The sequence below is a fragment of the Ranitomeya imitator genome, chromosome 1 (assembly GCF_032444005.1).
Source record: "Ranitomeya imitator isolate aRanImi1 chromosome 1, aRanImi1.pri, whole genome shotgun sequence".
NCBI lineage: Eukaryota > Metazoa > Chordata > Amphibia > Anura > Dendrobatidae > Ranitomeya > Ranitomeya imitator.
The window spans coordinates 1,145,728,632-1,146,016,989 of NC_091282.1; the positions used below are offsets into that span (position 1 = coordinate 1,145,728,632).

The window sequence follows — 288,358 nt, forward strand, 5'->3', positions numbered from 1 at the left end:
CGGTATCCGTCTTTGCGCCTGTTCTGGGTAGTGATTAATGCTACCCGGTTCTCACAATGTCCTTTTTCTCTATCCCTCTTCTCCTCAGGCCGGTGATTTAGGCCTGGTAACAGTCACAGGGCTGTTAGAGATTCAACTGTATGACCTCTCACTATCAGCTCCTTGGCCCAACTGCCATTTCTTCTCTCAGACCAGAATGGATCAAGGGGAGTCTCTGGAGCTCCCCCTTCTGGCCGGAGGTGGTAGTGCAGTCTTGCTATTTTAGTATTTGTACTTACTGTCAGTAACTATTTTTGTGGCAAATACCCCTAGGGGTGCCACACTAGCGGTTATCTCATCGAGATCACCATAGTTCAGGGACCCAGCTGGGAATGCAGCCTCAGTGACCGGCGGGGACCTCGATAACGTCACCGCTAGTCACTGATACTGTGCTCACAGCAGCTTATTCCTCAGTGATTCTCAGCCTGGAAAGTTGAATCTTTCGACCGTCCAGGTTGAAAACTGTTTATCCCCAGGAATGGATTACGGTATGGGACAAAACAACAGGCAGGTAAGGGATATGGTTCTATTTTATTTTTGTTTTACTACAGGAGTGCATGGCTTTCAATTAAAGGACTTTATTCTCTATATTATTAAATATAGGAGGACCCTATGTCATTTTATTGAGGAGGGGTCCCCCCATTTATAGCGCCTTTCCATTCCTAAGCCATGGGCTTGATGTCACCAGACAATACAAAGCTGATATCAACCCCACAAATATGAACCCCACTTGCCAGGCAAAGGGCCAGAATTGGCACATCTAATAGATGGGCCTTTTCTGAGGCAGCTGCGGGCTGCTGTTTTTAGGCTGGGGAGACAATTTCCATGGCCCTTTACCAGCTGAGAATACCAGCCTCCATGTGTCAGCTTTAGCTTGGCTGCTTGTCAAAAATGAGGGGGAACCCACGCCGTTTTTTTAAACAGCATGGTGACCCCTGTAATATTGAGAAGCAGCCTTGCTAACACTGACTGCTGAGGGTTGCAGCCCGCAGCTGTCAGTTTTGCCTGGCTTGTTATCAGGGGAACCCACATCAATTTTTTTTAAATTATTTATTTATAGCACAATTAATGGGTGAATTGATGCCACTTTTCCGGTTGTCTACCCCTAATTTAAGCTGTTTTGGTAGCTTTTTGGCGCCCCTGAAGATGTTGTCTATAGGTTTGGTTGTGCTTCCCATTGAAGTCAATGAGGTTCGGATATGTAAATCGAACTGTTCAGTGAACATGTTCGGAATGGGACGTTTGCCAATCCGAACTGAACCTTGAAAGGTTCACTTATCTATAGTTAAGGTACCGTCACACTGAACGATGTCGCTAGCGATCCGTGACGTTGCAGCGTCCTGGATAGCGATATCGTTCAGTTTGAAAGGCAGCAGCGATCAGGATCCTGCTGTGACATCGTTGGTCGGAGCAGAAAGTTCAGAACTTTATTTCGTCGCTGGACTTCCCGCAGACATCGCTGAATCGGCGTGTGTGACGCCGATTCAGCGATGTCTTCACTGGTAACCAGGGTAAACGTAAAAACAAACAAACACTACATACTTACCTTCCACTGTCTGTCCTCCGGCGCTGTGCTTCTCTGCACTGTGAGCGCCGGCCAGCCGGAAAGCAGACGTCACCGCTGTGCTTTCCAGCTGGTGCTCACAGTCAGTGCAGAGAAGCACAGCGCCGGGGGACAGACACCGGAAGGTAAGTATGTAGTGTTTGTTTCTTTTTTACGTTTACGCTGGTAACCAGGGTAAACATCGGGTTACTAAGCGCGGCCCTGCGCTTAGTAACCCGATGTTTACCCTGGTTACCAGGGGACCGGCATCGTTGGTCGCTGGAGAGCTGTCTGTGTGACAGCTCTCCAGCGACCAAACAGCGACGCTGCAGCGATCGGGATCGTTGTCTGGATCGCTGCAGCGTCGCTAAATGTGACGGTACCTTTAGAAGCTAGAAAAAGACCATGCCACTTGACCTGTGATGCAACGTCCCAGACAATAGAGCACTCAGCAGTAGCTGGTGAATAGTTCTAAGCACCAGATACTATGATGATTAAAAGCAGCAATATGGAAGCCTTTTAGTTAATAAAGTTACATTGATACGAATACATATTTATCTCTCCAATATTTGGCCCTAGAAAGCAATTGCATAGCAATGGGTTGCCCAATATTTTGCACCCCCTAACCATTTAGCCACAAGAACATGTATTGCAGTTTAAGGTGAACCTGATTTTTCTTTTTTTCATCAGTGGTGTGCCGCTATCCTCTCAATTTTTCCTGACAGTTGATACATACTGCCTGATCCATGTGCAGCATGAATCCGTCCGTATTTGCCTAGCTTCAGCCACATACAGTTTCCTAATCTTTTGCATGTTTGCCTCACTTAAATGTTTCAGATCACCAAATAAATTTAACCCCTTTTTGACATATGACCTACTATCCCGTCGAGGTGGTATGGGCCCGTATGACCACCAACGGGATAGTACGTCATCACCAGGTACGGACGGGGGATGAAATTCAGCCCTGGCATTTGAAATCACACAGGCCCGTGGTGTCCCCGTCCCCAATAACCAGATGGGATATATTACTAATATTACCCTGGATGGAGGAAAGGAAGATTTACTACAAGACCAATATTTCTAATTATACCCACGGCATGCTGAGGTTAGTGATGGAGTGACCGGCTTTGTGCTCCGTCACAACTGTTAACAGTATAGGTGTCTTGAGAACATTGATTCTGTTAACAACGTAACACACAAGGCAGCCCACAACCAGACTGGCCCTTCTGGCATTTGCCAGAATTGCCAAATGGCCAGTCCGGCCCTGGTCATCACCGATCAGCTGCGCTCACGGGGGGAACGCGGCCGATCGGGGCCGGGTGTCAGCTGACATCCAGCACTATGTGCCAGGAGTGGTTACGGACCGTTCCTGGCACATTAACCCCTTGAACACTACAATCAATCATGATCGCAGCGTTCCGGCGGCATAGGGAAGCATCATGCAGGGAGGGGGCTTCCTGAGTGCTTCCCTGAGACCCTTGGAGCAACGCGATGTGATCGCGTTGCTCCGAGGGTCTCCTACCTCCTCCTCCCTGCAGGCCCGGGATCCAAAATGGCCACGGGGGCCCTCCGGGTCCTGCAGGGAGGTGGCTTGCAAGTGCTTGCTCAGAGCAGGCGTCGGCAAGCCTCCCTGCAGGGACTGTCAGATCGCTGATCTGACACAGTGCATTGCAAAGTGTCAGATTAGCGATCTGACACTATATAGTCATGACCCCCTGGGACAAAGTAAACAAGTAAAAAAATATATATTTACACGTTCAAAAAAAAAAAAACTAAATAAAAAAATATATATATTGTTCCAATAAATACATTTCTTTGTCTAAATAAAAAAAACAATAAACAATAAAAGTACACATATTTAGTATCGCCGCATCCTTAGCCACCCGACCTATAAAACTGTCCCACTAGTTATCCCCTTCAGTGAACACCGTAAAAAAAACGAGGCAAAAAAACAACACTTTATTATCATACCTCCGAACAAAATGTGGAATAACACGCGATCAAAAAGAAGGATATTAAAAAATGGTACCGCTGAAAACGTCTTCTTGTCCTGCAAAAAACGAGCCACGATACAGCGTCATCAGCGAAAAAATATAAAAGTTATAGTCCTCAGAATAAAGCGAAGCAAAAATAATTATTTTTTATATAAAATAATTTTTATCGTATAAAAGCGCCAAAACATAAAAAAATTATATAAATGAGGTATCGCTGTAATAGTACTGACCCGAAAAATAAAACTGCTTTATCAATTTTACCACACGTGAAATTCATGAATTGCTGGTTTTTGGTCATTCTGCCTCACAAAAATCGGAATAAAAAGCGATCAAAAAATGTCAAGTGCCCAAAAATGGTATCAATAAAAACGTCAACTCATCTCGCAAAAAACAAGACCTCACATGACTCTGTGGACCCAAATATGGAAAAATTATAGCTCTAAAAATGTGGAGACGCAAAAACAATTTTTTGCAATAAATAGCGTCTTTTAGTGTGTGACAGCTGCCAATCACAAAAATACGCTAAAACCCCCCACTACAAATAGTAAATCAAACCCCCTTCCTCACCCCCTTAGTTAGGGAAAAATAATAAAATAAAAAAAAAAAAATGTTTTTATTTCCATTTTCCCATTATGGTTAGGGTTGGGGCTAAAGTTAGGGTTAGGGCTAAAGTTAGGGATGGGGCTAAAGTTAGGGATGAGGCTAAAGTTAGGGATAGGGTTTGGATTACATATACGGTTGGGATTAGGGTTAGGGGTGTGGTTAGGGTTATGGTTAGGATTAGCGTTAAGGGTGTTGGAGTTAGGAATGTGGTTAGGGTTGGGATTAAGGGTTATGGGCATGTTCAGGTTAGGGGTGTGGCTAGGGTTATGGTTAGGGTTGGAATTAGGGTTAGGGGTGTGTTTGGATTAGGGTTTCAGTTAGAATTGGGGGGTTTCCACTGTTTAGGCACATGAGGGACTCTCCAAACGCAACATGGCGTCCGATCTCAATTCCCGCCAATTTTGCATTGAAAAGTCAACGGCGCTCCTTCTCTTCTGAGCTCTGCCATGTTTACCCCCACGTATGGGGTATCGGCGTACTCAGGACAAATTGTACAACAACTTTTGGGGTACAATTTCTCCTTTTACCCTTGTTAAAATAAAACAAATTGGATTAGAAGTTAATTTTTTGTGAAAAAAAGTTAAATGTTCATTTTTTTTAAACACTCCAAAAATTCCTGTGAAACACCTGAAGGGTTAATAAACTTCTTGAATGTGGTTTTGAGCACCTTGAGGGGTGCAGTTCTTAGAATGGTGTCACACTTGGGTATTTTCTATCATATAGACCCCTCAAAGTGACTTCAAATGTGATGTGGTCCCTAAAATAAAATGGTGTTGTAAAAATGAGAAATTGCTGGTCAACTTTTAACCCTTATAACTCCCTAACAAAAAAAATTGTTGGTTCCAAAATTGTGCTGATGTAAATTAGACATGTGGGAAATGTTACTTATTAAGTATTTTGTGTGATATTTCGCAATTTTCCAAATTTGAATTTTTATGCCCTTAAATCAGAGAGATATGTCACGAAAAATAGTTAATAAATAACATTTCCCACATGTCTACTTTACATCAGCACAATTTTGGAAACAACATTTTTTTTTGTTAGGGAGTTATAAGGGTTAAAAGTTGACCAGCAACTTCTCATTTTTACAACACCATTTTTTTTAGGGACCACATCACATTTGAAGTCATTTTGAGGGGTCTATATGATAGAAAATAATGAAGTGTGACACCATTCTAAAAACTACACCCCTCAAGGTTCTCAAAACCACATTCAAGAAGTTTATTAACCCTTTTTGTGCTTCACAGGAACTGAAACAATGTGGAAGGAAAAAATGAACATTTAACTTTTTTTTGCAAACATCTTAATTCAGAACCATTTTTTTTATTTTCACAAGTGTAAAAACAGAAATGTAACCATAAATTTTGTTGTGCAATTTCTCCTGAATACGCCAATACCCCATATGTGGGGGTAAACCACTGTTAGGGCGCACCGCAGAACTTAGAAGTGAAGGAGCGCCGTTTGACTTTTTCAATGCAGAATTGGCTGGAATTGAGATCCGACGCCATGTCACGTTTAGAGAGCCCCTGATGTACCTAAACAGTGGAAACTCCCCACAAGTGACACCATTTTGGAAACTAGACCCCTTAAGGAACTTATCTAGATGTGTGGTGAGCACTTTGAACCCCCAAGTGCTTCACAGAAGTTTATAACGTAGAGCCGTGAAAATAAAACCCTAATCCCAATACACCCCTAATCACAACCCTAACCTTAACCCTAATCCCAAACCTAACCCTAATCCCAAGCGTAACCCTAATGCCAACCCTAACCCTAATACCAACCCTAATCCAAACCCTAACCCTAATCCCTACTCTAACCCTAACTTTAGCCCCAACCCTAGCCCTAACTTTAGCCCCAACCCTAACCCTAGCCCTAAGGCTACTTTCACACTTGCGTCGTTTGGCATTCCGTCGCAATCCGTCGTTTTGGACAAGAAACGGATCCTGCAAATGTGCCCGCAGGATGCGTTTTTTGCCCATAGACTTGTATTGCCGACGGATCGTGACGGATGGCCACACGTCGCGTCCGTCGTGCACTGGATCAGTTGTGTTTTGGCGGAGCGTCGGCACAAAAAAACGTTCAATGAAACTTCACATCAGAGGACAGAGAATTACACTTTACTTTTTTTTTTTTTTTTTTGCGGTCGCCGGTAAACAGTTAATTACCGGCGATCGCAAAACAGGGGTCGGTAATACCGACCCCGATCATGCTCTTTGGGGTCTCGGCTACCCCCGGCAGCCGAGACCCCAAAGATTCTCCCGGTGCCGGCCGGCGGGCGCACTGCGTATGCGCCCGCCATTTTGAAGATGGCGGCGCCCACCGGGAGACACGAGGAGCATCGGGGGAGCTAGGTGAGTATTGGGGGGCCACCTGGGACCCCTTTTCTCTGTCCTCCGATGTGCGATCACATCGGAGGACAGAGAAATTAAAAAGAGATCGCTTTTTTTTTTTTGCGATCGCCGGTAAACGGTTAATTACCGGCGATCGCAAATGCGGGGTGGGTTAAAAACCCCCCGAATCATGTTCTCTGGGGTCTCGGCTACCCTCGGCAGCCGAGACCCCGGAGAAAATCGGCCTCTGGGGGGCGCTATTGACTTTTTGGACAGCGCCGTTAATTAACGGCGCTGTGGTTTAAGTACCCTTAGCGGCCGCCGTTAAAAGGCGTATCGGCGGTCGCTAAGGGGTTAAATATATTTCTGCTGCACTTCTTGGATCACAGTTAATTTTCTGTGCTCCTAGTATGTTTTAAGTTCACACTGCGCGTTTTTTTCTGCAGCAAGACCTGATGTCTTGGCAGGAAAGAAGTTGAGAAAAAAAATCAGGTTTTGCTTGGGTTTTCTTAGGTTTTTTGCTGTGTTTTTGGCATGCTAGATTTGTCTCTTGTGCATGTTGATAAAGTTTAGTGCAAAAAAAAGTTCTATTCTACAGAACCAGGTTTTGGCACTAAAAACAAAAGATTAGGGAGACAACCATGCGATGGTAGAGAAAAGCTGGCGCCCAGGAGTGAGCACACAATGTACAGTGAAGGAAATAATTATTTGATCCCTTGCTGATTTTGTAAGTTTGCCCACTGACAAAGACATGAACAGTGTGTAATTTTAATGGTAGGTTAATTTTAACATTGAGAGATAAAATATAAAAAATAAGATCCAGAAAATCACAGTGTATAAATTGGATAAATGTATTTGCATTTTGCAGTGAGAAATCAGTATTTGATCCCCTACCAACATTATGGGTATGTGCACACGTTACGGATTGGCCTGCGGAATTTTCCACACAGAATCTGCATCTCTTTACAGAAAACTCAGGCCTGAGTTTTACCTGCAGATTTACCGCGGTTTTTGTGCGGTTTTCAACAGCATTTTTATACCTGCGGATTCCTATTAGGGCAGTCCCCCACGTCCAGATAATTCCGGTACCGGAAAAAAATCGGTACCGGAATTATCCGTGTCCGTGTGCCCCTGCGTTTCTGTGGCACATCAGTGTGTGCCGCCCGTGTGCCCACTGTGTACCACACGCACCGTGCAGGAGACAGCGCTAAAGTTTAGCACTGTCCTCTGCATCGTGCTGAAGCCGCGATTCATATCTTCTGTGCAGCAGCGTTTGCTGTAGAGAAGATATGAATAATCCATTTTTTTGTGGTTTTTCGTGTATAAAATAAAGGTCCATGTCCCCACCCCCTGTGCGCCCCCCCGCTGTTCTGAAAATACTCACCCAACTCCCTCGTTGGCTGTTGCTGCTTCCTGTCCTGGCCGCACCTTCTACTGTATGCGGTCATGTGGGGCCGCTCATTTACAGTAATGAATATGCGGCTCCACCCCTATGGAGGTGGAGCCGCATATTCATGACTGTAATCGGCGGCCCCACGTGACCGCATACAGTAGAAGGTGCGGCCAGGACAGGAAGCAGCGACAGCCAACGAGGGAGCTGGGTGAGTATTTTCAGAACAGCGCACAGGGGGTGGGGACATGGATCTTTATTTCATACATGAAAAAACACAAAAAAAATGGATTATTCATATCTTCTTTACAGCAAACGCTGCTGCACAGAAGATATGAATCGCGGCTTCAGCACCATGTGGTGGGGACAGCGCTTACTGAAGCGCTGTCTCCTGCATGGCACACGGACAACGTCCGTGTGCGGTACGTGTTTTACACGGACCCATCGACTTTAATGGGTCCGTGTAATACGTGCGCTCCCACAAACACTGACATGTCTCCGTGTTTGGCACACGGAGACACGGTCCGCAAAAAAATCAATGACCTCTGCACAGATGCATTGATTTTAATGTGTCTATGTGTGTCAGTGGCTCCGGTACGTGAGGAAATTGTCACCTCACGTACCGGAGCCACTGACGTGTGAAACCGGCCTTATGGAGCAGGTGTAAAACGCTGCGGAATCCGCACAAAGAATTGACATGCTGCTGAATGTAACCCGCAGAGTTTCCGCACGGTATTTTCCGCAGCATGTGTACTGCGGATTTTGTTTTCCATACGTTTACATGGTACTGTACAATGCATGGAAAACTGCTGCAGATCCACAGCAAAATCCGCAACGTGTTGACATAGCCTGAGAAACACGTCACCACTTCTGTATTTCTCACCCTCCTGGTTTGGCTTAGATATGCTGATTTGAAATACTGACCAAACACTCAACGTGTGAGCGTGGCCTTAAACATACTGTAGACAAAACAAACATCCTCACTCCAAAAAACAGCTGAAAAAAGTGTGAAGAACACCACAAAACAAGCTGCAAAACAGGTGTTTTGAACGCAACATTTTTACTGCTAATAGAAAAGGTTTTGGCTACTGAAAACAAAAATGCTGCATGTGAACATAGACATAGCATTTCAGAGTAAGGCTATCTGTGGTGTTACATAGGACTGCAGGTGACATCTACAAAATTATCTGTACTCAGAGAGTTATCACTGCTACCTCTGGTGCTACATAGGACTGCAGGTGACATCTACTACAGTATCTGTTCTCAGAGAGTCAGCACTGTTTTATCTGAAGAGTTAAAAAAAAAATTAAGAGGGGGTTGGGGGCAACTCTTTGTCTTGGGCCCCCAAGCTTTTCTGATCCTAGCAACGCCCCTGCGTACAGCTAATAGTGGCAGACCCGTTGGCAGATATAAGGCCCCTAAACATGGGGGCCACAGTGCAATGTTATAATTTGGGGCCCCCACTTTACATTTTTGCCTAGGGCCCCACTTTGTCTAAAACCGGCCCTGGCTGTGGGCTTTATTTTCCTCTGTCATCGCACACACAGCTCAGTGCGTGAGATGGCAGGAGCTGCCAGGGAGAAGCTGCTGCTGCTGGGGAGCGAGGGTCCGGGGTAAGTATCTGCAGCGAGGTGATTGCAGCCTGTACTTAGTATTACAGAACAGGTTACAATCACTGCTCACTGCCGACCTGTTCAGAGCACAGCAGGGAGAGCGGCACACTGCTCTGCCCTGACCAGGATTCAGCACTTCCTGGGAGAGAAGGGAAGGTAAGTACATGTTGTTGTTGTTTTTTTGATTATGCACCTACCACTGCTAACTGCCCCTATATATACCACCTACCACTGCTACCTGCCTCTATATATACCACCTACCACTGCTACCTGCCTCTATATATACCACCTACCACTGCTACCTGCCTCTATATACCACCTACCACTGCTACCTGCCCCTATATATACCACCTACCACTGCTACCTGCCTCTATATACCACATACCACTGCTACCTGCCTCTATATATCACCTACCACTGCTAACTGCCCCTATATATACCACCTACCACTGCTACCTGCCTCTATATATACCACCTACCACTGCTACCTGCCTCTATATATACCACCTACCACTGCTACCTGCCTCTATATACCACCTACCACTGCTACCTGCCCCTATATATACCACCTACCACTGCTACCTGCCTCTATATACCACATACCACTGCTACCTGCCTCTATATATCACCTACCACTGCTACCTGCCCCTATATATACCACCGACCACTGCTACCTGCCCCTATATATACCACCTACCACTGCTACCTGCCTCTATATACCACCTACCACTGCTACCTGCCTCTATATACCACCTACCACTGCTACCTGCCCCTATATATACCACCTACCACTGCTACCTGCCTCTATATACCACCTACCACTGCTACCTGCCTCTATATATCACCTACCACTGCTACCTGCCCCTATATATACCACCTACCACTGCTACCTGCCTCTATATATACCACCTACCACTGCTACCTGCCTCTATATACCACCTACCACTGCTACCTGCCTCTATATACCACCTACCCCTGCTACCTGCCCCTATATACCACTGCTACCTGTCTCTATATGCCACCTACCACTGCTACCTGCCTCTATATGCCACCTACCACTGCTACCTGCCTCTATATGCCACCTACCACTGCTACCTGCCCCTATATACCACTGCTACCTGACTCTATATATACCACCTACCACTGCTACCTGCCTCTATATACCACTGCTACCTGACTATATATACCACCTACCACTGCTACCTGCCTCTATATACCACCTACCACTGCTACCTGCCTCTATATACCACCTACCACTGCTACCTGCCTCTATATACCACCTACCACTGCTACCTGCCCCTATATATACCACTGCTACCTGCCTCTATATACCACATACCACTGCTACCTGCCTCTATATATCACCTACCACTGCTACCTGCTCCTATATATACCACCTACCACTGCTACCTGCCCCTATATATACCACCTACCACTGCTACCTGCCTCTATATACCACATACCACTGCTACCTGCCCCTATATATACCACCTACCACTGCTACCTGCCCCTATATATACCACCTACCACTGCTACCTGCCCCTATATATACCACCTACCACTGCTACCTGCCTCTATATACCACCTACCCCTGCTACCTGCCCCTATATACCACTGCTACCTGTCTCTATATACCACCTACCACTGCTACGTGCCCCTATATATACCACCTACCACTGCTACCTGTCTCTATATGCCACCTACCACTGCTACCTGCCTCTATATGCCACCTACCACTGCTACCTGCCTCTCTATATACCACCTACCACTGCTACCTGCCCCTATATACCACTGCTACCTGACTCTATATATACCACCTACCACTGCTACCTGCCTCTATATACCACTGCTACCTGCCTCTATATATACCACCTACCACTGCTACCTGCCCCTATATACCACTGCTACTTGACTATATATACCACCTACCACTGCTACCTGCCTCTATATACCACTGCTACCTGCCTCTATATATACCACCTACCACTGCTACCTGCCCCTATATACCACTGCTACCTGACTATATATACCACCTACCACTGCTACCTGCCCCTATATATACCACCTACCACTGCTACCTGCCTCTATATACCACTGCTACCTGCCTCTATATATACCACCACCTGCCTCTATATATACCACCTACCACTGCTACCTGCCCCTATATACCACTGCTACCTGCCTCTATATATACCACCTACCACTGCTACCTGCCTCTATATACCACTGCTACCTGCCTCTATATATACCACCTACCACTGCTACCTGCCCCTATATATATACCACCGCTACCTGCCTCTATATATACCACCTACCACTGCTACCTGCCTCTATATACCCCCACTACCTGCCTCTATATATACCACCTACTACTGCTACCTGCCCCTATATACCACCCTACCTGTGTGATACTGACTGGTGAGTTGTTTATTTAATCCTGTCCTGGGTATCTAATCCTGTTCTGTGTAGCAGACAGTATCACACAAGATAGGATTAGATACACGGCTCAGCAGTCAGTATCACACAGGACAGGATTAGATACACAGCTCAGTAGTCAGTATCACACAGGACAGGAGTAGATACACAGGACAGGTTTAAATACACCAGAAAGTATTAGATACACAGCTCAGCAGTCAGTATCTAATTATCTCCTGTACACTCCTCTCTCCCCATGGGTCGCTCTCCTTACTATGCACTCCTCTCCCCCTGCTTGTCTTTCCCCATTGTGGTTTATTATTTTTGTTGCAGGAGATGAGGGAGTCGGGGATTATGGTTTAATTAAGATTAATAAAGGACTTTATTCTGGCTGTGTATTTACAATACAACTACAGGATTAGTAATGGATACGTGTCTTATAGACACCTCTCCATTAGTAAGCCGTGGGCTTGATGTTACCGGACAATATAAAGGTGACATCAACCCCACAAATATGAACCCCACTTGCTACCGCTGCAGAGCAAGTGGGAATTGCCAGGCAAAGCGCCAGAAAAGGCCAGAAAAGGCGCATCTAATAGGCGGCTGAGAGCTCATGTTTTTAGCCTGTGGGGGGACCATATCCATGGCCCCTTCCTAAACTATTAATGTCAGCCCGCAGCAGTCTGCATAGCATTTACTGGTTATTAATTATAGGGGACCCCACATCTTTTTTTTTGGGGGGAGGGGGGGGGGTCCCCCATTTCAATAGCCAGTAAAGGCTAAGTATACAGTTGTGTGAGCACACTCCCCCCATAGACCAGCACACTGCTCTCCTGAAATACTCTGTGCTGATGTCACCCTGCTCCCTCCACCATATATCTCCCAGAATCCTTGCTACCTGCCATCCTCTGTGACTGTTTACTTGTCAGTATAACTTTGCAGTCACTAAAAAAATGGCTGCTCAATGGATTCCTAAATCTCATCTGCTCTTATCCCTTAGCAAACACCCAGAAGGAGAGGAGACATCACACCCTTGTCAGCAGATTCCGCCCATAATTACTGCAGTGCAGTAAAGTGAGCTAGTTGTACACTAGATTTTTGTCCAATTTCAGTAGCTGCTCCCTCTAGTGTTTAAAAGTGGAAATGCCAAACCTTTTAAAATTATTTTTCATATTTTACTAAATTATAAACAAATTATATTTTTTAACAAAATGTAATTATTAATTCTTTACATTTTTTCATTTGCTGTAAAAAAAAATTTTTTGATGGCACCTTCCCTTTATGCATTTCAAACTGAACCTCTCATCCAGTCCCAGTCATGAGGGGCTTTCTTCTCATTTTCATTTGTCTTCAGACCCTTAATTTATTTCTCTATGGGACTGCTCTGCACTCATATTGTGCGTTTATGTATTTAGTATTGTGATCGTTACACATCAAATCTGTAGATGTTATTACAATTCAGACTTTTTTTAGGGGGGTAACTTTAAAATATAGTAAATAATGATAATGGTCCTGCCTAGTGAGAAGTTGATTTTACAGACTTATGCAGAAAGGCACAATGCCAGGCATTCAAGGGTTAATTCTTTGGAACACTGAGAGGGACTTTCTAGCCAATGAACAATCAGCAATAAACATCTGTGGTAACTACGGCAACTGTGCTGATGTCATAAACACATATATCTATGATACAGGAGAAGATTCCAGAACCACCAGTCATTCAGCCGTATGAGGAGCCGTACTTGATGTGTCTGGAGACCTGGAGCTTCATCACTCCACAATGGGAGGAAGGGGACACCGCCTAGCCAGCCCGATCAGCCATACCGCCTAGCCAGCCCGATCAGCCATACCGCCTAGCCAGCCCGATCAGCCATACCGCCTAGCCAGCCCGATCAGCCATACCGCCTAGCCAGCCTGATCAACCATACTGCCTAGCCAGCCAGATCAGCCATACCACCTAGCCAGCCCGATCAGCCATACCGCCTAGCCAGCCAGATCAGCCATACCGCCTAGCCAGCCAGATTAAACTAACCCTAGCGATCAATGGGGTGACAGATGTTGCAGCCAGATCTCCCTCACGTCCGGTACTCGCCGCCTTCACCTTTATGTGTACGGCCTGGAGAGGTCGCATTAGGCTTCTCTATACCAAATATGACACAATGTACAAATTCTGGTACAATTTGCTGTTATGTGTCGGTATTAATCTTCTAAGCCCAAGGGAAGGGCAGTCCTCCAGCCATCGTTCCCTAGAGGTTTCCACCATGGGGTTTTTCCTCTCCTGAGTGCTGAAGGATGATATTTCGTGAGTCGGAGGTTGTGCCATTTTCAGTGTCTCTTTCATAGTAATTGGCTGATTCTAAATTTGAGACACTGAAAAAAATAATAATAATAATTAGATTTGGAATTAAATTCGGTCAGTTTATCATCCAATAAAAGTGTTTTGTGTGTTTCTTTCACAATCTTGGGTTGGGGAGATTTTCTTGAGAATCAGGATCCAGCATCTATGATCAAGTCATGAAGCCAGAAATGGAGTCGGAGCAATTTTAACCCTGTGCTGGAAGACAGGACGGAGCAGAGATGACAATGTGCTACTGCACAATTAGCACAAGTTCACACTCTTCCTTGCATTCAGATAATGGGGAGACTCAGAGCCAGACAGGGACTAAAAAGCAGCCCTGGCACACACAATTCACTAGCCAACATACAATGTGTCCTCAACCCGAATAATAGAACACTGACAGGTCGTGCAGGATTTTGCTTTACTTGTTACAGCTCTTGCTTAAATATGTTGGATATCCACTTGTCCACTAGTCAGACAACCCCTTCTCAATCCGAATGTTTTCCCCTTTTAAATTAATAACATATTTACTCACCTCCGGTTTCGGTGCCGTTCCTGTGGTGTCGGCATCCCTGTAGCAAATCAGCACTGGCTTCACTCTACCCGCCTTCGGACATATCACATACATCTGGAGGAAGAGAGAGCAGCAGCACATCTACAGTTAGGTCCATATATATTTGGACAGAGATAACAATTTTCTAATTTTAGTTATAGACATTACCACAATGAATTTTAAACAAAACAATTCAGATGCAGTTGAAGTTCAGACTTTCTGCTTTCATTTGAGGGTATCCACATTAAAATTGGATGAAGGGTTTAGGCGTTTCAGCTCCTTAACATGTGCCCCCCTGTATGGACCTAACTGTATGTGTCACAGGCTGAGTACAGACAGTTATTCACTGACCGGCCGCAGGTGTCTTGTCCTGAACTTACAGCCTTATACTCACAAAATCCACGGCAAATCTGCACCTGCGGATTCTGCCAGGAGATGCGGATTTTGTGCAGAAAATTCTGCACATCATTCCGCATCGTGTACACATAGCCTAAAAGTGGACCAATTCATGAATATAAAACTACATACAGAGTACAGCTAGAATTCATTAGTGAGCCATCACTGCCACCTAGTGGTAGAATACTAATACTACATGTATCAACTTTTTAAAAAATTTATTATTATTATAATTTATTTATTTTTAGAGCACCATTGATTCCATGGTGCTGTACATGTGAAAATGAGCTACATACAGAATATAAATTACATGAAGAAACTAACAGTGACAGATGGGTACAGAGGAGAGAAGACCCTGCCTTCATGGGCTTATACAAAAACGAAAGTAGTAAAAAACAACACTCAAGGAAGTCCAAATTAATGAAAAAATACAAATATTTATTAATACAAAAGATTAGGGAGACAACCATGTGATGGTAGAGAAAAGCTGATGCCTAGGAGTGAGCACAGAATGTACAGTGAAGGAAATAATTATTTAGATTTACTGTTTAGAAAGGATCGTAAAAATCGGAGAGGAGGAGGGGTTTGTCTCTATGTAAAGTCTTGTCTAAAGTCCACTTTAAGGGAGGATATTAGCGAAGGGAATGAGGATGTCGAGTCCATATGGGTTGAAATTCATGGAGGGAAAAATGGTAACAAAATTCTCATTGGGGTCTGTTACAAACCCCCAAATATAACAGAAAGCATGGAAAGTCTACTTCTAAAGCAGATAGATGAAGCTGCAACCCATAATGAGGTCCTGGTTATGGGGGACTTTAACTACCCGGATATTAACTGGGAAACAGAAACCTGTGAAACCCATAAAGGCAACAGGTTTCTGCTAATAACCAAGAAAAATTATCTTTCACAATTGGTGCAGAATCCAACCAGAGGAGCAGCACTTTTAGACCTAATACTATCTAATAGACCTGACAGAATAACAAATCTGCAGGTGGTTAGGCATTTAGGAAATAGCGACCACAATATTGTACAGTTTCACCTGTCTTTCACTAGGGGGACTTGTCAGGGAGTCACAAAAACATTGAACTTTAGGAAGGCAAAGTTTGAACAGCTTAGAGGTGCCCTTAATCTGGTAGACTGGGACAATATCCTCAGAAATGAGAATACAGATAATAAATGGGAAATGTTTAAGAACATCCTAAATAGGCAGTGTAAGCGGTTTATACCTTGTGGGAATAAAAGGACTAGAAATAGGAAAAACCCAATGTGGCTAAACAAAGAAGTAAGACAGGCAATTAACAGTAAAAAGAAAGCATTTGCACTACTAAAGCAGGATGGCACCATTGAAGCTCTAAAAAACTATAGGGAGAAAAATACTTTATCTAAAAAACTAATTAAAGCTGCCAAAAAGGAAACAGAGAAGCACATTGCTAAGGAGAGTAAAACTAATCCCAAACTGTTCTTCAACTATATCAATAGTAAAAGAATAAAAACTGAAAATGTAGGCCCCTTAAAAAATAGTGAGGAAAGAATGGTTGTAGATGACGAGGAAAAAGCTAACATATTAAACACCTTCTTCTCCACGGTAGAAAATGAAATGCTAGGTGAAATCCCAAGAAACAATGAAAACCCTATATTAAGGGTCACCAATCTAACCCAAGAAGAGGTGCGAAACCGGCTAAATAAGATTAAAATAGATAAATCTCCGGGTCCGGATGGCATACACCCACGAGTACTAAGAGAACTAAGTAATGTAATAGATAAACCATTATTTCTTATTTTTAGTGACTCTATAGCGACAGGGTCTGTTCCGCAGGACTGGCGCATAGCAAATGTGGTGCCAATATTCAAAAAGGGCTCTAAAAGTGAACCTGGAAATTATAGGCCAGTAAGTCTAACCTCTATTGTTGGTAAAATATTTGAAGGGTTTCTGAGGGATGTTATTCTGGATTATCTCAATGAGAATAACTGTTTAACTCCATATCAGCATGGGTTTATGAGAAATTGCTCCTGTCAAACCAATCTAATCAGTTTTTATGAAGAGGTAAGCTATAGGCTGGACAACGGTGAGTCATTGGACGTGGTATATCTCGATTTTTCCAAAGCGTTTGATACCGTGCCGCACAAGAGGTTGGTACACAAAATGAGAATGCTTGGTCTGGGGGAAAATGTGTGTAAATGGGTTAGTAACTGGCTTAGTGATAGAAAGCAGAGGGTGGTTATAAATGGTATAGTCTCTAACTGGGTCGCTGTGACCAGTGGGGTACCGCAGGGGTCAGTATTGGGACCTGTTCTCTTCAACATATTCATTAATGATCTGGTAGAAGGTTTACACAGTAAAATATCGATATTTGCAGATGATACAAAACTATGTAAAGCAGTTAATACAAGAGAAGATAGTATTCTGCTACAGATGGATCTGGATAAGTTGGAAACTTGGGCTGAAAGGTGGCAGATGAGGTTTAACAATGATAAATGTAAGGTTATACACATGGGAAGAGGGAATCAATATCACCATTACACACTGAACGGGAAACCACTGGGTAAATCTGACAGGGAGAAGGACTTGGGGATCCTAGTTAATGATAAACTTACGTGGAGCAGCCAGTGCCAGGCAGCAGCTGCCAAGGCAAACAGGATCATGGGGTGCATTAAAAGAGGTCTGGATACACATGATGAGAGCATTATACTGCCTCTGTACAAATCCCTAGTTAGACCGCACATGGAGTACTGTGTCCAGTTTTGGGCACCGGTGCTCAGGAAGGATATAATGGAACTAGAGAGAGTACAAAGGAGGGCAACAAAATTAATAAAGGGGATGGGAGAACTACAATACCCAGATAGATTAGCGAAATTAGGATTATTTAGTCTAGAAAAAAGACGACTGAGGGGCGATCTAATAACCATGTATAAGTATATAAGGGGACAATACAAATATCTCGCTGAGGATCTGTTTATACCAAGGAAGGTGACGGGCACAAGGGGGCATTCTTTGCGTCTGGAGGAGAGAAGGTTTTTCCACCAACATAGAAGAGGATTCTTTACTGTTAGGGCAGTGAGAATCTGGAATTGCTTGCCTGAGGAGGTGGTGATGGCGAACTCAGTCGAGGGGTTCAAGAGAGGCCTGGATGTCTTCCTGGAGCAGAACAATATTGTATCATACAATTATTAGGTTCTGTAGAAGGACGTAGATCTGGGTATTTATTATGATGGAATATAGGCTGAACTGGATGGACAAAGGTCTTTTTTCGGCCTTACTAACTATGTTACTATGTATTTAATCCCTTGCTGATTTTTTAAGTTTGCCCACTGACAAAGACATGAGCAGTCTATAATTTTAATGGTAGGTTAATTTTAACATTGAGAGATAAAATATAAAAAATAAAATCCAGAAAATCAGTGTATAAATTGGATAAATGTATTTGCATTTTGCAGTGAGAAATAAGTATTTGATCCCCTACCAACAATTAAGGGTATGTGCACACGTTACGGATTGGCCTGTGGAATTTTCCGCACAGAATCTGCATCTCTTTACAGAAAACTCAGGCCAAAATGCTTGCAGATTTAATGCGGAATTGATGCGGATTTCTTGCGGATTGTCATGCGTTTTTTGATGTGCGGATTTTCCTTACACAATGGGGTCAGTGGGTGCAGAAACGCTGTGTTTCCGCACAAACAATTGACATGCTGTGGAAAAAAGACGCAGTGAATCCACGTGGATTTTTCCCAGTATGTGCACAGCAATTCTCAAATTCCCATTGACTATCATTGTTACTGTACTACACTGCAGATTTGATGCAATTCCGCACATCCAAAAACGCTGAGGAAACACATCAAAATCCGCAACGTGTGCACACAGTCTAAGGCCGGTTTCACATGTCCTGATATTTCCAGTACTGGAAAAACGGTACCGGAGATATTTGTGTCCCTGTGCTCACGAGGTACATCCGGACCACACGGACGGCCGCTGAGAAACAGCGCTACAGTAAGCGCTGTCCCCTGTGTGTGGTGCTGAAGCTGGCTGTCATCTTGATCGGGAGAAGGAATGAAAGAAAAACCCGATGTGGGGTCCCCCCTATATTTTATAACCAAACCAGCAAAACTCACAGGTGCGGGCTGCTATTCTCAGGCTGGTAAGGGACCATGGATATGGCGCCCCCAGCTGAAAAACAGCAGCCCGCAGCTGCCCAGAAAAGGCGCATATTAGATGCGCCAATTCTGGAGCTTTGCCCGGTTCTTCCTACTGCCATGTAGCATTGGCATGTGGGGTAATGAGGGGTTAATGTCACCTTCCTATTGTAAGATGACATTAAGCCGGCTTAGTAATGGAGAGGTGTCAATAAGGCACCTATCCGTTACTAATCCCACAGTTGTTAAAGGGCTAATAAAACACACATACAGTAAGGAAAAATAATTTTAATGAAATAAAACAATACACACATTTTGACTATTTTATTGTTACAGGTAATCCAAGAAAAGCCCTTGATCTCCTGGAAAAAGTCAAAATAAAAAACCAACAATATACCCATACCTGTCCGCCGTACAGTCAAGTCCCACGCAGTAATCCATATCTGGGGGCATTTATATTTTACAATCGGGAGCGCTGCTAATGCGACTGCTCCCGGCTGTAAACGACTGGGGAATTAATGAACTGCAGGGAGCAGAGCTTCAGTGACTAGCGGTGACGTCACCGAAGCTGCGCCCCCTGGCGGCATGAACTAAGATGAACTCTTCAGCCTGGGAAAATGCCTTGGCATTTGCCATAGAACACCAGGATTGGCAAATTTGCCACTGGCGCCCTGTGCTCTTCACAGATGAGAGCAGGACCACGCTGAGCACATGTGGCAGACGTGACAGAGTCTGGAGACGCCATGGAGAGTGATCTGCTGTCTGCAACATCCTTCAGCATGACCGGTTTGGCAGTGGGTCTGTAATGGTAGGGGGTGGCATTTCTTTAGAGGGCCGCACAGCCCTCCATGTGCTCACCAGACGTAGCCTGACTGCCATTAGGTACCGAGATGAGATCCTCAGGTTATGTGCATGGAGCGCCCCCAAGGGCTAGGGGAACTCGGTACCGGGTCATTCGGTTCTCAAAGGGGGGATGTCACGGTGGCTCACCCGGTCCGTGGCCCCAGGGAAGTCCGTGTAGAAATGGGGGGAAAGGTCTTTAAAGGGGAATGTTCGTGACGCCACCTGTGGTATTCGGTCAGGTTGACCGACGCTGCTGTAAGGGGTCCGCTGGGGTGATGTTATGGCAGCTAGATGGTATACCTTCCCACAGGTGAAGTGTATCCCCAGGGCTTCCCAGTGTGTAGATGGTGAATGGTGAGAGGCACAGTGAAGAACGAGGACACAAGGTTGCAGTCTCTTTACCTTTTTACTGAAGGCTTCAGCATCCACAGTCCAGAGCACCAGATCACAGGGTAGGCAGAGTCCGGCCGGATTGGAGGCAAATCCAGAGTCCCCTTATCCAGATGGAAATCAGTAGCCTTCCTCTATCACCTTGGTGTTGTAGTACCTTACGGCTAAGCTTCTCACAACTGTAGTAGATGTTCTAGATGTTGTCTCTCTCTGTCCCCCGGATGGATAGGATAAACCCATATGACTGATGGCCTGAGGCTTTTTACAGGGACTCTAGCATGCCCCAGCCCCCACAAGTTGCCACCGTGCCTCCTGGGTATAGGTCGAGCAGGTAACGTGGAATTAGCTGTCCTGCCGGTCTCTGGAGCAAGGCATAGAGTCTGTTGCTCCCTCGGTGTTCCGGCTACCGGATCCTGCGCCTCAGAAGGAGGCAGCCTTTGCAGGGCAGAACTCCTTCTGGTTTCCTCTCCTTTTGCTATGACTTAGATTCTCACCCTCTACAATACAATTCGCTGTTCATGTTTCTTAGGATGCTGCCGCATGTCGGGCAGGCGCAGCTCCGTGGCCTTCTGTGAAGGCCTCTGACAGGATCCCACCCCTGTCAGGGACCACCCTGTCGGCAACCTCTCGATGTTCCTCCTTCCTCTCTCTCTGCCTGACAGGTGCTGACTCAGTGAAGCTCAGCCAGCTTCTTACTAACTTCCTATCCAGACCACCAGTTTTACCTAATTGTGAAGAGTGCCCTAATAAATAGGAGCATAGCTCCCCCTGGTGGACTGGAGTGTGAAGTGTGTTGCATGGTTTGTGATACCTGGTAAAGAGATCTCCTTTATTGCCCTCAGACGTAACATCACTCCCCCCTGGAGGAGAATGAAATTACTGCAACGACCAGGACCCTGGGGCGCTGCATGCACACGTTGCGGATTTGCCTCTGGAAGTTTTTGTGCGGATTCTGCATCTCTTGGCAGAAAACGCAGGTGCGGATTTGATGCGTTTTTGTGCAGATTTGTTATGGATTTTATGCGTTTTTACCCCTGCGGATTTCTATAATGGAATGGGCACAAAAACGCTGCAGATCCGCACAAAAGAAGTGACATGCTCCTTCTTTTAATCCGCAGCTTTTCCGTGCGGAATTTTCTGCACCATTAGCACAGCATTTTTTTTTTCCATTGATTTACGTTGTACTGTAAATCACTTGCTGATCTGCGGCGTGTCTGCATGGAAAAAAACGCTGCGGATCCGCAGTAAATCCGCAACGTGTGCACATAGCCTCAGACCCCTTGTGAGACCATATGCTGGTGCGGTTGGCCCTGGGTTCCTAATGGAGGACAATGCCAGACCTCATGTGGCTGGAGTGTGTCAGTAGTTCCTGCAAGATGAAGGCATTGAAGCTATGGACTGTCCCGCCCATTCCCCAGACCTGAATCTGATTGATCACATCTGGGACATCATGTCTCGCACCATCCACCAATGTCACGTTGCACCACAGACTGTCCAGGAGTTGGTGGATGCTTTAGTCCAGGTCTGGGAGGAGATCCCTCAGGAGACCATCCGCCACCTCACCAGGAGCATGCCCAGGCCTTGTAGGGAGATCATACAGGCACGTGGAGGCCACACACACTACTGAGCATCATTTTCTTGTCTTGAGGCATTTCCACTGAAGTTGGATCAGCCAACTTGGATCGCTGGATCTCCTACAGTGTGTGACGCCGATTCAGCGATGTCTTCACTGGTAACCAGGGTAAACATCGGGTTACTAAGCGCAGGGCCGCGCTTAGTAACCCGATATTTACCCTGGTTACCAGTGTAAATGTAAAAAAAAACAAACACTACATACTTACTTTCCGGTGTCTGTCGCGCCCCCCGGCGTTCTGCTTCCCTGCACTGTCAGCACCGGCTGGCCGTAAAGCACAGCACAGCGGTGACGTCAGCGCTCTGCTTTACGGCTGGCGCTTACACAGTGCAGGGAAGCAGAATGCCGGGGGACGCGACAGACACCGGAATGTAAGTATGTAGTGTTTTGTTTGTTTTTTTTTTTACATTTACACTGGTAACCAGGGTAAACATTGGGTTACTAAGCGCTGCAGCGATCGGCATCGTTGTCTAGATCGCTGCAGCGTCGCTAAATGTGACGGTACCTTTATACAAAGCTCAGCATTCAACAAAAACTGGTAGATCCGCAGCAGATAAAACAGTTTTTAATCAAAACTGCCACAGCCATTAAAGTGATAAATCGCTGGAATCAGGGTCTCAGCCCCTACAGCATACTGTTCTTATATGTGGTAGCAAAGATTTGGTGACAAATTCCCTTTAATAGTTTTTCTGTATTACATATTCATGCAATGTGCTCTACTCGTTGTGTCGCTGCTATAGTCTACAGGTGGTTTTCTTGCATTTTTTTTTACAGGTCAATGATTACTGATCTTACAGTCTATCTAACATCCAGGCAAGTGATTCCCTGGCAGAAACATGGATTTCAGATCATGCCTGGGTGAGGGCACTTGTTTCTTGGTAATGGTGGGAGCTTGTAATTATGTCCCATTCCGCCAGTCTATTCCACAGCGCTGTACGTAGATTGGAATCACTCACATTAGTTGATACTTCTAATCTAGAAGCTGGCCCACTTACAATGGATATCTGCACTTGTGATTTATTTTTTTTTTTTTGCCATTTCCAAAAAGTCCATATGTTCTGCGCTCACCTGTAGCACACAGACCAAATACATGTTAAAGCCCATTATTCAATGTGGAGGCGCGGTGATGATAATTTCTCCAAGGTTCTCTATGACAACAAGGCCAGTGACCCCATACTGAGGCGCCATTACTGTATTTTACTTTTATCATTTTACACAATATATCAATGTATACTATAATACTGAAGACAGGGGCCGAATACTGCAGCGTCTAACGCAGAACAGCGGTGAAGCAGGGTGGCCAGCGCCCGGGTCAGGACAAGTATTGTGCTCTGCTGAACCATGGACCCTTCCATTAGCATTCCCTGAGGTCCTCCCACCAGTCCAGTATGGGACCCCCTATTCCCCAAGCAGATTTATTGTATTATAAGGCAATACCAATGTCATTATACTTTTTGCTTTCCATAAAATTAAAAAAAATTAAGTTATACATTTCCATTTTGTTTACTTTTTTTTTCCATTTTTTTGTGTGGTTTCTTTAATCTATTTTATTACCAATTACTAAAGCTATCCCTCACCTAGCTCTAACCCTAAATGTATCTGTAACCCTAACCTTAGCCCAAGCCTGCTTAGTCTCTTGATTGCTGCCAATGCAGAGAGCAGCAGCTGTGATGAGTTGGTCTGCGCTCTGCATAGGCAGTGGTGGCACTGACCGAGCTGACAGAGCAGCCGCATATTCATATAAGGAACTTAGCTCCTATTAACCCCCCCAAAAAACAACCTACTGGCACCGCCCCTTTATCGGCATGCCCAAGAGGCAAATCTAGCATGCCAATAACACAGCAAAAAATCCAAGAAAACTCAAGCAAAACCTGATTTTTTTTTTCAACTTCTTTCCTGCCAAGACATCAGGTCTTGCTGAAGAAAAAACGTGTAGTGTGAACTTACCCTAACACAGCATTGTGAGGCTAAGGCTCCAAAGATGGCTGGAGGTTTGCCTTCCAAAAAAACAACCAATTACAGGTGCTTCTCACAAAATTAGAATATCATCAAATAGTTAATTTATTTCAGTTCTTCACTAAAAAAAAGTGAAGCTCGTATATTATATAGAGTCATTACAGAGAGATCTATTTCACGTGTTTATTTCTGTTAATGTTGATGATTATGGCTTACAGCCAATGAAAACCCAAAAGTCATTATCTCAGTAAATTAGAATACTTTATAGCACCAGCTTGAAAAATTACTTTAAAATCCAAAATGTCCTACTCAAAAGTATGTTCAGTAAATGCACTGAATACTTGGTCGGGTCTCCTATTGCATCAATTACTGCATCAATATGGCATGGAGGCGATCAGCCTGTGGCACTGCTGACCCCCTGCCAAACACACACTGTGACAAGAAATGTTTTTTTTATTAAAAACATCATCCCGTTGTGGATATTCTGACCCAAAATGGCCCCTCTTTCCCACTAAATAATCTTCATCCTCCGCCCCCTTTTTCCACTCCACCATTGACCACCTTGTAAACCCTTAAGCATTTCAAACTGAATCTCTCATCCAGTCCCAGTCATGAGGGGCTTTCTTCTCATTTTCATTTGTCTCCAGACCCTTAATTTATTTCTCTATGGGACTGCTCTGCACTCATATTGTGCGTTTATGTATTTAGTATGGCTTAAGGGAATTATTATGATCGATACACATAAAATCTGCAGATGTGATTACAATTCATACTTTTTTGGGGGGGTAACTTTAAAATATAATAATGAAAAAATAATGATAATGGTCCTGCCTAGTGAGAAGTTTATTTTACAGACTTATGGAGAAAGGCACAGTGCCAGGCATTCAATGGTTAATTCTTTGGAACACTGAGTGGGACTTCTAGCCAATGAAACAACCAGGGTGGATAAAAATCTTGATTTTTTAAAAAAAATAAAAAAAATCAGATTTTTTTTATTTAAATCAGATTTTTTGATTTAAATAATTTGATTTAAATCAGATTTTTTAATCAAGTTGTACACAAGCAAAACTTTGTCTTTTTGCAAATCTAATTGTTTTACACAAATAAAAATATTAAAACAGTTGATTATGAAACCTAATAATTATTATTTGCACTATTAAACACTCAGAATTGAACTACAGAGAGTAAGTACTTTTTAACAATAGCCTATCTCTAACGTTTGAAGTAAGCAAACATCTTCAGTGAATACATCAGTCCTTTAAGCCTACTGTTTATTTAGGACTTTTAATAGGAAAACCAGTTGTCCTGCTTTAGCAGTTCCTAAGCGGTTTCGGACTGTTGTGTGCACAAAACCAAATGATGAAAACAATCTCTCTACTCCTGCGGATGAAGCCGATGCAGTCAGTAGCTGAGTAGCTAGATTTATTATCTTTGCTGGAAGAACAAGTGATTGCGACTTCCACCAGTCCAGTGGTTTTAGTTCATTAACGACGTTATCTGCAAACATGTATTTTTGAAATGGTGCAGATTCACACTTCAATTTCAGCACAGTTGCCACAATGTCATGGTTAGTATTGGCGAGCCACTCCATTGCAGAGTTGATTTCCGCCTCAGATAATTTTTTCCCTCTGTAGATGGGATGCAAGATATTGGCTAAATAGTGTTCTTCTTTTAATGCTTGGTCCTTGCGGTGCTGTATTGCAACCTTTACATTGTTTGAGAGGTTCAAGCGATCTAGAGAACCTTCTAAATCTTTCCAAACTTCTGTGGCATCAGCTATGGTTGCAGTATCTTTCTGCATTTTATCCAACGCAATCGATATTGGCTTTAACCTTTCCAAAAGGTCCTCGGCATTTCTCTTCACACCAAGATTTAATACTTTGCTTCGTATATTAGCATTAATTTTATCCCGATGTGTTTCGCAAATGGACAGTAATTTTGACCAGTTGTTAATAAACATTTCCAAGCAGTCAGCCAAGGTATTCCATCTAACATCTTGTGGTAGAACCAACTTCAGTCCTCCCATTTCCTTGTAGGTTGCATGTGCAAAATGATTATTGCGGAAATATTTAACAATTTCTACAACATGTTGCTTGACACCCGAAATATGCAGGTCTTTTGCCAAAAGATGCAACAAATGGGCAGAACAACCGTATGTAATGACATTTGTGTCATCCTCATGTGCCAGTTCCGCTCGCATTTTTGCCACATTGCTTGCGTTATCAGTAACTAAGCTCCTTACTTTACATCCAAACTGTTCTTGGCATTAGTGAATTGAGTTCTTAGCAATTTCAAGTAAATATTCAGCAGTATGTCAATTTCCAGATGTGTCGATTGTGTCTGTAAGGTAAGTTTCACCATCTTCTGTTGTGACACAAGTGCAAATTATGGGGTCGTTGTGGATGTTGCTCCAACCATCCAAGCTCATGTTAACAACCTTGTCTTTCAAATATTTTGTACAAGCCGCTCTTTCTATGTCGTATACAGCCTGAAGAGGTTTTCCTGAGATATCAAATCTACTTGGTGGTTTGTAGCCTGGTCTAATTCCTTCGATCATTTGTACAAACAATGGGTGCTCAACTAGTCGGAAAGAAGAATTGGTTGCAAATATGAATTTAGCAATTAATTCATTAAAATGTTCTTTCTGGCTCGTCGTAGTCTTTAAGATGAATTTTTCTACACTTTGCACGCAAAGTTTTTTTTTGGGCTGCTTTGTTGAAGTTGTACCCAGATATTGATTGTCACGTGCAGCACAAGCCATATTTGACCCTGAAAGCACAGAAATTAAAAATATAAATCGACTGCGTATTTGAAGAAATATAACGAAAATATTTTGAAACAAACTTTTTGAACAATGTAATGGTCCTCGTCCTATAAGGGCTGTCTCAAAAGTTATGCTACTCAAGTTTTCCGGTGAAGTTGCTGTAATACTGGTAACTAATATCAGAGCAACTGAAAAAAATTATGTCACAAAAGTTTTAAAAATGTTTTTTTTTTAAAATGGTCAATTTGGCAGACTTCAAAAGTGAATTGCAGCCTACAATAAAAAAAAATAAGCGTATACACACTTTATTTTTACTTAAAGGACATGTGCACCTTTATTTTTTAAGGTGCAGTGTGCACATGTCCTCCCCCCGCAGCTCTCTTACCTCCGATGTCAGCGCTGCGGGGATCCGTGGCTTCGTTCTGCCCGTCCGCGAGCGCGCCTCCATTCATTTCAATGGAGCGTGCGGCCCGCTGACGTCACGCCGCTGGATCACTGCGAGTAGGCCGCAACCGGAGGACGGGAGGCGGACGGTCAAAACGAAGCCACGGATCTCAGCGCTGCGGGGATCGGAGGTAAGAGCGCTGCTGGGGGGGAGGACATGTGCACCTTAAAAAAATAAAGGTGCACATGTCCTTTAGCGTTAATTTTCTGTGAAATATTGCCTTAACATAAATTTAAATTCTATACTCCAGAACTACTAGTGCTAGAAATTTCTCTTTTCATAGACTTTAACCATCCCAGTAAAATGTCTGTTAAAAAAATAGGTTGTAATTGCCAGACTTACTAGTACTAGGCTCCTGGTGCATAAGAAGCTGTGGGGGTTCATTGACATTAGTTGTATCACTATCAACATCTTCATTTCCTTTCTGGTTGCAGTTTTCATAATGTGATTTCAAACGGCAAACAAGTCCTTGGATATCCTTTTGACAGTATTTGCACTTTGCTCTTGCACCTTTCTTTCCAAGATCTGCTGCTGGCATCTCAACAAAATGAACCCAAATAGGGTCTCTCTTACGACCTGCCATGGCTCACACAGATCACTTATGAAGTTTGATTGTTACTACAGCCAAGTACTGCTGACTATCCAACAAGTTTGGGCATGTCAACTGAATGGAAAAAGAAACTAAACCAAAAGTGAAACCAAGCTAGAAGTGTGAAATTAAAGGGGCAGTATGAACAAAATGTGGAGGCTATTAATAGTTTATACAATTAAGACATGCTGCTTTTAAACACCTACCTATTGCCATATAGTAAAACAAAAAAGATTTTTACTTACTTTGGGGTCCCCCCCTCACCCTGGCGTTAGATCGTTGCCCCTAGTTTCGTCCATGTAACTATGGGCGCACATGCGCACTGCTCTCACTTCTCATTTTAATCGTGATTTATATTAAAAAAAACCTTTTGATTTAAATCAGTGATTTAAATCATGATTGAAATCATGATTTAAATCGATCCGATTTAAATAGAAAAAAATCTTTTGATTTAAATCGTGATTTAAATCATGATTTAAATCGGCGTGATTTAAATCAATCCACCCTGGAAACAACAGTAATAAACACCTGCGGTAACTACGGCAACTGTGCTGATGTCATAAACACATACATCTATGGTACAGGAGCCACCAGTCATTCAGCCGTATGAGGAGCCGTACTTGATGTGTCTGGAGACCTGGAGCTTCATCACTCCACAATGGGAGAAAGGGGACACCGCCTAGCCAGCCAGATCAGCCATACCGCCTAGCCAGCCCGATCAGCCATACCGCCTAGCCAGCCAGATCAGCCATACCGCCTAGCCAGCCAGATCAGCCATACCGCCTAGCCAGCCAGATCAGCCATACCGCCTAGCCAGCCAGATCAATGGGGTGACAGATGTTGCCGCCAGATCTCCCTCACGTCCGGTACTCGCCGCCTTCACCTTTATGTGTACGGCCTGGAGAGGTCGCATTAGGCTTCTCTATACCAAATATGACACAATGTACAAATTCTGGTACAATTTGCTGTTATGTGTCGGCATTAATCTTCTAAGCCCAAGGGAAGGGCAGTCCTCCAGCCATCGTTCCCTAGAGGTTTCCACCATGGGGTTTTTCCTCTCCTGAGTGCTGAAGGATGATTCTTCGTGAGTCGGAGGTTGTGCCATTTTCAGTGTCTCTTTCATAGTAATTGGCTGATTCTAAATTTGAGACACTGAAAGAAATAATAATAATTAGATTTGGAATAAAATTCGGTTAATTTATCATCCAATAAAAGTGTTTTGTGTGTTTCTTTCACAATCTTGGGTTGGGGAGATTTTCTTGGGAATCAGGATCCAGCATCTATGATCAAGCCATGAAGCCAGAAATGGAGTCGGAGCAATTTTAACCCTGTGCTGGAAGATAGGACGGAACAGAGATGACAACGTGTTACTGCACAATTAGCACAAGTTCACACTCTTCCTTGCATTCAGATAATGGGGAGACTCAGAGCCAGACAGGGACTAAAAAGCAGCTCTGGCACACACAATTCACCAGCCCACATACAATGTGTCCTCAACCCGAATAATAGAACACTGACAGGTCGTGCAGAATTTTGCTTTACTTGTTACACCCCTTGCTTACATATGTTGGATAACCACTTGTCCACTAGTCAGACAACCCCTTCTCAATCCGAATGTTTTCCCCTTTTAAATTAATAAAATATTTACTCGCCTCCGGTTCCGGCGCCGTTCCAGCGGTGTCGGCATCCCTGTAGCAAATCAGCGCTGGCTTCACTCTACCCTACTTCGGACATATCACATACATCTGGAGGAAGAGAGAGCAGCAGCACATCCATGTGTCACAGGCTGAGTACAGACAGTTATTCACTGACCGGCCGCAGGTGTCCTGTCCTGAACTTACAGCCTCATACTGTATATGCTTATGAGGTCGTTAATTTTGGGTCAAAATAACTGTGGCCACTTTGTGAATGACGGTCTGTACTCGGACTGTGACACACAGATGTGTGTATGCGGCTTTAATTGAATAAATTGTCTCTATTCTTCTATTAACAGTCTGGCGGTGTACCATTATCTCTCACAATATCAGACTGTAACAACACATCCCTGGGAGAAGGGGAATAGCGACGCCCAGTTGTCAGTTAGGTTTAGGCTACACTTTTTGTAGTGCTACATTCTGATTTTAACCATTGAGCGGCAGTTGAAATTTTACACTTTTAATGGGCAGATATGGAGTTAATCTGCAGGTTAATAGCAATCTAAATTTGTGCAGCCGACAGTCCGTCTACCAGGTGAAAATGAACTTTATTCCTCCTGGCGGCCTCCGGCTTTCAGTCATAGAGTTGCGGCTGCAGCAGCTTCAGTCATCGCTCAGTACATAGTGAGCTGCGGCTGTAACCGTGCTCTGGCACTGACAGATGGCTCTGTACTGATGCACTGCTGAGCCGGCTGTCCGTCAGTACCAAAGCATGGTTACAGCATCCGCTCACTATATACTGAGCAGTGACTGAAGCTGCTGCAGCCACATCTCTATGACTAAAAGCCGGAGGCCGCCAGGAAGAACAAAGTTTATTTCCTCCTGGTAGCCGGACTGTCAGCGTTGTGGCCGGGGAGCTGTAGAATACTATTGGGCCGGGGTACACATCCTGCCATCACAGCGCCACTGACATACCCCGCCCACAATCCTGCCCCTAAATGACGCTGACACCTGCGGTTTGGATATAAAAACCCACCTTTCTACCTAGTAACCATTACGCCCCTCTTTTGTGAAGAAGCTGAATAGAGAAATGGCGCTCGTCGGGCGCAGGTATTGATACAATCCTCTCTCAGCACTGCACAATATTTCAGCATCCAACCTCAGGTAAACAAACATTTCTTTGACCAGACTCCCTTTATTGTCCTAGTTTCTTAACCATTGTTTAGATTATTCCTTCCACCTTTTCTAGCATTTGCTTGCCCTCTAGTGGACTTTTTAGGAATAGCTGAAAGTGGAATTCCATTCACGTTACTATAGTTTTTCCTAATGTTAAGTATCGCGGACATATACAATTACTCACTATTCCATCCAGTGGGCTGCTACTGGTCAGACAATTATTTTTTCACTACATGTTGTTATGTGATTGCACTTTATGTTTAGACTTTCTCTGAAAAGGCTGCAGAATAGAGGATGTTAATATGACTTTGTAGTTTCAACAATGTCAAGCCCACCTAGCAGGAAAACATTGGTCTAAATGCAGATAAATTATATACTTTCCATCAGATTGTACCAATCCCTGATTTTTTTGGAGGTCCAGCTTTTCAACCTCTTTCCTGTCTTTTTAAACGATTTTAATATTTGTCTCAATAAAGAAATCTTTTATTTCACTTTCTAATCACTTCATACCTTTTCTTAGGTAGATAATGTAACATATTGATGATTGAAGTGCTTTTCCTGCCAAACATACACACATATATTAGGAGGATGCACCAGGGAGTGGAGGATTGGGTTAAACCAATGTAAGAAAGGGAATTATCACACACACAAAACCTAGCAACAGTCACTGATAAATCCACCAACAGCCTACTCCAATAATCAAAACAAAAAAGCAAAAGAAGTCCTCCAATATCAATAATTTTAAACATAGAAATTTTATTCAGATATAAGATTAAAAAAGAAAAAATTCAAAAAAAGGAGATGCTAGTACACCATACAAGTAATGGCAAAACAGCAAACCCTGGACATGAAGTATCGGTAAATAGAATTATGCCTAAACATACTAAAAATATCAAATCAAATCATACTTTGATTTGATATTTTTTCTGTACAAATGGCTACTTTACTGTTATGGTGTGCACATTGTCATTGGCTATTTAGCCTGCTATCACATTAACAATGTAATCTACTCCATTTTACTGTGCATTACCTTATATTTCTAAATACTGTATAGCTATACAAGCTATTTTTTGCACCATGCACTTTATATTTTGTATTTAGTTTTATTATTACCTTTATTTAGGTTGGCTGTGTAGTTGCTTCAGGATGTGGCATATCTTGTATATATAGATATATTAGATATATATATATATATATATATATATATATATATATATACAGTGGGGCAAAAAAGTATTTAGTCAGTCAGCAATAGTGCAAGTTCCACCACTTAAAAAGATGAGAGGCGTCTGTAATTTACATCATAGGTAGACCTCAACTATGGGAGACAAACTGAGAAAAAAAAATCCAGAAAATCACTGTCTGTTTTTTTAACATTTTATTTGCATATTATGGTGGAAAATAAGTATTTGGTCAGAAACAAAATTTCATCTCAATACTTTGTAATATATCCTTTGTTGGCAATGACAGAGGTCAAAAGTTTTCTGTAAGTCTTCACAAGGTTGCCACACACTGTTGTTGGTATGTTGGCCCATTCCACCATGCAGATCTCCTCTAGAGCAGTGATGTTTTTGGCTTTTCGCTTGGCAACACCGACTTTCAACTCCCTCCAAAGGTTTTCTATAGGGTTGAGATCTGGAGACTGGCTAGGCCACTCCAGGACCTTGAAATGCTTCTTACGAAGCCACTCCTTCGTTGCCATGGCTGTGTGCTTTGGATCATTGTCATGTTGAAAGACCCAGCCACGTTTCATCTTCAATGCCCTTGCTGATGGAAGGAGGTTTGCACTCAAAATCTCACGATACATGGCCCCATTCATTCTTTCATGTACCCGGATCAGTCGTCCTGGCCCCTTTGCAGAGAAACAGCCCCAAAGCATGATGTTTCCACCACCATGCTTTACAGTAGGTATGGTGTTTGATGGATGCAAATCAGTATTCTTTTTCCTCCAAACACGACAAGTTGTGTTTATACCAAACAGTTCCAGTTTGGTTTCATCAGACCATAGGACATTCTCCCAAAACTCCTCTGGATCATCCAAATGCTCTCTAGCAAACTTCAGACGGGCCCAGACATGTACTGGCTTAAGCAGTGGGACACGTCTGGCACTGCAGGATCTGAGTCCATGGTGGCGTAGTGTGTTACTTATGGTAGGCCTTGTTACATTGGTCCCAGCTCTCTGCAGTTCATTCACTAGGTCCCCCCGCGTGGTTCTGGGATTTTTGCTCACCGTTCTTGTGATCATTCTGACCCCACGGGGTGGGATTTTGCGTGGAGCCCCAGATCGAGGGAGATTATCAGTGGTCTTGTATGTCTTCCATTTTCTAATTATTGCTCCCACTGTTGATTTCTTCACTCCAAGCTGGTTGGCTATTGCAGATTCAGTCTTCCCAGCCTGGTGCAGGGCTACAATTTTGTTTCTGGTGTCCTTTGACAGCTCTTTGGTCTTCACCATAGTGGAGTTTGGAGTCAGACTGTTTGAGGGTGTGCACAGGTGTCTTTTTATACTGATAACAAGTTTAAACAGGTGCCATTACTACAGGTAATGAGTGGAGGAAAGAGGAGACTCTTAAAGAAGAAGTTACAGGTCTGTGAGAGCCAGAAATCTTGATTGTTTGTTTCTGACCAAATACTTATTTTCCACCATAATATGCAAATAAAATGATAAAAAAAACAGACAATGTGATTTTCTGGATTTTTTTTTCTCAGTATGTCTCCCATAGTTGAGGTCTACCTATGATGTAAATTACAGACGCCTCTCATCTTTTTAAGTGGTGGAACTTGCACTATTGCTGACTGACTAAATACTTTTTTGCCCCACTGTATATATATATATATACAAGATATATATATATATATATATATATATATATATATATATATATATATATATATATATATATATATATATAATATATACTTCCCTACGTTTAGGCATAATTCTATTTACTTCATGTCCAGTGTTTGTGTTTTGCCATTACTTGTATGGTGTACTAGCATCTCCAATTTTTGAAATGTTTTTTTTTTTTTTTTTTTTAAATCTTGTATCTGAATAAAATTTGATATTGGAGGACTTCTTTTGCTTTTTTGTTTTGCTGATTTATATGCGGTCCTCTGCATGTACTATGGGGCTACTCATTTTTTGTCTACTCTAATAAACACCAACAATTTTCAGCCATGCAGCATAAGCTAACACTGACAAAGAGTTCCAGCCAGGATCCAGACTATATAGGCGCTGGGAGTGGCTAACAGTGCACAGCTGAGAGCCTAAGGCCAGTCTCACATGTCCAGATAATTCCGGTACCGGAATTATCCGTGTACGTGTGTCCGTGAGGTCACGTAGGCCATCCGTGTGGCACACGTGCGGCAGCCGTGTGCCGACTGGGTATCACACGGAGCGTGCAGGAGACAGCGCTAGAGATAAGCGCTGTCCCCTGCATCTGGTGCTGAAGCCGCCATTCATATCTTCTCTCCAGCAGCGTTCGCTAGAGAGAAGATATGAACAAATCCTTTTTTTTTTCTCGTGTTTAAAATAAAGATCCCTGTCCCCACCCCCCTCCCACCCCCTGTGCGCCCGCCCGCTGTTGCTAAAATACTCACCCGGCTCCCTCGAAGCGTCCTCTCCGCGCTGCACCTTCTCCTGTATGAGCGGTCACGTGGTGCTGCCCATTACTCATGAATATGCGGCTCCACCCCTATGGGAGGTGGAGCCGCATATTCATGACTGTAATCGGCGGCACCACATGACCGCTCATACAGGAGAAGCTGGCGCTGAGAGGAAGCTGCGAGGGAGTCGGGTGAGTATTTTATTAACAGCGGGCGGGCGCACAGGGGGTGGGAGGGGGGTGGGGACAGGGATCTTTATTTTAAACACGAAAAAAAAAAAAAGAAAGATTTGTTCATATCTTCTCTCTAGCGAACGCTGCTGGAGAGAAGATATGAATGGCGGCTTCAGCACCTCACTGGGGGGACAGCACTTACTGTAGCGCTGTCTCCTGCACGGCACGCGGGACAGCACACGGACAGCGTCCGTGTGCGGTACGTGTTTTACACAGACCCATTGACTTTAATGGGTCCGTGTAATCCGTGCGCTCTCACGAACACTGACATGTCTCCGTGTTTTGCACACGGACACACGGTCCGTGAAAACACGCTGACATGTGCAGAGACACATTGATTTCAATGTGTCTACGTGAGCCAGTGTCTCCGGTACGTGAGGAAACTGTCACCTCACGTACCGGAGCCACTGACGTGTGAAACCGGCCTAAGGCTATGTGCACATGTTGCGGATTGGGGTGCAGAATTTTCTGCACAAAATCTGCATCTCCTGGCAGAAAACACAGGTGCGGATTTGACGCGTTTTTTTATGCGGATTTTGTGCGTTTTTGTTGCGCATTTCCTGCGTTTTTTACCACTGCGGATTTCTATAATGGAAGGGTGCAGAAACGCTGAAGATCCGCACAAAAGTGACATGCTACTTCTTTTGATCAGCAGCCTTTTTCATGCGGAATTTTCTGCACCATTAGCACAGCATTTTTTTTCCTATTGATTTACATTGTACTGTAAATCCGCACTAAATCCGCATCGTGTGCACATAGCCTTAATGCTCCAGGAGCTTCCAACTGAATAACTGTGACAGAAGGACAGACAGACGGAAGTGACCCTTAGACAATTATATAGTAGATATGAAACTGAAATAGCTGTTGCAAAAAAAACAATTTTTATAAAACATTAAGCTTAAGATTAATAGGGGTGCCCAAACTTTTTCATATAACTGTATATATAGTATAATGGTAGGAGCCTCACTCTGTCCAAAGCCTTTATAGACTGCGCAAGCCCGACGCACCTGCGCAGTCGGGACCCCACAGACAGACAGAGTGACGCAGCCAGGAACCCGCACAACAACTTCCTTACCCTCCCCCAATATACCGCCCATGGGGGCTCCGTGCTCCCCTGCATACCCCCAACATACTGGTCATGGGGGCTCTGCAGCTCAGGTCAGGGAAAATGTACATCACAGCGGAGCTCCAGGACCTTTGATGATGTCACCACCATGTGATGCGTGTGGGCGGAGTCAGCCCTCCGCTGTGCTGGTTTCAAGGGTGCTGTATCCAATATAGCAGCACTCAGGCAGGCACACTTAGTACAGCCGCGCTCAGTATAGCCGCACTCAGGCAGTACAGTCATGCTCAGTATAGCCGCATTCAGTATAGCCTCACTCGGTACAGCCGCAATCAGGCAGTACAGCCATGCTCAGTATAGCCGCACTCAGTATAGCTACACTCAGGCAGTACAGGCACGCTCAGTATAGCCGCACTCAGGCAGTACAGTCATGCTCAGTATAGCCGCAATCAGGCAGTACAGCCATGCTCAATATAGCCGCACTCAGTATAGCTACACTCAGGCAGTACAGGCACGCTCAGTACAGCCGCACTCAAGCAGTACAGCTGCACTCAGTACAGCCGCACTCGGGCAGTACCTCCACGCTCAGTTTACCTGCACTCAGAATAGCCGCACTCAGTATAGCCGCACTCAGGCAGTACAGCCGCGCTCAGGCAGTACAGCCGCCCTCAGTATAGCCGCACTCAGGCAGTACCTCCACGCTCAGTATACCTGCACTCAGAATAGCCGCACTCAGTATAGCCGCACTCAGGCAGTACAGGCACGCTCAGTACAGCCGCACTCAGTATAGCCACACTTAAGCAGTACAGGCACGCTCAGTATAGCTGCACTCAGGCAGTACAGCCATGCTCAGTATAACTGCACTCAGGCAGTACAGCCGCCCTCAGTATAGCCGCACTCAGGCAGAACAACTGCGCTCAGTATAGCTGCACTCAGGCAGTACAGCCGCACTCAGTATAGCTGCACTCAGGCAGTACAGGCACGCTCTCAGTATAGCCGCACTCAGGCAGTAGAGCCATGCTCAGTATAGCTGCACTCAGGCAGTACAGCCGCCCTCAGTATAGCCGCACTCAGGCAGTAGAGCCATGCTCAGTATAGCTGCACTCAGGCAGTACAGCCGCCCTCAGTATAGCCGCACTCAGGCAGTTCAGCCACGCTCAGTATAGCCGCACTCAGACAGTACAGCCACACTCAGTATAGTTGCACTCAGGCAGTACAGTGAGACCGCTAAGTCTTCTGGGTAATTTCGCAATGCATCGCCGGGAACGGAAGATGGCGGTCGGCGCGAGCGGATCATCGGACAACGGAGGGTGAGTATAGCATGTTTTTTGTTTTTTTATTATTTTAACATTAGATCTTTATACTATTGATGCTGCATAGGCACCATCAATAGTAAAAACTTGGTCACACAGGGTTAATAGCGGTGGTTACGGAGTGCGTTACCCACGGCATAACGCGGTCCGTTACCGCCGGCATTAACCCTGTGTGAGCGGTGACTGGAGGGGAGTATGCGGGCGCCGGGCACTGACTGCGGGGAGTAAGGAGCGGCCATTTTCTTCCGGACTGTGCCTGTCGCTGATTGGTCGCGGCAAAACAGCCACGACCAATCAGCGACTTGGACTTCCATGACAGACAAAGGCCGCGACCAATGAATATCCGTGACAGAAAGAAGGACAGATGGAAGTGACCCTTAGACAATTTTATAGTAGATTTGTTTTACGTTGCTTATATTGTATAATGCCATCATATTCCGCAGCACTTAACAGACATCATCATCACTGTCCTCATTGGTGCTCACATTCTACATTCCCCATCAGTATGTCTTTGGAGCGTGGAGGAAATCAGAGAACCTGGAGGAAACCCACACAAACACGGGGAGAACATACTACTTAGGCTACTTTCACACTAGCGTCGGATTCGGCCCATCGCATTGCGTCAGGCCGAGATTCCGACGCTAGCGTTTGATGCGCCGCACAACGGGTGCAGCGGATGCATTTATCGTTACATTTAACGTTTTTTGCTCCTGGCGGTCCGCCACAACACGGCACAACCGTCGCACGACGGTTGTGACGTGTGTCAATACATCGCAATGCATCGGTAATGTTACTCTATGGTGCAAAAACGCATCCTGCAAACAACTTTGCAGGATGCGTTTTTTCCCCTAAACGACGCATTGCGACGTATTCAAAAAACGCCAGTGTGAAAGTAGCCTTACAGATGTTGTCCTTGGTGGGATTTCAACCTGCTGCAAAGCAATAGTGCTAACCACTGAACCACCATGCTTTTACAATAGAGCTTACTTTTTCATAATTTGCTGTTTTTTATTGGTACAATTTGAGGTACATAAGTCTTTTTTGATGATTTTTATATGTCCATTTATTTTTTTCAGACATTAGACTGCTTATAAGTTTAGCAACCATCTTTCACATTCTCAAGGAATTTTCAGAAATTTAATGTTAACTTCGGATTCAATTCTTAAGTGCCTCTAACGGGCCTATTTATTGAAAAACAACTCACAACTTGCATCACTTAAAAAATGCGTACTTTAAAGTATTCAAATTCTAAATTTATCTAACCCAAAGTGGAGTGAAAAATGAAAAATTCAGTTTTTCCACTAATACGTAGTTTTAACCACATATCTTTCATCTCCAAAAGGAATTGTATTGTGGTACCGTGTTAGCCAGAAAAATCGATGTGAATATTTTTCTGCCCAATGATGACAGAAGTATTCTAGGAGTGATACCTTTATTGGCTAACCAGAAAATATTCTGCTTAGCCAATAACGGTATCACTCCTAGAATACTTCTGTCATCATTGGGCAGAAAAATATTCACATCTTCAAAAGGATTAACAGTAATAGAAGAATAAACTATCCACACATTTTTATGCAATCCTTCTGAGTATGGAAAAACCTTGGGCAAAGGTTATACATAACTGGGTGCATAGCATAGCATACATTTTGCTGGAATGGTTTGCTGTTAACATGTTGCATTTGGCCATATCTCAAATTGGCCAAACCTAGTGACAGGTTCCCTTTAAAGCATGCCATGTTATCGCTGCTCTGTGTACTCATTTGCCTCAATGACTAAGCTTTCGCAAATGTATTTTAATATGTAGAATTCCCAAATACATTTTTGAGAATAAAAGAATACAGTCTTTTTGTCAACGAAAAAATAAAAGCAAACAATGCAAATCCTTTGTACCTATGTCGCTTTGTCTATACTCGGCCAAGGAGCTCAAACATTTTTTGGGTTTTTTCGTCAGCTGTAGATAATTGAGCAGTGTAAATTCTAAGTATTTGATCTACACTTCCCTTTTAAACACATGTGACTTCGATGATGAAGAAGTATGATGAGAACAGAAAGCGAGTGCTGGAACTCACTGAGGAAATGACTAGTAACTACATGTGTGGGGGGATGGCAGCCTATGGTTTAGTTAGATCTGGCTTTGACACGTGTCTGCAATGACAGCGTCTCTGTTGTTTAAGCTCTTTATTGGAATAACAGTCGTACTTATTATCTGTATCCCAGAATGGTTCAAGACTAAGGAAGGTAAGTTGTGTCTGATTTTATACAAGAGCTAATGGCATTTAGTGTGACACTAAATATGGCATGGTAGTGAAGATATATAATCGGCAGAACGGGATCACTACAAGCCTACTACAAGCCTACTTTTCATTTATTTTCAGTTTCCTATTATATCAATTATAGGTGAATCTCATTAGATATAGAGACAATTTCCGAACAGTACAGAGAATACAATCGCTCATATGGGTCTTACTCTCTATGAAGCCATGTGACATAGGAAGTTTATCAGGCTATATTGTTTTTGGAATGTGGGAAGAAACTTTATTCTAGGGAAAAAAAAGACAAGCCTGGGATTGGAACTAGTAGAACTGTGGGAAAGAGGGTTAGCCTCAGTATGGTTGAAGAGTGAGTCCATCTGGACACAGCAAGATTCAGGTCAAGACTTCACAGTTGGCTACATGAGTGTGAGATCTGCTGTCTCCGTCCTATTAGAGGCATGTAGGGGGAGTAGAAGGATATAAAGTGCTGTCAGGTAAGAAAAGAATAAATGATACTGTAATTCACTGTTTATTAGGACGTTGCATGTCATGTGAGTCTGTCAAAAAAAAGTAAACCACTGTGCAAAAGTTTTAGGCAAGTGTAGAAAAAATGCTGCAAGGTAAGAATGCTTTCAAACATACAAGTGTTAATAGTTTATTTGATCAATTAACAAAAGTAAACTGAAAGAATAGCAGAGAAATCTAAATCGAATCAGTATTTGGTGTGACCACCTTTTCCCTTCAAAACAGCATCAATTCTTTTAGGTAAACTTTCACACATGTTTTGGAGGAACTCGGAAGGGACGGTTGTTTCAATCACCTTGGAGGACTAATCACAGATCGTCTGTGGATGTTGCTTATGCATATTCCTATGTCTCTTAATGTAATCCCAGTCAGATTTGATGATGTTGAGATCAGGGCTCTGTGGGGCCATATCATCACTTCCAGGACCACGACTCTTTCTTAAGCTGGAGAGATCTTACTGACATTGGCTGTACGTTTGGTGTCGTTAGCTGGCTGCAGAATTAATTTTGAGCTAATCAGATGCCTTGGGTGCTACGCTGTGAAAAATGTAATGAAAACAGGAATGCAATGATTTGGAAATCTCTTATACCCATATCATATTCACAACAGAACATAAAACACAGATCCAATTGATAATTATAAATGTTCCCATTTCAATAAAAAAAATAACTCATCTACAAAAAATGATGGCAACAGCACATCTGAAAATAGTTGGAACAGGGTTAACAAAAGGCTGGAAAAGTAAGTGGTACTAATGAAAACTAGCTGAAAGGTCAGTTTTCAACTAAGTCACATGACTGTGTAAAAAGAGCATGCTAGAGAGGCAGAGTCTCTCAGAAGCAAAGATGGTTAGTTTCACCAATCTGTGAACAACTGTGTCTAAAAATTGTGGAACAATTTCAGAAAAATGGTCATCAACATAAAATTAAAATGCTTTTAATATCTCATCATCTACAGAGCATAATATCATCAAGAGATTCAGAGATTCTGGAGAAATCCATGTGCACAACAGACAAGGCTGACAGTCAGTATTGGATGTTCATGATCTACAGGCTCTCAGGTGGCACTGCATTAAAAAATTAACATAATTTGGTTGTGCAAATCATTACATGGGCTAAGCAATACTTCCAGAAATCTTTGAAGTGAACACCGTTCTCTATGTGATCCACAAATGCAAGATAAAGCTCTATCATACAAAGAAGTCATGCCATGACTAAGAACCATCCACACATTTCAGTTTGATAAGTTAAGGCCAGTGTTAGAAGTTTTGCCAGGTTGTCCTGTTTTTAATTGTTTAGATTTTTTAACCTACAGTAATTTAGACTGAATAAAGTATTTTTTTTACTGTACGCTTTGCGGAGATTGCGTGCAGGACCATTTCTTTGGGAACAAACTCTATAATGCAAAGGAGAAGCCATATATCAAAACAATCCAGAAACACAGCTGTCTTCTCTTGGCCAAAGGTTGATTTAAAATGGACTGAGGCAAATTTTAAAAGTGTTCTGTGGTCAGATGAATCAAAATGTAAAATATTTATGGAAACTATGGACGCCATGTCCTGGGGACTCAAGAGGAGAGGGACAATCCAGCTTGCTATCAGTGCACCGTTCCTGCATCTCTGATGGCATAGGGTTGCATTAGTGCCTATGGCTTGGACGACTTACACATCTTGAAAGGCACCATCAATGCTGAACAGTATATAGAAGTTTTAGAACCGCATTTGCTCCCATCAAGACATCTATTTCAGGGAAGACCTTGCATATTTTAGCAAGAAATAAAAATAAAATAAAATTGCGGCACTCAGAGCCCAAATCATGAAGACTCAGTCAATGTCCAAAGATTTCTGGACCTAACTGTATTTCAAGTTTTGACTCATCAATCTAGAGCACTTGCTGCCATTTTTCTGCATAGCTGGGTCACTTGGCATTGTCTTCATGTCTAAGGTATGGTTTTGAGCAGCAATTCTTTCACGAAGATCACATCTGACCAGACTTCACGAATAGATCAGTGTAGTTGGGTCACGCTGGTTGATGTCAGTTCCACACTGATGGCACTGCTGGACATCTTCCAATCTTGAAGGGAATCAGAGTTTCTAACACAGTTTTCTCTTTTCAGATATTGACTGTGTATCAAGCTACACCAAATATACTAAAGTATATTTCCCACTTTCTCTGTTCATACATACTTTTTACAGACACATGGAAAGAGCAGGATTTACATCTGAGCTGATAAGAACACAAAGCTCATGCTGTAACTTATAATGTTATATTGGTTAGCAGTGCTACTGGTTATGCTGCTGGTGGAGTTCTGATAATAGCTATAAAAAGAATCAAGGGAACTGATAAGGCAATCTGGCACAAATGGAAAAAAAGTCACAAGTGTATGATCAAAACCACAAATCAGTAATGTGACAAACTAGAAAAAACCCACTTGCGCTAGCACTACTCACTAATATAAAATATTATGCATGCTTGTACATTTGAACATGTGCATTTTAATACTAATATATGCAAATATTGTGGTACGATATAGAAATGTAAAAGTGTTCTTAGGAAGTTATATTGACTCTTAAGTGAAAACTATGCCCTCTACCCAACAAGATGTGGCCAGGTATGTTAAGTTATTTGCCTGCTTTCCCCTAATCACCTCTTCCTATACGTCATGCAGTATCTTGGGACTGTGGGCGCTAAACAGGTCCCCTAGTCTATCCCTGTCCCTCGGATTACTCCTGAAAGTGGAGACACTGGTTTCACATGCCTTTCTATGCTGCTATATCAGTCTTATCCTGTCTCCTCCCCCACTGAGGGAGGTGGGAAGCCGAAGTGTATAAGATAACAAAGGAAGACGGACATGGATAAATGAAAATAACAAAAATACACCCACCAAACAGAGTGGAGCACAGGGCAGTCAACGGAATGAGAAACCAAATAGGAGAGGATAAGGATGTGCACACAAACAAAACTCCAAGAAACAGTCTCCTGAACAAATCTCCAAACGCCACCTCCAACCATGAACTACATCCCCAACTCCACACCAGGCATTAAGAACTCACACTGGCAATTCATAAGTAGTAGAGGAGAGTGTCTAATATGAAACCTTTTTAAGATAAAATATATAATCCAACAAGCTTACATAATCCCCCCCCCCCCCGCAGCTTATACACAAGACAATTGTCCAGAACGCTGGTGGGGGAGGGGGAGTGGTGGAGCAGCGGCAGGAGCCAACGGCTGTGGCACAGTGAGAGCTGCAGCCACCGGCTAACAGAAGACATCATACTAACACTCCGTCGCTGCATTTCCGTTGTCCTGGCGCCGGCAGCTCTCTTCTCCTGTGCTGAGCGGTCACGTGGTACTGCTCATTAAGGTAATAAATATGTACACATTTCCATTCCATAGGCGTGGAGTGCATATTCATTATCTTAATGAGCGGTACCACGTGACCGCTCAGCACAGGAGAGGAGAGCTGCCGGGACAATGTAGATGCAGGGACGGAGATGCAACGACGGCGGGAGGAGGGTGAGTAGGACGGGGGAATGTGAGACATGCATACAAAGATGGAACGGGGGAGCCGAGCCATTCTGGACCGGGGAGCGGAGCCATGCGGGACCGGGAGAGCCATGCATACACAGTTGAAGCCACACATACTAGGACAGGATGGGGAGCCACATACCAGGACAGGGGGAGCCACATACCAGGACTGGAGGGGGAGCCACATACCAGGAGAGGACAGGGGGAGCCACATACCAGGACTGGAGGGGGAGCAACTTACCAGGACAGGACAGGTGGAGCCATATACCAGAACAGGACAGGGGGAGCCACATACCAGGACAGGACAGGGGGAGCCACATACCAGGACAGGACAGGGGGAGCCACATACCAGGACAGGACAGGGGGAGCCACATACCAGGACAGGGGGAGCCACATACCAGGACAGGACAGGTGGAGCCATATACCAGGACAGGACAGAGGGAGCAAGGCATAGCAGGACAGGGATGAGGGGGACAATGCATACACGGCTTATACTTGAGTCAATAAGTTTACCCACTTTTCCGTGGCAAAAGTAGGTGCCTCTGCTTATACTCGGGTCGGCTTATACTAGAGTATATACAGTACCTTGTGTTGTGCTGCTGTGCATAGTCTTGCCATGATGTATCACCTGTGACATGAAACTGTCTTCAACAACCTCACCTTTGTAGCGTTTGTCTATTCCTCACCCAGTTTGAAGTCTTTCACATAGCTGTTTTTGATTCAGTTAATAACTGTGTTTCAACCTACATATGGAAATGATGATTATTGGAGATATTTGGTTAGTCATACTACCGGCTAAAATGCTACAAAATCCCTGATTAGAATAATGTACGTTGTTTTGAAGGCAAAGTATGGTCACAAAAATATTAATTTGATTTGGATTTCTGTTTTCTTCCTTCACTTTGCAGTTTAATTGATTAAATAAAACTATTAACACTTGTTTATTTGAAATAATTTTTTACTTTACATCATTTTTTCCAAACCTGTCTAAAACTTTTGCACAGTACTGTACATTAGAATATTTTATCCATAATTATGTCAAAATCATTTTTCTAGGTGTCTCCGTGGATTTATCATGTATTGATCCTTGTATGATGGATAAGTCCTACATCTCTAGGGTGATGGTCACACCATTAGTAAGTCTTTTGCAAGAAAGTGAATATGAAGAATTGATAGAGACTGCACAAAATGCTGTATTGTCCTCCATCACTTTTGGCTTTAATATGAATAACTCTGCCATTTTTATCTGTGATCCGCAAAGAAGTAAACATCCGATGTCTCAAGAAATCAGGGTACAAGGTATGAATGTAATGTTAAGTTAATGGGCCTCAGTTGAAAATGAAAAATGCTCTTGTTGCCCATAGCAACCAATTACAGCTCATCTTTTATTTTTTACACAGCTCTGGTAAAGTGCAAGCAGCACTGTGATTGGTTGCTGTATGTGACAGATAATTTTGATAAATATGCACCAAAATGTTTTACATGTGTCTACTGTGGCCCCAAAAGATGAGGTCAGTGGAACTTGTCATCTTTGGTGGCTTGACCTTTGACTAGTGATGGGCGATCATGTTCGGAGTGCCTGACCTAGTAAAGAGCAGTGCAGTATTGCGTAGTGCTCGGATGCCCGTAATTGAATTATCTGAGAGAAAGATAGAATTTTTCCGTCCTCTGGAAAAATGCTCGAGTTTGCTATTCACTTCCATTATGCTTGCTACTCAAGTTGAGGACGTATGAGCGACCAACATGCTCTATTTCAGTACTGAGCACTCAAGCATTTCAGAGCTCGATCAACACTAAACATGACCAATATTGAGTGTGGCATAAAAGAGGACCAGGTGTGAGGAATTCCTTAGATTCTGTAGCTGGCATATTGAAACCAGAAATCAAAACACCCAGGGTTCAATTAATCATTTCTGATTTATTTAAGTCACTTTTTATTTATTTTTTTGCCTTGGGATTGACAAGGCTACAGTTAGGTGGCAATAAATGGTTGCACAACCAATTGGAAGAGTATTTCAAGTGCAGTACCACAAGGAACTGTCCTGGCTCCAGTGTTATTCAACATTTTTTATAAATTATCTAGATAAGGTAACTTAAACTGATCAAATTTGCAGACTATGCAAAGCTAGGAGGGATAGCTAACACTAGAGGAGACAGAGAAAGGATTCAGAAGGATGTAGATAAGCTTGGACAGTGACTCATAGATATATATAATAGAATGGTAGTTACCAGGGAGAAATGCAAGATTCTACAACTGGGCAAGAAAAACGAAAATTACATCTACAGAATGGGAGGAATAGAACTAAGCAACAGCGCATGTGAAAAAGACTTGGGTACACTAATAGATCACAGACTGCACATGAGTGTACAGTGTGATGCAGCAGGAAACAAGTCAAACATAGTTCTGGGATGTTTTAAGAGAAGCTTACCTACAGATCATATTTAAAAAAACAAACTACTTTTTGACAGTCAGGGTGATTATTGAGTGGAACAGACCACGAGAGGCGGTGAGTTCTCCTTCAATGGAAGTCTCCAAACAGAGGATGGACAGACATCTGTCTGAGATGGTTTAGTGAATCCTGCATTGGACACGATGACGCTTGAGGTCCTTTCCAACTCTAGCATTCTATGATTCTAAGTCACATTTTATGAATCTGTCTAAAATGTCTAAAAAGCAATGTCATTGAGGGAAAAACCAAAATAGATTTGAAGAAGAAAAATGACTTAAAGTGGTGTTTAGTGTATGGAGAATAATGCGCATATTTTAAAAACACTAAAAAAGAGCAAACTACTCCAGAAAAGTGGAGAAATAACAATGATGACTATTGGACAAATGTTTTTTTCTAATATGTCTTCATTTTTTGATGGTAGATTTTCTCTTTTCTGTACAAAATTACTAGAGCAACCATCTTACTTGAGCTTCTGATGATAGTATTTAGACATATGCTTCATTGCTTCATAGCAGCCACATGTCGGCTTAGTTGGCAGAATGAAAATTACAAAAAAAGTATGTCTAAATTGACCATTAGAGGTTACACTTCCTGTTTTGTGGCAATCACTTCACAGTTATCACATTATCATCACAGGCAGTATATATATATATATATATATATATATATATATATATATATATATATATATATATATATATATATATATATAACACACGATCCACCATTTAAAATAGATGATAGTCACAGCTCATCTCCTCCCCCTGTGACTTCTGCACAGGTCAGAGAAGAAGCCTACAAAAACTCTCCCATAGATGTCTAGTTTCCTGTATTACATAGTTGTTGTAAAGAACGTCTCTGAACTGGTGTGAACAGAGCAAATCAGGTACTCATCCAAGATGGCTGCCTCCCTTATGATATACAAAGAAAGCAAAATAAATATGCAATCAGAAACGAAAAACGTAATAACCAATTTATACAGTGTAATCTCATGAAGCGTCACCACAATGAACTAATTTGCACATTTTCTAATTCAGGAAAGCCATTAAACGTCTCTGTGAACATAAGAGGACAATATTTTCATTACTCAGAAGTGGAGCCTCACTTTGTTGCGATGGATTCGCAAGATTATGAAGATCTCTCTGTTCCTTTGTCACTTGAGATCCACATTAATAATCTTACAGGACATAATGAAACAATGGATCTGTTGCATGACTTGAAGTTCGTTCATGACTTTATTAATGTGTCCTTACACTTCGAAAGTCTAGTTCCATGTGAGTAGCACATTTTGCTTGGAGGATTCTTCGACCTTCTTTGTTATATATTTTCACAACGATCATTATAGGTACTGTGTACAAGCTCCGATTGATAATCTGGTTACTCTTATTACGTGAACTTATCTAGTACTAGAGTGCATGTTGTTAGTCGGCTAAGGATCGGATTAGTTGGTTTAGTTAAAAGGTTGATCCCCTACAATATTTTATTAAACATTTGGGGCCTGGGTGGTTTATGAATAGAAAAACACAGATACTCACCTAAGTAACCCCTTCCATTCCTCCGTGCTACCGCTTGTATCAACCGCCAATCTTCTCACTTCCTCCGCTGGTGGAAGGCATTGCTTGGCAGCTGCATACAATCAGCAACCATTGATTGGCTACCACCAAAATGTTCTGTTCGAGGAGGAATCAGTCATGTTGAAAATGGTACCTAGTCTGCAAACAGGATGCTATTGATCAGGAAGAGCAGATCAGCATGATACTCTTTGTGGGAAAAGTGTAGATAAACCTTGAACATTATTAGTTGAAATATGGGTGACTGTATGCACATGAGAGCAGTGGTTGGCCCTACTCAGTGATTAACAGTCTTCCCTATATGACTATGCATGCGGAGATAGCTGTCAATCACTGAGGAGAACCGCCCACTGGACTCATATACATACAAGCACCATGGATTTATATGAATAAATGAAAAGTTTTACTGAATCCCACAAGCCTGTATATAATTTTGTACAGTTTTTCCTCCTGTATACCATGCTGTCCAAAGATTGGACTGCATGTACAACATGACAGGTTCCCTTTAACAGAATGTTTTGTCAGGCTCATATGGAATGGCAAGACTTCAGAAAATGCCCATGGGCTACAGTGGTCACATAAACTCTCCTGCCGGAAGAGAAAGTGATGAGACCGCCAGGGAACACAAGCAGAAGTGAAGAGAAGAGTTGTGGGGGTTCGGTAGGTCAATATTGTTTGTTGTCCAATCATTCGTGGCTAATATCCTTCAATTCTGCACCAGGCATCCTCAGTCTGGCATTCCAGCAATATTTGTACTTTCTAAGCCTCACGATATCAGAGGCACGATTACAACAGGTAACCCGGGATCCGCCAAACACAACAGGTGATGTCACAGCTGACCCAGCTCCTCCTCCCATCACAATGGCCTTTGAACTGGCTCATTAGATGCTTCAACACAAAATATAGGGTTGGTGTCTGTACATGGATGCTTATGTACATGTAGATTTTCTGAAACAATAGGAAGTTAGAGTTAGAGGATAAAAAGAATTGTTAATAAAGATTGTGATATGAAAAAAAAAACATTTCCAAAAAAACAATACATCTAACACAAAAAAAACTGAATTAAAAACTTTCCTATCACCAATCTGATAATGTGTGTAAACTGTAAAGCGCTGCGGAATATGTTAGCGCTATATAAAAATAAAGATTGTTATTATTAATCTGGGATTGCCCTTTTCATTTAGGAATAGATTGGGCAGCCTGAGATTAGTGATTTTCTTTTAGATATCCCCTATTAACAAAAGTTTCCAGGAAAAACATTAATGCCCCTACCTAAAGGAGCAGATATTCCAGCAAGAGTCGAGTCCGAATTGCCGAGCACACGAAGCATGATCCCACAGCCATTCCGTTTCACTCCTCACTGTAAAAAAAAACAAACTGACATACAGGTGCTTCTCACAAAACTAGATAATCAAAAAGTTAATTTATTTCAGTTCTTCAATACAAAAAGTGAAACTCATATTATACGGAGTCATTACAACCAGAGTGATCTATTTTAAGTGTTTATTTCTGTTAATGCTGATGATTATGGCTTACAGCCAATGAAAACATCAAAGTTATTATCTCAGTAAATTAGAATAATTAACAAAAACACCTGCAAAGGTTTCCTAAGCGTGTAAAAAGGTCCCTTAGTCTATTTCAATAGGCTCCACAATCATGGGGAAGACTGCTGACTTGACAGATGTCCAGAAGACAGTCATTGACACACCCCATAAGGAGGGGAAGCCACAAAAGGTTATGGCTAAAGAAAAAGAAAATCCAGCTCACCATAGTAACAGTTCAACTCGGAGCACGGAAACGCTGTGTCAAGGCGTGGGGAATCCAAAAAGCAAAAAAAGAATATCCAGCTCAACGAGACAGTGAAAAGTAAAAACTTGGTACTTTATTCACTTCATGTAGAAGCAGAGGATAAAAACATCAGCACAATAAGGATAAGAACACTATCTATCTACGCGTTTCAGGTGGCAAAGCACCCTTAATCATGATATCTAGTGTCTAGCCTGTTCCGTGCTTTTTATGTAAGAATCCATTGAACACACCGGTGCAATGGTCAGGTGGAAAAGTAATCCACTGAGAATGAAAACACCTGGTGGTAAATGTGAACCAGCAATTGGCCACATGAAACAAAAAGTTCACGGAATAGGCAGAAATAGAAAAAAAGAAACACATATGTACTTTAACTGAACATAATACAAGAATATATGGAACACAACAAATCTTGTCACTAAATAATGTAACAATAATGATCTTATGCAACGACAAATGTCCAAAATGCATAAATACGCAAACTGCATGATGGTAAATTTTTCTTGAGATGGAAAAAAGCAGAGAAACTAAATGACTATAAAAAGTATATACCTATAAACATGACGTAAGCATAAGAGTGACATAACGAATAAAACAATGCAATACAATAGGATAGTCTTCTAACTAAAGAGTTCGCAGGCTCCGATGTATACATACAATAACTCAGATACCCTTCAGGAGCAATGGACAAATAGTTACATGAGAAGGGTGAAAAACCTGCAGACTGTAGCGCTACTAAATATTTATTTATTGGAGTACATCCCAAGAGCGATAACCTATGCAAAAAAAAAAACTAAAAACTGGGTAGTCGTGTATGCTGGGCAGTGCAACGTCATACATGATCGGGCCAGCACGAGAACACATGATGTGCCAATAAAGAGAAGACATTCAAGGGGATTAGGTAAATGTAAGAAGTGATGTAACTAATAAAAAAGCATGATGTCTTTTCTCTTATTGAGACCATTAGGTGTTCTGGTTCCCAATTTGAATATCCACCATGTTTCTCTGTTTCTCAGGGTCACTTCAGTGTCCCCTCCTCTGAAGGGTCTATGTGTTTTTTCAATTGCATAGACTTTGAGGGAATCAAGATTGGATTGATGAAAATTAATAAAATGTTGTGACACCTGGGATATATTTCTGTGAGTATTGGCATTATCTATATCATAAATATGCTCACGTATTCTAGTTTTTAGTGGGCGTATGGTGCTACCAACGTATTTAAGATGACATGTCGTACATTCCATTATATAAACTACGTTATTGGTATTACAATTGAGGAATGTTTTTATTTGATATATGTTTTGATCATTTGCGTCCGTAAAATCGGAACGCTTCTGTGCAAATTTGCAGGTTTTGCATACTGCAGCACCACATTTGTGAAAGCCCTTTACACTGAGCCAATTAGAGGATTGCACATGAGGGATATTGAGGGAACTAGGGGAGAGACTATTACCTAAAGATGGTGCTTTTCTAGATACGATTCTACATCCATGTTTAAGTACAGCAGCGATGTCAGGATCTTCTCTTAAGATAGTTAAATTATTTCTAATTAATTTGCTTATAGAAGCAAATTGATTGCTGTATTGAAAAACCAAAGTAATAGGATTGATGGAAGATGTTGTTTTCGTTTGTGGGGATTTGAACCGAGGTTTTTTGTCAACTATTTTTTCTGCCCTTTGTAGGCACCATTGGCTATAACCTCTCTGTGTGAGTCTATCTTTAATGTCCTCGACTTCTTTAGAATAGTCCTCCTGAATACTGCAATTACGTTTTGCTCTGGTCATTTCACCTACAGGTATACTTTTAATTGTGTGTTTTGGATGATGGCTGTTTGCCCTCAAGATTGTGTTCCCCGCTGTAGTTTTTCTGAATGTAGATGTGACTACAGGAAAATTATTCACAGTTCACACCTTTAAGTTTTAAATCCAAAAACTCTATGCATGTATGTTCTTGACGAGCAATAAAACTGAGATTAAAGGGATTATTGTTGAAATAATCAATTAGTCTGTGCACGGTAGATACATCGGAATTCCAAATTAATATCATATCATCGATATATCTACCGTACCAAAATATGTGATCCCTAAATGGATTCTCCACATTGTAAATATAAGACTCCTCCCACCAACTCATAACCAAATTGGCGAGAGAAGGTGAGTACTTGGCCCCCATTGAAACACCACTGATTTGCATATAATAGGTTTGATTAAAGCAAAAAAAATTAGTAGTGATGAGGAATTGAGTAACTTCTATTACATAGGTTTGGAGATCTGAGGGAAAATCACTGTATTTTTCCATGTGAAATTTCAATGCATAAAGTGCTATTTCAGGAGGTATGGACGTGTATAATGAGACAACATCTGAGGTGATCCATGAGAAGTCAGTCTGCCATATAAGATCTTTCATAACATTAAGTACATCTGTACTATCACTCAGATAGCCAGGTGTTCTCTGGACGAGAGGCTGAAGGAGCTGGTCAAGCCACTCCCCCAGTCTCTCACCCAGGGACCCAATACCTGAAACAATAGGTCTCATAGGTGGAGGATATGCATTTTTATGCGTTTTGGGCAGAGCGTATAGTACTCGGGTAATGGGGGTCGCAACCTTGAGGTAATCACTCTCTTTTTTGTTGAAAAAGCCCAGACTAAAGCCCTCATCAATAAGTCCAAAGATTTTATCCCTGATAGGTGAAGTGGGATTGGCAGATAGACATTTATATACAGCAGAATCTGATAACATTTTGTCAACCCAAGCTATATAGTTATTTTTGTCCATAACTACAACGGAACCGCCTTTATCGGCGTTTTTGATGACAAGATCATCATTGTCACGTAGTTCTCGTAGTGCCCGTTGCAATTTGGGTTTTAGATTGCTGTTATAAAAGCGTGCATCAGAGGTGGTCTCGGAAAGAAGCCTCAGCTGTGTTTCCATGACAGTTTGAAACCTGTCCATCACAGATCTGCGTGCTTGTATAGGATAATAATAGGGATTGGATACCTTAATGCGATTCCTGGAAGGATTAGAACTATTGCTAGAACTTAGACTATCCTCCTGTAGTTCTAATAAACAAATAAGTGACAATTGGTCAGCAAAATTGAAGGATTTAAAAACATTATCACATTCATATGAATTACCTTCAGTCTCAGCCAAATCGTCCTTAAAGTGTAGCTTGAGCGCAATGTTCCTAATAAACCTGTTTACATCACAAATAGTGGAAAAAAGATTGAAGTTACAGCTAGGCACAAAATTCAAACCATAAGACAGGAGTTCTTTTTGATCATTTGTTAGAGGAGACGAGGAAAGATTAATCACATCAAATTGTCCTAACGTTGATGTCTGAGATGATATCTTGGAGGATTTTTGTTGGCATCGATGTTTCCTTCCCTTTCTCCGATAAACCTTTTTCTGTTGTTGTTCAGTGGAGGCTTGCTTTTTTTGAAATAAGAGTTTTTTGATGCCTGTAAAGGTTCTGAGTCTGAATCTTCAGTGACTCCAGTGGATGTGTCCAATTCAGATGAACTAAAAGTAACCTGTCTTTGCATGCGATTTTTCGATGCACGACGTTTATGGTATTTAAGGATAGGTCTTTGGGATTGAGTCGTCCTATCCCACCTTCCCCACTCGTAGACCTGTTCGTGAGCATAGTCATATAAATCGCGATCCAGTTTGCGTTTTTTCATGTCCATGATGTCTACCTCTGCTTTCACAATTTTAGAGTTGCTGGTGTTCATAAACTCATCAAATTGGGCAGATGTCATTTTTTCTTTAGCGTCTTTGGTTGCAGTTTCAATGTCCTTTTGCAGATTTAGTAACATTTCTTCCTCATGATGAATGATTAGTGCGATAAGTTTTAAAGAGCAATCAGATAAAATTGTGTTCCATTCTTTGACAAATGTATCTGAATAAACGGTACTAGGGATTTTCTTTAATCTCAGCCCTCTCGGGATCACATTTTTGTCTTTATAGTTCTTAAGTGAGCTGAGATCCCACCACACACGGTTTTCTTTCAGCATTAATAATAACAAATTGTCCAACAATGCATCCTTGTTACCGGGCGGTGAAATATCCTCTGTGGCTGTTGCCGCAAACAATTTCTCGGCTTTATTTTGTCTTCCAGATGTATTCATATTTATAAGCCACAGTTGATTGTGCTGATGAAAAATAAATACTATATCCTCTTGATAATAACAATAAAAAAGTTTTTTTGGGGAGAAACTATGCGAGCACGGAGACACTGGTATACATAGTAACGAAAAAGAAAATCCAGCTCACCATAGTAACAGTTCAACTCGGAGCACGGAAACGCTGTGTCAAGGCGTGGGGAATCCAAAAAAAGAATATCCAGCTCAACGAGACAGTGAAAAGTAAAATATATATTTATTTTTTATTTTTTTTACCCTTTTCTCTTGTGATGGCATCTCCTAACACTGATTAAGGTGACATGCATGCTGATCATCCAATGAAGTCTTCCTCTTCGGATTCCGCTCAAGTTCTGCTTTTTTCCATCTCAAGAAAAATTTACCATCATGCAGTTTGCGTATTTATGCATTTTGGACATTTGTCGTTGCATAAGATCATTATTGTTACATTATTTAGTGACAAGATTTGTTGTGTTCCATATATTCTTGTATTATGTTCAGTTAAAGTACATATGTGTTTCTTTTTTTCTATTTCTGCCTATTCCGTGAACTTTTTGTTTCATGTGGCCAATTGCTGGTTCACATTTACCACCAGGTGTTTTCATTCTCAGTGGATTACTTTTCCACCTGACCATTGCACCGGTGTGTTCAATGGATTCTTACATAAAAAGCACGGAACAGGCTAGACACTAGATATCATGATTAAGGGTGCTTTGCCACCTGAAACGCGTAGATAGATAGTGTTCTTATCCTTATTGTGCTGATGTTTTTATCCTCTGCTTCTACATGAAGTGAATAAAGTACCAAGTTTTTACTTTTCACTGTCTCGTTGAGCTGGATATTCTTTTTTTGCTTTATGGCTAAAGAAGCTGGCTGTTCACAGAGTGCTGTATCCAAGCATATTAATGGAAAGTTGAGTGGAAGGAAAAAGTGTGTTAGAAAAAGGTGCCAAGCAACCGGGATAACCGCTGCCTTGAAAGGATTGTTAAGAAAAGGCCAAAAATGACCAATAGACAACACCAGAAGTGTCTTACCTGGGCCAAGGAGAAAAAGAACTGGACTATTGTTAAGTGGTCCAAGGTGTTGTTTTCAGATAAAAGTAAATTTTGCATTTCATTTGGAAATCAAGGTCCCAGAGTCTAGAGGAAGAGTGGAGAGGCCACAATCCAAGCTGTTTGAGGTCTAGTGTGATGTTTCCACAATCAGTGATGGTTTGGGGAGCCATGTCATCTGCTGGTGTAGGTCTACTGCGTTTTATCAAGATCAAAGTCAATGCAGCCGTGTACCAGGAAATTTTAGAGCCCTTCATGCTTCCCTCTGCCGACAAACTTTTTGGAGATGGAAATTTCATTCTCCAGCAGGACTTGGCACTTGTCCACACTGCCAAATGTACCAATACCTGGTTTAACCCCTTCCCGACCCATGACGCCACGTAGGCGTCATGAAAGTCGGTGCCATTCCGACCCATGACGCCTATGCGGCGTCATGGAAAGATCGCGTCCCTGCAGATCGGGTGAAAGGGTTAACTCCCATTTCACCCGATCTGCAGGGACAGGGGGAGTGGTAGTTTAGCCCAGGGGGGGTGGCTTCACCCCCTCGTGGCTACGATCGCTCTGATTGGCTGTTGAAAGTGAAACTGCCAATCAGAGCGATTTGTAATATTTCACCTATTATAACGGGTGAAATATTACAATCCAGCCATGGCCGATGCTGAAATATCATCGGCCATGGCTGGAAATACTAATGTGCCCCCACCCCACCCCACCGATCGCCCCCGCAGCCCCCCGATCTGGCCGGTACACTGCTCCGGCTCCCCTCCGTCCAGTGCTCCGCTCCCCCCCGTGCTCTTGTCCGCTCCCCCCGTGCTCCAATCACCCCCCCGTGCTCCAATCACCCCCCCTGCACTCCGATCCACACCCCCCGGTGCTCCGTTCCACCCCCCCGTGCTCCATTCCAGCCCCCCCGTGCTCCATTCCAGCCCCCCGTGCTCCGTTCCACCCCTCCCGCGCTCCGATTCCCCCCCCGTGCTCAGATCCCCCCCCGTGCTCCGATCCCCCCCCCGTGGTCCCCCCCCACCCCGTGGTCCCCCCCCACCCCATCATACTTACCGATCCAGCCGGGGTCCCGTCCGTCTTCTCCCTGGGCGCCGCCATCTTCCAAAATGGCGGGCGCATGTTCAGTGCGCCCGCCGAATCTGCCGGCCGGCAGATTCGTTCCAAAGTGCATTTTGATCACTGAGATATAATCTATCTCAGTGATCAAAATAAAAAAAATAATAAATGACCCCCCCCCTTTGTCACCCCCATAGGTAGGGACAATAAAAAAATAAAGAAATTTTTTTTTTCCACTAATGTTAGAATAGGGTTAGGGTTAGGGGTAGGGTTAGGGGTAGGGTTTAGGGGTAGGGTTAGGGTTAGGGTTAGGGGTAGGGTTAGGGGTAGGGTTAGGGGTAGGGTTAGGGCTAGGGGTAGGGGTAGGGTTAGGGGTAGGGTTAGGGCTAGGGTTAGGGCTAGGGTTAGGGTTTCGGTATGTGCACACGTATTCTGGTCCTCTGCGGATTTTTCCGCTGCGGATTTGATAAATCCGCAGTGCTAAACCGCTGCGGATTTATGGCGGATTTACCGCGTTTTTTTCTGCGCATTTCACTGCGGTTTTACAACTGCGATTTTCTATTGGAGCAGTTGTAAAACCGCTGCGGAATCCGCACAAAAGAAGTGACATGCTGCGGAATGTAAACCGCTGCGTTTCCGTGCAGTTTTTCCGCAGTATGTGTACAGCGATTTTTGTTTCCCGTAGGTTTACATTGAACTGTAAACTCATGGGAAACTGCTGCGGATCCGCAGCGTTTTCCGCAGCGTGTGCACATACCTTTAGAATTAGGCTATGTGCACACGGTGCGGATTTGGCTGCGGATTCGCAGCAGTGTTCCATCAGGTTTACAGTACCATGTAAACATATGAAAAACCAAATCCGCTGTGCCCATGGTGCAGAAAATACCGCGCGGAAACGCTGCGTTGTATTTTCCGCAGCATGTCAATTCTTTGTGCGGATTCCGCAGCGTTTTACACCTGTTCCTCAATAGGAATCCGCAGGTGAAATCCGCACAAAAAACACTGGAAATCCGCGGAAAATCCGCAGGTAAAACGCAGTGCCTTTTACCCGCGGATTTTTAAAAAATGGTGCGGAAATATCTCACACGAATCCGCAACGTGGGCACATAGCCTTAGGGTTAGGGTTGGAATTAGGGTTGTGGTTAGGGTTAGGGGTGTGTTGGGGTTAGGGTTGTGGTTAGGGGTGTGTTGCGGTTAGGGTTGTGATTAGGGTTATGGCTACAGTTGGGATTAGGGTTAGGGGTGTGGGGGGGTTAGTGTTGGAGGTAGAATTGAGGGGTTACCACTGTTTAGGCACATCAGGGGTCTCCAAACGCAACATGGCGCCACCATTGATTCCAGCCAATCTCGTATTCAAAAAGTCAAATGGTGCTCCCTCACTTCTGAGCCCCGACGTGTGCCCAAACAAGTGGTTTACCCCCACATATGGGGTACCAGCATACTCAGGACAAACTGCGCAACAATTACTGGGGTCCAATTTCTCCTGTTACCCTTGTGAATCTAAAAAAATGCTTGCTAAAACATAATTTTTGAGGAAAGAAAAATGATTTTTTATTTTCACGGCTCTGCGTTGTAAACGTCTGTGAAGCACTTGGGGGTTCAAAGTGCTCACCACATATCTAGATAAGTTCCTTGGGGGGTCTAGTTTCTAAAATGGGGTCACTTGTGGGGGTTTCTACTGTTTAGGCACACCAGGGGCTCTGCAAACGCAACGTGACACCCGTAGACCATTCCATCAAAGTCTGCATTTCAAAAGTCACTACTTCCCTTCTGAGCCCCGACGTGTGCCCAAACAGTGGTTTAACCCCACTCATGGGGTATCAGCGCATTCATGAGAAACTGGACAACAACTTTTGTGGTCCAATTTCTCCTGTAACCCTTGGGAAAATAAAAAATTCTGGGCTAAATAATTATTTTTGAGGAAAGAAAACGTATTTATTATTTTCACGGCTCTGCATTATAAACTTCTATGAAGCGCTTGGGGGTTCAAAGTGCTCACCACACATCTAGATAAGTTCCTTTCGGGGTCTAGTTTCCAAAATGGGGTCACTTGTGGGGGGTTTCTACTGTTAAGCCACATCAGGGGCTCTGCAAACGCAACGTGACGCCCACAGAGCATTCCATCAAAGTCTGCATTTCAAAACGTCACTACTTCACTTCCGAGCCTCGGCATGTGCCCAAACAGTGGTTTACCCCCACATATGGGGTATCAGCGTACTCAGGAGAAACTGGACAACAACTTTTGGGGTCCAATTTCTTCTGTAACCCTTGGGAAAATAAAAAATTCTGGGCTAAATAATTATTTTTGAGGAAAGAAAACGTATTTATTATTTTCACGGCTCTTCATTATAAACTTCTATGAAGCACTTGGGGGTTCAAAGTGCTCACCACACATCTAGATAAGTTCCTTTGGGGGTCTAGTTTCCAAAATGGGGTCACTTGTGGGGGGTTTCTACTGTTAAGCCACATCAGGGGCTCTGCAAACGCAACGTGACGCCCACAGAGCATTCCATCAAAGTCTGCATTTCAAAACGTCACTACTTCACTTCCGAGCCCCGGCATGTGCCCAAACAGTGATTTACCCCCACATATGGGGTATCAGCGTACTCAGGAGAAACTGGACAACAACTTTTGGGGTCAAATTTCTTCTGTAACCCTTGGGAAAATAAAAAATTCTGGGCTAAATAATTATTTTTGAGGAAAGAAAACGTATTTATTATTTTCACGGCTCTGCATTATAAACTTCTATGAAGCACTTGGGGGTTCAAAGTGCTCACCACCCATCTAGATAAGTTCCTTTGGGGGTCTAGTTTCCAAAATGGGGTCACTTGTGGGGGGTTTCTACTGTTAAGCCACATCAGGGGCTCTGCAAACGCAACGTGACGCCCACAGAGCATTCCATCAAAGTCTGCATTTCAAAACGTCACTACTTCACTTCCGAGCCCCGGCATGTGCCCAAACAGTGATTTACCCCCACATATGGGGTATCAGCGTACTCAGGAGAAACTGGACAACAACTTTTGGGGTCAAATTTCTCCTGTAACCCTTGGGAAAATAAAAAATTCTGGGCTAAATAATTATTTTTGAGGAAAGAAAACGTATTTATTATTTTCACGGCTCTGCATTATAAACTTCTATGAAGCACTTGGGGGTTCAAAGTGCTCACCACACATCTAGATAAGTTCCTTTGGGGGTCTAGTTTCCAAAATGGGGTCACTTGTGGGGGGTTTCTACTGTTAAGCCACATCAGGGGCTCTGCAAACGCAACGTGACGCCCACAGAGCATTCCATCAAAGTCTGCATTTCAAAACGTCACTACTTCACTTCCGAGCCCCGGCATGTGCCCAAACAGTGATTTACCCCCACATATGGGGTATCAGCGTACTCAGGAGAAACTGGACAACAACTTTTGGGGTAAAATTTCTCCTGTTACCCTTGGGAAAATAAAAAATTGCAGGCTAAAAGATCATTTTTGAGAAAATAATTTTTTATTTTTATTTTCATGGCTCTGTGTTATAAACTTCTGTGACACACTTGGGGGTTCAAAGTCCTCACCATACATCTAGATTAGTTCCTTTGTGGGTCTAGTTTCCAAAATGGTGTCATTTCTGGGGGATCTCCAATGTTTAGGCACACAGGGGCTCTCCAAACGTGACATGGTGTCCGCTAATGATTGGAGCTAATTTTCCATTTAAAAAGCCAAATGGCGTGCCATCCCTTCCGAGCCCTGCCGTGCGCCCAAACAGTGGTTTACCCCCTCATATGGGGTATCAGCATACTCAGGACAAACTGGACAACAATATTTGGGGTCCAATTTCTCCTATTATCCTTGGCAAAATAGGAAATTCCAGGCTAAAAAATCATTTTTGAGGAAAGAAAAATTATTTTTTATTTTCATGGCTCTGCGTTATAAACTTCTGTGAAGCACCTGGGGGTTTAAAGTGCTCAATATGCATCTAGATAAGTTCCTTGGGGGGTCTAGTTTCCAAAATGGGGTCACTTGTGGGGGAGCTCCAATGTTTAGGCACACAGGGGCTCTCCAAACGCGACATGGTGTCCGCTAACAATTGGAGCTAATTTTCCATTCAAAAAGTCAAATGGCGCGCCTTCCCTTCCGAGCCCTGCCGAGTGCCCAAACAGTGGTTTACCCCCACATATGAGGTATCGGCGTACTCGGGAGAAATTGCCCAACAAATTTTATGATCCATTTTATCCTACTGCCCATGTGAAAATGAAAAAATTGAGGCGAAAATAATTTTTTTGTGAAAAAAAAGTACTTTTTCATTTTTACAGATCAATTTGTGAAGCACCTGAGGGTTTAAAGTGCTCACTAGGCATCTAAATAAGTTCCTTGGGGGGTCTAGTTTCCAAAATGGGGTCACTTGTGGGGGAGCGCCAATGTTTAGGCACACAGGAGCTATCCAAACGCGACATGGTGTCCGCTAACGATGGAAATAATTTTTCATTCAAAAAGTCAAATGGCGCTCCTTCCCTTCCGAGCCTTACCATGTGCCCAAACAGTGGTTTACCCCCACATGTAAGGTATTGGTGTACTCAGGAGAAATTGCCCAACACATTTTAGGATCCATTTTATCCTGTTGCCCATGTGAAAATGAAAAAATTGAGGCTAAAAGAATTTTTTTGTGAAAAAAAAGTACTTTTTCATTTTTACGGATCAATTTGTGAAGCACCTGGGGGTTCAAAGTGCTCACTATGCATCTAGATAAGTTCCTTGGGATGTCTAGTTTCCAAAATGGGGTCATTTGTGGGGGAGCTCCAATTTTTAGGCACACGGGGGCTTTCCAAACGTGACATGGTGTCCGCTAAAGAGTGGAGCCAATTTTTGATTCAAAAAGTCAAATGGCGCTCCTTCCCTTCCAAGCCCTGCCGTGCGCCCAAACAGTGGTTTACCCCCACATATGAGGTATCAGCGTACTCAGGACAAATTGGACAACAACTTTCGTGGTTCAGTTTCTCCTTTTACCATTGGGAAAATAAAAAAATTGTTGCTAAAAGATAATTTTTGTGACTAAAAAGTTAAATGTTCATTTTTTCCTTCCATGTTGCTTCTGCTGCTGTGAAGCACCTGAAGGGTTAATAAACTTCTTGAATGTGGTTTTGAGTACCTTGAGGGGTGCACTTTTTAGAATGGTGTCACTTTTGGGTATTTTCAGCCATATAGACCCCTCAAACTGAATTCAAATGTGAGGTGGTCCCTAAAAAAAATGGTTTTGTAAATTTCGTTGTAAAAATGACAAATCGCTGGTCAAATTTTAACCCTTATAACTTCCTAACAAAAAAAAATTTTGTTTCCAAAATTGTGCTGATGTAAAGTAAACATGTGGGAAATGTTATTTATTAACTATTTTGTGTCACATATCTCTCTGGTTTAACAGAATAAAAATTCAAAATGTGAAAATTGCAAAATTTTCAAAATTTTCGCCAAATGTCCGTTTTTATCACAAATAAACGCAGAATTTATTGACCTAAATTTACCACTAACATGAAGCCCAATATGTCACGAAAAAACAATCTCAGAACCGCTAGGATCCGTTGAAGCGTTCCTGAGTTATTACCTCATAAAGGGACACTGGTCAGAATTGCAAAAAACGGCAAGGTCTTTAAGGTCAAAATAGGCTGGGTCATGAAGGGGTTAAAAACAATATCACTGTGCTTGTTTGGCCAGCAAACTCGCCTGACCTTAACCTCATAGAGAATTTATGGGGCATTGTCAAGAGAAAGATGAGACACAAGACCCAACAATGCAGACGAGCTGAAGACTGCTCTCAGAGCAACCTGGGCTTCCATAACACCTCAGCAGTGCCACAGGCTGATCACCTCCATGCCACGCCGCATTGATGCAGTAATTGATGCCAAAGGAGCCCCGACCAAGTACTGAGTGCATTTACTGAACATACATTTCAGTAAGACAACATTTCGGGTTTTAAAATAATTTTTCAAGATGGTGTTATGAAGTATTCTAATTTACTGAGATAATAACTTTTGGGTTTTCATTGGCTGTAAGCCATAATCATCAACATAAACAGAAATAAACACTTGAAATAGATCACTCTGTTTGTAATGACTGTATATAATATATGAGATTCACTTTTTGTATTGAAGAACTAAATAAGTTAACTTTTTGATGATATTCTAATTGTGTGAGAAGCACCTGTATCACTGTTTGCATTAGCCCATCGCTGTTGCTTACTTTACTAATTTTATTATCGTCTGGTAACCATTTAGTAAAGTACGCAACAGTGCTGGGTCAGTGCAAAGAGTAAGATATTGCTATAATGTGCAAGATTTCGCTTTTCGCAGCAAAGAGGGCTGTGGTGTGTTGTGGGCTGCCACTCTGCATGCCAGGATTCCACAATCCAAATATACTGACCCAACTTTTCCTAGAGAGCCGTGTTCTCTTAGAGACATCATGGATGCTTCTGTTAATAGGTATTATTTTAAAAAAAAATCACCATTCTGTGGAAGCTTAGTCTTTTCTTAAATTAAAAGCACAGCCCCAGTCTGGTAATAGGTCATTTTCTGATTACACTGTACGTTCTGGGTAAAAGCTTTGTGCATAAAGTATTGCGAAAGTATTCAAACCACCCACTTCCCTGGCTCTTCACCTATTTTTGTTACTTACATTCTGCATTTAAATATATTTTAATCCGACTTGTGTGTGATGCATCAGCACTAAATAGACTAAGATGATCAAGCAAAATGAGAAAAATTTAGGCATAAACTAAATTTATGGGATCAAATAACTAAAAATTGGAATGTGCATAGGCATTCACACCTTTTGCGATAAATCCTTTAAAAATCTCTGGTGCAAGCAGTTACCTTCATAATTCACATGCTTGGTCCACCTGTGTACAATCTAAGTGTCACATTGTCTGTCAGTATAGTGGCATGTAAAAGTTTGGGCACCCCTCGTCACAATTACTGTTATTGTGAACAGTTAAGCAAGTTGAAGGTAAAATGATCTCTAAAAGGTCTAAAGTTAAAGATGGCACATTCTCTTTGTATTTTAGGCAAATTAGCCTGTTAGGGTTATGGCTTATTCGCCATCATCATTAGGAAAGGCCAGCTTTATAAAAACCCAGCCTCTTCTGATTGCCAAAACACAGCAGCCATGGGTCCTTCTAAGCAGCTGCACAGCACTCTAAAAATGTAAATGATGGAGGCAAACAATGCAGGAGAAGGCAATAAAAAGATAGCAAAGTGTTTTCAAGTTGCCCTTTCCTTAGTTTGAAATGCAATTAATAAGTGTCAGTTAATAGGAACAGTGGAGGTCAAGATCAGGTCTGGAAGACCAAACTAAATTTCTCTGAGAGATGTTCATAGGATTGCTGGAGAGGCAAATCAGAATATTTAGAAGACTCTAGAGTTGTGGTACATTGTTCTACTGTTCACAGACACCTGCACAAATATGACCTTCATAGAAGAGACATCAGAAGAAAATCTCTTTTGTGTCCTCATCATAAAATTCAGCATCGGAAGTATGCAAAAGTCTTGTGGACCGATGAGGTTAAAATAGAACTCTTTGGTCACAATTATCAAAAAACATCTTGCCAATTATTAAGCATGGGGGTGGATCAATCATGCTTTGGGGTTGTGTTGCAGCCAATGGCATGGGAAAATTTCACGGTAGAGGGAAGAATGGATTAATTGAAATTTTGACAAATTCTTGATGCAAACATAATACCATCTGTAAAAAAGCTAAAATTTGCTTCTACAAATGGATACTGATCCTAAACACATGTAAAAATCCACAAAAGGCTACCTCAAAAGACACAAGATGGAGGTTTTACACTGACCCTCACAGTCCACTGATCTGAACATCATTGAAAATCTTTGGGTAGACCTCTTGGTCTTTGGGCAGACTCTTGTCTGGCTACAAAGAGTTTACAAGCTGTGGTACTTGAAAAAGGGGGAGCTACTAGGTACTAAACATATAGGGTTCCTAAACTTTTGCATAGGCCCACGTTCCGTTTTGTAATTTTTAAAAATGTAGAAGAATAAAAAATATATATTTGTGCCTAAAATACAAAGAAAATATGTCAATGTCTTTAACTTTAGCCCTTTTAGAGATCCTTTAATCTTCAGCTTGCTTAACTGTTCGCAATAACAGTAATTTTGATCAGTGGTGCTCAAACTTTTACATGCCACTGTATATATACACCTTTTCTGAAAGGCCACAGTGGATGTAACACCATTAAGCAAGAATCACCACAAACCAAACACCACCATGAAGACTAAAGAGATTTTCAAACAAGTCAGGGACAAAGTTGTTGAAAAGTACAAATCAGGGTTGGGTTATAAAAACAAATCCCAATATCTGATGATCCCCAGAGCACCATGAAATCCGTTATCATTAAAAGGAAAGAACATGGTAGCACAATAAACCTACCAACAGAGGGCCTCCCACCAAAACTCTCAGTCCAGGCAAAGATTGCATTACTCAGAGAGGCAGCAAACATGAAGTAGCTGCAGAGTTCCCAAGCAGAGACTGGAATATCTGTCCATATGACCATAATAAGCCGTAGCCTTTATGGAAGTGTGGGCAGTAAAAAGATTTTAACCACAACCAAAAATTGTAAGGCTTGTTTTGAGTTTGCCAAAAGACATTTGGGAGACTCCCCAAATGTATGGGGGAAGGTGCTGTGGTCAGATGAGAACAAAATTGTACTTTTTGGCCATCCAGGTAAACGCTATGTCTGTTCCCAAACCAACACAGCTCATCACTGCAAGCACACCAACCTCACAGTGAAACATGGTGGTGATAGCATCATGTTGGGGGGATGTTTTTGGAAACAGGGACTGGGAAAATGGTCCGATTTGAGTGGAAGATGGATAGTGCGAAATATAGGGATATTGTTGAACAAAACCTGATTCAGTCTGTCAGTAATTTGAGACTGGGACAGAGGTTCACCTTCCAACAAGACAATGACCCAAAGCATAATGATAAAGCAACACTCAGGTGGTTTAAGGGGAAATGTGTTGGAGTGGAATAGTCAAAACACAGACCTAAATACAATTGAGAATCTGTGGTCAGACTTTAAGATTGCTGTTCCTTAGAGGAAACCATCTAACTTGAAGGAGCTGGAGCAGTGTTGACTTGAGGAATAGGCAAAAATCCCAGTGGCAAGATGTGGAAAGCTCATGGAGACTTAGCCAAAGCAAATTGCAGCTGTAATTGCCACATAAGGAGGCTCTACAAAGTACTGACCTTAGAAGGATGAATAGTTATGCACACTAAAGTTTTTAATAATTTTGTCCTATTTATTGTTTGCTTCACAAAAAATAGTGAAACTGATGTAAAAAAAAACAAAAACAAAACAGTGAAATTCCAAGTTGTGAGGTAGCAAACAACGAAAAATGTGAAGGGGGATGAATACTTCCGCAAGCGATTGTACATTAGTCAGTATTTATCTACTGCCTGAATATGATACAGTATATTTTATTCATATCTTTCATCTCTTTCTTGTGTGTTGATTTCCAAAAACAGTTTATACAAGACCATTCGGTATCATCTGGTTGATTCTGATCTCCCTGGTATTTGTAGGTGGGCTAATTTTTATGGTTTACAAAGTCAAGCAAGGGAAAAAACTGCTCCAATAATAGACTGTAAGTATACAAGTATATAATATCAATGGGTTTATTTTTGGGTAACAGTTACACTTTACGGCAACAAAATTAGCAAAGCTGAAAAAAAGCTGTAAGACATATTTTTCTAAACATAGGGTCAAATTGTCCGATTCTAATATTCCCAAGCGCTGCATTAAATCTTAAAAGATTATTATATCAGACATTTATAGCATATAAACATGTAATTTATCTATGATTAGTGCAGATTTTACTTCTGAGGCTTGCAGATCCCCAGCGAACGCGAGGCAAAAACTACAGAATGCTGGAGCAGACATTTTTTTTTGTTTTTTATTTGTCCAAGGAGAATTTTAAATAGTTGACATTGTATTTTTTGCTACAATCCATGGCAGTACATTTGCTTTCCAATTACTTCCTATGTATTTGCAAAATTATACGATCTGTACTTTCCTCTGAATCCAGCAGTTGCAGTAAGATGGCATCCACCACGTGACGACACAATGTTGGGGATTGCACGGGAGCAACTGCTGTTCTGGAGCAATCGAATATACAGCAGTGGGAGTTTGTAGAGTAAAATGAAAATAATTACGTTTTTTATATTGTAAATTCCCAAACGTATGTGGCACACACTTCTGAATGATATGTTTAGTCATTTAGCCACAACCACTACAGCTTAAGGAAAATACTTTTTTGGGGTCATTTTCTATGAACCATAGCGTTTTCGTTTTTCTGTGTGCAGAGCTGTATGTGGCCTACATAATGCATACTGTCATGATTCCAATGGCAGGGAATCACAAAAGGACAAGCACCAACGAGCTCTAGGGTGATGGAACCTGAGCTGACCGCGACCCTAAACCTGAACACACAAATAACAATAGCCGGGGAACGTGCCTACGTTGATCCTAGACGTCTCGCACCAGCCGAAGATCTAACTTCCCCTATTAGAAGAAACACAGACCTCTCTTACCTCCAGAGAAATACCCCACAGAAATAGCAGCCCCCCACATATAATGACGGTGAAATGAGAGGAAGGCACATACACAGTATGAAAACAGATTCAGCAAAATGAGGCCCGCTAAAACTAGATAGCAGAGGATACAAAAGTAAACTGCGCGGTCAGCAAAAAACCCTTCAAAAAACCATCCTGTAATTACTTGAACTCATGTTCCAACTCATGGAACATGAGGAGCAATTACAGCCCACTAAAGCAACCAGCAGCAAAGAAACAATTATATGCTAGCTGGACAAGACAAAAATAAAGCAAAACGTGGAACAAGAAAATCAAAACTTAGTTGTCCTGAAGATTACTGAAGCTGAGGTAACAAAACACTCTGATAACCTTGATAGCCGGCGGGGAAATGACAAGAAAGCCCGGTTAAATAGGAAACTCCCAAATCCTAATAGAACAGGTGGACACCAGAGACAGCAGAACACAAATCACCCAGTACCATCAGTAACCACCAGAGGGAGCCCAAAAACAGAACTCACAACAGTACCACCCCCTTAAGGAGGGGTCACCGAACCCTCACGAGAACCACCAGGGCGACCAGGATGAGCCCTATGAAAAGCGCGGACCAAATCATCAGCATGAACATCAGAGGCAACCACCCAAGAATTATCCTCCTGACCATAACCCTTCCACTTGACCAAATATTGGAGTTTCCGTCTGGAAACACGAGAATCCAAGATCTTCTCCACAACATACTCCAATTCTCCCTCCACCAGCACCGGAGCAGGAGGCTCAAGCGAAGGAACAACAGGTACCTCATACCTCCGCAACAACGACCGATGGAACACATTATGAATAGCAAACGATGCCGGGAGATCCAAACGAAACGACACAGGGTTAAGAATTTCCAAGATCCTATAAGGACCGATGAACCGAGGCTTGAACTTAGGAGAAGAGACCTTCATAGGAACAAAACGAGAAGACAACCACACCAAGTCCCCAACACGAAGTCGAGGACCCACGCGGCGACGGCGATTAGCAAACTGCTGAGCCTTCTCCTGGGACAACTTCAAATTGTCCACCACATGACTCCAAATCCGATGCAACCCATCCACCACCATGTCCACTCCAGGATAATCAGAAGGCTCCACCTGACCAGAGGAAAAACGAGGATGAAACCCCGAATTACAAAAGAAAGGAGAAACCAAGGTAGCAGAACTAGCCCGATTATTAAGGGCAAACTCGGCCAGCGGCAAAAAGGTAACCCAGTCATCCTGATCAGCAGAAACAAAACACCTCAAATAAGTTTCCAAGGTCTGATTAGTTCGCTCCGTCTGGCCATTCGTCTGAGGATGGAATGCAGACGAAAAGGACAAATCAATGCCCATCTTAGCACAGAACGTCCGCCAAAATCTAGACACAAACTGGGATCCCCTGTCAGAAACGATGTTCTCCGGAATCCCATGCAAACGAACCACGTTCTGGAAAAACAGAGGGACCAACTCAGAGGAGGAAGGCAACTTAGGCAAGGGTACAAGATGAACCATTTTAGAAAAGCGGTCACACACAACCCAGATGACAGACATTTTTTGAGAGACAGGGAGATCCGAAATAAAGTCCATGGAAATGTGCGTCCAAGGCCTCTTCGGGATAGGCAAAGGTGACAACAATCCACTGGCTCGAGAACAGCAAGGCTTAGCCCGAGCACAAACCTCACAAGACTGCACAAAAGAACGCACATCCCTCGACAAGGAAGGCCACCAAAAAGACCTGGCCACCAAGTCTCTAGTACCAAATATTCCAGGATGACCTGCCAACGCAGAAGAATGGACCTCGGAGATGACTCTACTGGTCCAACTATCCGGAACAAACAGTCTCTCAGGCGGACAACGATCAGGTTTACCCGCCTGAAACTCCTGCAAAGCACGTCGCAAGTCTGGGAAGACGGCCGACAAAATCACCCCATCCCTAAGGATACCAGTGGGCTCAGAATTTCCAGGGGAGTCAGGCACAAAACTCCTAGAAAGAGCATCCGCCTTCACATTCTTTGAACCTGGCAGGTATGAAACCACAAAATTGAAACGAGAGAAAAACAGTGACCAACGAGCCTGTCTAGGACTCAGACGCCTGGCAGACTCAAGGTAAATCAGATTTTTGTGATCAGTCAAGACCACCACACGATGTCTAGCACCCTCCAGCCAATGACGCCACTCCTCAAATGCCCACTTCATGGCCAAAAGTTCCCGATTACCCACATCATAATTCCGCTCAGCGGGCGAAAATTTTCTAGAAAAGAACGCACATGGCTTCATCACCGAGCAATCGGAGCTTCTCTGTGACAAAACCGCCCCCGCTCCAATCTCGGAAGCATCAACCTCAACTTGGAAAGGAAGCGAAACATCAGGCTGACGCAACACAGGAGCAGAAGAAAACCGGCGTTTAAGTTCCCGAAAGGCCTCCACAGCCGCAGGAGACCAATCAGCAACATCAGCACCCTTCTTAGTCAAATCCGTCAAAGGCTTAACAACACTAGAAAAATTAGTTATAAAACGACGATAGAAATTAGCAAAGCCTAAGAACTTCTGCAGACTCTTAAGAGATGCAGGCTGCGTCCAGTCACAAATAGCCCGAACCTTGACGGGATCCATCTCAATAGTAGAAGGGGAAAAAATATACCCCAAGAAAGAAATCTTCTGGACCCCAAAGAGACACTTTGAGCCCTTTACAAACAAGGAATTAGCCCGCAGGACCTGAAACACCTTCCTGACCTGCTGAACATGAGACTCCCAGTCATCAGAAAAAGCCAAAATATCATCCAAATACACAATCACACAATTTATCCAGATATTCACGGAAAATATCGTGCATAAAGGACTGGAAGACTGAAGGAGCATTAGAAAGTCCGAAAGGCATTACCAAATACTCAAAATGGCCCTCAGGCGTATTAAATGCGGTTTTCCACTCATCACCTTGCTTTATTCGTATAAGATTATACGCACCCCGAAGATCAATCTTAGTGAACCATTTAGCCCCCTTAATGCGAGCAAACAAATCAGTCAACAAAGGCAAAGGATACTGATATTTTACAGTAATCTTATTCAAAAGAAGATAATCTATACAAGGCCTCAAGGACCCATCTTTTTTGGCCACGAAAAAAAAACCTGCTCCCAAAGGGGACGAAGATGGACGGATATGTCCCTTTTCCAAGGACTCCTTAACATAATCCCGCATAGCAGTATGCTCTGGCACTGACAGATTGAACAAACGACCTTTAGGAAATTTACTACCAGGAATTAAATCTATAGCACAATCGCAATCCCTGTGAGGAGGAAGCGAACTGAGCTTAGGCTCCTCAAAAACATCCCGATAATCAGACAAAAATACAGGAACCTCAGAAGGAGTAGATGAAGCGATAGAAATCGGAGGTGCATCATCATAAACCCCCTGACATCCCCAGCTTAACACAGACATTGTTTTCCAGTCAAGGACTGGATTATGAGTTTGTAACCATGGCAGACCAAGTACTAGAACATCATGTAAATTATACAATACCAGGAAGCGAATCACCTCCTGATGAACGGGAGTCATACGCATGGTCACTTGTGTCCAGTACTGAGGTTTATTCATAGCTAAAGGTGTAGAGTCAATTCCCTTCAAAGGAATAGGGACTTCCAGAGGCTCAAGACTAAACCCACATCGCTTGGCAAATGACCAATCCATAAGACCCAGGGCAGCGCCTGAATCTACATAGGCATCGACGGAAATGGATGATAATGAGCAAATCAGAGTCACAGACAGAATGAACTTAGACTGTAACGTACTAATGGCAACAGACTTATCAACCTTTTTTGTGCGTTTAGAGCATGCTGATATAACATGAGCTGAATCACCACAATAAAAGCACAACCCATTTTTCCGCCTATAGTTTTGCCGTTCACTTCTAGACTGAACTCTATCACATTGCATTGTCTCAAGTGCCTGTTCAGAAGACACCGCCAAATGGTGCACAGGTTTGCGCTCCCGTAAACGCCGATCAATCTGAATAGCCATAGTCATAGACTCATTCAGACCCGTAGGCGCAGGGAACCCCACCATAACATCTTTAATGGCCTCAGAAAGGCCATCTCTGAACTTTGCAGCCAGGGCGCACTCATTCCACTGAGTAAGCACTGACCATTTCCGAAATTTTTGACAATATATTTCTGCTTCATCTTGCCCCTGAGAGAGAGCTAATAAAGCTTTTTCAGCCTGAATCTCCTGGTTAGGTTCCTCATGGAGCAAACCCAATGCCAGAAAAAACGCATCCACATTAAGCAACGCAGGATCCCCTGGTGCCAATGCAAATGCCCAATTTTGAGGGTCACCCCGCAGGAAAGATATAATAATCTTAACCTGCTGAGCAGGGTCTCCAGAAGAGCGAGATTTCAAAGAAAGGAACAGCTTGCAATTGTTCCTAAAATTCAGAAAACTAGATCTATCTCCAGCAAAGAACTCTGGAATAGGAATTCTAGGTTCAGACATAGGAGCATGTACAACAAAATCTTGTATATTTTGAACCTTAGCAGCAAGATTATTCAAGCTGGAAGCTAAACTCTGGACGTCCATGATAAACAGCTAAGGTCAGAGCCATTCAAGGATTAAGAGGAGGAAAAAAAAAAAAAAAAAATCAGCCTGGCTGCAATTAAGGCTAGGCAGCAACCTCAGAGGAGAGAAAAAAAAAAAAACTTCCTCAGACTACTTTTCCTCCTACTTCAGCCCAAACATTTTGGCCGGCTATACTGTCATGATTCCAATGGCAGGGAATCACAAAAGGACAAGCACCAACGAGCTCTAGGGTGATGGAACCTGAGCTGACCGCGACCCTAAACCTGAACACACAAATAACAATAGCCGGGGAACGTGCCTACGTTGATCCTAGACGTCTTGCACCAGCCGAAGATCTAACTTTCCCTATTAGAAGAAACACAGACCTCTCTTGCCTCCAGAGAAATACCCCACAGAAATAGCAGCCCCCCACATATAATGACGGTGAAATGAGAGGAAGGCACATACACAGTATGAAAACAGATTCAGCAAAATGAGGCCCGCTAAAACTAGATAGCAGAGGATACAAAAGTAAACTGCGCGGTCAGCAAAAAACCCTTCAAAAAACTATCCTGTAATTACTTGAACTCATGTTCCAACTCATGGAACATGAGGAGCAATTACAGCCCACTAAAGCAACCAGCAGCAAAGAAACAATTATATGCAAGCTGGACAAGACAAAAATAAAGCAAAACGTGGAACAAGAAAATCAAAACTTAGTTGTCCTGAAGATTACTGAAGCCAGAAGCTGAGGTAACAAAACACTCTGATAACCTTGATAGCCGGCGGGGAAATGACAAGAAAGCCCGGTTAAATAGGAAACTCCCAAATCCTAATAGAACAGGTGGACACCAGAGACAGCAGAACACAAATCACCCAGTACCATCAGTAACCACCAGAGGGAGCCCAAAAACAGAACTCACAACAGCATACTTTTTATTATTATAATTTTGGAACAGATGCAACTTTTTGATAGTTTATTAAAGGTTGTGGTAATTGCTAAATTCTTTTATATGCTCCTACTCATTTCAGCCGTATTTGAGTAATAACCTCCTAAACCACTTGAAATATTATACTGCTCATCATAACCTGGCCACTAAGTTTACGACTTCCTTAGCATGATATAACCAAAAAAAAAAAAAAAACAACAAGAATTCAAAGGCTGAAAAATTAGCACAACTCATCATGAAAGTACTTTATTGAGAGGAATGATCATATGCGTGTGCAGGGTAAGCTCAATTCAAGCAAAAAGAGTACGTATAGTAAAAGCCAATGTGGCAACGGGGAGTCATAGAGGCGGCTTTTATGGAAAAGTGGGCAGGAAACAACTTTTACTTACACACAAAAATTGTAAGACTTGTTTTGAGTTTGCCAAAAGACATGCGGGATACTCCCAAAATGTATGGAGGAAGGTAAAGTGGTCAGATGAGACCAAAATTGTACTTTTTCGTCACCAAGTGTTTTGAGTCCAATAGGGGGTCACCCAAATCTTTCACATACAGTTTTAATTCAATGTGGATGTTATTCCAAATGGGTAAGGATTCATAAGTGCTGGGTATCCAGTTTTTATCCCAAGAATATAATAAAAGCTTTTTTGCGGTAAACTAATTTCCACAGAGGACTTGTCCACCTTCTATTTTATTTTGCAATAGGCGAGGCACAAGGCATCCGAAACTAGATTGTGGATGTGACAAATGAAATGAATTGACCTGCTTTGCTCCAACCATGAGACCATGCCAATGCCATCTACTCAGAAATAGAGAAGTCCTAATTTGTGTGCATTGCATTATTTTTTATTAGATAGATCAAACTTTCAAATTCTCCAAAGTTTAATTTCGCTCTTATTCATTGTATTGTTGGTGGACATGTTGAGATAATTGTCGGTTGACAATGCCAATAATGCTAAAAGACTCATCCTGTTGATTTAGTAGTATGATCTATAAATCAACCATGTAACTTAGTTCTTACAGCTTCTGATTTACTAATATATGGACATTTTGAGATAAACATTTATACTTTGTTTCAGAGGTACAGAAGAATCAGAACTTTTACTGCGTCCTCCATATAATAGATGAACAGCAAGATACAGTAGTCTGGATGGACTCCCTCACACGGAAGCTGCTCACATCAATGGACATTTCTATGTGAACATGGCCTTATGGTGCAACCTGGAACTTGAGGTCGATTCACACATTATTTGCTGCAGTGTTTTTGCTCAGATCCCAGATGCAACAAATCCCATTTACATTTTACAGGAACTTTTTGTGTGGAAACTGACTTGCGGTGCGGATTTGAAAGTTTTGCTACAAGAAAAGTATGCACCAAATATGCAGGGTGTGAACTAAACCAACCGCTTTGTCTACCTGCAATGTAAATAAGAACCTCGGCCTCTGCGTCGTTCACTGCTTCTTTAAACTGCTGATTGGTGGGAGTGCCGGGAGACAGATCTTGATAAATATTAATACTAAGGATAGAACATTAATAATGTGATCCCAAAAAGGAATTTTATACTCCCTGTGAATGAGCATAGATTAATTTGGGGCGGTTAGCTGAGGTCTTTGTCTGATAGCTATGAACTTGTAATTACTGCAAACAGGAAACACTTAAGAAAGAATTTTGATATATATATATATATATATATATATATATATATATAATATATATATTATGAAAAAAATCGTAACAGCATCAAATACTACCTTAAAAAATGTGCAAAGCTTCCCAAACCACTGTTCCAAGTGGTTCTGAATATAAAGATGAAAAAAGGAAAACAGCACTACTCAAATGAAACATGTACATATATCTATATATATATATATACACGTGCTTCTCACAAAATTAGAATATCATCATAAAGTTAATTTATTTCAGTTCTTCAATACAAAAAGTTAAACTCATATTATATAGAGTCATTACAAACAGAGAGATCTATTTTAAGTGTTTATTTCTGTTAATGTTGATGATTATGGCTTGCAGCCAATGAAAACCCAAAAGTCATTATCTCAGTAAACTAGAATATTTTATAACACCAGCATGAAAAATGATTTTAAAATCCAAAATGTTGGCCTACTGAAATATATGTGCAGTAAATGCTCTCAATACTTGTTCGGGGCTCCTTCTACATCAATTACTGCATCAGTGTGGTGTGGCATGGAGGCAATCAGCCTGTGGCACTGCTGAGGTGTTATGGAAGTTGCTTTGATAGCAGCCTTCAGCTCGTCTGCATTGTTGGATCTGGTGTCTCTCATCTTCCTTTTGACAATACCACAGAGATTCTCTATGAGGTTAAGGACAGGCGAGTTTGCTGGCCAATCAAGCACCGTGATACTGTTGTTTTTAAACCAGGTATTGGTACTTTTGGCAGTGTGGACAGGTGCCAAGTCCTGCAGGAGAATTAAATGTTCATCTCCAAAAAGCTTGTCGGCAGAGGGAAGCATGAAGTGCTCTAAAATTTCATGGTACATGGCTGCGCTGACTTTGGTCTTGGTAAATCACAGTAGACCTACATCAGCCGATGACATGGCTCCCCAAACCATCACTGATTGTGGAATCTTCACACTAGACCTCAAGCAGGTTGGATTGTGGCCTCTCCACTCTTCCTCCAGACTCTGGGACTTTGATTTTCAAAATGAAATGCAAAATTTACTTTCCTTGTGGAGTGTGTTAATGACTGCCTTCTGGATATCTGTCAAGTCAGCAGTCTTCCCCATGATTGTGGAGCCCACTGAAACAGACTAAAGGACCTTTTTAAATTCTGTTTTTTTGTTTTCAACATATATTTTTATTTCAGTAACATTCTGGAATCCTTTATACAATTATTAAGTGTGTATTAGTGTGTAATGAGTGGGGTGGATAGAACTTGTATCCAAATCTGACATTAGTTATATAAAAAAGAAAAAACAACAAGCCAAAACCTTGTTCTCCACTATGAATGTGTGGCCTTGTAATTGTTCATTCAGCCGCTCATACACTTGAATTTATTAGGGGAGCAGCTATTTATCGTAAATACACAGTTCAACTAATTGTGCATGTTTATTTCAGAGGGGAGACGTGATTTTTGGTATACAGCATCTACTATATAATTGTCTAAGGGTCACTTCCATCTTTCTGCCTGTAACGGAAATCCCAAGTCGCTGATTGGTCGTGGCTGTTTTGCCGCGAAAAATCAGCGACGGGCACAGTCCGGCTGCAAATTAGCCGCTCCATCCTCCCCGCAGTCAGTGCCCGCTCCATACTCCCCTCCAGTCAGCGCTCACACAGGGTTAATGACAGCGTTAGCGGACCACGTTATGCCACGGTGTAACGCACTCCGTTAACGCTGTTATTAACCCTGTGTGACCAACTTTTTACTATTGATGCTGCCTGTGCAGCATCAATAGTAAAAAAGATCTAATGTTAAAAATAATAATAATAAAAAAAAAATAGTTATATACTCACCATCTGTCGCCCCCTCGGATCCAGAACAGGCCTTTCCCGCTCCTCGCGACACTCAGGTGACCGCTTCATGCATTGCGATCTCGCGTGGTGATGACGTAGCGGTCTCGAGAGACGGCAATGCACTCTTGGGACCGGAGTGCGCAAGGAGCATCGGTAAACGCTTCGCCTGGATCCGGGGGCCAACGGAAGGAGAGTACAGTTAGGTCCATATATATTTGGACAGAGACAACATTTTTCTAATTTTGGTTATAGACATTACCACAATGAATTTTAAACAAAACAATTCAGATGCAGTTGAAGTACTTTTGGTCCCTTTAAAAACAGGGTGGCACATGTTAAGGAGCTGAAATTCCTAAACCCATCATCCAATTTTAATGTGGATACCCTCAAATGAAAGCTGAAAGTCTGAACTTCAACTGCATCTGAATTGTTTTGTTTAAAATTCATTAATGAATAATGTATATAACCAAAATTAGAGAAATGTTGTCTCTGTCCAAATATATATGGACCTAACTGTATATAACTATTTTTTATTTTAATTCTTTTTTTTTTTTTTAACAGGGATATGATGCCCACATTGCTATATATTACGTGGGCTGCGCAATATACTTCGTGGCTTTGTTATACACTATATGGGCTGTGTTATACACTACGTGGGCTGTGTTATACACTACGTGCATGGGCTGTTATATACTACGTGAGCTGTGTAATATGCTTCGTGGGCTGTACTAAACTACTTGGCTGTGTTATATGCTCTGTGGGCTGTGCTATATACTCCGTGGGCTGTTATATACTACGTGGCTGTGCTATATACTCTGTGGGCTGTGCTATATACTACGTGGCTGTGCTATGTACTATGTGGCTGTGCTATGTACTACGTGGGCTGTTATATACTACGTGGCTGTGCTATATACTACGTGGCCAGCCGCAAACAATCAGCGACAGGCGCAGTCCGGCCGCGAATTGGCCCGGGATTTGAACCACGCTTCGCTAATTGGTCGCGGTTGGCAGAATCCTGTGTATTCAATGCATTATTCTAAAATCTTCATAAATAAACTACATACATATTCTAGAATACCCGATGCGTTAGAATCGGGCTACCATCTAGTCTAAGATATATACCAAATGGGAGAGAGGACTAAAGTGCTGCCAGAAACCCTGTCAAAGACTAAAGTTCTATTGGAACAAATTAATTGCCATCTACCAAAGAAATGCCTTTATGCATGAGATGATCGATTAATCCCAATTCCAAAATTAGTTGGTTTAACCCCTTAATCCCATATGACGTACTATCCCGTCGAGGTGACCTGGAACTTAATTCCCAGGGACGGGATAGTACGTCATAGACGATAGGCCACGCTCACAGGGGGAGTGCAGCCGATCGCCGCCGGGTGTCAGCTGATTATTACAGCTTACATCCTGGCACATTAACCCCCGGAACACTGCGATCAAACATGATCGCAGCGTTCCAGCAGTATAGGGAAGCATTGCGCAGGGAGGGGGCTCCCTGCATGCTTCCCTGAGACCCTCGGAACAACGCGATGTGATCGCATTGTTCAGAGGGTCTCCTACGTCCTCCTCCCTGCAGGCCCCGGATCGAAAATGGCCACGAGGCTCCTTCTGGGTCCTGCAGGGAGGTGGCTTGCAAGCGCATGCGAGAAGGCGCCAGTAAGCCTCCCTACAGTGCCTGTCAGATCGCTGATCTGACACAGTGCATTGCAAAGTGTCAGATCAGCGATCTGACACCATACTGTGATGTCCCCCCCCCGAGGCAATGTTATGAAGTAAAAAAAAAGAATATTTACATGTGTGTAAAAAAAAAAAAAAAATCCTAAAGAAAAAAATAAATATTGTTCCAATAAGTACATTTCTTTATCTAAATAAAAAAACAAAAGTACACATATTTAGTATCTCCATGTCCGTAACGACCCAACCTATCAAACTGTCAAACTAGTTAACCCAAGCAGTGAACATCGTAAAAAAAAAAAAGAGGCAAAAAGCAACGCTTTATCATACCGCCAAACAAAAAGTGGAATTACACGTGATCAAAAAGACGGATATAAATAACCATGATACCGCTGAAAACTTCATCTTGTCCCTCAAAAAACAAGCCACCATACAGCATCATCAGCAAAAAAATAAAAAAGTTATAGTCCTCAGAATAAAGCGATACAAAAATAATAATTTTTTATGTAAAAGTTTTTATTTTTTATAGTATAAAAGCGCCAAAACATAAAAAAAATGATATAAATGAGGTATCGCTGTAAATGTACTGACCCGAGCAATAAAACTGCTTTATCAATTTTACCAAATGTGGAACGGTATAAACGCCCCCCCCACAAGAAATTCATGAATGGCTGGTTTTTCGTCATTCTGCCTCACAAAAATCGGAATAAAAAGCGATCAAAAAATGTCACGTGCCTGAAAATGGTGCCAATAAAAACGTCAACTCATCCCGCAAAAAACAAGACCTCACATGACTCTGTGGACCAAAATATGGAAAAATTATAGCTCTCAAAATGTGGAGACGCAAAAACTATTTTTTGCAATAAAAAGCGTCTTTTAGTGTGTGACGGCTGCCAATCATAAAAATCCGCTAAAAAACCCGCTAAAAAAGTACCGTAAATCAAATCCCCGTTCATCGCCCCTTTAGTTAGGGAAAAATAATAAAATTAAAAAAATGTATTTCTTTCCATTTTCCCGCTAGGGTTGGGGCTACAGTTAGGGTTGGGGATACGGTTAGGGTTGGGGATAAAGTTAGGGTTGGGGCTAAAGTGAGGGTTAGAGTTGGGGCTACAGGGTTTGGATTACATTTATGGTTGGGATTAGAGTTAGGGGTGTGGTTAGGGTTATGGTTGGAGTTAGGGGTGTGGTTAGGGTTAGGGGTGTGTTGGGGTTAGGGGCATGTTCGTGTTAGGGGTGTGGTTAGGGTTATGGTTGGGATTAGGGTTAGGGGTGTGTTTTGGTTAGAGTTTCAGTTATAATTGGGGGGTTTCCACTGTTTAGACACATCAGGGGCTCACCAAACACGACATGGCGTCCTGTTATGACCTGGTGGTTAGGAGCACCAGGAATGACCTGATGGTTAAACTCACAGGACAAGTTCTGGGAAGTGGGAACTTTGCTGACCGCAATCCCTAATCCTATCACACACACTAGAAATAGCCGTGGAGCGTACCTAACAGGCCTAGACGCCTCGGCACAGCCTAAGAATTAGCTAGCCCTAGAGATAGAAAATAAAGCCTACCTTGCATCAGAGAAATTTCCCCAAAGGAAAAGGCAGCCCCCCACAAATATTAACTGTGAGTTAAGATGAAAGTCACAAACACAGAAATGAAACAGGTTTAGCAAAGGGAGGCCAGACTAACTAAATAGACAGAGGATAGGAAAGGTATCTTTGCGGTCAGCACAAAAACTACAAAAGACCACGCAGAGTGTGCAAAAAGACCCCCGCACCGACTCACGGTGCGGAGACGCCACCCTGCATCCCAGAGCTTCTAGCTAGCAAGACAAAATCATGAAAGCAAGCTGGACTAGAAAACCATGAACAGAAAATAACAAACGGGGACTTAGCTTCTTGCAGGAAGAGACAGGTCTCCAGAAAAATCCAAGAGCGAACTGAACCAGCACAGGAACATTGACAGCTGGCAAGGAGTAACGATCTGAGTGGAGTTAAATAGAGCAGCCAACCAAAGGATAAACCACGTCACCTGTGTAAGGAACCTCAGAAGCACCAGGTTCACTCACAGCCACCAGAGGGAGTCCATGGACAGAACTCGCCGAAGTACCATTCACGACCACAGGAGGGAGTTCAACAACAGAATTCACAACAGCGTCCGATCTCAATTCCAGCGATTTCTGCGTTGAAAAAGTAAAACAGTGCTCCTTCCCTTCCGAGCTCTGACGTGTGCCCAAACAGGGGTTTACCCCAACATATGGGGTATCGGGGTACTCAGGACAAATTGGACAACAACTTTTGGGGTCCACTTTCTCCTGTTACCCTTGGGAAAATACAAAACTGGGGGCTAAAAAATAATTTTGGTGGAAAAAAAAAATAATTTTAATTTTCACAGCTCTGCGTTATAAACTGTAGTGAAACACTTGGAGGTTCAAAGTGCTCACCACACATCTAGATAAATTCCTTAGGGTGTCTACTTTCAAAAATGGTGTCACTTGTGGGGGGTTTCAATGTTTAGGCACATCAGGGGCTCTTCAAATGCAACATGGCATCCCATCTCAATTCCAGTCAATTTTGCATTGAAAAGTCAAACGGCGCTCCTTCCCTTCCGAGCTTTGCCATGCGCCCAAACAGTGGTTTTCCCCCACATATGGGGTATCAGCGTACTCAGGACAAATTGTACAACAACTTTTGGGGTCCAATTTCTCCTGTTACCCTTGGTAAAATAAAACAAATTGGAGCTGAATTAATTTTTTTTGTGATAAAAAGTTAAATGTTCATTTTTTTTAAATATTCCAAAAATTACTGTGAAACACCTGAAGGATTAATAAACTTCTTGAATGTGGTTTTGAGCACCTTGAGAGGTGCAGTTTTTAGAATGGTGTCACACTTGGGTATTTTCTGTCATATAGACCCCTCAAAGTGACTTCAAATGTGATGTGGTCCCTAAAAAAAAATGGTGTTGTAAAAATTAGAAATTGCTGATCAAATTTTAACCCTTATTTGGGTTCCAAAATTGTGCTGATATAAAGTAGACATGTGGGAAATGTTACTTAAGTATTTTGTGTGGCATATCTCTGTGATTTAAGGGCATAAAAATTCAAAGTTGGAAAATTGTGAAAATTTTCGCAACATTTCAGTTTTTTTTCACAAATAAACGCAGGTAATATCAAAGAAATTTTACCACTATCATGAAGTACAATATGTCACGAGAAAACATTGTCAGAATCATCAGGAACCGTTGAAGCGTTCCAGAGTTATAAACCTCAGAAATGGACAGTGGTCAGAATTGTAAAAATTGGCCCGTCATTAACGTTCAAACCACCCTTGGGGGTTAAGGGGTTAACCAATTTTTTTGTCTAGCGTATGGCCAAGCTTTATCCCCTGCAGAATGCCCACAATTTCAAGTGAACAAGGTCGGCACCGGTGTCGTTGGTTCAAAATTCCACCTTAATTTCAATAATATTATACTGTACAGCACTTCAGTTAGTAATATTGATTGTGAATATTTTTATGGCTTGTTCAAGTCCAGGACTATTTTTTTTTTTTTTACTTAGAGCCTAAAAACTAACAAGCAGGTAGTTGCCAACTACCTGCCTGTTGTGTTCTATGTTACGGACTGCTCCAGCCGGGGTTTTAGTGGCTGCCACTGACGACACGTCGACAAAGCAGCGGCTTCTTTTCCGCTCTGTTGACGGGGTGCAACAGCTGACGTCATACTGACTGACAGCGGGCCTCAGCTGCCTAACTGCAGGGAGACGGCTATCCATCAATATTACGTCTGCAGTCAAGCCCCGTGGACAGAGCAGCCTGGAAGTAGAAGGCTCTGTTCTGATATGTGAGAAAGTAGTGCTCACAGAGATAGACATTTTCCAGGACTTCCAGTCAGTTATACCATGGAAGAACACTAAGCTTCTCCCAGTCTGTAATAGGTAACTTATACCTGATGAACCTATCTAAGACCCCGACCGATCAGGCATTATTAGTTCCGGTGTGAGTTAGATGTAAACATTGAACAGAGTTGCACTGTGCAGCTCTATCAGCCACTGCCAGGTGCTACAGATCAGCTCAGATGTTCTGCAGCACTTGGCAGTAGCTCCTACACATTGAACGGAGCTGCTAGCAGTGGGGGGTAGAAAAGGCTAGAGCTACATTGTGAATTTAGTCACATAGCATATCAAAGGGGGCGGCACGGTGGCGCAGTGGTTAGCACAGCAGCCTTGCAGCGCTGGAGTCCTGGGTTCGAACCCCACCAAGGACAACATCTTCAAAGAGTTTTGTATGTTCTCTCCGTGTTTGCATGGGTTTCCTCCGGGTGCTCCGGTTTCCTCCCACATTCCAAAGACATACTGATAGGGAATTTAGATTGTGAGCCCCATCGGGGACAGTGATAATAATGTGTGCAAAAATGTAAAGCGCTGCGGAATATGTTAGCGCTATATAAAAATAAAGATTATTATTATTATTATAGCATGAAGATGGCAGTGTTCTGCAATGACATTACACCTAATGATTGTCATATCGAGGCTTTATGCGGGTGCAAACAATCAAAACCAGCTGAATTTTCTATCACAAATGGCACACGACATCATAGACCCCAATGCAAGTGCAATTGCAACCAATCTGAGATTGCATCATTTTTTTAAAGGGAATCTATCAGCAGGTTTTGCCATGTAATCAGACTGCAGCAAGAAGCAGAGACAAAAAGCCCGATTCCAGTTATGTATCACTTACGGTAGTTTATTAAGAGCAGTAGTTATGCTAGAGTCACAGTTTTTTCTGCTGCAGATTTAGCAGAGCTCAGATGCCGAGCTCTGTATAAAGCCACTCACTTCATTGAATAGCAGCTTTCTGCCACTACACGTTGAAAACAGAAAGCTGCTAATCCATGTTAAGGGTGTGGTTGGACTAGAAGGCACGAGTGTTACTGATTGCATTGAAAAAGCAACACACAGCCTGGTAAGTGACACATTGTGGTTCTCTCCCATTACATAGCAAAAACCTGCTGACAGATTCCGTTTAAACAGCCTATGTAGTTGCTTCACCAAGAACACTGTGTAGTCCTAATTGTTCTTCTTCATTCACTTTATTTTGTGAAATTCGCCTTCCAGAAAAAACAATGCATTGACATGTCCATATTTGAAGGCCTGAGCCCACAACTCCCAGCCCAACCAAAGGGCTCCTTACATATAAGAGGCTTGGAATTGCGCCCCAAATGCCGACTGTAAAATATGAACATGTGAAGGCACCTCACACTAATTTCTGGACAATCTAATTGGGGAACGTGGGCATTTTGCTGTTTCTACAGTTGTCCCCATGGCTCTTCATTTTCTCCTGGTAGCTACATGTTCTTAGATAGTCTCCTAGAAAAGAATTCCAATTACTGCTAACCAGAAAATACTGTGAACAATACGCCTGCAAATCGATATTGGAAGCTGAGATATTGCATAACAGCATGCAACACTACTTATACTTTGGGCAAAAAGTGGTTCATTGATAAAAAAAAGATTATCAAAAAACAGATTTTAAATTGTTATGCCCCCCCACAAAACCAAGTTATCTCCTCTCCATTCATGGTCCATCAGACTGCCAGAAATAGCTGAATTATGTACTCGTCGTCAGCAATAAATGGAGACGAGGCTGGACGTGGAAACCCCTGCTACATTCAGGACAGGGCTGTGGAGCCCCATTCCTGAGATTGATGAGGGTCCCAGTGATCAGCAAGTTTTCTTCTGTCCTAAAGAGAAAGGATAACGCCTTCTTTATTGGATAACTCTTTAATTGAAAAACATATTGTCATTCTGTTGTCTACTCAAAATAGTGAAATCTACATTTAATATAAATATCCGAACCTCCAGCTGTGGCCGCTTCCTCTGCGACAATCAGACATACATACTGTACATATATAAATTATTTTTTTCCACCTTTTTTCAATCCATGAACCCCAAATGAGCATTGATTGTAAGATAGAAAAAAAGAAGAGAATGCATGACATGTACTACTAGTCACATACAAACACATAGTATAACTATAATTCAGGGGTAACATATGATCTACAGTAAGATGTTCTGATGCAGATAAAAGGAATCGGAAAATAAATATCTTCATATACATTTGCGGTAATTCATTATGAGAGCAGTCTCTTAAATCGGGTCCACAATTTCTGGAATCCAAGGGGCATCTAGAGATCCAAATGTCCTTTTTTCTGCCAGTTTGACGATGCCAACGTTTCATTGCTGTAATCCCAGTGTATGATCTGTTCTGTTCATGATAAGACTGCAATTATTTATGTATTAAGAAAAAAATCCATTTCCTACAATCTCCATACCCCTGAACCGTAATATTACCATGAATGTAAATAGCGTCCAGTATTGGGGATGATTTGCATCCACCCGACAGTGGATTAGTTCTGTAATCTCATGAAGGTATGTAAATGGCTAAGTAATGCAAAGATTCGGTTTTAAAAGGCATTGAAATTGGGTTTTGCGGGTTGCTATACTATTAAGCGTTATCCAAAATATTATATTGATGGCTTATCCATAGGGTGCAGTCAAAATGCCATATAAATGGGACCAATGCACGGACTGGCCGGCGGCTCTCACAGCCTGAGCATGACAGCTGCATAGAAATATATGAAGCTGTGACACTTGGGAGGACCGCCGGCCAGTCCACGTATTGTGGTCCGATCTCGGTCTGATTTATACGGCAGTCAGGTAGAGCCATAACCATATGGACGTAACTGCCGATCACCTGGATGGTGTATCCTAAGGATTTGCCATCAATGTAATATGTAAAAATACTCTGACAAATCAACAGAATTTTTTGGTAGCAACATTGACATCAGGATTAAAATATTAATTCCCTGTTAAGGGAGTATTGTCAAGTTTGGATATTATCCCCCTATCCATAGAGTAAGAGACAACTTTCCAATCGCTGGAGGTCTGACTGCTGGGGCCCCCCACCAATCCCAAGAACCGGAGCTCTGAAGAACCTTGTGTGAATGGAGCTGTGAATGGGACTGGTGGAGATAGCTGAGCGCTGTGCATGGCTGGTCTGCCACACTCCAATAAGAATTGAGCGGCAGTGCACATAATAAACTACCACTTTATTCACACGAGGCTCTTCAGAGACCTGCTTCTCGGGACCAGTGGGGTTGGACCGCAGAGATTGGGTAATTATTAATGATGAGCGAATATACTCGTTACTCGAGATTTCGCGAGCACGCTCGGGAGACCTCCGAGTATTTTTTACTGCTCGGAGATTTAGTTTTCCTCACCTCAGCTGAATGATTTACATTAACAAATAAATGCAGAAATGCTGAAGAAAATCTCTAACATCATATCATATCACTGCTCCCGTTTGCTTCAAAACTCCTTGAGCAGCATGTCCATGCTCAACTTTCCTCCTACCTCTCATCTAACTCTCTCCTTGACAACCTCCAATCTGGCTTCCGCCCCCACCACTCCACCGAAACTGATCTGACTAAAATTACTAATGACTTACTCACAGTCAAAGCTAACAGACAGTTCTCCATCCTCCTCCTTCTCGACCTGTCCTCTGCATTCGACACAGTTGACCACTGCCTACTGCTACATTCTGTATGTAACCCCTTCTCATGTACAGCACCATGGAATTAATGGTGCTATATAAATATATAATAATAATATTAACATCAAAAACTCACCAAATATTCGTAGTGGGAACATAGTCTAAAATTATTTACACACGAAGTCTTTTTGCTGAGTTTTCATTGAAGAAACTCCAATTTTTTTTTGAGGACGGAATCTGCCTGATGTCGTATGCAGGAATCCAGTTTCCACTCTCAAAAGACAGCAAAAATACTTAATGTGAACACTCCCTAATGAATTTTTAAGTTGATTTTAATATGGATATTGGAATAGAATCTGCTCCAAAGTCCATGTTACAAACCTGTGTCAACATACTCCCAAGGGTTTTTGATCTGGATTTTCATGTGGATTTGGGAGTGAATTCTGCTCCAAAATCCACATCAAAAACCCTAAAACATGTTTAGCTTCCTATTCATTTTAATGAGAAAACATAACTATAGTGCACAAGCTGTCATTTTTTTCCCACAAAGAAGCAGCATCTCAATTTTTTAGGCATTTCTACTTGAATAAACGATCTAAATTTTACCACTGAATCAATAGAAGGGAGAAAAAAATTCTCTGTGCACAAAATTCCATTAAAAAAAACACTGTAAATGGCTGAATTTTTTTTTTATTGTGGATTTTTTGCAAACAGAAAGATTCATTTTTACAGATCTATGTGAAAATACCATTACACTTAATACTTTTTTTTACATTTTATTGAGGGTTTTGGAGCAATTTCTGCTCCAAAATCCATATAGGAAAACAGATTCCAATGGTGGATTTACTTTCAAAGGGAAACCATGTCTGTAAGAAAATCCAATTAGGATTTTGAAACAGATCCGCCTTCAAAAACGACGTGTTAACATACCCTAAAACATGTGATTTGTTTTTATACAATGTGCAAATCTGTATAAGTAAAGACCAACAGCAAAAAAAGTGACATTATATAGAATCTGAATATAAATACTCAATAGTATGTCATATAGTCACTTAAAAATAGGACTTGTGAAAGGCCAATCATCGAACGAGCAAAACCCAAAGAGGACAAAAGATGGTCAAGAAGGCCAAAGATATAGTATAAAAATCTATAACTTTATTAAATGCAGTCATGTTTATATAAAAACCAAATAGAAAAGAGTGGGTGAGACCACAATGCACAAAAACAACAAAAAGCGGGATGGGTGAAACCGCGGCTGATAATCGCATATACAAAATAGACAGATAGCACAATACATTATATAGGTATGTAAAGTCAGTAGCTCCGTTACTCCCTGTGCATGACAGATGTGAGGACCTATATTGGTCAATAATAGTAACTGTGATACAGACATGGGCAGAGTAGTAATGACATATTGCAATACACCTTAATCGAAAAGGGGCCCAAACGTCCGCACCAGTAAAACAGGAGAGCGGGAGAGAGCCAGCGGTCACCACACCACGAAGGCTCCGCCGAAACGTGCGTCGGGGCGATGTGGTGTCCGCTGGCTCTCTCCCGCTCTCCTGTTTTACTGGTGCGGACGTTTGGGCCCCTTTTCGATTAAGGTATATTGCAATATGTCATTACTACTCTGCCCATGTCTGTATCACAGTTACTATTATTGACCAATATAGGTCCTCACATCTGTCATGCACAGGGAGTAACGGAGCTACTGACTTTACATACCTATATAATGTATTGTGCTATCTGTCTATTTTGTATATGCGATTATCAGCCGCGGTTTCACCCATCCCGCTTTTTGTTGTTTTTGTGCATTGTGGTCTCACCCACTCTTTTCTATTTGGTTTTTATATAAACATGACTGCATTTAATAAAGTTATAGATTTTTATACTATATCTTTGGCCTTCTTGATCATCTTTTGTCCTCTTTGGGTTTTGCAATGTGCAAATCTACAGGTACCAGACGGTGCCCGTCCCCAGCAGTCAGGTCGCCTATGTTCACTTAAAACGGACTTGTCAAAGGGAATTGTCAGCGGGGAAGATTCCTACTGGATTACGTCAGCTGTCCGATACCCCATTAAAGATTATCTGAATTCATTCATCTTCCAAAGTGCCACTCATGACTCGTGAAAACGGAACTTATATTTGGCTTCTAGGGGAAACTACTCTTAAACATTCTGCAGGACGGCGCCATAGTGTGTCAAGTGACCTCTTCTAACTCATGGCGTCGGCATTCTAAAGAGTCAGGTGGGCAGTTCTCACTTTCTTGATAGCACTATATTTGTAAAAGCATATCCAGCATCTAAGCATTGATAGGGCTTCGTAAAAACACGTACACTAATCGGACTGTGCTGGGTGCAATCGGAGATTGGATAAGAAAGTCTGTTATGTTTTAGAAGAGGTCGACTGAATGTGGGAGAACTGGAGTATAGGGAGAAGGAGCCGGAAAGCATCCTTGATGTAAGTTCTGCTGTTATTTCCCTGTGGAATAAAAAATAATCATTAATGATATGGTATCTTTTTCATGACGGCAACATTTACAATCTGCTTTGTCTCCTAAAACAAACATCTACAGTGTTCCAAAAACGCATACATAAATCTACAGTCTAATTACAATTTTTGGTGTGCCCAGCTGGAGTATGTGTGCAGAAACAATAAGGAGGGGAGTATAAGGGCTCGCTCCCACTTGCAAATTAAATTAATTAATACCAATTTAATCCTATGCTTGCATTCTCAAAGGCGTTTTTTTTCCTGCTCCAATCAGAGTTGAATGGAAAAAAAATGCAACATGCTGTGATTGCATGCGAAATTCGGATCGCACGCACCCATATAAGTCTATGGATGCACGTGAAACAATGCACTGCACTCGGATATCACCGGCAGCAGAGGAGATGGAGAAATTAATTTCTCCGTCTCCCCTGCACCTGTGCTGTGATTCTCTGATGTTAGAGGATGGAAGCACAGAGCATTGACACTCGGCTCCCGCGGTGCAGTGCAGGCGCTATCGCATCGGATGTGATACGCTAATGTGACTCTGGCCTACGTGTTATTATTTTACAAGGTAGCAGCGTGAGGATTAAGAAGGGGGTTGTCTGAGTAGTGTACATTAGGGAGAGGACAGGGAGAAAACCAACAGAACTTTAAGGCTAACTTAACATGAACAAATTAAAAAAAAAAAAAAAAAAAATCACCCATATTTAATCCAGAGAAGAAAACTGACAATTTGTCATCCATATTTTCATACGTGTGATATCTGCATGTCATCTGCAAGGCTACTTTCACACATCAGGTTTTTGCAGCCAGGCTCAATCCGGCTAAATTTCAAAAAACCGGATCCAGCGAATGTTGCCGCCGGATCCGTTTTTTTCCCATAGACTTGTATTAGTGCCGGATGACATTGCGTTTCGTCTGGTTTTCAGCTTCCGGCTGTTTGCTAGAATGGAAGCCTATGGGAACCGGAAGGTGCCAGATCCGGAAAATGACGGATTCCAACGCCGGATTCCTTTTTTTTTTAAACTGGGCATGCTCCAAATGATCTGGATATGCTAGTCGGATCCATCGAAAAAACAGATCCGTCGCATCAATTTTTCACAATCTGCTCGGGATCCGTTTTCTCCAACATTCCAACATGCTGCAATTTTTTTCCCACGGATATTTGGTGAACAGCCCAACTACTGGCCAGCATTGTGTCCGTGTGAGGCCAGTTTTTAAACACGGGCACCACTCAGGGTATTATTCACACAACCGTTTTTTTTTCTGTGTAAGGGAAATGTGTAACTTGTCCAGGCTCGTGTACATTACAGTGACTTTCACTTGTATCTTCAGATCTGAGTGCTCATATTACACAGTGTGGAGATGAACAGTTGGTGATACCAAGTGGCTAAGTGAGTGCTCCAGAGATTTATTATCTGCTGTAGGCACTTAAAGGGAACATTACGGGAGGTTTTTAGACCCCAAAGTATTATCATCACAAGTAAAGTACCTGAAATGAAGATTACTTCCATACTTTTTTTTTATTACAAATCCATGTCTCCACTATCTTGTAATCAATGAGTGAATTCTTATGGATTGACAGATCACTCGTCTCTGTGACCTTTTTCCCACAGCAGACATCTCCTGCAGGTGGCGCCATTCTAAGGGCAGTGCATGTGCAGTAGCATGCTGATGATGTTGGGCATCTCATGCTGGCGCCGTTATTCCCGGGTGCGGTGCATGTGCAGATGGACATTCCAGCCAATTCAGAATATACCGTAGGTGCTAAACATTAGACAGTTAGGGACCCTAATCCCCCATCTTTGTCAGCATGACCAGAATCCTCCACACTACTAATTGGTGGAGACCCCAACTATCTAACAGTAAGCACCTAAATTCTGGAAAGCTGATAAATGCTATATGTGAAAAAAACACCTTTAGATTATTGCCCTGATTCCTCATTTGTGGTTTTCATTATAATAAAGCTAATTACAAACAGTGGTCCGGGTGTAAAGATACATGTTTAGACAGGACATTTTAGGTGCCGGACCACCAATTTAAGTCACTTTTTAATCTGGTCTTTCGTTTTGAGCCAAATTTATAAAAATGGGCATACACTGCTTAATGAGTTTGGTACAAATTCATAGAAATTATCATTATTTTTTAGAATAAAAAGTTACACACTTTTTTTTAATAAGATTTAAAATGTGGCACATTAGTTTTCAAGTGCACAAAAAAAAAATAGATTTTGTACTCCACTAATGAAAGTACTGTGGAGAAAAAATTGTAACTCTTCGAAGTCACAAATGATAAATTAAGATAAAATATCTGTATAACCAAAACGGAGTCCAAAAAGATGAACAAAAAAGAAAAAAAAACAGAGACAAAACCAAGTAAATTAAAGGGGTTGTACACTACACAGACAACTACTTTTTTAAATGAAGTCTCCCTTGTATAATAAAAACACCATATGCTCACACCTCCAGCACTGGTGACGTCTGCGCCAGTTCTCCCAGAGAACATTGTTATGCCACGTGAGCCCAGCAGCCAAATAAGTGGCAGCTATTCGGCTGCACCCTCATTTCTTCCGCTTTTTTCTGAGGTTCACCCCTTCAGATGAACCTCAGACAAGAGGAAGTAGTAATAAACTGATTAGCTGCAGTGCTCACATGGCATAACAATGTCACGCCAGCCCCGGAGCTCTTATCACCGCAGCAGCACCAGTGCTGGAGGTGAGTGAGTATATAATAATATAATAATAATTTTTATTTATATAGCGCCAACATATTCCGCAGCGCTTTACAAATTATAGAGGGGACTTGTACATACAATAGACATTACAGCATAACAGAAATACAGTTCAAAACAGATACCAAGAGGAGTGAGGGCCCTGCTCGTAAGCTTACAAACTATGAGGAAAAGGGGAGACACGAGAGGTGGATGGTAACAATTGCTATAGTTATTCGGACCAGCCATAGTGTAAGGCTTGGGTGTTCATGTAAAGCTGCATGAACCAGTTAATTAATTTTTTTTTTTTTTTTTTTAATATAGGCCACACAGGGATCGTTAGGTTAATGCATTGAGGCGGTAGGCCAGTCTGAACAAATGAGTTTTTAGGGCACGCTTAAAACTGTGGGGATTGGGGATTAATCGTATTATCCTAGGTAGTGCATTCCAAAGAATCGGCGCAGCACGTGTAAAGTCTTGGAGACGGGAGTGGGAGGTTCTGATTATTGAGGATGCTAACCTGAGGTCATTAGCGGAGCGGAGGGCACGGGTAGGGTGGTAGACTGAGACCAGAGAGGAGATGTAGGGTGGTGCTGAGCCATGGAGTGCTTTGTGGATGAGGGTAGTAGTTTTGTACTGGATTCTTGAGTGGATGGGTAACCAGTGTAATGACTGGCACAAGGTAGAGGCATCGGTGTAACGGTTGGTGAGGAATATGATCCTGGCAGCAGCATTCAGGACAGATTGGAGCGGGGAGAGTTTGGTAAGAGGGAGGCCGATTAGTAGAGAGTTACAATAGTCCAGACGAGAATGAATAAGTGAAACAGTAAGAGTTTTTGCAGAGTCGAAAGTAAGAAAAGGGCGAATTCTAGAAATGTTTTTGAGATGCAGGTAAGAAGAGCGAGCCAGTGATCGGATGTGGGGGGTGAATGAAAGGTCAGAATCAAGGATGACCCCAAGGCAGCGGGCATGTTGCTTTGGAGTAATGGTGGAACCGCAAACGGAGATGGCAATGTCAGGCAAAGGTAGGTTAGTAGAGGGAGAAAACACGAGGAGTTCAGTTTTTGACAGGTTTAGTTTCAGATAGAGGGAGGACATGATGCTAGAGACAGCGGTAAGACAATCACTGGTGTTTTCTAATAAGGCAGGCGTGAGATCAGGAGAAGAAGTGTATAGTTGGGTGTCGTCAGCATAGAGATGGTACTGGAAGCCAAATCTACTGATTGTTTGTCCAATAGGGGCAGTATACAAAGAGAAGAGGAGGGGGCCTAGGACTGATCCTTGAGGAACCCCAACAGTAAGGGGAAGGTGAGAGGAGGAGGAACCAGCGAAACATACAGTGAAGGATCGGTCAGAGAGATAGGAGGAGAACCAGGAGAGAACGGTGTCCTTGAGGCCGATGGAGCGGAGCATAGTGAGGAGGAGCTGATGATCCACAGTATCAAATGCTGCAGAGAGATCCAAGAGAATTAGCATGGAGTAGTGACCATTAGATTTAGCTGTTAGTAGGTCATTAGAGACTTTAGTGAGGGCAGTTTCAGTAGAGTGTAAAGAGCGGAAACCAGATTGAAGAGGGTCGAGAAGAGAGTTATCTGAGAGATAGCGGGTAAGACGGGAGTGGACCAGGCGTTCGAGGAGTTTAGAGATGAAGGGAAGATTAGAGACAGGTCTATAATTAGCGGCACAGTTTTGGTCGAGGGATGGTTTTTTAAGTAATGGATGTATGATGGCATGCTTAAATGAGGAGGGAAAAATACCGGAAGTGAGGGAAAGGTTGAATATTTTTGTTAGGTGAGAGGTGACAGCCGGGGAAAGGGACTGGAGGAAATGTGACGGAATGGGGTCACTGGTGCAAGTGGTCGGGCGAGAAGATGCAAGGAGCCTGCTTACTTCTTCTTCTGTAACTGGTTCAAAGTCAGAGAGTGAACTAGATGCAGTGGGGGAGGGAGGACAGTGCATGGTATGAAGAGATTGGGAGATGATTTCCTGTCGAATATGGTCAATTTTTTCTTTGAAGTAATTGGCCAGATTGTCAGCACGGAGATCCGTGGTTGGGGCCTGCGCTCTTGGGTTGAGTAGGGACTGGAATGTGTCAAAGAGACGTTTAGGGTTATTGGACATGGAGGTGATGAGGGTGTTGAAGTAGGTTTGTTTGGAGAGGTGAAGGGCAGAATTGTATGTCTTTAGCATGAACTTATAATGGATGAAATCTTCGGGTAGATTAGATTTTCTCCACAGACGTTCTGCGCACCTGGAGCACCGCTGCAGGAAACGTGTTTGCAGCGTGTGCCACGGTTGTTGCCGTCTGTGCCGAGTTGTTTTATGTATAGGAGGAGCAGCTTCATCCAGGGCACTTTGCAGGGTTTCATTGTAATGCTTCAGAGCAGAATCAGGACATGGTACCTGATATGGTGTTTTTATTTTACAAGGGGGACTACGTAATTTAAAAAGTAGAAGCACTGCCATCAAAGTTTTTATCCTCTTAATATATACAGGTCCTTCTCAAAAAATTAGCATATAGTGTTACATTTCATTATTTACCATAATGTAATGATTACAATTAAACTTTCATATATTATAGATTCATTATCCACCAACTGAAATTTGTCAGGTCTTTTATTGTTTTAATACTGATGATTTTGGCATACAACTCCTGATAACCCCAAAAACCTGTCTCAATAAATTAGCATATTTCACCCATCCAATCAAATAAAAGTGTTTTTTAATAACAAACAAAAAAACCAACAAATAATAATGTTCAGTTATGCACTCAATACTTGGTCGGGAATCCTTTGGCAGAAATGACTGCTTCAATGCGGCGTGGCATGGAGGCAATCAGCCTGTGACACTGCTGAGATGTTATGGAGGCCCAGGATGCTTCAATAGCGGCCTTAAGCTCATCCAGAGTGTTGGGTCTTGCGTCTCTCAACTTTCTCTTCACAATATCCCACAGATTCTCTATGGGGTTCAGGTCAGGAGAGTTGGCAGGCCAATTGAGCACAGTAATACCATGGTCAGTAAACCATTTACCAGTGGTTTTGGCACTGTGAGCAGGTGCCAGGTCGTGCTGAAAAATGAAATCTTCATCTCCATAAAGCATTTCAGCCGATGGAAGCATGAAGTGCTCCAAAATCTCCTGATAGCTAGCTGCATTGACCCTGCCCTTGATGAAACACAGTGGACCAACACCAGCAGCTGACATGGCACCCCACACCATCACTGACTGTCGGTACTTGACACTGGACTTCAGGCATTTTGGCATTTCCTTCTCCCCAGTCTTCCTCCAGACTCTGGCACCTTGATTTCCGAATGACATGCAAAATTTGCTTTCATCAGAAAAAAGTACTTGGGACCACTTAGCAACAGTCCAGTGCTGCTTCTCTGTAGCTCAAAAGTGGCTTTACCTGGGGAATGCGGCACCTGTAGCCCATTTCCTGCACACGCCTGTGCACGGTGGCTCTGGATGTTTCCACACCAGACTCAGTCCACTGCTTCCTCAGGTTCCCCAAGGTCTGGAATTGGTCCTTCTCCACAATCTTCCTCAGGGTCCGGTCTCCTCTTCTCGTTGTACAGCGTTTTCTGCCACATTGTTTCCTTCCAACAGACTTACCATTGAGGTGCCTTGATACAGCACTCTGGGAACAGCCTATTTGTTGAGAAATTTCTTTCTGGGTCTTACCCTCTTGCTTGAGGGTGTCAATGATGGCCTTCTTGACATCTGTCAGGTCGCTAGTCTTACCCATGATGGGGGTTTTGAGTAATGAACCAGGCAGGGAGTTTATAAAAGCCTCAGGTATCTTTTGCATGTGTTTAGAGTTAATTAGTTGATTCAGAAGATTAGGGTAATAGGTCGTTTAGAGAACCTTTTCTTGATATGCTAATTTATTGAGACAGGTTTTTTGGGTTATCAGGAGTTGTATGCCAAAATCATCAGTATTAAAACAATAAAAGACCTGACAAATTTCAGTTGGTGGATAATGAATCTATAATATATGAAAGTTTAATTGTAATCATTACATTATGGTAAATAATGAAATTTAACACTATATGCTAATTTTTTGAGAAGGACCTGTAGCAGTCATCATATTATATAGCCTGTGTACTTACAATTGCTTATTTTGCCTTTCTACCAAGCTAATTCTTCCTATTTCTACGTAGACCAGAGAAAAGAGAAGTCTTTTGTCCCAGCATTTATCATTCCCCTCTTCAATTCCTGACCCAACTGCTCTACTCCTCCCCCTGCCTGGGACTTTTGCAGTGACTCATGACTCATACAGGGAAAATGTACTGTATATACTCGAGTATAAGCTGACCCGAGTATAAGCCGACCCCCCTAATTTTAAAACTGGGAAAACTTAATGACTCGAGCAGCAGCGACCGGTAAATTTCAAAAATAAAAATAGATACCAATAAAAGTAAAATTAATTGAGACATCGGTAGGTTAAGTGTTTTTGAATATCCATATTGAATCAGGAGCCCCATATAATGCTCCATACAGTTCATGATGGGCCCCATAAGATGCTCCATATTAAAATACGCCCCATATAATGCTCCATATACAAATGTGCCCCATATAATGCTCCATGCAGTTCATTATGGCCCCATAGATGTTCCATATACAAATATGCCCCATATAATGCTCCATGCAGTTCATTATGGCCCCATAGACGCTCCATATAACAATGTGCCAGATATAATGCTCAATACAGTTCAGTATGGCCCCATAGACGCTCCATATAACAATGTGCCCCATATAATGCTGCTGCAATAAAAAAAAACTGACATACTCACTTCTCGTCGCTGCCCGCTGCTCCTCAGCGTCCCGTCTCTACGCACTGACTGTTCAGGCAGAGGGTGGCGCGCACACCAATACGTCATTGCACCCTCTGTCCTGAACAGTCAGTGCAGAGAACGCGGAAGACGGAGCGGCGCCGACGCTGGAACGAGGGACAGGTGAATATGAAATACTCACCTGCTCCTGGCGCGGTCCCTGGCAGCTTCTCCCGGACAGATGGTCTCCGGCGCCTGCAGCTTCTTCCTCTGTCAGTGGTCACTGGTACCGCTCATTACAGGAATGAATATGCGGCTCCACCCCTATGGGAGTAGAGTCCATATTCATTACTTTAATGAGCGGTACCACGTGACCGCTGAACAGAAGAAGAAGGTGCCGGCGCCGGAGACCATGGGACAGGTAGGGACAGCGTCAGGAACGCCAGGAGCAGGTGAGTATGTGAACGTCGTCGCTCCCCCTCACCCGCCGACCCCCCCGCCTTCCATGACTCGAGTATAAGCCGAGAGGGGCACTTTCAGCCCATTGTTTTGAGCTGAAAATCTTTGCTTATACTCGAGTATATATGGTGCCTCATGTTTATACATAGAGCTAAGAAAGTTTCAGCTAGTTAATTTTTAATCACGTGATGTCATAGACCTAATGGAAGAGAATCATTACCTGTGTAGAAAGGCAAAATGAGCCATTTTAAGTACACAGTGCTATATAATATAATTATTTCAAAATATTAAGAGGATAAAAGTTTTGATGGGAGTGCTTCTTTAATAAGGTACAAATAAAAAAGTCACTATTAAAAATACTTTTATTACAGAAAAAAGGTGCAAAGCAATGATGAATCAGCCTCTGTGTTTTAATCTTTTTCTTTAAATTGTCATTATTGGAATAAAGGAAGAGCATGTTACCTCCAGTTGTATACTGCTGACCATTGGGTTCAATACTTCTGCCTTCAGCTTGCTCTATGAAATAAATAAAAATGGTTAGTTTCCAGCATATGTACAATAATATACACAAATTAACAAAAATAATTTATGGAAAGTGTAATGTGGTTTAAAATATCAGGGAATTACATTATACTTACATGCCATGGCATATTATATATAAACAGAATCTAATATATAGTACAGACCAAAAGTTTGGAGACACCTTCTTATTAAAAGATTTTTCTGTATTTTCATGACTATGAAAATTGTACATTCAAACTGAAGGCATCAAAACTATGAATTAACACATGTGGAATTATATACTTAACAAAAAAGTGTGGAACAACTGAAATTATGTCTTATATTCTAGGTTCTTCAAAGTAGCCACCTTTTGCTTTGATGACTGCTTTGCACACTCTTGGCATTCTCTTGATGAGCTTCAAGAGGTAGTCACCGGGAATGGTTTTCACTTCACAGGTGTGCAATGTCAGGTTTAATAAGTGGTATTTATTGCCTTATAAATGAGGTTGGGACCATAAGTTGTGCTGAGCAGAAGTCTGGTGGATACACAGCTGATAGTCCTACTGAATAGACTGTTAGAATTAATTTGTATTATGGCAAGAAAAAAGCAGCTAAGTAAAGAAAAACGAGTGGCCATCATTACTTTAAGAAATGAAGGTCAGTCAGTTCAAAAAATTGGGAAAACTTTGAAAGTGTCCCCAAGTGCAGTGGCAAAAACCATTGAGCGCTACAAAGAAACTGGTTCACATGAGGTTCGCCCCAGGAAAGGAAGACCAAGCGTCACCTCTGCTTCTGAGGATAAGTTTATCCGAGTCACCAGCCTCAGAAATCGCAGGTTAACAGCAGCTCAGATTAGAGACCAGGTCAATGCCACACAGAGTTCTAGCAGCAGACACATCTCTACAACTGTTAAGAGGAGACTTTGTGCAGCAGGCCTTCATGGTAAAATAGCTGCTAGGAAACCACTGCTAAGGACAGGCAACAAGCAGAAGAGACTTGTTTGGGCTAAAGAACACAAGGAATGGACATTAGACCAGTGGAAATCTGTGCTTTGGTCTGATGAGTCCCAATTTGAGATCTTTGGATCCAACCACCGTGTCATTGTGCGACGCAGAAAAGGTGAATGGATGGACTCTACATGCCTGGTTCCCACCGTGAAGCATGGAGGAGGAGGTGTGATGGTGTGGGGGTTCTTTGCTGTTGACACTGTTGGGGATTTATTCAAAATTGAAGGCATTCTGAACCAGCATGGCTACCACAGCATCTTGCAGCGGCATGTTATTCCATCCGGTTTGCATTTAGTTGGACCATCATTTATTTTTCAACAGGATAATGACCGCAAACACACCTCCAGGCTGTGTAAGGGCTATTTGACCAAGAACGAGAGTGATGGGGTGCTACGCCAGATGACCTGGCCTCCACAGTCACCAGACCTGAACCCAATCGAGATGGTTTGGGGTGAGCTGGACCGCAGAGTGAAGGCAAAAGGGCCAACAAGTGCTAAGCATCTCTGGGAACTTCTTCACTATTGTTGGAAGACCATTCCCGGTGACTACCTCTTGAAGCTCATCAAGAGAATGCCAAGAGTGTGCAAAGCAGTCATCAAAGCAAAAAGTGGCTACTTTGAAGAACCTAGAATATAAGACATAATTTCAGTAGTTTCACACTTTTTTGTTAAGTATATAATTCCACATGTGTGAATTCATAGTTTTGATGCCTTCAGTGTGAATGCACAATTTTCATAGTCATGAAAATACAGAAAAATGTTTAAATGAGAAGGTGTGTCCAAACTTTTGGTCTGTACTGTATATTAGCAAATTGCTCATAATGCAGTTCAAAGCCAGAGTATGGATGCATGTTACGTACATATACACAGGCAATATTGCTGGTACCTTTCTGGTAAAATAAGAAAAACCCTCAATGATCATTGAAATAACTTGAAACTGACAAAACTAATGATGGACAAAAATGATGGTACCACTAACTTAACATTTTTTTCACAACCTTTTTCTATAACTCTTAATGAGACTTCTCCACCGTCCCCAGGTATTTTGGCCTCCTCCTCATGAGCAAACTGCTGCAGCTGTCTCAGGTGTGAAGGTGCCTTCTCCAGACTATAGGTTTCAGCTACTTTCACAGATGTTCAATAGGATTTAGATTAGGACTTGAAGCCACTTCAGAAGAATCCTTTGTTCTTAGTCATTCTTCATGCTTTTAGCTGTGTTTTGAATCATCATCCTGATGCAGGACCCATGACATGCAACTCAGACGAAACCTTCTGACACTGGGCGGCACATTTGGCTCCAGAACGCACTCATAGTATTGAGATTTCATTGTACCTTGCACAGATTCAAGACACCCTGTGCCAGATGCAGAAAAGCAGACCAAAACATAAACGAGTCACCTCCATGTTTGACAGTAGGTACAATGTTAGAATCATTGAATGTTATAGTTGGAAGGGACCACCAGGGTCATAGTGTTCAACCCCCTGTTCAATGCAGGATTCACTAAACCATCTCAGACAGATGTCTGTCCTAACTCTGTTTGAGGACTTCCATTGAGGGAAAACTCATCACCTCTTGTGGCAGCTTGTTCCACTCATTGATCACCCTCACTATCAAAAAGTTTTTTTCTAATATATAATCTGTATCTTCTCTCAGCTTCATTCCATTGCTTCTTGCGTTTCCTTGTGCAAATGGGGATAAGGATGCTCCCTCTACACTGTGACATCCCTGTGACACTGTAGACAGCTATTAAGTCTCCTCTTAGCCTTCTTGTTTGCAAGCTAAACTTCCCAGATACTTCAACGGTTCCTCATAGTACATAGTTTACAGTCCGCTCACCATCGTGCTAGCTCTTCTCTGAACTTGCTACAGTTTTTCAATGTTTTTTTTAAAATGTGGTGACCAGAACTGGACACAGTATTCCAAATGAGAATCCTAGAACTGTGTTTGCCTTTTTTGCTGATGCATCACACTGTTGACTCATGTGCAGTCTGTGATCTATTAGTAAGCCCAAGTCTTTTTCACACTTGCTATGGTTTAGTTCTATTCCTCCCATCCTGAATCCTTTCTCTGTCTTCTCTAGTGTTAGCTATCCCTCCTAGCTTTGCATCGTCTGCAAATTTGATTAGTTTAACATCAGTTTCCTTATCTATATCATTTATAAAAATGTTGAACACCACTAGGGCCAGGACAGAGCCTTGTGGTACCCCACTTGAAACAATTTTCCAATTGGATGTGCAATAAGTTATTACCACTCTGAGTACGATCACTAAGCCAGTTATGAATCTGCCTAACCGTAGCCTTGTCAATCCCATACTTGGTCATTTTTTCAATAAAGATAGTATAAGATACTTTATCAAATGCTTTGCTGAAATTGAGATACACTATATCAACAAAATTTTCCTGATGCAATTCATCTGGGCCAGGAGATTTATATTAATTTACATTAGCTAGGTGTTTCCTCACCATCTGTCTGTTTATAGATAAAAGAATCTGCACTATTACTTCGATAGATCAGGTGATATTACATTTGCTTTCTTATAGAACACAGATGCAAAACATGAATTTAAAAGTTTGCCCTTTCATCATTTTTGATCACTTAACTCTTTTCATCCTGTAAAAATTCTATGTCTTTCTTTTCTTTCTATGCTTCAGTTTTGCGCCTGTGAACATAGAACTGCCTAAAAACTCCAGTTTTGTCACATCTGTCCAAAGGACATTCTAGAAGAAGCATTGTGGCTTTTCAATATGCATTTTGGCAAATTTGAGTTTCACTTTTTTATGATTTGCTTTTAACAGTGGTTTCCTCCTCGGTAGTTTTCCATGAAGTTCACTTTGGCTACGACAGGCAGATGGTGCGATCTGACAGTGATGTCCTCTGACCTTGGAGTTCACCTCTAATATCTATTGGAAGAGGTTCTGGGCCCTTTGGTTGCTATTAATATTATCAGTCTCTTCAATTTTCTTCTTGCCGACACATCCAGGTAGATTGCCTACAGTACCATTGACCTTAAGCTTCTGAATAATAAGTGCAACAGTAGTAACAGGGACATCAAGCCGTTTGGAGATGGTCTTATAGCCTTTCCCTTTAACATACTTGTCTATAATGGGGTATAAGGGGTATCATTTCTCCTTATGGAGAGTGATAGAGAAACGATACCCCTTAGAGCCCAGTCCAGAGCCTCTCACCTAGCCAAATCAGTTTTCGTGCATCGCACTGACGAGGGCCAACAGCCCGAAACACCGTGTCTGCGAATTGGGATACGGATTTGGCTTTTATCCTCAGTCATATTCTAAGTCATATTGCACGACTCGTTAAAGGGTTGATTGTGACTTGTAGGATCGCTACTTCCAACAGGTGGCGCTATAGAGTTTAAGTCCTCTTTTTCTCAGAAGAGGCAATTTGCGCATTGTCTATAATGGTCTTTCTAATCTTCGGAGAAATCTTTTCTTGGCTTTCTTTGGTCTATGTTCAGTGTGGTACACACCATGATACCAAAAAAACGGTGACTACTTTTCACCCTTTAAATAGGCAGATTGATGGATTACAAGTTTGTAGACCCCTGTGATGCTAATTACAGTACCCACATGTCCCTATGATCAATTTATTTTCAATCTTTTCTAGCTATAACATCATTTTTTCCAGACCATTTTCATTACTTTGTTTTTTTAAATGTTTCTCTTAAACCAAATATCAAAATAAATATCTGACTTTCTTTAGTTGATATTCAGTGATCATTGTGGGGTTTTCTAACTTTACCAGTCGGGTACCAAACAATTTTGTCCATGTGTGTAATTTTTTACCCACAAAGTATTTGTCTTAAATGTTTAAGATAAATTACTAGATAAAATACTTACTCCAGTAGAGGTTAAAGAGACAGAAAAGCTTTTTGATAGGGAGGATACTTCCTTACACATAGCGCTGGTTAGCCTAATGTATTAGAAGAGAAACAAACAATTTAAAAATATTTTTGGTATAATTTATTACCCTTATAAATAAAACAATACAAAGATGTATCTAATTGTGCAAATGTATACAAGTATTCAAGCGATAGAACAAGGTGCATAATGTGCTCATAGTCATATGGTGTGTCTATGTCGTTTCTTAGCTTCCTTCTCTCTAAGCATGGGTGTTAGTTTGGAACTCTACAGATCATTATGTAACATTGTGGCTGAGGAAGTCCATTGCCACCGAGTCATTAAGCAATCTTATCCAGTTCTTCGGCATAAAACTGCTTAAATGTTGCAAAATTTTTACTCAACTCACAGTTGCACAAATATTTTGTGACTTTTGACGGGTTTACGGCAATCCTGACCAGTTCCACCGACCTTTAAAACAAAGTGGTGTAAATTACACTAAAAATGTGTGCCAGCCCCTGACTGGAGTACATTTCTGTTTCTGGTGCATAGCAGCTGAAAGACCAGCCAAATTCATTGAGAGATGCACATCTTCATTAGTTTGGCGTATCTCACGCCAGCAAATTGTTTATTATCAAGACTGGCATACAAAACGCTAATCTTGATGAATTGAGCCCATATCTATACTAAGTGTGCCATGGTATTCACGGTGTGTCATGTAGTGGTAGCATAGACTATGATGCACACGATAAAAGAGTGGCCCCCCACTGGATCTTAGCCCATTATTAAATTGTAGTGATAATAGTTTTGGCCCTGATACTAACCCTGACCCTTGGTGAATGTGTAGCTCTATCAGAGGCGTCTAAGGCGGCAGGACGATACCTATTAACGATCTGACTGAATTCCATGTTACATTACCAGATACAGTATACTGGCCGCTATACAGCATTTCTAATACTCACTTGGCTAACACAACCGCTTGGTCTTTCACTGGTTTTTCTACATCTTGTCCATGCAGTATGAGTTCTGCCACTTTATGCAGTTGCTCAATGCAGCGAGCTGTAATTTCTGCCAAGTTTTCCACAGACCTCATGTATATATCCTGAATGTAAGGAGGAACAAACCAGTATTAGTTTTAGATTCTTATGAAATCAAAATTCTTTCTCAATTTTAAGAATATTTTGTAATAAGCATTTCATCATCAGCGACACCAGGACTCCCTTGATTCAACACAACCCAATTTTGGTCAACTATGGGTTATATAGTAATAACAGGATAATACTTTATAAAATGCAGTATGTTGTGCCTGTTAAAGACATTGGGGCAGTTCTCTCGCCAATCTTGATAAGGCCAGGTTCACATTGAGTCAATGGCAATGCGCTGACGGCATCCGTTACACAGCGGCACTAGCGCAATGTAACGGATGCTTCAGCGCACGCATTGACGACCATTATGTAGCGCATCGCTAACGAATGCCATAATCGGCATGCGTTAGCGATGTGCGTTTCCGGGTCCGTCACCGCTACGCAGATGCTATCGCGATCGCATAACGCGATCTTGGAAAAGGCACTAGCGTTGGTGCAGTCCGTTTAACGCATGCGTTGAACGGACTGCACCAACGGAATGTGAACCCAGCCTACGGAGGCGTTTTGGAGCAAGTGCTCTTGATTCATTATGAGGCGAGGCGTGCAGGGCCGTGCACCTGTATGTGTGCCTCGCCACAAATCTTACACCTGCTGGAGTAAGATTTGTGGTGTAGCAATCAACGTCACTTATCATGAATTTGACGAGTGGGGTTCATCAAGCTCTACTGCACCCTGGCGTCGCCTACTTTGTCAGAGCTGGGGTGAAAATAACGTGCGCCCATCATTTTTTTGCACAACTTCACGTTTGTGCAAAGAAAGAGTGACTCTAAAAGCTTTTTTCTTCAGAAATTTGTTGTAAAATCTTTGATGAATGAACCCCATAGACTATGGCCCCGATTCATCAAGAACGGCGTTGTTCACTCCACTCTCGATGAGGGTGCGTACTGGTGTCAGACATGTCTGATTCATTAGAAGCCATTATAAAACATGAACATGACAATTCAGCCTTAATACACTGTGAATAGAATTATTACACAAGTATCTTGAACATATCATTTTTATGCAGATTTTCTAACTTCATGCTGTAGAACCTTGAATGCTTATTGGATGAAGCAGATCAGGCGATGTGTCTTTGTGTAATGATGAGGATGAGGCTTAGGCTAGGGTCACATTGCGTTAGTGTAACCCGTTTAGAACTAGCGCTAGCGGGTTGCGCTAACGCAATGTTTTTAATGGGGCCGCGTCCTGGGGTCGCGGTAACGTCCCCGCTCTCGCAGATCCCCGATCTGCGAGAGCGGGGAACGGACCGCGGGCGCGCCTCGGACGCTGCGAGCAGCGTCCGAGGCGCGCCAGGAAACACCGGCGCGTCGCTAGCGCGTGCCGAACATGGCACGCGCTAGTGCTGCGCGTTCCCATTGCCGTGAATGGGCACGCTAACGGACGCGTTGCACGGCGTTAATTTCGCCATGCAACGCTGTCCGTTAAGCGCGTTCCCATAACGCAATGGGAACCCAGCCTTAAGGATACAATGCCTTTATTAAAGTGTGTAGAAATATTAGGCAGCTTGTTTTCCTCAGGCAAAATGGGCCAAAAAAAGATTTAACTGATTCTGAAAAGTCAAATATGTTATAAGTCTTAAGAGAGGTATGCAGCACTATTGAAATTGCTAAGCTATTCGGTCATGCATCTCTCAAGAAAGCCATGATTTTCATGCAGGACAATGCTCCAACGGGTGCACCCACTGCTCGGCTGCCATTAAGGGCCTTATAGAGGTTGTCCACTACTTTTACATTGATGCATCAATGTCTGATCGGATGGGATCCGGCACTTGGCACCCCTGCCGATCAGCTGTTATCGGCACCGTCTGGAAGTACTTACTTGCAGAGCTTGGCCGTCTTTTGTAGTGACCAGGGATTGATACTGCACATCACCCTCCAATTGATTTGAATATGAGGTGGATGTGTAGTACCCCGCGGTGGCCACTACAAGTAGACAGTCACGCTTCGCAAGCAAGTACTTCCGGACCGCAGCCGCCGGTGGTGGCGCTAATGACAGCTGATCAGTGGGGTGCCGGACCCCGGCCAATCAGACAATGATGCCCTATCCTACGGATAGGGCATCAATGTAAAAAAGTGGACAACCTCTATAAATATGAAAGAATAATGACATGACCCCTTTGTCACCTGACCTAAACCCTATTGAGAATTTGTGGGCCCTTCTTAACCTTCGTCAGGCTGCATAATTTTACAACGTTAACAGGCTGCAGAGGCACAATTGTACCTTCATATATATTTTATTGAAATTTGGCCAATATATTCTGGACCAAAACTGCAGAGATGTCACGAAATTTCAGCCCTCTACGGCTTTTCGAGAAAAAAAAAGTTATTGCAATTTTAAAACGGAATAGTTACAATTGTACCTATTCAGCCGGACGAAGGTTAAATGGGAAATTTAAGAGGAAGGAAAACAGCCACCTCTCTCAATAGTGTCTGGACCCTGGAGCGGTGGTTGGAGCTGCCCAAAAAGTTGTCAATAGATTAACAAACTGACAGACTCCATATGGACGGAAGGCTTATAACGGTTTATGAAAAGAAGGGTGGTTATATTGGTCACAGATATTTTTCGAGATGTCAGAAATTAAATTTTCGTACATCTTAGGCGGTTTTATTAATTATTCTCACTTTAACAATTGAAATGTCAACATTTCCATTTTCTGTTAGCTGTAGAAAAACCAAACCAGAAAAAACAAGGATCCCTAAAAAATAACTTTTAATCGCAGTAGTTAAAGATAGAAGACTTTATATATCATATATATTAAAAAAGTACAAAGTGTACCTAAAGAACCCTATAACGGACTACAATAAATCCTGCCTGTCAGTGGAGGTTGGCACCCTAATTTTCGGCGGTTGGTGCCCCCACTCCTCGACGGCTCACCCTTTTAAATCCCTAAAAAGGCCTGAAATACAGGAAACCTAGTGAGCCCTAAAGTACAATCCTATGCTGACAACTACCTACCAGTGGAGGTTGGCACCCTAATTTTCTGCGGTAGGCGCCCCCACTCCTCGGCGGCTGACCCTAGGGTCCCTCAGAGTCCCTATAATAGGGATAGACAAAAGATAATGTCCCACATACACCTCCGATACCCGTGAAAAAACACAAAAAAATGGAAAAATGAAATACAAAAAAAAATATTAGAAAGAAAAAAAGAGAGATCGATTGCTATCACAGTTATACATAGCAATATATGGTGGGTGTCACATATATGGTAGGTGTCACATAACAATATATACCACCACAGTAAATACCCTTACAGATAACTGGGTATAACGGAGTGTAAAGATATATCTTGTCCAAATTGGATTAATCTGACCAGCAAAAAATGCAAAAATAGACAGAATATGTAAGATGACAAAAATGTGTATTGGTCACACTACTCCCAAATTATCATAATATTCAGCAAGAAACAAGTGCTAAATGCCACCAAATAGCCTTTCAACAAGACACTGGATCCACATCAATGTGTAATATTTACAGTTAGGGCCAGAAATATTTGGACAGTGACACAATTTTCGCGAGTTGGGCTCTGCATGCCACCACATTGGATTTGAAATGAAACCTCTACAACAGAATTCAAGTGCAGATTGTAACGTTTAATTTGAAGGGTTGAACAAAAATATCTGATAGAAAATGTAGGAATTGTACACATTTCTTTACAAACACTCCACATTTTAGGAGGTCAAAAGTAATTGGACAAATAAACATAACCCAAACAAAATATTTTTATTTTCAATATTTTGTTGCAAATCCTTTGGCGGCAATCACTGCCTTAAGTCTGGAACCCATGGACATCACCAAACGCTGGGTTTCCTCCTTCTTAATGCTTTGCCAGGCCTTTACAGCCGCAGCCTTCAGGTCTTGCTTGTTTGTGGGTCTTTCCGTCTTAAGTCTGGATTTGAGCAAGTGAAATGCATGCTCAATTGGGTTTAGATCTGGAGATTGACTTGGCCTTTGCAGAATGTTCCACTTTTTGGCACTCATGAACTCCTGGGTAGCTTTGGCTGTATGCTTGGGGTCATTGTCCATCTGTACTATGAAGCGCCGTCCAATCAACTTTGCAGCATTTGGCTGAATCTGGGCTGAAAGTATATCCCGGTACACTTCAGAATTCATCCGGCTACTCTTGTCTGCTCTTATGTCATCAATAAACACAAGTGACCCAGTGCCATTGAAAGCCATGCATGCCCATGCCATCACGTTGCCTCCACCATGTTTTACAGAGGATGTGGTGTGCCTTGGATCATGTGCCGTTCCCTTTCTTCTCCAAACTTTTTTCTTCCCATCATTCTGGTACAGGTTGATCTTTGTCTCATCTGTCCATAGAATACTTTTCCAGAACTGAGCTGGCTTCTTGAGGTGTTTTTCTGCAAATTTAACTCTGGCCTGTCTATTTTTGGTATTGATGAATGGTTTGCATCTAGATGTGAACCCTTTGTATTTACTGTCATGGAGTCTTCTCTTTACTGTTGACTTAGAGACAGATACACCTACTTCACTGAGAGTGTTCTGGACTTCAGTTGATGTTGTGAACGGGTTCTTCTTCACCAAATTAAGTATGCGGCGATCATCCACCACTGTTGTCATCCGTGGACGCCCAGGCCTTTTTGAGTTCCCAAGCTCACCAGTCAATTCCTTTTTTCTCAGAATGTACCCAACTGTTGATTTTGCTACTCCAAGCATGTCTGCTATCTCTCTGATGGATTTTTTCTTTTTTTTTTCAGCCTCAGGATGTTCTGCTTCACCTCAATTGAGAGTTCCTTTGACCGCATGTTGTCTGCTCACAGCAACAGCTTCCAAATGCAAAACCACACACCTGGAATCCACCCCTGACCTTTTAACTACTTCATTGATTACAGGTTAACGAGGGAGACGCCTTCAGAGTTAATTGCAGCCCTTAGAGTCCATTGTCCAATTACTTTTGGTCCCTTGAAAAAGAGGACGCTATGCATTACAGAGCTATGATTCCTAAACCCTTTCTCCGATTTGGATGTGGAAACTATCATATTGCAGCTGGGAGTGTGCACTTTCAGCCCATATTATATATATAATTGTATTTCTGAACATGTTTTTGTAAACAGCTAAAATAACAAAACTTGTGTCACTGTCCAAATATTTCTGGCCCTAACTGTATATACCAGTGAAAAGGCAGCATGTCATTCATCATGATAGGACAGATACTCCTAAAAACATGGATCCACCAGGTAATAAATGGAAAACCATGGTAGGCAAATAATTTTAACACGTATATACACCTCTTTTACAGTCCTCAGGGTTCTTGAACACAATCGTTCTGACCACATAGACAGTATGCATAAAGATGTGTAACCGCTATACTCATCTATTTGTTGAGGTGTATTATGGCCTTTCCAATTAGGCCCAGAAGTCCATGTGGAAGAATGGATGTCATCCTGACCATAGTCTGTCAGTACGTCCCCAGGTAATGCCCGACGCGTTTCCCCCCCATTTGGGGATGACAGGGGTTCATCAGGGGTTAGGCAGCTACACAGAAAATGCAGGAGCTGTAGAGGTAATAAGCACTCACCACATTCCCCTCTTTTATAGCAATGCCATGGTTAAAGAACGCCAATTCCACGTGGAGCAGACCGGAAATGGCGTCACTGAGCCGCCTGGAACGCAATATGCGCTCCACACTAGGAAACCGGCCGCGTTATTACACAAGCCGGAAATGGCGTCACAAAGCCACCCGGAACGCAATATGCGCTCCACAGTAAGAGACCAGCGGTGTTAATACACAAGCCGGATGTGATGTGAACACATTAAGGAGTACGTGGCTACGACACTGAAGCCGGCTCATAATGATAGACCCACAGCGCAAGTGCAGGAGCCGGATATGACGTCCATGCACTAGAGGGTGCGCAGCTGAGAAAATGGAACCGGCCACAAAAACATGGCCGAAGCAGCTGCGCTTTGCGCACTAGGAACCACGGGGACAGTACCCCAAGTTACAAGCTGTAAATTATAGTTTATAAACGGGAACCTAGAGCTCTCATAATTCAAGGGGGCATTAAGTGTGTGGTAGCAACTGTACTACCGATGACACACAAACCCACCCTACTAATTTATATATTGATGCGCTAATGGCGTCTTAAAATATACCAGACACGGGGGAAATAAGTGGTGAAATGACAATTGGACAAAAAAGAAAAAAGAAGAAGACATAGTCATATATGTACAAAATATTACACAATCAAATAATATGATCGACAATTTATAAGAAATGTATAAATATACATGGCTAACTTGAGATGCTCCAAACTATAAGACCACTTAAGACGGCTAAATAAAACTAACAAAGGATAACTGCTCATTGAGGCCCAGGGGGCTCATAGATTTTAACAGATAAATCCACCTTGTCTCTCGCTGTAAAATACGTCTATCCCAATCCCCAAGTCTCACTGAGGACGTGATGACCTCAATGACCTTAAAAGAAAGGCATCCAGGGTTACCCCCATGCACAGTGTTGATGTGTCGGGCAACTGGGGTATCCCTGCCATGTTTGATATCACCAAGGTGTTCGCGAATGCGAACACGAAGTTCACGTTTTGTTTTACCGACATAATCCTTTGGACAAGGACATGTACACAGGTATACCACCCCCACAGTTCTACAGTTGGCAAATTGTCTTATTGAGAAGATCCTGCCAGTTACTGAACTCCTGAATGTCCTTGATACTTCAACATGTCTACAAAGAGAACAGTGTCCACATCTAAATGTACCTGTAGACCTGTTACTCAACCAGGTGCTCTGTTTTTCTGGAGGTATAAAGTGACTTTGTAGAATAGTATCCTTAATGGACTTCCCTCTCCTGTAGGTAATTGACGGTTGTGAAGATACAAACCCCCCAATCTCAGGGTCTGATCTAAGAATCTGCCAGTGTCGTTTAAATATATCATACACCCTTCTTGACTGGTCGTCAAAGGTCCCGATCAAACGTGTAATGGATGAATCTGTTTTGGCCTTAGGTACCATGAGAGTCGTTCTATTAGACCTTAATGCAGAACAATAAGCAGAATTGATAACATCATCCGGATAGCCCCTATCCTTAAAGCGATATTTGAGTTCAACTGACTTAGTCTTAAAATCACTCAGAGATGAACAGTTCCTACGTAAACGCAGGAACTGTCCTTTCGGGATCCCCCTCTTGAGCGGAAAGGGGTGGTGGCTCTCCCATCTTAAAAGACTATTTGTAGCTGTCGGCTTGCGAAAGATGGTAGTACTTAGAGAGCCATCCTCCTGTCGTTTAATGTGGACATCCAGGAAGCTGATGCTCTGTCCACCAACCTCAAAGGGAAAAAAATAGACCTTCAAGAGTGGTGTTAAGGTATGATACAAAATCCGTGAAGGAACCTACATCACCCTTCCACAGGACCAGGATGTCGTCGATGAACCTGCCCCAGAAAATAATCCTGGGGCACCACGTCTCATCCTCATCTCTTCACTAGAAAACTTAAGTGGAGACAATTTTTTCATAGAAACGACGTACAGAGGTGCCAGCAACTAGGCATCTCGGTCGAAGATTTGACTGATCTCGATATTCTTACAGAACTTAGTGTGGAGAGTAGTAGGGTTGCAGGTGAGGGTCCTTTCTCTGATCTGAAACCCATCAGTAAGAGGATGCCACCATCTAGCAATTTTGGGAGTATTGATGTATTTCAAAAATTAGTGACAGACGAAATCAATAATATCGTTCCCAGTTTTGACTCCACCTATCCCAATTTGACTGCCTTAGAGAGGAAATCCCTGAGTGATCTTAAGAGTAACTGGCAGGATCTTCTCAATAAGACAATTTGCCAACTGTAGAACTGTGGGGGTGGTATACCTGTGTACATGTCATTGTCCAAAGGATTATGTCGGTAAAACGAAACGTGAACTTCGTGTTCGCATTCGCGAACACCTTGGTGATATCAAACATGGCAGGGATACCCCAGTTGCCCGACACATCAACACTGTGCATGGGGGTAACCCTGGATGCCTTTTTTTTAAGATCATTGAGGTCATCACGTCCTCAGTGAGACTTGGGGATTGGGATAGACGTATTTTACAGCGAGAGACAAGGTGGATTTATCTGTTAAAATCTATGAGCCCCCTGGGCCTCAATGAGCAGTTATCCTTTGTTAGTTTTATTTAGCCGTCTTAAGTGGTCTTATAGTTTGGAGCATCTCAAGTTAGCCATGTATATTTATACATTTCTTATAAATTGTCGATCATATTATTTGATTGTGTAATATTTTGTACATATATGATTTTATGTCTTCTTTTTTCTTTTTTGTCCAATTGTCATTTCACCACTTATTTCCCCCGTGTCTGGTATATTTTAAGACGCCATTAGAGCATCAATATATAAATTAGTAGGGTGGGTTTGTGTGTCATCGGTAGTACAGTTGCTACCACACACTTAATGCCCCCTTGAATTATGAGAGCTCTAGGTTCCCGTTTATAAACTATAATTTACAGCTTGTAACTTGGGGTACTGTCCCCGTGGTTCCTAGTGCGCAAAGCGCAGCTGCTTCGGCCATGTTTTTGTGGCCGGTTCCATTTTCTCAGCTGCGCACCCTCTAGTGCATGGACGTCATATCCGGCTCCTGCACTTGCGCTGTGGGTCTATCATTATGAGCCGGCTTCAGCGTCGTAGCCACGTACTCCTTAATGTGTTCACATCACATCCGGCTTGTGTATTAACACCGCCGGTCTCTTACTGTGGAGCGCATATTGCGTTCCGGGTGGCTTTGCGACGCCATTTCCGGCTTGTGTAATAACGCGGCCGGTTTCCTAGTGTGGAGCGCATATTGCGTTCCAGGCGGCTCAGTGACGCCATTTCCGGTCTGCTCCACGTGGAATTGGCGTTCTTTAACCATGGCATTGCTATAAAAGAGGGGAATATAATAATAATAATAATTTTTATTTATATAGCGCCAACATATTCCGCAGCACTTTACAAATTATAGAGGGGACTTGCACAGACAATAGACATTACAGCATAACAGAAATACAGTTCAAAACAGATACCAGGAGGAATGAGGGCCCTGCTCGCAAGCTTACAAACTATGAGGAAAAGGGGAGACACGAGAGGTGGATGGTAACAAATGCTATAGTTATTCGGACCGGCCATAGTGTAAGGCTCAGGTGTTCATGTAAAGCTGCATGAACCAGTTAACTGCCTAAGTATGTAGCAGTACAGACACAGAGGGCTATTAACTGAATAAAGTGAATGAGAACATTTTTTTTTTTTTAAATAGGCCACACAGGGATCGTTACGTTAAAGAAGTTATCCACTACTATAAAGTTTTTTTTTTTCATAAATCTTGCTATTATGTGCCACTGAAAACATCTACTGTGTTTGTTTTAGCAATATTAGCTGTTATCATGCTGTAGCAGCACATCTTCAGTGCTGGATTCAGCTCTCATGGGGTTAATCGACAACTTCCTTATTGTGACCTAATACTACAAGTTCCATGATGCTTTGCACTGCCACTCAGCCCGAACCTAACACACCCACTCCAAAAACACACCCAAACCCCTCCCTCCCCTCTCTTCAAAAAGATTTGTGGTGTCATTTCTGTCCAACTCGTCTTTTACATTTGTCCAACCCACACTCCATTACACACAGATAGATAGATGATAGATAGATAGATAGATAAATAGATAGATAGATAGATAGATAGATATTAGATAGAGAGAGAGAGATAGATATGGGATAGATAGATAATAGACAGACAGATAATAGATAGATAGATATGGGATAGATAGATAGATAGACACAGACAGACAGATAGATAGAATTAGATAGATATGGGATAAATACATTCAGATAGATCTATATATCTATTTCCATAGATATGTCCATTTCCATGTGTCTAAACCCCTTCACCCCTGGAGCTTTTTTCGTTTATCGCTCCCCTCGTTTCCAGAGCCATAATGTTTCCGTCAATATGGTCATGTGAGGGCTTATCTTTTGCGGGACAAGTTCTACTTTTGAACGACACCATTGGTTTTACCATGTCGTGTAACAGAAAATGTGAAAAAAATTCAAAGTGCGATGAAATTGCAAAAAAAGTGCAATCCCACACTTGTTTTTTGCTTGCCTTTTTGCTAGGCTCACTAAATGCTAAGGCTGTGTGCACACGTTGCGGATTTGATTGCAGATCCGCAGCGTTTTTTGCCGCACAGAATTGCAGCAAATCCGCAGTGTAGTGCACAACCAATGCAAGTCTATGGGAGCCGCAGACTTGTTGTGCACATGCTGCGGAAAAGACCGCACCGAAACGCAGCTTTTTTTTTTCTCCGCAGCATGTCACTTCTTTTGTGCCGAACTGCAGCGTTTCTGCACCCTTAGGCCGGGATCACACACAGCGAGATACGGCCGAGTCTCGCAGGTTAAAACCAAGCTCTGGCACCGGCACTCTGGAGCGGAACGTGCAGCCGCACAGCAATACATGGAGCCGCACGCTCCGCTCCGGAGTGCCGGTGCCAGAGCTTGGATTTAACCTGCGAGACTCGGCCGTATCTCGCTGTAGTGTGACTCCGGCCTTACACTTTCATTGAGATGTAACAAATATCTGCAGTTTTGCTGCGGATGTGGGTCCGAGAAACGCTGCAGTTCAGGAGGAGGGAAGTGTGTGGGTGGTGACCAGGGCCGAACTGGCCATCGGGCACTTCTGGCAAATGCCAGAAGTGCCGGTGCCAGTAGTGGGCCGCTGCACTCTTTCCCCATCTTTCCGCCAGTGCCGCCGCCGCCGCATTCAACTATACCGGCGTCTATGACGCCGGTATAGTTCAATGCAATGATGGAGGAGAGAGCGTCCGCTGACGCTCCCTCTCCCATCATTCCCCGCTCTGCCTCTGACACTGCGGGTGCGCGATGACGTCATATCATCACAGACCTGCTGTGTCCCGGGCAGACTGCAGCCGCCGAGACAGGAGCAGCGCGGGCAAGAGGAAAGGTGAGGAGAGTGTGGAGCCATTATCGGGGGGATGAGATGTGGGTTGCGCTGTATATACCACTGTGTGGGCTGTGCTGTGTATGTACCACTGTGTGGGCTGTGCTGTGTATATACCACTGTGTGGGCTGTGCTGTGTATGTACCACTGTGTGGGCTGTGCTGTGTATATACCACTGTGTGGGCTGTGCTGTGTATGTACCACTGTGTGGGCTGTGTATATACCACTGTGTGGGCTGTGCTGTGTATATACCACTGTGTGGGCTGTGCTGTGTATATACCACTGTGTGGGCTGTGCTGTGTATATACCACTGTGTGGGCTGTGCTGTGTATATATCACTGTGTGGGCTGTGCTGTGTATATACCACTGTGTGGGCTGTGCTGTGTATATACCACTGTGTGGGCTGTGCTGTGTATGTACCACTGTGTGGGCTGTGTATATACCACTGTGTGGGCTGTGCTGTGTATATACCACTGTGTGGGCTGTGCTGTGTATATACCACTGTGTGGGCTGTGCTGTGTATATACCACTGTGTGGGCTGTGCTGTGTATATACCACTGTGTGGGCTGTGCTGTGTATATATCACTGTGTGGGCTGTGCTGTGTATATACCACTGTGTGGGCTGTGTTGTGTATACTACTACGCGGGCTGTGCTGTATATACTACTACGCGGGCTGTGCTGTATATACTACTACGCGGGCTGTGCTGTATATACTACGACCCGGACTGTGCTGTATACTACTACACGGGCTGTGCTGTATACTACTATGCGGGCTGTGCTGTATATACTACGACCCGCGCTGTGCTGTATACTACTACATGGGCTGTGCTGTATACTACTATGCGGGCTGTGCTATATACTATGCAAGTTGTGCTATATTATATGCGGGCTTTGATATATACTATGGGAGTTATATTATATTCTATGGGGGAGGCCGTGTTATATACTACTAGCTATTGAACCCGTTCTACGCCCAGGTGGCGAGCATTTATATTGGTATATGGTCTCCATCCTGTCATGTGCTGCTCCATCCTGCAGCCCCATTCTGACATGCGCTGCTCCCATCCTGCGCCCCCGTTCTGTCATGTGCTCCCATCCCGCGCCACCGTTCTGTAATTTGCTGCTCCCATGCTTATGGCCGGTACACTGCTCCATTATGGTTCATGGCCCCCATAACATGCTCCATAGTATATGCCCCGTACACTGCTCCATAAATGTTGATGACCCCCATAAGATGCTCCATAGTATTATATGCCCCGTATGCTGCTGCGATATATATCTATATATATAATTGTCTAAGGGTTTTTCCGTCTGTCTGTCTGTCTGTCCTGGAAATCCCGGCTCTCTGATTGGTCGAGGCCGCCAGGCCTCGACCAATCAGAGACCGGCACAGCATTGACGTAGAAATCCCGCGTCTCTGATTGGTCGAGGCCGCCAGGCCTCGACCAATCAGCGACGGGCACAGCGATGATGATGTCATAAAGGACGTAGAAATCCCGCGTCTGATTGGTCGAGTCCGCCAGGCCTCGACCAATCAGCAACGGGCACAGCGACGATGATGTCATAAAGGACGTAGACATCTCACGTTTCTGATTCAGCGACGGGCACAGTATCGACGTAGATGTCATAATGGTTGCCATGGTGACGATGATGTCATAAAGGTTGCCTCGACCAATCAGCGACGGGCACAGTGTGCCGCGAATTCTGGAATCATCATTGTCCATATACTACGGGGACATGCATATTCTAGAATACCCGATGCGTTAGAATCGGGCCACAATCTAGTATATATATATATATATATATATATATATATATATATATATATATATAAAAAAATAACATACTCACCTATCGTCACTGGGCGCCGAGTGCTGGGGGGCCTTAGCAGGCGGGGACACCGGCGCGCTGTGGGGGTCAGGTGCCGGTATTGCCGCTAGCTCAGGCCCCCCGACACTTGCTATATTCACCTGTCCCCTGTTCCAGCGCTGCACGCCACTTCTTCCGGGTCCTCTGGCTGTGACTGTTCAGTCAGAGGGCGGCGCGCATTAAGCGCGTCATCGCGCCCTCTGAACTGTGAAAATCACAGGCAGAGGACCCGGGAGACGGAGCCGCACACAGCGCTGGAACGGGGGATAGGTGAATATAGCTTATACTTACACTCCTGGCGCGTCCCTGCCTCTCCGTTGGAGATCGCGGTGTGCGTTCAGTGTTTACGCATACCTCGATCTCCTGGGAGCGTCACTCTGTGGGGTCCAGACTGCACCGGCGCTTGAGCAGTCTATAAAGGCTTCGGACAGAGTGACGCTCCCAGTGTTATATTATAGATGTGGCTGTGTGATATACTACTGCGAGGGTATATTATATTCTATGGGGGAGGCTGTCTTATATACTATATGCGAGCACATTTGCAGGATCCGTTTTTTTTCGCCGGATCTTTTTTTTTCTGCCGTATCCGTTTTTTTCTCAGAGTTGTATTAGCGCCGGAGTGCGCCTGATGGCCACACGTTTCATCCGTTTTTTGCTAGATCCGTCGCTGTGCATTTTTTCGACGTACCGAAAAACCGTTTCTCTGTATGTGTTTTCCGTCCGGCGGAAACAGCTTTTTTGACGTATCCTGCAAAAAACGGATGAAACGTGTGGCCATCAGGTCTAATCCGGCGCTAATACAACTCTATGAGAAAAAACGGATCTGGCGTAAAAAAAAGGATTCGGCGAAAATAAACGGATCCGGTGGAAAAAACAGATCTGGTGGAAAAAAAAAACATCCGGCGGAAAAAAAACATTCCGGTGGAAAAAAACGGATCCTGCAAATGTGCTCGCAGGATGCGTTTCACCCATAGACTTGTATTAGCGACAGATGGCCACAAGTCGCGTCCGTCGTGCTACGGATCAGTCGTGTTTTGGAATACCGTCGGCATGAAAAAACGTTCAAGTGAACGTTTTTTTTGGCCGTTGCGCCCGCTATTTTCTACTGCGCATGTGCGGCAGAAACTCCGCCCCCTCCTCTCCGCACTTCAGAATGGGCAGCGGATGCGTTGAAAAACTGCATCCGCTGCCCACTTCGTACACAAATTTCACAACGTGCGTCGGTACGTCGGCCCGACGCATAGCGACGGACCTGTACTGACACAAGAGTGAAAGAGGCCTTAATGAGCGTTGAATTTTTTAAAAATAAAGAAAAAAACGGCGTGGGCTCCCGCGCAATTCTCTGCGCCAGAGGGGGAAAGCCGACGGCCGGGGGCCAATATTTGTAGCCTGCTATGAATATCAGCCCGCAGCTGTCTGCGTAGCCTTTACTGGCTATTAAAATAGGGGGTCCCCCCCAAAAAATGACGTGGGGTCCCCCTATATTTTATAGCCAGAAAGGCTACGCAGACAGCTGCGGGCTTATATTCATAGCCTAGAGAGGGGCCATGGATATTGGCCCCCCCCCGGCTACAAATACCAGTCCGCAGCCATCCCAGAAATGGCGCATCTGTAAGATGCGCCAATTCCGGCACTTAGCCCCTCTCTTCCCACTCCCGAGTAGCGGTGGGATATGGGGTAATAAGGGGTTAATGTCACCTTGCTATTGTAAGGTGACATTAAGCCGGGTTAATAACGGAGAGGCGTCAATAAGACGCCTATCCATTACTAATCCAATAGTAAGAAAGGTTTAATAAAACACACACACATTTGGAAAAAAGTATTTTAATATTCTTCATTTAACCATACTTACCATACTTCAGCGCCTGCAAAAAAGTAAAATAATAAACCGTATACTCCCTGTCCGACGCAGTCCAATTAATAACGAGTGTCCCACGACGATCTCCCCTATAGAACAGTGACATCGGGTGATGTCACTGCTCTATAGAACCTTCAGTGACACACTGACAGGAGACAATGGCTCCTGCAGTGCATCACTGAGGTTACTCTAGTTCACTGGTCTCACTTTATGGCAATTGCTGCGTGGGAAAATGTCTCACCCAGCAATGCCAATAGTGAGACTAGGGACTATTTTCTCACAGGGGCGTAGGAATACCTTGTGAGGAATACATGATGGAAGGATACTTTCCATCATTGTGTTCCTGGAGCCTCTGGAGAGTGGTCGCATCAACTGATGCTCCTGCTCTCCACGGGAGATCGTCGTGGGACACTCGTTTTAATTGGATTTCTGCGGACAGGGAGTATATTGTTTGTTTATTATTTTAATATTTTTTACAGGTGACAATGGCTTCGGGGAACAAAGTGACAAGTGATGGTGAGTATGTACTCTATGTTATATGTACTGTATGTCTGTAGTATGTATGTACTGTATGTCGCATGTCGTCGCATGGTGCATGTCGCCGCATGGTGCATGTCGCATGTCGTCGCATGGTGCATGTCGCATGTCGGCGCATGGTGCATGTCGCATGTCGGCGCATGGTGCATGTCGCCGCATGGTGCATGTCGCATGTCGCCGCATGGTGCATGTCGCATGTCGGTGCATGTCGCATGGTGCATGTCGCATGTCGTCGCATGGTGCATGTCGTCGCATGGTGCATGTCGGCGCATGGTGCATGTCGTCGCATAGTGCATGTCGTCGCATGGTGCATGTCATCGCATGGTGCATGTCGCATGTCGTCGCATGGTGCATGTCGCATGTCGGCGCATGGTGCATGTCGCATGTCGGTGCATGGTGCATGTCGCATGTCGCCGCATGGTGCATGTCGGTGCATGTCGCATGGTGCATGTCGTCGCATGGTGCATGTCGGCGCATGGTGCATGTCGTCGCATAGTGCATGTCGTCGCATGGTGCATGTCGCATGTCGTCGCATGCTGCATGTCGGCGCATGGTGCATGTAGCATGTCGGCGCATGGTGCATGTCGCATGTTGTCGCATGGTGCATGTTGTCGCATGGTGCAAGTCGTCGCATGGTGCATGTCGTCGCATGGTGCATGTCGCATGTCGTCGCATGGTGCATGTCGCCGCATGGTGCATGTCGCATGGTGCATGTCGTCGCATGGTGCATGTCGTCGCATGGTGCATGTAGCATGTCGGCGCATGGTGCATGTCGCATGTTGTCGCATGGTGCATGTTGTGGCATGGTGCAAGTCGTCGCATGGCGCATGTCGCCGCATGGTGCATGTCGTCGCATGGTGCATGTCGCATGTCGGCGCATGATGCATGTAGCCGCTTGGTGCATGTTGTCGCATGGTGCATGTCGTCGCATGGCGCATGTCATCGCATGGTGCATGTAGCATGGTGCATGTCGCCGCATGGTGCATGTCGTCACATGGTGCATGTCGTTGCATGGTGCATGTCGTTGCACGGTGCATGTCGTCGCATGGTGTGTTGTATGTATGTACTGTGTTTTTTTTTTTTTTTTACATTCAACACATTAGCCGGATGATGGGACTACTACTGTCCCATCATTGGCTAATGTGTCACTCACTGTCAGTGTAGCAGGCAGAGCCCGATGGGACTTGTAGTCCCATCGGACGATGCCTGCACACACACGCACAGCGTCGGCACACACACACACGGCGCCGGCACACACACACAGCGTCGGCACACACACACACACACGCACGGCGCCCGCACACACACACAGCGTCGGCGCACACACACACGCACAGCCTCGGCGCACACACGCACAGCGCCGGCACACACACACACACACACACGCACGGCGCCGGCACACACACACACGCACGCACAGCCTCGGCGCACACACACACAGCGCCGGCACACACACACACACACGCACGCACAGCGCCGGCACACACACACACACGCACGGCGCCGGCACACACACACACACACACACACACACACAGGCACAGCGCCGGCACACACACACACACACGCACGCACAGCCTCGGCGCACACACACACAGCGCCGGCACACACACACACACACGCACGCACAGCGCCGGCACACACACACACACGCACGGCGCCGGCACACACACACACACACACACACACACACACACACAGGCACAGCGCCGGCGGTCACAAGCACCGGCGGGCACAAGCACCGGCGGGCAGAAACACCGGCGGGCACAAGCACCGGCGGGCAGAAACACCAGCGCCGGTGGGCAGACCCCCGGCGACCGCAGCACAGCCCCGTCCTCAGATCCCAGCATGCCACTGAGCAGTGAGCACACACAGAGCCCCGCCCGCCCTCAGCACAGCCCCGCCCGCCCTCAGCACAGCCCCGCCCGCCCTCAGCACAGCCCTGCAGGCAGCCCCCAGCCCCGCCCCCAGCCCAGTCACTCTTGCTGAGTGACTGCAGACTGTGGGGGCTGGTCACGCCTGCTGCTGACGTCACGTCAATTTCTAGAGCCTGGAAATTGATGTGACGTCGGCGGAAATGAGCGGCGGCTGCAGTCTGGGGGTCATGTGACCCGTACCCAGCTGCAGCCATAGCGCCGCTCACAGGCGAAAACGTCAATAGAAGGTAATGGCACAATTCATTAGGGGCCCCGGGGGGGTACATTGGGGGGTTAATTGAAAGTAGTGGACAACCCCTTTAATGCAATGAGGCGGTAGGCCAGTCTGAACGAATGAGTTTTTAGGGCACGCTTAAAACTGTGGGGATTGGGGATTAATCGCATTAACCTTGGTAGTGCATTCCAAAGAATCGGCGCAGCACGTGTAAAGTCTTGGAGACGGGAGTGGGAGGTTCTGATTATTGAGGATGCTAACCTGAGGTCATTAGTGGAGCGGAGGGCACGGGTAGGGTGGTAGACTGAGACCAGGGAGGAGATGTAGGGTGGTGCTGAGCCATGGAGTGCTTTGTGGATGAGGGAATGTGGTGAGTGCTTATTACCTCTACAGCTCCTGCATTTTCTGTGTAGCTGCCTAACCCCTGATGAACCCCTGTCATCCCCAAATGGGGGGGAAACGCGTCGGGCATTACCTGGGGACGTACTGACAGACTATGGTCAGGATGACATCCATTCTTCCACATGGACTTCTGGGCCTAATTGGAAAGGCCATAATACACCTCAACAAATAGATGAGTATAGCGGTTACATATCTTTATGCATACTGTCTATGTGGTCAGAACGATTGTGTTCAAGAACCCTGAGCATTGTAAAAGAGGTGTATATACGTGTTAAAATTTTTTGTCTACCATGGTTTTCCATTTATTACCTGGTGGATCCATGTTTTTAGGAGTATCTGTCCTATCATGATGAATGACATGCTGCCTTTTCACTGGTATATAAATATTACACATTGATGTGGATCCAGTGTCTTGTTGAAAGGCTATTTGGTGGCATTTAGCACTTGTTTCTTGCTGAATATTATGATAATTTGGGAGTAGTGTGACCAATACACATTTTTGTCATCTTACATATTCTGTCTATTTTTGCATTTTTTGCTGGTCAGATTAATCCAATTTGGACAAGATATATCTTTACACTCCGTTATACCCAGTTATCTGTAAGGGTATTTACTGTGGTGGTATATATTGTTATGTGACACCTACCATATATGTGACACCCACCATATATTGCTATATATAACTGTGATAGCAATCGATCTCTCTTTTTTTCTTTCTAATATTTTTTTGTATTTCATTTTTCCATTTTTTTGTGTTTTTTTTCACAGGTATCGGAGGTGTATGTGGGACATTTTCTTTTGTCTATCCCTATTATAGGGACTGTGAGGGACCCTAGGGTCAGCCGCCGAGGAGTGGGGGCGCCTACCGCAGAAAATTAGGGTGCCAACCTCCACTGGTAGGTAGTTGTCAGCATAGGATTGTACTTTAGGGCTCACTAGGTTTCCTGTATTTCAGGCCTTTTTAGGGATTTAAAAGGGTGAGCCGTCGAGGAGTGGGGGCGCCAACCGCCGAAAATTAGGGTGCCAACCTCCACTGACAGGCAGGATTTATTGTAGTCCGTTATAGGGTTCTTTAGGTACACTTTGTACTTTTTTACTATATATGATATATAAAGTCTTCTATTTTTAACTACTGCGATTAAAAGTTATTTTTTAGGGATCCTTGTTTTTTCTGGTTTGGTTTTTCTATTGCTCTAGGGTTCCAAATTATTCAGTTGTTTGATTTTCTGTTAGCTGCATAATAATTCTGTACATTAATATTTGTCTATGAGCGCAGATTAGTGTTGAGCGATACCGTCCGATACTTGAAAGTATCGGTATCGGATAGTATCGGCCGATACCCGAAAAATATCGGATATCGCCGATACCGATATCCGATACCAATACAAGTCAATGGGACATCAAGTATCGGAATGTATCCTCATGGATCCCAGTGTCTGAAGGAGAGGAAACTCTCCTTCAGGCCCTGGGATCCATATTAAAGTGTAAAATAAAGAATTAAAATAAAAAATATTGTTATATTCACCTCTCCGGCGGCCCCTGGACATCAGCGGGAGGATCCGGCGTCCGGCACGGCTTCTTTCTTCAAAATGCGCGCCTTCAGGACCTGTGGAATGACGTCCCGGCTTCTGATTGGTCGCGTGCCGCCCATGTGACCGCCACGCGACCAATCAGAAGCCGCGACGTCATTCCTCAGGTCCTAAAAGGTGCTCATTCTAGGACTTTAGCTGAGGAATGACGTCGCGGCTTCTGATTGGTCGCGTGGCGGTCACAAGGGCGGCACGCGACCAATCAGAAGCCGGGACGTCATACCACAGGTCCTGAAGGTGCGCATTTTGAAGAAAGAAGCCGTGCCGGACGCCGGATCCTCCCGCTGATGTCCAGGGGCCGCCGGAGAGGTGAATATAACAATATTTTTTATTTTAATTCTTTATTTTACACTTCCGATACCGATACCCGATATCACAAAAATATCGGATCTCGGTATCGGAATTCCGATACCGCAAGTATCGGCCGATACCCGATACTTGCGGTATCGGAATGCTCAACACTAGCGCAGATATTCTTCTACGAAAGTCAAAATCTCAGTTTTACTTTCTCAAATATTCAGGTTTCTTAACCTTTTGGATTGACTAACAGCACTTTATTTTGCCCACAAAAAGATCAATCATCCAAAGTAGAAATTACCTAATAACTGAGCACACAGTGTTGTAGGCACTGGATTAAAGGAGTTGTCCAAGCTTGTGACAAGAGTCTACAGTTTAGTTGCTCAATGTGACTGCAGACTGTCAAAATGTGACAGCATGTGATGCGCACACTGTCATGATTTCCTGGCATTCTCGGTCTGAGCAAACTTGCAGTCACATGTCAACTAAACTCGTTTGATTTCTCTCAATAACAGTAAATTAAGAGAAGCCAGGGAAGTCTAGTTGGCATGTACACACATACATACATACATACATACATACAGTACATTTGGGACCACCAACTAATCCCGAGAATCAAGACAGTGGGGACACTGCCACAATTCAACGACTGCAGACTTTTATCCCAAGCCTAGATAATGGTTGAATACTAAGGTAGTTTTTAATGCCTATTTCTGAAATCATAATGATATATGCACATTGGAAACCAGAAAATGATATAGTCTCAAAATTTTCATAGATTGCTTTTATTTCAATGGCAAAAATAAGACAAGTATATAATAAACATACATATACAATATAATATATATAATATATATAATAAACATAAATATACGTACCAAAGCTCGCAAAATCAACAAGCTCACAAAAATAAGACAAGTATATAATAAACATGCATATACAATATAATAAATATATAATATACTAGCTGAAGAGCCCGGCGTTGCCTGGGCATAGTAAATATCTGTGGTTAGTTATAGCACCTCACTTCTCTTATTTTGCCATCACGCCTCTCATTTTCCCAATCACATCTTTCATTTTCCCCCTCACATCTCTCATTTTCTCCCTCACACCTCTCATTTTCTCTCTCACTCCTCTCATTCCCCCCTAATACTTGTCATTTCAACCTCACATCTGTCATTTTCTGATCACTCCACTATTTTTCCTCACTCCTCTCATTTTGCACTCACACCTTTTCATTTTCACCTCATCACCTCAGTATGTACGTTTGTTATCTCCCTTATATATAGTATACATCTGTATGTCATCTCCTGAATATAGTATATACCTGTATGTCATCTCCCCTGTATATAGTATATACCTGCTGTGTGTCATCTCCCCTAAATATAGTATATACCTGAATGTCATCTCCTTCTATATATAGTATATACCTGTATGTCATCTCCTCCTGTATATAGTATATACCTGTGTGTCATCTCCCCTGTATATAGTATATATCTGTGTGTCATCTCCTCCTGTATATAGTATATACCTGCATGTCATCTTCTATATATAGTACTAGCTGAAGAGCCCGGCGTTGCCTGGGCATAGTAAATATCTGTGGTTAGTTATAGCACCTCACTTCTCTTATTTTCCCATCACGCCTCTCATTTTCCCAATCACATCTTTAATTTTCCCCCTCACATCTCTCATTTTCTCCCTCACTCCTCTCATTCCCGCCTAACACTTGTCATTTCGACCTCACATCTGTCATTTTCCGATCACTACACTATTTTCTCTCACTCCTCTCATTTTGCACTCACACCTTTTCATTTTCACCTCACACCTCTCATTTTCACCTCAGTATATACATGTTTGTCATCTCCCTTATATATAGTAAACACCTGTATGTCATCTCCTGTATATAGTATATACCTGTATGTCATCTTCACCTCAGTATATACATGTTTGTCATCTCCCTTATATATAGTAAACACCTGTATGTCATCTCCTGTATATAGTATATACCTGTATGTCATCTCCCCTGTATATAGTATATACCTGCTGTGTGTCATCTCCCCTGTATATAGTATATACCTGTATGTCATCTCCTCCTATATATAGTATATACCTGTATGTCATCTCCTCCTATATATAGTATATACCTGTATGTCATCTCCTTCTATATATAGTATATACCTGTATGTCATCTCCTCCTGTATATAGTAAATACCTGTGTGTCATCTCCCCTGTATATAGTATATATCTGTGTGTCATCTCCTTCTGTATATAGTATATACCTGTATGTCATCTTCTATATATAGCATATACCTGTATGTCATCTCCTCCTGTATATAGTATATACCTGTAGGTAATCTGCTCCTGTATATAGTATATACCTGTGTGTCATCTCCTCCTGTATATAGTATATACCTGTATGTCATCTCCTCCTGTATATAGTATATACCTGTATGTCATCTCCTCCTTTATATAGTATATACCTGTGTGTCATCTCCCCTGTATATAGTATATACCTGTGTGATCTCCTGTATTAGACCTCGTTAACACGTTATTTGCTCAGTATTTTTACCTCAGTATTTGTAAGATAAATTGGCAGCCTGATAAATCCCCAGCCAACAGGAAGCCCTCCCCCTGGCAGTATATATTAGCTCACACATACACATAATAGACAGGTTATGTGACTGACAGCTGCCGTATTTCCTATATGGTACATTTGTTGCTCTTGTAGTTTGTCTGCTTATTAATCAGAATTTTATTTTTGAAGGCTAATACCAGACTTGTGTGTGTTTTAGGGCGAGTTTCGTTTGTCAAGTTGTGTGTGTTGAGTTGTGTGTGGAGACATGCATGTAGCGACTTTTGTGAGATGAGTTTTGTGTGGCAACATGCGTGTAGCAACTTTTTGTGTGTCGAGTTGCATGTGACAGGTTAGTGTAGCAAGTTGTGTGCAGCAAGTTTTGCGCATGGCGAGTTTTGCACGTGGTGAGTTTTATGTCTGGTGCCCTTTGAGTATGTGCAAGTTTTGTATGCGGCAACTTTTGCATGTGTTACAAATTTTGTGCATCTGGCAATTTTTCCGCATGTGCAAGTTTTGCGCGTGGCGAGTTTTCCATGAGGTGAGTTTTGCGTGAGCCTATTTTTTGCATGTGGCGAGTTTTGCGCGTGGTGAGTTTTGAGCGGCGACTTTTATGTGGCGAGGTTGGTGTATGTGTAGTGAAATGTGTGCTGAGGGTGGTATATGTGTTCAAGCTCGTGGTAGTGTGTGGCGCATTTTGTGTGTGTGTTCATATCCCCGTGTGTGGTGAGTATCCCATGTCGGGGTCCCACCTTAGCAACTGTACGGTATATACTCTTTGGCGCCATCGCTCTCATTCTTTAAGTCCCCCTTGTTCACATCTGGCAGCTGTCAATTTGCCTCCAACACTTTTCCTTTCACTTTTCCCCATTATGTAGATAGGGGCAAAATTGTTTGGTGAATTGGAAAGCGCGGGGTTAAAATTTCACCTCACAACGTAGCCTATGACGCTCTCAGGGTCCAGACGTGTGACTGTGCAAAATTTTGTTTCTGTAGCTGCGACGCCTCCAACACTTTTCCTTTCACTTTTTTCCCCATTATGTAGATAGGGGCAAAATTGTTTAGTGAATTGGAAAGCGCGGGGTTAAAATTTCACCTCACAACGTAGCCTATGACGCTCTCAGTGTCCAGACATGTGACTGTGCAAAATTTTGTTGCTGTAGCTGCGACGCTTCCAACACTTTTCCTTTCACTTTTTTCCCCATTATGTAGATAGGGGCAAAATTGTTTGGTGAATTGGAACGCGCGGGGTTAAAATTTCGCCTCACAATATAGCCTATGACGCTCTCGGGGTCCAGATGTGTGACTGTGCAAAATTTTGTGGCTGTAGCTGCGACGGTGCAGATGCCAATCCCGGACATACACACATACACACACACACACACACATTCAGCTTTATATAGTAGATATACCGGTGTGTCATCTCTCCTGTATATAGTATATATCTGTGTGTCATCTCCCCTGTATATAGTATATACCTGTGTCATCTCCTCCTGTATTAGACCTCGTTCACACGTTATTTGCTCAGTATTTTTACCTCAGTATTTGTAAGCTAAATTGGCAGCCTGATAAATCCCCAGCCAACAGGAAGCCCTCCCCCTGGCAGTATATATTAGCTCACACATACACATAATAGACAGGTCATGTGACTGACAGCTGCCGTATTTCCTATATGGCACATTGTGTGTGTTGAGTTGCGTGTGGCAACATGCGTGTAGCAACTTTTTGTGTGTCGAGTTGCATGTGACAGGTTAGTGTAGCAAGTTGTGTGCAGCAAGTTTTGCGCATGGCGAGTTTTGCGCGTGGCGAGTTTTATGTGTGGTGCCTTTTGAGTATGTGAAAGTTTTGTGTGAGGCAACTTTTGCATGTGTTGCAACTTTTGTGCATGTGGCAATTTTTCCGCGTGTGCAAGTTTTGCGTGTGGCGAGTTTTCCATGAGGTGAGTTTTACACTTGTGGCGAGTTTTGCAAGAGCCTAGTTTTTGCATGTGGCGAGTTCTGCGCGTGGCGAGTTTTGAGTGGCGACTTTTGTGTTTCGACTTTTATGTGGCGAGGTTGGTGAAATGTGTGCTGAGGGTAATATGTGTTCAAGCATGTGGTAGTGTGTGGCGCATTTTGTGTGTATGTTTTGTTGTGAATTCTGTTGTCAAGCTCCCTCCTGTGGTCATGAATGGTACTTCGGCTGGTTCTGTTCATGGGCTTCCTCTGGTGGTTGTGAGTGGAGCTGCGGCTTCTGAGTTTCCTTCTACAGGTGACGAGGTTAATTCGTTAGCTGGCTGCTCTATTTAACTCCACTTAGATCAGTGCTCCATGCCACCTGTCAATGTTCCAGTATTGGTCTTGCTCTCTCCTGGATCGTTCTTGTGACCTGTCTTCCCAGCTGAAGCCAAGTTACTGCTTGTTTTTCTCTGGTTTGCAATTTTTCTGTCCAGCTTGCTATTTTGATTTTTGTCTTGCTTGCTGGAAGCTCTGGAATGCAGAGGGAGCGCCTCCGCACCATGAGTCGGTGCGGAGGGTCTTTTTGCGCCCTCTGCGTGGTCTTTTTGTAGGTTTTTGTGCTGACCGCAAAGTTACCTTTCCTATCCTCTGTCTGTTCAGTAAGTCGGGCCTCACTGTGCTAAATCTATTTCATCTCTGTGTTTGTAATTTTCATCTTTACTCACAGTCATAATATGTGGGGGGCTGCCTTTTCCTTTGGGGAATTTCTCTGAGGCAAGGTAGGCTTTATTTTTCTATCTCTAGGGCTAGCTAGTTTCTATGGCGGTGTCGAGTTGCATAGGGAGCGTTAGGAGCAATCCACGGCTATTTCTAGTGTGTGTGATAGGATTAGGGATTGCGGTCAGCAGAGTTCCCACGTCTCAGAGCTCGTCCTATATTATTAGTTACTATTAGGTCATTCCGTGTGCTCTTACCCACTAGGTCCATTATTGTCCTTACCACCAGGTCATAACAGTGTTTATATCCCCGTGTGTGGTGAGTATCCCATGTCGGGGCCCCACCTTAGCAACTCTACGGTATATACTCTTTGGCGCCATCGCTCTCATTCTTTAAGTCCCCCTTGTTCACATCTGGCAGCTGTCAATTTGCCTTCTACACTTTTCCTTTCATTTTTTCGCATTATGTAGATAGGAGCAAAATTGTTTGGTGAATTGGAAAGCGCGGGGTTAAAATTTCACCTCACAACATAGCCTATGACGCTCTCGGGGTCCAGACGTGTGACTGTGCAAAATTTTGTGGCTGTAGCTGCGACGGTGCAGATGCCAATCCCGGACATACACACATACACACACACACACACACACACACACACATATACACACATTCAGCTTTATATATTAGATATAATAAACATGAACATAAATACCAAAGCTCGCAAAATCAACAGACAGCCCTGGCACACCAGCCTGACTAAAGAACTGAGGCGAGCTTCAAGGGCTGCTGAGCGCAGATGGAAAAGATCCCACTCCAACGAGCACTTCATCACATTCAAACAGTCCCTCACTACTTTCAAGACCACACTCGCCACAGCAAAACAAACCTACTTCTCATCTCTCATATCCTCCCTGTCTCACAACCCCAAAACAGTTATTCAACACCTTCAATTCTCTCCTCCACCCCCCAGCACCTCCTCCCTCCCCACTCATCTCAGCTGAAGACTTTGCCTCATTTTTCAAGCAGAAGATTGAGAACATCAGAGACAGTTTTAGTAAACAACCCCCAGAACCCTTCCTCCCAAATACCCAGCCCTCCACCTCCAAAACCAACTTCCCCACCATTACAGAAGACGGACTTTCCACTCTACTCTCAAGATCGCATCTCACCACCTGTGCACTTGATCCGATCCCATCCCAATTCATCCCAAACCTCACCACAGTCTTCATCCCATTCCCAACCCTAACCCATCTCTTCAACCTATCACTAACAACTGGTGTTTTCCCCTCAAGCTTTAAACATGCCTCCATCACACCTATCCTCAAAAAGCCCTCTCTTGACCCATCCTCTGTATCTAGCTATCGCCCTATATCACTTCTCCCCTATGCCTCCAAGCTACTGGAACAACACGTTTACCTTGAACTGTCCTCCCATCTATCTTCCTGCTCCCTCTTCGACCGCTTTCATTCAGGCTTCCGGTCACACCACTCCACTGAAACTGCCCTACCTAAGGTCACCAATGACCTATTAACCGCCAAGAGCAAGCGACACTACTCTATCCTCCTCCTCCTGGACCTGTCCTCTGCCTTTGACACAGTGGACCATTCTTTATTACTACAGACCCTCTCATCTCTTGTCATCACAGACTTGGCCTTATCCTGGATCTCGTCATACCTAACTGACCGGACATTCAGCGTCTCCCACTCGCACACCACCTCCTCACCTCGCCCCCTATCTGTCGGAGTCCCGCAAGGTTCAGTTCTAGGGCCCCTGCTCTTCTCCATTTACACCTTTGGCCTGGGACAGCTCATAGAATCTCACGGCTTTCAGTATAATCTCTATGCTGACGACACACAGATCTACATCTCTGGACCAGATATCACCACCCTACTAACCAGAATCCCTCAATGTCTATCCGCTATTTCATCCTTCTTCTCCGCTAGATTTCTAAAACTTAACATGGACAAAACAGAATTCATCGTCTTTCCCCCATCTCACACGACCTCCCCAACGAACCTATCCATTACAGTAAACGGCTGCCCACTCTCCCCAGTCCCACAAGCCCGCTGTCTTGGGGTAATCCTTGACACTGATCTCTCCTTCAAACCACATATCCAAACCCTTTCCACTTCCTGCTGCCTCCAACTCAAAAATATTTCATGGATCCGTACATTCCTAAACCAAGAATCTTCAAAAACCCTAGTCCATGCCCTCATCATCTCCCGCCTCGACTACTGTAACCTCCTGCTCTGTGGCCTCCCCTCTAACACTCTTGCACCCCTCCAATCTCTTCTAAACTCTGCTGCCCGACTAATCCACCTGTCCCCCCGCTATTCCCTGGCCTCTCCCCTCTGTCATTCCCTGCACTGGCTCCCCATCACCCAGAGACTCCAGTACAAAAGCCTAACCATGACATACAAAGCCATCCACAACCTGTCTCCTCCATACATCTGTGACCTCGTCTCCCGGTACTTTCCTGCACGCAACCTCCGATCCTCACAAGATCTCCTTCTCTACTCCCCTCTTATCTCCTCTTCCCACACTCGCATACAAGATTTCTCTCGTGCATCCCCCCTACTCTGGAACTCTCTACCACAACATATCAGACTCTCGCCTACCATCGAAACCTTCAAAAAGAACCTGAAGACCCACCTCTTCCAACAAGCCTACAACCTGCAGTAACCACCGATTGACCAAACCGCTGCACGACCAGCTCTACCCTCACCTACTATATCCTCACCCATCCCTTGTAGATTGTGAGCCCTCGCGGGCAGGGACCTCTCTCCTCCTGTACCAGTTGTGACTTGTATTGTTCAAGATTATTGTACTTGTTTTTATTATGTACACCCCTCCTCACATGTAAAGCGCCATGGAAAAAATGGCGCTAGAATAATAAATAATAATAATAATAATAATAAACTTACTTCAGAGCCAAGTGGTTTTTCAACCTCAGATTTGCCGTCTTCTTCCCTCACCTCAGTTCGATTATCCTGCACAACTTCTGGCACCTCCTGAATATTCATGGCCAAATTGTTGGGTTGTTCCTCTGAGTACAGACCCTCTGATAACAGCCAGTCATGAGCTTTCTTCATAGCCTAAGTATGTTATATGTAGAGAAGACAGTAGTGACAATCTTCCTCACAATTTAATGTACCGTAATATATGTGTTAATGGTAAAGTTTAACATCATATAACTAACATAGGTGTAGGATATCGCATAATTATAATATTAAATGCTACTAAGATCACGTCTTGACCTGAATATTCAAAAAGAACCACATGGCCAAGCTTGCCACATGTGCCACTATGTCATGCAATCCCTCTCATTTAATCAGGAAACAGTCTGTTGTCAGAAGCTGATGTATCTTTAGTTTTGACAGCTTGTTTTTGTAGGAAGGTCCTTCTTCTGTGCCCACCCCTTACTGACTGACCAGCATTGAGCCAGTACTTTTTATTGGATTTCTGTGATTTTCTAAATGTTGGCCAAAAGTAGAGGATGTAAAGAAACCATTAAGTATGCACTGAATGTCTAGCAGCTCCGCTCCACTGATTCTCCAATTATGATGTCTTACCCATCATTTACTTGACTGTTGCAGCCAATCACTGGCCTCAGCGGTCACATGCACTTTATGCAAAGTCACTGTTGAGGTCAGTGATTGGCTGCAATGGTCACGTGATGTAATCACGGCAGGATCGGCCATGGACCACTGGAATGGCGGTATTGGAGCTATAAGGATCCAATAGGTAGGCAATTTTTTTTTTTTATGATAACTGATCCTAAACAAATCTTTGAGGCCATACTTGACCCATCGTTCTAAACTTCCCACAATTTCTCAAATTTTGACTCAGCATTTCTCTTTCCATACTCAGCAGCCAATGTATTGTATTTAGGCATTGTGGAACCATTGGTCTTCTATCCAAGGCTGTGCTATCAGCTTCCTTGCTACATGGCTTATACCAGCCACCGCTGTTTTACCGTGATCCTCGGTACTTACAGAGAACTTGTCAGCAGGATTTTGTAAAGTAGAGTACAACCATAGCCATATTGGCACTGTGATACTGAATAAAATGATACCTGCGGTGAAGAAATACATTTAGTGGTTTATGTGTGAAGTCTTCATTTAATGATATCTTTGTGCATTGGGGAAGGGTCTGTGGGCAGGGTCTTTTATTGGTGCTCAGGTCCCTTATTCATCCTCCTGTTTGAATGACCAGTCACTGCTCTGTCAGTGACCTGCCTGCTATTATAAATATCGCAAAGGCACAATGATTACTGTGGTGTTGGTCTCTAAAAAACCCCACAGTCTCCAACAAAATGGTGCTGCATGTGCAGTCGCCTCTCCAAGTTCTCCCCTTATTCTAAATCTGCGCATGCGCCGCCCACTGCCTTCACAAGCAAGATGTTTGGAGCAGCAGCGATATATGTCTTGAAATCCTCTACCCCAGTATGCCCAAAAACGATTTTGGGGGGAAGGGGGGTTACCTCTACAGAGTACACACTATTCACAATATATAGCATCACTTTTGAAAAAGTTTTTAAGTTAGGGAACGACCACAGCATGTGCAGTAAAGTTTCTGGCTGTTTTTTGCATTTACTTCACAGAGAGTCTGAATGTGCCTCTACAAAACACCTCAATTTTTGCATTACACAACATATCAGGTATAAATGTGATAACCTGGGTGTCTCACTTAGGGACAGCTGAGGTATCCTCTCAGGGATTTTGTGACAATGGCCTTCCTCTGTATAGCCAATATCTACATGACGTTTTTTTGGAATGTAATGTATAGTTTACCAATACAATATCCAGCAAAGAGTTATACAGCATAAAAAGGAGTTCAGCTGAACTGTTGGAGGTCGCTGATCCCTTGATTATCGTATTCATAGACCTTGGACCATCAAGACTCAGTGTTTCTGCCCAATATGCCTTAGCAGAAAAAAACCTAAAATTTTGCATTGGAAATTGCAAAGTTCCCCAGCAATTGGAAGAACTCCTTGAACACATCTCCAGGCAAACTGAGGCAAACTATGAATTCTCCTTGAATCCCGATTAGTCTGTATGTACTACTGTGAAAGTAACTTTATTTACTCTAATGGCAAGAACATTTGCTAGAATTTTAATATCCATAAGTAATAAGAGTATAGGCTGTATGAGTCTAGGAGTGGATTCTTTTGGAAGGACTGACACTCTTGGCTTTGTCTCTTTAGTGTCTTTCTCAGAGGCTTGTAATACATAGGGGGAGGTAAAAGCATGTTCCCAAAATTATTATAAAGCTCCATGGGGAGTCCATCCGAGCCTAGTGACTTATTGTTAGCCAACGACTCTACTACTGACTTTAATTCCTCCATAAAGAACGCAAGAATAAATTAAAAAAAAAAACAACAACATTTTATTGTGTTAATGAAATTTGGTGTTTTTTTATCTGCCATTCTCTTTGTATTATTATTGTTTATGCCTTAGGACATTGAAAAAGTATTCAGGATTTGAACCCAGGACCCCAGCAGCTGCAAGGCTGCAGTGCTAACCACTGAGCCACCAGGAAATGCAGAGGATTTTCTGCAGTCGCATTTTCACTACATGGAAACGTTCCTTTAGAATTTGACTTCAAAAACAGCATGCAAAAAGGCGCGAGAGAAAGTGTCCTTAAACCATGGAGGGTAGGTATTACCTTATTGAGCTTGTCAGGGGTAGCAGCAACATGAAGTTCAAACAGTAATTCCGTAAGCATGCGAGTGAACTCTTCAGTCTCTTCTCCTGCACAGAACGACAGAGGGAATGCACTGCTGTAAATAATCATGAAGTTGCAGAACTATTATACTAAGCTATCCTCATACTTTGCGAGAGGATTGGATCCTATTCACAGCACTATATTTATTTTAGTTATTTATATACATGATTAATTCCACAGTGATTTATAAACATTATTGGCACTGTACCATTGGGGCTCACAATCTAGAATCCCTATCAGTATGTCTTTGGAACGGGGGAGGAAACCGGGGAACCCGGAGGAAACCCACGCAAACACGGAGAGAACATACAAACTCCTTGCAGATGTTGTCCTGGGTGGGATTTGAACTCAAGACCCCAGCGCTGCAAGGCTATAGTGCTAACCACTGAGCCATCATACAGTGCTAACCACTGAGCCATTGTGCTGCCCATATCTGTTGTTCCAGCATGGAGTCATAATACAGATGTGTGCTAGAAAGATCACAAATGGAACTTGTAGTGGCAGGCAATAAGGGATTATTCACGTAGTACAGTGACTTTTCTTTTGTGCTCTGAGAATAGCAGGAGAGAATGACTTGACTGCACTATGTGAAGAAACCCAGTGATGCTTAATAAGCTTAACATCACAGATTTTGCCACTTAAAAAGTCACTTGTTATATTTTGTGCTATGCTAATATTACACCATATAATCGGCAACTAAACATTGTGATTTGGAAAACACGATTGTAAAGTGGATGTAATGATACAGTGCTAGAAACAAATCAGCAAGTGCAATATTTTGATCAATGTGTTTGAATTTAATAAAGTGTTGGATTTTATTTGTTTTGGGAGCACCTTTATTTATGGATACCTATAATGAAGCGTACGTGGAGGCCAGCGGCAAATCCTCCCAATATCTGCCAAAATGCCATGTGCACAGTTTCCACCTGTCCTATTCTTGCATCTGAATATTTAGTGATGGAGACATGCATGTGTCTCAAGAATGACATTTCCATACAATTACCTTTACCACTGATGTCTTCTTCACTGTCAAAATCCTTCTGAAGGAAAATATCCTTAATTGCAATAAGATCTGCTTTTAAGATTTCTAACGTTTCATCTTCCAAGGAGGATAAATAAGCTTGGACCTGCAGTGACAGGCACATATATTGGCACAGTAAAGAATAGAATACGTCAAAAAATTATTATATATATATACCGTATATCATATAAAAAAAAAGTAGTGATGGCGGCAATAAACAGTCCAATCTCCCGTATTTATCACCTTTGTTTCACTTTCATTGGAGAGAATTTCCAAAGCTTCCAGATGAGACAGTCCCTGGTAGTCATCAAATAACATGCCGTAATGTGCCGTCCTCTCATCTGACACTTGTTCAGCAAGTCTCTGCTTTTCCTTTTCTTTGGCTTCCCTCAACATCTGCACAAAAAGAAAAAAAAAATGAAGTTTTTTTTTAGCTCCCTCCACACATGATAAATGGGACTAAAACATTAAGAATAAAAGTTTTCACAAATATATGGCATATTAAAACACACAACATGCAAAAAAAAAACAAATCACACTCCGTGCTTCCCAATTTAAAATAACTAAACAAAATATTGAAAATAAACACATTTGGAAAAGATGAATCTATAAAAGTTTATACAGTATATGCCGTAAAGAGAAAAAAAATCAAAATGCAAAAATTGTGTGTTTCTTTGGTCACCACACCTCCGTCAAAAAAAGAAAAATGTCGGCATACATCACATGTACCACAAAAAATTATCATAACTAAAATGGTTAGCTCAGGGTGCAAAAAGCAGGCCTTCCTACTGCTCCATAGAGAGAAAAAGACAGGTCTTGGAAAATGGCAGCACAAACCAGAATTTATACACACATATTATATTTTATATACATATTATATACAGGTATAAACTATATATAGGAGGAGATGACATACAGGTATATTCTATATACAGGAGATGACACATAGGTATATACAACATACAGGAGGAGATGACATATAGCAGGTATATACTATTTACAGGGGTGATGACATACAGGTATATACTATATACAGGAGATGACATACAGGTGTATACTATATAAAGGGGAGATGACAAACATGTATATACTGAGGGGAAAATGAGAGGTGCGAGGTGAAAATGAGGGGTGTGAGGTGAAAATGAAAAGGTGTGAGTGCAAATTTAGAGGAGTGAGGGAAAATAGTGGAGTGATCGGAAAATGACAGATGTGAGGTCGAAATGACAAGTGGTAGGGGGAATGAGAGGAGTGAGGGGGAAAATAAGAGGAGTGAGGGGGAAAATGAGAGGTGTAAGGGAGAAAATGAGAGATGTGAGGGGGAAAATGAGAGGCGTGATGGGAAAATAAGAGAAGTGAGGTGCTATAACTAAGCACAGATATTTACTATGCTCAGGCAACGCCGGGTTCTTCAGCTAGTATATTTATTTATTACTGCACTTTAAAAAAAATAAAAAAATTCTGAATATTTCTGTACGAACACCGTACAAACAGAAACCAAAAAGAAAAAGCTATAGCGGAATAGCATGTTAGCACTATTTCAATCCTCTTGGAATTTTTTTCCCATTTTTCATCACATTGTGTGGTAAACTGGATGGTGTAATTCAAAACTACAACTGAATCCACATAAATCATGGCCTCAAAAAAAAAAAAAAAAAAAAGGTAAGACTCTTGGAAAAAAGTGTCAAAAAGAAAGGAAAGCTCAAAAGTGAAAAATCGCCTGGTCCATAAAGGGTGCCCAGTTTGGGCTTTGACTCGGGTCCTGCTCCTGGTCCCACCAGTATGAACAATTATCACTGTGGGAAGCACTTTGCTAGTGATTTGACAATGTAATCGCTATTTATTGTGTTAAATATATTATTTGCGGATTTCGCACAAACAGATGAGGAATTTTTCCCTACAGGTTCACCACAATGGAATAAAGGCATTTGGTGAGGATTTGTCTAGAGCAAAGACCCCTTTTAAACAAGCAGATCCAGAACATTCTCAATCAACGAAGAAAGATGGTAAAGCATCATCACTTTTCACGCTCATGTCATTACCTGAGATAGAGACGCCGTCTTCTGCATAAGAGTCTTGGTTTTCTTAAATCCTGGGTCACTTTCGGCCAGCACATTCATTGTCTTTTTTCCGATAAACTCCAAGGCATCAAGGCCGCCACTCAATACAGATTTACCCTACAATGCATGCACAATTAATGGTACCTAGGATGTAATGTAATTAAAAGGGAGTGCACAATCAGAAAATGACATATTGTTTAAATCAAATTTGTTTGTTTTAGTTTTTTGTTTTATTACATTTTTTTTCAAATTATGATGTTTATTTAAAAAATGCAATTTACACACAGGTCACTGGGACCTTTTTAGACTCATACTAGACCAATTATATTAATAATATTAGACCAATACTAGGATTGTCCTGCTGGAAAAACCAGTCCTCAGAGTTGGGGAACATTGCCTGAACAGAACTAATCAACTGTTTTTCCAGGATAACCTTGTATGTGGCTTGGTTCATACGTCCTTCATAATGAACAACCTGCGCAATTTTCAGTTTTTTGATCCTCCACCAAATTTCACAGTGGGTGCCAGACACTGTGGCTTGTACGCCTCTCCAGGTCTTCGTCTAACCACTAGACGACCAGGTGTTGATCTAGGGATGCGTCAGCAAGGCTGGATTTGGGCAGGTTGTTCTTTGTGAAGGACGTATGAATCAAGCCGCATACAAGGTTATCCTGGAAAAACAGTTGATTCCTTCTGCTCAGGCAAAGTTCCCCAACTCTGAGGATTGGTTTTTCCAGCAGGACAATGCGCCATGCCACACAGCTAGGTCAATCAAGGTGTGGATGAAGGACCACCACATCAAATCCCTGTCATGGACAGCCTAATCTCCAGACCTGAACCCCATTGAAAACCTCTGGAATGTAATCAAGAGGAAGATAGATAGTCACAAGCCATCAAACAAAGAAGAACTGCTTAAATTTTTGTACCAGGACTGGCATAAGGTCACCCAAAAGCAGTGTGAAAGACTGGTGGCAAGCATGCCAAGACGCATGAAAGCTGTGGTTAAAAATCATGGTTATTCCACAAAATATTGATTTCTGAACTCTTCCTGAGTTAAAACATTAGTATAGTTGTTTCTAAATGATTATGAACTTGTTTTGTTTTTTTTTGCATTATTTGTGGTCTGCAAGCAATGCATTTTTTTGTTATTTTGACCATTTCTCATTTTCAGAAAATAAATACAAAATGTATTGCTTGGAACTTTCGGAGATATGTTGTCAGTAGTTTATAGAATAAAAGAACAATTTACATTTTACTCAAAAATATACCTACAAAGAGTGGTCTCTAAATTTTTGCCAGAGCTGTATATGCAGAGAAGAAATGACAGGAGCACTGAAGTCCTCTATAGAAACAGTATTTATAATAGCAGAAATACAGCATGGTGTCTACAGCCGTGTTTACTTGACTTCAATAGGCTGATTATCATTAAATATCATAAAATCGGATCTTTTCATTACCATCAATTCATAAGATGCTAAAAAGATACATCTGTCACTAGTCATCTGTAATAATGGATCATACAAATGCTTCATTATAATCAGTCATCAATACACAAAAGTAGCAAAGTGCAAGGAAATGTCCCCTGTTCCTGGTTATCATCAGAGTGCATGATCCCTCAGCTGTAACTTATGGAATTATCTGTCCAAGGAATAATAACTCACCGTGTTCTGTACAGCATTAGTTAAAGCTGAAAATACACCACGACTGGCAGTAGGTGAAGTGGGTTCATCTGGGCCATCACCTTTTTCTGTCGGTGCTATAAGTGAATGGAGAAAGAGTATATTGTAATATAGTAGCAACACAGTAACACACAATAAGATGTACAAGAGCCAAATATTTGTTTGACTTTCTTTTATTAAAGTCTCGAGCCTTTTTGAAAGCTGAAATACTGCAAGACAATTTTGCAATCAAGTCTGCAACTCTAGAAAAGAATGTAATGAACCTATGGCCACACTGGTACGATAGACAGCAGTGTTGCAGATAGTAAGGTTGCCAAATGTTGGATCTGATTGACTTCTTTTGACAACCTCCATAGTTATCCTTTCTATTAGTTTTTACAAGTATTAAGCTAGACCCATGGCAAACAAGTGAATAAAAGAAAAACACACTGCCAAGCAATGTAGGTGACCCTGTAATGGTCAAATCTGGATTTGGTGACTATCTGGAGAATGCCTTCACCTGGAATACAGTATGTACAATTTGGTGGAGGAGGGATAACAATTCTGGTTCTCAAGTCCTCAGACAGTTCTTTTCTCTTTCTGTTCTCCATGCTTAGTATACCACACACATACACACAATGCTAAGGCTGGGTTCACATTGCGTTAACAGCAGCCCGTTCAACACATGAGTTAACGTGCTGCTGTTAACGCAAGTGCCGATATGTCATTGCGCTAGCGCAGATAGAGCTAGCAGATGCTCCATCTGTGCTAGTAGTGACGGACCCGGAAACGCTTCAGCCCGCGTCCCAGGGTCCTTCACTCAATGACGGCTCATCGCTAGCACACGCCCATTGTGGGTGTGCGCTAGCGATGCGTCCGACATAGGACTTAATGGCGGAATTAACGGACTACGTTACACCTTATTATGCCGCGGTGTAACGTAGTCCGTCTAATGGACGCCTCTAACGCAATGTGAACCTAGCCTAAGATTAAAGGGAACCTGTCACCAGGATTGTGCACAGTAACCTACAGACAGTGTGAGGTCGACGCTGTTATACTGAGTAAAATGATACCTGGGTTGATGAAATCTGTCTTATGTCTGCTTTTTAATCTTTATTCAGTTTTTAGTTAATGATATGCTCGTGCCCTAGGGCGGCCTGTGGGGGGTCTTAATGTGGTGCTCTGATTAGATATTCATAATGCAGGCTGACAGGTCACTGCTGCTACTGCGCATGCGTCATGTTACTGGAGAAGAAAAAAAAATCCTCCTCCAAGATGGCACCGTGCAGGAGCAGCTTGGAGATAGCAGAGGGCTGCTATGGCGCAGGCGTGGGCGGCGTCATCTTGGAGGAGGATTTTTTTTCTTCTCCAGTAAGGTGACGCATGCGCAGTAGCAGCTATAGGATCACAGCTATGGATACCGATAGCAGCTACTGCACAGAGGCCGTGGGCGCCATTTTCAAACTGTTTTTTTTTTTTTGCTGAATAACATGAAGAAAATGTATTAGTATTATTGGCATATAAAACATGCGATTTTGCTGCAGAGCAGGTGCCAGATATTCATTATGCAAATTAGGAGGCAGCTCAGTGAGGGATCAGTTATCTGTCAGCAGTCTGCATTACGAATATCTAATCAGAGCACCACATGTAGACACCCCCCTCCAGGCCCACCCCAGGGCATGGGTATATCATTAACTAAAAGCTGAAAAGTAAGATTAAAGAACAACCATAGGATGAATTTCATCAATCAAGGTATCATTTTAATCAGTATAATGGCGCCGACCAGACACTGAGTGTAGGTTACTGTGCACAATCCTGCTGACAGGTTCCCTTTAAGTCAACGAACGAGTATCACATGCTTGAAACAAAAGTTGTTTTCCCACAATTTTGGAAAGGTGCCAACAATTTTGTCCAGCCCATTTTTGTGTGAAATTATGTCCAATTTGTCTTTTTTCCCCACTGCGCCGTGCTCCAAGGAGAGCATGGAGGGACGTGACTAGGTGAGCACCTGACTTTTCACTTGAACCCCTGATGGTGGGGTTAAGCTTGGCTTTCGATGAATAGAGATGAGCGAATTTGCTCACAGTCACGACACATGCATGGAGAGCCTGTTTATTGGGCTCTCCATGCATGTGACTGTCACACACCCATGACACATGCAGCTGCGGCACCAATCAGCAGATCAGCCAATGCGATCCAGGAAGCTGGGTTTCCTCTGCAGCTTATTCAGCAAGCGCTATAGCTTGCCAGGTAAGAGGGAAACGGAGCAAATTTGCTCATATTTACCGATGAATACCAGGTGATACTGCAGGACAGACCATGGAAAAATGACAGCTGACCCCCAAGGGACTGGCAGCTGGAATGGCCTGGAGAGAAAGAATAGTTGATGCAGGCAAGCGCGGACTGGTACGGCTGGCTGATATACAGACTGGCAAGGCTGGTGGTGGCGGGTCCAGCTGAGACACAGGTTGGCACGGCTGGTGCAGGAGTGTCCAGCTGATATGCAGACTTGCACGGTAGGTGTGACGGATCCAGCTGATGCACATACTGGCATAACAGGTGTGGGTGGATCCGTCTAATGAACAAACTGGCATGGCAGATGCTGGCAGATTCAGCTGTAATACAGACTGAGAAGACGAGTACTAGCAAGAACAACAGTATAAATATATATGAAACGCGTCGGGAGACGCTGTCTAACGTCACGGCCTCACCATTACCCCAGAGTCTGACGGTATGCTCTGTCATGGCGGAGACATTCAGTGTGGTTGGGTAATGGTGAGGCCGTGACGTTAGACAGCGTCTCCCGACGCGTTTCATCCTATCGGAATCATCAGGGGAGTAGCAGGGTATGACTAAGCCACCTTACCGATCTCCCTCACTCCTGTGCAATTTAAATGTTCCGACCTCTAGCGCGTCCAGGGAAGCTTAAGTGTCTGGGGACGATGCCTGATTTGATATAGTTGTCCAAACTCTGCACCTCCCACCATGAGGCTATTTGATCTTTGTATGTTTTAGTAAGCTCCTTGAAGGCTGCATTAAATGAAGGTACGTATTTCTTTTGAGTGTAGGTTCTATCTGACAACACCTCTTTGGCCTCTGAGACCCATTGATTAGTGTCAATACCCGTGGTGAGGAAGCCTGCCATGCCACACTTAAATATAAATTAGCTGGGTAGTATTCCAAAAGAGAATATACAACAGCAATGTGCAGACGTTATATACGTGCATTGACCATGAGCAGGGTCTGGCTGCGGTCCGCCTCTTCTTGGGGACCTCCGACCTGGGCGGCCCCATGTGTGAGTTAATCCTCGAGCTGCTGCGCTTTGCCCTGACCCACAACTTTTTTACTTTCAAGGACAGATTTTATTTGCAGAAGCGCGGCACGGCCATGGGCGCGGCTTGTGCCCCCTCGTATGCCAACCTCTTCCTGGGATCATGGGAGAGATATATTTTTGGCAGCGGGGGGGGTGCAGGCCGCGGACCATGTGCTGTGCTGGCTTAGATATATTGATGACGTCCTATTTTTGTGGGAGGGAACGGCGCGCAGCTCGGGGACTTTATGGGCCAGCTCAACGAGAATCCTTTTAACATCAAACTAACACATATTTTTGACTCACAGCATATCGACTTTCTGGACGTCAGCCTGGAGGTCGACAGCACACGTCGGATCCAGACTGACGTATTCAGGAAGTCGACTGCAGTCAATGCTCTGTTGCATGCTGGCTCTGCACACAATCCTTCCACCATTGGGGCCGTCCCGGTTGGACAGTTCCTAAGGATGAGGCGGATCTGCTCCACCGACGGTAGGTTTATGGCACAGGCGGCTGACCTTGAGGGACGTTTCAGGGATCGCGGATATAGCCGCAGAAGTATCAGACGGGGTTTCGAGAGGGCCAGGCGGACGCCTCGTAGAGACCTGTTGTATACCAACGGTAGTGGACGGAGGGGTGGTACTGCCGTAGACAAAATTAGGTTTATCACAACGTATTACCATGAGTGGTCAAACATGAGAGATATACTTAAAAAACACTGGTCAGTTCTGATGACCGAACCGGCTCTGGCCCAGGCTTTAGGTGACTTCCCACAGATGACCGCCAAAAGATCCCCCAACTTGAGTAACTTGCTTGTTCGCAGTCATTATGTCCCTCTTATTGTTAATCCCTTTAGCTCTAGGGGCCGGTGCTCGGCTCCTTCAAATGTGGCCACTGTTTAGCATGTGATAATATCGTGCGGGCCACAACTTTTAAATCTTCCGATGGAAGAAAAGAATTTTCAATCAGGCAGCACATCACGTGTAGTACCTCAAACGTCGTGTATTATGCTACGTGTGGGTGCTCTCTGATCTATATTGGATTGACATCGAGGGAGTTACGGGTACGTGTCCGCGAACACGTGAGGGACATACGTGCAGCTAGTACTCTTGATTTCACCTCTGACCTGAAGACCATCCCTCGTCATTTTAAACAATTTCATAACTGTGATGCGGGGACTCTTCAGGTCAGAGGTATCGAGAGTATCCACCTCGGTACAAGAGGTGGTAACTATAAAAAGATCCTTGCCCAACGTGAAGCGGGCTGGATAGTTCGTGTTGACACCATGGTCCCCAAGGGATTAAACGAGTCCTTGAGTTTCTCCTCTTTTCTTTAAACTATTATGGGTCTCTCATAAACATTCTTGCCTAGTGCCTTGGTTACCACCAGACCCAATGTATTATTGAACGTTCCTTCTTTTTCAATTTTGGGTTTATGTCTCCTGCGTTTATTTATTCTTTGCCCCTCCAGTTTTTATATCTCCCCCTAGAGTGGGTCCCCATTCCAGGGATTCCCCCTTCCCGTTATGGTTTTAATTTATGTTTTTAATTTCACTAATTATTATTCTTTATGTGTTTTTTAGCCATATTCCATCTAAGGACCGAGTTATGGGCACCTCTTGTATATCTCTTGATTGTCACGGACCTCCCTCACAAACATTCTGTGGATGCCACCGTCTTAGGCTTCAACATATACCGACCATCGGCTCTCACGTATTGCGGCATAATTTGCTTTATTGTATTATTGTATTAATTGAATTACTGTTTCTTGCCGCTTTTATGCTGTATACATGTCTGGTATTTTGCTTCGTGAGGTTGGATTGACATTTTGGTCATTTCCCCCTCTTTAGTTTTGGCATTCCCTGGCGGTGTCAGACAGTGGGAGGCCCTTGACTCCGTAGCCGGCTCACCGCGGTAGTGCGCATGCGCGGTCCCCTCTCCCTTGCTCCCTGTCGCAGCGGCGTCTTTTTTGCACCGCGCGTGCGCCATGGGTGTATCTTTCCCAGGCGCACTAGCGTTGCTTGACGCCTTCTGTGACGCGGCGCTCGGCGTTGGACGTGCGCATGCGCCGAATACTCCGCGGCCACTGGCTGGGATTCAGCACGTGACCTGTTACATGGTGGCGGGCCGGCTCTATTTAAAGCTGCCAAACTCTTCCGGCGTTATCTCCCCTTGATAAAGCCATCTTGTCTCTGGGCGAAACGCGCGTCGGGGGTCGCATAGGTGGATCCCGTCCGGTGTGCCCCCTCTTGGAGCCCTGCATCGGTAAGTGTAGCGACGTTACATCTTCCTCTCACGCCACTGGGCATGGTTAAATGTATTGGTGCAGTTACAGATATATGCACCCATAGCGGCACGCTGTAACCGTTTGCTTGTACATTGGCTCTATTGACGGTGCACACCGGGGGTTGCCCACTTATGTATTGTTTTTAACTATCCTTGAGTACTGTATTGTTTGCGTTATTAGCACATTATTGGTATGTTGTATTTTTACATATAACTTAATAAAGTATTGTTATTTTTTGATTACCTCTATGCTCATTGTATACTCCTTATTCATATAGTCGTATGGAGTTGGTTTTTTTGTTTGGTGGGGGGTTATCTTGCACTACTTAGTGCATTTACCCCCCCAGGATTTATTATGTTGCCTGGTCGTGTTATTATGATATGCAGACTTGCACGGTAGGTGTGACGGATCCAGCTGATGCACATACTGGCATAACAGGTGTGGGTGGATCCGTCTAATGAACAAACTGGCATGGCAGATGCTGGCAGATTCAGCTGTAATACAGACTGAGAAGACGAGTACTAGCAAGAACAACAGTATAAATATATATGAAACGCGTCGGGAGACGCTGTCTAACGTCACGGCCTCACCATTACCCCAGAGTCTGACGGTATGCTCTGTCATGGCGGAGACATTCAGTGTGGTTGGGTAATGGTGAGGCCGTGACGTTAGACAGCGTCTCCCGACGCGTTTCATCCTATCGGAATCATCAGGGGAGTAGCAGGGTATGACTAAGCCACCTTACCGATCTCCCTCACTCCTGTGCAATTTAAATGTTCCGACCTCTAGCGCGTCCAGGGAAGCTTAAGTGTCTGGGGACGATGCCTGATTTGATATAGTTGTCCAAACTCTGCACCTCCCACCATGAGGCTATTTGATCTTTGTATGTTTTAGTAAGCTCCTTGAAGGCTGCATTAAATGAAGGTACGTATTTCTTTTGAGTGTAGGTTCTATCTGACAACACCTCTTTGGCCTCTGAGACCCATTGATTAGTGTCAATACCCGTGGTGAGGAAGCCTGCCATGCCACACTTAAATATAAATTAGCTGGGTAGTATTCCAAAAGAGAATATACAACAGCAATAGCGGTTGGATACTAGTAAAACTTAGCTTTTATTCAATACTAAAATATAAAAAATGGACTGATACATACAAAATGACAGAGAAAAAGGACCAGGGACCAGTGATAAATTGTGCCCTTAACCTAACACAGAATGGGGAAGAAAAAATAGACGTAGACACACAGTAATTAAAAATTGACTGTACTGATAGTCTCCTTATAGTCAATAGAGACTTGACAGGGGTAGCGAATAATACAAAGAGATAGGGATGCCAATATTATGCATAGCTCTCAATGATCTATTACTGCAATAACGTGGTGTCCCACGTCTATCATTAGGGACAATGTCCACGTAAAAAATGGCACAGGCAACACCATAGACAGAGAGTCTAGCCTTTAAAGACCCCTATTATTATGCAAATATTGCTACAGAGCGCACAAAACGCCACCACCCGTTACTTAAACCAATGTAAACCGGGTTATAGTACCAGTCAATAAACAAGCAGCACGTCACTAATGCCTCAGAGAATAATGTAAATACATAGTGCACTAAACCACATGTAAAACGGAACCATGTATCCTCATAGTATGCTAATGAGCGTTCCAGATGTGGCCTGTGTATTCCTTATACCTTTTTGCACGTAAGCGGCATCCTCTCTGGGTGCTCCCTTAGTTGAAGTATACATGCAAGATGCACAACCAGGTACCGCCCACTGCTGCGGTCAAAGCACACCACACATACAGCCCACTGTTGTGGGTAGATCTCACCAGAGTCTGACGGTATGCTCTGTCATGGCGGAGACATTCAGTGTGGTGGGGTAATGGTGAGGCCGTGACGTTAGACAGCGTCTTCCGACGCGTTTCATCCTACCGGAATCATCAGAGGATTTCATGTTTATCTATTTGGATAACATGTCCCACATTATAGGTACGGTGACGGGCTAGCCATTGATCTGGTTTACGCCGCATGCGCACTTCAAGGGAACTGAGCGTTCCACCTGCGTGCCCTGCTTGCGTTCCAGCTATACCAGACGAGCAACCTACTACACCGGAAACACTTCACATGACCCCGGACGCGTCACACGCCAGGGGCGGGGCTTCCCTGGACGCGCTAGAGGTCGGAACATTTAAATTGCACAGGAGTGAGGGAGATCGGTAAGGCGGCTTAGTCATACCCTGCTACTCCCCTGATGATTCCGATAGGATGAAACGCGTCGGGAGACGCGGTCTAACGTCACGGCCTCACCATTACCCAACCACACTGAATGTCTCCGCCATGACAGAGCATACCGTCAGACTCTGGGGTAATGGTGAGGCCGTGACGTTAGACAGCGTCTCCCGACGCGTTTCATATATATTTATACTGTTGTTCTTGCTAGTACTCGTCTTCTCAGTCTGTATTACAGCTGAATCTGCCAGCATCTGCCATGCCAGTTTGTTCATTAGACGGATCCACCCACACCTGTTATGCCAGTATGTGCATCAGCTGGATCCGTCACACCTACCGTGCAAGTCTGCATATCAGCTGGACCCGCCTGCACCTGCCATGCCAACCTGTGTATCAGCTGGACCCTCCTGCACCAGCCGTGCCAACCTGTGTATCAGCTGGACCCGCCACCACCAGCCTTGCCAGTCTGTATATCAGCCAGCCGTACCAGTCCGCGCTTGCCTGCATCAACTATTCTTTCTCTCCAGGCCATTCCAGCTGCCAGTCCCTTGGGGGTCAGCTGTCATTTTTCCATGGTCTGTCCTGCAGTATCACCTGGTATTCATCGGTAAATATGAGCAAATTTGCTCCGTTTCCCTCTTACCTGGCAAGCTATAGCACTTGCTGAATAAGCTGCAGAGGAAACCCAGCTTCCTGGATCGCGTTGGCTGATCTGCTGATTGGTGCCGCAGCTGCATGTGTCATGGGTGTGTGACAGTCACATGCATGGAGAGCCCAATAAACAGGCTCTCCATGCATGTGTCGTGACTGTGAGCAAATTCGCTCATCTCTATTCATCGAAAGCCAAGCTTAACCCCACCATCAGGGGTTCTAGTGAAAAGTCAGGTGCTCACCTAGTCACGTCCCTCCATGCTCTCCTTGGAGCACGGCGCAGTGGGGAAAAAAGACAAATTGGACATAATTTCACACAAAAATGGGCTGGACAAAATTGTTGGCACCTTTCCAAAATTGTGGGAAAACAACTTTTGTTTCAAGCATGTGATACTCGTTCGTTGACTTAAAGGGAACCTGTCAGCAGGATTGTGCACAGTAACCTACACTCAGTGTCTGGTCGGCGCCATTATACTGATTAAAATGATACCTTGATTGATGAAATTCATCCTATGGTTGTTCTTTAATCTTACTTTTCAGCTTTTAGTTAATGATATACCCATGCCCTGGGGTGGGCTTGGAGGGGGGTGTCTACATGTGGTGCTCTGATTAGATATTCGTAATGCAGACTGCTGACAGATAACTGATCCCTCACTGAGCTGCCTCCTAATTTGCATAATGAATATCTGGCACCTGCTCTGCAGCAAAATCGCATGTTTTATATGCCAATAATACTAATACATTTTCTTCATGTTATTCAGCAAAAAAAAAAAAACCAGTTTGAAAATGGCGCCCACGGCCTCTGTGCAGTAGCTGCTATCGGTATCCATAGCTGTGATCCTATAGCTGCTACTGCGCATGCGTCACCTTACTGGAGAAGAAAAAAAATCCTCCTCCAAGATGACGCCGCCCACGCCTGCGCCATAGCAGCCCTCTGCTATCTCCAAGCTGCTCCTGCACGGCGCCATCTTTAGACACACAGTAATTAAAAATTGACTGTACTGATAGTCTCCTTATAGTCAATAGAGACTTGACAGGGGTAGCGAATAATACAAAGAGATAGGGATGCCAATATTATGCATAGCTCTCAATGATCTATTACTGCAATAACGTGGTGTCCCACGTCTATCATTAGGGACAATGTCCACGTAAAAAATGGCACAGGCAACACCATAGACAGAGAGTCTAGCCTTTAAAGACCCCTATTATTATGCAAATATTGCTACAGAGCGCACAAAACGCCACCACCCGTTACTTAAACCAATGTAAACCGGGTTATAGTACCAGTCAATAAACAAGCAGCACGTCATTAATGCCTCAGAGAATAATGTAAATACATAGTGCACTAAACCACATGTAAAACGGAACCATGTATCCTCATAGTATGCTAATGAGCGTTCCAGATGTGGCCTGTGTATTCCTTATACCTTTTTGCACGTAAGCGGCATCCTCTCTGGGTGCTCCCTTAGTTGAAGTATACATGCAAGATGCACAACCAGGTACCGCCCACTGCTGCGGTCAAAGCACACCACACATACAGCCCACTGTTGTGGGTAGATCTCACCAGAGTCTGATGGTATGCTCTGTCATGGCGGAGACATTCAGTGTGGTGGGGTAATGGTGAGGCCGTGACGTTAGACAGCGTCTCCCGACGCGTTTCATCCTACCGGAATCATCAGGGGATTTCATGTTTATCTATTTGGATAACATGTCCCACATTATAGGTACGGTGACGGGCTAGCCATTGATCTGGTTTACGCCGCATGCGCACTTCAAGGGAACTGAGCGTTCCACCTGCGTGCCCTGCTTGCGTTCCAGCTATACCAGACGAGCAACCTACTACACCGGAAACACTTCACATGACCCCGGACGCGTCACACGCCAGGGGCGGGGCTTCCCTGGACGCGCTAGAGGTCGGAACATTTAAATTGCACAGGAGTGAGGGAGATCGGTAAGGCGGCTTAGTCATACCCTGCTACTCCCCTGATGATTCCGGTAGGATGAAACGCGTCGGGAGACGCTGTCTAACGTCACGGCCTCACCATTACCCCACCACACTGAATGTCTCCGCCATGACAGAGCATACCGTCAGACTCTGGTGAGATCTACCCACAACAGTGGGCTGTATGTGTGGTGTGCTTTGACCGCAGCAGTGGGCGGTACCTGGTTGTGCATCTTGCATGTATACTTCAACTAAGGGAGCACCCAGAGAGGATGCCGCTTACATGCAAAAAGGTATAAGGAATACACAGGCCACATCTGGAACGCTCATTAGCATACTATGAGGATACATGGTTCCGTTTTACATGTGGTTTAGTGCACTATGTATTTACATTATTCTCTGAGGCATTAGTGATGTGCTGCTTGTTTATTGACTGGTACTATAACCCGGTTTACATTGGTTTAAGTAACGGGTGGTGGCGTTTTGTGCGCTCTGTAGCAATATTTGCATAATAATAGGGGTCTTTAAAGGCTAGACTCTCTGTCTATGGTGTTGCCTATGCCATTTTTTACGTGGACATTGTCCCTAATGATAGACGTGGGACACCACGTTATTGCAGTAATAGATCATTGAGAGCTATGCATAATATTGGCATCCCTATCGCTTTGCATTATTCGCTACCCCTGTCAAGTCTCTATTGACTATAAGGAGACTATCAGTACAGTCAATTTTTAATTACTGTGTGTCTACGTCTATTTTTTCTTCCCCATTCTGTGTTAGGTTAAGGGCACAATTTATCACTGGTCCCTGGTCCTTTTTCTCTGTCATTTTGTATGTATCAGTCCATTTTTTATATTTTAGTATTGAATAAAAGCTAAGTTTTACTAGTATCCAACCGCTATTGCTGTAGCAAGAACAACAGACAGACACTAGCGGGAACTAGCAGATTTGGCCCTAAGAACTAGCAAACGTCTTTAGGAACAGACTAGCAACGTTGTACAGGCACCTCCCAACAGGTGGAGGCACCTTAAATAATATGTGTCTCCCAGCCATTGGCTGGGGACATTTTAGGATGGCGCGCACTGTCCCTTTAAGAAGGCAGGATGGCGCGTGCGCCCTAAGCACAGTGCCCGGGGATCTGCGAGCCATGCTCAGACACTGGGGAGCAGAAGCAGGAGAGGGAGCAGGGAGTGCGGGGCCATGGCGGTGATTGAGTTGGGATCCCTGTCGGCTGAAGAGGGGGAAAACGTGCAAGGATGCTGTTGCTAAATGTTAGAAGAGTTTTGTTCCTGAAGCATTTTCTGCAACTTTATGATTGGACATTGCATAGTCTGGATCAAATTCTGTCAGGAGGAAATCAAGCAACTTAACACATGAACAGCAAAGTGTCGTCACAGTAATGTAAGTGGATGATGGAGTTGATCTTATTTTCCACAGGAGAAATCCTCTGATAACATTGTTTTACTGGACAGATTATGAAATGTATTCACCTTCTTCTCCAGCTTCACATGGCCCGATCTCGCCACTCTCCTCAGACTCAGAAGTTCTGACTCTCAATGTGACTCCTGCTTTTTCTTTCACTGCAGATATTCCATGTCCTAATGAAATATAAATCACATTTATGAAGATTCCCTAATTGCTCTGGCTTTTTTTAAACACAGAAAATGTAACCTTTCATAAAACAATAATACACATGAAAATAAATAACTTTGTACTATCTCTTGTAAAAGAAATCTGCTTCTTTCTCCTCCTGGATTGATCTTCTATTCTCAATTTCTGGGTAAAATCTATATTCAGCAAAGACAGCTTTTCCCATTACTTAAGGTGGTGCTTTTAAAATTCTATGGAGAGGGGATGGGAAGAGGCAGACACAGACATTCTGCTGTAAGTTCTACAGAAAGAACAGTTACAGTTCTCCATAGAATGCTATGAGCAGCAACCACCATTTCCTATCCATAATATAACGCTGGGATCGTCACTCTGTCCGAAGCCTTTATAGACTGCGCAAGCGCCGGCGCAGTCTGGGCCTCACAGAGTGACGCTCCCAGGAGATCGCGGTATGCGTAAACACTGAACGCACACCGCGATCTCCACCGAAGAGTCAGGGACCGCCAGGAGGGTAAGTATATTCACCTGTCCCCCGTTCCAGCGCTGCGTTCGGCTCCGGCTCCCGGGTCCTCTGCTGTGACGTTCCCAGTTCAGAGGGTGCGATAACGCGCTTAATGCGCGCCGGCGCCGCCCTCTGACTGAACAGTCACAGCCAGAGGAGCCGGAAGATGGCGGCGCGCAGCGCTGGAACGGGACAGACAGGTGAGTATAGCAAGTGCTGGGGGCCTGAGCTAGCGGTGACTCCAGCACCTGACCCCCACAGCGCGCCGGTGTCCCCGCCTGCTCAGGCCCCCAGCGACCATCGGTGAGTATGGTATTTTTTTTTTTTTTTTTATATATGGCAGCAGCATACGGGGTATATATAATGGAGCATCTTATGGGGGGCATATAATACAACGGTGGCGCAGGATGGGAGCAGCACATGACAGAACGGGCGCAGGATGGTAGCAGCACATGACAGAACGGGCGCAGGATGGTAGCAGCACATGACAGAACGGGCGCAGGATGGGAGCAGCACATGACAGAACGGGCGTAGGATGGGAGCAGCACATGACAGAACGGGGGCGCAGGATGGGAGCAGCACATGACAGAACAGGCGCAGGATGGCAGCAGCACATGACAGAACGGGCGCAGGATGGTAGCAGCACGTGACAGAACGGGGGCGCAGGATGGCAGCAGCACATGACAGAATGGGGGCGCAGGATGGGTGCAACACATGACAGAATGGGGGCGCAGGATGGGTGCAGAACATGTCAGAATGGAGGCGCAGGATGGGTGCAGAACATGTCAGAATGGGGGCGCAGGATGGGAGCAGCACATGTCACAATGGGGGCGCAGGATGGAAGCAGCACATGTCACAATGGGGGCGCAAGATGGGTGCAACACATGACAGGATGGGGACGCAGGATGGAGCAGCACATGTCAGAATGTATGCGCAGGATGGGAGCAGCACATGTCAGAATGGGGGTGCAGGATGGGTGCAGCACATGTCAGAACGGGGGTGCAGGATGTCAGCAGCACATGTCAGAATGGGGGTGCAGGATGGGTGCAGCACATGTCAGGATGGGTACGCAGGATGGAGCAGCACATACCAGGATGGAGACCATATACCAATATAGATGCTAGCCACCCGGGCGTAGAACGGGTTCAATAGCTAGTATTCCTATATTAGTGATGGGAAAGTCTGTCCAATGAAGACACAATTTATCCATTAACTGAGTATTTTGAAAATGAATGATCAGTCCAGGAGAAAAAGAGATGCAGATTTGTCTGATAAGACTTATTACACTTTATTATTTTTATGTGTACTATTAACTTATGAAAGAAACAAAACTAAAAATGACGGCTACTCTTCAAACGTTATTTTTTACATGAGTTATAAAGAATGTCATCACTGTTAGGCTAAAAGTGATACCATCTTATTCTCAATTTGTAAAGATCTGAATTTATTATTTTTCTCATCTGTTTTTAAAAACTGAAGGATGTGGATTATCTGAACCTGTTTTTCCTTTGACACTAAGCAATGGATAGGTTAACAGTGGATGGAAAAGTGATGGAAAATAAATATCTTCCATTTTTCATCTGATTTTTACAGATCACCCCAAACTGATCCTCAAAATCTGGTGAGATAAGCACTGAATTTAAGGACAGTCTCACACGTCCAGATAATTCCAGTACAGGAAAAATCGGTACCGGAATTATCCGTGCGTTTATGTGGCACATCAGTGTGGCACACGTGCGGCATCCGTGTGCTGCCCATGTGCCGACTGAGAACCACACGCACCGTGCAGGAGACAGCACTACAGTTAAGCGCTGTCCCCTGCATCTGGTGCTGAAGCCGCCATTCATTTCTTCTCTCCAGCATCGTTCGCTGGAGAGAAGATATGAAAAATCTTTTTTTTTTGTTGTTTAAAAAAAAGATCCCGGTCCCCAACCCCCTCCCACCCCCTGTGCGCCCCCCCGCTGTTAATAAAATACTTACCCGGCTCCCTCGCTGCTTCCTCTCCTCGCCGCAGCTTCTCCTGTATGAGCGGTCACGTGGTGCCGCCTATTACAGTGATGAATATGCGGCTCCACCTCCCATAGGGGTGGAGCCGCATATTCATCACTGTAATAGGCGAACGATGCTGGAGAGAAGAAATGAATGGCGGCTTCAGCACCAGATGCAGGGGACAGCGCTTACTGTAGCGCTGTCTCCTGCACGGCACACGGACTGCACACGGACAACATCCGTGTGCGGTACGTGTTTTACACGGACCCATTGACTTTAATGGGTCCGTGTAATACGTGCGCTCCCACGAACACTGACACGGTCCGTGAAAACACGCTGACATGTGCAGAGACACATTGATTTTAATGTGTCTACATGAGTCAGTGTCTCCGGTACGTGAGGAAACTGTCACCTTACGTACCGGAGCCACTGACGTGTGAAACCGGCCTAAGGCTGGGTTCGCACAAGCTTATAAACGGATAAAAGAATCAGAGTTTCATTCAGAAAACTCAAATTATTTTTTTTTTTTTTCACACTTCTCATCCTTGTGCAATCTGTTTTTTTTTTCATTGCAGCAGATGTTAATAATTTACAAGACCATTTACAGCTTCCTATGTTACAGAATTGCAATGTATCTGTAAAAAATGTACGCTGTATGTCCGTTTCTTTCCGCACACCCATAGACTGGAATGAGTACCGTAAGTCTGACCAGACATATGGAAGAATCTAGTGCATGCTGAAATTTTTCTCACATGCAGATTCGGTCAGCAACAGCAAAAAAGCAAACAAACAAAAAAAAACACTGATGAAAAAAAGTCAGCTTACCGCTACAATGTCAGCAATATTGCCATACGGTCGGTGCACGGAATCCTCCAGGTTGGCAAAGAGGTAAGGAATGGGGAAGAGGAAATTTGAAATTCAGCACTGGAAAAATTAATTCAAGTAAACATAAAAGTCAAATTTATTGAAGGAACTCCATTAAAAATGTCTAAAAAAAAATCCATGCAAAAGATGTAGGTACATATGAACCTGACATGTTTTGGGCCAACACTAGTCCTTATTCATAGGTAATACAACCTGGGACTCACCCAGAACTGGAGTCTTCAGCATAATACTCAATCCCGGCAGGCTGGAATTACCGCACAGACTTGATGTATATTTTCTAATTTATTGATACATTTACATGTCCATATTTAATTTCTTTTCTTAATTTACGTTTATTGGATTTTCGCAATCATATATGTATATATTTGTTATTACTTTCATTAAGTCAAGGGGGCGTTCCCTTATATTTGGTTTCAGGGAACTCGGGTGCCTATTTGTACACCAGTTTGTGTCATATGTATTACCTATGAATAAAAACTATTGTTGGTCCGAAACACATAAGTTCATGTACCTACATCTTTGCATGGATTTTTTTAATGGAGTTACTTCAATAAATTTGACTTTTGTATTTACATGAATTAATTTTTCTGGTGCTGGATTCTAGATTTCTTCTTCCCTATTCCTTACCCCTTTGCATCAGATCCATTAAAAATGAAAGTGTGAATGGTTCCATTAAATTCTATGGGTCAGTGCGCCATTTAAAAATGGAAAGCAGACGGATGAGATACTGCAGTTTAAGTTTCAGACCCACATCCTTCACTAGAGGCTCCTTGAAGAGTGATCCAAGATCCCAGTCTGTAAGTTCTAGGCTTATATTCCAGAATTCCGAAGAAAGATGGGCCTTAACATGACATCGGGGCTGAATGACTCCTCCTCGATAGATGAGGTTGTTTGAGAAAACATGAGTTTCATTGTCTAATTGATCATTGTCCCATCCTTCTGTTCTCTTGAGATAAACATCTGACCAAGAAGTTGGCTGAGCCGAGCATTCCTGTGTTTCGGAGAGTCGGGTAATATAGCTGTATGACCTTAGGCGAACTTACCTACGGTTGCACTGGCTGATGTCAGAAGAGACTTGCCCCATGTTCCCCAGGTGCTCCAAGTGCTTTCCTTAGGAGACATCTCTGGATCCTAAAACAAAAAAGATGAGATTTTTCTGAATAACCTGTACATTGTGTTATAGAAAATAAGTATTAGAGCATTTAAAGCACAGGATACCATAAACTCCTAAGTCCTCATTCACATATCAGTGTTCCAGGTGCTTTCCTACTTGCGTTTTTCACAGATACAACACGTACGGATTATAGTCTATGGGGCTGTTCACACTTCCAAGTTTTTTTTCCCTGGACCAGGTGTCCATGCAAAACTCAGAGACATACCAGTTTTCCCTCCAATACCACGGATTAAAAATTCCAATACAAGCATGAAAAACAAGCATGAAAAACACATACAGCACACTGATGGCATCAATATGCAGTCTGTATTTAAGATTGCGAAGGATGCGAGAAGCTTGGTAATTTATCTATCCATCCGTGAAAAACACGGATGGTAAAACCTCACGCATGCAAAACAGTTCTACCAAGTTCGGATGTGTTAAGATTTTTGGCACTCAAAATAAAGTCCGTTTCTTGTTATTCTTCATTAGGGGACACAGAGAACCATGGGAAAATCTGCTGCCACCTGGAGGCGGACACTGTTATTACATTCTAAATGGAAAATTGGCTCCTGCTAGCGCCAGGCTCCCTCAGATTAGTGAGGAAGCAGTAGGAGAAGCAACAAAAATTACAGCATTAGGGAAAAAAAAAATTCAAATTACACAGTTAACAACATAAATACATGCCCAACCGACCGGGATGCTAATGGGGGGTGCTGTGAGTGTGTGAAGACTATTGAGAAACAGATTTCACCCTGAGTACCAAAAATCTTTATTTCTTGGTCACTTCATTGGGGGACATAGAACCACGGGATGTCCTAAAGCTGTCCCTGGAAAATACAAGTGCTTATCACTAAAGTAGATCATCATCAAAAAGTTAATTTATGTCACTTCTTCAAAAGAAAAAGTGAAACTTGTATATTATATAGAGTCATTGCAAACAGAGTGATCTATTTCACGTATTTATTTCTGTTAATGTTGATGATTATGGCTTACAGCCAATGAAAACCCAAAAGTCATTATCTCAGTAAATTAGAATACTTTACAACACCAGCTTGAAAAATGATTTTAAAATGTTGACCTACTGAAATGTATGCCACAACTAGTCCCATGTGAACACATATAGGGCAAAGAAGAGATTCCACAAAAATAAAGATAAAACAAATAATTTTATTAAACAATATTAAAAAACAAATAATCACAAGGCTGAATACCGATTACGGGTTACTGCTGTATTGATATCCTTGTGATATCGCTACACTGTGTGCTGCTAAAAAATTTTTTTGCCCCTCATGATATTTTGCTTGACGTCCCCTATTACGGATCTCCCGCTTTTTTTATTTATGTTTTTTAATACTGTTTAATAAAATTATTTGTTTTATCTTTATTTTCTTGGGATCTCTTTTTTGCCCTATATGTATTCATATAGGACTAGTTGTTGCATTATGCATGAAGTGCCCCTATAATATTTGGACACTGGTTGATCTAACTACTGAAATATATGTTCAGTAAATGCACTCAATACTTGGTCGGGGCTACTATTGCATCAATTACTGCATCAATGCAGCGTGTCATGGAGGCGATCAGCCTGTGGCACTGCTGAGGTGTTATGGAAGCCCAGGTTGCTTTGATAGCAGCCTTCAGCTCGTCTGAATTGTTGGGTCTGGGGTCTCTCATTTTCCTCTTGACAATACCCCATAGAATAGATTCTTGATAGGGTTAAGGTCAGGTGAGTTTGCTGGCCAATCAAGCACAGTGATACTGTTGTTTTTAAACCAGGTATTGGTACTTTTGGCAGTGTGGACAGGTGCCACGTCCAGCTGGAGAATGAAATTTCCAACTCCAAAAGCTTGTCGGCAGAGGGAAGCATGAAGGGCTCTAAAATTTCCTGGCAGACAGCTGCACTCACTTTGGTGTGGACCTAAACCAGCAGATGACCTGGCTCCCCAAACCATCACTGATTGTGGAAACTTCACACTAGACCTCAAGCAGCTTGGATTGTGGCCTCTCCACTCTTCCTCCAGACTCTGGACCTTGATTTCCAAATGAAATGCAAAATTTACTTTCATCTGAAAACAATAATAATAATAATAATCTTTATTTTTATATAGCGCTAACATATTCCGCAGCGCTTTACAGTTTGCACACATTATCATCACTGTCTCTGTTAGGGGATTCTAGATTGTGAGCCCCATCAGTATGTCTTTGGAATGTGGGAGGAAACCGGAGTACCCGGAGGAAACCCACGCAAACACGGAGGGAATATAAACTCTTTGCAGATGTTGTCCTTGGTGGGGTTTGAACCCAGGACTCCAGCGCTGCAAGGCTGCTGTGCTAACCACTGTGCCACCGTGCTGCCCAATCAAAAACAAAAAACAATCCCTTGGACCACTGAGCAACAGTCCAGTTCTTTTTCTCCTTGGCCCGGGTAAGATGCTTCTGGCGTTGTCTATTGGTCATGAGTGGTTTGACACAAGCAATGCGACACATGTAGCCCATGTCCTTGATATGTCTCTGTGTGGTGGCTCTTGAAGCAATGACTCCAGCAGCAGTCCAGTCCTTGTGAATCTCCCACAAATTTTTGAATGGCCTTCTTAACAATCCTTTCAAGGCTGCCATTATCCCATTTGCTTGTGCACCTTTTTCTAACACACTTTTTCCTTCCACTCAACATTCCATTAATATGCTTGGATACAGCACTCTGAACAGCCAGATTCTTTAGCAATGAACTGCTGTGGCGTACCCTCCTTGTGGAGTGTGTCAATGACTGCCTTCTGGATATCTGTCAAGTCAGCAGTCTTTCTCATGATTGTGGAGCCTACTGAAACAGACTAGGGGACCTTTTTAAAGGGCCACTGTCACCCCCTCTGCAGCCGTTATAAACTAAAAGAGCCACCTTGTGCAGCAGTAACGCCGCATTCTAACAAGGTGGCTCTTTTAGTTTTGTGTTCATGTATTACTAAAATAAAGCAGTTTGAAACTTTGCAAAAATACCTGTCTTTGTCCACGGAGGCGGGTCTGAAGCCTCCTCTGTGAAGCGCCCAACTGCAGTCACTCATCTCTTCTGGGGCGATGGTCGCCGCCCCCTCCGCGCTGTTTTCTTTTCAAATCCAGCGCCGGCGCTGTGTAAATATTTGTGGGGCAGGCGCAGTAAGCTCTGGCGGTCTGACGTCCCAGCCAGGCTTGCAGACTGCGCCTGTGCTGGCAGTGCGGCCACCCACCTCGGTAATCCCTGCCCCGCACTGTGTTATGCATTATGCACAGTGCGGGGCTGGGATTCCTGGGCATGAGCACTGCGTGTGTCAGCGGGGGGGACCTGGGTGAGTGGCTGACACACGCAGTGCGCATGCCCAGGAATCCCAGCCCCGCACTGTGCATAATGCATAACAGTGCGGGGCAGGGATTACCGGGGTGGGTGGCCGCACTGCCAGCACAGGCGCAGTCTGCAAGCCTGGCTGGGACGTCAGACCGCCAGAGCTTACTGCGCCTGCCCCACAAATATTTACACAGCGCCGATGCCGGATTTGAAAAGAAAACAGCGCGGAGGGGGCGGCGACCATCGCCCCAGAAGAGATGAGTGACGGCAGTTGGGCGCTTCACAGAGGAGGCTTCAGACCCGCCTCCGTTGACAAAGACAGGTATTTTTGCAAAGTTTCAAACTGCTTTATTTTAGTAATACATGAACACAAAACTAAAAGAGCCACCTTGTTTGAATGCGGCGTTACTGCTGCACAAGGTGGCTCTTTTAGTTTATAACGGCTGCAGGGGGTGACAGTGGCCCTTTAAATGATTAGGAAGCCTTTGAAGGTGTTTTTGTTATTTATTCTAATTTATGAGAGAATGACTTTTGCGTTTTCATTCGCTATAAGCCATAACATCAACATAAACAGAAATAAACACTTGAAATAACTCACTCTGTTTGTAATCACTCTATATAATATACGAGTTTCACTTTATATAGCGAAGACCTGAAATAAATGAACTTTTTGATGATATTATAAATTAGTGAGAAACATTTGTAAATAATATACTGTTTCCATAAAATTCTCCACTCTTGCTCAGGCCGAAGCCTGAGTAACTGTCGCCTGCAAAGTCTTCTTGCCAAGGCTTGCATCCAGAGAAGCAAAGGAGTTAACCTTAACCCTAAAATGAGGCACCCTGGCCTCCATTCTACAGGCCTGAATGATGGCTGTTCAAATCCAATGAGCAACTGTTGTCTTAGGACAGGGGTCCCCAACTCCAGGCCTTGAGGGCCGCCAACAGTGCAGGTTTTCAGGATTTCTTTAGTATTGCATCGGTGGTAATGTGATCATCTGCACAGGTGATGATTCCAACCCCTGTGCAATACTAAGGAAATCCTGAAAACCTGCACTGTTGGCGGCCCTCGAGGCCTGGAGTTGGGGACCACTGTCTTAGGAGGTAGCCAGGCTCCTGCGAGAACCATCTGGTATGACAAAAAAGGAATCAGGCTGTCTAAATGGGGCGATGGCTGATACAGAGCACAACATGGCCCGACAACATCTAATTTGTGCAAAGCTTTCTTGATTGGATGAAAAGGTGCAGGACAAAAGGAAGGCAAGACAATGTCCTCATTAAGGTGGAAAGTTGAAACCACCTTGGGGAGGAAGGAAGGAACAGGTATCAACACTACCTTATCTTAGTGGAGCTTGACAAGACAGGGTGGCAAGCTCCCATGCTCTCCTAATAGAGGTGATGGCAATAGGAAGAGCTAATTTACAGGCAAGATGAAGCACAGAAATCTCTCCAAGAGGTTCAAATGGTGAAGCCCGAAGAGCCTCCAAGACTAGATTAAGGTCCCATGGATCAAGTGGAGACTGAAAGGATGGTCTAGAACACGCTACCCATTGAAGAAAGGTCCTGACATCTAGAGACCACATGTCGCTAAAATAAAACAGCCAAGGCATACACCTGTCCCTTGAGAGAAATAAAAGAGAACCTTGACTCAAGCCCTGACTGCAAGAAGGAGAGCAGTACAGGCAGAGAAAAGGACATTGGAGAAATTCCAGAAGACTCACACCAGCAAAAGTAAGTCTTCCAATTGATATGATAGATGGAGGAGGGCTTCTGTGCCCCGATCATGGTCTAGATGACTGATTCTGACAAACCCGGTGTCATCAGAATCGAAGCTTCAACAGCCATGCCGTTAAATTAAGTGAATAAATTCTGGTGGAAGAATGGACCCTGAGAGAGAAGATCTGGAAAATGAGGATGAGTCCAAGGGACATCCGCCAAAAAGGTTGATCATGTCCGCATACCAGGCCCTCCCAGGCCAGTCTGGTGCTATGAATATAACTGGAATCCTCTCTGCCTTGACTTTCTTGAGTAGTCAGGGCAGAAGAGGTAGAGGCATGAAATAAGTAAGGTAGGGAGAATTGGAACCAGAGAATTGCGAATGTGTCTACTGTCACTGCATGAAGATCCTGAGATCTTGCAATAAATCTTGGTACCTTGTGGTTTAATCTGGATGCCAACAGATCGACATCTGGTGTGCTCCACAGACGATAAATATGCTCGAACACCTCTGCCGCTATCTGCTGGCAGCTTAAAAAGTTGTCCACTCTGGGTATATGAACTAATAAGATCAGAGGAACCTTGTCCCCTGGCCAATTCAGTATCTCCTCCACGTCCCTCCTTGACAGTTGATATAGGCTACTGCTGTGGCATTGTCTGACTGAAACATGATAGGCAATACTAAAACCAGGTGCTGCCAGATGGACGGTTCTGAGCTCCAACACACTGATTGGAAGGAGTCTTTCCTGATTGTTCAGGGATCCGGAAACAGACAAGTGGTGGAAGATGGCCCCCATCTGATAAGATTGACATCCGTGGTCAGAACGTGGCACTGGATAGGGCGGAAGGAACGCCCCTAGATTAATAGGGGCAACATCATCCACCACCTGAGAACCTGGCCACAGTGAACTAGAAGGGGGATTGGATGGTCTAGAGACTGTATTGTCCTGTCCCAACAGGCCAAAACTGTGTTCTGTGGAGGCCTTGCATGAAACTCTGAAACCGGGACTACCTCAAATCCTGCTACAATCATGCAAAACCGGATAACATGTTTCTCTGGTTGCCTCAGAATTTTGAAAGAGGATTGATGGCAGTGCTAAACACTTTTTCCCGGAAGAAAGGACTGATGCCTGAACTGTGTAGAATATAAATCTCTAGAAACAGAAGCCGCTGTGTTGCAAACAACATGGACTTTGACCTTTTGACTATCCATCGAAATTGTTCCAGGGAATTTCGATGGATAGGGAAACAATCTGCAAACTCTCCTAAATCTGAGAATGAAGGCACCTTGATCAGAATGTCGTCCAGGTAACTGATTACATCCACCCCCTTGGTCCGGAGCAAAGCCATAACTGGGGACAGAACCTTTGTAAACACCCTGGGTGTGGTTGCCAACCCAAAGGGAAGGGCTCTGAACTGCAAGTGATCCTGGTTTACTGCAAAGAAATTGCTGATGGGCAGCAAAGATAGGCATCCTGTCTATTGAGGACAAAAACTTCCCGCCCACTACTGAGCGGAGCAACTCCATCCTGAAGTGACGCAGCCAAACCCATTTGTTCAGCCATCCTAGGTCTAGAATGGGCCGTATCGAACCATTCTTCTTAGGGATGGTGAGTAGGTTTGAGTAGAACCCTCTGAAGTGTTCTGAAGGAGGAACCTTCATGATTACTCTTGCTTGAAGCAGAGATGCTATCACTTGATCGAAACTGTCTCTTATACTGGGGAGACAAGATCTGAAAAAACGATCTCACGGAAGAGTGACAAATTCTATTCTATACCCAGAAGAGACGACCTTTCTGATCCATAAGTCACTGACCGCCCTCAGCCGTTTCTCCTTATAGAGGAGGAATCGGGCCAACCATCAGGGAAAAATCTCCGAGTGGGAGCTGCCTGTCCTCTACTGCCTCTGGAACTAAAGGGCTTACTACCAAATCTGAGGGAATGCCCGATGGGTGTAGGTTCTCCTTGACCTCTGTGAGACTCTGGGTCTGACCTGATGGCCGTAACCCTCTGGTGCTGGAAACTAGTGAAACTGCAAAGCCCCCCCTCCCCCCCTGTCTAAATGGATGGCTGAGCCTGCCCTGGGGAAGCAAGGTACTTCTGTTGCCTTTGGTGTCAGCAATTATCTTGTCCAATTTTGATACCTAACAGGCGCAATCCCTGGACAGGTAAACCCGTCACAGAGTTTTGGAAGTCAAATCTTGACTCTATAACTTGAGCCATAGAATATGACGAATGACCACAACATTGCTTGCCGCCTGGGCAGAGCATTCAGCCTTATCTAATGCTGAACATAAATGTCTGCCTACATGATCTGATCTGCAACATCCACTAGCGCCACCTCCTGGGAACCAACCAGAATACTGCAACAAAAATGCTTTGCCCAAGTAATAACTGCCATGGGTACTCAAGAAGCAGCAAAAGCAGGGCAGATGGCAAAACCCGCTTCTTCTAAGGGGGACTTATAAATCTGTCTGTGGGTTCTCTAAGTACCATTACCTCAGTATAAGTTAAGGTAGTGGTCCTAGATAGGCGAATGGTGGGAGTATCAACTAAAGGCAGAGTGTTGTGAATTCTGTGGCTGAGTTCACTTCTGTGGTCACAAGTGGTATTGCAGTCTCTGGGCTTCCTCCCTCAGGTGTTTTGGTGAGCTCGTTGGCTGCCTTGCTATTTAGCTCCACCTGAGTCTGTCTTCCTTGCTCCTTGTCAATGTTCCAGTGTTGGATCTGAGCTACAGCATCTTTCCTTGGGCCTGCTGCTCTGCTAGATAAGTGCTTCTAGTTTGTTTTCTGTTTTTCCTGTCCAGCTTGTTATTATCTTTTGCTGGAAGCTCTGAGAAGCAAAGGGGTGCACCGCCGTGCTGTTAGTTCGGCACGGTGGGTCTTTTTGCCCCTTTGCGTGGTTTTCGTTTTAGGGTTTTTTGTAGACTGCATAGTTCTCTTTGCTATCCTCGCTCTGTCTAGAATATCGGGCCTCACTTTGCTGAATCTATTTCATTCCTACGTTTGTCTTTTCATCTTGCTAACAGTCATTATATGTGGGGGCTGCCTATTCCTTTGGGGTATTTCTCTGAGGTAAGTCAGGCTTGTATTTCTATCTTCAGGCTAGTCAGCTCCTCAGGCAGTGCCGAGTTGCATAGGTAGTTGATAGGCGCAATCCACTGCTGCTTCCAGTTGTGTGAGGATAGATCAGGTACTGCAGTCTACAGAGATTCCACGTCTCAGAGCTCGTCCTATTGTTTTGGGTTATTGCCAGATCTCTGTATGTGCGCTGATTACTGCACGCTGTGTTGCCTGATTGCCAGCCATAACAGTACAAGGAGCCATTCAATGATTTCCAATAGAGGGAAAAAAGAAATCCTGACATCATTTTTTTTTCTTAGCTCTGTCTTCAGTCTTTTTTTTCCCCTAGACATTAGAGTGCTTCAGGACACAGCTGTGGACATGGATATTCAGGCTCTGTGCTCCTCAATGGATAATCTCGTTGCAAATGTACAAAAGATTCAAGATACTATTGATCAGAAATCGATGCTAGAACCAAGAATTCCGATTCCTGATTTGTTTTTTGGTGACAGAACTAAGTTCCTGAGCTTCAGAAATAATTGTAAGCTATTTTTGGCCTTGAAACCTCATTCTTCTGGTAATCCTATTCAACAGGTTTTGATTATTATTTCTTTTTTGCGCGGCGACCCACAGGACTGGGCGTTTTCTCTTGCACCAGGAGATTCTGCATTGAGTAATGTTGATGCATTTTTCCAGGCGCTGGGATTGCTTTACGATGAGCCTAATTCAGTGGATCAAGCTGAGAAAAATCTGCTGGCTTTATGCCAGGGTCAGGATGATGTAGAAGTATATTGTCAGAAATTTAGAAAATGGTCAGTACTCACTCTGTGGAATGAATCTGCACTAGCGGCTTTGTTCAGAAAGGGTCTCTCTGAAGCTCTTAAGGATGTAATGGTGGGATTTCCTATGCCTGCTGGTTTGAATGAGTCTATGTCCTTGGCCATTCAGATCGGTCGTCGCTTGCGCGAGCGTAAATCTGTGCACCATCTGGCGGTATTGTCTGAGAGTAAGCCTGAGCCTATGCAGTGCGACAGGACTATGACTAAAGTAGAACGGCACGAACACAGACGTCTGAACAGACTGTGTTTCTATTGTGGTGATTCTACTCATGCTATTTCTAATTGTCCTAAACGCACTAGGCGGTTCGATAGCTCTGCCGTTATTGGTACTGTACAGTCCAAATTCCTTTTGTCCATTACCTTAATGTGCTCTTTGTCATCATATTCTGTCATGGCGTTTGTGGATTCAGGCGCTGCCCTGAATCTGATGGATTTGGATTATGCTAAACGTTGTGGATTTTTCTTGGAGCCTTTGCGGTGTCCTATTCCGTTGAGAGGAATTGATGCTACACCTCTGGCCAAGAATAAGCCTCAGTACTGGGCCCAGCTGACCATGTGCATGGCTCCTGCACATCAGGAAGTTATTCGCTTTTTGGTACTGCATAATTTGCATGATGTGGTCGTGTTGGGGTTGCCATGGCTACAAACCCATAATCCAGTATTGGATTGGAACTCTATGTCGGTAACCAGCTGGGGTTGTCAGGGAGTACATGGTGATGTTCCATTTTTGTCTATTTCGTCATCCATTCCTTCTGACATCCCAGAGTTCTTGTCGGACTTTCAGGATGTATTTGAAGAGTCCAAGTCTGATGCCCTACCTCCGCATAGGAATTGTGATTGTGCTATCGATTTGATTCCTGGTAGTAAATTCCCTAAGGGTCGTTTATTTAATTTGTCCGTACCTGAACACACCGCTATGCGCAGTTATGTGAAGGAGTCCCTGGAGAAGGGACATATTCGCCCATCGTCGTCACCATTGGGAGCAGGGTTCTTTTTTGTAGCCAAGAAGGATGGTTCGCTAAGACCGTGTATTGATTACCGCCTTCTTAATAAGATCACTGTTAAGTTTCAGTATCCCTTGCCATTGATTTCTGACTTGTTTGCTCGGATTAAGGGGGCTAGTTGGTTTACTAAGATTGATCTTCGTGGTGCGTATAATCTGGTGAGAATCAGGCAGGGAGATGAATGGAAAACGGCATTTAATACGCCCGAGGGTCATTTTGAGTATCTGGTGATGCCGTTCGGACTTGCCAATGCTCCATCTGTTTTTCAGTCTTTTATGCATGACATTTTCCGTGAGTATCTGGATAAATTCTTGATTGTTTACTTGGATGACATTTTGATCTTCTCAGATGATTGGGAGTCTCATGTGAAGCAAGTCAGAATGGTTTTCCAGGTACTGCGTGCTAATTCCTTGTTCGTGAAGGGATCAAAGTGTCTCTTCGGTGTGCAGAAAGTTTCATTTTTGGGGTTCATCTTTTCCCCTTCTACTATCGAGATGGATCCGGTTAAGGTTCAGGCCATCCAGGATTGGACTCAGCCGACATCTCTAAAAAGTTTGCAGAAATTCCTGGGCTTTGCTAATTTTTATCGTCGCTTCATCTGTAATTTTTCTAGCATTGCCAGACCATTGACCGATTTGACCAAGAAGGGTGCTGATTTGGTTAATTGGTCTTCTGCTGCCGTGGAAGCTTTTCAGGAGTTGAAGCGTCGTTTTTGCTGTGCCCCTGTGTTGTGTCAACCTGATGTTTCTCTTCCGTTCCAGGTCGAGGTTGATGCTTCTGAGATTGGTGCAGGGGCGGTTTTGTCACAGAGAGGTTCTGGTTGCTCAGTGTTCAAACCATGTGCTTTCTTTTCCAGGAAATTTTCTGCTGCTGAGCGTAATTATGATGTGGGCAACCGAGAGTTGCTGGCCATGAAGTGGGCATTCGAGGAGTGGCGTCATTGGCTTGAGGGTGCTAAGCATCGCGTGGTGGTTTTGACTGATCATAAGAACCTTACTTATCTTGAGTCTGCCAAGCGCTTGAATCCTAGACAGGCCCGTTGGTCGTTATTTTTTGCTCGTTTTGATTTTGTGATTTCATACCTTCCGGGCTCTAAAAATGTGAAGGCGGATGCTCTGTCTAGGAGTTTTGTGCCCGACTCTCCGGGGTTATCTGAGCCGGCGAGTATCCTCAAGGAAGGAGTCATTGTGTCTGCCATCTCCCCTGATTTGCGGAGAGTGTTGCAGAAATTTCAGGCTAATAAACCTGATCGTTGTCCGGCCGAGAAACTGTTCGTCCCTGATAGGTGGACTAGTAAAGTTATCTCTGAACTTCATTGTTCGGTGCTGGCCGGTCATCCAGGAATCTTTGGTACCAGGGAGTTGGTTGCTAGATCCTTCTGGTGGCCATCTCTGTCACGGGATGTGCGTGCTTTTGTGCAGTCCTGTGGAATTTGTGCTAGGGCTAAGCCCTGCTGTTCACGTGCCAGTGGGTTGCTTTTGCCCTTGCCGGTCCCGAAGAGGCCTTGGACACATATTTCGATGGATTTCATTTCTGACCTTCCCGTTTCTCAAAAGATGTCTGTCATTTGGGTGGTCTGTGATCGCTTTTCTAAAATGGTCCATCTGGTGCCCTTGGTTAAATTGCCTTCCTCCTCTGATTTGGTGCCTTTGTTCTTCCAGCATGTGGTTCGTTTACATGGCATTCCTGAGAATATTGTTTTCTGACAGAGGTTCCCAGTTTGTCTCGAGGTTCTGGCGAGCCTTTTGTGGTAGGATGGGCATTGACCTATCTTTTTCCTCGGCCTTCCATCCTCAGACTAATGGCCAGACCGAACGAACCAATCAGACCTTGGAAACATATCTGAGATGTTTTGTTTCCGCTGACCAGGATGATTGGGTGTCATTTTTGCCGTTGGCTGAGTTCGCCCTTAATAATCGGGCCAGCTCGGCTACCTTGGTCTCTCCATTTTTCTGCAATTCTGGGTTCCATCCTCGTTTCTCTTCAGGACAGGTTGAGTCTTCGGACTGTCCTGGTGTGGATTATGTGGTGGACAGGTTGCAGCAGATCTGGACTCAGGTAGTGGACAATTTGACCTTGTCCCAGGAGAAGGCTCAGCTTTTCGCTAATCGCAGACGCCGTGTGGGACCCCGACTTCGTGTTGGGGATCTGGTTTGGTTATCTTCTCGTCATATACCTATGAAGGTTTCCTCTCCTAAATTTAAACCTCGTTTTATTGGTCCATATAGGATTTCTGAGATTCTCAATCCGGTGTCTTTTCGTCTGACCCTCCCAGACTCCTTTTCCATACATAATGTATTCCATAGGTCGTTGTTGAGGAGATACGTGGCACCTATGGTTCCATCTGTGGAGCCTCCTGCCCCTGTTTTGGTGGAGGGGGAATTGGAGTATATTGTGGAGAAGATTTTGGATTCTCGTGTCTCTAGACGGAAACTCCAGTATCTGGTCAAATGGAAGGGTTATGCTCAGGAAGATAATTCCTGGGTTTTTGCCTCTGATGTCCATGCCCCAGATCTTGTTCGTGCCTTTCATGTGGCTCATCCTGGTCGGCCTGGGGGTTCTGGTGAGGGTTCGGTGACCCCTCCTCAAGGGGGGGGTACTGTTGTGAATTCTGTGGCTGAGTTCACTTCTGTGGTCACAAGTGGTATTGCAGTCTCTGGGCTTCCTCCCTCAGGTGTTTTGGTGAGCTCGTTGGCTGCCTTGCTATTTAGCTCCACCTGAGTCTGTCTTCCTTGCTCCTTGTCAATGTTCCAGTGTTGGATCTGAGCTACAGCATCTTTCCTTGGGCCTGCTGCTCTGCTAGATAAGTGCTTCTAGTTTGTTTTCTGTTTTTTCTGTCCAGCTTGTTATTATCTTTTGCTGGAAGCTCTGAGAAGCAAAGGGGTGCACCGCCGTGCTGTTAGTTCGGCACGGTGGGTCTTTTTGCCCCTTTGCGTGGTTTTCGTTTTAGGGTTTTTTGTAGACTGCATAGTTCTCTTTGCTATCCTCGCTCTGTCTAGAATATCGGGCCTCACTTTGCTGAATCTATTTCATTCCTACGTTTGTCTTTTCATCTTGCTAACAGTCATATGTGGGGGCTGCCTATTCCTTTGGGGTATTTCTCTGAGGTAAGTCAGGCTTGTATTTCTATCTTCAGGCTAGTCAGCTCCTCAGGCAGTGCCGAGTTGCATAGGTAGTTGATAGGCGCAATCCACTGCTGCTTCCAGTTGTGTGAGGATAGATCAGGTACTGCAGTCTACAGAGATTCCACGTCTCAGAGCTCGTCCTATTGTTTTGGGTTATTGCCAGATCTCTGTATGTGCGCTGATTACTGCACGCTGTGTTGCCTGATTGCCAGCCATAACAGCAGAGCAGATCAGGATGCCACCAATTCTGCTGGAAACAGGTATAACACCTCCATTTGACTGCATTTTTCAAAACACCTGTCAGGGTGCTCTGATGATTTCTGAAGGAGTTCCCCAAATTCCTTGTGGTTAAAAAAAGATCCAACAATGCGCTTGCCTCTCGTAAAGAAAACTGTTTCAGTTGAGTTTGGGAGGGTCCTCTAACAACACCCCTAGAGACAAGTCAACAGCTGACACCAGACTTTCCACCATATCTCTCAACTTCCCCATCTAATATAGGTTAAACAAAGACCATGTCTTGGAACTAGAGTCAGAGCTTTGGGGGGGAGGGGTGTACAGGAGGGTCCAATTCACTCACAGTGGTGTTTGGAGAGACCTCAGACATTGACAAACGCTCTACAACAGCAACAAGTGTCCTGGACACAGGAGGAGCCAAGTTGTCATTTACAATGTAATAATAGTGTCAGCAGACTATCCTATTGCTCTCTGTATTCCTAAATGAAGTGACCAAGGAAACAGTTTATTAATACATTTTTGCAAACCATAACTGGATCCACACAGGAGGCAAGAAAAAACCTTCAAATGTATTCACATGGTTTCTAATACAAGAAAAACTTGAGTTGGTCAGGATGGGGGCCACTGGATACTTATGTTCTTAATTCTAGCTCAGTAAGGGAAGTTCTGAGGGAGCAAGGCCCTCTATAATGTTTATCTGACCTATTGTGGCATATGAATATGGCTTGTCTTCATGAAAAAACCCTTTAAAGGGAATCTGTCACGGTTTTTGTCACTTATTCTGAGTTCAGGGTAATGAAGAGACAGAAAGAAACCCAGATTTCAGCTATTTTCACTTATTGGCCAATTTTTATAAAATCACTGTTTTATTAGCAGAATATTGTCACTTGAAGACTTGTAAACCTGCTGCCATATAGTCTTCCAAATGTATAAGCTTTGTTTAACTCTGCCCCCACCACTGATTGGCAGCTTTCTGCCAATGCACAGTGTACACAGTCCAATCAGTGGGGTGGGTGGGATTGTACATAGCTCAGCATTCAGAGAACTGGCAGATCTGGAATAGATAAAACAGGAATTTTATCAAAACTGCAGCAAGCAGCCTAATAAGTGATACATGGCTGGAATCAGGGTCTCTCAACAAAACCTGGTGAAAGACACCCTTTAAGCCATGTGAATATATCCTAAAAGACTTCAAATAGAGACATACTAGATGTTTATGCTCCTCCTGATCAGCCTTGCAGTCAGACGTTGGGTCTAAGTTCACGGTGTCACAACATTCTGTGTTTGGTTGGGATTGTTTCCCTTGAGATACTTGCTCTTCAAAGTTCTGTGTTGGCTCAGCCTCTGGAATGTTGTGTGGTTCCTCATTTTGAGGACTATTCTTTTGGACCGTCTCCTCATTACTGCTTAGAACAATCTTCTCTGGCTCAGCTCCAGTGTTTGCATCTTCTACTTTGCCTCCTTCATTTGACATTTTGACTATGGAGAATAGAAAAAAATAATAATTAATGGAAGACTGTAAGGCTATGTGCACACGTTGCAGATTTGACTGTGGAATTTTAACAGGCTAATTGGACTTAACGGTTAAATAATAGAGATGAGCAATTATTTCAATGTTCGGATTACGATCGCTGAATTTGCAATATTAGCAGAATATTCACCAAACATAACCGAATGCCATTCATGTCAATGGGAGGCAAAAACAAACCCATGCACAACATCTTATAACGGCCCCGAATGCTACCAAAACACATCAAATGAGGGACAGACACCAGGAAAGGGGACTCAATTCACTCACAGTACAAATTGTAGCATGGCACTGCAGCAATCAGCCGGGCGTGAAGTATTGGGTTTGGGACAGCATTTACAGCTTTCAATGGAACATAACAGTAAGACAAGGTGGGTGAGGGATCGGTGTAGGCCTCCTTTGCTGGGAGCCCTGATACCACATGCAACATTTCTACCTGCTTTCATGCTGAGCCACACTCAGGATAGTAACATGAGTAGTTGAGTCCAAGGAAGAGGAGGCCTGAAGGTCTCGGAAGCCTACTGCTACAGGCAACACGCATGAAGGAGACCCAACCAGGAGTGTTCACATTTCAAAAAATATTCGCAGACATCACCAAAGTGGCATCAATTTCACCACAGTAGAAATAGTATAATAGAGACCGACAGGTCTTCCACTACGCCCAATCCAGCAGATGGACACCCAACTAAAAGTGTTCACATTTAAACAAATGAGGGCCTTACACCACAGAAGTGGCATAAATTTCAAGAGAGTAGAAATAGTATAAGGGTATGTTTCCACGTTCAGAAAACACCGTGTTTGACGCTGCGTAGAGCCGCAGCGTCAAACACGCAGCGTCCAGATGTTACAGCATAGTGGAGGGGATTCCATGAAATCCCGTCTCCACTATGCATTAAAAGACGCATGAAGACACAAAAGAGAATAGTAAAACCAAAAACACTCAGTTTGAAAAAATGTTGCAGTAATCCGCAAGTGCTAGTAAAAGATGTAAAAAACAGGGTATTTGGTTGATATGTTTTTTGCAAAAAATGTATACTAAGCTGCTCTACCAATCTTCACGGTATACCCTTATCAGAGCAGTCCTAACTAATGTATGCAATCCCTATCTGATGTATTTAAAAACCTGATCATCTGTATATAACCTGTGTGAACAGGGTTCAGAGAGGAAAAATCCATGTGTGCATACAGGGTAGAACAGCTTTTGTGCAGATAGCCCAAGAGGAGTGGTGGAACAGACTTGTTCACTGTGCAAGTAGCCCATGTGTTCCTGTTTCCATAATTGTTCTCTTGTGTCTACAAGACTGGGGAGTTCCACCACTCCTCTTGGGCTATCTGCACAAAAGCTGTTCTACCCTGTATGCACACATGGATTTTTCCTCTCTGAACCCTGTTCACACAGGTTATATACAGATGATCAGGTTTTTAAATACATCAGATAGGGATTGAATACATTAGTTAGGACTGCTCTGATAAGGGTATACCGTGAAGATTGGTAGAGCAGCTTAGTATACATTTTTTGCAAAAAACGTATCAACCAAATACCCTGTTTTTTACATCTTTTACTAGCACTTGCGGATTACTGCAACATTTTTTCAAACTGAGTGTTTTTGGTTTTACTATTCTCTTTTGTGTCTTCAGGTTTCTTGGTGGTGTGTGAACATGATCATACAGACTTGTTCACTGTGCAAGTAGCCCATGTGTTCCTGTTTCCATAATTGTTCTCTTGTGTCTACAAGACTGGGGAGTTCCACCACTCCTCTTGGGCTATCTGCACAAAAGCTGTTCTACCCTGTATGCACACATGGATTTTTCCTCTCTGAACCCTGTTCACACAGGTTATATACAGATGATCAGGTTTTTAAATACATCAGATAGGGATTGCATACATTAGTTAGGACTGCTCTGATAAGGGTATACCGTGAAGATTGGTAGAGCAGCTTAGTATACATTTTTTGCAAAAAACGTATCAACCAAATACCCTGTTTTTTACATCTTTTACTAGCACTTGCGGATTACTGCAACATTTTTTCAAACTGAGTGTTTTTGGTTTTACTATTCTCTTTTGTGTCTTCAGGTTTCTTGGTGGTGTGTGAACATGATCATACAGACTTGTTCACTGTGCAAGTAGCCCATGTGTTCCTGTTTCCATTAAAAGACGCATGCAGGCATACCTGCGGAAACGGACATGCGGCGCCTCTTTTAAGAACGCAGCATGTTCTTACAATGCTGAAACACCACAAGGACAACGCAGGTGACCTGCCAGTGACCTCAGGTGCAGATTTGGTCAGGATTTTACCTGCCTCAAATCCTGACCAAATCCTGATGCAATCCTGAACGTGGACACATACCCTTATAGGGACTGACAGGTCTTCCACTACACCCAATCCATCAGATGGATACCCAACCAGGAGTGTTAACATTTCCAAAAATTATTAGCAGACAATACCAAAGTGGCATCAATTTCACCACAGTAGAAATAGTACAATAGGGACTGACAGGTCTTCCACTATGCCCAATCCAGCAGATGGATACCCAACCTGGAGTTTTCACATTATAAAAAAATGAGGGCCTGACACCACCGAAGTGGAACAAATGTCACGAGAATAGAAATAGTATAATTGGGACCAACATGTCTTCCACTACAGCTAACCCAGCAGATGTAGACAAACCATGACTGTTCACTTTTCTACAAATTTGTGTTAACATCAGCAGCAGCCACAGCAGGCACAGAAGCCGCCTAAAGATATCACAGAGTGCAGTTACGTGACATTAATGCATCACACTAAAAAATGTGATATCTAGTCTGTACAGTCTGAGATTGGGGTGCAAAGTCCTTGGAGGTCCATGACTTGTTCATTAAGATGAAAGTTAGGCGGTCTACTCTCAGAGGACAGCCAGCTGCACTTATCCGTCAGGACAACACCAGCAGCGCTGAAGACATGTTCGTGTGAGGGGAGCTCAGGCCACTGATCAATTTTGGAAGATCAAAATGTGAAAGGGTCCAAACCCTCACCGATGGTATTCATATTCAGTTCTAGATACTCCTGCACCATCCTCTCCATTCATTCACCACGTGTAAGGCTATGTGCCTTATGTTGCAGATTATTTGCAGTTTTCTAGCGTTTTTGCGCTATAAAAACGCTATAAAACTGCAAATAATCTGCATACATTAAGCATCCTATCATTTTTAATGAAATCCGCAATTTCTGTGCACATGATGTGCGTTTTTCCGCATGAAAAACGCATTGCGGAAAAATAATGAACCTGCTCATTAATTTTGCGTTTTTTTCGCGGTTTTCCCACTGTCTAATGCATTGGGAAATGTCCGGAAAAAAACGCGCAAAAACCGCGCAAAAAACGAATGCGGATTTCATGCGGAAATCTGCCAGAAATGTCCGGATTTTCACAGGAATTTTCTGCATGAATTCCTGAACGTGTGCACATAGCCTAAGGCTATGTGCACACGTTCAGGAATTCATGCAGAAAATTCCTGAGAATTCCGGACATTTTCTGCATGAAATCCGCAAGAAAACCGCATGCGTTTTTGCCGCGTTTTTGCCGCGGTTTTTTCCGGACACTTCCCAATGCATTTTGGAGTGGGAAATCCGCAAAAAAAACGCAAAAAGATAGAGCATGTCCGGATTTTGTGCGGTATGCGTTTTTTATGCGGAAAAAAACGCATCATGTGCACAAAACATGCGGAATTCATTCTAAATGATGGGATGCTTATTGTATGCGTTTTTTTTGCGGTTTTATAGCGTTTTTATCGGGAAAAACCGCGAAAAAACCGCAACGTGTGAACACAGCCTAAGATTTGGACTGTTGTGCTGGTGCACGAGCTAGTCTAAAAAAGTGTCAAAGGACTCACAGAAATTGCTTCTTCCACTTTACACCATGGCTGTTGCTGCTGCTAATGTTTTGGCATGGACAAATTGATGTGCTGGAGGTTGGAAGGCTAGAGCTGCGATGCGAACTGTGTGCTTCTCTGCTGTCTTGGGGAAAAGCTCTCTTAAGGTTGTGTAAAACCGTGTTTCGATACTCCAGCATTCATGGGTCCTTTCCAGGGTGGAAAGTATCTGGCAAAATGTAGTTTTATAATGTGGATCTAACAGAGTAGCAACCCAGTAGTCGGAAGCATTTCTAATTATAACTATACGGGGATCATGTTGCAGATAGTGCAGCAAGAAGGCACTTATATGTCGGGCTCTACCATTAGATAAAAGCCCATGATGTGTTGGTGACTGGGTAAGAATGAGGCTTGTTTACTCCATCCTCTCCCGCCAACAACAGAGACGGGAGGATTATCCTCTTCCTCTGACAGTTGCTCACCCATCACCTCTTCCTCCTCCATTTGTTCCTTGGATCTTGCACCTTTCTTAACAGTTTGTCTGTTATCACCAGCCCACCTCGATCGCAGTAATCCACCCTCCCTTGGCACCTGCATGGAACTTTGAGACAATGTTATCCCATCTGCATCCTTCTCTTCTTCTGGGACCACCATTTCCTCCCGCAGGCTATTCAAAATCTGCTCCAGTATATAGATGACTGGAATAGAGATGCTGATGACGGTGCCGTCAGCGCTAACCATCTTAGTAGTCATTTAGAAAACTGTGCAGAGGTCCTTAATCTGTGCCCACTCTGTAAACGTGATATGCGCCACGTCCATTCTGCTTTGGCCCAAGCTATACGACATTACATACTGTGTCAGGGCTCCTTGCTACTGCCACAGTCGCTGCAACATGTAGAAATCCACTGTGTTGGTACATTGAATATCAACTTGTTAACTGGTATGGACAATGACCTCTGTATCGATGTAAGTCGACCTGAGGGGTGCGAATAACAGACATGAGCACACAGCTTACATGCTTTCTGGAGCAGCTCACCCAGGCCAGGATAGTGGTGGAGAAAACACTGTACCACCAGGTTGAGGTGAGCCATGCAAGGCACGTGTGTGAGCTTGTCTCACCGTAGGGCCTCTATCGGGCTCATACCGTTATTAGACACAGCCTTCCCTCAATGCAGGTTCAGCGGAGACAGCAATTAATCAAACTCAGCCTGGAGAGCTGTCCACAACTCTTCAGCTGTACGACTGTGATCTCCAAGACATATCAATTTTAGATGGAGAAAGTATCTTGCGTGACAGAGAGGCTTTTTGGATACTGTGTCTAAATACTCGAGCTCCCTCTGGTTTAAATCTTAGGGTACCGTCACACTATAAGATTTACCAACGATCACGACCAGCGATACGACCTGGCCGTGATCGTTGGTAAGTCGTAGTGTGGTCGCTGGAGAGCGGTCACACAGACAGCTCTCCAGCGACCAACGATGCCGAGGTCCACAGGTAACCAGGGTAAACATCGGGTTACTAAGCGCAGGACCGCGCTTAGTAACCCGACTGCGCTTAGTAACCCGATGTTTACCCTGGTTACCAGCGTAAAAAAAAAAAAAACAGTACATACTTACATTCCGGTGTCTGTCCCTTGCCGCCTGCTTCCCGCACTCACTGACTGCCGGCCGTAAAGTGAAAGCACAGCACAGCGGTGACGTCACCGCTGTGCTCTGCTTTCACTTTACGGCCGGCAGTCAGTGAGTGCGGGAAGCAGGCGGCAAGGGACCTGACGGACACCGGAATGTAAGTATGTACTGTTTTTTTTTTTTACATTTACGCTGGTAACCAGGGTAAACATCGGGTTGCTAATGCTACGTTCACATTAGCGTTCCGCTAATGTGCGTCGCTGTTGCGTCGGCGACGCAGCGGCGACGCGCCCCTATGTTTAACATGGGGGACGCGTGCGTTTTTTTTGTGGCGTTTTCCGACACGTGCGTCGTTTCCGACGCTAGCGTCGGACGCAAGAAAATGCAACAAGTTGCATTTTTCGTGCGTCCGATTTTCGTCAAAAAACGACGCACGCGTCGCAAAACGCAGCGTTTTTGCGTGCGTTTGCGCGCTTTTTTTGTGCGTCGTGCGTTGCGTCGCCGACGCAGCGGCGCACAACGCTAATGTGAACGTAGCCTAAGCGCGGCCCTGCGCTTAGTAACCCGATGTTTACCCTGGTTACAAGCGAACGCATCGCTAGATCGGTGTCACACACACCGATCTAGCGATGACAGCGGGAGATCCAGCGACGAAAGAATGTTCCAAACGATCTGCTACGACGTACGATTCTCAGCAGGATCCCTGATCGCTGCTGCGTGTCAGACACAGCGATATCGTATGGATATCGCTGGAACGTCACGAATCGTACCGTCGTAGCGACAAAAGTGCCACTGTGTGACGGTACCCTTAGAAGAGAAATGATGTTGCACTATTAGCTTTGTTGTATGTCGTAACAGATAACTTTGTTTTCTTTTTTCTATTAATATTTTTCTTGATATTTTTATGTATTTTAATCTGATTTTCTTGTTTTTTTTTTTCTTTTCTGTGTATGTTCTCACCAGGTCGGATTTTGGGTGTATGTTGATTGTCTTTTTAGTTTGTTAATTACTTATTTCTTTCACCTGTTTTGTTCATTTATATCTACCTGCAGAACCTCTTTCCTCATGCTGAAGACTAAGAACACGTTTGTGTTAGAAATGCGTACAGCGAGGGCTGATATGTGATCCTATGCCTAGCCACCTATTGGGATCGACTATTTTATGGATTTGTTTCAATAAAGTTTATTGGATTTTAATACATCAGAATTTTCCCTTTTTCCTGGAGCTGGATTATCGAACTCTTTGTATATCAATTTTAATACTGCCTCATTGTGGTGAGCCCTGGCTGCCCAGTACAGAGGTGGTGGGGATTCGCTCTGCACAGTTGGAACGCGTGTCTCATTAAGGCAAAGGTTAAGTGTGCAGGTGAAGGCCCTAGAGGAGATAGAGGCAGAAGCAATGGAGGAAATGTTAAATGTAGAGGTTTGTCCTGCAATCCTTGGGAATTCCAAGACTTAAGGCCCCTTCACATTAAAGTGACGCTGCAGCGATACCGACAACGATCCGGATCGCTGCAGCGTCGCTGTTTGGTCGCTGGAGAGCTGTCACACAGACAGCTCTCCAGCGACCAACGATGCCGGTAACCATCGGGTTACTAAGCGCAGGGCCGCGCTTAGTAACCCGATGTTTACCCTGGTTACCATCCTAAAAGTAAAAAAACCAAACGCTACATACTTACCTACAGCTGTCTGTCCTCCAGCGCTGTGCTCTGCTCTCCTCCTGCACTGACTGTGAGCACAGCGGCCGGAAAGCAGAGCGGTGACGTCACCGCTCTGCTTTCCGGCTGACCGACGCTCACAGCCAGTACAGGAGGAGAGCAGAGCACAGCGCTGGAGGACAGACAGCTGTAGGTAAGTATGTAGCGTTTGGTTTTTTTACTTTTAGGATGGTAACCAGGGTAAACATCGGGTTACTAAGCGCGGCCCTGCGCTTAGTTACCCGATGTTTACCCTGGTTACCAGTGAAGACATCGCTGGATCGGTGTCACACACGCCGATCCAGCGATGTCAAGAGGAGTCCAGTGACGAAATAAAGTTCTGGACTTTATTCAGCGACCAACGATCTCCCAGCAGGGGCCTGATCGTTGGTCGCTGTCACACATAACGATTTCATTAACGATATCGTTGCTACGTCACAAAAAGCAACGATATCGTTAACAATATCGTTATGTGTGAAGGTACCTTTATGGAGCAGTACCTGCCCCCACAGCCATCAGAGTCACCCAGTGCCCAGTCAGCGAGATGTAACTCCCTTGGCCATGCTTACTTGTCCAAGTGTCTGTGGTGAAACGTACCCCAGCAGACAAAGATTTAGTCAAGGAACAGGTGATGTTGTCTGCGACATGCTGGTGTATCCCAGGTACAGCTTTCTTAGAAAACTAATGGTGACTGGGCAATTGTTACTGGGGGACTGTGATGGCCATCAGCTTTGGAAACTGTCTGTATTTACCAGGTGGAAAGGCAGCATTTCCGTAGCCAACAGATTGGAGATTGTGGAGCTCAACCTCTTAGCTTTGTCATGCGTAGGAGAAAGCAATCTTTTACGTGACCACAACTGTGGAACCGTGAGCTGGCTGAACTGCTGAGAGAGGGCGGAGTACAGTGAACCAGACAAACTGCTGGACCGTGAGAAAGGTGCAGGTGAGAACTTACAGTGTATTGAGAAAGCTGTGGTGTGCTTGCTCTCTGAGATTGGTCAAAAGGAGCAGGTATATCCACTTCCATTACAGCTGACGGCAGGCTCTCAGTCAGCTTGACTGGAAAGGGTAAAGAACCAGAGGTTCGGCAGTCGAAGACCTGTGTCTCAATAGTTGACATGGTAATAGAGGAAAAGGAATAAGCAGCAGATGTGATTGATGGGGCGGCTGATGGTTGCCGAGGTCCGCATTTTTGCCCAGTGGGATTCCCACAGCAACGCATGTTGATTGTGCATGTGAAGGTTCATGCATGTAGTAGTCAAATTATTGCACTGTTTACCTCGACTCAGATTTGTTTTGCAAAGTTGGCAGAATACATGAGTTGGCATATCCTCAGCAGTGTCAAAAAAGGCCCAGGCTAGGCAACCCTTGCCACCCATGCAAGCTGCAGACCCGTGGACGCTGCTGAATCTCGTTAGTCACGGAAGAAAGAATTTTTTGAGTGTGGAGGAGGTCTGTATGACAAAGAAGATATGCTACAAACTATTTTAAAGTTAGGTCTCCTACTGTATGACACTAGGAACAGAAGACTTTTTGGGTGGCCTCAGGATTAGGCGTCTATAACACACTAGATGCTACAAACTATTATACAGTCAAGTCCTCTACTGTGTGACATTAGGAACAGAAGAATTTTTGGGTGGCCTCTGGATCAGGCCTCTATAAACACACTAGATGCTGCAAACTATTTTTGTTACTAAGTCAGGACCCCTACTGGAAAAGGTCAAAGAGCCCAGGCGCCTGCGCACTGTAGTACTTTGCTCTGCCCTCAACAGTGCAGAGAAGTACGCCTGCGTAGGAGCACGGTGCTGAGGAGACTGTGTGGATGATGCAGCGACGCGTCATCCACATGAAGCAAGCAGGAGGGTGGCGATCATAAGAAGATGGGAGGCGCCGGACCAAGAAGAGCGACACCTTGGACTGGACCACACCGCAGGTGAGTATAATAAAAGTTATTTTTCTTCTCTTACAGGTCGGGCTCAGGGTAGATATACAGCATTATAAAATGCTGTATACCAGCCCTGAAAGGTGATGGCCATATCTTATATCGGCCAAAGCTGGTGACAGGTTCCCTTTAAATCGTCTGAAAGCTGGGAGAGGGAAATTCTGTGCTGACTGGGCGCAGGGCTCACGTGACGTAAACATGTCACGGTTTCTTTCACTGACTAATCCAATTGGAGTGACAAAAAACGAAGACATAATTTTTAATAATATACAGTGGATTTAAAAACATTCCCTTTAATAATAATGTGATTTTTTGGTTTAAAAAAAATACAAAAATATTTAATAAGCCACAATAATTGTGGTATTTTCTATAGGGTCCGCAGTTACGATCCTGGTATGGACCGGTCTAGGTAAGGTGCAATGGAAAAGCTAAAACATCACTCCTTTAAATATATGACAGGGAGTGATTATATTTTGCTTGATGCCATTACAGCGACATCATTTTTTTTCCCTTTTTTTTTTTATTTATACAGGAGGCAGGTACAGTATAAGGAAAACTCAAATTGAGAAGAAGAGGCTGTCCTAGCAATGGACAACCCTTTTAGCATCCATAATTTAATTTTTCAGTACCATCCATACATACCAATCAAGTGAGCTTTTGTCAGGTACAACAGTGAAATGACACAAAGCAATTCATACACACTTGTAAATAGGTTAAGATACATTCAAAGTTACCAGTCATACAACTAAAAACACACAAATAGTTAAAACTTACATAAATTACAATATAAAACTAATGCCACCAAGAACATAATTACGGTAGGTAAAGTCCTTGAAAAAGTATTTTTTCATTTTACTTAATTGCTGAAAATAAAAAATTGTGAAATTAATATACATGCTGTCTATAGGGAGGCATGGACCTACCTATAGGGTTGTCAAGTTTTTCTGAAAATTGGACATCTCTCTATCACTGTTCTGTTTTTGAGTAGCACTGGTCAACAAAACAAAACTGGATATGTAAAAAGACCCAAAAACTATTAAGTTTCGCAAAAGATGTAAAAGAGTATGTATGCAAAACTCAGTCATGTAAATTGGGTCTAAAGCCCTCCATGCATATTAGAAATGATGGTTCAGCCAATAGTTGTCTCTCACAACAAGTAGGACCGCAAACACATTAAACCGTTGGTCAATCCCACAGATAACCGGCCTGATTAAGCCAAGTTAGTCTAATAAATATGCGAGATATAACTCGGCCACTGTTCAGTAGAAATATACTGCAATAACGATGTTCTACACTTAACACATCATCTTGTCAGACTAGGTTAGGCTGGTTTCACACTTGCGTTTCAAAACGCATGCGTTTAAAAAAAAAACGCATGGTGAAAAAAACGCATGTAAACGCGTGCAAACGCTGCGTTTTTTTGATGCATACGTTTTTGCATGTGGTGAAAAAAAATGCGGCGTTTTGACGCGTTTACATGCGTTTTTTCATGCGTTTGCGTTTTTTAAACGCATGCTGAGAAATGTGTGACAGCTGCCAATCATCAAAATAAAGTAAAAAACCCACTATAAGCAGAAATAGTTAGGGTTAGGGGTAGGGATCATAACCCTAATGGGATCCTAACCCTACCCCTAACCCTAAAGGGATCCTAACCCTAAAGGGATCCTAACCCTAACCCTAAAGGGATTAGGGTTAGGGGTAGGGTTAGGATCCCTTTAGGGTTAGGGTTAGGATCCATTTAGGGTTAGATTTAGGATCCCTTTATCACCTTTATGGTGGGGAGTGGCATATCAGTGTGTTTTCTGTTTTTTTTAATAAAAACGCATGCGTTTTTACCGCAAACAAACACATGTGCTTAAAAACGCATGCGTTTACATAGACATCAATAGGTTTTTTTGCTGCGAAAAACTACAACTACATGTTGCATTTCTGCAACACAACGCATGCAGAGAAAAAACGCAAGCGTTGCAAAAACGCGTCAAAACGCATGCATTTTTAATGTTAAATATAGGGGGGAAAAACGCATGCTTTTTTTGCATTTTTTTACCGCAAAAACGCAAAAAAAAAAAAACGCAAATGTGAAACCAGCCTAAGTACCTGTGTTTTTAACCGCTCACCCTATGAATCATATATTGTAATAGCACTGTGTCAAGGTGGAGTTATACATTTTGTTATCCTCATGACACTGCTGAATACAACAAAAGTGCAGTACAACAAAAGTGCAGTAGTGTTTGCTGTATCCCATGGTTATGCCAAAAACAAAAGGAGGGGGATTGACAAACCTATGTAATAATTACAGATTGCAAACTTAGACTAGACCGTCTAAAAGTGCAAATTTCTCATCTCAGTGGCTCATGCTGGATTGTACAGTGGGTGAAATAAGTATTGAACATGCCACCAATTTTATAATTAAATATGTTTATAAAGGTTCTGTTGACATAAAATTCTCAACAACCCATACAATCCACACAGGAAAATAAACCAAACTGTAGATTTCCATAATTTAAGTTATATGTAATAATGAGAAATGATATGGGGAAAAAGTATTTAACAGACGAACAAACCGAGGTGCAAAAAGCCATGGAAAGTCACAACACCAGCTAAAATCTATCAGTACTTAGAAAGCAATCCTGCCACTTAGTGAAAAAGAATATCAGCTGGCTCAACTAATGGCCTATAAAAAGGTGTCTCGTAACCAAGGTGCTGAACAAGAAACATATCATGATGGGTAAAACCAGTGAACTGCCTCAAGACCTTTGCAACCTTATTGTTACAAAACATACTGATGGCATTGGTTACTGAAAACTTTCTAAACTACAGATGGTTCCAGTGAGCAATGTTGGGGCCATAATCCAGAAGTGGAAAGAACATCAGTTCACCATAAATTGTCCATGACCATGAATCCCTGCAAGATGTCAGACAGAGGAGTGAAACTAATTATTAGAAGAGAATCTGTATGTCCATAGAAAAGCGGATTGGCACATACCATCCCGTGCAACAAAATCCTTTATTGTGGCATCTGTTGTGAATTCTGTGGCTGAATTCACTCCTGTGGTCACAAGTGGTACTGCAGCTTCTGAGCTTCCTCCCTCAGGTGTTCTGGTGAGCTCGTTAACTGCTTCATTACTTAACTCCGCCTGATGCTGCTATCCTTGCTCCTTGTCAATGTTTCAGTGTTGGATCTGAGCTTCTCCTGGTTGTTCCTGTGACCTGCTGCTCTGTATAGCTAAGTGCTTTTTGCTTTTTTGTTGCTTTTTTTCTGTCCAGCTTGTCTTTTGTTTTGCTGGAAGCTCTGAGACGCAAAGGGTGTACCGCCGTGCCGTTAGTTCGGCACGGTGGTTTTTTTTTGCCCCTTTGCGTGGTTTTGCTTTAGGGTTTTTTGTAGACTGCAAAGTTCGCTTTACTGTCCTCGCTCTGTCCTAGAATATCGGGCCCCACTTTGCTGAATCTATTTCATCCCTACGTTTTGTCTTTTCATCTTACTCACAGTCATTATATGTGGGGGGCTGTCTTTTCCTTTGGGGAATTTCTCTGGGGCAAGTCAGGCCTATTTTTCTATCTTCAGGCTAGCTAGTTTCTTAGGCTGTGCCGAGTTGCCTAGGTAGTTGTTAGGCGCAATCCACAGCCGCTTTTAGTTGTGTTTAGGATAGGATCAGGTGTGCAGTCTACAGAGTTTCCACGTCTCAGAGCTCGTTCTTGTATTTTTGGGTATTTGTCAGATCACTGTGTGCGCTCTGATCGCTAAGCACACTGTGTTTCTGGATTGCCTTCATAACACCTGTCATTAGCAAACATAACAGGCATCATCATACCAACAGCAGGAAGATAAAACAGTGGAGCAAATACAGACGACGATTGTTTCACGCTTACAATGAGCTTCAACAGGTCATATGTAGGACAAAGCTCACAAAATATTTATAAGCAACCATTGCGCTTGTCTCAACATTAGGTGAAAGCATATCATTAATTGTGAACAAGTGAAAAGCAGATACATGCAATACAAAAAATACTGTTAAAAACAAATAAATATAAATAAGTCACAGAAACACAGCCATGTGAGCTTTGTCCTACATATAACCTGTTGAAGCACAATGTAAGCGTGAAACGATCGTCGTCTGTATTTGCTCCACTGTTTTATCTGCCTGCTGTTGGTATGATGATGCCACAATAAAGGATTTTTTGCACGGGACGATATGTGCCAATCCGCTTTCTTTTCTATTGACATACAGATTCTCTTTCTTTGGAAGTGGCATCCGTAATCCCTGGTGTGTGTGCAGCTTCATTAACCCGAGGTCATACAGCTGTGCCTTCGTCCTGTTTCTCTCCCATGGTATGTACTTATTAGAAGAGTTGTCCATGAGCCAATGACCACCTGTGGAGAGCTACAGAAAGTCCTGCAATCAGCAGGGGTATGCACGCTCACCATACAAGGGTCCATTGCTGAACAAAAAAGCATGTTAAAGCACCACTCCATTTATTTTTTGTAAGTCCCCTGCTCCGTCTGATACTTACCTTCCGGCGTTTTCATCTGTTTTTGCCTCTGCTCCCGTCGGTCTCTGGTGAAAAAGTGACCTGCCTGCAGCTCCAGTGTTTCATGGCGCTATGCAGAGGTCACTTTTCAAAAAAGTCTATGAGAGCCTCGTTCTGGCTCTCATAGACATGTATTGAAAGCTTGTGACATAGCGTCTAACTTCCGGCCAGTCAGAAGCTACTGTCACAAGATGGCACCATGAGACCAGAGTGGTGCCGAAAAACGGTGAAGACAGAGGGTGAGTATATGACCTGGAGCAAAGCGCTTACATTCAAAACACCACTCCAGTGGTGCAATAAAAAACAAAAAAAATGCTGGAGTGGTGACAAAGTTTACTCAACAACATTTAGACAAGCTTATCAAATACAGGGAAAATATAGTCTGGTCAAATGAGAATAAAATTGAACTCTTTGGTTGGCATAATACACCCTATGTTTGGAGGCCAAAAGGCACTGCATATCACCGCAAAAACACCATATCAACAGAAAAGTTTAGAGGTGGGAACATCATGGTGTGGGGCTGTTTTTTAGCATATGGAATTGGCAAACTTCATATGACTGAAGGAAGGATGAATGGACAAATGTACTGAAACATTCTTGATAAAAATCTACTGTTATCTACCAGGTTGATGTAGATGAAACAAGGGTGGACATTTCAGCAAGACAATGATCCCAAACACACCGCCAAGGAAACTCTCAACTGGTTTCAGAGAAAGAAAATTAAATTGCTAGAATGGCCCAGCCAATCACCGGACCTGAATCCAATAGAAAATTTATAGAAGGAACTAAGAGTCAGTGTCGTGGAGTCAGTGTCCATATTGATGAAGTCGGAGTTGGTATAAAATGGACCAACTCCGCCTCCTAAAATATATAATAAATTGAGTGCAGTATTTCAATGCAGTATGTGCTGAATATTTTTTCATAACAATTTGGGAAAGTCATGAAATGTCCTATAAAATCTCTGTTCTATTCCTGATCTAAGGATCTCGGCTTTTTGTTGAGATTAATCTGTTCTACACTTTATGCTCAGTAGTAAAGCTCCTCCTCTAGCGATCAGAGGAAAAGGGCACCGATAAAGAATGCCAGAACAGGAGCTCTCTGCAGGCCTGTCTGTGTGAAACTAAACACAGACCAAAGACTTGAGCAAGTCATTACCGCACCCACAGATTATACTGTGGTGCAGTCGTCCATGGCAACGGACTGATACAGACGTTCCGGTTGAAAACTGGAGGATAACATAGTAACATAGTAAGGCCGAAAAAAGACATTTGTCCATCCAGTTCAGCCTATATTCCATCATAATAAATCCCCAGATCTACGTCCTTCTACAGAACCTAATAATTGTATGATACAATATTGTTCTGCTCCAGGAAGACATCCAGGCCTCTCTTGAACCCCTCGACTGAGTTCGCCATCACCACCTCCTCAGGCAAACAATTCCAGATTCTCACTGCCCTAACAGTAAAGAATCCTCTTCTATGTTGGTGGAAAAACCTTCTCTCCTCCAGACGCAAAGAATGCACCCTTGTGCCCGTCACCTTCCTTGGTATAAACAGATCCTCAGCGAGATATTTGTATTGTCCCCTTATATATTTATATATGGCTATTAGATCGCCCCTCAGTCGTCTTTTTTCTAGACTAAATAATCCTAATTTCGTTAATCTATCTGGGTATTGTAGTTCTCCCATCCCCTTTATTAATTTTGTTGCCCTCCTTTGTACTCTCTCTAGTTCCATTATATCCTTCCTGAGCACCGGTGCCCAAAACTGGACACAGTACTCCATGTGGGGTCTAACTAGGGATTTGTACAGAGGCAGTATAATGCTCTCATCATGTGTATCCAGACCTCTTTTAATGCACCCCATGATCCTGTTTGCCTTGGCATCTGCTGCCTGGCACTGGCTGCTCCAGGTAAGTTTATCATTAACTAGGATCCCCAAGTCCTTCTCCCTGTCAGATTTACCCAGTGGTTTCCCGTTCTGTTATGGCTGGCAATCAGGCAACACAGCGTGCAGTAATCAGCGCACATACAGAGATCTGGCAATAACCAAAAACAATAGGACGAGCTCTGAGACGTGGAATCTCTGTAGACTGCAGTACCTGATCTATCCTCACACAACTATAAGCAGCAGTGGATTGCGCCTATCAACTACCTATGCAACTCGGCACTGCCTGAGGAGCTGACTAGCCTGAAGATAGAAATACAAGCCTGACTTACCTCAGAGAAATACCCCAAAGGAATAGGCAGCCCCCCACATATAATGACTGTTAGCAAGATGAAAAGACAAACGTAGGAATGAAATAGATTCAGCAAAGTGAGGCCCGATATTCTAGACAGAGCGAGGATAGCAAAGAGAACTATGCAGTCTACAAAAAACCCTAAAATGAAAACCACGCAAAGGGGCAAAAAGACCCACCGTGCCGAACTAACAGCACGGCGGTGCACCCCTTTGCTTCTCAGAGCTTCCAGCAAAAGTTAATAGCAAGCTGGACAGAAAAAACAGAAAACAAACTAGAAGCACTTATCTAGCAGAGCAGCAGGCCCAAGGAAAGATGCAGTAGCTCAGATCCAACACTGGAACATTGACAAGGAGCAAGGAAGACAGACTCAGGTGGGGCTAAATAGCAAGGCAGCCAACGAGCTCACCAAAACACCTGAGGGAGGAAGCCCAGAGACTGCAATACCACTTGTGACCACAGAAGTGAACTCAGCCACAGAATTCACAACAGTACCCCCCCCTTGAGGAGGGGTCACCGAACCCTCACCAGAACCCCCAGGCCGACCAGGATGAGCCACATGAAAGGCACGAACAAGATCTGGGGCATGGACATCAGAGGCAAAAACCCAGGAATTATCTTCCTGAGCATAACCCTTCCATTTGACCAGATACTGGAGTTTCCGTCTAGAGACACGAGAATCCAAAATCTTCTCCACAATATACTCCAATTCCCCCTCCACCAAAACAGGGGCAGGAGGCTCCACAGATGGAACCATAGGTGCCACGTATCTCCTCAACAACGACCTATGGAATACATTATGTATGGAAAAGGAGTCTGGGAGGGTCAGACGAAAAGACACCGGATTGAGAATCTCAGAAATCCTATACGGACCAATAAAACGAGGTTTAAATTTAGGAGAGGAAACCTTCATAGGTATATGACGAGAAGATAACCAAACCAGATCCCCAACACGAAGTCGGGGTCCCACACGGCGTCTGCGATTAGCGAAAAGCTGAGCCTTCTCCTGGGACAAGGTCAAATTGTCCACTACCTGAGTCCAGATCTGCTGCAACCTGTCCACCACATAATCCACACCAGGACAGTCCGAAGACTCAACCTGTCCTGAAGAGAAACGAGGATGGAACCCAGAATTGCAGAAAAATGGAGAGACCAAGGTAGCCGAGCTGGCCCGATTATTAAGGGCGAACTCAGCCAACGGCAAAAATGACACCCAATCATCCTGGTCAGCGGAAACAAAACATCTCAGATATGTTTCCAAGGTCTGATTGGTTCGTTCGGTCTGGCCATTAGTCTGAGGATGGAAGGCCGAGGAGAAAGATAGGTCAATGCCCATCCTACCACAAAAGGCTCGCCAGAACCTCGAGACAAACTGGGAACCTCTGTCAGAAACAATATTCTCAGGAATGCCATGTAAACGAACCACATGCTGGAAGAACAAAGGCACCAAATCAGAGGAGGAAGGCAATTTAACCAAGGGCACCAGATGGACCATTTTAGAAAAGCGATCACAGACCACCCAAATGACCGACATTTTTTGAGAAACGGGAAGGTCAGAAATGAAATCCATCGAAATATGTGTCCAAGGCCTCTTCGGGACCGGCAAGGGCAAAAGCAACCCACTGGCACGTGAACAGCAGGGCTTAGCCCTAGCACAAATTCCACAGGACTGCACAAAAGCACGCACATCCCGTGACAGAGATGGCCACCAGAAGGATCTAGCAACCAACTCCCTGGTACCAAAGATTCCTGGATGACCGGCCAGCACCGAACAATGAAGTTCAGAGATAACTTTACTAGTCCACCTATCAGGGACGAACAGTTTCTCGGCCGGACAACGATCAGGTTTATTAGCCTGAAATTTCTGCAACACTCTCCGCAAATCAGGGGAGATGGCAGACACAATGACTCCTTCCTTGAGGATACTCGCCGGCTCAGATAACCCCGGAGAGTCGGGCACAAAACTCCTAGACAGAGCATCCGCCTTCACATTTTTAGAGCCCGGAAGGTATGAAATCACAAAATCAAAACGAGCAAAAAATAACGACCAACGGGCCTGTCTAGGATTCAAGCGCTTGGCAGACTCAAGATAAGTAATGTTCTTATGATCAGTCAAAACCACCACGCGATGCTTAGCACCCTCAAGCCAATGACGCCACTCCTCGAATGCCCACTTCATGGCCAGCAACTCTCGGTTGCCCACATCATAATTACACTCAGCAGCAGAAAATTTCCTGGAAAAGAAAGCACATGGTTTGAACACTGAGCAACCAGAACCTCTCTGTGACAAAACCGCCCCTGCACCAATCTCAGAAGCATCAACCTCGACCTGGAACGGAAGAGAAACATCAGGTTGACACAACACAGGGGCACAGCAAAAACGACGCTTCAACTCCTGAAAAGCTTCCACGGCAGCAGAAGACCAATTAACCAAATCAGCACCCTTCTTGGTCAAATCGGTCAATGGTCTGGCAATGCTAGAAAAATTACAGATGAAGCGACGATAAAAATTAGCAAAGCCCAGGAATTTCTGCAGACTTTTTAGAGATGTCGGCTGAGTCCAATCCTGGATGGCCTGAACCTTAACCGGATCCATCTCGATAGTAGAAGGGGAAAAGATGAACCCCAAAAATGAAACTTTCTGCACACCGAAGAGACACTTTGATCCCTTCACGAACAAGGAATTAGCACGCAGTACCTGGAAAACCATTCTGACTTGCTTCACATGAGACTCCCAATCATCTGAGAAGATCAAAATGTCATCCAAGTAAACAATCAAGAATTTATCCAGATACTCACGGAAAATGTCATGCATAAAAGACTGAAAAACAGATGGAGCATTGGCAAGTCCGAACGGCATCACCAGATACTCAAAATGACCCTCGGGCGTATTAAATGCCGTTTTCCATTCATCTCCCTGCCTGATTCTCACCAGATTATACGCACCACGAAGATCAATCTTAGTAAACCAACTAGCCCCCTTAATCCGAGCAAACAAGTCAGAAATCAATGGCAAGGGATACTGAAACTTAACAGTGATCTTATTAAGAAGGCGGTAATCAATACACGGTCTTAGCGAACCATCCTTCTTGGCTACAAAAAAGAACCCTGCTCCCAATGGTGACGACGATGGGCGAATATGTCCCTTCTCCAGGGACTCCTTCACATAACTGCGCATAGCGGTGTGTTCAGGTACGGACAAATTAAATAAACGACCCTTAGGGAATTTACTACCAGGAATCAAATCGATAGCACAATCACAATTCCTATGCGGAGGTAGGGCATCAGACTTGGACTCTTCAAATACATCCTGAAAGTCCGACAAGAACTCTGGGATGTCAGAAGGAATGGATGACGAAATAGACAAAAATGGAACATCACCATGTACTCCCTGACAACCCCAGCTGGTTACCGACATAGAGTTCCAATCCAATACTGGATTATGGGTTTGTAGCCATGGCAACCCCAACACGACCACATCATGCAAATTATGCAGTACCAAAAAGCGAATAACTTCCTGATGTGCAGGAGCCATGCACATGGTCAGCTGGGCCCAGTACTGAGGCTTATTCTTGGCCAAAGGTGTAGCATCAATTCCTCTCAACGGAATAGGACACCGCAAAGGCTCCAAGAAAAATCCACAACGTTTAGCATAATCCAAATCCATCAGATTCAGGGCAGCGCCTGAATCCACAAACGCCATGACAGAATATGATGACAAAGAGCACATTAAGGTAATGGACAAAAGGAATTTGGACTGTACAGTACCAATAACGGCAGAGCTATCGAACCGCCTAGTGCGTTTAGGACAATTAGAAATAGCATGAGTAGAATCACCACAATAGAAACACAGTCTGTTCAGACGTCTGTGTTCGTGCCGTTCTACTTTAGTCATAGTCCTGTCGCACTGCATAGGCTCAGGCTTACTCTCAGACAATACCGCCAGATGGTGCACAGATTTACGCTCGCGCAAGCGACGACCGATCTGAATGGCCAAGGACATAGACTCATTCAAACCAGCAGGCATAGGAAATCCCACCATTACATCCTTAAGAGCTTCAGAGAGACCCTTTCTGAACAAAGCCGCTAGTGCAGATTCATTCCACAGAGTGAGTACTGACCATTTCCTAAATTTCTGACAATATACTTCTACATCATCCTGACCCTGGCATAAAGCCAGCAGATTTTTCTCAGCTTGATCCACTGAATTAGGCTCATCGTAAAGCAATCCCAGCGCCTGGAAAAATGCATCAACATTACTCAATGCAGAATCTCCTGGTGCAAGAGAAAACGCCCAGTCCTGTGGGTCGCCGCGCAAAAAAGAAATAATAATCAAAACCTGTTGAATAGGATTACCAGAAGAATGAGGTTTCAAGGCCAAAAATAGCTTACAATTATTTCTGAAGCTCAGGAACTTAGTTCTGTCACCAAAAAACAAATCAGGAATCGGAATTCTTGGTTCTAGCATCGATTTCTGATCAATAGTATCTTGAATCTTTTGTACATTTACAACGAGATTATCCATTGAGGAGCACAGAGCCTGAATATCCATGTCCACAGCTGTGTCCTGAAGCACTCTAATGTCTAGGGGAAAAAAAAGACTGAAGACAGAGCTAAGAAAAAAAAATGATGTCAGGATTTCTTTTTTCCCTCTATTGGAAATCATTGAAGGGCTCCTTGTACTGTTATGGCTGGCAATCAGGCAACACAGCGTGCAGTAATCAGCGCACATACAGAGATCTGGCAATAACCAAAAACAATAGGACGAGCTCTGAGACGTGGAATCTCTGTAGACTGCAGTACCTGATCTATCCTCACACAACTATAAGCAGCAGTGGATTGCGCCTATCAACTACCTATGCAACTCGGCACTGCCTGAGGAGCTGACTAGCCTGAAGATAGAAATACAAGCCTGACTTACCTCAGAGAAATACCCCAAAGGAATAGGCAGCCCCCCACATATAATGACTGTTAGCAAGATGAAAAGACAAACGTAGGAATGAAATAGATTCAGCAAAGTGAGGCCCGATATTCTAGACAGAGCGAGGATAGCAAAGAGAACTATGCAGTCTACAAAAAACCCTAAAACGAAAACCACGCAAAGGGGCAAAAAGACCCACCGTGCCGAACTAACAGCACGGCGGTGCACCCTTTTGCTTCTCAGAGCTTCCAGCAAAAGTTAATAGCAAGCTGGACAGAAAAAACAGAAAACAAACTAGAAGCACTTATCTAGCAGAGCAGCAGGCCCAAGGAAAGATGCAGTAGCTCAGATCCAACACTGGAACATTGACAAGGAGCAAGGAAGACAGACTCAGGTGGGGCTAAATAGCAAGGCAGCCAACGAGCTCACCAAAACACCTGAGGGAGGAAGCCCAGAGACTGCAATACCACTTGTGACCACAGAAGTGAACTCAGCCACAGAATTCACAACACCGTTCAGTGTGTAATGGTGATATTGATTCCTTCTTCCCATGTGTATAACCTTACATTTATCATTGTTAAACCTCATCTGCCACCTTTCAGCCCAAGTTTCCAACTTATCCAGATCCATCTGTAGCAGAATACTATCTTCTCTTGTATTAACTGCTTTACATAGTTTTGTATCATCTGCAAATATCGATATTTTACTGTGTAAACCTTCTACCAGATCATTAATGAATATGTTGAAGAGAACAGGTCCCAATACTGACCCCTGCGGTACCCCACTGGTCACAGCGACCCAGTTAGAGACTATACCATTTATAACCACCCTCTGCTTTCTATCACTAAGCCAGTTACTAACCCATTTACACACATTTTCCCCCAGACCAAGCAATTCTCATTTTGTGTACCAACCTCTTGTGCGGCACGGTATCAAACGCTTTGGAAAAATCGAGATATACCACGTCCAATGACTCACCGTGGTCCAGCCTATAGCTTACCTCTTCATAAAAACTGATTAGATTGGTTTGACAGGAGCGATTTCTCATAAACCCATGCTGATATGGAGTTAAACAGTTATTCTCATTGAGATAATCCAGAATAACATCCCTCAGAAACCCTTCAAATATTTTACCAACAATAGAGGTTAGACTTACTGGCCTATAATTTCCAGGTTCACTTTTAGAGCCCTTTTTGAATATTGGCACCACATTTGCTATGCGCCAGTCCTGCGGAACAGACCCCGTCGCTATAGAGTCCCTAAAAATAAGAAATAATGGTTTATCTATTACATTACTTAGTTCTCTTAGTACTCGTGGGTGTATGCCATCTGGACCCGGAGATTTATCTATTTTAATCTTATTTAGCCGGTTTCGCACCTCTTCTTGGGTTAGATTGGTGACCCTTAATATAGGGTTTTCATTGTTTCTTGGGATTTCATCTAGCATTTCATTTTCCACCGTGAATACCGTGGAGAAGAAGGTGTTTAATATGTTAGCTTTTTCCTCGTCATCTACAACCATTCTTTCCTCACTATTTTTTAAGGGGCCTACATTTTCAGTTTTTATTCTTTTACTATTGATATAGTTGAAGAACAGTTTGGGATTAGTTTTACTCTCCTTAGCAATGTGCTTCTCTGTTTCCTTCTTGGCAGCTTTAATTAGTTTTTTAGATAAAGTATTTTTCTCCCTATAGTTTTTTAGAGCTTCAATGGTGCCATCCTGCTTTAGTAGTGCAAATGCTTTCTTTTTACTGTTAATTGCCTGTCTTACTTCTTTGTTTAGCCACATTGGGTTTTTCCTATTTCTAGTCCTTTTATTCCCACAAGGTATAAACCGCTTACAGTGCCTATTTAGGATGTCCTTAAACATTTTCCATTTATTATCTGTATTCTTATTTCTGAGGATATTGTCCCAGTCTACCAGATTAAGGGCATCTCTAAGCTGGTCAAACTTTGCCTTCCTAAAGTTCAGTGTTTTTGTGACTCCCTGACAAGTCCCCCTAGTGAAAGACAGGTGAAACTGTACAATATTGTGGTCGCTATTTCCAAGATGCCTAACCACCTGCAGATTTGTTATTCTGTCAGGTCTATTAGATAGTATTAGGTCTAAAAGTGCTGCTCCTCTGGTTGGATTCTGCACCAATTGTGAAAGATAATTTTTCTTGGTTATTAGCAGAAACCTGTTGCCTTTATGGGTTTCACAGGTTTCTGTTTCCCAGTTAATATCCGGGTAGTTAAAGTCCCCCATAACAGGACCTCATTATGGGTTGCAGCTTCATCTATCTGCTTTAGAAGTAGACTTTCCATGGTTTCTGTTATATTTGGGGGTTTGTAACAGACCCCAATGAGAATTTTGTTACCATTTTTCCCTCCATGAATTTCGACCCATATGGACTCGACATCCTCATTCCCTTCGCTAATATCCTCCCTTAAAGTGGACTTTAGACAAGACTTTACATAGAGACTAACCCCTCCTCCTCTCCGATTTTTACGATCCTTTCTAAACAGACTGTAACCCTGTAAGTTAACTGCCCAGTCATAGCTTTCATCTAACCATGTCTCGGTTATTCCCACTATGTCAAAGTTACCTGTAGATATTTCTGCTTCTAGTTCTTCCATCTTGTTTGTCAGGCTTCTGGCGTTTGCGAGTATGCAGTTTAGAGGATTTTGTTTTGTTCCAATCTCCTCGCTGTGGATTGTTTTAGAAATGTTCTTACCTCCCTTCTGAGTATGTTTTCCTGGGTCTTCTTTGTTCGAGTCTAATGTTTTTCTTCCTGTCCCCTCTTCTTCTAGTTTAACGCCCTCCTGATGAGTGTAGCGAGTCTTCTGGCGAATGTGTGTTTCCCAGGTTTGTTGAGGTGTAGTCCGTCTCTGGCGAGGAGTCCATCGTACAAGTAATTCACACCGTGGTCCAGGAATCCGAATCCTTGTTGTCTGCACCATCGTCTTAGCCAGTTGTTCGCATGTAGGATCCTGTTCCATCTCCTGGTGCCATGCCCGTCTACTGGAAGGATAGAAGAAAAAACTACCTGTGCATCCAGTTCCTTTACTTTCTTCCCCAACTCTTCAAAGTCCTTGCAGATTGTCGGTAGGTCCTTCCTTGCCGTGTCATTGGTGCCAACATGTATCAGAAGAAATGGGTGGTCGTCCATGGAGCTGAAGAGCTTTGGTATCCTATCGGTCACATCCTTGATCATCGCACCTGGAAGGCAGCATACTTCTCTTGCAGTTATGTCCGGTCTGCAGATGGCTGCTTCTGTGCCTCTCAGTAGTGAGTCTCCCACCACCACCACTCTTCGTTGCTTCTTGGCTGTGCTTTTTGCTGTCACTTGTTGCTGTGTGCCCTTTTCTTTTTTGCTTGCTGGTATTGCTTCATCCTTAGGTGTGCCATCTTCATCCTCTACAAAGATTTGATATCGGTTCTTCAGTTGTGTGGTTGGTGATTTCTCCATGGTCTTCTTGCTTCTTTTGGTCACATGCTTCCACTCATCTGCTTTTGGAGGTTCTCTGACACTTTTTTCACCTTCTGTGACTAGTAGAGATGCTTCTGTTCTGTCTAGGAAGTCTTCATTCTCTTTGATGAGTTTCAAAGTTGCTATTCTTTCTTCCAGACTCCGCACCTTTTCTTCTAAAAGGGCCACTAGTCTACACTTCTGACAGGTGAAATTCGATTCTTCTTCTGGTCGATCTGTGAACATGTAGCACATGCTGCAGCTCACCACGTAGGTTGTCACATCTGCCATGTTGCTCCTAGATCCTGCTGACTTACTGTGTGTTTTCCTTCTTGTGTAATCTACTCAGCCAAGCTTTCTTGCAATAATGTCCTACAGGCAAAAATTCTTACGGCGCGCGATTTGGTGATGCTTTCCAAGCAGCTGGTCCCGGCTATACCAAACGATCTTCTTGCTGAGGGAGACTCTTCGCTTTTCCCAGAAGGCCCCTGGAATGTGCAAATTATCCTCCTGAAGCTTGAATCCCTGGTTTGGTGATGCTTTTCAAGCAGCTGGTCCCGGCTGTACCCAACGATCTTCTAGCTGAGGGAGACTCTTCGCTTTTCCCAGAAGGCCCCTGGAATATGCAAATTATCCTCCTGAAGCTTGAATCCCTGGTTTGGTGATGCTTTCCAAGCAGCTGGTCCCGGCTGTACCCAACGATCTTCTAGCTGAGGGAGACTCTTCGCTTTTCCCAGAAGGCACCTGGAATATGCAAATTATCCTCCTGAAGCTTGAATCCCTGGTTTAGGATTTGTTTGTAAGTTTGTTCGTTTTGGATTTGTTTGTAAGTTGGAAAATAAAGTAGTTTGAGTTGAACTTTCTTTGGTCACGGTCTCATTGCTGCACGGACAAGAAACCTGCTGCATTACAAACCCCATAGACTTCAATGTCTGAGTCGGTAGCGTAGATACCAGAGGGCGAGCCGCTCCAGGCCCCTGTGCTCACGATTTTTAAGCAAACCACAGGTATTTGCTTTAAAAAAACACATACCAAAAAATCCTGAAAAAAATATGTGTGACCATAGCCTTAGTCATTATCTGTAACTGTACTGTATTCAGTTACATGTTCTGCAGCACTGGTATCTACTGATATATGTCATAATATGGCAGTAATGTCAATGTTGGTCTTTGTATAGAGATTTTTTTTTTAATAACCGCTCTATCGTTGACTGAGGTTCTCCTACATCCACTATTAGGGTGCCCCACCATAGTCGTAATCAGGGTTAACTGGTTAGGGGCCCACTCAGAAGTTTCGCCCTCCCCCAAATCTAGCTATGCCTCTGGGTGGCGTGATGTGAAAAATCGATGAGTATAGGACATGATTTACGGATCAGACACATGGATCCAATTTTAAAATGAATATCTATAAGGATGGCTCAGTGGTTATGTCACGGGTGTGTCAGAGGCTGCAGACAGTCGCACAGCATCTGGCTGCAGAAGGTCTCTGCATTTGACTTTGCAGACGCCTTCCTTGTTCTTCTGACTTTTGGACCCGGTGGCAACCTCCCCCGACTCTAATTGGCACACCTGGACCTGGGTATTTGTAGACTTCCTGCTTGCTTCTGGGAATCGCCAGTGATATATCCATTTGCCCCTCTTGAGGCTTGGAGCTATAGCAGTCGGCTATCTTCCTCTTTGGTGCTGCTGGAGGACATCTGTGTTACGTCTCTGGGTCCACTCAATATAAGTGTTCCCTTTGTTTGTCTACCCCAGCTGTCTTTAGTTGTAGTTGGGATTGACTGGTGCTTACTCCGTTCTTCCCTAAGCAGGGCTAATTGCCAGGGTCAGGCAGGGATTAGGTTCCTGCTTGGCGATAGGTGCAGAACCTATATAGGGACGTTTAGGGCAGACAGGGTGACGTTAGATCTGCCTAGGGGTCCCCACTCCCCCTTTCCCTATTGCTGGGTTCCCTTCCCCTCATCCCTTTGTGTTGCACTTAGTCTCTCCTACACTGTGCATGACAGGCTAGCACTGCACCCTTGCAGTGATGGAGTCCTGGGTTCAAATCCCACCAAAGACAACCTCTGCAAGGAGTTTGTATGTTCCCCGTGTTAGAGTGGGTTTCCTCTAATTTCTTACCACACCACAAACACATACTGATAGGGAATGCAGATTGTGAGCCCCAATGGGGACAGAGATGAAGATTATTTAAGTCACTGCGGAATTATTGGCGCCATGTGAGTAAAATAATAATACCGGATCAATGAATCTCTATGGGTCAGTGAGTCGTCTGTTTAAAATGACAGCACAAAACCTGTCAAATAAAACCCTAAATAAATATGGAACATAGCATTTACTCCAGAATTATGTTAGTAAATCTTACCCAAACAATTGGGAACATCTCCATGTATAATCCTTACACGTTCCAAAAGCAGAGAAATCTTTTGTATTTGTTTTCCTTTGATAGGATCATCAAGTCACCGGCTGCACAAAAGGACAACGGGAGCGAAGTTTACAGCATAAACACAATGATTAGTAGTTAGCGCTGAACAGCTCCGTCTCCATATAGGAAACACTATAGGTCACCGATATTCTAGGCACGTGTGTATACTCCGGTACATTAACATGTATTCACCTCCCATCGCTTCCTCGTTTCTGGACTCTTGTTTATTTATTTATTTAGACATTTCTTAAATGCCAATTTACAGATAATAAGGCTGTAGAATGATATTTAACAATGCTGAATGTATCATTATAATAACTGCTTCCAGCCCTTCATAAAATCACTGATGTGACATCAAACTACCATGTGCCAACCTGGGCTCTGCTACATCCGCATCTATGTAAATATCTATAGGATTAGATGTATGATGCCCTCTGACAATATCGCCGCTGTAGGTCGATCTGGCAGAATAAAACTTCTTTCAACTTTTAAAACTTTCATATCCCAAAAAAAGAGAACTAATTTCCTCTTTTTAACCCTTTGTGCTGGTCAGAGCAGCGTAACCCTACAGCACCTACCTCTCAGCAGCCAGATGTGATCACAAGCAGCCACACACTGCCACGCTGCAGGCTCCCCGCGTAACCCTCGCCATGCTGGACACAATCAGCTGACAGCAGGCGTCAGGGCAGATCTTCGCCCTCACACACCAGCGATTGATAAACTCTATGCACAGCATTAGTAATGTCTGTCCTCTAAGTGCCGGAGGGGATCAATAACTGCAGTAGGAAAAAGTCTCAATTTTGTTCCAGTGTGAAAGGGTTAATGGGCCAAACTCTCCACCCTGAAGTCCTACAATGGTGACTGATAAAGTTATTGAGAGAGGAAAAAAAAAAATAAGTAGACACATCCCCAGACAGAGGAGGAATTGCCTGGCTGTAACTGGGGACAGGCCACATTTTTCCTGGCTTTAGATCTGTTGGGATATGCTGTCTGTGACTTGTAGTTCTACTAGAATTAGAAGAAGTTGTCTGGGAATGTATTACTTATTATTTCTATTCACATAATTGTTAATAAATACGACAATAAAGAAGAATATGGAAGGACTTTGAGACAACTGTGACCTGTTTTTTGTTTTGGAACATACAACAAGAACCTAGATAGCTTGTCCTACTGCAGCTTTCTTGGACTACAACTCCCAACATGCAGTGACAGAAAAACGGATGTGATCAGAACGGCTACATAAGATTGTGAGCCTTCGCGGGCAGGGCCCTCTCTCCTCCTGTACCAGTTATGACTTGTATTATTCAAGATTATTGTACTTGTTTTTATTATGTATACCCCTCCTCACATGTAAAGCGCCATGGAATAAATGGCGCTATAATAATAAATAATAATAATCAGAGCACTAGAACATCTTACATTCCACGGACAATTATGACCGCAGGACTTAAAGGGAACCTGCACATGAAAAAGCGCTATTAACCTGCAGATACGGGGTTAATCTGCAGGTAATTAGTGTCCTGAACTTACTGGGCGCTTGCACTCAGACACAGAGCGGTGACTGATCTCGTACCGGCGCTGCCCCGGTGACTGAACGCTGAACTCTGCTGCGGGGAATAAAAATCATATTTTCCCAACAGTGGGGGTCTCAGTGCGGGCGCCAGGCAGGCTCAGAATGCGATTAACTCCATATCAGCAGGTTAATAGTGTTTTTTACTTGACAGGTTCCCTTTAAGAGATTGGAAATGGAAGAAATGATCTTTTTTGATGCCTTCTCTCCCCTCCCAGCAATGTAACTGAGGGCAGCTTATGGCAGATTTTCCCTATATTTGCTGCGGCTTTCATTTAATTTTGAAGCAGCGTTTTTTTTATATACAAAAAACAACTAAACTTTAATTTTCTTCTTAACCACTTAATGACTCGGCCCCATTTTTAACCCCTTCACACCGCAGCCCTTTTTCGTTTTTGCGTTTTCGTTTTTCGCTCCCCTCCTTCCCAGAGCCATAACTTTTTTATTTTTCTGTCAATATGGACATGTGAGGGCTTATTTATTGCGGGACGAGTTGTACTTTTGAACGACACCATTGGTTTTACCATATTTCCAAGTGTGGTGAAATTGCCAAAAAAGTGCAATCCCACACTTGTTTTTTGTTTGGCTTTTTTGCTAGGTTCACTAAATGCTAAAACTGACCTGCCACTATGATTCTCTACGTCATTACAAGTTCATAGACACCTAACATGTCTAGGTTATTTTTTATCTAAGTGGTGAAAAAAAAAAAATTCAAAACTTTGCTAAAAAAAAAATGTGCGTTATTTTCTGATACCTGTATTGTCTCCATTTTTCGTGATCTGGGGTTGGATGAGGGCTTATTTTTTGCATGCCAAGCTGACGTTTTTAATGATACCACTTTTCAGCAGATAGGTTCTTTTGATCGCCTGTTATTGCATTTTAATGCAATGTCGCGGCGACCAAAAAAACGTAATTCTGGCGTTTCCAATTTTTTTCTCGCTATGCTGTTTAGCGATCAGGTTAATCTTTTTTTTATTGATAGATCAGGCGATTCTGAACTCGGCGATACCAAATATGTGTAGGTTTTTATTTTGGATGTGGCAAAAAGGGGGGTGATTTCAACTTTTATATATTTTTTTATTTTTCATATTTTTTAGATTTTTTTTTTTTACTTTTGCCATGCTTCAATAGCCTCCATGAGAGGCTAGAAGTTGGCACAACTGGATCGTCTCTGCTACATAGCAGCGATCATCAGATCGCTCCTATGTAGCAGCGATCATCAGATCGCTCCTATGTAGCTGAATTGCAGGCTTGCTATGAGTGCCGACCACAGGGTAGTGCTCACAGCAGGCCAGCATCAGTAACCATAGAGGTCTCAAGGACCTCTATGGTTACAAAACAATCCTGATGCATCGCTGACCCCCGATCATGTGACGGGGGTCGGCGATGCACTCATTTCCGGCCGCGCGGCCGGAAGCGGCAGTTAATTGGTTAATAGCGGCAGGTGGATCGTGATTCCACCTGCCGCTATTGCGCACACATGTCAGCTGTACATAACAGCCGGAGCCCACATCAAAGGGGGAGACATGACATGCGCCGTACTAGTACGGGGCATGTCGTGAAGGGGTTAAAATCTGACCACTGTCTCTTTATGAGGTTAGAAGTCTGGAACGCTTCAACGGATCCTGATGATTCTGAGATTGTTTTCTCGTGACATATTTATTGTACTTCATGATAGTGGTAAAATTTGCAATATGACTTGCGTTTATTTGAGAAAATATTAGAAATTTGGCAAAAATTACACAATTTCCAAACTTTTAATTCTTATGCCCCCAAACTAGAGTTATGTCACACAAAATAGCTAATGAATACAATTTCCCACATATCTACCTTACATCAGCACAATTTTTGAAACTTTTTTTTGTTAGTAGGGTTAAAATTTGATCAGTAATTTCTCATTTTTCCAACAAAATTTAAAGATCCATTTTTTAGGGACCAAATTACATTTGAAGTGACTTTCGAGGGCCACTATGACAGAAAACACCAAAAAGCGACACCATTCTGAAAACTGGAACCCTCAAATTCCACAAAACCACATTTAATAAGTTTATCAGGTGTTTCACAGGAATTAATGCAATGCGAAAGAAAAAAAAAAATGAGCATTTTACTTTTTTTTTTTCTCACAAAAATGTTACTTTAGCCCTATTTTTTTAAAATTTTCTTTACAAGGGTAACAGGAGAAAATGAACCCCAAAATTTGTTGCGCAATTTCTCCTGAGTATGCAGATACCCCATATGTGGGGGAAAACTTCTGTTTGGGCGCATGGCAGAGATCGGAAGGAAAGAAGCAGTTTGACTTTTTTAACACAAAAATGGCTGCAATTGAGAGTGGACGCCATGTCATGTTTGGAGAGCCCCTGATGTGGCTAGATATAGGAAACCCCCCACAAATTACACCATTTTTGGTAACTAGACCACTGAAGGAATGTATCTAGATGTGTGGTGAACACCTTGAACCCCCAGGTTGTTACTGTTATGGTTTGTGGGTACCATGACATTCTGAGAGAGCCCATGAGGTGCCACAACAGCAGAACTCCCCATAAGTGACCCCATTTTAAAAACTATATCTCCTTGCCTCCTGGAGTGCAGATTTTCCTAGAAATGTTTGTGGACTCCATATACAGAGCCCCTAATTGCTAGAAGAGCAGAATTCCCCTCAAGTGACCTCTTTTTAGAAATGTATTTACAGATGTAGTGATGATTTGACTCCATTGGTGTTTTCCAGAAACATGCAGCAGTGGATGTTGCGGAGTGAAAATGCAAATCTGCTATTGTAGTGCCCAGTACATGCTTCTGGAGACATGCACCCATAAGTTAAACGGGCTCTGATCGCTACAGAAATGCCAAATATGTGGACGTTAATGCATTTTAGACACACTGTGGGGCTCAAAATGGAGGGGGGGGGGGGCATTTGGAAGCGCAGAATTTGCTGTATTTCTTTTGGCGGTGAGGAGCCATAGCGCTATTCCAGAGCCTTTATACTACCAGTAACAAGGAAGCCCCCTATATTTCCACTGACAGATGACGGACCTGAGTAGGACTTGCTTTTTTGGGGGATTGAGATGAAGCTTTCACTGGGAACATTTTACATAAAACTTGGGATCACATTTATCCAGCGCTCTAAGCTAACCACTTACATGGGGGTTTCCATCTAAATCTCTGAGTGACGTGATTCAGATGAAACCCCTGAGGGATCCATTCACTATAATGAGGCAGAAGAGTTACTCTGGACTCCGTCTGGCCTCTGTTCACTGTTAACTGGCCGACTGCACTTTTATGCACACCTAAAAAGACGGACACCACTTGATCATAGGCCACAAGGTATCCACAATGCCTCCTTCTGCCTCATTATATGGAATCTCCCGCCATAGGTTCCATCTGAATCAAAAATTTCAGAGATTTACAGGAAAACCCCAGTGTAAGTGCTCAGCGCAGAATAAATGTGTACTGAGCATTACTGAGATCTTTGGAAGGCAGAGTGAATGAATCAACAGGTGAAAAATTGGTTTTATTTATTTTTATGAAGTTCCTCGTGCGGTATAAGGGATTAGACGACTTTGTTCTGGTCAGTTTTGCTGCTATCACTCACTAAAAGATGCTTTTTTTTTTAGCAAAAAACTAAACTAGCTTTTGCATTGCCATATTTTGAGAACTATAATTTTTCCATATTTCTGCCTACAGTCACGTGAGGGCTTGTTTTTTTGTGTGGAATGAATTGACGTTTTTATTGGTACTATGAGAGCAGGATTAATATTTTATCTATCCTGACTTCATTTTAGTTTCTTTCTAAGGCTATGTGCACACATTGCAGAATTTCTGCGGAAATTTCCGTGGCAATTCTGCAACTCCCTGCCTCGGGTATATCGCATGCGGAATTGCCATGCGTTTTCCCGCTAAACACTAGCGTTTTCCAAGCGTAATTAGCTTGCAGAATGCTAGCGTTTTCCAAGCGATCTGCCTTGGAAAACTGATTGACAGGCTGGTCACACTTGTCAAACATAGTGTTTGACAAGTGTGACCAACTTTATACTATTGATGCTGCCTATGCGGCATCAATAGTAAAAAATAGAATGTTAAAAATAATAAAAAATCGTGATATTTTCACCTTCCGGCGTCCCCCGCAGCCTTCCCGCTCCTGGCAGCTTCTGTTCCCAGTAAAGCCTCGTGGCAATGACCCCAGATGATGTAGCGGTCTCGCGAGACCGCTACGTCATCACAGGTCATTGCCGCAAGGCATTACTGGGAACGGGAGCATCGCGAGGAGCAGAAAGGCTGCGGGGGACGCCGGTAGGTGAGAATATCCCAATTTTTTTAAAATTATTTTTAACATTCTATCTTTTACTATTCCATGTGAGAAGTAAGCGGATCAATGCATTCCTATGTGTGCGGAATCCCCGTGATTCCGCACAAAGAATGAACATGCTGCGTTTTTTCCGGAATGCGATTCCGCCGCGGAAAAAAAACGCAGCATGTGCACAAAAAATGCAGAATGATTTAAAAATGATGGTGTGCTTACGTAAGCTTTTTTTAAAGCATTTTTTCGGCAGAAAACGGTCGAAAAAAAACGCAAAAAATCCTGAAAATGTGCACATAGCCTAAATGTATTTCTTTCCTTCCAACATGGAGTCCATGATCAGATAAGGGGGATAAGGAATGTATTTGTGTAAGCAGAAGGATCGGTACCTTTCTTGCGCCGGGTCCGGAACTGTCGGTTCTGTCTCCTCTGTTGTCTGGGGGAAAGCTTAATCAACTGGACAGACGTCTGCACGCAGCAGCAGGGGCGTAGTTAGCTCAGGGAGAGCAGAGCATGCGCAAAAGCGAGCAGACTTGACTGGAAAAGACAGCATACGGCAGGGAGAAGGAAGTGCTCCGTCCTCGCAGCACCAGAGCAGCGCAGGCCCGTGCCTGAGGATCCCCTAGGGTACCCGTAGAGACTGTGCACAGAGACTTGGAGTGCCCCCGCTGGCTCTCCTAAACACTGTGGTCCTGCTTGTACCGCGCTCGTCCCGCTTCAGAGAAAGACCAGGTACGTGACCGTGAACTATGCCCTGACTCTCTGGTCCAGATCTGCCAAGCCACGGTGGGTCTGAACTGTGTTGCGGCCCACATTTTACCCGCGATCCCAATCCCTGGATTCAGAACCCTGCGTGTGGCATCAGAGACGAATGTCACCGTCAGGATGCCACCGGAACAAGCCTTCGCTAACTGCTGTCAGCGTCACCGCTCCATATCATTGAATCCATCACCTGGAAGTCGACTGACCGGATAAGTTAAGTTATGCTTTAAGAACTCGTTTCTACCTTATCACCGGTGTTGCTTCATTCACCTTATTTCCTTGTTTGTTTTCCCCCATTACTGCAATAACTCTGCAAAACTGCTTAACTCCCTGCTTGGAGTATATCCGTGTTCAATTAAATACATTAACCCTTGATCTGTTTCCCGTGTGTCACTGCATCATGCAACCTGCTCACACCTGGCGTAGTCAGCTAGATGCAGTCTTCCAGCATGCAGGAGGCAGATCAAGCGGTGGGGGGTGCTCCAAGGACCAGCATATCATTGGCAGCAATGCTAAGTAAGCTCCTGAAATTCACTGGAAGCAACACTCTGTTATGGGACTGGACTGAGCGGGTCAGGGGTAGGTTGAGAATGCACCCCATAACCCTGGCATTAGAGACAGAGGTTGTTGTGATAGCTTTAGACGGGGAAGCGAGGAGTTCCGTCATGCACCGGCCCCTCCGTGAGCGGGATACCTTTGATAAGGTGTTGCAAATACTGGAGGAGATACACGGAGACCCTACAGACGTTGGAGAACTGCATATGCACTTATTTAGTCATGTACAAAGGGAGGGGGAGACCGTGACTGACTATATGAACACGCTGCAAGAGATCCATATTGTAATTGTGAAGCATGACGGCATAGGCGTAGTGCCCTCTGATATAGTACAGCGAGATCAGTTAGTGAAAGGCTTGAGAGATGCAATGTTGAAACAGGTCTTGCGAGAGCGCTTACAGGTAAATACGCGCTTGACATTTTTAGAAGTTGGGGCTGAGGCGCGTGTATGTGAGCAAGAGCAGGGGGTGACAGTCCCAGCAGGGAAGATCTGGAGCAGGGAGGTATCTCTGGCACTGGCAGCCGAGCAGAGTTGGGTGATAGAGCTACTGAAAGAACTTCAAGACATCAAGAAATATCCGACTCCAGGAGGAAAACTCCAGTACCACCACACCCCCCTGAAGGAAGAACTGGGCCAGAGCCACGGCGGGAAACAAGACCCACAGGCAGAAAAGCTGAACCCACTTACTACAACTGTGGAGAACCTGGACACTTGGCTCTGGGATGTGTTCGGCGGGGCCGACCTCTTTAACGTCGTCCATTAAATTAGGAGGCTCCGTGGCCGAGGAACGCCACCTAGAGCCTGAACAGTCAAGAAGGAGAGCAAAAAGTCCCACAAGTTTAGTATCCTTGTGTCCTCTTGTATGGGCCGAAATGGACAGACTGGTCGTTCGCTGCTTAGTTGACACCGGCTCCCAAGTAACCACAATTTCCGAAGACATTTCTCTGAGACAATGTGGCCTTTATGGGGTCCAGTGATCAAGCTGACAGCTGGAAACCAGTTGCCCATCCTGGTCGCAGGGGTGGTTTGGATGCAAATCACCATATGTGCTAAAAACGTGGGTCAAAAAGGAGTCGTGTTAACCGTGGTGGACCCTGGCAGTGGCCCCAATGTGACTTTAGGGATGAACGTGTTAAAAGAACTTGGAAAACTTCTAATCAGTGAGTTGTCAGATGTGTTTCTGAAGCAGTGGAGCTCTTGCACCCCTCAAAAGGAGGGTGTTCCAACAAATAATCCGAGTGCGCAGGCCCAAGAGACTTCGAGCGATGGAAAAACCTTGGGGAAAGTGGTAGTCCCAGCTGCAGCCAACCTTGTCTTGACACCAGGTCAAACGGTGCTCACTCTGCCCTTCAAGCCACTGTCCACGACAGTAATGTACTAGTGCGGTGTGTCAATCTCAGAGAGGACAACAAGTGCTACAGGTGGACGCTCTGCTCGGCCGATACCAGGACGTTTTTGCCCTTCATGATGAAGATTTTGGGTGTACCACGGCGATCACCCATGAAATTCCGATTGGAAATGCTGCACCTATCCGTGAACGCTACCGTCAGATCCCACCACAAATGTATCAAGAAGTGAAGGGAATGTTAACACAAATGCTACAGAGTGGAGTAATTACAGAAAGCCAAAGCCCATGGGCAGCTCCCATTGTATTTGTGCAGAAAAAATACAGGACGGAAGGGAGCGAGTAATCACCTACGCAAGCCAGTCTCTCCACGACTGAACGAAACCTGGACAATTACAGTTCTTTTAAACTGGAACTGCCGGCGTTGGTGTGGGCCATGACTGAGAAGTTTGCTGAATACCTGTCCAGGTCTGAAGTCCTGATGCACACCGACAACAACCCTTTAGCTCACGTGGAGAATGCAAAACTGGGGGCCATGGAGCAGCGGTGGGTGGCCCGAATGGCTAAATACCGGTATAAGATCGCTTACCGGAAAAAAGCTGAGAACACCCGTGTAGATGCTTTGTCCAGAGTGACACACGAGTGACCTGGACCCAACCGGAATGAAGAACTGGAGGCTGAAGAAATCCCCGAGTTCCGAACTTCCGCCAGGACGATGGCGGCTACGCAGGAACAGGATTCAGACGGCACTCAAAAATGTACCCTGGGGCGATCCCATGACGAATGAGTACGACTTCAGCAGGAGGATGGCGAATTCGCTCAGTTAAGGCAGTGAGTGGCCCTGAAACAGTTGCCCAATCAAGGAGAGAGAGACGCCCTGTCCACAGGAACTTTGCAGATCCTTCGCCAGTGGGAGAGACTTCAATTGCGGAATGGCTTACTGTATCGGAAGATCCAGCTAAACCGAGAACTGGGAATCACCTGGCAGGTGGTGCTGCCTGAAACGCTGCAGAGAAATATGCTTGCGCAGGGGGCGAGAGCAGGGTGCTGCCACGATGGGGGACACTGTGATAATGACAGAAGAGTCCTCCACGCGAAGCAGGGAAGGAGGACGGCGATCGTAAGAAGAGAGGAGGCCCTGGATCAAGATCAGAGAAGCCCATCAGACCGGACCGCACTGTATTGGAGGGATAATAAAAGCTATTTTTCGGGCTATGCAGAGGAGACTCAAACATCTTCCTAGAATACTGTAAATTAGGTGGTAAAGGTGGTGGATGTACTTTATACTGGGAGAATCTGATGACAGGTTCCCTTTAACCCCTTCATGACCATGGGATTTTTCATTTTTCCGTGTTCGTTTTTCGGTCCCCTCCTTCCCAGAGCCATAACTTTTTTATTTTTCCGTCAATTTGGCCATGTGAGGGCTTATTTTTTGCGGGACGAGTTGTACTTTTGAACGACATCATTGGTTTTAGCATGTCGTGTACTAGAAAACGGGAAAAAAATTCCAAGTGCGGTGAAATTGCAAAAAAAGTGCAATCCCACACTTGTTTTTTGTTTGGCTTTTTTGCTAGGTTCACTAAATGCTAAAACTTACCTGCCATTATGATTCTTCAGGTCATTACGAGTTCATAGACACCTAACATGACTAGGTTTTTTATTTATCTAAGTGGTGAAAAAAAATTCCAAACTTTGCTAAAAAAAAAAAAATAAAAATATTGCGCCATTTTCCGATACTCGTAGCGTCTCCATTTTTCGTGATCTGGGGTCGGTTGAGGGCTTATTTTTTGCGTGCCGAGATGACGTTTTTAATGATAGCATTTTGGTGCAGATACGTTCTTTTGATCACCCGTTATTGCATTTTAATGCAATGTCGCGGCGACCTAAAAAACGTAATTCTGGCGTTTTGAATTTTTTTCTCGCTACGCCGTTTAGCGATCAGGTTAATGCTTTTTTTTAGTTGATAGATCGGGCGATTCTGAGCGCGGCGATACCAAATATGTGTAGATTTTATTATTTTTTTTATTGATTTATTTTGATTGGGGCGAAAGGGGGGTGATTTAAACTTTTATATTTTTTTTATTTTTTTCACATTTTTTTTACTTTTTTTTTTTACTTTTGCCATGCTTCAATAGCCTCCATGGGAGGCTAGAAGCAGGCACAGCACGATCGGCTCTGCTACATAGCAGCGATCTGCTGATCGCTGCTATGTAGCAGAATTGCACGTGTGCTGTGAGCGCCGACCACAGGGTGGCGCTCACAGCGACGGGCGATCAGTAACCATAGAGGTCTCAAGGACCTCTATGGTTACAATGGAGATGCATCGCCGACCCCCGATCATGTGACGGGGGTCGGCGATGACGTAATTTCCGGCCGCCCGGCCGGATGCGGTAGTTAAATGCCGCTGTCTGCGATTTACAGCGGCATTTAACTAGTTAATAGGTGCGGGCAGATCGCGATTCTGCCCGCACCTATTGCGGGCACATGTCAGCTGTTCAAAACAGCTGACATGTCCCGGCTTTGATGCGGGCTCACCGCGGAGCCCTGCATCAAAGCAGGGGATCTGACCTCGGACGTACTATCCCGTCCGAGGTCAGAAAGGGGTTAAGAACTAACCTTTACTAGGTATACGAATAAAAAATACGACCACTAAATATAACAAACATAAAGGACCGGGGGAGGGATAAACCCAGTGCTATAGTGAATCCTAACAACCACAGAAAAGGGAAAAAAAAGGGGGTATATAAAAACCAATACTTCTGGCAATACTATATGGTTGCTTTACCACAGCACACCGTGATGCATGTCACATAACTTAGGGTGTCCGGATAGGTGCATCAAAATATAGTAGGCTGTACCAAAGGATATTACGGTATGTGATCACCTGTATGATTGTCAACCTATATATCTGTTAATCAATACATATGACTTTTATGGTGGGTATTCACTATAGCCATCCACCCTATACTGTCACAGACTCCTCAACTTGTTAGGGTCCTGACAATGGTCATGTGTGCTTCTCACTACACCCTTTTAGCGTTCATAGGTTACTTTACTACAGATATAGATTGAGCAAGATTAGTCATAGATATATCTGCCCCATACCATTGTTATCCTCTGTACCACCGCCTTACAAAAAACATGTCATCAGAGGTTTATAGCAGCATAAGAGAGGTATATATACAACAACATGTGACCAATAAAGAACATGCTATCACTGTATTGTCCTAATTACGGGACCATGCTGCCTCATGAACATACATCCAGAGCGTCCCTCAAATAGACACAACAGTGTGGTCACCATTTCATTGCTCCAGCCCCTGTTACCTTCGGGCAATAATATATGCAAACTTTGCAACTAGGAGCAGTCATGTGTTGTATCGATCTCACCCACAGTTGGAGAGAGTTAACGTATCTCTTAGAAGGGTGAGCCTGCCTCTCATTCATGTGTAGCGTCTCCCGACGCGTTTCGTCCTAATGGGACTCATCAGGGGAGTAAAGACTGCCGCTTACAGAACTTACCCCATCTGTGATTTAAAAGCATTGACGGAGGCGCGCCATTGAGGCTCCGCCCCCAGCGTGTGACGCGTCTCCTATACTGCGCAAAGCATTTCCGGTATATCGGAGCCTACGTACAAGCTGTGGGACGCAGGATGTCATGGAACGCAAGCGCTCCATTTCATTCTCGTGCGCCGCTTGGCACCGGATAAATGTGTGCTCCATACCTATGTGTCAGTTAGACAAGACCACTATACGGTCTATAACTCATGCATTGAGTGCCCCCATAATAATGCGCCAATATATACAATCGGCCTGCATAACATAGTAACATAGTAACATAGTAACATAGTTAGTAAGGCCGAAAAAAGACATTTGTCCATCCAGTTCAGCCTATATTCCATCATAATAAATACCCAGATCTACGTCCTTCTACAGAACCTAATAATTGTATGATACAATATTGCTCTGCTCCAGGAAGACATCCAGGCCTCTCTTGAACCAACGGGCATCATGCATGAACAGATGAGACCACTATCCTTGCATCGGTCCCATCCGCCCCTAATATGGTACAGTATTGCTAAAAAAAAAAAAATAAAAATATTGCGCCATTTTCCGATACTCGTAGCGTCTCCATTTTTCGTGATCTGGGGTCGGTTGAGGGCTTATTTTTTGCGTGCCGAGATGACGTTTTTAATGATAGCATTTTGGTGCAGATACGTTCTTTTGATCACCCGTTATTGCATTTTAATGCAATGTCGCGGCGACCTAAAAAACGTAATTCTGGCGTTTTGAATTTTTTTCTCGCTACGCCGTTTAGCGATCAGGTTAATGCTTTTTTTTAGTTGATAGATCGGGCGATTCTGAGCGCGGCGATACCAAATATGTGTAGATTTTATTATTTTTTTTATTGATTTATTTTGATTGGGGCGAAAGGGGGGTGATTTAAACTTTTATATTTTTTTTATTTTTTTCACATTTTTTTTACTTTTTTTTTTTACTTTTGCCATGCTTCAATAGCCTCCATGGGAGGCTAGAAGCAGGCACAGCACGATCGGCTCTGCTACATAGCAGCGATCTGCTGATCGCTGCTATGTAGCAGAATTGCACGTGTGCTGTGAGCGCCGACCACAGGGTGGCGCTCACAGCGACGGGCGATCAGTAACCATAGAGGTCTCAAGGACCTCTATGGTTACAATGGAGATGCATCGCCGACCCCCGATCATGTGACGGGGGTCGGCGATGACGTAATTTCCGGCCGCCCGGCCGGATGCGGTAGTTAAATGCCGCTGTCTGCGATTTACAGCGGCATTTAACTAGTTAATAGGTGCGGGCAGATCGCGATTCTGCCCGCACCTATTGCGGGCACATGTCAGCTGTTCAAAACAGCTGACATGTCCCGGCTTTGATGCGGGCTCACCGCGGAGCCCTGCATCAAAGCAGGGGATCTGACCTCGGACGTACTATCCCGTCCGAGGTCAGAAAGGGGTTAAGAACTAACCTTTACTAGGTATACGAATAAAAAATACGACCACTAAATATAACAAACATAAAGGACCGGGGGAGGGATAAACCCAGTGCTATAGTGAATCCTAACAACCACAGAAAAGGGAAAAAAAAAGGGGGTATATAAAAACCAATACTTCTGGCAATACTATATGGTTGCTTTACCACAGCACACCGTGATGCATGTCACATAACTTAGGGTGTCCGGATAGGTGCATCAAAATATAGTAGGCTGTACCAAAGGATATTACGGTATGTGATCACCTGTATGATTGTCAACCTATATATCTGTTAATCAATACATATGACTTTTATGGTGGGTATTCACTATAGCCATCCACCCTATACTGTCACAGACTCCTCAACTTGTTAGGGTCCTGACAATGGTCATGTGTGCTTCTCACTACACCCTTTTAGCGTTCATAGGTTACTTTACTACAGATATAGATTGAGCAAGATTAGTCATAGATATATCTGCCCCATACCATTGTTATCCTCTGTACCACCGCCTTACAAAAAACATGTCATCAGAGGTTTATAGCAGCATAAGAGAGGTATATATACAACAACATGTGACCAATAAAGAACATGCTATCACTGTATTGTCCTAATTACGGGACCATGCTGCCTCATGAACATACATCCAGAGCGTCCCTCAAATAGACACAACAGTGTGGTCACCATTTCATTGCTCCAGCCCCTGTTACCTTCGGGCAATAATATATGCAAACTTTGCAACTAGGAGCAGTCATGTGTTGTATCGATCTCACCCACAGTTGGAGAGAGTTAACGTATCTCTTAGAAGGGTGAGCCTGCCTCTCATTCATGTGTAGCGTCTCCCGACGCGTTTCGTCCTAATGGGACTCATCAGGGGAGTAAAGACTGCCGCTTACAGAACTTACCCCATCTGTGATTTAAAAGCATTGACGGAGGCGCGCCATTGAGGCTCCGCCCCCAGCGTGTGACGCGTCTCCTATACTGCGCAAAGCATTTCCGGTATATCGGAGCCTACGTACAAGCTGTGGGACGCAGGATGTCATGGAACGCAAGCGCTCCATTTCATTCTCGTGCGCCGCTTGGCACCGGATAAATGTGTGCTCCATACCTATGTGTCAGTTAGACAAGACCACTATACGGTCTATAACTCATGCATTGAGTGCCCCCATAATAATGCGCCAATATATACAATCGGCCTGCATAACGGGCATCATGCATGAACAGATGAGACCACTATCCCTTGCATCGGTCCCATCCGCCCCTAATATGGTACAGTATTACTCTGACTACTACTACGAACACCGCAAAAATGGCTCACCAAGGCAAGAATGATGCATCAAGATAGATACACTTATGAAACCAATGCGACACCCTCCTAAGCCATAAGGAGGAGGCATGCACAGAGACCCCAGCGCAATATGGGCATGCAAAAAAAGGAAAAAGGAAAAAATAGAAAAAAGTAAATAAAGAATGTAATAAAAAATAATAAATAAATAAATAAAAATAAATAAAGTACCGGACACCACCGACCCGTGGGTTTTGTAAATACCCACAAAGAGAATGAAGGAAGGCTCCCTATTACACCCTTTTACTGTAAAGCCTACACTCCTGATTCCTACCTAACGCGGAGGTTGGCACCCTAAAAAGAACCCTGCGCATATGGCGCCCCCACTCAACGACGGCTAGCCCTATAATCACTGTCCCTATAAACCCTATACTAGGACAGATAGGAAAAACAACTAAATGGAACTGTAAGGGAATATATCCCAGCTTTTAATTGTTGTTAGTGGGGAACAGGTAAGAGAAGTGTGCCTAGAGATATGTTTTAGTAACTGGACACCTACCTAACGCGGGGGTTGGCACCCTAAAAACCTCACGCCTTGGCGCCCCCACTCCTCGGTGGCTCTCCCTCCCTAAATGACCCTAATGACCTGTGTTAGAAGAAAAGCCATAGAGGTAGGGGGGCTTGGATTTGGGGGGGGGGGTGAAAAAGGTATATATATTGAAACTAAAGAAAACAGCTATAGGGCTGTAGTTCGTTCAGTCCCAATGGTTGGACTGTTTTGAGACAAAAGATCCATCTGCTTTCTTTCTGGAGGATCAATTTATCCCAGTCACCTCCTCTAGTCGGTGGCAAAATTCTGTCTATACCCACGAAAGTAATTTTTTTCTGATTGCCCTGATGGAAAGTATTCATGTGGGTTGCCACCGGAGTTTCTCTTCTATTGGCGAAGTCCCGGAGGTGTTCCCCCACTCTCTTGCAAAATTCCCTTTTGGTTTTTCCCACATATTCCAGCCCACATTCACAGGTTGATTTGTAGACAATGCCTTTCGTGCGACAATTAATAAAGTGTCGTATGGAATAAGATCTATTTGTTACATTACTTGAAAATTCTTTTGTTGTTAATATTGAGGCACAGGCCTTGCAATTTCCACATTTAAAACAGCCTTTGGTGTTATCTATACGCGGGTTTGAATTCCCTTTAGGGTCATAATGGCTATGCACCATATGCCTCTCCTGTATGTAATTTGAGGGTAAGGGGAAACATGCCCTTTAATTTCCCTGTCCATTAGAAGAATGGGCCAATGCTTTTGGAGAATATCCCTGATGTTATTAGCCCCATTACAATACCTGGTAATGAACCTGATAGTCGTGTCATTCTCTAACTGTGGTTTAGATGTTAATAGGTCTTTCCTATCTCTCTTTGCAGTTTCTCTATAGGCCTTTTTCAAAACCCCCTCGGGATAGCCCCTATCTAGAAATCTGCCGCAAAGATCATTGGCTTGTTCTTGAAAAGCATTTTGGGTTGAGCAGGTATTGCCCTTTGGGGATCCCTCGCTTCAGAGGGACCGGATGGTTACTTTCCCATCGAAGAAGAGAATTGGTGGCTGTGCTTTTCCTGTGAGTCTTAGTAGAAATGGCCCCATTATTCTCTTTTTCTATAAGGATGTCAAGAAATGCTAACTTCTCTGTGCTGGCCTCGTATGTGAAGTGTAGGCCTATGTTGTTAACATTTAGCCCCTCTACAAAGCTACCAAATTCACAGGTGCTCCCTCTCCAGATGACCAGCACATCATCAATGTACCTCAACCATAGTACAATCCTTTCATCTAGAGTAGAGGCACCATCTCCAAAGACCACTCTTTCCTCCCACCAGCCCAGGAGCAGATTTGCATACGAAGGCGCACAAGGGCTGCCCATCGCAGTGCCCCTGAGCTGGTGGAAGTACTTGTGGTCAAATAGAAAAACGTTCCTGGTAAGACAGAATTCAAGGGCCTCTAGAACAAACCTGTTGTGTGTCATATTGTGTGCCCCTGGTGCTGAGGTAATGATTCACTGCCAGTAGACCTTTATCGTGTGGGATGGAAGAGTATAACGCTTCCACGTCTATACTCGCCAGTATCATGTCTTCCTCCAAAAACACCCCATCTAGTTTGCCCAAAAGGTCGGTGGTGTCCCGTACATAAGAATTTAAAGAATTCACAAAAGGTTTAATAATTTGATCCACATATTGCCCCAATCTCTCTGTAAGACTGTTGTTACCAGAGACTATGGGTCTCCCTTTGAGGGGGGTTACCCCTTTGTGTACCTTAGGGAGGCAATAAAAAGTGGGGATCACTGGATTTTTTGGTATGAGAAAATCCCTTTCCTCCTTCCCCACAACACCATCCTCAAAACCTCGCTCGATGATGGTTCTTAATTCTGTCAAGAAAGTCGCTGTAGGGTTACCACTTAGAACCCTGTATTCATCTTTTCTGTCCAAAAGAGAGATGCACATGGAACGGTAATTTGTGGTGTCCATAATTACCACATTCCCCCCTTTATCAGAGGGTTTTATTGTGATACTTTGATCTTTTTCGAGGTTACACAGACATGTCATCTCGCTTCTGGACAGGTTAAACCGCCCTCTTTTCTTATTTTCTGGCAAATTCACAATTTCTTCTGTGACTAAATTCAAGAAAATATCAATAGATCCAAGATCACCCATAGGAGGGGGCATCTTAGAACTCTTGTTTCTCAAACTGGTGAAGGGGCCTGTACCATCTAGATTAGGAATGGGATCGCTTAGATGAAATAGTAGCTGAACATCTTGCAGCAAATCATCCGAAATGCCAAGTTCTAAAGGGAATTAAAACCCGCGTATAGATAACACCAAAGGCTGTTTTAAATGTGGAAATTGCAAGGCCTGTGCCTCAATATTAACAACAAAAGAATTTTCAAGTAATGTAACAAATAGATCTTATTCCATACGACACTTTATTAATTGTCGCACGAAAGGCATTGTCTACAAAGCAACCTGTGAATGTGGGCTGGAATATGTGGGAAAAACCAAAAGGGAATTTCGCAAGAGAGTGGGGGAACACCTCCGGGACATCGCCAATAGAAGAGAAACTCCGGTGGCAACCCACATGAATACTTTCCATCAGGGCAATCAGAAAAAAATTACTTTCGTGGGTATAGACAGAATTTTGCCACCGACTAGAGGAGGTGACTGGGATAAATTGATCCTCCAGAAAGAAAGCAGATGGATCTTTTGTCTCAAAACAGTCCAACCATTGGGACTGAACGAACTACAGCCCTATAGCTGTTTTCTTTAGTTTCAATATATATACCTTTTTCACCCCCCCCCAAATCCAAGCCCCCCTACCTCTATGGCTTTTCTTCTAACGCAGGTCATTAGGGTCATTTAGGGAGGGAGAGCCACCGAGGAGTGGGGGCGCCAAGGCGTGAGGTTTTTAGGGTGCCAACCCCCGCGTTAGGTAGGTGTCCAGTTACTAAAACATATCTCTAGGCACACTTCTCTTACCTGTTCCCCACTAACAACAATTAAAAGCTGGGATATATTCCCTTACAGTTCCATTTAGTTGTTTTTCCTCCCTATCTGTCCTAGTATAGGGTTTATAGGGACAGTGATTATAGGGCTAGCCGTCGTTGAGTGGGGGCACCATATGCGCAGGGTTCTTTTTAGGGTGCCAACCTCCGCGTTAGGTAGGTATCAGGAGTGTAGGCTTTACAGTAAAAGGGTGTAATAGGGAGCCTTCCTTCATTCTCTTTGTGGGTATTTACAAAACCCACGGGTCGGTGGTGTCCGGTACTTTATTTATTTTTATTTATTTATTATTTTTTATTACATTCTTTATTTACTTTTTTCTATTTTTTCCTTTTTCCTTTTTTTGCATGCCCATATTGCGCTGGGGTCTCTGTGCATCCCTCCTCCTTATGGCTTAGGAGGGTGTCGCATTGGTTTCATAAGTGTATCTATCTTGATGCATCATTCTTGCCTTGGTGAGCCATTTTTGCGGTGTTCGTAGTAGTAGTCAGAGTAATACTGTACCATATTAGGGGCGGATGGGACCGATGCAAGGATAGTGGTCTCATCTGTTCATGCATGATGCCCGTTGGTTCAAGAGAGGCCTGGATGTCTTCCTGGAGCAGAACAATATTGTATCATACAATTATTAGGTTCTGTAGAAGGACGTAGATCTGGGTATTTATTATGATGGAATATAGGCTGAACTGGATGGACAAATGTCTTTTTTCGGCCTTACTAACTATGTTACTATGTTACTATGTTACTATGTTATGCAGGCCGATTGTATATATTGGCGCATTATTATGGGGGCACTCAATGCATGAGTTATAGACCGTATAGTGGTCTTGTCTAACTGACACATAGGTATGGAGCACACATTTATCCGGTGCCAAGCGGCGCACGAGAATGAAATGGAGCGCTTGCGTTCCATGACATCCTGCGTCCCACAGCTTGTACGTAGGCTCCGATATACCGGAAATGCTTTGCGCAGTATAGGAGACGCGTCACACGCTGGGGGCGGAGCCTCAATGGCGCGCCTCCGTCAATGCTTTTAAATCACAGATGGGGTAAGTTCTGTAAGCGGCAGTCTTTACTCCCCTGATGAGTCCCATTAGGACGAAACGCGTCGGGAGACGCTACACATGAATGAGAGGCAGGCTCACCCTTCTAAGAGATACGTTAACTCTCTCCAACTGTGGGTGAGATCGATACAACACATGACTGCTCCTAGTTGCAAAGTTTGCATATATTATTGCCCGAAGGTAACAGGGGCTGGAGCAATGAAATGGTGACCACACTGTTGTGTCTATTTGAGGGACGCTCTGGATGTATGTTCATGAGGCAGCATGGTCCCGTAATTAGGACAATACAGTGATAGCATGTTCTTTATTGGTCACATGTTGTTGTATATATACCTCTCTTATGCTGCTATAAACCTCTGATGACATGTTTTTTGTAAGGCGGTGGTACAGAGGATAACAATGGTATGGGGCAGATATATCTATGACTAATCTTGCTCAATCTATATCTGTAGTAAAGTAACCTATGAACGCTAAAAGGGTGTAGTGAGAAGCACACATGACCATTGTCAGGACCCTAACAAGTTGAGGAGTCTGTGACAGTATAGGGTGGATGGCTATAGTGAATACCCACCATAAAAGTCATATGTATTGATTAACAGATATATAGGTTGACAATCATACAGGTGATCACATACCGTAATATCCTTTGGTACAGCCTACTATATTTTGATGCACCTATCCGGACACCCTAAGTTATGTGACATGCATCACGGTGTGCTGTGGTAAAGCAACCATATAGTATTGCCAGAAGTATTGGTTTTTATATACCCCCTTTTTTTTCCCTTTTCTGTGGTTGTTAGGATTCACTATAGCACTGGGTTTATCCCTCCCCCGGTCCTTTATGTTTGTTATATTTAGTGGTCGTATTTTTTATTCGTATACCTAATAAAGGTTAAGTCTTATCCAGTAGCTTTCTATTATAATTTTCTTGGATTAATCACCCAGCTTATATATATTCCCTTTAAGAACGCGGCTACATTTCTACATGTGTGTCTTCTGACTCCCTATAGAATCCTACAAAGAAAAAGGCACAAAAATATAAAGAAAATATGCAGTTCAGTGGTGTCTTACAATGCACAGCGGCAGGAGTTTTCCTTCAGTTTTCCTATGTTGCTTGGACAGTTGCTCACACGTGTTTTCACAACATTGGTTTTAGCAGGCAAAACATGCTCTCGTAGCAATAAAAATTCTGGGTTCAAAGGCTCGTTTTTTAGTCTTCTCGTCAATTTTTTTGTTTTTGCTGTGGGTTTTTTGTGTGATTTATCTATGGTACATGCTTAGAACAAACGCTATTACCCTGCCGATATGGGGTTAATCTGAGGGGTAATATTCTTACTATTGAGCCTGGCGCAGGGACTTAGCCGAATGCTGGGAGAGAAAATGAACTTTATTCCTCCCGGCAGCGTTCGGATTTTAGTCACATGGCGGCGCCGGCGTCACTCACGGCTCTGAGTATACACAGTGTTGGCTGTCACCACACCACGGGCCCTCGCTGACAGCTGGCCTCAATAGAGAGCGAGTGTCAGTCAGGGCCTGGGCTCAGCTACAGCCGACACTGTGTATACTCAGAGCGGTGACTGACCCCGTGCCAGTGCCGCCATGTGACTAAAACCCGAACACTGCCAGGGAGAATAAAGTTCATTTTCTCGCTGCAGTGTTTGGCTAATTGCAGGCGCCGGGCGGGTTCAGACCACTGTTAACCTGCAGATTAACCCCATATCTGCGGGGTAATAGCGTTTTTTCTCATGACCAGTTCCCTTTAGTGCAGTTAGTTTTATTCCTAAAAACGCTGCAAAAAAATACAAAAAAACCCTGCAGTATTTCAAATCAAGAAAAAAAGACAAAAAACACAAGCGTGTGCACGAGATTTCTGAGATCTCGCAGCTTTAGCTGCAACTATGGTATGCAGCTTTTAATTTCTATTAGAAAAAAAAGCAGCAAAAATGCAAACGTGAATAAAGCCTAAGACACAGCAGATTTTCTGGACAAAGAAAACTGTAATGTTCACTCCATGTGAGAACGTGAAGGAAAAAGAAACACAAAACCCTCATATGAACCGAAAAGTAGATGAACATTGAAATGAATAAGGCGACGATCGCACGATGAGCTTTTGGACAGTTTTTGTCGCTGCCCCATCTCTGCACCGATTTAAAGTGTTACTTGCAAAATGAATATAACCTTCATTTTATCACATTTTTGACGCTGTGCTTTTTGTCTCTTCTGAGTCTGTCAGCCATTAAATAAAGCGGCTTTGCTTTTGATGCTTCCTGGTATTAATTATTGACATACTTGTGCAGATTACATGGTTTTCCATCCCGGAAATGCATGAAAAAAAAACTTGTGTGCCTTTTTTACCTGCGTAATTTCCAGATCTAAAACACGTCTATGGGGAAAATCCGCACACAAAAGAGAAATTAAAAAAAATATTTAGAATTGAGAGTCCTCAGTGGTTTGATACCTTTTAATGGCTAACTGAAAAGATAATAATAATTTTATTTAATAATAATAATAATAATAATTGTATTTATATAGCGCCAACATATTCAACATATTCCGCAGCGCTTAAAAGACGGTAACAAATTGCAAGCTTCAAGACTACTCGGGTCCGTTCATCAGGCATAGACATCTTTTCAGTTAGCCATTATAATCAACCACTGAGGACTCTCAATTCTAAATATTTTTCTATCTACTGGCGAACACGGTACCAAGATATATATCTTTCCTATATCAAAAAAAGAGAAATTGACACGTTGTGCATTTGGATCGCGCACCGCACATGAGCAAAAAAAAAAAAAAAAAAGGAAGTTGCTTTGTTTGAAGCGATGAAAATATGCAGTCTCACAAACGCACCAAAACCTCATTGTGGGACTGTAGCCGAAGAGAAATCATCCGGTTTCTGAGGCCACTCAGCCCTCACTGCACAAATGTATGAAGCCATTAGGCGCATTCATAGTGCTACAGCGACACCTGCTGGCAGCGCTTGTGTACTGCTGCGAGATCCGATTTAATAATCAAGTTTATCAACTATTGCAACAAGTCAGGATTGACCAAGAAAACCGCAGTGCCCATCCGCCCCAGGCAATATCTACAAAGCAGAACATTCTGCTGCAATATTGATGGAAACCGTAAGTTCTGTCATCTATGACTGAAGACATGGCGCGATATCTACATTGTACTGCACTAATGTCACGACATGTACATAGAAGTAAGGCAGCACCGTGCTGGCTGCAGATTATGTGCAAGTAACGGGGACTGTGAGCTCCTTACCGCACGGCTCTTCCTTCTTCCAGGGATGTGCTGCGCTCACTCCGCCCTCATTGCCACGTACACTGGTCTCACATGCGGGGCAATGTCCGCACACTGCACCCACGGTGTATGTATGTCCCAGCACAGCAGGGTGGGCGGTGCACGGCTGCTTACTGTCTCTCTGTGGGGGGGGGGGGGGGGGGTTTACTTGTTTTCTGAATTTAGAATATTTCAGCTTTTACAGATTATAGATTGTTGGGAAGAGTGCTGCATACTGAAAGTCCACCAGAGGGCGCAGATGTATGCTTTCCAATGTTCTCTGTTTTGTCGGGAAGGATGATGTAATTCCTGTGACCACCAGAGGGCGCAGATATAACGTTTCCTTCTGGACGTTGCTGTCTGGTTTATCGGGAAGCCCAGCTGTGATTCCTATGACCTCCAGAGGGCGCTGTTGTAATCTTTCCTGCAATGTCTGATTTGTCAGGAAGGCAGCAGTAATTCATGTAACCACCAGAGGGCGCACACGTCATCTTTTCTCCTGCGTTGGTTAGTCCATAAGTCATCTGAAAGTCTTATGACCAGCAGAGGGCGCTGATGTGCTTTTAAATATTTCTGGTTTTGAAATGTGCAGCCTTTATTTTATGATAATTGCAGCATAATTGGGGAATTTCTTCTGTTTTCCATCGCTCTTAACATTTTTTTTTTTTTACGTAAATGTCAACGTGGCTCCTGCAACCCAACAAATATACAGTAAAATGATGCAGCTGCGACTTTCTGCTAAATAAAAGGCTGGAAATGCACCAAATTTTATTCAATATAGGAGATGCATCCTTGAAATGTTTACATAAACGTGTTTTCCGTATGTGTGCCATTCATGTGTACAACAGGCTGCACATGCACGATTTTCCACTTAGATCTCAGGTTAACGTGGGAAAAAATATCACAGCATGCGGACAAGACCAGTGCATGCAACTAACATGTAATGTAATCGTACTGCTCTCTGATGACATCCGAGTGCAGTCCGATGTGTCACACACACTTATAGACGTGTATGAGTGCATGGGATCCGATTATCAGATGTACTTACAGCATGTGGCTATTGTTTTCTCGCAAATCGCAGATCTCCACTGCCTCATAGAATAACATTGGCCCGAGGGCTATGTGATACTGTTACACGCTCGTGTGAGTGAGCCCTTATTGTTAGGCTACAGTCAGACATCCATGCTTGTTGTGTGTGTGCTGCCAGTGTTTTTCCCTGACTCCATGGGACTATTCACAACACTTTTTTTGTTTTTCAAACCCATAGTTTGCATAAGAAAAAACCAAGACATGTCCTACTGTGGTCTGATCTGAAGACACTGTGTCTCAAAACCCCCAAAACAGACAGCACTGATGCCATCTGAATTGTATCTGTGTGATGTCCATTTTTTTTAGTGTCTGTTTGTCAGGAGAAGATTAAGAAATCTCATATGTTGTGGTAGAGAGTTCCAGAGTAGGGGTGATACGTGAGAGAAATCTTGTATACGATTGTGGGAAGAGGAGATAAGAGGGGAGTAGAGAAGGAGATCTTGTGAGGATCGGAGGTTGCGTGCAGGAAAGTACCGGGAGACGAGGTCACAGATGTATGGAGGAGACAGGTTGTGGATGGCTTTGTATGTCATAGTTAGGGTTTTGTAATGGGGAGCCAGTGAAGGGATTGACAGAGGGGAGAGGCCGGGGAATAGCGGTGGGACAGGTGGATTAGTCGGGCAGCAGAGTTTAGAATAGATTGGAGGGGTGCGAGAGTGTTAGAGGGGAGGCCACAGAGCAGGAGGTTATAGTAGTCGAGGCGGGAGATGATGAGGGCATTGACTAGAGTTTTTGCAGATTCTTGGTTTAGGAATGTACGGATCCGTGAAATATTTTTGAGTTGAAGGCGGCAGGAAGTGGAAAGGGCTTGGATATGCGGTTTGAAGGAGAGATCAGTGTCAAGGATTACCCCAAGGCAGCGAACTTGTGGGACTGGGGAGAGTGGGCAGCCATTTACTGTAATGGATAGGTTTGTTGGGGGGTCGCTTGAGATGGGGGAAAGATGATGAATTCTGTTTTGTCCATGTTACGTTTTAGAAATCTAGCGGAGAAGAAGGATGAAATAGCGGACAGACATTGAGGGATTCTGGTTAGTAGGGTGGTCATATCTGGTCCAGAGATGTAGTTCTGCATGTTATCAGCATAGAGCTTATACTGAAAACTGATTCTATGAGCTGTCCCAGGCCAAAGGTGTAAATGGAGAAGAGCAGGGGCCCTAGGACTGTACCTTGTGGGACTCCGACAGATAGGGGGTGAGGTGAGGAGGTGGTGTGTGAGTGGGAGACGCTGAATGTCCGGTCTGTTAGCTATGACGAGATCCAGGCTAGGGCCAAGTCTGTGATGCCAAGGGATGAGAGGGTCTGTAGTAATAGGGAATGGTCCACTGTGTCAAAGGCAGAGGACAGGTCCAGGAGGAGGAGGACAGAGTAGTGTCGCTTGCTCTTGGCGGTTAATAGGTCATTGGTGACCTTAGGGCAGTTTCAGTGGAGTGGTGTGACTGGAAGCAGATTGTAAGCAGTCAAAGAGGGAGCAGGAAGAGAGATGGGAGGACAGTTCAAGATGGACATGTTGTTTCACTAGTTTTGAGGCATAGGGGAGAAGTGATATAAGGCGATAGCTAGATGCAGACGATGGGTCAAGAGAGGGCTTTTTGAGGATAGGTGTGATTGAGACATGTTTAAAGCTTGAGGGGAAAACACCAGTTGCTAGTGATAGGTTGAAGAGATGGGTTAGGGTTGGGATGAAGACTGTGGCAAGGTTTGGGATGAAGTGGGATGGGATCGGGTCAAGTGCACAGGTGGTGAGATGCGATCTTGAGAGTAGAGTGGTGAGTCAATCTTCTGTAATGGTGGAGAAGTTGGTTTTGGAGGTGGAGGGCTGGGCAGTTGGGAGGAAGGGCTCTGGGGTTGTCGACTAAAACTGTCTCTGATGTTATCAATCTTCTGCTTGAAAACTGAGGCAAAGTCTTCAGCTGAGATAAGTGGGGAGGGAGGAGGTGCTGGGGGATGGAGGAGAGAATTGAAGGTGTTGAATAACTGTTTAGGGTTGTAAGACAGGGAGGATATGAGCAATGAGAAGTAGGTTTGTTTCGCTGTGGCGAGTGTGGTCTGGAAAGTAGTGAGGGACTGTTTGAATGCGATGAAGTGCTCATTGGAGTGGGATCTTTTACATCTCCGCTCAGCAGCCCTGGAAGCTCGCCTCAGTTCTTTGGTCAAGCTGGTGTGCCAGGGCTGTATGTTGATTTTGCGAGCTTTGGTATGTGTGAGAGGGGCAAGAGATTCCAAAGCTACAGCTATTGTGGTGTTATATAGAGCGGCAGCATCATCCACATTGTGTAGGGAACTTATGTCTGTGAGAGGGGGGAGGGATTCAGAGAGTGAGTGTAGATGAAGGTGTTTAAGATTTCTGCAAGGGTGTACAAGTTTGCGGGGTGGGGATTGTAGACAAGGAGTGGAGAGGGAAGAGAATGTAAGTAGATTGTGGTCAGAAAGGAAGAGGTGAGTTAGAGAGGTTAGATAGGGAGCAGAGGCTGGTGAAGATGAGGTTCAGTGTGTGATCATCTTTGTGAGTGGCTGCAGAAGACCACTGAGTGAGGCCGAAGGAGGAAGTGAGAGATAGAAGTTTAGTGGCAGCTGAGAGGGAAGTGTCAATGGGGATGTTGAAGTCACCCATGATGATAGTGGGGATGTCCGCAGAAAGGATATGAAGTAGCCAGGTGGTAAAGTGGTCAAAGAATGTGGTAGCTGGCCCTGGGGGGTGGTAAATGACAGCCAGTTGGAGGGGGAGTAGATGCGCACAGAGTGCACATCAAAGGAAGGGAGGGTAACAGAGCGTGGCAGTGGGATTGGGGTGAAGGAGCAGTTATCTGACAGAAGAAAACCAACTTCTCCACCATTCTTGCTGCTGGGGCGGAGTGTGTGAGAAAGGTGGAAGCCACCATACGAAAGTGCAGCAGGAGAAGCTGTGTCAGAGGGGGTGAGCCAGGTTTCGCTGATGGCGAGGAAGGAAAGTTTGGTAGTAACAAAAAGATTGTGGATGTAGGAAAGCTTGTTGCGGACAGAGCGAGCGTTCCACAGAGCTCCTGTTAGTGGGACTGGCGAAGCGGGGACTGGGCGAATGGGTATAAGGTTAGAGAGGTTACGTAAATTTGTGATGGAGCGTGGATGGGAGTTAGAACTGACTGTGGGGATGTGATGAGGAGGACCAGGAATTGGAGAGATATCACCAGCAGTGAGAAGGAGCAGAGAAAGTGTTAGCAGGTGTGAGCAGGAGAGGGCATGAGGTGGCTGTCTGTGCTTGGAGATAGAGGATTGTATGTTGAGGAACAGTTCTGAGGAGGAGGTAACATGGATGGGGAGGATTGAAGAAGAGATGAACAGTTCCTTACTAGGAGTAGGGATTAGGGGAGTTAGCAGAAAGTGAAGGATTATAAGGGTGAAAGTAAAAAAAAAGGAACATTGTTTACAGTGACTGTGTCCAGTTACCTTCAGTTCCCTTCGGGTTCAATTCTGGTTTTAATTCTACATTAATCTTCACACTTCTAGGACACACTTATAGGATCCACACTGCAGACTAAAGTCTTTGCAGACTTGAGCTATGCAATATATGCGCTACAAAGTGCATTCAGGTGTGAAGTAGAGGAGTGGTCTCTGTTCATCTTGGTCAGAGAATTAAATGTGGACCAGAAGCATATAATCAAGCCAGAGTAAACAATGTCATAAATAACACTGGGGTAAGCTGGGGTTAGTTGAAAGACATACCATGTGAATTCTAGGAGCAGAGGTAAGAGTCTGTGTGGAAAGTTGGATGATGTACTATATGCACTTCACAGACAGACAAGGCAGGAGAGCTGGGTGGATGAACATACCTGTAGGAAGAATAGACATGCTGGTTAGAGTGCGATGGTGGCAGGTAGTAGGGCACAATCTGTATACATATTTCTGGTTTTAATTCTACATTAATCTTCACATTTCTAGGACACACTTATAGGATCCACACTGAAGTGTGTAATTTAATATAAATTAATGTGATGGAAAGGTCTGGTAGGGGAGTTAGGTGAGATGGAGGAAATATGATTAGTTTAGCCTTGACCGCATTAAGTTTTAGGAAGTGTGATGAAAAGAAGGATAGTATGGCTGATAGACACTCTGGGATTCTGGACAGCAGAGTGATGACATCTGGACCAGAGAGGTAGACCGGAGTGTCAATAGATGGCAAAGGAAGCCATGGGGCTTTATAAATTTTCCCATGCCAAAGCTATAGATGGTATGAAAACTGTTGAAGGAAAGAGCGCAAATAGTGTCTTATCTGAGAAGGTTAAAAGATTAATCCATAGGATTGCACTCACCAGATGTAGCTGAGTTGAAGCATTGAAAGGATTCGCTGTAGCAGATCCACAAGTCCAGGAAGGTCCGGCTGTTAGATACAGATTGGGAAAATTGTGGTAAATTTCTGCGCTGCTGAATCACTAGAATTCCAGAATTATTAGTACATGTGGCTTTCTTATTCTACGCGTTTCAGAGTTCAAGACTCCTTCATCAGGAAACACCACAGGAACATGTCAATACAGTTTACACCATTCTGTAAATAGACAAACAGTTCAAATAACAGTCACCTGGTTAATCTATCATTACTTTTATTGTTTTATTACAGTATCTGAGTGTTAAGGAAAAGAAGAAAAAAAAAAAAAAGATGAACAGAATGAAAAAACAAGGGGCGAAAACCCAAAGTCCCAAAAGAGAAATGCATTACAGAGAGTTCATTTCAAGGGAGGCAAGGTTTGTTGCAGCCACAATGATTTCCATCAAAAGTATCTGGATTAACAGAGATGTCAGCGGAGAATATATGTGCAAAAGATTCAGATTCAAGATTCAAGATTCAAAGAAGCTTTATTGGCAGGACCAAATACACATCAGTTTTGCCAAAGCAAGTGTATAAAGGCAATAGGGATAGGGACTGTGCGGATGTTGGGTAGGAGCTGTAGGGAAGGTGGATGGGGGCAGATCCAGGGTGGGGGCTATAGTCCATGGCATAGGGGAGGTGGATGGGGGCAGATCCATTGTGGGGGCTATAGACCATGGCATAGGGGAGGTGGATGGGGGCAGATCCATTGTGGGGGCTATAGACCATGGCATAGGGGAGGTGGATGGGGGCAGATCCATTGTGGGGGCTATAGACCATGGCATAGGGGAGGTGGATGGGGGCAGATCCAGGGTGGGGGCTATAGTCCATGGCATAGGGGAGGTGGATGGGGGCAGATCCATTGTGGGGGCTATAGACCATGGCATAGGGGAGGTGGATGGGGGCAGATCCATTGTGGGGGCTATAGACCATGGCATAGGGGAGGTGGATGGGGGCAGATCCATTGTGGGGGCTATAGACCATGGCATAGGGGAGGTGGATGGGGGCAGATCCATTGTGGGGGCTATAGTCCATGGCATCATAGTTCTCTTTCTCGCAGTCTATGACATTCGCTCACATACCGCGCTGCTATCTCCACCGCTCTCTCTTCTTCTCCCAGCAGGATATATGTTTTCTCTTCCTCCTTCATGGTGATGAAGTCTGGGAAGAGATGTGAGAGTCTCCTGAAGTGAGTGTCCCTCACTGCTGAGTATTTGGAGCAGTGTATCAGGAAGTGGGTTTCGTCCTCTATGGCTTCCTGGTCACAGTGTTGGCACAGTCTTTCCTCCCTGGGCTTGTAGCTCTGTCAGGTTGTTGTGATTGGTGTTCTGGTCCGGTAGGGTTTGGCTGGGCTGTTCTGAGGGTTCTGGTTTTTCTGTTTCACCTACATGTATCAGGGCTTTATGGTGATGGGAGCTTGGATTGCTCCTATGCAGGTGAGCCCGGAATGACAGCGCCCTCTTTAGAACTGTTAGGTGTAGAGGGAATCTGCCCAGCTCGGCCCGACAAGCACTGTTGGAGGTGCTCCGATGGACCTGGAGAAGGTGCTTGCAGAATTCCAGGTGGAATATTTCTGTTGGACTGGAATCCCACTTTGACCAGTCTGGGTAGGTGTGAGGACCCCAGACTTCACTGCCATACAGGAGGATTGGGGCGATGATGGAGTCGAAGATTTTTAGCTAGACCCTCACTGGTGGCTTCAGATGGTAGAGTGCAAAATGCTTATTCTTTTAAAGTGCCACCATTAATAAAATATATTTTAATTTTCTAGAAATTGGTAAAAAGGGTTAATTTTTATGTATATATATATATATATATATATATATATTAGCTGAAGAGCCCGGCGTTGCCTGGGCATAGTAAATATCTGTGGTTAGTTATAGCACCTCACTTCTCTTATTTTCCCATCACGCCTCTCATTTTCCCAATCACATCTTTCATTTTCCCCCTCACATCTCTCATTTTCTCCCTCACACCTCTCATTTTCTCCCTCACTCCTCTCATTCCCCCCTAACACTTGTCATTTCAACCTCACATCTGTCATTTTCTGATCACTCCACTATTTTTCCTCACTCCTCTCATTTTGCACTCACACCTTTTCATTTTCACTTCACACCTCTCATTTTCACCTCATCACCTCAGTATATACATGTTTGTCATCTCCCTTATATATAGTATACATCTGTATGTCATCTCCTGTATATAGTATATACCTGTATGTCATCTCCCCTGTATATAGTATATACCTGCTGTGTGTCATCTCCCCTATATATAGTATATACCTGAATGTCATCTCCTTCTATATATAGTATATACCTGTATGTCATCTCCTCCTGTATATAGTATATACCTGTGTGTAATCTCCCCTGTATATAGTATATATCTGTGTGTCATCTCCTCCTGTATATAGTATATACCTGCATGTCATCTTCTATATATAGCATATACCTGTATGTCATCTCCTCCTGTATATAGTATATACCTGTAGGTCATCTGCTCCTGTATATAGTATATACCTGTGTGTCATCTCCTCCTGTATATAGTATATACCTGTATGTCATCTCCTCCTGTATATATATGTACCTGTATGTCATCTCCTCCTCTATATAGTATATACCTGTGTGTCATCTCTCCTGTATATAGTATATATCTGTGTGTCATCTCCCCTGTATATAGTATATACCTGTGTGTCATCTCCTCCTGTATTAAACCTCGTTCACACGTTATTTGCTCAGTATTTTTACCTCAGTATTTGTAAGCTAAATTGGCAGCCTGATAAATCCCCAGCCAACAGGAAGCCCTCCCCCTGGCAGTATATATTAGCTCACACATACACATAATAGACAGGTCATGTGACTGACAGCTGCCGTATTTCCTATATGGTACATTTGTTGTAGTTTGTCTGCTTATTAATCAGATTTTTATTTTTGAAGGATAATACCAGACTTGTGTGTGTTTTAGGGCGAGTTTCGTTTGTCAAGTTCTGTGTGTTGAGTTGCGTGTGGTGACATGCATGTAGCGACTTTTGTGAGATGAGTTTTGTGTGGCAACATGCGTGTAGCAACTTTTTGTGTGTCGAGTTGCATGTGACAGGTTAGTGTAGCAAGTTGTGTGCAGCAAGTTTTGCGCGTGGCGAGTTTTATGTGTGGTGCCTTTTGAGTATGTGCAAGTTTTGTGTGAGGCAACTTTTGCATGTGTTGCAACTTTTGTGCATGTGGCAATTTTTCCGCGTGTGCAAGTTTTGCGTGTGGCGAGTTTTCCATGAGGTGAGTTTTGCACTTGTGGCGAGTTTTGCAAGAGCCTAGTTTTTGCATGTGGCGAGTTCTGCGCGTGGCGAGTTTTGAGTGGCGACTTTTGTGTTTCGACTTTTATGTGGCGAGGTTGGTGTATTTGTGGTGAAATGTGTGCTGAGGGTAATATGAGTTCAAGCACATGGTAGTGTGTGGCGCATTTTGTGTGTGTGTTCATATCCCCGTGTGTGGTGAGTATCCCATGTCGGGGCCCCACCTTAGCAACTGTACGGTATATACTCTTTGGCGCCATCGCTCTCATTCTTTAAGTCCCCCTTGTTCACATCTGGCAGCTGTCAATTTGCCTCCTACACTTTTCCTTTCATTTTTTCCCCATTATGTAGATAGGGGCAAAATTGTTTGGTGAATTGGAAAGCACGGGGTTAAAATTTCACCTCACAACATAGCCTATGACGCTCTCAGGGTCCAGACTTGTGACTGTGCAAAATTTTGTGGCTGTAGCTGCGACGGTGCAGATGCCAATCCCGGACATACATACATACACACACACATACACACACACATTCAGCTTTATATAATATATATATATATATATATATAAATTTTATTAAGAATAATTTATTAAAAATAAATTGTATTAAAAAATCAGTTGTGGATAGTTATTTATAAAACTGGTGTAATTTTTCGGAGGAGGATGGGACTAAAAATGTATGAGCAACGTTATAAAAATAGTTAAAATTAGTCAAAAATAAAATTATAGGTTGCACCACAATTTGGGATCATGACTCACAGTGTTAACCATCGGTTGGATTTAAATACTACTGAAAGGATTATGATAAGAAGGATATTCCACAGTGGCAGATGAGGGTTGACGAATCAAATTTATAGTCTTAAACACGTTCGGATTGCATACACTAAATGAAATCACCCAAGGCTTTTGTAAAATCACCGTGTTTTTTATTTACGGTGATGTGCTGATGTTTGGTGCTGGCACTCTGGCTATGGTTGTGCCCTGTGTCGCTCTTCTGATGGAGGCAGGATTCGATCCTCTTTGGCCAGGGTCACACTGGCGACTTAAACGGATGAGTGCAATGCGATTAACCCCTTCATGACCCAATCTATTTTGACCTTAATGACCTGGCCGTTTTTTGCAATTCTGACCAGTGTCCCTTTATGAGGTAAGAACTCAGGAACGCTTCAACGAATCCTAGCGGTTCTGAGACTGTTTTTTCGTGACATATTGGGCTTCATGTTAGTGGTAAATTTAGGTTGATAATTTGTGCATTTATTTGTGGAAAAAAAAGGAAATTTGGCTAAAATTTTGAAAATTTCGCAATTTTCAAATTTTGAATTTTTATTCTGTTAAACGAGAGAGTTGTGTGACACAAAATAGTTAATAAATAACATTTTCCACATGTCTACTTTACATCAGCGCAATTTTGGAAACAACATTTTTTTTTGCTAGGAAGTTATAAGGGTTAAAAGTTGACCAGCGATTTCTCATTTTTACAGCAAAATTTACACAACCATTTTTTTTAGGGACCATCTCACATTTGAAGTCAGTTTGAGGGGTCTATATGGCTGAAAATACCCAAAAGTGACACCATTCTAAAAACTGCACCCCTCAAGGTGCTCAAAACCACATTCAAGAAGTTTATTAACCCTTCAGGTGCTTCACAGCAGCAGAAGGAACATGGAAGGAAAAAATGAACATTTAACTTTTTAGTCACAAAAATGATCTTTTTGCAACAATTTTTTTATTTTCCCAAGGGTAAAAAGAGAAACTGGACCCCAAAAGTTATTGTACAATTTGTCCTGACTACGCTGATACCCCAAATGGGGGGGAACTACTGTTTGGGCGCACGACAGGGCTCGGAAGGGAAGGAGCGCCATTTGACTTTTTCAATGAAAAATTGGCTCCAATCTTTAGCGGACACCATGTCGCGTTTGGAGAGCCCTTGTGTGCCTAAACATTGGAGCTCCCCCACAAGTGACCCCATTTTGGAAACTAGACGCCCCAAGGAACTTATCTAGATGCATAGTGAGCACTTTGAACCCCCAGGTGCTTCACAAATTGATCCGTAAAAATGAAAAAGTACTTTTTTTCACAAAAAATTTCTTTTAGCCTCAATTTGTTCATTTCCACATGGGAAACAGGATAAAATGGATCCTAAACTGTGTTGGGCAATTTCTCCTGAGTATACCAATACCTCATATGTGGTCACAAAGCACTGTTTGTGCACACGGCAAGGCTGGGAAGGGAAGGAGCGCCATTTGACTTTTGAATGAAAAATTTGCTCCAATTGTTAGCGGACACCATGTCGCGTTTGGAGAGCCCTGTATGCCTAAACATTGGAGCTCCCCCACATGTGACCCCATTTTGGAAACTAGACCCCCCAAGGAACTTATCTAGATGCATAGTGAGCACTTTGAACCCCCAGGTGCTTCACAAATTGATCCGTAAAAATGAAAAAGTACTTTTTTTTCCACAAAAAAATTCTTTTAGCCTAAATTTGTTCATTTCCACATGGGCAACAGGATAAGGTGGATCCTAAAATTTATTGGGCAATTTCTCCTGAGTACACTGATACCTCACATGTGGGGGTAAACCACTGTTTGGGCACACGGCAGGGCTCAGAAGGGAAGGAGCGCCATTTGACTTTTTGAATGAAAAATTAGCTCCAGTCGCTAGCGAACACCATGTCACGTTTGGAGAGCCCCTGTGTGCCTAAACATTGGAGCTCCCCCACATATGACCCCATTTTGGAAACTAGACCCCCCCAAGGAACTTATCTAGATGCATAGGGAGCACGTTGAACCCCCAGGTGCTTCACAAATTGATCCGTAACAATGAAAAAGTACTTTTTTTTCACAAAAAATTTATTTTGGCCTCAATTTGTTCATTTCCACATGGGCAACGGTATAAAATGGATCCTAAAATTTATTGGGCAATTTCTCCTGAGTACACTGATACCTCACATGTGGGGGTAAACCACTGTTTGGGCACACGGCAGGGCTCAGAAGGGAAGGAGCACCATTTGACTTTTTGAATGAAAAATTAGCTCCAATCGTTAGCGAACACCATGTCACGTTTGGAGAGCCCCTGTGTGCCTAAACATTGGAGCTCCCCCACATATGACCCCATTTTGGAAACTAGACCCCCCCAAGGAACTTATCTAGATGCATAGGGAGCACGTTGAACCCCCAGGTGCTTCACAAATTGATCCGTAACAATGAAAAAGTACTTTTTTTTCACAAAAAATTTATTTTGGCCTCAATTTGTTCATTTCCACATGGGCAACGGTATAAAATGGATCCTAAAATTTATTGGGCAATTTCTCCTGAGTATAGTGATACCTCACATGTGGGGGTAAACCACTGTTTGGGCACACGGCCGGGCTTGGAAGGGAAAGAGCGCCATTTGACTTTTTGAATGAAAAATTAGCTCCAATCGTTAGCGGACACCATGTCGCGTTTGGAGAGCCCCTGTGTGCCTAAACATTTGAGCTCCCCCACATGTGACCCCATTTTGGAAACTAGACCTCCCATGGAATTAACCTAGATGTGCAGTGACCACTTTAAACCCCCAAGTGCTTCACAGAAGTTTATAACGCAGAGCCGTGAAAATAAAAAATCATTTTTCTTTCCTCAAAAATTATTTTTTAGCCCGCAATTTTTTATTTTCACAAGAGTAACAGGATAAATTGGATACCAAAAGTTGTTGTCCAGTTTGTCCTGAGTACGCTGATACCCCATATGTGGGGGGGAACCACTGTTTGGGCACACGTCGGGGCTCAGAAGGGAAGTAGTGACGTTTTGGAATGCAGACTTTGATGGAATGGTCTGCGGGCATCATGATACGTTTGCAGAGCCACTGATGTGCCTAAACAGTAGAAACCCCCAACAAGTGACCCCATTTTGAAAACTAGACCCCCTAAGGAACTTATCTAGATATGTGGTGAGCACTTTGAACCCCCAAGTGCTTTACAGAAGTTTACAACGCAGAGCCGTGAAAATAAAAAAATAATTTTTCTTTCCTCAAAATGATGATTTAGCAAGCAATTTTTTATTTTCACAAGGGTGACAGGAGAAATTGGACCCTAATAGTTGTTGCCCAGTTTGCACTGAGTATGCTGGTACCCCATATGTGAGGGTAAACCACTGTTTGGGCACACGTCGGGGCTCGGAAGGGAAGTAGTGACGCTTTGAAATGCAGACTTTGATGGAATGGTCTTCGGGCGTCATGTTGCGTTTGCAGAGCCCCTGATGTGCCTAAACAGTACAAAACCCCCCACAAGTGACCCCATTTTGGAAACTAGACCCCCCAAGGAACTTATATAGATATGTGGTGAGCACTTTGAACCCCCAAGTGCTTCACAGAAGTTTACAACGCAGAGCCGTGAAAATAAAAAAATAATTTTTCTTTCCTCAAAATGATGTTTTAGCAAGCAATTTTTTATTTTCACAAGGGTAACAGGAGAAATTGGACCCCAATAGTTGTTTCCCAGTTTGCACTGAGTATGCTGGTACCCCATATTTGGGGGTAAACCACTGACTGGGCACACGTCAGGGCTCGGAATGGAAGTAGTGGCGTTTTGAAATACAGACTTTGATGGAATGGTCTGCGGGCGTCACGTTGCATTTGCAGAGCCCCTGATGTGCCTAAACAGTAAAAAAAAACACAAGTGACCCTATTTTGGAAACTAGACCCCCAAAGGAACTTATATAGATATGTGGTGAGCACTTTGAACCCCCAAGTGCTTCACAGAAGTTTACAACGCAGAGCCGTGAAAAAAAAAAAAAAAATTTCTTTCCTCAAAAATGATGTTTTAGCAAGCAGTTTTTTATTTTCACAAGGGTAGCAGGAGAAATTGGACCCCAATAGTTATTGCCCAGTTTGTCCCGACTATGCTGGTATCCCATATGTGGGGGTAAACCACTGTTTTGGCGCACGTCGGGGCTCGGAAGGGAGGGAGCACCATTTGACTTTTTGAACGCAAGATTGGCTGGAATGAATGGGGACACCATGTCGCGTTTGGAGAGCCCCTGTGTGCCTAAACATTTGAGCTCCCCCACATGTGACCCCATTTTGGAAACTAGACCTCCCATGGAATTAACCTAGATGTGCAGTGACCACTTTAAACCCCCAAGTGCTTCACAGAAGTTTATAACGCAGAGCCGTGAAAATAAAAAATCATTTTTCTTTCCTCAAAAATTATTTTTTAGCCCGCAATTTTTTATTTTCACAAGAGTAACAGGATAAATTGGATACCAAAAGTTGTTGTCCAGTTTGTCCTGAGTACGCTGATACCCCATATGTGGGGGGGAACCACTGTTTGGGCACACGTCGGGGCTCAGAAGGGAAGTAGTGACGTTTTGGAATGCAGACTTTGATGGAATGGTCTGCGGGCATCATGATACGTTTGCAGAGCCACTGATGTGCCTAAACAGTAGAAACCCCCCACAAGTGACCCCATTTTGAAAACTAGACCCCCTAAGGAACTTATCTAGATATGTGGTGAGCACTTTGAACCCCCAAGTGCTTTACAGAAGTTTACAACGCAGAGCCGTGAAAATAAAAAAATAATTTTTCTTTCCTCAAAATGATGATTTAGCAAGCAATTTTTTATTTTCACAAGGGTGACAGGAGAATTGGACCCTAATAGTTGTTGCCCAGTTTGCACTGAGTATGCTGGTACCCCATATGTGAAGGTAAACCACTGTTTGGGCACACGTCGGGGCTCGGAAGGGAAGTAGTGACGCTTTGAAATGCAGACTTTGATGGAATGGTCTTCGGGCGTCATGTTGCGTTTGCAGAGCCCCTGATGTGCCTAAACAGTAGAAACCCCCCACAAGTGACCCCATTTTGGAAACTAGACCCCCCAAGGAACTTATATAGATATGTGGTGAGCACTTTGAACCCCCAAGTGCTTCACAGAAGTTCACAACGCAGAGCCGTGAAAATAAAAAAATAATTTTTCTTTCCTCAAAATGATGTTTTAGCAAGCAATTTTTTATTTTCACAAGGGTAACAGGAGAAATTGGACCCCAATAGTTGTTTCCCAGTTTGCACTGAGTATGCTGGTACCCCATATTTGGGGGTAAACCACTGACTGGGCACACGTCAGGGCTCGGAATGGAAGTAGTGGCGTTTTGAAATACAGACTTTGATGGAATGGTCTGCGGGCGTCACGTTGCATTTGCAGAGCCCCTGATGTGCCTAAACAGTAAAAAAAAACACAAGTGACCCTATTTTGGAAACTAGACCCCCAAAGGAACTTATATAGATATGTGGTGAGCACTTTGAACCCCCAAGTGCTTCACAGAAGTTTACAACGCAGAGCCGTGAAAAAAAAAAAATTTTTCTTTCCTCAAAAATGATGTTTTAGCAAGCAGTTTTTTATTTTCACAAGGGTAGCAGGAGAAATTGGACCCCAATAGTTATTGCCCAGTTTGTCCCGAGTATGCTGGTATCCCATATGTGGGGGTAAACCACTGTTTTGGCGCACGTCGGGGCTCGGAAGGGAGGGAGCACCATTTGACTTTTTGAACGCAAGATTGGCTGGAATGAATGGTGGCGCCATGTTGCGTTTGGAGACCCCTGATGTGCCTAAACAGTGGAAACCCCTCAATTCTATCTCCAACACTAACCCCAACACACCCCTAACCCTAATCTCAACTCTAGCCATAACCCTAATCACAAACCTAACCCCAACACACCCCTAACCACAGCCCTAACCCCAACACACCCCTAACCCTAATACCAACCCTAACCATAATCCTAACCCTAAACCAAACCCTAACCCCAACACACCCCAAACCACAACCCTAACCACAAGCCTAATCTTAACCCTATTTCCAACCCTAGCCCTAATTCCAACCCTAACTCTAATTCCAACCCTAACCCTAAGGCTATGTGCCCACGTTGCGGATTCGTGTGAGATTTTTCCGCACCATTTTTGAAAAATCCACAGGTAAAAGGCACTGCGTTTTACCTGCGGATTTACCATGGATTTCCAGTGTTTTTTGTGCAGATTTCACGTGCGGATTCCTATTGAGGAACAGGTGTAAAACGCTGCGGAATCTGCACAAAGAATTGACATGCTGCGGAAAATACAACACAGCGTTCCCGCGCTGTATTTTCCGCACCATGGACACAGCGAATTTGGTTTTCATGGAACTGTAAAGCTGATGGAAAACTGCTACGAATCCACAGCGGCCAATCCGCTGCGGATCCGCAGCCAAATCCGCACCGTGTGCACATAGCCTAATTCTAAGGGTATGTGCACACGATGCGGAAAACGCTGCGGATCCACAGCGTTTCCGCCGCTGCGGGTCCGCAGCAGTTTCCCATGAGTTTACAAAAACGCTGCGCACATGCTGCGGAAAAAACTGCGCGGAAACGCAGCGGTTTACATTCCGCACATTTCACTTCTTTCTGCGGATTCTGCAGCGGTTTTACAACTGCTCCAATAGAAAACCGCAGTGAAATCCGCAGAAAAACCACGGTAAATCCACGATAAATCCGCAGTGGTATTGCACTGCGGATTTATAAAAACCGCTGCGGAAAAATCCGCAGAGGACCAGAATAAGTGTTAACATTCCCTAACCCTAACCCTAACCCTAGTTCTAACTGTAGTGGAAAATATATATATATTTTTTCTTAATTTTATTATTGTTCCTACCTATGGGGGTGATAAAGGGGGGGTTCATTTCCTTTTTTTTATTTTGATCACTGTGATAGGTTTTATTACAGTGATCAAAAAGTACATGGAACGAATCTGCCGGCCGGCAGATTCGGCGGGCGCACTGCGTATGCGCCCACCATTTTGGAAGATGGCGGCGCCCATGGAGAAGACGGACGGACACCGGGAGCCTTGGTAAGTATGAGGGAGGAGATCGGGGCACGGGGGGGGGGGCGTCGGAGCATGGGGTGGTGGCATAGGAGCATGGGGGGAGCGGACAGAAGGACGGGGGAGCAGACCACAGAACGGAGGACTGGGGGGGAGATCGGTGGCGGTGGGGGGGAGCACATCAGTGTTTCCAGCCATGGCCAATGATATTGCAGCATCGGCCATGGCTGGATTGTAATATTTCACCAGTTTTTTAGGTGAAATATTACAAATCGCTCTGATTGGCAGTTTCACTTTCAACAGCCAATCAGAGCGATCGTAGCCACGGGGGGTGAAGCCACCCCCCCGGGCTAAAGTACCACTCCCCCTGTCCCTGCAGATTGGGTTTAATTGGAGTTAACCCTTTCACCCGATTTGCGTCACAGGTCGGATTGGCACCGACTTTCATGATGCCTACGTGGCGTCAAAGGTCGGGAAGGGGTTAAAAATCGCATTGCACTCGGACCAATGTTAAGCTAGGGGCAGATCTCACAGCCGATTTTTTGTCGGCCGTTTTCCTCGGTCCGAGAGAATCGCAGCATGCTGCAATTGTCATGGACACTCGGCCGACTGTCGGCTCACTCGCACCCATATAAGCCTATGGGTGCGAGTGAGACAGCGCACACCACTCGGATATCATCCAAGTGATGTGCATTAAACGTGGACCCCGGCAATGGAGGAGATGGAGAAATTAATTTCTCCGCCTCCTCCGCAGCTGTGCTCTGAACCGCTCTCTGCGAGAGGCTCGGAGCACAGACTCATGACTCTCGGCTCCTGCTCGCAGCAGAGCAGGGGCCGAGGGTCATTAGCATATCGCATCCGATGCTCTCGCATCGAATTCAATATGCTAGTGTAACCCTGGCCTTTTCTTTGCTCCCTCTCCTGCTTCTCTTGTCCGTGGCTCCACATTGACAGACAAAAGCTGAAGAATCAAGTGTTTCCTTTGAATTTAAATTCATTATTATCATGCATTTTCTCCCCCTTTCATTCTTCATTAATATTTTAAAAATTGGAATGAATATTCTTCTTTCCACAACTGATTTTTTAAATTCATATACAGTGGGGCAAAAAAGTATTTAGTCAGTCAGCAATAGTGCAAGTTCCACCACTTAAAAAGATGAGAGGCGTCTGTAATTTACATCATAGGTAGACCTCAACTATGGGAGACAAACTGAGAAAAAAAAATCCAGAAAATCACATTGTCTGTTTTTTTTAACATTTTATTTGCATATTATGGTGGAAAATAAGTATTTGGTCAGAAACAAAATTTCATCTCAATACTTTGTAATATATCCTTTGTTGGCAATGACAGAGGTCAAACGTTTTCTGTAAGTCTTCACAAGGTTGCCACACACTGTTGTTGGTATGTTGGCCCATTCCTCCATGCAGATCTCCTCTAGAGCAGTGATGTTTTTGGCTTTTCGCTTGGCAACACGGACTTTCAACTCCCTCCAAAGGTTTTCTATAGGGTTGAGATCTGGAGACTGGCTAGGCCACTCCAGGACCTTGAAATGCTTCTTACGAAGCCACTCCTTCGTTGAAAGATCCAGCCACGTTTCATCTTCAATGCCCTTGCTGATGGAAGGAGGTTTGCACTCAAAATCTCACGATACATGGCCCCATTCATTCTTTCATGTACCCGGATCAGTCGTCCTGGCCCCTTTGCAGAGAAACAGCCCCAAAGCATGATGTTTCCACCACCATGCTTTACAGTAGGTATGGTGTTTGATGGATGCAACTCAGTATTCTTTTTCCTCCAAACACAACAAGTTGTGTTTCTACCAAACCGTTCCAGTTTGGTTTCATCAGACCATAGGACATTCTCCCAAAACTCCTCTGGATCATCCAAATGCTCTCTAGCAAACTTCAGACGGGCCCGGACATGTACTGGCTTAAGCAGTGGGACACGTCTGGCACTGCAGGATCTGAGTCCATGGTGGCGTAGTGTGTTACTTATGGTAGGCCTTGTTACATTGGTCCCAGCTCTCTGCAGTTCATTCACTAGGTCCCCCCGCGTGGTTCTGGGATTTTTGCTCACCGTTCTTGTGATCATTCTGACCCCACGGGGTGGGATTTTGCGTGGAGCCCCAGATCGAGGGAGATTATCAGTGGTCTTGTATGTCTTCCATTTTCTAATTATTGCTCCCACTGTTGATTTCTTCACTCCAAGCTGGTTGGCTATTGCAGATTCAGTCTTCCCAGCCTGGTGCAGGGCTACAATTTTGTTTCTGGTGTCCTTTGACAGCTCTTTGGTCTTCACCATACTGGAGTTTGGAGTCAGACTGTTTGAGGGTGTGCACAGGTGTCTTTTTATACTGATAACAAGTTTAAACAGGTGCCATTACTACAGGTAATGAGTGGAGGAAAGAGGAGACTCTTAAAGAAGAAGTTACAGGTCTGTGAGAGCCAGAAATCTTGATTGTTTGTTTCTGACCAAATACTTATTTTCAACCATAATATGCAAATAAAATGTTAAAATAACAGACAATGTGATTTTCTGGATTTTTTTTTCTCAGTTTGTCTCCCATAGTTGATGTAAATTACAGACGCCTCTCATCTTTTTAAGTGGTGGAACTTGCACTATTGCTGACTGACTAAATACTTTTTTGCCCCACTGTATATATAAATAAAAGTTGTTTAACCTTTTTTACTAGTTTCTAGAAAATTAAACTATATTTTATTAATGGTGGCACTTTAAAAGAATATTGTTAATATGCAATTTGCACATACCGTATATTCTCCGCTGACATCTCTGTTAATCCAGATCCTTTTGATGGAAATTCTCATGTCAGCATATTGATTGCAGCTGCAACAAACCTTGTCTCCCTTGAACTGCACTCTCTGTAATGCATTTCTCCTTCAGGACTTTGGGTTTTTGCCCCCTGTTTTTTCATTCTGTTCATCTTTTTTTTTTCTTTCTTCTCACCCAGATACTGTAATAAAACAATTAAAATAGTGATAGATTAACCTGTCATAATGTTCTATTATGCACTATAATGCACTAGCAGATTGTATAATATATCATTGTACTAAGTGTATAATGGATCAGCTTCTGTAATAAGGATAATAACTCACTCATTGTAGAATATGCACGAGATGATGTGAGGAGAGATATCATTACTAAGACCCACTTTAGGCCTCGTTGAGATGTACATTTTTAAATACATTTTTTATCCATAGTTTTTATAGTTTCCTACAGAACCTTTCTAATCTGGACCTCCCACAGTGCAATATTTGCAGTGGATTTTTTTCACATATTCTGTTGTGTTTCTTTACATTTCACTGCAAATGGTGAAATCCAAACTAAAATCGGCCGCATAAATTGACTTATTGCGGACTTCAATAATGCAGTGCTGCTCAGTCTCATTCAGAACATTACTACTGTAATACACAGAAGATTTTTTTTCCCGCAGTCTTTTCCGTTGCTGAAAATTAGCTTTGTATTCAGTTTATGGGAATGTATCGTAGAAAACATTGTGCACATGTTCCTGTCCACCCTTTGTAATCACCATTACATAACGCTCTACCAGGCTTCCTTGTTCCAGCTGTGAAGATGTAATAACAAAACTTTCATCTGGGCGCGCTTCCTATACAGGCATGGTTCTAGCAGTTTAACCCCATAAATCTGTATTTCAAAATTCCAGTAGAATTCCAAAATTTAAAAAGAGAAATTAAGAATTTGGGGGTATGCAAAAGAGATCTTTACTAGTTCCATGATCAATTATCTAAATTCATTATATTGTAAGGGTTAATCTAATTCTTCCATAGTTTTCTTCCACTTTAATATTCTTGTTTGAGTTAGTTTTTACAGAAGTTGAGAACAGACACTGCTAGGCACCAGGGTACATTCTTAACTAGTTACTTTAGAGTAGGGGTGGGGAACCTGTTTTCTGCCAAGATCCATTTAGATATTTATTGCATAATTCACAGCCCTGATATGCAAATACCCAGAAATTAAAATTAGATTAAGTACTATCTTAACAATATAATAATAACAAAGAAAAAGATGGAGCCTAAGTACTAAATATTCTAAAATTTACGTAAATCTTTATTCACCACATTTTAAAAAAAATATATTTTTTTCTTTTCAATCAAAGAAACCATGTACAAAAATGCCATATTAGAGGCTGCAGAAAACCATAAAAAACAGTCTAAAGAGCCCTTTGATTCATCTTATACTCACATGTGAGATCTAAAATTAGCATAAATATATAAGGTACAGAAAAAGGTGCTTAGTGCTAATAAAAAGCATGCTTAATATGTCTATTGACCCTATAAAATGTTAAATATATATAAGGTGCTTCCAACCATATCCACAGATAACATGCGCACATAATCTTAAATATCAAAATAAAGCAGCCAGGGTTGCAGAAATAAAGTGCACATATAATTTCAAATGATAAATAAAAAGTAAGAGGCTTACCTGTGAGTAATGTCTGATGCAGGTGCTCCCGCCGCCCCAACGCACGTTTCGTGATAGTCACTTCCTCAGGAGACTCTCACATGTGAGTATAAGATGAGTCAAAGGGCTCCTTAGACTGTTTTTTATGGTTTTCTGCAGCCTCTAATGTGGCATTTTTGTACATGGTTTCCATTGATTAAAAAGAAAAAAATATTATTTTTAAAGAATGTGGTGAATTAAAATGTACGTAAATTTACAAATTTAGTGCTTAGGCTCCATCTTTTTCTTTGTTATCATAATTCACAGCCCTAACTAAAAATGTATTCCGCTATATTGGCCAAACATTTTATTAACTCACCCCTAATGTGATATCTGGAACTGCTTCTCTTTTGTGAGGCTGTGATAGGCGGTATTGATGATATTGTGTGTTGATGATGTTGAGACTGCTGTATACACATCATATAGGAGACACCGAGTCTGCTGTATACATCACACAGTAGACACCATGACTGCTGCATGTACATCACTTAGGACACACTGAGATTGCTTTATTAAATCACATAGGTCACGCTGAGACTGCTGTATACATCACATAGGAGAAGTTGAAACTCTTCTGTATACATATCACATACAATACACTGAGACTGTGTTTCGTACAAAATGTGAGGGTGATCTCTGAAAGTGAGATCAATATGATTGCTTGTACCTGACCAAATATAAGCTGAGTGCTAGCTTAGAGGCTAAAGAATGCATCAGATACACAGAGACGGATACACACTCCTCTCTCAGTCAAAGTTGTTGCCCAACTGAACTTTATTCTCAAAACAAAAGAATATACTAAGAGCAGGAAATAGGGGGGTCGCACAACTTCTGTACAGCTAGTCACTTTGCAATTGGTCCAGTCCAAGCTTCATTTCCAAATATGGTGTATTCCAGTGCCTTCACTCCTGCATTCTGCATTCCAAAGATTCCTTCCAGGACAGTTTCAGGGATCTCCAAGACAGCTTCAAAGACACAATCGCCATCTTGCTACACCATATCTGAACTGACTTATATAAGGTTTAATAATTGATTTCATTAGCCATTTTCTCCTTCACAACATCACATAGGATACACCAAAACTATGCTGTAAACACATGAAATAGTATACATTGAGACGCTGCTGGTTACACAACACATAGGGTGAGAGTGCTGCATTGTGTGTGCTGCATTCAGTACATTGGCAGTGTTAAGTACTGAAAGCTGAGGACAAGTGAGTGACCACTGCAGCCTACTGGGAATATGCCCGACTTCGACTGGAGTAAGAAAATTAACTTTTGTTTACTAAAGAACTGGGGAACCATATTCATCTGGTAGCAGGAATAGCACTTAAGCAAAACATCTTCTGCACAATTCAGGGATATAATCATGACGGTTACATGTGGCAGCACATTTATGATAATACTTGTTACACTGAAATATCAGGTTACTATGGGGGACTCCATCTTCCCATCTTGTGAGGGCCGCATGAGTTGAGGTGGTTAGCTACACCCCCTTACAGCTATACTTGACTTTGGATTCATGTGAGCTGCCCACATCGGGGTGTGCCGCTGCATCTTAGTATCTGTCTACACTTGCTCCAACTCCTTAGGAGATAACGTATCTCCGCCTTGGCCATTTTTTGCTTTGTCAGACCTGAGGGACACTCAAGCTTTCTTACCTAGTAAAGATATTGCTTGTTATAGGCACCTCACTTGCCTGCTATGAAGGACTACTTCTGCCACGTGTTACTTCAGAACTTGCTACCTATGTACAGTCTGCTCTCTTCTCCATACACAACACCCTTAGGCTACTTTCACACTAGCGTCGGAATCTCCCCGTCGCAATGCGTCGGGGAGAGATTCCGACGCTAGCGTTTAACGTACTGCACAATGGAGGCAGCGGATGCATTTCTCCGGCGCATCCGCTGCCCCATTGTAAGGTGTGGGGAGGTGGGGGCGGAGTTCCGGCCGCGCATGCGCGGTTGGAAAAAGCGGTCCGTCAGGAGCAAAAAACGTTACATGTAGCGTTTTTTGCTCCCGACGGTCCGCAAAAGCACGACGCATCCGTCGCTCGACAGATGCGATGTGTGGCAATCCGTCGCAAAAGCACTTTTGCAGGATGCGTTTTTTTCTGCAAAACGACGCATTGTGACGGATTGCAGAAAACGCTAGTGTGAAAGTAGCCTTAGTCAGTGCTGGTCTGGAAAACATTCCTTTTCCTTTGAGTACTCTCCAACAACTAACAAACAGGAAATGAGTTGTTATCTCCAGTTCACTCCTCCCAACATGGGCAGACCTAAGGGTGCTTTCTCACAGCGTTGTTTTCCTATGTTCGGTGGCCCTGTCAAGACATAAGTCCAAACTCCCTGCAAAACGGGATTTGGGCATATATGCTGACAGGGCCATATACCATAGTTGTGCAGATGAAGTCACCATGTACTCTGCCGTGCATTATATTCATCCTTATACACATATTGGAGGAGGACAGCTAGACATAGTTTTTTTAATTGAAATGTCCAATTTTGACCTTCTGATCTGTGTTCTATGTTCTGGTGTGAATAAAATATGGGTAGAAGAGATTTATAAATCATTGCATTCTTGTTAATTTACATTTGACACATCATCCCAACTTTTCTGTCATTAGGGTTCTACAATATATATTGTATGCTGCTTATTGGTCCAATGTTTCAGTTGATCAGTTAAAAGAGTGTTCCAGTCTACATAAATTTTCATCTATTCACTCCATAGGTGATAAGATAGATTGGTGTGGTAGACCTGAAGACGGTGAGGAGAGCTTGAGCGAAGTAACTGGTTAGTCATACCCTCTGTCGCTCAATTTTATTTATGTGACACTGAAGACATGTAGATAGCTGAGCCATGTAATGAAATAGTCTAAAGGTCATGGTCGTATTACCTTCTCAGATTCTTTAAAGAAAGGAACGGATATTCTCAGTACTTGGCTCATACGATAATTACCTGGACTTGTTGAACCGGTTTTCTTTTATATTAGCTGAAATGGGATGTTTCTTTATAAGGTTATTAATAATGAAAATATGCCGTAAGGAAGCTCATTTCTATAAAAATTATGTAATACTAAGGATATATTATACACTATACATCGATGTGGTATAGATTCGTATCACGGACCCACTGTAAGCCCTGCTGAAGTATGTTTGCCCTCTGTCATTAGAACCATTAAATTAACATTAGCTGTTGTGACTTACACTTGGGGAATTATAGGAACTTATGTAATAATGATGTATTATGAGGCCGCTTTCATGAAACCCAGAGCATCTCAGATCAGAACATCCGGCCCAACCAGGTTTAAAAACCTGAGCGAATTGCCTCGTAAGCCAGTTGACTCAGGTAAGGAGACCCGTCTTTCGGGCCGAGTATTCCGATCCAGGCACAATATATGTTTCATGGACGTGTGAAGCCGATCTTAGAGTATAATGACAAGCCACCTTCAAGATGATTCCATCTACTGGGCATTGCAAGCAGCCAGAAATGTAGCTCTCTACCTTTGTGAACAGAAAGTGTAGAGATTTTGAGTTCTGTTTAATTATATACTCCTCAATATTGATATTGCAACAGCAAGAAGAGAGAGTCTTGAAATTACGGAAATTACAGGATCGTTAAACATGTTGGCTAAATGGAAATGAGACAGCATTTTCAAATTATCTCAATTTATCCTGTATCGAGTATGGGCACCATGCTTAGAAATACCTGCCCTTACATGTATCGGTGTGTTATCAATCAGGTTATTCATGGTTGTCTGAGTAATGTTCTATCACATTGAATGTACTTAGTCAAATCATCAAGATTTACCACCGAGTGATGACATAAATGTGCTGGATGGAAGTCAAGTCTGAATATGCTGCAGGCCATGATAGTCAGGCATGTGGCCTGTTTCCCTGGTGCTTCATGTTGAAAAAAAGCTCTTGGGAAACTTCAGATCAATTTGGATGTACCACTGGCTCCATGATTGATCCATTCTGTACTACAAGTGAATTTAGACATCACATACCAAGTCTAAGGCATCAGAAGGCATTTGCATGACATTGGGTTATGAGCTAGATGTCCAGCTATAGGGGTTTAATGGTCCTCAGGCTGATCACAGAGAGACCAGGCAACAATGATGACAGTTGTAGTTAGCTCTAGACACATTCGGCGGTTGCTGACTACAATTGTCATCAGACTCGCCTGGTTTCGATGATTGCAGGGAGGCCAGGCGACAATGAAGATAGTAAGATTCAGCATCTGACGCCTAGGAACAGCGCAAACTGCTTTTTCTCAGGCTCCAGTACATATCACACATGGATGTGATCCATTTGTCATCCGTGTGCACATGGACAGGACTTGGAAACACACTGACATGTGCAGACCCATAGATTTCAATGGGTCTAATTGTGTGTCTCCAGTACATGTGAAAACGGTCACCACATGTACTGGAGTCACTGACATTTGAAGGAGACCCTTAGACAATGCTCAGCCCAGTTAACCCTAAATATTCAAGAACTGCAAGAATTGAGTAATGAAGAAGTGTGTGGAAGAATCCTGACTCTAGAAATATTCGTTAACTAGTAAATTTATTTGTGTGACAAAAACAAAGACCCTTGTAGGATCAAGGAATCAAAATTAGAAATTTGCCTACTCTGGCGCCATGGGGGTGACTCAGTAATGCTCCAGGTACAGCATGCTTTTAATGTGGTCTTGCTTTTAGTTCATTTAGGAGGCCTTTATGGCACAGCGAATACAAAAAACGTAGTGTAGGACTGCCCCAATATGAGATTGCCGTGAAGAGGCGGGGTGGCTCAAAGAATTGATCAATTGTTTGCTAAATGTCTCATTTTGAAAATACAGTTAGAAATTAATATGTGCATTTGCACTTTATGTATTGCGTCTTAACCTTAGGCAGCGCTGGCTTCTCCCCTTTTTTGCTTTGATGTGAGTATGGTTTAATTAAGATTGATTAAAGGAGTCTGTGTCATTATTTCAATTAAATGACTTTATTCAGAGTGTATTTTTATACGATATGACCATGGGGTAGTATAGGGGTCACCTTATAGACACCTCTCCATTACTAACTTCTTGACTTGCTGTCACCTGACAATACAAAGGTTACATCAACCCCCAACTATCATCCCACTTGCCACCGCACCAAGACAAGTGGGAAGAGCGAGGCAAAGTGCCAGAATTGGCGCATTCTAGCTGATGTTTATAGCCTGGGGGCCAGTATCCATGGCCCATTCATAGGCTATTAATATCAGCCCGCAGCTGTCTGCCTAGCATTTGCTGGTTATTCATTTTTTGTGGGGTCTCCCATTTTAATAACGAGTAAGCCAGTACAATTTACATTTTACTTAAAAACATACCTATAAAGAGAAAAATCAGACTAACTAAACATTTTGCAGTGGACTCTTAATTTTTGCCAGAGCTGTATGTACAGTGCATTGCAAAAGTATTCGGCCCCCTGGAACTTTTCAACCTTTTCCCACATATCATGCTTCAAACATAAATATACCAAATGTAAATTTTTGGTGAAGAATCAACAACAAGTGGAACACAATTGTGAAGTTGAACGAAATTTATTGGTTATTTTAAATTTTGGTGGAAATTCAAAAACTGAAAAGTGGGGCGTGGAATATTATTCGGCCCCTTTAACGTAATACTTTGTTGCACCACCTTTTGCTGTGATTACAGCTGCAAGTCGCTTGGGGTATGTCTCTATCAGTTTTGTACATCGAGAGACTGAAATTCTTGCCCATTCTTCCTTGGCAAACAGCTCGAGATCAGTGAGGTTTGATGGAGATCATTTGCGAACAGCAGTTTTCAGTTCTTTCCACAGATTCTCGATTGGATTGAGGTCTGGACTTTGACTTGGCCATTCTAACACCTGGATACATTTATTTGTGAACCATTCCATTGAACATTTTGCTTTATGTTTGGGATCATTGTCTTGTTGGAAGACAAATCTCCGTCTCAGTCTCAGGTCTTTTGCAGACTCAAACAGGTTTTCTTCCAGAATGGTCCTGTATTTGGCTCCATCCATGTTCCCATCAACTTTAACCATCTTCCCTGTCCCTGCTGAAGAAAAGCAGGCCCAAACCATGATGCTTCCACCACCTTGTTTGACAGTGGGGATAGTGTGTTCAGGGTGATGAGCTGTGTAGCCTTTACGCCAAGCATATCGTTTGGCATTGTTGCCAAAAAGTTTGATTTTGGTGTGTCTCCCAGGTGGCTTGTTGCAAACTTTAAGCGACACTTTTTATGGATATCTTTTAGAAATGGCTTTCTTCTTGCCACTCTTCCATTAAGGCCAGATTTGTGCAGTGTACGACTGATTGTTGTCCTATAGACAGACTGTCCCACCTCAGCTGTAGATCTCTGCAGTTCATCCAGAGTGATCATGGGCCTCTTGGCTGCATCTCTGATCAGTCTTCTCCATGTTTGAGATGAAAGTTAAGAGGGACGGCCGGGTCTGGGTAGATTTGCAGTGGTATGTGTTGTGAATTCTGTGGCAGAGTTCACTCCTGTGGTCACAAGTGGTACTTCGGCTGATTCTCTCTGGGATCTTCCGTTTGTGGAGGAAAGTGGTACTTCAGCTTCTGAGTTTCCTCCCTCAGGTGATCTGGTGAGGTCGTTAGCTGCTTCTCTACTTAACTCCACCTGATGCTTTGATCCATGCTTCCTGTCTATGTTCCAGTGTTGGACTTGTGTTTCTCTGGATCATTCCTGTGGCCTGCTGCTCTGCATAGCTAAGTGCTTCTTTGCTATTTGTTGCTATTTTTTCTGTCCAGCTTGTCTATTTGTTTTGCTGGAAGCTCTGGGACGCAAAGGGTGTACCTCCGTGCCGTTAGTTCGGTACGGAGTGTCTTTTTGCCCCTTTGCGTGGTTTTCTTTAGGGTTTTGTGTAGACCGCAAAGTTATCTTTCCTATCCTCGTTCTGTCTAGAATATCGGGCCTCACTTTGCTGAATCTATTTCATCCCTACGTTTGTCTTTTCATCTTACTCACAGTCATTATATGTGGGGGGCTGCCTTTTCCTTTGGGGTATTTCTCTGAGGCAAGGTAGGCTTATTTTTTCTATCTTCAGGCTAGTTAGTTTCTCAGGCTGTGCCGAGTTGCATAGGGAGCGTTAGGCGCAATCCACAGCTGCCTCTAGTTGTGTTTGGAGAGGATCAGGAATTGCGGTCTACAGAGTTTCCACGTCTTAGAGCTCGTTCTATTATTTTGGGTTATTGTCAGATCACTGTATGTGCTCTGATCGCTATGTACATTGTGTTACTGAATTGCCTTTCATAACAGTACAGGAAGCCAAAAGTACTAATGATTCTCAATAGAGGGAAAAAAGAAGTTCTGAGACCATTTTTTTTCCTTTGCACTGTGATTTGTCTTTTTTTTCCCCTAGACATTTGGGTGGTTCAGGACACAGGTGTTACAATGGACATTAAAGGTCTGTCTTCATGTGTAGATTAGCTCACGGCAAGAGTTCAAGATATTCAAAATTTTGTGGTTCAGAATTCTTTGTTAGAACCGAGAATTCCTATTCCAGATTTGTTTTTTGGAGATAGAACTAAATTTCTGAGTTTCAAGAATAATTGTAAACTGTTTCTGGCTTTGAAACCTCGCTCCTCTGGTGACTCAGCGCAACAGGTTAGGATCGTCATTTTTTTTGCGTGGCGACCCTCAGGACTGGGCATTTTCTCTTGCGTCAGGAGATCCTGCATTGAGTGATATCGATGCGTTTTTCCTGGCGCTTGGATTGCTGTACGATGAGCCTAATTCAGTAGATCAGGCAGAAAAAAATTTGCTGGCTCTTTGTCAGGCTCAGGATGAGATAGAGCTATATTGCCAGAAATTTAGAAAATGGTCCGTGCTCACTCAATGGAATGAATCTGCGCTTGCAGCCATTTTCAGAAAGGGTCTCTCTGAAGCCATTAAGGATGTCATGGTGGGATTTCCTATGCCCGCTGGTTTGAATGAGTCTATGTCTTTGGCCATTCAGATCGGTCGACGCTTGCGTGAGCGTAAATCTGTGTACCATTTGGCGGTATTACCTGAGATTAAACCTGAGCCTATGCAGTGCGATAGGACTATGACCAGAGTTGAACGGCAAGAACACAGATGTCTGAATGGGCTGTGTTTCTACTGTGGTGATTCCACTCATGCTATCTCTGATTGTCCTAAGCGCACTAAGCGGTTCGCTAGGTCTGCCGCCATTGGTACTGTACAATCAAAATTTCTTCTGTCCGTTACCTTGATATGCTCCTTGTCGTCGTATTCTGTCATGGCGTTTGTGGATTCAGGCGCTGCCCTGAATTTGATGGACTTGGATTATGCTAAACGTTGTGGGTTTTTATTGGAGCCCTTGCAGTGTCCTATTCCATTGAGAGGAATTGATGCTACACCTTTGGCCAAGAATAAGCCTCAATACTGGACCCAGCTGACCATGTGCATGGCTCCTGCACATCAGGAGGTTATTCGCTTTCTGGTGTTGCATAATCTGCATGATGTGGTCGTGTTGGGGTTGCCATGGCTACAAGCCCATAATCCAGTATTGGATTGGAATTCCATGTTGGTGTCCAGCTGGGGTTGTCAGGGGGTACATGGTGATGTTCCATTTCTGTCAATTTCGTCATCCACCCCTTCTGAGGTTCCAGAGTTCTTGTCTGATTACCGGGATGTATTTGATGAGCCCAAGTCCGATGCCCTGCCTCCGCATAGGGATTGTGATTGTGCTATCAATTTGATTCCTGGTAGTAAATTCCCAAAAGGTCGACTGTTTAATTTATCCGTGCCTGAGCACACCGCTATGCGCAGTTATGTGAAGGAATCCCTGGAGAAGGTGCATATTCGCCCGTCATCGTCGCCATTGGGAGCAGGGTGCTTTTTTGTAGCCAAGAAGGATGGTTCGCTGAGACCGTGTATAGATTACCGCCTTCTTAATAAGATCACTGTTAAATTTCAGTACCCCTTGCCATTGTTATCTGATTTGTTTCCTCGGATTAAGGGGGCTAGTTGGTTCACTAAGATAGATCTTCGTGGTGCGTATAATCTGGTGAGAATCAGGCAAGGCGATGAATGGAAAACTGCATTTAATACGCCCGAGGGTCATTTTGAGTATCTAGTGATGCCGTTCGGACTTGCCAATGCTCCATCAGTGTTTCAATCCTTTATGCATGACATCTTCCGTGAGTACCTGGATAAATTCCTGATTGTGTACTTGGATGACATTTTGATCTCCTTGGATGATTGGGAGTCTCATGTGAAACAGGTCAGAACGGTTTTTCAGGTCCTGCGTGCTAATTCTTTGTTTGTAAAGGGATCAAAGTGTCTCTTTGGTGTGCAGAAGGTTTCATTTTTGGGGTTCATCTTTTCCCCTTCTACTATCGAGATGGATCCGGTAAAGGTCCAAGCCATCCATGATTGGACTCAGCCGACATCTCTGAAAAGTCTGCAAAAGTTCCTGGGCTTTGCTAATTTTTATCGTCGCTTCATCTGCAATTTTTCTAGTGTTGCCAAACCATTGACCGATTTGACCAAGAAGGGTGCTGATTTGGTCAATTGGTCTTCTGCTGCTGTGGAAGCTTTTCAAGAGTTGAAGCGTCGTTTTTCTTCTGCCCCTGTGTTGTGTCAACCAGATGTTTCTCTTCCGTTCCAGGTCGAGGTTGATGCTTCTGAGATTGGAGCAGGGGCTGTTTTGTCACAGAGAGGTTCTGGTTGCTCAGTGATGAAACCATGCGCTTTCTTTTCCAGGAAGTTTTCGCCTGCTGAGCGAAATTATGATGTGGGCAACCGAGAGTTGCTGGCCATGAAGTGGGCATTCGAGGAGTGGCGTCATTGGCTTGAAGGAGCTAAGCATCGCGTGGTGGTATTGACTGATCATAAGAACTTGACTTATCTCGAGTCTGCCAAGCACTTGAATCCTAGACAAGCTCGTTGGTCGTTGTTTTTTGCCCATTTTGACTTTGTGATTTCGTACCTTCCGGGCTCTAAAAATGTGAAGGCGGATGCTCTGTCTAGGAGTTTTGTGCCCGACTCTCCGGGTTTATCTGAGCCGGCGGGTATCCTCAAGGAAGGAGTAATTGTGTCTGCCATCTCCCCTGATTTGCGGCGGGTGCTGCAAAAATTTCAGGCCAATAAACCTGATCGTTGCCCAGCGGAGAAACTGTTTGTCCCTGATAGGTGGACGAATAGAGTTATCTCTGAACTTCATTGTTCGGTGTTGGCTGGTCATCCTGGAATCTTTGGTACCAGAGAGTTAGTGGCTAGATCCTTTTGGTGGCCCTCTCTGTCGCGGGATGTGCGTACTTTTGTGCAGTCCTGTGGGATTTGTGCTCGGGCTAAGCCCTGCTGTTCTCGTGCCAGTGGGTTGCTTTTGCCCTTGCCGGTCCCGAAGAGGCCTTGGACACATATCTCTATGCATTTTATTTCTGACCTTCCCGTTTCTCAAAAGATGTCAGTCATTTGGGTGGTCTGTGATCGCTTTTCTAAGATGGTCCATCTGGTACCCTTGTCTAAATTGCCTTCCTCCTCTGATTTGGTGCCTTTGTTCTTCCAGCATGTGGTTCGTTTGCATGGTATTCCAGAGAATATTGTTTCTGACAGAGGTTCCCAGTTTGTTTCGAGGTTTTGGCGAGCCTTTTGTGGTAGGATGGGCATTGACTTGTCTTTTTCCTCGGCTTTCCATCCTCAGACTAATGGCCAGACCGAGCGAACCAATCAGACCTTGGAAACATATCTGAGGTGCTTTGTTTCTGCTGATCAGGATGACTGGGTGTCCTTTTTGCCTTTGGCTGAGTTCGCCCTTAATAATTGGGCCAGCTCGGCTACCTTGGTTTCGCCGTTTTTCTGCAATTCTGGGTTCCATCCTCGTTTCTCTTCAGGACAGGTTGAGTCTTCGGACTGTCCTGGTGTGGATACTGTGGTGGACAGGTTGCAGCAGATTTGGACTCAGGTAGTGGACAATTTGACCTTGTCCCAGGAGAAGGCTCAACTTTTCGCTAATCGCAGACGCCGTGTGGGTCCCCGACTTCGTGTTGGGGATCTGGTTTGGTTATCTTCTCGTCATATTCCTATGAAGGTTTCCTCTCCTAAGTTTAAACCTCATTTTATTGGTCCGTATAGGATTTCTGAGGTTCTTAATCCTGTGTCTTTTCGTCTGACCCTTCCAGATTCTTTTTCCATACATAACGTATTCCATAGGTCATTGTTGCGGAGATACGTGGCACTTATGGTTCCATCTGTTGAGCCTCCTGCCCCGGTTTTGGTGGAGGGGGAATTGGAGTATATTGTGGAGAAGATTTTGGATTCTCGTGTTTCAAGACAGAAACTCCAGTATCTGGTTAAATGGAAGGGTTATGCTCAGGAAGATAATTCCTGGGTTTTTGCCTCTGATGTCCATGCTCCTGATCTTGTTTGTGCCTTTCATGTGGCTCATCCTGGTCGGCCTGGGGGCTCTGGTGAGGGTTCGGTGACCCCTCCTCAAGGGGGGGGGTACTGTTGTGAATTCTGTGGCAGAGTTCACTCCTGTGGTCACAAGTGGTACTTCGGCTGATTCTCTCTGGGATCTTCCGTTTGTGGAGGAAAGTGGTACTGCAGCTTCTGAGTTTCCTCCCTCAGGTGATCTGGTGAGGTCGTTAGCTGCTTCTCTACTTAACTCCACCTGATGCTTTGATCCATGCTTCCTGTCTATGTTCCAGTGTTGGACTTGTGTTTCTCTGGATCATTCCTGTGGCCTGCTGCTCTGCATAGCTAAGTGCTTCTTTGCTATTTGTTGCTATTTTTTCTGTCCAGCTTGTCTATTTGTTTTGCTGGAAGCTCTGGGACGTAAAGGGTGTACCTCCGTGCCGTTAGTTTGGTACGGAGGGTCTTTTTGCCCCTTTGCGTGGTTTTCTTTAGGGTTTTGTGTAGACCGCAAAGTTATCTTTCCTATCCTCGTTCTGTCTAGAATATCGGGCCTCACTTTGCTGAATCTATTTCATCCCTACGTTTGTCTTTTCATCTTACTCACAGTCATTATATGTGGGGGGCTGCCTTTTCCTTTGGGGTATTTCTCTGAGGCAAGGTAGGCTTATTTTTTCTATCTTCAGGCTAGTTAGTTTCTCAGGCTGTGCCGAGTTGCATAGGGAGCGTTAGGCGCAATCCACAGCTGCCTCTAGTTGTGTTTGGAGAGGATCAGGAATTGCGGTCTACAGAGTTTCCACGTCTCAGAGCTCGTTCTATTATTTTGGGTTATTGTCAGATCACTGTATGTGCTCTGATCGCTATGTACATTGTGTTACTGAATTGCCTTTCATAACAGGTACGATACTCCTTCCATTTCAATATGATCGCTTGCACAGTGCTCCTTGTTTAAAGTTTTGGAAATCATTTTGTAGCCAAATCCGGCTTTAAACTTCTCCACAACAGTATCACGGACCTGCCTGTTGTGTTCCTTGGTCTTCATGATGCTCTCAGTGCTTCAAACAGAACCCTGAGACTATCACAGAGCAGGTGCATTTATACGGAGACTTGATTACACACAGGTGGATCATATTTATCATCATTGGGCATTTATGACAACATTGGATCATTCAGAGATCCACAATGAACTTCTTGAGTGAGTCTGCTGTACTGAAAGTAAAGGGGCCGAATAATATTGCACGCCCCACTTTTCAATTTTTTAATTTCCACAAAAATTTAAAATAACCAATAAATTTCGTTCAACTTCACAATTGTGTTCCACTTGTTGTTGATTCTTCACCAAAAATTAGCATTTGGTATCTTTATGTTTGAAGCATGATATGTGGGAAAAGGTTGAAAAGTTCCAGGGGGCCGAATACTTTCGCAAGGCACTGTATATATATATACTTGATGGTTTTTGTCACTGCACTTGGGGACACTTTCAAAGTTTGCCCAATGTTTTCGGACTCACTGACCTCCATTTCTTAAAGTAATGATGGCCACTCGTTTTTCTTTACTTAACTGCTATTTTCTTGTCATAATACAAATTCTAACAGTCTATTCAGTAGTACTATCAGCTGTGTATCCACCAGACTTCTGCTCAACACAACTGATGGTCCCAACCCCATTTATAAGGCAAGAAATCCCACTTATTAAACCTGACAGGGCACACCTGTGAATTGAAAACCATTCCCTGTGACTACCTCTTGAATCTCATCAAGAGAATGGCAAGAGTGTGCAAAACAGTCATCAAAGCAAAAGGTGGCTACTTTGAAAAACCTAGAATATAAGACATATTTTCAGTTGTTTCACACTTTTTTGTTAAGTATATAATTCCACATGTGTTAATTCATAGTTTTGATGCCTTCAGTGTGAATGTACAATTTTCATAGTCATGAAAATACAGAAAAATCTTTAAATGAGAAGGTGTGTCCAAACTTTTGGCCTGTACTGTATATATATATATATATGTGTGTGTAAACTGTGTATAAATGACATAGAGAATTGCTCTATGTGAAAGCTCATATTAAAATCTCATTGCAGTCGGGTGCTAGGTGAGAAAAATTGAATTGTACTCACATGAAAATCGTATGACACTGGTCCTAGTGTTCGAAATCTGAACTTTTTTTGTCATGGTGATGTTTACCAGCCCTATTCTCCACTTGTAACTTATTTATAACATATGTCATGGTTTTGGAACCCCCCCTTAAAAGGTGGAGGGAGGTGATTCATTATATCCCAAGGGTTACTCTTCAGATTCGGCTGTACTTGTTCAGATGCTTAAAGAATAACTCTCATCTATATATTTTTTAAAATTAAATCTGTGTATATATATGCAATGTAGTGTGTGTGTTAATGAGTTGCCCGCCAGAGCCGTGAGGGCCCCGGTACCGGGACCGGTATTTACAGGGGGATGTCACGGTGGCAGCGACCCGGTCCGTGGCCCTGGGCGCCCATGTTAAAGGGAAAGGTCTTTAAGGGGATTGGTGAATAAAGTTTGTGTTCATGACGCCACCTGTGGTATTCGATCAGTGGGGACCGACGCTGCTTAAAGGGGTCCTCTGGGGTGATGTTATGGCAGCTAAATAGTATAACTTCCCACGGGTGATGTAGATCCCCAGGGCTCCCGGTGTATAGATGAGGATGGTGAGTGGTGCAGTAAAGAACGGAGGACACAGGTTCGCAGTCTCTTTACCTGGTTTACTGTAGCTTCAGGCAACCGCAGTTCAGGGCACCATATCACAGGTACAGGCAGGGTCCGGCCGGCTTAGAAGCTAATTCAGAGTCGCCTTTACCAGGTGGAGTTAGAAGCCTTCCTGTTAGCGCGGTGATGTTGTAGTCCCTTACTGCCTATGGCTTCTGGCAAGGTCCTCACAGTTCTCTCTGTCCTCCATGAAGGTGGGACACAAACCCTTATGACAGGTGGCTCGAGCCTTTTTACAGGGTCTCTATCATGACCCGGGCTCTATGTGTCACTGTGCCTCCTGGGTATTAGGGCAGACAGGTGATATGTAATCCAGCTCTCCTGCCGTTTTCTGCTGTAAGGCTGCCGTCACACCAGCAGTATTTGGTCAGTATTTTACCTCAGTATTTGTAAGCCAAAACCAGGAGTGGGTGATAAATGCAGAAGTGGTGCATATGTTTCTATTATACTTTTCCTCTGATTGTTCCACTCCGGGTTTTGGCTTGCAAATACTGATGTAAAATACTGACCAAATACTGCTAGTGTGACGGCAGCCTAAGTCTTAGAGTCCCTCACAACTGTCTTCCGGCTACCGGTGCCTGCGCTTTGCCAGGGAGGTAGCTCGGCGGTCACAGCTATCCTTCCCAGATGTCACTCTCCTGTGCTCCACTCTCCTGCACATTTACTAACACTATTCTTCCTTTGGTATCTCTCAATCCTGGAGCTGCAGCAACTCTGGCTGGACGGCCCCATACACATCTCTCTGTCTCAGACTGCTCCAGTCTGCTGTCCGGCACTAACTGTCTGACTTTCCCTCCAGACCAGAATTTATATATATATAGGGGAGCCACCCATAAGCAGGATCAGAGCTCCCCCTTCTGGCCTGGAGTGTGAACATTTTGTGTGCATTATGCTGACCTGATAGAAGAGATTTTTCATCGCTTCCAAACGTAGCATCACTCTCCCCATGAAGAAAGCAATGCCACTGTGACAACCAGGACCCTGGGGCGTCACATTAATATACTATTTCTGTTATCCAGCCCCGTGCTGCTCTTCTCAGCGACGTCACCGCTCTTCAGACTCTCTGGCTTCCGCTACACTATGTGTGAGCTGGAAGTCTCTTTATAATGTAAATCTATGGAGCTTCATTCTGAGGATCCACAGAGGAAGCCTCTTCCAGGTCACTCAGAGGGCAGTGTGATCCAGAGAGTGTCTGCAATGTGGTGACGTCACGGAAAAGTGGAGCAGAACATTGCTAGGCACCGGAGATAGCAGCGTTAGGTACATTACATGCACGTACAGTATATAATACACATTTTATAAAAAGGATATAGATGGGAGGATTCTTTAAGGCTTACTCATAACACAGTAGATAATACCTATTGGAACAATCAGACGGACAACCAGCGATCCCTTTTCTCGCTTTATCCAGCAGTCCCATAGATGGTCAATAGAGTGGAGGTTGAGCATTGGCACTTCTGCTCCTTTCGAGATGTGGCTCTGCAGGTCTCCAGGTTCCAGAACTCCATTTTCCAAATTGCTGGAATCTGACTTGTCAGTATTAAATTATCTTGGGAAGACTCTCCATGGGGTTGAACATTACTGAAAAATATTAAAAATGACCCATGGCATGCTAAAATAAAATAAAAATATTGTTACATATCGATCCCTTACGTGTGCTCCATAATGCTGCTGGGGTCCCCCACCAATACGTTCCTGCAGCCAATCAGCAGCCCCTGTCCCCCCCCCCCCAGTCATTACGAGTTTTTTCATTAACCAATATGTGCAGATCAAGGCTGTGTTCACACGTGGCGTTTTTGCTGCTTTTTTAATGCATATTTTAAGCTGCGTCTTACAGTACCAGACTATGAAATTTCAGAAATCTATTGCACACACATTGGTTTTATTTTCCTGCCTTGACTTGGAGAACTGCATTTTTGGAAACTGCATCATGTCACTTCTTTCAGCGTTTTTTTCAACCATAGGGGTAAGTGCAAAACAACAGCGAAAAATGCAGGTATCAAATTTTACTGTGTTTTTGGTGCAAGAACCTTAAAGAAGTTGCATCACGATTTTTTTTTTTTTTTTGGGGGGGGGGGGCACTAAACTTTTATCAGCATGCACAAGAGACAACAAATGGGTAGCAAAAACACCTCAAAATCTGCTTTTTTGTAGCAGGTTTTGCCTGCAGAAAAAAAAACCCGCAGTAAAAAACGCAACGTGTGAACATAGCCTAAGACTTTTGTTTGTCCTTATGCAGCAGTTGCATAAGTTTAATATGTGATCGAATTCTATCATTGAACATATTAGTTTCTTACAAATTCTAAAACTCTCCATGAATATGCAGCGAGCCAATGATCTCGCCTCGTACAGTGCTGTGTACACAAGAGCCTGTGCTTCCTGTTCTGCCAGAGCTGCGGTATCACAGATCACAACGCCACCGGTCAGCCGCGCTGTAATCATGGCAGTGTCAGACCTCGGTGAGTACACGGAGTATGGGCCATCAGTCACTGGCTCTTTTGCTTTGAATATCTTTCTTTGTGTCTTTTATTTGGTTATTAGATGGGATGTACTGTGAGCATAGAACTCGCTGGTGCCACATCTGATCTATAACATGGGGATGCCTTTCTAACCCATTTACTTTCAGTTTTACCCATGGGATCCAACTGCTCTTGTTTTTACAGCTCACTTTCAACATACACGATTATTCAGTAATGCTCTGTTCCACAGACAAGATTTGCACAAAGTGGATTTTGAAGACAAACAGCAGAAAGCTGCAGCTAGAAGCGAATCTGTCACCAGGTTTTTGCCTAATCTGAAGGCAGCATAATGTAGAGACAAAGACCCTGAATCCAGCGTTGTGCCATTTACTGGGCTGCTTGATGTCGTAATTGTTTTTATCAGCTGGAGATTATCACTAATAAACCTGCTGCCATACAGTCTCCTTATTCATGAGTTCTGTGTAACCTCGCCTTCACTAGTAATTGGCTGTTTTCTGCCTATGCACAGTGCACAAAAAAAGCTGCTAATAAGTGGTGTGGGCGGGGTTATATAGAGCTCAGCATTCAGAGAACTGATAGATCTGCAGCAGATAAAACTGTGATTCTATCAAAGGTGCAGCAAGCAGCTTAGTAGGTGACCCATCACTGGAAACAAAGTCTCTGCCCCTACATCACACTGATCTTAGATAGGGTAGCAACAACTCTGTGACAGATTCCCAATAAACTTGTATTCTATGTGATCAGTAGAGCTAATCTATGATTTTGCAGCATGTGGCGTTAGTAACAAGAACAATACAGATGGATTTCCACCAGGTTTACTCTGGAGTGTAAGACTATATCAGTCTAATCCGATTCTATCCTGTATGTTCTTTTCATGGTATTGGATGACTTTTAACAGCAGATGGCTCTTTGGAGACATTTTCGTTCATAAATGTTTTTGGTGGGGACAATATTGAGACATTTATAGTTTATGTGACACTAGCCAGATATAAAGCTCTGCCCTCTGATGCCATTGGTTCCTCTTTTTATTTTAATTAGGAACAAGATAAAGAGAAATGAATATAGGAAGTAAATACTGAAAATGAAAAGGCTTAGAATGGTGGATGCGGCCAAGTGTAAAAAAATGATCTAATATGTATTTTACGTAGCATATATTGGTTTTTGTATATATGATTTTGTGAAGTTTGCATTAGCTGGTGATCTATATTCTTAGGTTGAGGTATGCTACTCTAGTAGGCAGCATTTTTTGTATTTGTATTTCCATTTTTTATTTTATCTACTTATTTTTAATGAATTGATAATAAAGATTATCTAGTTTTACTTGTGGCATATGCTTCCAGTTTGGGTTCTTTGTTTGGGTTGATATATATTTACGAAGTGCCTCCAATCTAATCCTTATGTTTGTAGGTTTGTAGACACCTGTCTATATAAGACCTCACAGCTCACAGTGCATGTCAGAGCAAATGAGAATCATGAGGTCAAAGGAACTGGCCAAGGAGCTCAGAGACAGAATTGTGGCAAGGCACAGATCTGGAAAAAAAAGCTTACAGCCCTCCTTAAAGGCTCTAAACTTTGCATTGTCCCCAGCAAATGTATTTGGCAACTTAACTAGAGATTCAGGAGGAGGAATTAGAGTAACATCTCTAGTCCCTGCCCACTGAACCCCTGTCTATAGAGCTCCTTGCACCGCATCAGATACCTGCTGAGTCTGAGCAAGAGCTTGTTGCTCCATAGTCAATTTCTGCATTATCTGAGTCAGGTGCTTCACCTGCTCAGAAAGGGTTTGCATGGGGTCCATACTACCCCCAGCGCCAGGAGACTATGACGGTCTGTTCTAATGTAAGGAACACCGTGACTAATAAGGCTCACTCAGTACACCTGTTCCGGTATGTCCTGGGAATGAGGCAATGCAGCGCACGGAAAGCTTACCGGGACGGGGTGCAACCGCTGACGTGCAGGACCTGCGGCACGTGACTGCAGGGGGTGGAATCGGGGGCAGAGCAAGCCACAACTCTCCCAGAGAAGACAGCGGTGGACGGCGGGCACCAACAGAACAAGAGAAGGTCAGAAGAGCCAAGGTCAGAACTGAGAGGTTAGCAAGGTACAGAAGGAAGGTACAAAAGAGGAGTTAAATACAGGCCAAGTGTCAGAAACCAGAGAGGGCAGCAAAAGTACCAGGGGGACAGGCAGAATGAGTAGACAGAACAGAGCAGAAGTCAGAAACCAGGCAAAATGAATGAGCAGTTCCGAATCAATAGACTACAGCAAAAACGGGAGACAGAACCGGTCAGTAACAGGATAACACACAAGAGCAGGCACAAGGTACAAGCACACAAGGGTCAAACTACTCAGCCGACGGCAGAAGTAGAACAGTCAGAGAGAGGCTGAAAAGTCTTAAACCCTGGGGCCCCAACCAAAACTTCCAAACAAACCATGACACTTACATACATGCTGTTTAATAATTTGTTCAAATATTTTTCCTGGTATAGAAGTAAGGCTCACTGGCCTGTAATTTCCTGGCTCCGTCTTCTTTCCTTTTTTGAAGATAGGGACGACATTTGCCCTTCTTCAATCTTCTGGGTCTTTCCCTGTTTTCCAGGATTTTTCAAAGATTCTCGCTAGTGATTCTGCTATTTCCTCTGCTAACTCTTTCAGTACCTTAGAATGTAATTCATCTGGACCAGGAGATTTAAATTAATTTAAATTAGCTAAGTTTTCCCACACCATCTCTCTGTTCATGGATCACTGGCGCCATATGTGAGGGGAGATATGTGTCGCAAAGGTTGTTCTCCTGCATGATGTGAAACCCAAAAGTTTCCAAAAGCATAGTAAGTGTTGAGAGTAAACCAGTCGTTAACAGGGTCTGGGTTTTGTGAGTAGGTGTAAGAGATGGGTGGGATGCTTACTCACCATATCTCCTCCTCAAGTGTGTGGTTGAAGGGAGTTAAATGCCAGCTACTGTTTTTTTTTCCTGTCTGGTGTGTTGGAGGAAGGAAGCCTGCAGGCTGAAGCTCTGGTGAGAGCCGCCATGTGTTTTTGACCCAGAAGGCTGGGGCCATACTAGGGAGGACTTTTGTACGTTTTATTTTCATTTGTGCCAGAAAGGCTGTTGCTATTTTGGCTTTATGGTTTTTGAAGCAATAAACCACCCAGAGACTTGAATGTAAAGTGTTCCTGTGTTCACCTTGGGAAGCAGCTGAGTGATCTGACCTTCCACAATGTATAGTGTGGATTATTTTGTTCCTTCAATGGTACCATGAAGATTTGTTCATGTTACAATTGCTTTCTTAGAGAACACAGATGCAAACTACGAATTTAAAAGTTTGGCATTCTCAACATCATTTGTCACCATTTCACTCTTTTCATCCTGTAAAAATCCTATAGTATCTTTGACTTTTTGTTTGCTTTTGACATCCCCAAAAATCCTTATTTATTGCTTTTGGTCTGCATTTCAAGCTTCACTTCATTACTGACTTTAGCTTTTCTAGCATTTGCCCTGCATTCCATGCACCCAGCAGTATATTTTTCGTTAGATATGCGCCCCTCTTTCCAGTTGATATTCATTTATTTTTTTCCTTTTTAATAAGTAAATAAATTCTATGTTCATCCATTCTGGTCTCTTTAAATGCTTCCAATTCTTCCTTCTTTTCGGAATTGTTACCGATTGTGTGGTGAGAATTTCATTTAGCAAAATCTCCCACCCTTTGTGGACATTTCTGTCTTTTAGAACATCCAGCCATTTGGCCTTTCCTACCCTCTTTCTGAGTCCATTAAAATCGGCCTTTCTGAAGTCCATCTTTAAAGTCTGAGTCTTTGCTGGTCTTTCTCCTCTTGTAATACAAAATTTGAGGATAGCATGATCGCTGCCTCCTAAATTCCCAGCCACCTTTACTTCCTCAACCATTTCTTCCTCAAACATTGGTAAGAATTAGGTCAAAGTTTGCATATCCTCTTGTTCTCTCTTCTACCTTTTGAAAGATTAAGTTGCCAGCAAGAGTAGATGAGAGTTTACTGGAAACATTAGTTTTGCTTAAAGAGAGATTCCTAACAAATATCTGGGTAGTTAAAATCTCCCATGATCACTACAGGTCCTTCTCAAAAAATTAGCATATAGTGTTAAATTTCATTATTTACCATAATGTAATGATTACAATTAAACTTTCATATATTATAGATTCATTATCCACCAACTGAAATTTGTCAGGTCTTTTATTGTTTTAATACTGATGATTTTGGCATACAACTCCTGATAACCCAAAAAACCTGTCTCAATAAATTAGCATATTTCACCCATCCAATCAAATAAAAGTGTTTTTTAATAACAAACAAAAAAACCATCAAATAATAATGTTCAGTTATGCACTCAATACTTGGTCGGGAATCCTTTGGCAGAAATGACTGCTTCAATGCGGCGTGGCATGGAGGCAATCAGCCTGTGACACTGCTGAGATGTTATGGAGGCCCAGGATGCTTCAATAGCGGCCTTAAGCTCATCCAGAGTGTTGGGTTTTGCGTCTCTCAACTTTCTCTTCTCAATATCCCACAGATTCTCTATGGGGTTCAGGTCAGGAGAGTTGGCAGGCCAATTGAGCACAGTAATACCATGGTCAGTAAACCATTTACCAGTGGTTTTGGCACTGTGAGCAGGTGCCAGGTCGTGCTGAAAAATGAAATCTTCATCACCATAAAGCATTGACCCTGTCCTTGATGAAACACAGTGGACCAACACCAGCAGCTGACATGGCACCCCACACCATCACTGACTGTGGGTACTTGACACTGGACTTCAGGCATTTTGGCATTTCCTTCTCCCCAGTCTTCCTCCAGACTCTGGCACCTTGATTTCCGAATGACATGCAAAATTTGCTTTCATCAGAAAAACGTACTTGGGACCACTTAGCAACAGTCCAGTGCTGCTTCTCTGTAGCCCAGGTCAGGCGCCTCTGCCTCTGTTTATGGTTCAAAAGTGGCTTTACCTGGGGAATGCGGCACCTGTAGCCCATTTCCTGCACACGCCTGTGCACGGTGGCTCTGGATGTTTCCACACCAGACTCAGTCCACTGCTTCCTCAGGTACCCCAAGGTCTGGAATCGGTCCTTCTCCACAATCTTCCTCAGGGTCCGGTCTCCTCTTCTCGTTGTACAGCGTTTTCTGCCACATTGTTTCCTTCCAACAGACTTACCATTGAGGTGCCTTGATACAGCACTCTGGGAACAGCCTATTTGTTGAGAAATTTCTTTCTGGGTCTTACCCTCTTGCTTGAGGGTGTCAATGATGGCCTTCTTGACATCTGTCAGGTCGCTAGTCTTACCCATGATGGGGGTTTTGAGTAATGAACCAGGCAGGGAGTTTATAAAAGCCTCAGGTATCTTTTGCATGTGTTTAGAGTTAATTAGTTGATTCAGAAGATTAGGGTAATAGGTCGTTTAGAGAACCTTTTCTTGATATGCTAATTTATTGAGACAGGTTTTTTGGGTTATCAGGAGTTGTATGCCAAAATCATCAGTATTAAAACAATAAAAGACCTGACAAATTTCAGTTGGTGGATAATGAATCTATAATATATGAAAGTTTAATTGTAATCATTACATTATGGTAAATAATGAAATTTAACACTATATGCTAATTTTTTGAGAAGGACCTGTATATCATACTTTTTTGAGAACAGAGACATCTGATAGCATCACGAATATCAAAGGATTTTGGGTTGCATAGTAGTGCCCACTGTCAGAAAGCTTAAGGTACCTTCACACATAACGATATTGTTAACGATATCGTTGCTTTTTGTGACGTAGCAACGATATCGTTAATGAAATCGTTATGTGTGACAGCGACCAACGATCAGGCCCCTGCTGGGAGATCGTTGGTCGCTGAATAAAGTCCAGAACTTTATTTCGTCGCTGGACTCCCTGGAGACATCGCTGGATCGGCGTGTGTGACACCGATCCAGCGATGTCTTCACTGGTAACCAGGGTAAACATCGGGTAACTAAGCGCAGGGCCGCGCTTAGTAACCCGATGTTTACCCTGGTTACCATGCTAAAAGTAAAAAAAAACAAACACTAGATACTTACCTAACGCTGTCTGTCCTCTGCACTCCTCCTGTACTGGCTGTGAGCCGGAAAGCAGAGCGGTGACGTCACCGCTCTGCTTTCCGGCTCCCAGCCAGTACAGGAGGAGAGCAGAGAAGCAGAGCGCAGCGCTGGAGGACAGACAGCGGTAGGTAAGTATGTAGTGTTTGTTTTTTTTTTACTTTTAGGATGGTAACCAGGGTAAACATCGGGTTACTAAGCGCGGCCCTGCGCTTAGTTACCCGATGTTTACCGGCATCGTTGGTCGCTGGAGAGCGGTCTGTGTGACAGCTCTCCAGCGACCAAACAGCGACGCTGCAGCGATCCGGATCGTTGTCGGTATCGCTGCAGCGTCGCTTAATGTGAAGGGGCCTTTAGATTGCGTCCTAGTTCATGAGTCTTCCAGCAGGACAATGGCCCCAAACATACTACAAGAAGCAGCCAGAACTGGATGTAAACAAAGCACTGAAGATTCTGAAGTGGCCAGCACTGAGTCAAGATCTTAATCCCGTTGAACACCTGTGGAGAGATCTTAAAATTGCTATTGGGAGAAGATGCTGTTAGGTGTCGAATTCCCACCGCTGCACAGGGGGAATCTCGAACCATGTCTGCTGCGGTCTCCCATTCTACATCAGCCGCAGTGGAGCCTGCTCAGCGGAGACATTGGACCCAGCGTCTCGCTCAGCCTGATACTGTTCAAAGGGTTACTGCTGCCTTTCCAGGCTCTGCTTTTGTAGCCAGCAATGGTCAGCGGTGAGCAGGCTTTTCTGGGACTAAAGGTACCATCACACTAAGCGACGCTGCAGCGATACCGACAACGATCCGGATCGCTGCAGCGTCGCTGTTTGGTCGCTGGAGAGCTGTCACACAGACAGCTCTCCAGCGACCAACGATGCCGGTAACCAGGGTAAACATCGGGTTACTAAGCGCAGGGCCGCGCTTAGTAACCCGATGTTTACCCTGGTTACCATCGTTAAAGTAAAAAAAACAACCATTACATACTTACCTACCGCTGTCTGTCCCCGGCGCTCTGCTTCTCTGCTCTGGCTGTGAGCGCCGGGCAGCTGGAAAGCAGAGCGGTGACGTCACCGCTCTGCTTTCCGGCCGCTGTGCTCACAGCCAGTGCAGGAGGAGTGCAGAGAAGCAGAGCGCCGGGGACAGACAGCGGTAGGTAAGTATGTAGTGGTTGTTTTTTTTTACTTTAACGATGGTAACCAGGGTAAACATCGGGTTACTAAGCGCGGCCCTGCGCTTAGTAACCCGATGTTTACCCTGGTTACCAGCGAAGACATCGCTGAATCGGCGTCACACACGCCGATTCAGCGATGTCAGTGGGAGATCCAGCGACGAAACAAAGTTCTGGACTTTCTTCCCCGACCAGCGATATCACAGCAGGGGCCTGATCGCTGCTGCCTGTCACACTGGACGATATCGCCAGCCAGGACGCTGCAACGTCACGGATCGCTAGCGATATCGTCTAGTGTGACTGTAGCGCTGGGACTGTACACTCGGGCAGGCAGTTAGCATCAGTGGGGGCAATTAGCTGTTGGCTTGCTTGCAAGCACAACCCTAGTTAGGGCCATAGTTTTTGTGTACAGCGCGACTCTATGCGGCAACAGAGTTCGCATTCAGTTCACACGGGGTGAAGCTTAACCCATGTGTGAGCTCTGAGTTTATCTGCCATTACTTTGCAGCAGATATCTCTGCACGATGGACCCCGGGCTGCGAACGCACCTTGTTGCTTCCTACCTATACTCGGTGCGTTCCGCTAGCCCTAACAGACGCCTCCACATATGAGACACCTGAAGCAGTTTGCAAAAGAAGAGTGGTCCAAAATTACAGTGGAGAGGTGTAAACAGCTTGTTGATGGTTATAGGATTGATTGCAGTTATTTATTCCAAAGGGTGTGCAGCGAAATGTTAAGTTGAGGGTGCCAATGATTTTCATTTTTCAAATTTGTTTCCAACTCTGGCACGCTGTCCAACTACCAGGTTTCAATGCCCTTGCAGTGATGCCATGACTAGCTGCTGTGATGTGGTGTAACAGGTTGCCGAGGCGCACTCTACCTGAGGGAAGGTGAGCCAGTATATGTTTGTAGCATTGGTGGGTTGGATTATGGGAGACGTGATGTAACGCGGCAGATTGTCGGGCGCCTAGTACATCGGGATGCATCAATGAACCAAAGCCGTTTGGCTATACCACTGAGCAGGTCATTAAAGGAGACTAATCTCCGGAAACCCCACTGTACAAGACCACTGCAGCTGTCTGATCAAGCTGAAAGTTGTAGTTTCACAACAGCTGGAGGTTCACATACTTGGTGAGTAAGCAGAAGTGAGAAAAACCGAATGTCTGGCTTTACAATTACTATAATTTAATATACTGAGTGAATTATAGATTGCGTTTCTGCAGGATAACAATACACATGTCAAGATACCACTTTGAGTTTTACTGACATCCTAATGTTTGTATTTAGGCAAGCCTTTGTAATCTTATCTATTGATTAAATTCATGCAAACAAATCACTGTCAATTGAGAAAATGAATAAAAGGTTTAATATTATTTCATTCTCATATACACCCTCTGCTCGCTGACCTGCAGTATGTAGGAAAGGGGCAGGTAGAATGGTCAATACTGGTATAAAAGCTGCAAATACAAACCTAGTCCAGTTATTTATAGAGGACATGTCAAGTGCCATATACCGGTATATGTTTTTTTCCTTGTGTAAATATTGCTCGTCTTCTGAATGTTATAGTTTTTCAACCTCTCTAATATGAGAAATGTCCCTCTCGTCTTTATATATAAATCTATTATTTTTAGACAACTGGGTATGTTCCTCAAGATGTCTTTCATAGAAAGGAGCTGAGAACTGCGTCCACTTGGCTAATAAGACTAGATTTTCATACAGGCAAGAGGGGCCCATATCTCAGGAACAGAGAAGTGTAATAAAAATAATGCCAGATTCCAGAGTGCCAAGACATTTACAAACTTAAATTTTTTAAAATATTTTTGTCCCCCGTGAAAACTTATAAAACCTTTGCAAATCACTTTTAATTGTCTTTATTCTTGTGAAAAAAAATGCAAGTAAATGTCTTTCAAACAGCTGCTTTTCCCCAGTCTATTTGCCTGCCTAAGGCCGGGGTCACACTCGGCGTAAGACATTACGGAACGTATTATACGTCCGTAATACGCGCGTAATACGCCAAAATGTCTCCGTAATCTCTTTCCGTAGTTCTTGCGTAGCCTAGGTGTGGTCGCGTATTTTGCGCATGTACTAGTCCGTGTGTAATCCGTATGTGATCCGTATTGCGTTTTTGACACGCACCATCACAAAATGGATATTTAACGGTTTTCAGGCCTGCAAATCATTTAAACCATCATTAACAACCCTATTTAAGCCCTCGACAACAGGTGTACCCCTTCCATCTGCCCTATATGTTCTCTAGCATATTTTGGCTGTGTTACTTTGACCTTACAAACATGTCTGACCATGTGTATTTAAGCACAACTCAGCGGGTGTTGCTTCACTGGGTGTTGTCTCGTCGCTTTGGCCAGCCATATCCGGTCAATGTAGATCCGCGAAGGAGGAGCCGAAGATTGTGGGTGCATCCTCTATTGACCCAACGCCAGAGTAAAGGACATTTCCAGAGACTATATTCAGCTTTGAGGGCCCATCCAGACAAATTTTACCTATATACTCGCATGTCCATCAGGACTTTTACATGTTGATGGAGATGTTACGTCCTGGGCTCACCTATCAGGACACCTGGATGAGAAAATCCATCTCTGCTGAGGAGCGTCTGCTCCTAACCTTACGGTATGTCTTTTGACCTTTTATATTTTTTGTTGTTTGCAAATGTGTTTTGTCCTAATATGTTTCAGGTACTTTACTTAGGCATGAAGCCACAAGCACCGTTCTAAAAATGTGGGTCATATTAGAGTATCGTAATAATGTGAAATGACCCTTTTTGCTTAGTCAATAATGACTGAGAAAATTAAATACATGTAAAGAAGCTGCGGAGACACCATCACGTGTTTCTCGACGCAAGCAGTGAATAGCCAGGCCTTTCCCCGGGAAGGAACAACCACGGGAAGGGCAGCATCCTATGAAGGAAAGTCACCTATGCCAAGCATGGTATCCATCCACAGACAGCTGTTTTGGGGTTTTCCCCGAGGCCAATCATCTGTGCCTTGAGAAAATTAAATAGACACTTGTGCTTATTCCTGTTTTCATATTCCTCATGTTTTGTTTGTGCTTTTTGTTCTTGTTTTGCAGCTTCCTGTCCACAGGCTTGTCCTATGCGGGTCTACACCTGGAGTTTCTCATTGGGCGTTCGACAATTTCATGCATTGTTAGGACAACCTGTTCCCAAATATGGCTGCAACTTAATGAAGTTGTGATGCCTGAGCCAAAAATGGAGGATTGGCTCAAAATCGCCACTGGTTTCAAAAATAATTGTGACTTCCCTAACTGCATTGGAGCTGTGGATGGGAAACATATCAGGGTGCGTAAGCCGCCGAACTCTGGTTCCCAATTCTACAATTATAAGCAGTTTTTCTCTGTAGTTCTGTTAGCAGTTGCTGACAGCAACTACAGGTTTATAATTGTAGACATTGGGGCCTATGGGCGAACTGGAGACTCTAGGGTCTTCAATTCGTCCATAATGGGTCGGCGACTACGTGAAAACCAGTTGAACCTCCCACCACCACAACAACTCCCAGGCTCCAATGCGGAAGCAGTGCCTTTTGTTTTGGTTGGAGATGAGGCCTTCCAACTGACGAGGCACGTCATGAGGCCTTACCCCAGGCGCAACCTTGACCACCGGCGGAGGGTCTTTAATTTGAGACTTTCCAGGGCACGGAGACTGGTTGAGTGCGCCTTTGGTATTCTTGTAGCCAAATGGCGGGTTCTTCAGTCTGCCATTCAGCTGAGTGAGGCTTCAATCAATGAAGTGATCAAAGCCTGTGTAATTCTACATAATTTTACCAGAATACATGATTGTTCGTCTACAAATTTGGAAGATCACGTCATGACCAATCATAGTAGGCCTACCCCATATGTCCCTCCTCCGCGACGTCCCCTTTCTGGCCTAAAAGTTCGTGATGTGTTCACCAATTATTTTTTGAGTCCTCAGGGTGCCACTCCCTGGCAAGACTATGCAATTTTGCATGTGTAATGTTTTTTTTTTTTTTTACTAAATTTTTGCATTACCAAATTTGACAATATGTCTGCTGATTTTAATTTGTTCACATATGTTTATGATCATATCATGTGTGTGTGAGTTAATAAGAATGAACAGAGTGCATCCATAGTTTGTTTCTTACTAACGGCAAATTTACTTTTGAAACTTGTTTGTAGATTTAGTTATTTTTTAGCATAACAAATCTGGACAAATTAAGTGCCCCTTTTTTTTTTGGAAATCAAACAAACACAAAAATAAACATTACAGCTTGCTTTTTCAGCACAATCAAAACCTAATTTTGGGAAACCAAAATAAAACCAAATGTAGCCAAACAAATTACAAGTCCTGGTAGGTAGGAAGTGGAGAAGTGGATTGGTCTGGGTCTGCATCAGGTGGCCTTTGTAGGCCCAATTGTCCAGCAGCCTGTGTGGATGTTATAGTGGCCTGAGGGAAATTCTGCCTGCTCTGATGCTGGCCACTTTGATGAGTGGGGCCAGGATTTGGGAGAGAACCCAGATGTTGCTGCCCATATGTGCGGGAATCATACCCCAAACCAAAATGACCATATTGTCCAAACCCAGGTTGGGTCCAGCCTCCAGCACTGGGTGTGGACAAGTGGCCATATTGGGATGGGTGCTGATATCCTGCAATAGGGTGCTGAGGTTGCCATTGTTGGTTATTTGTGGGTTGGGGTGGAGGTGTTGGCTGACGTGGAGGGGGTGCTTCAGATCCTTGTTGCGCATGCAGGCCTTGTAATCTCTGAGGCCGCAGAATATTTTCAGGTGACATCTGCCACTGCTCAATCATCTGCAACAGATTGTATGGGTTATTTGGGGGGGTGCATGCGTCAATAAGGATCTGAAAACACCCTCTCAAACGCAGCCTCAACTCCCGCTCTATGGAGCGTAAATACTGTGCAAGGCTACGTGTAAATCCCTCCTCCCCATCATCCTCTCGAACCCGGGCCAAATAGTTCATGACCCCAGCATCCACGTTTCTCCTGCTTTGGAGAAGCTCTCTCCTGCGTCGTGCACGCTGTGGTCTGACTGCAGCCTGTGGGGATCGGTCAAGGGCAACAGTTGGGCTGCTGCTATTTCCAGGGTCATCCTGGCTAGGTGCTGGTGCTGCTGCTGAAGATGAGAACTGTGGGGCCTCTGTGTTTTCTTCTGCTGCAGCTGGAGCTGGGTGGCCCGATGAGGAACATCCTGGAGGTATTGAGGGAGCAGCAGATGGACCAGCCACCTCTTCACCGTCTCCAACTGGGTCAATGACCTGTTCTGAGTCAGACCCTGTCTCCCTGTCAGTGAGGTTAGACTGAGTTCTGCAAAAGATAAATTTTGACATTTAATATGTTTTTTGGAATCATCTCTCCCCATTAAAAAATTAACCCAGTTTGAGATTTTTTAACTTACGGCCTGAGGTCCATGCTGGGGTTGAGAAACGTTAGGCGGTCAAAATAAATATATTTCTTCTTTTTTGGAGGTGCCCCTGCTCCACTTTTCTCCCGCTGCTGCCTCTCCCTCCTGTATTGGTCACGTATACTCCGCCACCTTGTTGTAACATCATCCACTGAAACAACAAAAATACACACATTGCTTAGACCATTATATGCAGAGTGCTCACACAAGGTGTAATGGAGGACACAGATTTACGGGTAGCATAGAAAGAGGCATTTGTGGCTCACATTAAGCAAGAAATTTAAAAAACAAAAATTAGGAAGCAAGGCCACAATGACAGCTACCCTCTATCCCAGAAAACACAATTACTGGAAAACAATGTTAGTAAGGGCACACCTGGTCAAGAACTTCATGAAATACATTTATCATGTCCAGCACCATGTATATACTGCTGGGATTTCTAATACTTTCAGGATGAATTAATAAATTAAGGTTTAGCAATTCAAAGTAGGAAGGGCCTGCTGTTTACCAAGAAAATTACATTGCAAACATGGGTGTACTTACTTATTTGTCGCTGGGCCGCACGTGGCTGCTGGTCATACTGTGGGAAGAGGGACCCACACACGCTCCTCCATGCTGCTTGTTTGACTGCCCTGTTGGCGTAGTTGGGGTCTCTTTGGTCCCATATTTCTGGCCTCTCCTGTATCAAAATGATCAGCATGTCTACATTAATTATGCGGGCCATGCTGAATCTCTCACTCCGTGGAGGCGTGCAGCAGACTTCCGGGTTCACTGTCTGGCTTTTTCAGCTAATTTGCATGTCTCACCGGCCTGATTGAGGGCTTTGGACAGTTCAGGACATCTGCCAGTGAGTAGCGTATTTCTCGCAAGACACACGCATGGTCCGTATGCATTCCGTATTATACGCTCTCCCATAGACTTGCATTGGCGCATTTTTTGCGCAATACGCTGACAAACGCTGCATGCTGCGATTTTGTACGGCCGTAGAACGACGTATATTACAGATCCGTAATATACGGCTGATAGGACGAGACCCATTGAGAATCATTGTGCCGTATGTTTGGCGAGTTTTACGGATGTAGTTTCTGCGCTCTTACGTCCGTAAATCTCGCAAGTGTGACGCCGGCCTAAGGCTGCATTGATCAAAGAACATACTCAATTGGAGTACAGATGATGGCAGTGAAATGCTCAACACCTGTGTCTCACTAACTCTGGGGATACCTAACTCTGCAGGGGATAGTTCTGATATGCACAACACTCAGAGAAGGACACAGGTACTGACCCTTTCACTGCCATCATCTATACTCCAAATTAGTACATTCTGATATCCGTGAAGTTGTAGGCGGCCAAATAGAGGTTTGGAAACCACTCGCATGCAGTCGCAAGCACCACTCCAGCTTTTCTTTTTTATTGCAGCGCTGCTGTGGTGCTTCTAATCTAATGTCCCTTACCCTAGTCTTATACCGCTGTCTTCACCTTCTATCAGCGCCCTTCAGCAGGATAGACCTGCTGGATCTCTCCAGTGTTTGCTGGGTGAGCCAGAGGTCTCTTTTCAATGCAAGTCTATGCTTTGGCTTTCGTATACTTACACTGAGAGCTTGTGACCATTACATCTGACTTCCGATCAGTGAGAAATTGCAGTCACAAGATGGTGGATCGGGGCTCGGAGATACAAGGTGAAGACGGCTGCGGTTAAGTAGAAGACGACTGTCAGGGACCTTAGATTTGTAGCACCACTTCAGCACTGAAAAAAACAAACACTGGAGTGATGCTTTAACCCCTTAACATCCAATGACGGACATAGTCTGTCATTGGATGCCTCCCCCCATTTGGTGCGGGCTCTGGCGCTGAGCCCGCACCTTTTTCGGCACATGACAGCTAATCTGTCTATTAAATTAGCTCCTCTCACCAGCACCCGTGTCACATGACCGAGGGTCGCTGACGGGTAGGCATCACAACCCGGGGTCAGCAGGAAACCCCTGTGGTTGTCATTGCTGGATCGCTATGAGAGCCACCTGGTGGTTGGCGCTCATAGCAAGTGAGCATTTCTGCTACATAGAGCAGGGCAACAGCAGCTTCTAGTCTCCCATGGAGACTACTGAAGCAAGTAAAAAGTAAAAAAGTTTTTACAAATGTAAAAAATAAAAAAAAATTAAAAGTTCAAATCATCCCCCCTTTCGCCCCATTCAATATAAAACAATAAAAAAATCAAATATACACATATTTGGTATCGCTATGTTCAAAATCGCCTGATCTATCAATATATAAAAAGAATTAATCCAATTGGTGATGAGCGTAGCGAGAAAAAAATTGAAATGCCAGAATTACGTTTTTTTGGTCGCTACAACATTGCAACAAAATGCAATAATGGGCAATCAAAAGATTGTGTCTGCACCAAAATTGTATCAATCAAAAACACCAGATTGGCGTGCAAAAAATTACCCCTAACCCAGCATGAGATCCTGAAACATGGAGACGCTACAGGTCTCAGAAAATGGCAATTTTTTTTTTACAAACTTTCGAATTTTTTTTACCACTTAGATAAAAAAAGATGTCTATGAACTCGTAATAGCCTGGAAAATCATAATGGCGGTCAGTTTTAGCATTTAGTGAACCTTTTATAAAAGGCAAACAAAAAACAAGTGTGGGTGGGATTGCACTTTTTTTTTGCAATTTCACAGCACTTGGAATTTTTTTACCGTTTTCTGTTATATGACTTGGTAAAACCAATGGTGTCGCTCAAAAGTACAACTCGTCCTGCAAAGAACAAGCACTCACATGGCCATTTTGACCAAAAAATAAAAAAGTTATGGCTCTTGGAAGAAGCGGAGCAAAAAATGAAAATGCAAAACCAAAAATACCCCTGGTCATTAATGGGTTAAAGGTTTTTAGTGATGAGCGAATATACTATTTACTCGAGATTTCTCGAGCACGCTCGGGGGTCCTCCGAGTATTTTTTAGTGCTTGGAGATTTGGTTTTTCTTGCCGCAGCTGGATTATTTACACCTGTTAGCCAGCATAAGTACATGTGGGGGTTGCCTGGTTGCTAGGGAATCCCCACATGTACTTATGCTGGCTATCAGATGTAAATCATTCAGCTGCGGCAAGAAAAACCAAATCTCCGAGTACTAAAAAATACTCGGAGGACCCCCGAGCGTGCTCGGGAAATCTCATGTAACGAGTATATTCGCTCATCACTATTAAAGATAAATCCCTAATAAAGTGATTTGCAAAGTTTCCTAAAGTAAATACTGGACAAAATTGTTAAGAAAGCAAAGGAAAATGTTGTTACACTTTAAAGCACAATCAAAGCTTTTTAGCTTCCTGAGAAAAATTAAAAGATGGATTGTTGTACTTCTTTGTTCTTTCTCCCTTCTAACTAGTTATATTTATATAATTTACAGTGTAAAAACAGACTCAAGGCAGAAAAGAAACCCTGCAGCACTATGGCTATGACCTCCTTTCTCACCCTGGCTGCTGTCTTCATGCCCGCCTTATGTGATAATTACCCAGTGATTCCAAGTAATGACGTTGTTTCTAACTACTCCTACAAGTCACTGACCAGTGCGCCAACAAACGTGCCCGCAAATACTACTGTACTGGATCTATCGCACAATTACATCCGAAAACTGGAAACAAGAGACTTCAACTACTTGTCGGATCTCAGAGTCCTCATCGTATCTTACAACCAAATCACTGAGTTGGACTCCAATGTTTTTGACGCAAACCTTTGTCTGGAATACTTGGATTTATCCAACAACCAGCTTGAAAACATATCCAACACCTTTCCAGTTCTTCTTCATCATCTGGACATTTCATCCAATAATTTTTCCACGTTGTCTGTTTGTAGAGGCCTCACAAATCTCCTGCAACTGGAATATTTAGGTCTTGGAGCAGCTAATATTCTTAAATCTGATTTAGAAGCAGTTTCTCACTTACGTTTGCGGCAGGTATTCATTGACTTGAATGGCTTAAATAAATATGAAAATTCTAGCCTCCTGGTTTTGAATACAAACCTCTTACATCTCGCTTCACTTTTTGATCAAAAAGACCTTTTCAACGTACTTTTTGATGCAGTCAAAACATCAAAGTTTTTGGAACTAGACAATTTTGGTAAATGGGAAGGAAAATTTCCAGATGAACATATTTCAGCAATAATCAATAACTCACGGGTTTCACATTTAACCATGAGGAACTTTGGCATACCATGGAATAAGGTAGTCCTAATTCTTCAGAAAATCTGGCACTCCTCTCTGGAGAGCTTACACTTACATAATCTCACAATTCAGGGTTTTATTTATTACATTGAGTTTGACTATTTTAACACTTCTATGAAAGAACTTTTAGTTGAACATGTTGCAATTCAATTTTTTCTCTTCAATCAGAGCCATTTATACGGTCTTTTTTCTGAAATGAACATAAAGAATCTTACAATGAAACATTCGAATTTACTTTTCATGACATGTCCGAGGAAGCCTAGCACCTTTGAATACATTGACTTTTCCAATAACGCAGTCACAGATGATATATTTCAGAACTGCCTGACATTGACAAAGTTAAAAACATTAAAACTGGCAGGAAATAAGTTACAAAAGTTGTCTAAAGTAAGCCTCATGACGGAGAAGATGTCATCCTTACAATATCTAGACGTTCGGAACAATCCTCTGGATTACAGTGGAGAAGACTGTTACTGGTCACCAAGCATAAGAAAGTTAAATATGGCGTCTTGTTCATTGCCCAACTCTGTATTTCGGTGCTTACCAAAAAATGTCACAATGGTTAATTTGTACAAGAATGATATATCAAATGTCCTATTGAAAAATACTGATTTGATAAACTTAGAACACCTTGATCTTGGATATAATAGACTCTCTGACCTGCCAGATTGCACGTTATTCCCCCGTCTTATGACAATAAATGTTGAGTACAACCAGTTCCCATATCCTTCTCCTGAGTCTCTCCAAAACTGCACAGGACTGATACAAATTAACATCGGTAACAACCCGTTCCATTGTTTCTGTGAGATAAAAAAATTCATAAATGAGAGAAGAAAGTCCCCGGGGAAGTTTATTGGTTGGCCGGATGCCTATGTGTGTGAAAGACCTGATGATGTAAGAGGCATGAGGTTGAGTGATTTCTACCTGCCTGACATGTACTGTAATGTCTTCATAATGGTTCCAGTCATTGTTGTTCCAATAATCATTGGCCTTTTTCTCATTTTTGGCCTGTGTAAGTATTTTGATGTACCTTGGTTTTTCAAAATGATCTGGCAATTATTAAGAACAAAGCAGAGGACTAGGAAATCCAAGAAAGGCTACCAGGAGCTCAAGAAAGATTTTTCATTCCATGCTTTCATCTCCTATAGTGAAAATGATGCATCTTGGGTGAAGAACGTTTTGTTGCCCGGCGTTCAGAGCATGAATGATATACGTATCTGTCAGCACGAGAGAAATTTTACTCCAGGAAAAAGCATAGTGGAAAACATCATAACATGCATTGATAATAGCTATAAGTCGGTCTTTGTGTTGTCCCCACATTTTGTTCAGAGTGAATGGTGTCATTACGAACTTTATTTTGCTCAACACAAGCTTTATTCTGAAAACACAGATAACCTAATCCTTATTCTACTGGAACCGATCCCGCAATACCTTATTCCTTCACGATATTTCAAATTAAAGGCTCTCATGAAACAAAGAACCTATCTGGAATGGCCACGCGAGAAAAGTAAGCATGCCCTATTCTGGGCCAACTTAAGGGCAGCTATCAGCATCAATTTGTCTGATTTTGAACATGAAAGCTCTGTTTCTGTCCCAAGTGTAAGTGCGTAAGTGGCTGAATAGATTTAAATGGACTTGAACTGCAATACCAGACTAAGCCCATGGAGAAAGGTGGCGCTATTTCTATGCAGAAAGTGTTTGGCATCTTGATTTGTGCACTCTGGACTTGGAACACAAAATTCACTATTATTCTAGTTGCTGTTAAACAGTTTTTGCCATTCAGCCATAATTAGTACAAGGCACTTTGCTTGCTGTTATCATGTAGTGTGAATAAGTAGTGAGGTGAATGGTGAATCTGCTATGGTACATTCATACTAGAGACTAGACTATAATAAAAGTGTCTGAATAATGCCATATGAAGATCCAAGGAATTTATTTCATAATAATGGCTTTTATTTGACCCCATAACTGAATATGAGGCCTCTGACTAGTTGAGGGAGCGGTAGTGTCCCCAGACTAGTCGGTCCACTTAATAATAGCAAAATTCCCAAAATCATGATGACAGTCTGGACCAGAGCACATATGAATAAAGTGCCCCCAGACAAATTATATCCGCTCCATGGAATACATATGTAAACAGGAGAAAAAGGAGCATATAGTACAATCATGTATAAATGATGTCTTTATTAGTACAAATATTAAAACCACGAACAGTAATACATTCCAATAATAGGCATTCCTAATCAAACAAAGAAGGGGATCTAACGCCCCATTGCCCCCCTATATAAATAAATAGATAAAGGGGAAAAAGAGCCCCATGTGGGAAATAGAATTGGCAAGCCTGAATATGTTTAAAGTAGTGCGGTAGCCAAAATCAGACTAAAGTGACAGTATTAGATAATCCACAGCAATGCGATGGATATCGCAGGTAAGCTTACCAATAGGGAGGGCAGAGGAGGGAAGTCCCGCCGGAAAAAAGCGCCCCGACGCGCGTTTCGCGGCACTGCCACGCCGCTTTCTCAAGGGGATGAGTCCACTTAGCATGTTAGTGCAGAAGACTTCCGGTCATGCTCAGTGCGCCTCTCTGAGGCCGAGGCACGTACACCCGGCTACAGAGGATCAATGTAGGAAGGGAAAGAAGCTGCACGGATCCGCAAGGTATGTATGGTGCTGGCGATGACGCCGAAGCTTGTAAGTCATGTCATCACTCCCACAGGGGCACGTTCACATGCTAAATGGGCTGACTAGTATGGGGACACTAATGCCCCATCAACTAATCAAAGGCCTCATTTACATATCATAAATGGACTTTAGAAATAGTTTTCTAAAGATCCGTCTATGTGTGTAATGTAATACAGTGACTGTTAGGCAGGAATTTATATATACAGACACAACTGCTGGTGGTTTTGGGGCACGGGGGACCTGACAGGTCTTTTATTTTCACTATATTCTACTCTAAAGGTACTGTCACACTAGACGATATCGCTAGCGATCCGTGACGTTGCAGCGTCCTCGCTAGCGATATCGTCCAGTGTGACAGGCAGCAGCGATCAGGCCCCTGCTGTGATGTCGCTGGTCGGGGAAGAAAGTCCAGAACTTTATTTCGTCGCTGGACTCCCCGTAGACATCGCTGAATCGGCGTGTGTGACACCGATTCAGAGATGTCTTCGCTGGTAACCAGGGTAAACATCGGGTAACTAAGCGCAGGGCCGCGCTTAGTAACCCGATGTTTACCCTGGTTACCATCCTAAAAGTAAAAAAACAAACACTACATACTTACCTACCGCTGTCTGTCCTCCAGCGCTGTGCTCTGCTCTCCTCCTGCTCTGGCTGTGAGCGTCGGTCAGCCGGAAAGCAGAGCGGTGACGTCACCGCTCTGCTTTCTGGCTGCCCGGCGCTCACAGCCAGACCAGAGAAGCAGAGCGCCGAGGACAGACAGCGGAAGGTAAGTATGTAGCGTTTGTTTTTTTACTTTTTAGGATGGTAACCAGGGTAAACATCGGGTTACTAAGCGCGGCCCTGCGCTTAGTTACCCGATGTTTACCCTGGTTACCGGGGACCTCGGGATCGTTGGTCGCTGGAGAGCTGTCTGTGTGACAGCTCTCCAGCGACCAAACAGCGACGCTGCAGCGATCCGGATCGTTGTCGGTATCGCTGCAGCGTCGCTATGTGTGACGGTACCTTAAGGCATTACCTAGTGTTTGACCCAGTTTTTACAAAAACTCTGAACTTTTTTGAAGAGATATGTATATTTTTATTATTGACATTTTCTGAGACCCATAAATAATTTATACTTCCACGGATGGCGCATTATAAGAGCTTTTTTTTTGCATGGCAAAATATATAGTTTTCAGTGGTATCATTTTTAGGGACATACTAGAGATGAGCAGATCGATCCATGGAAGATCATGTTCAAGTTGATTTTCACGCAAATTTGAACATTTAGAGATTTGATTTGCGATTCGAACAAAAAAAAAATTGCCTGGCACCACTTCCAACAATGCAGAACCATCAGAGAGCAGGCAAAGCGTAATGTTTCATTGCCACACGGGCCTCCCCGTAATGTCCTGCAGCTATAACATCTTAGAGATCATCATAGATTCTGCAGTGGTGGACAGCACCTGGGCCATCAGAAATCAGTGGCTCCCAAGGAGCACAGTTTGTATGGCAGAGTTATTTTTCATCTCCAGTGTCACTTGGTAAGTCTCTCCTATACAGCGTAAGCTCTTATGGTCAGCAGGTTCTTATCTCTATGTCCTATAGAGTGTAAGCTCTTATGGTCAACAGGGTATTTTCTTTCTCCTGTAAAGTGTAAGCTCTTATGGTCAGCACAGGTCTTGCTCTCTCTAATCTCCCTCACCTGTATTTTCCAATCAGTTACAAGCTTTCCAGTGTTGTGATTTGCCACAAATGACATTATTTGGCAAAATTTGGTCAAGTCGTCAAATTTGAATTTCAAATGATGTGCTCATCTTTGGTACATATGATTTTTATTGCATCTTTTTGGCACAAAAATTATTTAAAAATAATTGTAATTCTAGCATCTTGCATCTTTGTGCTTTACAGCATATGCTATTCGAGTTTCTTTTAAATAATTTTACGTTTTGATAGACAGAACTTGTACAGATGTGGTAATACCAAACATGTTTTCTTTTTTTGCGTTGTGGTAAGGGGTGGTTTAAATTTTAATATTTTAATATTTGTTTTCATCTTTTATTTATTTATTTATTTATTTATTTTTGTTTCCTAAGACTAGAGATGGATGAACCTGAACAGTAAAGTTTGGGGTCCGTACCGAACACCTACTGTTCGAGCACAGACCCTGAACACGGACTTCACCAGGAAGTTCGTGTTATTGTTCGGGTTCAGCATCCTCAACTCTGGGTGCTTCTCACCCTGTCATCTGCATGACAGTGTGAGAAAAATCGGCGGCTCTGATCGGCAGTAAGATTAATGACAGATGACAGCGTGAGCCCACAGCTGTGACTGAAGGTAAAAGATTGCCACTGGTCACAGGCATCGGCTGATAGGACAAATACTATCATCAGCCTATGCCTGCTGCCGCTAGTAACAACGAGAGCAGGCGGTAGCTGATAGGAGTATTTATCAGCCGACACCTGCACTATAAATAAATAAATAATAAAAAATGGCATGGGTTCCCCTGTATTTTTGATAACCAGCCAGGCAAAAATTACAGCTGCAGGCTGCAACCCTCAACTGTGAGCTTTAGCAAAGCTGGCTATCAAGAATGGAGGGGGTCTCAAGCCATTTTTTAAAATTATTTAAATAAATAATTAAAAAAACAGCATGGGGTCCCCTCCATTTTTGACAACCAGCCAAGCTGAAGCAGACAGGCTGGTAAGGGTACCAAGGATATTGCCCCCCAGCCTAAAAATAGCAGTCTACAGCTGCCCAAGAAAAGGCACATCAAGGATCAATTCTTTTTGAAAATATGGGGCATAGCGATGGGGACTAGGTTTGCCCCTAGCTATGCCAACCTATATGTAGCCAAGTGGGAGGAGTCACGAATATACTCAGTCGGAAAACTCCACAAAGGTTTGGTTCTTTGGCGTCGGTTCATTGACGATGTCTTATTCATTTGGGAAGACACACAAAATGACCTGGAATCGTTTTTATCCAGCCTGAATACCAATGAATATGGTCTTGAATTTACCCCGACAACGAGTAATATAAGTGTCAATTTTTTGGATCTTTATATCTATGTGGAAGACAATCAGCTACACACTAGATGTTATCATAAAGAAGCGGATGCAAAAAGCTTCATCCACATAACCAGCTGTTCCCTTCCCATATGGCTCACAAATATACCCAAAAGCCAGTTTAACCCCTTAGCGACCGCCGATACGCCTTTTAACGGCGGCCGCTAAGGGTACTTAAACCACAGCGCCGTTAATTAACGGCGCTGTGGAAAAAGTCAATAGCGCCCCCCAGAGGCCGATTTTCTCCGGGGTCTCGGCTGCCGGGGGTAGCCGAGACCCCAGAGAACATGATTCGGGGGGTTTTTAACCCACCCCGTTTACCGGCGATCGCAAAAAAAAAAAAAAAAAACGCGATCTCTTTTTAATTTCTCTGTCATCCGATGTGATCGCACATCGGAGGACAGAGAAAAGGGGTCCCAGGTGGCCCCCCAATACTCACCTAGCTCCCCCGATGCTCCTCGTGTCTCCCGGTGGGCGCCGCCATCTTCAAAATGGCGGGCGCATGCGCAGTGCGCCCGCCGGCCGGCACCGGGAGAATCTTTGGGGTCTCGGCTGCCGGGGGTAGCCGAGACCCCAAAGAGCATGATCGGGGTCGGTATTACCGACCCCTGTTTTGCGATCGCCGGTAATTAGCTGTTTACCGGCGACCGCAAAAAAAAAAAAAAAGTAAAGTGTAATTCTCTGTCCTCTGATGTGATCGCACATCAGAGGACAGAGAAATAGGGGGATTCGGGGACCCTAGCATACTCACCTAGGTCCCTGGATCCTCTTGCTGCTCCTCCTGGCCGCCGGCAGAAGAAAATGGCGGGCGCATGCCCAGTGCGCCCGCCATCTGTCTCCATCTGCCGGCCGGCAGGAGAACAGCAGTTGGGGCTAAAATTAGGGTTAGGGGTAGGGTTAGGGTTAGGGGTAGGGTTAGGGTTAGGGGTAGGGTTAGGGTTAGGGGTAGGGTTAGGGTTAGGGTTAGGGGTAGGGTTAGGGGTAGGGTTAGGGCTAGGGTTAGGGTTAGGGTTAGGGGTAGGGTTAGGGGTAGGGTTAGGGGTAGGGGTAGGGGTAGGGTTAGGGGTAGGGTTAGGGTTAGGGGTAGGGTTAGGGGTAGGGTTAGGGTTAGGGGTAGGGGTATGGGTAGGGTTAGGGGTAGGGGTAGGGTTAGGGCTAGGGTTAGGGTTGGGGCTAAATTTATGGTTAGGGTTGGGGCTAAATTTAGGGTTAGGCTTCTTTCACACTTACGTCGGTACGGGGCCGTCGCAATGCGTCGGCCCGACATACCGACGCACGTTGTGAAAATTGTGCACAACGTGGGCAGCAGCTGTAGTTTTTCAACGCATCCGCTGCCCAATCTATGTCCTGGGGAGGAGGGGGCGGAGTTACGGCCACGCATGTGCGGTCAGAAATGGCGGATGCGACGTACAAAAAAACGTTTCATTGAACGTTTTTTTGTGCCGACGCTCCACCAAAACACAACTGATCCAGTGCACGACGGACGCGACGTGTGGCCATCCGTCACGATCCGTCGGCAATACAAGTCTATGGGCAAAAAACGCATCCTGCGGGCACATTTGCAGGATCCGTTTCTTGTCCAAAACGACGGATTGCGACGGAATGCCAAACGACGCAAGTGTGAAAGTAGCCTTAGGGCTAGGGTTAGGGTTGGGGCTAAAGTTAGGGCTAGGGTTGGGGCTAAAGTTAGGGTTAGAGCTGGGATTAGGGTTAGGGTTTGGATTAGGGTTGGTATTAGGGTTAGGGTTGGCATTAGGGTTACGCTTGGGATTAGGGTTAGGTTTGGGATTAGGGTTAAGGTTAGGGTTGTGATTAGGGGTGTATTGGGATTAGGGTTAGGTTTGAGGTTAGGGTTGAGATTAGGATTAGGGGTGTGTTGGATTTAGGGTTTTGATTAGGGTTATGGTTAGGGTTGACATTAGGGTTGTTTTGGGGTAAGGGTTGTGATTATGGTTAGGGTTAGTGATTAGGATTATGGATCAGGTTGGGATTAGGGTTTGGGGTGTGTTGGGGTTAGGGTTGGAGCTAGAATTGGGGGGTTTCCACTGTTTAGGTACATCGGGGGTCTCCAAACACGACAGCCAATTTTGCGCTCAAAAAGTCAAATGGTGCTCCCTCCCTTCTGAGCTCTGCCGTGCGCCCAAACAGTGGGTTACCCCCACATATGGGGCATCAGCGTACTCGGGATAAATTGGACAACAACTTCTGGGGTCCAATTTCTCTTGTTACCCTTGTGAAAATAAAAACTTGGGGGCTACAATATCTTTTTTGTGGAAAAAAAATATTTTTTATTTTCACGACTCTGCATTCTAAACTTCTGTGAAGCACTTGGGCATTCAAAGTTCTCACCACACATCTAGATAAGTTCCTTGGGGGTCTAGTTTCCAAAATGGGGTCACTTGTGGAGGGTTTCTACTGGTTAGGTACATCAGGGGCTCTGCAAACGCAACATAATACCCGCAGACCATTCTATCAAAGTCTGCATTCCAAAACGGCGCTCCTTTCTTCCGAGCTCTGCCGTGCGCCCAAACAGTGGTTTACCCCCACATATGGGGTACCAGCATACTCAGGACAAATTGGACAACAACTTTTGGGGTCCAATTTCTCTTGTTACCCTTGTGAAAATAAAAACTTGGGGGCTAAAAAATCTTTTTTGTGGAAAAAAAAATTTTTTTTTTTTCATGGCTCTGCATTATAAACTTCTGTGAAGCACTTGGGCATTCAAGGTTCTCACCACACATCTAGATAAGTTCCATGGGGGGTCTAGTTTCCAAAATGGGGTCACTTGTGGGGGATTTCTACTGTTTAGGCACATCAGGGGCTCTCCAAACGCGACATGGCGTCCGATCTCAATTCCAGCCAATTCTACATTGAAAAAGTAAAACGGCACTCTTTCTCTTCCAAGCTCTGCGGTGCGCCCAAACAGTGGTTTACCCCCACATATTGGGTATCGACGTACTCAGGAGAAATTGCACAACAACTTTCATGGTCTAACTTCTCCTGTTACCCTTGTGAAAATAAAAATTTGTGGGCAAAAATATCATTTTTGTAGAAAAAATGCAATTTTTTTTTTCACGGCTCTACATTATAAACTTCTGTGAAGCACATGGGGGTTCAAAGTGCTCACCACACATCTAGATATGTTCCTTAAGGGGTCTAGTTTCCAAAATGGGGTCACTTGTGGGGGGTTTCCACTGTTTAGGCACATCAGAGGCTCTCCAAACGCGACATGGCGTCCGATCTCAATTCCAGCCAATTCTACATTGAAAAAGTAAAACGGCGCTCCTTCACTTCCAAGCTCTGCGGTGTGCCCAAACAGTGGTTTACCCTCACATATGGGGTATCGACGTATTCAGGAGAAATCGCACAACAACTTTTGTCGTCTAATTTCTCCTGTTACCCTTGTGAAAATAAGAATTTGTGGGCGAAAAGATCATTTTTGTGTAAACAAAAGCGATTTTTTATTTTCACGGCTCTACGTTATAAACTTCTGTGAAGCACTTAGGGGTTCAAAGTGCTCACCACACATCTAGATAAGTTCCTTAAGGGGTCTAGTTTCCAAAATGGTGTCACTTGTGGGGAGTTTCCACTGTTTAGGCACATCAGGGGCTCTCTAAACGTGCCATGGCGTCCGATGTCAATTCCAGCCAATTCTGCATTGAAAAAGTCAAACGGCGCTCCTTCACTTCTAAGTTCTGCGGTGCGCCCTAACAGTGGTTTACCCCAACATATGGGGTATTGGCGTATTCAAGAGAAATTGCATAACAAAATTTATGGTTACATTTCTGTTTTTACACTTGTGAAAATAAAAAAAATGGTTCTGAATTAAGATGTTTGCAAAAAAAAGTTAAATGTTCATTTTTTCCTTCCACATTGTTTCAGTTCCTGTGAAGCACGTAAAGGGTTAATAAACTTCTTGAATGTGGTTTTGAGAACCTTGAGGGGTGTAGTTTTTAGAATAGTGTCACACTTCATTATTTTCTATCATATAGACCCCTCAAAATGACTTCAAATGTGATGTGGTCCCTAAAAAAAAATGGTGTTGTAAAAATGAGAAATTGCTGGTCAACTTTTAACCCTTATAACTCCCTAACAAAAAAAAATTTTGTTTCCAAAATTGTGCTGATGTAAAGTAGACATGTGGGTAATGTTATTTATTAACTATTTTTCGTGACATATCTCTCTGAATTAAGGGCATAAAAATACAAAGTTTGAAAATTGCAAAATTTTAAAAATTTTCGCCATATTTCCGTTTTTTTCATAAATAATCGCAAGTAATATCGAAGAAATGTTACCACTAACATGAAGTACAATATGTCACGAAAAAACAATCTCAGAATCAGCGGGATCTGTTGAAGCGTTCCAGAGTTATAACCTCATAAAGTGACAGTGGTCAGAATTGCAAAAATTGGCCTGGTCATTAAGTACCAAATTGGCTCTGTCACTAAGGGGTTAAAAAACGTAATTGTACTAAAAACGATGACTACCTCAAAGAATCAAAATTTCTAACCCAGCAGTTCCTGGATGAGGGTTATCCAGAATCCCTATTACAACAGGTAAAACTTGACATGGAAGCTACACCTACGAATGAACTGGTACACCCCTAAAAAGAATTATTTAAAAGATTTATTAAAGTATTTTTAGGCCATTTCTTAAATATTTGGGAATATTTCTAAATATTTCCAGAAACATTTTTTGGGATTACTAACCCACATATCGGTCGTCAGACATTAAAAGTATAGGAAGAAAAATAAATTAAAATGGGATTTTATGTGTTTAGGCCCCATCTGGGGTCCAAGGGGAAAATGGCTTTTTATGCATTTATTTATTTATATATATGTGTATCTTGTATGAATAATTAAAGAATTTTTTAGTCCTAGCATTTGACTGCAACTATTCCCCGTTTTAGCTATAATAACGATATTTTATATACTATAAATAACCATATAACTGGAATTATGTTGGATTTGGCGAGTATTTATGTTTTAACGTTATAAATAAAATTTTGGTTTTAAAATGTATGTAGTGAACACAAAATAAGGCAGTAGATCAATGCAATAGGATTTTTGTAAATGTCATCTTCCATCACATACAGAACCATGGATCAAAGTATTTGGATTCAGTGTTAGGGTGTGAATACATGCACACACAGACACTGGGTGGTTGGGGGTTAAATAAATGGGTGGTGCACCAATTCAAAATGAGAGTATATAAGGGACATTCTAGTGAGCGGTACCCCTGAGGACGAAGAGCGTGGCTCTTCGAAACGCGTTGGTTAGCTCTGTCCCCCTGTTGTTTTGGGAGCCTCTGCGCTCCATTCTGAATGTGACGTCACAAGTAGGTGGAGCATATCAGCCATTTTTTTTCCCCACGCGATACCTAGGGATGCTACCAGCAGGAGCTTCCCTAGCTGCATATCGCGCCTCACCATTCGGTGCACATGTTGCAGACATGGAAGTGCATCGTACGCTGCAGCACCAATGAGTCACAGGTAAGCCTGCAGCTACACACCATCCTACTGCCTGCAGCTACACACCGTCCTACTGCCAGCAGCTACACGCGTCCTACTGCCTGCAGCTACACACCGTCCTACTGCCTGCAGCTACACGCGTCCTACTGCCGGCAGCAGTGGAACGAGATTTCATACGGAGGTGTCAGGGTTCTGGCCATCAGAGGGATTGGGTGATATTCACACAGGCACCTACCATGGTACAAGTGGAGGCTTTGGTGTATTGTGCAGCCGGGCCTATGTGAAGCATTTTTTTTTCTTTTTTCTGTCTGTTTTACCCTTAAGCGCGGGATCAATATTGTATTACGTTTTTTAGGACTCTTGACACAGTCGGCACTACTCTGTCCGCATCCCAGCAGCTAAGGAGTGTTGCGGTTTCCTAGCGCGAGCGCCAGTGTAATCTGTGTAACATTTAGGGATTAGCTGGATTGGGAGAAGTGTAAGGTAGCGTGTAATACCGCAAATTACAAAAATGCTTAGGGTGTAGATAGATATTTATAAATCGTATTTTCGGTGTCGGGCCACCCTTTTCAGAAATGTGTGGCAAAGTCTAGCTACTCTTTAATTGAATGTTCATGCATGCTTGTTTCTGCAAAATAATATGAAACGTAATAGAAAAAACTATGTTAGTTGTAATCGAGAATATATTCTGTTTATTGTACTAATAGATACAAATGGGAAGTCTGAAAGAGAAGTGAAACCAGAGTGAAGTTCACTGATGAGGACGGACAGAAATCTTTCTTCTGCCTGATAAATAACTTCTTGGTCTAAACACTTCATGGGAAGGCTGAGAGCTTTTATAGGGCAGATATATATATTTAACTCGTTTAAGGGTTTTATTTTTATCTTGCATTGATTGTGAGGATAGATACCAGATTGACAGCCCCTTTAGCACCCAAGGGAGCCATGGGCAGCAAGTTCACTAAGTTTTACTTCTCCTTACGTGATATGAATCTGTGCGCAACTTCCGCTCTTCAAAGAAAAATCAAATAGAAGGAAACTGACCCTAAGTTTACCCCAGCAATGTCATGTATGGTGGCCCCTCATGTATGGTGGACAGTAGAGTTGAGCGACCTTGACCTTTTTAGAGTCGAGCCGGGTTTCGCAAAACCCGACTATCTCAAAAGTCGGGTCGAGTGAAATCGGCCGATTATGACGTAAAGTCGGGATCGACCGAAACACGAAACCCAATGCAAGTCAATGGGGCAGCATAGTCGGCAGTGAGTGGCGGCCAGGAAAACACCTAGAGTGCCCAATTTAATGTCAAAACCATCCATTCTTCTTAATGAAGCTTGTCAAGCATAATTTACCTTATAATAATTAGAAGGCATTTGAAATTGGGGGTCATTTGGCTAAAGTTGTGGTGGGTAGGGCTGGTTCAAGTAATTAGTGGGCCCAGGAAATCTGGACCACGTCACGGCAGTGGAGCAGGGAGAGGTAAGTATTTCAACTTTGCAAGTGCTGTGAACCTGAGCAAGCAGGGGGGGGCCACTCGTTGGCATTGGCACTGGCACAGGGCCCCTCAAAGTACAGCGGTGTGTTTGCACGGCGGGGGCGCCTCCCACCGGCAGCAACACTTTTGCGTACTATGAGAGGCCCTGTGCCAGTGACGTCGCCAACTAGTATTCCTCCCCCCACCTGATGAAGGAACCTGCACTTTCATCTGCACGTTCCTCTTTGTCCCCGTGTAAGGTGGTATGGTATGCGGGAAGAGCAACCTGACTTTCAGCAGGGTCACAATGTTGTTGTGTAGCGTGCACGGGGAATGTTGCGTTATGGGTCAATGTACCAGCAGACTCATCTATCACTGGCTGGGCAATGGGCAGGATGAGGAGGAAACACAGATATAGGCCCAAAGAATAAAGTTGGCTAAATGCAGTTCAAAATTGGTAACACAGGAATAACCAGGGGGCATTGCAGTGGAGGACAACTGGAATGAGAGGCTGACACAGAGAGTAGGCCCAAATCAGTAAGTAGTCGAAATGCAGTTCAAAATTGGCAACCGTAGTAAACAGGCGGCACAGCTTTGTTCAGTGGAGGAGAACAGCAAGGAGTGGCAGACACCGATAGTAGGCCCCAACCCAACTAGTAGGCCAAATGCAGTCTAACATTAACAACTACTTAACGAGCGCCTGAAAACGGAATTTCAGGACAGGAAACCAGGAGAACAGCAAGGAGCGGCAGACACTGTTAGTAGGCCCCAAACCAACTAGTACGCCAAATGCAGTTGTTCCATTTAACCACAATTTAACGAGAGCCTGAAGATAGAAGCTCAGGAAAGGCAACCTGGAGAACACCTTGGAGTGTAACACACCATCTCTCTCCACCCGATACCCATTTTGTAGGCCTAATGCAGTGTAGTTTTCTACAACTACTAAACGAGAGTCGGAAGACCGAAGCAATGGCAAGGAAACCTGGGGAACACCTTGGAGTGTAACACACCATCTCTCTCCACCCGATACCCATTTTGTAGGCCTAATGCAGTGTAGTTTTCTACAACTACTAAACGAGAGTCGGAAGACCGAAGCAATGGCAAGGAAACCTGGGGAACACCTTGGAGTGTAACACACCATCTCTCTCCACCCGATACCCATTTTGTAGGCCTAATGCAGTGTAGTTTTCTACAACTACTAAACGAGAGTCGGAAGACCGAAGCAATGGCAAGGAAACCTGGGGAACACCTTGGAGTGTAACACACCATCTCTCTCCACCCGATACCCATTTTGTAGGCCTAATGCAGTGTAGTTTTCTACAACTACTAAACGAGAGTCTGAAGACCGAAGCAATGGCAAGGAAACCTGGGGAACACCTTGGATTGTAACACACCATCTCTCTCCACCCGATACCCATTTTGTAGGCCTAATGCAGTGTAGTTTTCTACAACTACTAAACGAGAGTCGGAAGACCGAAGCAATGGCATGGAAACCTGGGGAACACCTTGGAGTGTAACACACCATCTCTCTCCACCCGATACCCATTTTGTAGGCCTAATGCAGTGTAGTTTTCTACAACTACTAAACGAGAGTCGGAAGACCGAAGCAATGGCAAGGAAACCTGGGGAACACCTTGGAGTGTAACACACCATCTCTCTCCACCCGATACCCATTTTGTAGGCCTAATGCAGTGTAGTTTTCTACAACTACTAAACGAGAGTCGGAAGACCGAAGCAATGGCAAGGAAACCTGGGGAACACCTTGGAGTGTAACACACCATCTCTCTCCACCCGATACCCATTTTGTAGGCCTAATGCAGTGTAGTTTTCTACAACTACTAAACGAGAGTCGGAAGACCGAAGCAATGGCAAGGAAACCTGGGGAACACCTTGGAGTGTAACACACCATCTCTCTCCACCCCATACCCAATTTGTAGGCCTAATGCAGCCTACTTTCCGACAACTACTAAACGAGAGCATGAAGATCGAAGCTCAGGAAAGGCAACCTGGGGAACACCTTGGAGTGTAACACACCCTCTCTCTACACCACGGAAGGGCTGATTCTTAGGAAGGAAGGCTGTCGGAAAGAAGCAGGGCGCGTCCGAGGGTGATTATATTCTTATTAGGTATATACTCACCCTCGGACGCGCCCTGCTTCTTTATTTGTAATGAATGTTTATTTGCAATGTGGTTTTGACTTACTCTATTTTTTTGGTAAATAATGATTTTATTATTTTCATTGTTTTGCTTCTTCTTGGCTATAATATAAAGAAGACGCGACAGGACAACACTCGGTGGATGCCATATCTGTGTTTTAAATTGAAAAAAACTTTCAGTTAACTACTTGCAGGAGAAAGTTATTGTAGCTGGTAGCCATTTTTAGTACTGTACCAGATTTTTGTTGTATGTGTTTGTTTTTAATGTTAAAATGTCTGCATTTGATATCTCTCCAGTATTTTCTTTTTTTATAAGCAAAATACTTATTTTTATATTTTCTGATGTTGGTTCAAGGGGTACACGGGCAGCAGTAGACAGGTCAGTGGAGGCCTAGTGGAAGGAGGGACCGCAGACAGGCTTTGAAGGCCTAACATAATAAATTGGGCTGGCTGTAGGCAATTTAAAATTGGTTCCAGGGGAACACGGGCAGCAGTGGCCTGGTCAGTGTAGTAGTAGTGGAAAGAACGGGCCGCAGACAGGCTTCGAAGGCCTAACATAACAAAAATTGGGATGTAGGCAATTTACAATTGGTTCCAGGGGAACACGGACAGCAGTAGACAGGTCAGTGGAGGCCTAGTGGAAGGAGGGACCGCAGACAGGCTTCGAAGCCCTAACATAATAAATTGGGCTGGCTGTAGGCAATTTAAAATTGGTTCCAGGGGAACACGGGCGGCAGTAGACAGGTCAGTGGAGGCCTAGTGGAAGGAGGGACCGCAGACAGGCTTCGAAGCCCTAACATAATAAATTGGGCTGGCTGTAGGCAATTTAAAATTGGTTCCAGGGGAACACGGGCAGCAGTAGACAGGTCAGTGGAGGCCTAGTGGAAGGAGGGACCGCAGACAGGCTTCGAAGCCCTAACATAATAAATTGGGCTGGCTGTAGGCAATTTAAAATTGGTTCCAGGGGAACACGGGCGGCAGTAGACAGGTCAGTGGAGGCCTAGTGGAAGGAGGGACCGCAGACAGGCTTCGAAGCCCTAACATAATAAATTGGGCTGGCTGTAGGCAATTTAAAATTGGTTCCAGGGGAACACGGGCGGCAGTAGACAGGTCAGTGGAGGCCTAGTGGAAGGAGGGACCGCAGACAGGCTTCGAAGCCCTAACATAATAAATTGGGCTGGCTGTAGGCAATTTAAAATTGGTTCCAGGGGAACACGGGCAGCAGTAGACAGGTCAGTGGAGGCCTAGTGGAAGGAGGGACCGCAGACAGGCTTCGAAGCCCTAACATAATAAATTGGGCTGGCTGTAGGCAATTTAAAATTGGTTCCAGGGGAACACGGGCGGCAGTAGACAGGTCAGTGGAGGCCTAGTGGAAGGAGGGACCGCAGACAGGCTTCGAAGCCCTAACATAATAAATTGGGCTGGCTGTAGGCAATTTAAAATTGGTTCCAGGGGAACACGGGCAGCAGCAGACAGGTCAGTGGAGGCCTAGCGGAAGGAGGGACCGCAGACAGGCTTCGAAGCCCTAACATAATAAATTGGGCTGGCTGTAGGCAATTTAAAATTGGTTCCAGGGGAACACGGGCAGCAGTAGACAGGTCAGTGGAGGCCTAGTGGAAGGAGTGACCGCAGACAGGCTTCGAAGGCCTAACATAAGAAAAATGTCAATACAATGGTATTGACAGTGCCAGGCATTGAACGATGTCAGCGCATATACTAAACATTGGTGGAGCTGTGAGAGAAAATTTTGCAAGTCGTAGAGCACTGTTTGACCTGAGGGGGGGGACTGTCTTGTGGCCGGCGGTACAGGCCCAGGGC

At 43.7% G+C, this 288,358-nt stretch overlaps 4 protein-coding genes and 1 long non-coding RNA gene across 9 annotated transcripts; 2 read left to right on the forward strand and 3 right to left on the reverse strand.

Moving 5' to 3' along the window:
* Window positions 1–25,215: 25,215 nt before the first annotated feature.
* LOC138657080 (uncharacterized) lies at window positions 25,216–28,067 on the reverse strand. Its single transcript, XM_069744601.1, has 2 exons — window positions 27,713–28,067; window positions 25,216–26,930 (listed from the first exon to the last, which is right to left on the reverse strand). The coding sequence occupies exons 1-2, from the start codon at window positions 27,951–27,953 to the stop codon at window positions 26,476–26,478; spliced, it is 696 nt and encodes a 231-aa protein (XP_069600702.1). The 5' UTR covers window positions 27,954–28,067; the 3' UTR covers window positions 25,216–26,475.
* Window positions 28,068–39,086: 11,019 nt separating this feature from the next.
* On the forward strand, window positions 39,087–74,411 carry TMEM156 (transmembrane protein 156). Of its 2 annotated transcripts, none has more exons than XM_069744602.1 (5): window positions 39,087–39,222; window positions 44,345–44,587; window positions 46,776–47,012; window positions 64,874–64,992; window positions 72,531–74,411. In XM_069744602.1, exons 1-4 carry the CDS (start codon window positions 39,135–39,137, stop codon window positions 64,984–64,986), a joined length of 681 nt encoding a protein of 226 aa, XP_069600703.1. In that variant the 5' UTR covers window positions 39,087–39,134; the 3' UTR covers window positions 64,987–64,992; window positions 72,531–74,411. The 2 variants fall into 2 exon arrangements, with proteins under 2 accessions (XP_069600703.1, XP_069600704.1); XM_069744603.1 differs by having other exon boundaries at window positions 64,931–64,992.
* An 11,636-nt stretch (window positions 74,412–86,047) lies between these two features.
* FAM114A1 (family with sequence similarity 114 member A1) lies at window positions 86,048–222,785 on the reverse strand. Of its 4 annotated transcripts, XM_069744605.1 has the most exons (15): window positions 222,589–222,785; window positions 222,002–222,108; window positions 167,504–167,775; window positions 152,892–152,979; window positions 148,355–148,462; window positions 136,452–136,546; window positions 134,773–134,907; window positions 132,977–133,129; window positions 132,716–132,839; window positions 131,653–131,738; window positions 128,910–129,080; window positions 100,921–101,060; window positions 99,959–100,031; window positions 95,058–95,111; window positions 86,049–86,648 (listed from the first exon to the last, which is right to left on the reverse strand). In XM_069744605.1, exons 3-15 carry the CDS (start codon window positions 167,768–167,770, stop codon window positions 86,553–86,555), a joined length of 1,590 nt encoding a protein of 529 aa, XP_069600706.1. In that variant the 5' UTR covers window positions 167,771–167,775; window positions 222,002–222,108; window positions 222,589–222,785; the 3' UTR covers window positions 86,049–86,552. The 4 variants fall into 4 exon arrangements, with proteins under 4 accessions (XP_069600708.1, XP_069600706.1, XP_069600705.1 ...); XM_069744607.1 differs by lacking the exons at window positions 222,002–222,108; window positions 222,589–222,785 and adding an exon at window positions 217,194–217,358 and having other exon boundaries at window positions 86,048–86,648; window positions 128,961–129,080; XM_069744604.1 differs by lacking the exons at window positions 222,002–222,108; window positions 222,589–222,785 and adding an exon at window positions 217,194–217,353.
* A 31,954-nt stretch (window positions 222,786–254,739) lies between these two features.
* LOC138657083 (toll-like receptor 1) lies at window positions 254,740–273,696 on the forward strand. Its single transcript, XM_069744608.1, has 2 exons — window positions 254,740–254,817; window positions 270,911–273,696. The coding sequence occupies exon 2, from the start codon at window positions 270,953–270,955 to the stop codon at window positions 273,332–273,334; it is 2,382 nt and encodes a 793-aa protein (XP_069600709.1). The 5' UTR covers window positions 254,740–254,817; window positions 270,911–270,952; the 3' UTR covers window positions 273,335–273,696.
* LOC138658323 (uncharacterized) lies at window positions 267,040–268,183 on the reverse strand. Its single transcript, XR_011317448.1, has 3 exons — window positions 268,050–268,183; window positions 267,501–267,657; window positions 267,040–267,409 (listed from the first exon to the last, which is right to left on the reverse strand). It is a non-coding gene; the product is annotated as an uncharacterized lncRNA (long non-coding RNA).
* Window positions 273,697–288,358: the final 14,662 nt, after the last annotated feature.

Bases quoted from the DNA above. Each gene is read 5' to 3' on its own strand.
- LOC138657080 (XM_069744601.1), bottom strand. From the start codon at position 27,953: ATGGCAGGTCGTAAGAGAGACCCTATTTGGGTTCATTTTGTTGAGATG. The intron at 26,931-27,712 runs GTAAGTCTGGCA...CTGTGCTTTCAG, and splicing joins GCACCAGGAGCCTAGTACTA to GGTCAAATATGGCTTGTGCT.
- TMEM156 (XM_069744602.1), top strand. From the start codon at position 39,135: ATGACAGCGTCTCTGTTGTTTAAGCTCTTTATTGGAATAACAGTCGTA. The intron at 44,588-46,775 runs GTATGAATGTAA...TTTCTAATTCAG, and splicing joins TCAAGAAATCAGGGTACAAG to GAAAGCCATTAAACGTCTCT. The intron at 47,013-64,873 runs GTGAGTAGCACA...TTCCAAAAACAG, and splicing joins CTTCGAAAGTCTAGTTCCAT to TTTATACAAGACCATTCGGT.
- FAM114A1 (XM_069744605.1), bottom strand. From the start codon at position 167,770: ATGTCAAATGAAGGAGGCAAAGTAGAAGATGCAAACACTGGAGCTGAG. The intron at 129,081-131,652 runs GTAATACCTACC...TAACATACTTAG, and splicing joins CCCCTGACAAGCTCAATAAG to GCTATGAAGAAAGCTCATGA. The intron at 101,061-128,909 runs GTAAGTTTATTA...CCTTACATTCAG, and splicing joins AAAAACCACTTGGCTCTGAA to GATATATACATGAGGTCTGT.
- LOC138657083 (XM_069744608.1), top strand. From the start codon at position 270,953: ATGGCTATGACCTCCTTTCTCACCCTGGCTGCTGTCTTCATGCCCGCC.